The 267,138-nt window shown below is 44.6% G+C and overlaps 4 protein-coding genes across 9 annotated transcripts; 1 reads left to right on the top strand and 3 right to left on the bottom strand.

Annotated features, from left to right (window-relative positions):
* Positions 1-27,837: 27,837 nt before the first annotated feature.
* KLHL38 (kelch like family member 38) lies at positions 27,838-35,545 on the bottom strand. 3 transcript variants are annotated; one of them, XM_083749203.1, is made up of 4 exons: positions 35,316-35,545; positions 32,676-34,137; positions 31,337-31,442; positions 27,838-28,689 (listed from the first exon to the last, which is right to left on the bottom strand). In XM_083749203.1, the coding sequence occupies exons 2-4, from the start codon at positions 34,023-34,025 to the stop codon at positions 28,403-28,405; spliced, it is 1,743 nt and encodes a 580-aa protein (XP_083605329.1). In that variant the 5' UTR covers positions 34,026-34,137; positions 35,316-35,545; the 3' UTR covers positions 27,838-28,402. The 3 variants fall into 3 exon arrangements, with proteins under 3 accessions (XP_083605329.1, XP_083605330.1, XP_083605331.1); XM_083749204.1 differs by lacking the exon at positions 35,316-35,545 and adding an exon at positions 34,258-35,298 and having other exon boundaries at positions 32,676-34,212; XM_083749205.1 differs by lacking the exon at positions 27,838-28,689 and adding an exon at positions 30,680-30,940 and having other exon boundaries at positions 35,316-35,530.
* An 11,584-nt stretch (positions 35,546-47,129) lies between these two features.
* ANXA13 (annexin A13) lies at positions 47,130-64,775 on the bottom strand. 3 transcript variants are annotated; one of them, XR_014566798.1, is made up of 11 exons: positions 64,705-64,775; positions 60,762-60,837; positions 58,956-59,050; positions 57,428-57,598; positions 57,281-57,314; positions 57,124-57,203; positions 55,704-55,772; positions 52,788-52,889; positions 49,694-49,769; positions 48,882-48,990; positions 47,130-47,495 (listed from the first exon to the last, which is right to left on the bottom strand). XR_014566798.1 is itself a non-coding variant. In XM_083749390.1 (11 exons), exons 1-11 carry the CDS (start codon positions 64,717-64,719, stop codon positions 47,376-47,378), a joined length of 951 nt encoding a protein of 316 aa, XP_083605516.1. In that variant the 5' UTR covers positions 64,720-64,770; the 3' UTR covers positions 47,130-47,375. The 3 variants fall into 3 exon arrangements, 2 of the variants coding, with proteins under 2 accessions (XP_083605516.1, XP_083605517.1); XM_083749390.1 differs by having other exon boundaries at positions 48,882-48,994; positions 64,705-64,770; XM_083749391.1 differs by lacking the exon at positions 52,788-52,889 and having other exon boundaries at positions 48,882-48,994; positions 64,705-64,771.
* A 5,801-nt stretch (positions 64,776-70,576) lies between these two features.
* Positions 70,577-107,915, bottom strand: FAM91A1 (family with sequence similarity 91 member A1). The gene is made up of 24 exons (XM_083749093.1): positions 107,398-107,915; positions 102,823-102,907; positions 102,004-102,155; positions 100,471-100,528; positions 98,174-98,241; positions 96,324-96,437; positions 95,174-95,264; positions 94,037-94,099; positions 93,077-93,183; positions 92,769-92,807; positions 92,497-92,609; positions 91,092-91,210; positions 89,379-89,491; positions 88,999-89,085; positions 87,666-87,798; positions 83,391-83,539; positions 80,997-81,131; positions 79,718-79,831; positions 79,055-79,127; positions 78,245-78,394; positions 76,817-76,924; positions 76,580-76,703; positions 76,370-76,439; positions 70,577-75,060 (listed from the first exon to the last, which is right to left on the bottom strand). Exons 1-24 carry the CDS (start codon positions 107,467-107,469, stop codon positions 74,845-74,847), a joined length of 2,553 nt encoding a protein of 850 aa, XP_083605219.1. The 5' UTR covers positions 107,470-107,915; the 3' UTR covers positions 70,577-74,844.
* Positions 107,916-135,644: 27,729 nt separating this feature from the next.
* On the top strand, positions 135,645-257,672 carry FER1L6 (fer-1 like family member 6). 2 transcript variants are annotated; one of them, XM_083748950.1, is made up of 41 exons: positions 135,645-135,767; positions 158,925-159,007; positions 160,687-160,816; positions 162,514-162,568; positions 162,666-162,797; positions 163,154-163,216; positions 164,553-164,631; positions 165,712-165,868; positions 166,444-166,630; positions 169,077-169,269; positions 170,147-170,496; positions 171,986-172,094; positions 176,955-177,141; positions 181,521-181,641; positions 183,942-184,042; positions 187,063-187,153; positions 190,028-190,147; positions 191,222-191,374; positions 192,348-192,534; positions 200,595-200,719; positions 204,794-204,928; positions 207,670-207,819; positions 212,364-212,474; positions 217,027-217,188; positions 218,764-218,947; positions 220,253-220,446; positions 226,725-226,847; positions 227,424-227,463; positions 231,450-231,568; positions 232,073-232,204; positions 233,509-233,634; positions 236,227-236,354; positions 240,272-240,442; positions 242,001-242,161; positions 243,819-243,961; positions 244,964-245,052; positions 247,191-247,289; positions 248,597-248,838; positions 250,319-250,482; positions 252,475-252,575; positions 256,522-257,672. In XM_083748950.1, exons 1-41 carry the CDS (start codon positions 135,751-135,753, stop codon positions 256,706-256,708), a joined length of 5,601 nt encoding a protein of 1,866 aa, XP_083605076.1. In that variant the 5' UTR covers positions 135,645-135,750; the 3' UTR covers positions 256,709-257,672. The 2 variants fall into 2 exon arrangements, with proteins under 2 accessions (XP_083605076.1, XP_083605075.1); XM_083748949.1 differs by lacking the exon at positions 135,645-135,767 and adding an exon at positions 149,519-149,598.
* The last annotated feature ends 9,466 nt before the right edge of the window (positions 257,673-267,138 follow it).

Genomic DNA, 267,138 nt, shown 5'->3' with positions numbered 1-267,138 from the left:
AGCCACTCTGGGCGGCTTCCAAAAAATTATTAAAATACTGTAATACATCAAACATTAAAAGCTTCCCTAAACAGGGCTGCTTTCAGATGTCTTCTAAAAGTCTGGTAGTTGTTGTTCTCTTTGACATCTGATGGGAGGGCATTCCACAGGGAGGGCGCCACTACCGAGAAGGCCCTCTGCCTGGTTCCCTGTAACTTGGCTTCTCACAGTGAGGGAACCACCAGAAGGCCCTCGGTGCTGGACCTCAGTGTCCGGGTAGAAAGATGGGAGTGGAGACGCTCCTTCAGATATACTGGACCGAGTCCGTTTAGGGCTTTAAAGGTCAGCACCAACACTTTGAATTGTGCTCGGAAACGTATTGGGAGCCAATGTAGGTCTTTCAAGGTGTTATGTGGTCTCGGTGGCCACTCCCAGTCCCAGTCTAGCTGCCACATTCTGGATTAGTTGTAGTTTCTGGGTCACCTTCAAAGGTAGCCCCAGATAGAGCGCATGGCAGTAGTCCAAGCAGGAGATAACTAGAGCATGCACCACTCTAGCGAGGCAGCCCACAGGCAGATAAGGTCTCAGCCTGCGTACCAGATGGAGCTGGTAAACAGCTGCCTTGGACACAGATTTGACCTGTGCCTCCATGGACAGCTGTGAGTCCAAAATGACTCCCAGGCTGCGCACCTGGTCCTTCAGGGGCACAGTTACCCCATTCAGGACCAGGGAATCCTCCACACCTGCCCACCTCCTGTCACCCCAGAACAGTACTTCTGTCTTGTCAGGATTCAACCTCAATCTGTAGCCGCCATCCATGCTCCAACCGCCTCCAGGCACTCACACAGGACCTTCACCGCCTTCACTGGTTCTGATTTGAAAGAGAGGTAGAGCTGGGTATCATCTGCATACCTTCCTTGCTGCCTTGCCCCCTCCTAATGGTAAGATGCAGCAATGCTAGTCAGGTGAGCACTGCTGCCTGATTCCTGCCTTATCTTTCCAGGTGATCAAAGCTGGGTAAACCATATCACAGGTACACACCCTGGATACTTCCCAGTAATCATAATTCAGCATTACTTGAATCACAAATCTGCCCGGCTGTGATGGAAGCAGAAAACATACCGTAATTGAATCTGGCGACAATCCAGCCTCTGTTGAGCATTTGATCTCCCCAGAGGTAAGCCCATTCCCAATGCTCTCTCTCTCTCCAGCTGAAATCAGCAGGTATTTAAAATGGCCCATGGGTCTTAAGCATGACCAATAGTCAAGTGGTGATGGATCTTTCAGTCCAACAATGTCTAGAGGGACCATGTAGACATAGGATGTTCTAGAGCAGTGTTTCCCAGACTTGGGTCTCCAGCTGTTTTTGGACTACAACTCCCATCATCCCTACCTAGCTAGACCAGTGGTCAGGGATGATGGGAACTGTAGCCTGAAAAACCACTGGAGGCCCAAATTTGGGGAGGACTGTTCTAGAGCTATATGTGCACTGCGATATGAGTTATCTGTGACAGAAAGAGCTCCCTGCCAAGAACAGGCACGTTCCAACAATGTGCCTCACTCAGAACATCTTTCTTCCTCAACAATACGGTGAGCTTACCGTCGGCTTCACTGCCAGGTGCTTGCAAGGTGATGTCATTATAGTCACAATTCTTGGAAGTGTGCAGGTGTACCTGTCCGTACAGGTTATACACATGGGCTGTTGAAACACTGCAGCCCGGAGGGTAGATGAAGTCATCTCATATCCTCCTTCCATCATTCTGTGACCTTTGTGGAATAGGTCTCAGCGGAATACACAAGCTCAGTGGAATACACAAGCTCAGTGGAACACACAAGCAACAGTGGAATACACAAGCTAAGAATATGGCTCGACCTTTCATTGTTTTCCCCCCAGGAAGGCAGCCCCTGTGTATTATAGGGGTGGAATCCCATTCCTGTTGTCTGTCTCTCCTCCGTCAAATTTGGAGCTGGTGTCTTGAGGTCAGTATTGCTTAGGCACCTGCCAAGTCCCACACCCCAGCAGGGGTTCTGCTGCTGATCCCTGGGCCAGTTCCTCCTTCCTGTTGCTGCCTGTTCTCCCATCACCTTCAAGTGTATGAGTGGTGATAAGTATTGTCCACTTACCTTGCTTATTCCTCCTTGGCAGTGGTGAGATTGGGCATAGAGGGCAATGGACAGACAGTGGTGACAGTAGCAAGGAGGCCGCTTAGATCTGGGAGCTAATTATTACTATTATTATTATTATTATTATTAATAATAATAATAACAATAATATTAATATTAATACTGGTCAGTTTATAAATTATAAGACCTTTGTGGGCAGATGCCATCAAGCCACAATCCAGGCACAGATTGGGAAGCTGCACAGGAACTAGCTAAGAACCCAGATCAAGTTTAGGGCTCTGAACTTATTGTTGTAGACCAGGAAGTCAGTGTTTCCAAGGCTGGCAGACTGAAACCCTCCCAAAATCACGCCAGGCCACCAGGGCCTCATGGACCCCCACAGACACCTTCCCCTGAGGAACCAGGTGCCTCCAATCACACATCACCTATCCAGTAGCACGGAGAGTACACCAGGAAGGAGTCTATGGAATGGAGGAAGGTTGGGGCGTTGGCCCTTTAAGACTCTTAAGTTCATCACAAGAGGGTGGAGCCTGGAGGAGGAAGTCTGGAGACAGCAGCTTAAAAGGCTTTAGGCTGCTCTTGGCCTCTGCTAGAGCAAGTGGCTCACTTGGAGCTGTCGTGGTCCTGCAACTTCTAGCCAGCCTTTGCCTTGCTTCCATGGGATCCAGCATTGGACCAGAACATGAGGTCAGGTTACTGTCCACATGTTCACTTTGATGCACCATGTTTATGGGTGGTGTTATCACAACCTCTAATAGTGAACTCGGTGCCTGCTGTGCCAACATGACTGGAGCCAGACTGGGGCCACCAACAAGTAGGAAGAAGGGTATCATTATCAATCCCTACTTTGTAGCAGAAGTACAAAACTGCCCGCCCTTCAAATCGAACAAATCTAAAAGAGGGTATGCTCCCCAAAATGGAAACGAATAGGTATACTACACATGCACGAGCATTTTCAGTTTTGTATTTTCTTATATGTCCTTGACATCGCTGTAATTGAAGTTTTTGAGGTCTGCATGACATAAATCAGGGTTTTATGTCATGTTTTATATATAAGATTTATAAATAAGCAATCAACAAGAATGCATGGCCGACAAGCTGGAACCTACATAGGTCTGTTGGGAGGTAAAATATGCTGCAACAATTTTCTGCAGGTTCCACTTGTACTAGAAGGAGTAACTTGGCTGCTGCAGCTGCTGGCAACACAGTCACTCAGCTCTTCTAGACAAGGCCTTTTTTTCTGGAACCCTATCAAAAAAAGGCTGTTGTCCCTTTAAAAGGAATCCATCCATTTCAGTCTTTGTTGAAGAGCCTAGAATCAATATTTCAGGAGCCAGAGCTTGTCAGGGTTACCTGCACTTTGCCCAGCCTCATTTAATCGACTTCCTCCAGACCCTGTGTAGTCCTGCCAACATCAGAGCATCCTTTTGATGCTATACAAGTGAAAAATACTCCAGTAACATCTGTGAGTGTAACTCTCTGTGTTAGCTGTGCCTATTCACAGGTGAACACAGACTGCTTAATCACAGAGGTCCCTGCACCTTTTGTGTAACTCTTTGAGGCTTACAAATAATTTGGGCATGCATTAATCAGGTCCAAACTCACTTTAGGAAGGTGAGGGAGAGTCACCCTCTTCATTCCACAGAGAGAGAATGAATGAGAATGAATACCTGCCCAAACTATGATTCAGTGCCCTCAAAATAAATGGAATGCAGTACATATAGGCATTGACTCACCATGTGGCTTAGCTCATGAACCAATGAAAAATTACTGGAGGACATTATGGGAAGCACCATAACTCTGGTAGAGCATCTGCCAGGTTCAAGCTTTCAAACAGTCATGGTTTTCCAACCAAGGCACCCTGGGAAATGTAGTTCTGAAGGGACCTCAAAGGCAAGACAGAACTATCAAAACTACAACTCACAAAGTCCACCAAGAGTGGTGAATGGAGTCCCTGTGTTTTGAAACTGGTTTAACTTTGTAAATACAGTATTAGGTATATATCCAGTTTGAAAAGTTTTCAGAGCGTGTTTGACACTGCTGAATCTAAAACATTCCACAATTATCAGCTAATTAGTATTAGCGGGTTCCGATTCTCGATGCGGTCAGAATGTTTTGGCTTTTGCAAATATTTTCCAGCCAGTCTGCATTCCCAAAATATACATTCTTTGCTTGCATAGCTGACAAAAAGCTGGGCCAGGAATGTGACATCAAAGTGGAGTTTATGAGGCTTTTTGCTAACTAACCACAGCGCAGCTTGCAAAGTTCGCCTTCAAGTAAAAGAAAGGGAAACTCTAGTCAGGGGTTGACAGTGGTGACATTTTTAAGATTTTATCCATTCTTGACCACCCCCACCCCCCCAGTCCCAATCCGTTGCTTTAAATATTACTCATCTGCTGCCAATTTCACGATTCGTATGCTTTAAATTCCAAAGCACAATGAGCACATGCACAAATATATATGTAGAGGAACTGCAAAACAATGCAGTGGGTTATTACTGCATAACTTTGTAATATGCATATTATGGAGACAAACAAGCAAGGTTTCAATTTTGCAAGCGAGGAAATCCACCCTTCTTCATTCAGATATCATTAAAGGAGGAAGTTCTACAGCCCCTTATTATGTTCTTGCCACGAGCTTGTTTTGTGTTGGAATGCTTGTGGTTATTTCGAGGCAATCTTCATGTTCCTTTGCTAAGCCCTTCTAAGTCTCCCTTTTGTAAAGCAAAGTGAGGAATCTTCCCTGAGGATTCTAGGAGGCTTCTTTCGCCATTCTCTCCTCTCTCTGGAAGAGGGTGGCCGAACTTTCCACACCGAGTAGACCACAAGAATACTTCAATGCAGAAGCCGCGAGCCTCACATCACCTTTTCTCACGGAGGGGCAGGGAGGCCAAAATTTGATGCCCCTCCAGCTCTCATGTTGCCTTCCCAAAGCCGACTAAGCAAGGCATTGGGCTTTGGAAAGGAGGTGTAATAATAAAAAAATAATAATAATAAAATTTTATTTATATCCCGCCCTCCCCAGCCGAAGCCGGGCTCAGAGCGGCTAACAACAATAAAATGATACACATTCTAAAATCATTTCTTTATAAAATTAATTCAAATCAGATTAATGGCAATCAATTGGGCTAGGGTTCTGTGAGGATTGCCAAAGGAGGGAGTCAGGCTGTGCCCTGGCCAAAGGCCTGGTGGAACAGCTCTGTCTTGCAGGCCCTGCGGAAAGATGTCAAGTCCCGCAGGGCCCTAGTCTCTTGTGACAGAGCGTTCCACCAGATCGGAGCCACAACCGAAAAAGCCCTGGCTCTGGTTGAGGCCAGCCTAACCTCTCTGTGGCCTGGGACCTCCAAGATGTTTTTGTTTGAACACCGTAAGGTCCTCCGTGGGACATACCAGGAGAGGCGGTCCCGTAGGTACGAGGGTCTAGGCCGTATGGGGCTTTAAAGGTTAAAACCAGCACCTTAAACCTGATCCTGTATTCCACCAGGAGCCAGTGCAGCTGGTATAGCACTGGGTGAATGTGATCCCGCAGCAAGGACCCCGTAAGGAGTCTCGCTGCGGCATTCTGCACTCGCTGGAGTTTCTGGGTCAGTCTCAAGGGCAGCCCCACGTAGAGCGAGTTACAGTAATCCAGTCTGGAGGTGACCGTCATGTGGATCACAGTGTAAGGCTCTGGCCAGGCCCTAGATCCATCCTACCTCTTTGCCCAAGCCGGGAAAGTGCTAACAAGGCTTTAGGAAGAAGGGAGGAAGACTCTAGGACCCTGTCAGAGCCCTCCTGCCTCCTTTCCAAAGCCCAGCGCCTCGCTTACCTATCTTTGGGAAGGCAGCATGAGGGCTGGGGTGGTGGCTTGAAATGTTGCTGAGGGCCACCAAAAAGATATTGAGGGCCTCATTCATGTATGTTGGACCACCTGCTCTGGAACATGGGAAAGTGGCTTATGATTAGCCAGAGCATCACTTTATCTAGCTGAGTGCTGTCTACACTGGCCGGCTTAATATCTCAAGGGTTTCAGGCAGGGGAATGTTTCCAGCCTTACGTGGAGATGCCAGGGATTGAACTTGCGACCTTCTGCATGCAAGGCAGATGTTCTGCCACTGAGCTATGGCCCTGACCTTAAGCTACAGTGCTTTCTCATCTCTCTCCACTTGGCTCCATATCTGAAAACTAGCCATAGAAGTAGGTTGGAGCATGGATTCATTCTGCTTTACAGGGCCCACAAGTTGCCTCTGATCATTGCCTATCTCTTTTCGGGGAAACTTTTAGAATTTTTTAATGTTGTCAGTGTGTGTGCAATGCCTATTAGATGTACTAACCCACTGCCTATCATGAGAGTAAACGCTGATTAATGCATTTGCGTGTTGAGGTCCCCAAGCCACCCTATTAAATCACAATTCACACAGAATTTTTGTTTAAGTTTTTGGCATGATTTTGGCCACAACTTTATTAAAATACAAAAAATGAGAGTGGTTGCTTAGGCATTGGTTGCGACTATCTGTCTCCACCCGGGGAAAGAGTGACATTCGCACGCCCACGAAAGTCAGAAAGGGAAAACATTTTGGGGAGAAAGATGGAGCTGGGAACCATGCCCCTACCTCTCCCTAAATGCTCCCAGGGGCTCTTGCGTGGCCCTAGCCCCTTGACAGGGGTTCGGACAAAAGCATGGCGAGCCCCTGGATTCCTTTAATGGAATACCCTTGCAGCAGCAGCATTGGAGAGACAGCCACAGCCAATCCATGCCCCTCCACCAACCGATTCATAAAACCAATGCCTAACCGCAACCTTACAAGTTGTGACGATTTGCTACGCAGTAGGCAAAAACCAAATGGCGCCAGCCAACCAGCCAAATGGACAAAATTCCTACCAGGCCCCTGCCCAACAGCAGATGACCCCATGACAGGCATAGCAAGGTCAATGCGAACAACCCTAAATATAGGGAGGGTGGGCTGGTAATCTGATGCATGCAGCGAAAAGAGGAAGCTTAACGCTGTGCTCAGGGAATATAAAACTTCTTGGCTGTCAATCAAAAAATGGCAACATCAAATTCTCCCCAACGACAAGGGGAGCCCAATTGCAATGGTGGCCAACTACCTTTACCCGCCCAGCAACAGTGGGATGTCTTGTAAGACCCCTTGGCAACATGTGCTCTCCATGAAGGAGAACACGCTTTCATAGAATCAAAGAATTGTAGAGTTGGAAGGGACCCCAAGGGTCATCTAGTCCAACCCCCTGCAATGCAGGAATCTCAGCTAAAGCCTCCGTGGCAGCTATTTCCATGGCAGCTATTTTATAGTGCAGCCAGATCCATTGTGAGATGGGTAAAGTATGTGGGACCTCACATACACTAACTTCATATCTGCTGCTAGTTTATGGCACTCCCTAACACTGATCAGATGGCCTAATGGCAGAATAGAATTGTGTCCTAAACATCTACTAGACCTTATTTGTTTTTTGTTTTTAATGAAGTACACTGTGACATTGGTTTATTAACACACCTGCTTTGACAGCCGATACAAGACAGGCTGCTGTTTAGAAGAATCTGAATTTGGGGTGGATTAGGCACAGTGAGGGACGCGGGTGGCGCTGTGGGTAAAAGCCTCAGCGCCTAGGGCTTGCCGATCGAAAGGTCAGCGGTTCAAATCCCCGCGGCGGGGTGCGCTCCCGCTGCTTGGTCCCAGCGCCTGCCAACCTAGCAGTTCGAAAGCACCCCCGGGTGCAAGTAGATAAATAGGGACCGCTTAATAGCGGGAAGGTAAACGGCGTTCCGTGTGCTGCGCTGGCTGGCCAGATGCAGCTTTGTCACGCTGGCCACGTGACCCGGAAGTGTCTCCGGACAGCGCTGGCCCCCGGCCTCTTGAGTGAGATGGGCGCACCAACCGCAGAGTCTGTCAAGACTGGCCCGTATGGGCAGGGGTACCTTTACCTTTACCTTAGGCACAGTGAATCTCTAGCAAATGTTTTATTGGGTGTTATAAGAATCCAAAGTTCAATTTTCCAATGTTTCCACACAAGTTTGCTAATCTTTTCAAAGTAATGAATATTCACCAGGATTTTGTGCAAATGTCTTCTAATACAAACATGTTTTTAAAATGCAATGCTCCCTAATACAGTGGTACCTCGGGTTAAGAACTTAATTCGTTCTGGAGGTCCGTTCTTAACCTGAAACTGTTCTTAACCTGAAGCACCACTTTAGCTAATGGGGCCTCCCGCTGCCGCCGTGCGATTTCTGTTCTCATCCTGAAGCAAAGGTAACCCAAGGTACTATTTCTGGGTTAGTGGAGTCTGTAACCTGAAACGTCTGTAATCTGAAGTGTGTGTAACCTGACGTACCACTGTACAAAACATTTTTGTATGTTCTTTTCACAAATATATTCATTTAATGCACACTTCATCTAGTATATGCATTTTTTTGGGGAGGGGGTACACATTACTTAGAGAACTGAACTGCAAAATTCAGAAAAGTGCACATTTTGAAGGATGGCTGTGTGTTGGTCCTCATTTTTGCAAAGCACAAATTAAGGAGCTTTGCCTTTAAATGCAAACTGAATTGAATTCGACTCCCCCATCCCCATGCTAAATGCAAACCCTCCCCTTACTTAAGGGCATCTGCAAATTTTGTGAATTGCTGCACAAGATAATTAGTCCCAGATAAACAGAGCCCATCTTTTGTGCACTGGAAAGTTGGGAGGGGTGGGTGGGATTCTGTTCCAGGAAATTCAACCCAAAGCTTTGGTAGGGTGGGGGATGAATGGTGTCAATCAGAGGAGGCTTAAATGAAGCTCTGGCACATATGTTTGCGGAAAATAACTCTCAACCAAGGTAACACTTGAGAATTACGAAACCACAAATAGATCGCAGCTGAGCGAACAGCTGAATTGTTAAGCTCCCGAGTTCATGGTAACAGCAGATAGGTGTCACAACACAGCAGTGTGGCTTACAACTGTGGAAGCTATGTGTATTTTGTCTCTGAGCTTGTGTAACAGCTTGTTGCCCATTTAGTTCATACAGTTCCATTTCAGTCCTGGTTTGAGAAACTCCAATCTCTGATTCCCAGAGATGTTGGCTCCTAAAAGTCTGTTTCGATAGCTGCTCTTCCATGGGATGGTTGAGAACATTTGTAGAATGAATGCTCCTTAATATCAAGGGAAGAGGTTTAGTGGGTAGAGCCCACCCTTTGAACCTGGAACCTTTTACATGCTCCAGGAGAGCTGGGAAATGCTTCTACCTGAAACCTTGGACCAGCTGCCAACAGTCAGTTTGGACCTGATGCTCTTCGACTCCAAATCCCATGAGCCTCAGCTGACATACTAGATGGTCGGGGATGATGGGAGTTGCATGAAACATCTGTCGGGTCACAGATGCCCTATTCTGCACCAACGAGAACTAAGCACTGTGCATAAACCCAACACGAAGCATGGTCCAAATATGACCGGGCACACAAGGGAAGGGAATGGGTGGGGGAAAGTAATAATAATGGTCTGAGGGCACATTCTGCAGCCACCTTGCTGAAGCTAAATCCTCCTGGAGGCTGTCATCCATCTCAGGTTCCTCATCCCCAGGGTAGACAGTACTGAGCTAGAGGGATTGGTATTTCTGACTCTCTGCAAGGGAGCTTTGGGAAAGATGGAGGGCACAAGGAGAAGGGGACGACAGAGGACAAGATGGTTGGACAGTGTTCTTGAAGCTACCTGCATGAGTTTGGCCAAGCTGCGGGAGGCAGTGGAAGACAGGAGTGCCTGGCGTGCTCTTGTCTATGGAGTCATGAAGAGTATGACACAACTAAATGACTAAACAACAACAACAAGGGAGCTTCCTGTGTCCATTTGCTTGGAATATAGTCTCTCTTTCACACACACACGGCTGATTTGTAAAGTTAATCTCCACAGTGCAGAATCATATCTCAAGGGCTGTCACATGGAAGAGGGAACATGATTGTTTTCTCCTGCTCTGGAGGGTAAGACTCAAACCAATGGCTTCAAGTTACAAGAAAGGAAATGCCAACTAAACATCAGGAAAAAATTCCTGAGAGTAAGAGCTGTTTTTTAAAAAAATATATTTTATTAAGGGTTTTCTTGTTTTACAGTGTAAGTGTTCAGCAGTAGAACTGTCTCCCTCAGGAGGTTGTGGACTCCCCTTCCTTGGAGGTTTTTAAGCAGAGGTTGGATGGCCATCTGTCATGGATGCTTTAGCTCAGGCTTCCTCAAACTTGGTCCTCCAGATGTTTTTGGCCTATAACTCCCATGATCCCTAGCTAGATGGACCAGTGGTCAGGGATGATGGGAACTGTAGTCTCAAAACATCTGGAGGGCCAAGTTTGAGGAAGCCTGCTTTAGCTGCACATTCACCGCATTAATCGCTGCCACCGCAGCAGTGGCAGCAGCAACGGATAATGCATTCCTTGGAGTCCGGATCTACTGTCCCTGTGGATTCTGCCATCTGAGGTAGTCTCTTAACCTTGCCTCAAGGGTGGGCCAGAGCTAGCTTTGCCTGCATGCAGTTATCCACACAACAGACTTAACTGGTTGTTCCCCCGTTCCAAAGCATTGTAAGTTCGATCTGAATCATTGTTGTGAATCAAAGATGTAACTGGCTGATAGCTTGTGCAAGCAAGGCACTCCCCCGCTCTCCATTGATCTATCAAGAAGATCCACAAACCTGCTTTCCATTCAGGACACTTATCCACAACGGAAAATATACAATCTTCATTCACTCGGCTAGGGAGGTACACATGAATACAGAACATTATCTAAATGTGGGTGCAACACATTGCTGCAACTACAGATGGGAGGGTATAATTTTTGCAGAGGGCAGGTATTCTGGTATGTAGCTCCTCACCCCCCCCATCCCTGCCTGTCTGCCCAGCCCATGTAAAGTGTAAGGTTGTCTGGTCCGCTGAGAACATGTGTGACAATTAAACGCTCAGAGCATTGACACCTAAATACCAAGTACAGCTGCAGATCTCTCTGTCCAGTTCCTCTTGTGGTCCTCAAGATTTGTGCAAGAACGCTGTGTTCCAGACCAAGAAAGACACCTGGCAATGTCTTTCTTGGAGGAAGATAAGAGGAGTCCATTACAATTAGCAATAAGACCAGACATCAAAGCTCCCATCTGAGCCGAGCTACCCCCAAATGTCAAGGGTACTTGGATCTTGGGTGGTTATTCTAAATGCCATGGATTGCTCCTGCCTATCATGTCCCATGTGTGCTGTTCCAAACACTGGGAAATAATCTGAAGGCAAAGGCTTGATTAACATCTAAACAAAATATGGAGATGAATGGGTGTGCCCCCCTGTGCGACGATACTTCATCCAACTATATTTCTGTTGGATTCGTGTCGGATTTTGGAGGAAGGGCTGTAGCTCAGTGGTAGAGAATCTGTTTTGCATGCAGGAGGTATAAGGTTCAATACCCGACATCTCTAGGCAGGGCTAGGAGAGACCCTGGAAAAGCCACTGAAGCCTTGGACAGTCACTGCCGGTCAGTGTAGACAATATTGAGCTACACCAGCCTTTCTCAACCTGTGGGTCCCCAGATGTTGAACTACAACTCCCACCACCCCTAGTGAAACATACTCGGAGTTGAATGTGGATTTCATGCTCTTTATTCAACTCATAGTGGTGAGGAGGAATGGAAGTTTTCCCAAAATATCTGCTTTATATACATTATTTACACAATGGGCCCCACGTGATTGGCTAATTCCAGGATTCTCCTGTAGGCCAATCAGGTTGCGGATTCACTTCCACCTGGAGCTGGATTGGGTGGCTCCTGTGGACCAGTCATACTGCTGCATTGTTCTAGGACCAATCACGACTGCTGCATTCTGAATCCTATTGTTCTAGGACCAATCAGACTGCTGCATTCTGAATCCTATTGTTCTAGGACCAATCAGATAGCTGCATTTTGGATCCTATTGTTCTAGGACCTATCAGACTGCTGCATTTTGGATCCTATTCAACTCAGTACATAACAGCTAGCTAGCAAGGCCAGAGCTCAGGGATGATGGGAGTTGTAGTCCAACAACATCTGGGGACCCACAGGTTAAGAACCGCTGAGCTAGATGGACCAATTCTGTGACTCAGACTAAGGCACTATCCTGTGCTGTCACGCCTTCTCTAACTGGCAGCTCGCCTCCAAGGTCTCAGCCAGAGATCATTCCCAGTTCTGATTTCTGAAACTATTTAACTGGAGATGCCAGGAATGAGCTTGGTACCATTTGCATGCAGAGCACGTACTTCCCCACTGAGCTATGGCCCCCCTCCTTTGCACAGATGTATAATGGGGTTAAATTCTGCATCCAAGCGGTACCTTGCAATGGGAGCGGTGTACTAAATCCCACTTTCTTTCGGCCAAGCCACAATGTTGTCCCAAGCATCCAAACCAAGTGATGTGAATCTCGTGGAAAAGAATGCTTCCCATATGTAGAAAGGGAAGGACTCCCCCCCTCCCACCAGCCCCAGGGTTGTCCATTGCGCTTCTCGGCCAAGGAAAAACAAAAATCTGCAGCAGCTAAAGTGATTTTCCAGGATCAGCTCTACTGATCTCACGGAAGAGCCTGCCTCTGAGTACAGCAAAGCTTTGTAATTTATGCCAGAGGTGATTTCCCAAAATAGAAAGCAAAACGAGAAATCAGAGACTTGTTTTGCTTGCTTCTCCTAGGAGCCGGGGTGCCCAACCCCTGGCACAGGAGCTTGATGCAACCCCCCCCCCCCAGTCTTTGCTGCCCCTCACAGACCCCAACAATTTGAGCGGCAGTGGTCAGGTGGGTGGGAAGTTTAAACCTCTCTACCCAGCCCAGTGGCTTGATGGGCATGCAGTTGTCTGATGAGCAGGGAGGTGGTGATTTTGCACCCTCAACTGCACAGCTTACCTGAGGAGCAAGGGGCTGTGTGTGCCTGTATGTTTGTCCTCTCTCTCTGTGTGATGACATGTTCATTGAGCATTTTGTCCCGATTTGCTTGCACCAAGCTTATGCGGTCATCAGATTACAGGCACTTCCAGACTGTTGCAATTTTGGAGATAGATTCAATCACATACTGGTAGATTCAGATTGCAAGGCTGTAGTTGACTGGGAGGTCCTGTGCTACAAACCCGCTTCTCCAAAAGATTAAGTAATTGAGGAAAGGATGAGGAAATGCATTGGAAAGTCTGGGATAACATTTGATTTAATGCAACGTCTTCTGATCTCCCTGGAAACAAATCAGGATGAACGTTCGATAAACAAGGCCTCCGCAGGTATCTGATCCACCAGTGTGGGAAAAAGATGCAGAACTAGGTGGGCTTTTCATCTGATCTAGCAGACCTCTTTTTAATTTCTTAGGCTTTGTACACACCATACCTTTAAAGCATCCGCACCCCAGAATGCTGGGAACTGTAGTTTATCTCTTGTGGAGCTACAGCTCCATCCTTTAACTAACTCCCTGGATTCTTTGGGGTGGGAAAATAGGCTTTAAAGGTGTGGTGTGGGGAGTGGCTGCCGGGACCACATAACACCAGTCCTGAGAGATCTGCATTGGCTCCCAGTATGTTTCCAAGCACAATTCAAAGTGTTGGTGTTTACCTTTAAAGCCCTAAACGGCCTCAGCCCAGTGTACCTGAAGGAGCATCTCCACCCCCATCGTTCAGCCTGGACACTGAGATCCAGCGCTGAGGGACTTCTGGTGGTTCCCTCATTGCGAGAAGTGAGGTTACAGGGAACCAGACAGAGGGCCTTCTTGGTAGTGGCGCCCACCCTGTGGAACACCCTCCCTTCAGATGTGAAGGAAATAAGTAGCTATCTTCTCTTTAAAAGACATCTGAAGGCAGCCCTGTTTAGGGAAGTTTTTAATATTTAATGCTGTATTGTTTTTAACACTTGATTGGAATCTACCCAGAGTGGCTGGGGAAACTCAGCCAGATGGACAGGGTATAAATAATAAATTATTATAATATTATTATTATGGTGTGTATTTTGGGAGTAAGGCCCATTGAACTTGTTATGAGAAACAACTGCTCCTTTTCCCTATCCAAAAGCCCGTATAGAGTCCCTAAGTGGGTTGCCTATGTCAGGAGCTCATCCTACTCTCGAGTAGGACCCTGACAGAGACACATGCCCGACTGGCATGTTCCCTCCCTCCTGGTCGATCGCTCGGGAGCTTCAAAAGCTTTCTTCTGCCTGGATATCACAGCGACCAATGCCAACAGACATTGGCACACTTAGGGATCAGCAGAGTCTTTGCAGCTTGCATAACAGCAACTCAGCATTTTGGCTAATCTACTTTATTTACATATAAACACACACGGAGCTCTGCAACATGGCTCCCTCTCTCTCTAGCATCAGACAGCAAAGAGAGAAAGAACCAAGGACAATAGTCCCACTTCATGGAACACAGTAACACAAACATCCTGTCTTCGTCACTTCCCACTCTGTGGAGTCAAAACATACACCGTCATGTGATAGACAAAAATCCCATGACTGCAATCACGGAGCAGGAATTCTAACAGCCTATTGGTAGGAGAAAATAACAGAGGCCAACTAGAGAATATTGAGAAGCAAAGCGGCTAGTAAGCCTGATCTTTATTAACTGTTGCAACAGGGTCCCCGCTCACCACACGCAGGAGGGAGGAGAACCCTGAACAATGGTGCACAAGCCCTTATATAGACTTCTGAAATTGTCCACCCTGTAGCCCAAGACCATCTCCCAAAACATCATACATACATCACAGAAGGAGGCGGTCTATAGCAGAAATCCCATCTGGCAGGATAGCTGATGATGGTCACTGTTTTCATTACCTGGGCAGTCTGGCCATTCTTTTGTGATGGTTAATGCTTTAGTTCCTGGATCTAGGTCACAGGTTCACCCTATTCATACACAAATACACCCTTAAGATAGGATTTGTAAGTGAAAAGACAATGGGAAGGCTTTGTCAAAATGGCTTCAGGGTTGTTCTCCTGTACTATTTCAGACACATGGTTTATATACTTATGTGTGTGTTTGAACTCAACAGGACTTGCGTTTGAATAGACTATCAGATTCCTTTATGAGTCAATTAAATAACTTCCATGTTTCAAAACCTCAATGAAAGAACATATTTCTAGCAGCAAAAATAAGCACCAAGTAAATTTATAAATAAAAGCTGAAGCAAAGGCCATATTCCATAGAGACTTTGGAAATATTCTTATATTCAGGAACAGCTCAGCATCAAAAAGCTTCCAAAAACATCATTGGCATTGTGGACAATCCAGATTTAAAGGACCTGTTGGCAATTGTTTCACTTTCATATGCCTGCGGTTCTATTGCTGGAGGGAAAGACATTTCACATTGCACGGCAAATGTTATATGCTAACTGAAACAATCTCTCCTTTCATTTCTGCTTTCACAAGCAGAAGCTGCATTATTGTATCCAAGAGCAATTTTCTCTCTGTGAGAGTTCGACACTGGGTTTCAGACCACTATCTCTGCAGGTATGGTTTTATAAAGAAACTAAAATATATAGACTTGCCTTTGTTTTGGAGAATTGCACTCAGGATTTGCTTGTGCTCCACAAGTGAGTGCGACTCACACACACTATCTTAACGGATGCAGAACTCAAAGTACCGTATTGAATTCTGGTTCAGATGATTTCTGCTGGTAATTCAGAATGCAGCACCTAAATTGACTTGAATGCCTGTTTGCATTTTGGAGGGCAGTATACCTAGCACTCATGAGGCTCAAAGGTAACTTGAAGCTTTGCTCAAGAAGTTTTGTGGCAACAAATGTTCCACTCCCCACCTTCCAGGTTTATGACCCTTCAGTCTCTAAGGGCAAACTCCTCCTTTCCTTGATTTTTGGTGGCAGGTCAACATGTCTCTGCTCTGCTAGGTCTTTCAGCAGTGGGAGTATACTATTGCTGTCTTGTTTTCAGATAGAAGAAATATGTACCGCTATATTATATCGGATGAAGTGCTCTTTCAAACACTTTCGAAGTTATATTAAGTAAATGAAAAACTTGCGAGAAGACGACATAAATCAGTTGCCGGAGTCTTCATCTTTGCAAAGGGCCATAAACTGCAATAGCAGATCATGACTTGTTGCCCCTTCAGACAACCTGTTGATTAAGCAGGAGCACCCAAAGCTGCCTCATATCAACTCAGACCATTGGTCCACCTAGCTCAATACTGCCTACACGGACTGGCAACAGCTCTTTGGAGTTCCGGGCAGGGGACCTCCGTACTTGGAAATGCTGGAGATTGAACCTGCAACTTTCTGTATGGAAGGCAGACACTCTGCCCCCAAGCTATGGCTCCCCAAGAGGAGCTGTGGCTTTGAGGGCTCAGTCCCCTCTGAGCACTGTGAAGGTCCATGATTTCAACACCATCACCCCACTACTGACACTGACAAAACGGATGGCTGAAAATCCAAAGTTAGGCAAGTCATTTGCAACAAGCGGCTTCCTTTGTCTAATAGGAATGGGCTGGGTGAAAACATTGTGTTCCAGACTTTGTTCCTGGATTTGGAGTTGTTTGAAACCCAGATCTGCAACCTCTCATCTCTGTGACTGATGAGAGGCTGAGTGTTTAATTCTAATCTATACATGAAATTAACTTTCTTTGTGAGTTCTTGTGGGTTCCTCATCTCCAGCCGCTGAGCTTTTTGCAGGCAGCTGTTGGATGAATTCCATGATCTTCGCTGGCCTCGGCTTGCTCATGTCTCAACAGTCATGTGGTCCTGTAACGTTCTGTACTTGAATGCTGTTTGTGTACAACCAGATTGCTCTTGATGCCCTTTGTTTTCAGATGGTTGCAGATGCGGGATGGAGGGCATTGTTGCCGATATGAAAAGCCTTTTTATACTTTCTGGGTGGATGCAATGCTGATTTCAGATTTACCCTTTTGTGCCTGATTCCAGTGGCTGGTATTTAACATGTCATAGTCAACACAGGAAGCTGCATTGTTGTTGTTGTTAACATTTGTTATATAAATAATACACCACTTTATCTTACCCAAGACAACCCAAAGTGACTTACAACCAACCAAACAACCAACCAAAGAAAACAACCCACATATACAGTATATACATTTAGGGTTGCCATATTCCCATACCTAAAAATCCAGTCAAAGTGGTATAGCTTTTAAAATACATTAGCATTATGTATTTTGATACCTAAATACCTACTTTTAAAAGGCCACAGATGATTAAAGGCCAAAGGCATGGTTTTAGAGGAAAGTTTTTGCCTGGCACCTAGATATATAATGTTGGCATCAGGTAAGCCTCTCTAGGGAGATGCTGCAAGAAAAGGCCTGTTCTTGTGTTGCTACCCTCAGGACCTCTCATAAATGAGGAACATGAAGAAGGGTCTCAGATGATATCACAAGGGTCCAAGTTGGTTCATATAAGGAGAGGTGCTCTTCGAGGCATTTAAGGTTTTATAGGTAAAAACCAGCCCTTTGAATTGGGCCTGAGAGCTGGGCCATAAAGAAGGCTGATCGCCGAAGAATTGATGCTTTTGAATTATGGTGCTGGAGGAGACTCTTGAGAGTCCCATGGACTGCAAGAAGATCAAACGCATCCATTCTTAAGGAAATTAGCCCTGAGTGCTCACTGGAAGGACAGATCATGAAGCTGAGGCTCCAGTACTTTGGCCACCTCATGTGAAGACTCGACTCCCTGGAAAAGACCCTGATGTAGGGAAAGATGGAGGGCACAAGGAGAAGGGGGCGACAGAGGATGAGATGGTTGGACAGTGTTCTCGAAGCTATGAACATGAGTTTGACCAAACTGCGGGAAGCAGTGGAAGACAGGAGTGCCTGGCGTGCTCTGGTCCATGGGGTCACGAAGAGTCGGGCATGACTAAACGACTAAACAACAACACCTAATTGGCAGCCAGTGCAGGTGGGCCAGAATTGTGTTCCAACTGTCTTGCTCTGATGAGCAACCTGGCCGCCAAATTCTGCACTGGCTGAAGTTTCTGAACCATCTTCGGAGGTAGCCCTATGTCTAATGCATTGAAGTAATCTAAGATAGACAGGGACGCGGATGGCACTGTGGGTGAAACTGCAGAACCTAGGGCTTGCTGATCAGAAGATTGGCGGTTCGAATCCCTGTGACAGGGTGAGCTCTCGTTGCTAGGTCCCTGCTCCAGCCCACTTAGCAGTTTGAAAGCATGTCAAAGTGCAAGTAGATAAATAGGTACCACTCCAGCGGGAAGGCAAGCTGCGTTTCTGTGTGCTGCTCTGGTTCGCCAGAAGCAGCTTAGTCATGCTGGCCACATGACCCAGAAGCTGTATGCCGGCTCCCTCAGCCAGTAAAGCGAGATGAGGGCCACAATCCCAGAGTCATCCGTGACTAGACCTAACCGTCAGGGATCCCTTTACCTTTACCTAATCTAACCTAGAGGTTACCAGCGCATAGATAGCAGTGGTTAGGCTATCCAGATAGGGGCACAGCTGGGTCACAAGCTGAAGCAGATGGAAAATATGCCATGCCACTGAGACCACTTGAGCCTCGAACAATAGCCATGGATCCAGAAGTAAGCTGTGTACCTGCTACTTCAGAGAGTGTGTGTAACCCTGCCAAGAGCCTGGTTCTGGCAGATCACCCACTAACAGTGCCTCAGCCTTATCTGTTTCCCTGGAACAGCATAAGAACAGAAGAACAATTCTGTTGGTTCAAAAGCTTCTCCACTCTAGCACCTTCTTTTCTGCAGTGGCCAACCAGATGCCTATAGAAAACTTGAAGGCAGAACTTGAGGGACAATAGCTCTCTCCCACTGTTGTTTCCCAGTGGCTAGTATCTGGATTCTGATCCTGGAAGCAGCAGCCAGCCAGCCCCAGGAATGGCTCAGCCTCCCAGCAGGGGCGCTGCTCTTGCATACTGGGAGAAGGAGGGGCAAAGCGGCCATGCGGTCGGTCAAGGCTACATGAACACACCGGCAGATCCGATCTGAGAGGCTGTTTCTGCTGCTCTACTCCACTGAGTGAGCTGCTCCTGGCCACTCCTGGGGACCAAGCTAAATGTGGCGTTAATTACACTGATGTATTTATGTTGCACTCTTTGTATCATGCAAATAGCATCCAGGGAAAGCTGGAGAGGTAGGTTAAAAGGTAAAGGTAAAGGGACCCCAGACCATTAGGTCCAGTTGTGGCCGACTCTGGGGTTGCGGCGCTCATCTTGCTTTATTGGCCGAGGGAGCCGGCGTGCAGCTTCCGGGTCATGTGGCCAGCATGACTAAGCATCTTCTGGTGAACCAGAGCAGCACACGGAAACGCCGTTTACCTTCCCGCCGAAGTGGTACCTATTTATCTACTTGCACTTTGATATGCTTTTGAACTGCTAGGTTGGCAGGAGCAGGGATCGAGCAACGGGAGCTCACCCTGTCGTGGGGATTCAAACCACCAACCTTCTGATTGGCAAGCCCTAGGCTCTGTGGTTTAACCCGTAGGGAAGCTTAACTCTTTCTTTCCCTGCTATACAAAAAAAATCACCTCTCCGAAGCTGCTATTTGCATTAAAAAAAGCCTCCATTAGTACTGGGGGAGTTTCTTGAAATGTAAATAGAAGCTTTGGAGTAGGGTTTTTTTTATATGGGGGCTGGAAGGGTGAAACTTCCCATCCTTCATGGTCTCAAGCCCGGTAAGCCTCCCTCTCCCCAGATTTTCTTATTTACCGAACCAAAAAAATACAAGTGAATTGCATTCATGCTGTTAGCATCACATCTAGTTAGTCCCTGAGGCCTCAACTGCTTTAGGGAAAGGGAAGCGAATGAGATTCCTGGTCCCGCTGCTGCTTGCTGGAAGCTGTGCACCACTGTGTCCTCTACACTGGAATTATGAGTACTGAGCTCCTTCCAGGAGTGCCAGAGAGAAAGGCTGACGATGTGATTTACTGTCAAAGTTATTTCCAAGAGCAGATCGTTTCCCAAGCTGTTTACATTCCGGATTGAAGCACGCTTCCCATGAACTGACATGATCACCCAGCTCAAGAGACTCAGATATTCTCTCCTGTGAGTTTGACCGGGGACGTGGGCAACAAGGGCACCTGTTGCTGTAAGTCCAACTGCGCTTCATAACATTTTCCATTCCTCCCTGTGCGATGTCTTTCTTCATCGCTGTAACTACATGCGAGGGATCTGTCACCTTCCCTCGCCATAGGGCCCTTCCATCCTGCACAATCTCTCAGAGTCACATGAGAGGCATGCGATGTCTCCTGCGCTGCTCTGATCCTGCACATATAAACAGATCGGTTTAATTCCAGAAACTGCGGGTTGCATAGGAAACTGTTCCCGTTAATTACTATTGACTGAGGATGTTGTACTTCACCCAGACACCTAACAAACTGTGGCAGCCAACTGCTAGCAAGTAGAACCGTCTGATAAACAGAAGCATAAACAGGTTAAAGTGCTGGTATGCAGACTGGTGCTGGACCATGAGCCAGTGGCGTAGCTGGTGGGGCACAGGAGCAGTTGCCCCGGGTGCAAAATTGTCAGGGGTGCAAAATTTTGACACTTGGTGCGCCTCAATACAGCTTCTTGGCTCCATTGAAAACGGCTTCTCCGTGCAAACAGACAACAGAACAACTCTTCTTTTCTTATCTTTGTGGCTATGATCTCCTGGGTGATGCGAAGCCATTAGGCAGTTGTATGCGCATGTGTACTCTGTCCGTTCCCCCCCCCTCCGTGCATCTCCGGGTGCTAGCAACCCATGCTACACCACTGCCGCGAGCCATCAGCTTCAAGTCTGTGGTGACTCCACCATAGCCCAGATTGGATGGGACACTTTAAGGACCAAAGTTATGGTCCCTGGCAAAGTTGCTGGTCCACCATGTCAGATAGTCTGTGAAGCACTGGGTTAGTTAAAGAACTGCCATTTGCTTTAAGTTGCTACATTCATGAATCACAGGTCACGTAGACATCACAATGGAGCAAGAGAAGAGGTTTCTTTGAATGTTTTGCCTGGTGTTTTTGGACTACAATTCCCCTAAGCCCTGACAATTGCCCATGCTAACTGGGGCTGATGGGAGTTGTAGTTCAACAACAATTGGAGGTTACAGTGATGGCTACTTTTGCTTGAAGACACCCAGATGCACTTGCTAAGCTGGCCAGAAAACCACATGCATATTCATCCGTGTTTACGCATGCAATTAATTTATTATTAAGAGCCTAACCAATGGCCCGCGGCGACACATTGCCAAGTCTTTATTCTTCGAGAGGCCCGCCAAGATGGCTTACATCATCTCGCAGGGTTTATATTTATTGCTGTGAACATAAGCATGACATTTTGAATGCCCCGGTCAGGCCAGCCCAACTGCCAATCAAAGGCTGAGTCCTGAAACATCTGTGTGGTCTTCAAAACATTGCTGGATGGGGGGAGCTGCAAATTGTGTTTCAGCGGTCCTTTGGCCACTTTAACAAAGCAAGCCGGAGCCTTGAACTTTAGGTGAAGGGTTGTAGATCAGTGGTAGAGCAACCCTTAAGCCTGCAGAAAGTCCCAGATTTCATTCTCAGCATCTCCAGGTAGGAGTAGAAAGGAGAAAGGTCCCCTTTCTGGAACCCAGGATAGCCGCTGTCAATTAATGTAGCCCACAATGAACCAGACCAGTGTTTCCCAAACCTGGGTCTCCAGTTGTTTTTGGACTACAACTCCCATCATCCCTAGCTAGCAGGACCAGTGGTCAGGGATGATGGGAACTGTTGTCCAAAACCGGCTGGAGACCCAAGTGTGGGAAACACTGAACTAGATGAACCAATGGGGGGCTTCCTTTGTTTCTATGTTAGGCACGGTGGTGTTGCATAGTGGTTAAAGTGTCAGACTAGGACCTGGGAGACCAGGCTCAAGTCCCCACTCAGCCATGAAGCTCAGTGGGTGACCTTGAGCTAGTCACTCCCTCTCAGCCTAACCTACCTCACAGGGTTGTTGTGGAGATTAAATGAGAATGGGGAGAACCACATACGCCACCCTGAGCTGTTTTTTTGGGGGGTTGCAGGTTCAATCCTCGTAAGGGACAGCTGCATATTCCTGCATTCTGGGGGTTGGACTAAATAATAATAATAATAATAATAATAATAATAATAATAATAATAATAATAATTATTATTATTATTATTATTTATTATTTATACCCCGCCCATCTGGCTGGGCCTCCCCAGCCACTCTGGGCAGCTTCCATAAAAACCAAAAATACAGTAAAATATCACACATTAAAAACTTCCCTGAACAGGGCTGCCTTAAGATGTCTTCTGAATGTCAGGTAGTTGTTTATCGCTTTGACATCTGCTGGAAGGGCGTTCCACAGGGCGGGTGCCACTACCGAGAAGGCCCTCTGCCTGGTTCCCTGTAGCTTTGCTTCTCGCAATGAGGGAACCGCCAGAAGGCCCTCGGCGCTGGACCTCAGCGTCCGAGCAGAATGATGGGGGTGGAGACGCTCCTTCAGGTATACTGGACCGAGGCTGTCCTCAGGGTCGCTTCCAATTCTATGATTGTATAAAATCAATGCTTAGTTCAGAAAAAGCAAAGTTCTAACAAAGAACTGCCCATTTGCTTGCCTACTTTATTGGTAAAACCTATTTGGTGTTTCACAACTTTCTGACTAGTTGCAGGACCTTAGCCAGACCTAGCAGAGTCAACGCAGAATCCACGGAAGCAACTGGCGACTTGGCTGCAGACAGGATAGACGAAGCAGGAACCAGGAACTTGTAGTTAGGTGTTTATTATATACAGTGCACTATTTACAGGAACAGAACACGGATCTTTGGCTAGCTCTTTCTGACACGACTCACAACGCCTACACTCACTGACACACTGAACCACTGAACTCACGAACTCCGAACTAACACATTCCAGTTAGTAGGCCATTGGTTATCACTCCCATGAGAGAGCTTGACCAATCAGGGAGAGGTCTCCATGTCTCTGTTATCACCAGGCAGACGTACTCCTTCAGATTGCCTTCTGGTTGTCTGCCAAACCTTAATTGACTCTGTGTGCGTAGCTGCCCGTACACAGTTTCCCAACATACTTGCACCGACCCAGGCTTTGCCGCCTGACCCCTGGCCAAAGTGCCAAGACTTTTTGATATCAGCTGTTAGCTACTGTCCTACTGGAACACAGCAAACAACAAAATGTTGCAGCATACTCCTAACACAAGGGCTCTTGGTCAGGGCTTCGACCTCAGGAGGTTGTGGACTCTCCTTCCTTGGAGGTTTTCAAGCAGAGGTTGGATGGCCACCTGTCATGGATGCTTTAGTTGAGATTCCTGCATTGAAGAGGGTTGGACCAGATGACCAACAGCAGCTGGGGACCCAAGTTTGAGAAATACTGTTCCAGAGTGTGACAAAGGGACAAATTCAAGTAGCAGGCATAGTGTGGTGTAGTGGTTAAGAGCAGTGGACTTGTAATCTGGTGAACTGGGTTTGATTCCCTGCTCCTCCACGTGCAGCTGCTGGGTGACCTTGGGCTAGTCACACTTCACTGAAGTCTCTCAGCCCCACTCACCTCACAGAGTGTTTGTTGTGGGGGAGGAAGGGAAAGGAGATTGTTAGCCACTTTGAGACTCTTTAAGGGGAGTGAAAGGCGGGATATCAAGTCCAAACTACTACTACTACTACTACTACTACTACTACTACTACTACTACTACTCTTCTTCTTCTTCTTCTTCTTCTTCTTCTTCTTCTTCTTCTTCTTCTTCTTCTTCTTCTTCTTCTTCTTCCCCATCCATCTAAACTAAACACATTTCACTGTGGATGTTGCCCTTGATCCCTTGGCTACACTTGGCTCATCCTGGCTTGTGGGGTTAAGACTGATGCTCTTATTTCCTTCGGATTGCAGGATCTGTATCCCATGATGTTTTGTTACTTAGCCTCTTGGAACTTGAGCCTCGGCTGGTAAATATTCCCATACCCAACAGCATAACACTCGCTGTGCTTTTAAATGTTTTCAGGGCCCTGTAGACATGTGTCATAACAACACAAAGCAGCCGTGTTTCTCTCTCCCCCCACCCCCCTGTTTCTTCCTACTCAGTGGAGGTGGCTAAGGGAGAGTTGGTCTAATTCAGCACCCAAGCTGGCCTGATTAAGCCCACCGCTTCCCTGCCCCTCCCACTCCAAAGCACCCACTAGGTAGGTACTAGTAATGGGCGAATCTGCCAGTTTTGGTTTTTCTCAGTTTCTCATTTGTCCAGCCTTAAGTTCAGTTCTCCACATCAGTTTGCATTTAAAACAAACAAACAGCATTTTAGTGCCCAATATGTACATTTTTGTATGCATTTCTTGCCTAAAATGCACATTTTCGCAAAGCATTTCTCCCTCCAATATAATGCATTTGTGTATGTAACATTCACCAAAATATGTATTTTGGTGCATGTTTTACCCTAGTATTTTGGTTACAGATAGGTAGCCGTGTTGGTCTGCCATAGTCAAAACAAAAAAAATTCCTTCCAGTAGCACCTTAAAGACCAACTAAGTTAGTTCTTGGTATGAGCTTTCGTGTGCATGCACACTTCTTCAGATACACAGATACCTAGTATTTTGGTACACATTCCTGAGCTGGAGAACTGTGCTGCAAAACATTCAGATTTCAAAGTGCAAATTTCAAAGGACGGCTGTTTTTCAGTTCACATAGTTTCAGGAAGAGCAGAGGTTTGCTTTTAAATGTGAACAGAGTTACCTTTCTGCCCCTTCCCTAGTGTTACTGGATATTGACAAGATCCCTCACAGCACCCATTCGCCAGTGATGCCCACGGTGTATTCTGGTGTAGGATTCTAGCCCGCCTTATTCTCATATTTTGAGCATCTTTCCCCAGAACCTTCTTTTTTTGCTTTACCTTTAATGGCTTTCCACAAGTTCTGGCCCTGGCCTTGGCCTGTATATGAATCAAAGGACAGAGTCGGTTTGCCTCAAACTGCTGGCAAGGTTTCCTAGGCTGTCATTTGACTGGCCAGCTTCCCAAGCACTGCCTTCCCACAGAATAAAGTTTGCACAGCTTCTTCTGCCTATGTTAGTCCATGGGAGAGGCAGTGGAACTTATTCCCAGAAATTAAATGGGCACAGAATTGCAACCTGTCAGTGATCTCTTTCCTTGCTTGCCCTCACACCTGTCTTTACAAACACCAACCTGGCTTTTCAATAAGTGAAGAAATGATTGCGGAATACGGCAGACAAAGTGGTGTTTTCAGAAATGCAGCCTTTGGTTTGGGAATAGGCATGCTAGAATGCAAAGTAGGTCCCTTGTTTCATCTGCAGAATCAATTATTATTATTATTATTATTATTATTACTATTATTATTATTATTATTATTATTTTAAGGAACTTATTGGTTGCCTTTTAAAATAGAAATAAAAATACCTTCCCAAGGTGATGTACAATAAAAAAGTTTTAAAACCAACAACAATATTCACAATTAAACTATTCAGAAGTATCAGTAAACTATTTAATTTCAACCCATCTCTCTCTCTCTCTCTCTCTCTCTCTCTCTCTCTCTCTCTCATGTCCAGGCCTGAAGGGCATGTTCTTCATGGCAAAGGCTGAGCTTTATGCATAGCAAGTGTTATGTATTCAGTGGTCTGTGTTTGCCTGAGATTGCCTGATTTGATACATGACATCCAATCACAGAACATTTCAGGATTTGGGCCTCTGCCATTGGCCCTTGGAACTCTGAGTCGTGATTCGCAGCTTGGAAGTTTAGACAGCCAATCACACAGGGAGTGGGAGTGGCTCAGGCTTTCAGGAATGCATATAAGCAGTTGCTTTGTCCCAGATATGTACAGTGGTATCTCTGGTTGAGAACGGGATCCGTTCCAGAGGCCCATTCGCAACATGAAAAGAGCGGGTTGCGATTTGCCACTTCTGCACATGCGTGTAACGTCATTTTGCACTTCTGCACATGTGTGAGCGGCGAAACGCAGAAGTAACCCTTTCCAGTACTTCCGGGTCACCGCGGGATGTAACCTGAAAGAAAGTAACATGAAGCGGACATAACATGAGGTATGACTGTAGTTCAGTAAAGGTTCTTGCTGTTATCACTGTGTCTTGCCTCATGGGAACCCACCTACACTTCAGCAAGGAACTATACTGTTACTATAGATAGGTATACTAACTAAAGAAGGGCAAGGCAAGTATTGCGCCCCTAACTGGCACCTCCATGTGGCGCTGCTGCTGCTGCTGCAGCACAGAGCTGTGGCACAGTGGTTGGACATGTATGCCCGCCTCCTGAGGCTGGGGCACTGCCACTGCCACGACTCTCGCTGTCCGCCTGCCTCCCCCATGGATTGTGGATGCCACATGGCCAATGGATGCAAGCGCCCTCCCTCTCTCAACTCCTGCTTGGCATGCTGCTCAGGTGAGCTGTGCAGGCAGGAAAGGAAGTGCCTCCAGTTGGGATGGCAACTGAAGAGGCGAGTCCCTAATATTTTTTTTTTTGTCCCGGGCAATTGCCCCGGATGTTATGTACTGAAGTTCTCACCCTGGGCCAGCAGGGGGATACTGTAGATAGTTATGCAAATGAAGGATCGAAAGTGACGTTCAGTGATTAGATAGTTTTAGAAAGTTGCTACATTAACGTTGTATTGGAGCTCTATATAAGCAGGCTGACTGAGCCCTTCAGTCAGTTCTGTTCTGGCCTCTGAATAAACAAGAGCTATTTGAAGAATCGCTGTGTCGTCTGATATGTTCACCCACAACTTAACACCGGATGCCCTCCGCCATGCTATGCCCCTGTATATTTATACCAGGTCTGGCCAATCCAGAGGCTTCATGTGGACAGGGGCCAATGGTGCACTCTGTACCTCCAAAGACCTCCAGATGTTGAGTGGAAACCACCCGTGGCATCTTGCTAGGCTAGAACTTTGTGCTGTAGGAACTGAATGCTAAGCAATAGTGACAGATCAGCTGACTGTCCCATTCATACTTGTTTTTCCTCAAAAATAAAATAAAAAATGGTGTGGCACACAAATCCCTTTCTGTTGAACCGGGTGGGTTTTGAAACCAGACGAGGAGAGAGGGGAACAGGCAAAAAACTGGGGCACTTATTTATCTTTGCACTGGTTTCTTTCGTAATCTTGTCAGGTCTGTTTAATCAAAGGGAAATGAGAAATGCATTAAAATAATACAAAGGGGAAAATGCTGCCCTTGGAACCATCCTCACTCCTGAAGTTAAATGAACACAGGCATAACACACACACACACACACACACACACCGTCAAAAGCTCCTGGCGAGGATTACAGTGAAAATCTTGAACAACACACAAAGGGGTTCACAGGACAGAAAGAGATAGAAGTGTGAGGAAATAGAATGGGAAGAAGACTGAAATGCCTTCCGTGGGGTTAATGAGGCCCTGATGTGACAGCATAGCCCAACTGGTTCCTGATACACTCCAACTTCATTTCTTTAAGCTTAGGTGACCTTCCGCCATTTTTCTGAGGCTGATCTCAAGCTATCATCCCATTCCCACCTGGGGCCTGCTCCCTACTTTGGGAAAGGGCTGCAGTTCAGTAGTAGACCATCTGCTTTGGTTCAATCCTCAGCATCTTCTGGTAGGACTGCCTGAAACACTGGAGAACTCCTGCCAGTCAGTGTAGGAAATGCTAAGCTATATAGGCTAACAGTCTGACCCGGCCTGAGGCAGCTACTTCCTGTGTTTCATGTCATGGCCCACTGGCACCTTCTACTGCTTTGGAGTTCATCCATGGTTCGCAGTCGTCCAACCATAATGCCGTACTTCTGGGTGCCACTAAGCCCTGCCAAACTGTGCGGAACCTTCCCACAATCCATTGCTGCTTTTATGATGCACCATAGAATTGGACAGATTCTTCAATTGTCAAGAGACACAGCTTCTAAGAAAACAGGAACAGTGAACACTTTAGATATACACATGAAAACCAGAAAAAAGAATCAACAGTCGCTGTTGTCTGGATGGGGTTGCTTGGAAGACCTGTTAGAAGCAAATACTTGATCTTGATCTGCGTCACAACTTCCCTCAAGGGCCTGTTGAGGTTGTGAGGAAAGTCCCTCAGAGGGCAGGAAAGAGGAGATGGTACATTCTGGTCTTTTAGGCAAAAAAATCCAAATTATATCCCTCACGGTAAACCAACCAACCATCCAACCACCCACAAGAAGCTCCAAACATTATGCACAACAGACATTTCATCAAACTCAAAATCTGCCACTATGTCACTTTTACCTCAAGATATAGTGGGGAATGGGAGTCCAAACCAGGAACTGAAACCCTAAGGTCTCCACCTTATTTGTTTGTCCATTTTGGTGGTTTTCCTGGCAAGAGTCTACCAGCCTTCTCTACGCAGAGAGCAACGTGGGCCTTCAAGTTGAAGAGGACAATGCCCATTTCCCTCAGCCCTCCTCTCACAAGAGGTTGGCATAAGGCACACATTGGAGCGCCAGACACCCATGGTCAAAGAGTCTGTGGGGCAGGTGCCCCTTTGAAGCCCAGGTGTCTGTCTTGGGGTCGTAGCACTCGAGCGAATCGGAGTCTTTGATTTCATTGTCAAAGGTAAGGCAGCGACCACCGGTCAGATACAGCTTCTCATTTATCGCCGCAGCGCCGTGATGCATCCTCCTGTCTTTCATGTCTGCACATTTCACAAATTTATTAGCCTTCGTATCATAAGCAATCACTCGTCTGGTGTACCCTGGAGGGGGGTGGAGGGGGGGAAGAAAGAAACACACCAGACAATTATGAATTTTGCAAAAATCCTTTGCATTGAATGCGTAAAGAGGCGGTTTCAGAGTTAGAAGTGCTGGTGATTGTTAATTCCAAAATATTTGAAACCCGGGCCTGGAACACACTTGTGGCACAGATACTGCAGCGCTTGTGAGAGCTGCTCCACGTGGCAAAACATTTGTGTGAATAGCTCTGTCCCTTTTGACTATGGTCACATGCACACCAGACATTTAAGACGCTGTTAGTGGCAAGGATTCTCTGTGCACGGAAACGGAAGGAGAGAATGCCCTCAAAGGAAGAATGGTTGATGGGATGGCAAAGCGTGTTCTCCTTCATGGAGAGAACGTGTTGCGGTGGGGTCTAACAGGACACCCCCCTCTTGGTTACTGGGCGGGACCATTTGGATGGCCATGACTGTGATTGGGCCAATTTGGGTTGTTGGGGAGATTTTGATGTTACCATTTAGAGGGTTGGCCCAAAGGTTATATATTCTTGGCACGCAGCTTTTTCCAGTCTCTTTTGCTGCGTGCATCGGATCACATGCCCACCCTCCCTAATTTAGGGCTGTTGCGTTTGACATTGCTATGCCTGTCATGGGGTGGCCTGCTTTTGGGGCAGGGGCCTGGTAGAAATTTTGTCCATTTGGCAGATTGCCATTTGGTTTTTGCCTACTGCATAGCAAATCGTCACAGCTTGTAAGGTTGTGGTTTTTTGGGGAGCAGGAAGTAGGCAAAAGTATGGAGGAACTTCCCTTTCCTACCCTGAAGATGACAGAAATCTAATAAATATTAAGGTGTTGTTGGTAAATCTGAGTTGCTAGATAGCTCAGTTCTGAGAACTTGAAAACGAGCTTTGGAAAGCTCTCTTTTTGCTATATTCTTCTCCTTTCAAACAACTATGTTTTATCACTTAGTGGTTCAACTCAGAACCAATGTAGGTTTAGACACAACTGCAGTAGGTGATAACATCAAAAAAGAAAGCACCATTTAATTAAAAGCAAGAATCCCATTACTTGAGCCAATGAACCCAGCTTTGTTTGATGTGTATTGTGCAATGAATACTTGAAATATACTGGCTGCCCCCCCCCCCTTTTAAGGAATGTGTTTGTTATCATTGTGATTTTTCAGTTCCAGTTGCTGATAAGCCAAGAACAACTGGATGATGTTATGGCATACTTACTTGGTAAATGAAAACTTATCGGTAGTAAATCTCTCCACTTTAAAAGAGAATGAATTATGTTTGAAATTAGACGAAATGTTTGTGTGCTTTGTTAAGTAAACCCCCCAAAAAAGCTTACGGCTTAAGCTTGTCAGTTGAATCATTGGCAAAAGATTCAGAATAAAATACATTTGAAAGCGTTGTTTTTTTGAAAAATCTTCCTTTTCTCATCTCTGCTGCGTTCCCATTTTGAGCTCCTCGTTTTCTCTCATACCAAGCTGTTTCATACGTTTTTGTTTTCCAACACAGACATAAATTTCATAAAGGAAAAAGCATGCACAAAAAAAGCCTTATTCAGGCAGTAAGGTGGGGGAGGCTTAGGTTGGAGAGAGCAATCATTCAAAATCAGACCAGCTGACAACTGATTAGGGGATGGTTTTCCCTTCTTTCAGCAGCCCCCTCTATCATTCCCATATTGTTCAGAAGGGACCCACAATCCTCCGGAAAGGCTTTTTCCTCAGGGTTATGTAGCTAGGGTTGAATCTCAAGGCCGAAGTCTAATCCATGCACCACAGAACCCCTGCAAAATGACCACACAGAGTTTGGGATGGGTGAATCTGTCAATTCCGGTTTCTCCCTGTTTCTCAATCTTAAATTCTGTTCTCCACATTTCCACACTAGTTTCCAATTTTATTTTAAAATTCTTTAGCATTTTAGTGTAAATTTATCCTAATGTGCACATACCTTTGTCTGCAGTTTTGCCCTAATATGCACAGTTGTGTAAAACAATTGCCAGGGGAGGGAGAGAAGGAAACATTAACTTTCCTTCCATAAACCTCCTGCCATCCACTTATCTTCAGATCTGTTCAGTTAATAACAACTAGGGTCTACCTCTGAATGGAATTACAGGTGGAATATAAAACTAGTTTTTGTACATGGACAAAAACATCAAGTTCTTAAGTCTATGGAAGCATGCAGCAAAATCTAGTGTGGGGTGGGTTTTTCCATGACGTGTTCTGCTTTATTCCTTCTTGGCATGTTTATAATCCCGACACAGAAGACTGTAAAAATAAGGAGAGGATAGACTGTAGTTCTACTATGGCAGGAGGCAAGGGAGAGGGACTTTGGCATCAACCACTGAAATAGCCCCTTTTCTGCCTTGAAGGTTTCAAGCAATAAGCTCCAAGGCACTTCACAATGTCCACACACAGACTTGGCTGCGTGACCACTTGGGGAAAGGAATTGCATACCGCAATGGCACGCAGTAAAGAAGAAATAGAGCAGTGTTGGGGCCAGCGGTGGGATACAGTCAGACTCTAAATCCCATCAGCCTCAGCCAGCAGAGCCAATGGCCAAGGCGTTGTGGTCATCAGCATCGTTTAGGACCTTAGGTTACCCACTCTCATCCTTGAGCACCTGCGTTGTGAAAACAGTCTAAGAGCACTTAAACAAATTACCTCCAACAATAAAAATCCGGTCTCCAATCACAACTGCTGGTGCGCAGACGTTCTTCACCATTCTGGTCTCCATCCGGAACCACATGTTCCTGGACACATGATATACCTGAGGAACACCCAAGACATAAATGAGATTTCTGGGATTAGATCTAAAAAGAGCATCTTTGATTGCACGCCCCGATTTCATTTCTGAAAGGGAGGGTGACTGTTCACAGCAACCACAACCATTGAACACTGAACAGTCCTTGGAAGAACCATTCCATTGGGGATGTGGAGCAAATCACTATTTTGGGAATCCCATTGCCTTCATCTCCCTCTGCTATCCCTCCTGCTTTGGTGGCAATGGTGGCATTCCCTCTTGCTCCTCCTCCCGGCTTACATTTCGTTGTTGGTAGAGACATCTTTCCCCATACATGGAAAAACAGGAAGCTGCCTTTTACTGAGTCAGATGATTGGTTCATCTAACTCAGATTTCTCTATACACTCTCTCCAGGATTTCATACAGGGGGCGTTCCCAGATTTCCCTGGAGATGCCAGGAAGTGAACCTGAGACCTTCTGCATGGTAAAGATGCATTAGAGCTTCCTCTAATGTCTGAGATTCAGGTTTGTCTTGCTAAAGTGGCTAGAGGACTTCTGAGACACATGTGCAATTTGCATGGCCTGCCATGTCTAGCAATGTTTTGCGGACCGCACAGATGTCTTTGGACTCGAGCCTTTGATTGGCAGTTGGCCTGCCTGCCTGGGACATTCAAAATGTCAGGCTTATGTTCACATCAACAAATATACACCCTGAACTACATGCTGCTAAATGATGCAAGCCTTCTTGGTAGGCCTCCTTAAGAACAAAGACTTTGCAAAGTGTCATTGTGGACGTTTGTTAAACTCTTATTAATGAATTAATTGCATGTGTAAACAGAAATGAATAAGCATGTAGTTTTCTAGGGAAGACAGTTTCTGCTTAGCAAGTGCATTTGAGTGTTTACAGCAGCGGTACCCTCCAAATTCTGTTGGACAACAGCTCCTAAAGCAAGCATGACCCAAAGTGGTCAGGGGATGATGGGAGTTGTATTCCTACAGTATCTGGAGGACACTGTATTGGCCACTCCTGAACTACAGCATGGAATTCATGATAAATCATCAAGATAACAGATAGAATTTTATATTGACAGCTGAGTCGGGGCACAAGTCATTCATTACTTTGTAGAACATAAGAGCAGCCACGTGTGGTCAGATCCAATGGATTCAAAAGCCTGAAATCATGTCTGTGTATGCTAAACATTATCTCTAAAGAGGACAACTGGCATCTTGAAGGTGAGATGGTTGAAGATTGGGAGTTACCTGTATTAGCCGGACAGGGTTTTGCATCGTGTCTTCCCCTCCAAAGAGATAGATTCTTTGGTCTTTGGAAGACACAGCAGGATGAAGAACGGCAACAGGCATGTTTGCCATGTGCTCCCAAACATTGTAGATACTGTCATATCTTTCCATGGAATTTAGGATCTCCTGGTTTTCTCCAATGCCCCCAATGGCAAAAATATAGTTTTTATAGGCAATGCTCCTGTGGGAATAGCGCCGAACTAACATGGGCTCCACTAGCCTCCACTGGTTAAGTTTGAGTGAGAAGATATAAACATTGTCACTGACTTGGTTCTTCCCATTGCCAATGGGAATGCCTCCAAGGAGATAAACATTACTGTGGACGCTCACTACAGAGGCCTTGTAGAGCCGTGTTGGGTATTTGGCAAGGCTCAACCATTGGTTCGTCTTCTCGTCATACAGCAAGACATCCCTCGTTGTCTGTTGGTTGTCTTTCCGGCCACCAACCAGGAGGAGGAATTCCCGGCATGAATATCGCCGAGGAACGTGCCACATAGGTTTGATATCTGGAGCACTGGTGCTATACAGAGAAAACATCTGCTTTTGGGCCAGTTCCAGGATATTTCTACATGCTGGGGACGACTGAATGAGAGAATCGTTGGCAATGAAGTGGAAGAAAAATGTTGGATGGACGTACTGAAGCCTTACTTTCTTGAACAAGTCTTGGATATAGCTTTGCCGTGCCTGGGGATCATGCCTCACCCAAACCATGAGAGCCTCAAAAACTTGTTCCTCCTCTCCACAAAGCTCATCATCTCCAAGATAGTCTATCAACTCCAAAACACAGAGTTCTTTCAGGTCTTCAGAGATGGCTACTTCAGGGAAACACTTCAGAGCCATTGCTTTGGCTTTCTTCTTGAGTTTATCACAGTGCAAGATCTCTGAGAGCCGAATCAGACTGAGGCAGTTATCTGGAGCAAGTTGGTCCTGGAGGTAGGCTGAACAGGCCTCAAATAGCTTCATGTACTGGAGCATGGAAGCAGTTTCCATTAGATACAAAATATTCTCCACTGTCATTAGAATCTCTCCTGTGTAAACGTAGACAATGATGCAATGAAGAATGTTTGAGTCAATGTCTCTGAGGCTGACTTTTTCCTGGCCACTCTCTTTGAAGTTGTTGCAGAACATTGCCTTGAAGTAGGGGCTACTTGAGGCAAGTACATTCCTATGGCAAGGGATTTCTGTGTCACCCGTACACAGGACAACGTCAGTTAGGATTCTGTTCTTCCGTAAAACGTTGAGCTGCTTTAGCAGCTCAGAGGAGAAATCCTGATCTTTGAAGAGTCGGTCTTGTGTGCAATTCTCTTCCATAGTGGAATCAGAGAGATATCAGTACTGGCCAAACAAGAATTCTCATTGGTGGTTCATCAGCCTCCTTGACTTGATAGATCACAATCAAATGGTCCATTTAAACATTGTCCATCTAGAGCAGAAATGGAAAAGCTAGCTTCATTCACCAATATAAGGCCAAGTAGGTGAAGGAAACATCACAGAACATCTTGTTTTATAAAACCAAGCAGGCAGGCTGGAAGTCTGGGGTTACCTGGGGTTATTTCTGACAGAGTAGAATAATAATAATACAAAAAATAAACATGCATTACAAGACAATGGGGACAATTAGTGGCTCAAGCACAAAGCCTGAATCAAACAATTTCTTCATGATAAGTATCTCTTAACAAATGCATGTTTGCCTATCATTCCCATGAAGCACTTACAGTTTAGTATCTTCCATCTCAAACCCCTCAGCCCCATGTCAATATTAGTCATTCCCAAAGAATGCAATTCTGGCAGCACGACATAACAAACTAAACTCCTCGAGTCTAGAAATCTGTAGGGGGTGGGGGGAATGATATATTTATTTATTCCCCAGTTGCTTTTGCTTTCATATCCACCAAGAATAAGAGCAGTAGATTCTCTCTGCTTTCCTTGGTGTATGCAAAAGTCTGCTGGAGCATTTTCCCCTACTCCCACAGCATCACATATTGGTACACAAGCAAGACATCACTGGAAAAAAGGGATGCAAAGTTTTATCTCTTTTTTAGAAAGAGCCACTGTTTTAGCTTATAGTGCTGGGGGTGGGGGGAAGCGGGGGTAAATAATATAAGTTATCTGCTGTCCTAGGGAGAGGAGGATAGCTGGCAGATAACTTTGCAAACCACCACTGTAGCCTCCTTCTAATAGCAACAGAGGAAGCTGTTTTATACCCAGTCAGACCAATGGTCTATCTAGGTCAGTTCTATGATCCTAGTATTGCCTGGGCCAGTATTGCCTACAGTGACTGCTGGTGGCTTTCCAGAGTTTCAAGTATATCTCTGTCCAAGTCGTACCTGGAGGTGCTGGAGATTAAACCTGAGAGCTTCTGCAATGCAGAGCAGATGCGCCATGATTAAACTACGGCCGTTCCCCACAAATGCAACATGAATCCAACAGACATGCAACATACGAGCGTCACAAACAAAGCAATTCGGGTCCTTCCCCACAAATGCAATATATATAAGCCATATACTTTGCATGGCTGGTTAAGGCCTAAATGCAGCAGTAAAAACACACAGCAGGCAAAACTGTCTCCCAGATCTCTCACATCATGGCAGAGCTGTTTACCTTATTCCTTCCCTGCTTTGGCTTGTTTATTCTCTGCTGAAACTTTCCATGGCTAGGCTCATGAATATGAAGACTTTTTAAAATTTGCTTTTGTTTTTTTTTTAAAAAAAAGGAGCTTGAGATTGTTCTTTCGCTGGTGAAAGATTCATAGGGTTTGTTTAGTATCAAGGCACTGTCAAGGCTCTCTGAAGGTTGGCTCATGAGGTACCGCAATGAGGCACTGTATACATTCCTCGACTAAGAATAGTTGCCCGTGTACTTTTTACTGTGTTGTGACATGTGACTTTCCAGTTGCCTGCTGCAACAACGAGGTGAACGGAACACAGCGCTACTGAGCATGCCCAGAGGGTGTTTTTCTGGCAAGTGTTTACATACGAAAATAGACATGGATGAAGGATGGGGCATTTGCAGAAGCCCTGCTGGAAGCAGCAACAGGGACTTGAAGTAAACTAGTAACTCTAGAAACTTGTAAACAATCTGTAACTTCTACAAGCTTTATCGCTTCTTCGTTCACCCTTGTTTAGCTATTAGATTATGTGGAGATGTAAAGTCAAGTCCTATGCTTCTGAATTTTTTTGATGCATCCACTGGAGGGAAGTTCTAATAGTATGGAAATGATATTGTAAAGAAATGGGAGGGGTAAAGGGTAAAGGGACCCCTGACCCCTGGTCAGGGGTCCCTTTACCCTTTACCCCTTCCAGTCGTGACCGACTCTGGGGTTGCGACACTCATCTTGCTTTATTGGCCAAGGGAGCCGGCGTACAGCTTCCGGGCCATGTGGCCAGCATGACTAAGCCACTTCTGGCAAACCAGAGCAGCGCACGGAAACGCCGTTTACCTTCCCGCCAGAGCGGTACCTATTTATCTATTTGCACTTTGATGTGCTTTCGAAGTGCTAGGTTGGCAGGAGCAGGGACCGAGCAACGGGAACTCACCCCATCACGGGGATTCGAACCACCGACCTTCTGATCGGCAAGTCTTAGACTCTGTGGTTTAACCCACAGCGCCACCCGCATCCCAAGTGGGAGGCGTGGATTGGGCTAAATGACTCGCGAGGTCTCTCCCCCATCTATGAGATTCTGGTTGTGAAAACAGAACGCTGAAGATGTTGAACCGGTTGGAGAAGCATAGCTTGGCAGATTTCCTTTTGCTGACGGGGAGGAGCCTTGGCATAATTAAAGAGATGGCCAAGCACTGGCAATCGGTTGCCCTTGGAGCTAACAGTCAGAAATCCTTCTGGAAGGAGGCATGAGCAGTGACTACATTATTACATGAGCACTGTTCCACAGCATTTGATATTTTCATTTACATACATTCATTGGAAATAGATGGGTTTATGAAGCAATTCTATATCCTCCCACCATGCTGACGAAGAATTCTACGAAACAGTAGTCAACATCCGGAATCACTGTTCAGTGTTGGACATCATCTTTGCTGAATACACAAAGCTTCACAGCTTGTCTGTCATCGTACAAAGTCTGGTACCTCGCTTCATTTAAAGATTTTCAGAGACTTTGAGACTAAAGATTTCATTTTGTACTTGTTATGGTTTGAAGGAATTATATAAAGATTGTCTATTGCTTATGTACATGGTCATCGTGTTGCCTAGACATTGCTGACTTTTATTCCTCCATTGGCTGGAGGCGATGTCATCAATGCGTCAACAGATTGGTCCTTGAAAAGCCAGAGGACTCTTCTCTTTTGTGAGAATCCAGTGTTATGACATTGGGGGTTCCTTAGAAATTTAACGGGGGAGCAGCATCAGCTAGACTGTTAATGCTGTGGATGGTCCACCTGATGCTAAGCTTGTACATTTATGTGTATATAAGAAATACCTTAAACCTTCAGTGGCTTTCATTCCAGGAAAGGGATGTAATGTGTCTACTGAGTCCACTGAAAAAAGCATTGTGTTTGAGTTGATGAGATGGCTCTGTAGACCATTGCAGTCACCATCAAATGATGAAAACACATGTGTGAGACAGCCTTTTCGCCCTTCTTTTCTATCTGCTTTCACATGGGCTAGGCGTGATACCAAAGACTTCTGTAAGACAGGTAATCTGGGCTCTGGGGTGACCCAGCTTAGCTATCTGTCTGGGGCTTCATTCCACTGGCATGCTCACCCAAAGGACTTCACCCAGCAGAGACTTTGGTGAGCTAGGCTAGATGGAGTAGACAGGCTAGATGAACACAGGGTCTGAAGTGATGCCAGACATCCCTATAGGAACTTCATATTGCCAGTGTGGCTTCAGGAGGAACCATAAAGTGCATAGACACCTAACTGTTAGAGATGCCTCTCAATTCAGAGCAGGCAGTTTGTATGTTCTTATGGTTCAGGTGATAGGCATCTCCTCCAGCCAATCCAACTTCAAGGTGCAATCTATCCCCGTGTCACTTCCATGCATTTTAAAACATGGGTTTGTAACTTTACAAAGTCTTGTGGCATCTTTGCTTCTCTCTCCATAAGGTAAAAAGATAAGAGTGGTTGGCTGGTTGGTTGGTTATTTGTTTGTATGTATGTAAAGGGAATGAGAATGGAGTTTTCTTTTCTAAGGCTGTAGATATGCTACAAGTGACTTATATGTGTTTGGGAAAGCTACCAAAAACAGGTTGAGAGGTGATAGCAAATATTGTGCTCTTTGTTGTTGTTGTTGTTTAGTTTAGTGTCGTTTAGTTCTTGTCCGACTCTTCGTGACCCCATGGATCAGAGCACGCCAGGTACTCCTGTCTTCCACTGCCTCCCGCAGTTTGGTCAAACTCATGCTGGTAGCTTTGAGAACACTGTCCAACCATCTCGTCCTCTGTCGTCGCCTTCTCCTTGTGCCCTCCATCTTTCCCAACATCAGGGTCTTTTTCAGGGAGTCTTCTCTTCTCATGAGGTGGCCAAAGTATTGGAGCCTCAGCTTCATGATCTGTCCTTCCAGTAAGCACTCAGGGCTGATTTCCTTCAGAATGGAGAGGTTTGATCTTCTGTCCATGGGACTCTCAAGAATCTCATCCAGCACCATAATTCAAAAGCATCAATTCTTCAGCGATCAGCCTTCTTTATGGTCCAGCTCTCACTTCCATATATCACTACTGGGAAAACCATAGCTTTTACTATACCGACCTTTGTTGGCAAGGTGATGTCTTACAAGGCTATATTAAACAGATCTTACAAGGTCTTACAAGGCTATATTAAACAGATACACCGTATGCCAGAAGAAGAAAAAATCACATACAATATTTAACCTAAAACACTTTTGCAGTTAATTGCATCAGACCCATTTGTGGGGTGCAACACACCTTGACAACATTTGCATCCTGGACTTTTGCATTTGTTTTGCACTGTAAGAACGCTTGAGGCTGACATTTTGATTCAGATCCTGCTCTCGCAAACCCCACCTGAACTCTGACCCACATGTTCAAATTGCTTGCTATTGCTATTTGCGTTCGCTCGACACCTTAGGCCTCTCTGCTCCCCTGACAACCTCCAATTTCCACAGAAGGTACTTTCTAATTACGGCTGTCTGCCTCTAATGGAATGACGACCCTGCTGGGATCTGAGGATCCTTGGCCTGTCCTAAGGGAGGTTATACTTGCACCTACTGATATTACATATTGCATGCAGATGGTGTGCTACAGGGCTTGTTTGAATTAAGAGTAACATGTGCATATGCTGATACATGATGCAAACATGGAAATAATTGCTACAGAAAAAAACCCTAGTGAGGAAGTCTCTGACCATACGACACCAATCATATTTGCTGGGTTGATTTTTGTCCTGGACCAAATAAGCTAACATCAGCAATTTTTGTTCCTGTTTCCATTTTTGTCCGAATTCTCTGACATCCCTACTAATGTTGCATGTAATTTGGACCCTTAGCAAAGCAAAATTCTGAAATGGAGCTCCTGGATTCATCAGACACCTATTGATTGGAGAAGGGAATGCATTAAGTTAATCGTTGGTATCCACGACTATTCCAAAATGATTAATATGCTCTAAAATAAAGGATGTCTGCTCATATTTTCTTTGCTCAGTTGCGAAGCTCCCTGGGTGGCCAAAGGGAACATCAGCCCTCTCAGATGAGGCCTCCTCACAAAAAAAAAAAAATGTTGATAAAAGGAGACAAAGCTGTGCTGCAGACATTGGAGCTGGGATAGAACAGGAAATCTAAATAATGGACTGCAGTAAATAAATACACCTGGATGCATTCATTTCCCAATTGCACATTAGAATATTACCAGATGGCTTTAAAAAATCCATAACCTCCAACATAGCTGTCTACTTTTCCCTTTTCTTGTGAGGAATCCTATTCGGAATAAGGGAATTTCCCTTAAAAAAAGGGAAACGTTGACATCTATGCCCTCCAATATCCTACAGAAGAAAATCAGGTTGCGTGACTTTGGGAGACGTGCTCTCATAGGAGCCAGGTGACTGCAAAACAGCATGCCCCCCCCCCAAAAAAACATGCATCTTTCAAGGTCAAACTATTGCAGGAGCCAGAATAGGACATCTCAGGATGTGGTTAGAAGCCAGGATGGCTTCTTCCAGGATATCCCAGTTGAGGGCCAGTAGGCCAGCTCGAGTTATACCCTGCTCAGAGTTGCTGCAGAATTAGAAAAGGGTATGGAGTTTATCAGTGTCCCAAATGAGCACGCAACAAGGGACTAGGGTTGTGTTCCTTTTTTCAATAAGCTTATGGAACACGTCTGAGAATTTGTGTAGCTACCAAACACCAGTCACTGCAGCAGTCTGTTTCTTTCTCAAACACATGCCCAGATTCCACGTGCAGGCCTCAGGTTTTATTTTATTTCTGTCCCAGACACCCTGCTATAAATACAATGCGAACTGGTGTCCTTTTACTCAAAAATACAGGTGAGGCTGAACAGAAGGGGACGCTGGGGCAGATCTCAACTGTCTCAGCCAGCACAATCTCATTACCAAATGAATATTTTGGGTGCACATTATTCTACACTGGCATTGAGTGGGGTGAACTTTGGTTGACTTGCCACTATGCTATTCTACCATTTTTGGCAATAACTTGGGAGGGAAAACAATAGGGGTGTTCATATGATTATATGGAAAAGTTTCAGAAAAGGACCACCAGAATAATCAAAGGGGTGGAGTACCTCACCTATGAGGATAAGGTTACAGCACCTGGGGTTTTTTAGTTTCGTGAAAAGACAAGTAAGAGGCATGCTGTAGAGAAAGTGGAAAGGGACACGTTTTGCTCCTTGTCTCAGAGTTGTACAACTCAGGGATATACAGTGGTACCTCGGGTTAAGAACTTAATTCGTTCTGGAGGTCCGTTCTTAACCTGAAACTGTTCTTAACCTGAGGTACCACTTTAGCTAATGGGGCCTCCTGCTGCTGCCGTGCGATTTCTGTTCTCATCTTGAAGCAAAGTTCTTAACCCGAGGTACTACTTCTGGGTTAGTGGAGCCTGTAACCTGAAGTGTTTGTAACCTGAGGCGTCTGTAACCTGAGGTACCACTGTACAGTGGATGCTCGGGTTGCAAACATGATCCGTGCAGGAAGCATGTTTGCAACCCGCAGTGGTGTGTCTGCGCACGCGCAGGTCATGATTTTGCACTTTTGCGCATGTTCAATGTGCGATTTAGTGCTTCTGAACAAGTGCTGAAACCTGGAAGTAACCCGTTCCAGTACTTCCGGGTTCAGTGCGGTGTGCAACCCGAAGCATCTATAACATAGCTGCCAACTTTTCCCTTTTCTTGCGAGGAATCCTATTCAGAGTAAGGGAATTTCCCTTTAAAAAAGGGAAACGTTGACAGCTATGGTCTGTAACCCGAGGTATGACTGTACAATGAAACTGAGTGTTGGGAGGGTCAAGACAGACAAAAGAAAGCACAGTACTGTTTCACACAACGCTTAGTGAAACTCTGGGAATCTGCTACCACGAGAGGCAGTGATGGCTACCAACTTGGATGGCATTAAAAGAGGATTGGACAAGCCCATCTGGTTTGGCATGTACAAAATGGTGGCAGTGGCAAGGGGAATGTACAAGAGGGAGCCTCTTGAACTGGTCAAACCAGTCTCTTTGTAAGATGATGGCCCTAACTTAAGGAACCCCCATTTGCATGACCAAAGAGGAGGCCATGTTACCATAGAAACTACCAGGCCCTTTTTTCCAAGGAGAACTCACAGGAACTCAGTTTTGGCACCTCTCCGATGAGTGCCATTTCCGTTCTAGGAGAACGAGGGAGGTGTTCATGGTGAGTACTAGAAAAATAGCACTGGAAACAACTAAGGGATAATGTCAATGGGGGTGGGCATTTTCCCCAGCACATCACCTGAATGAAGGCAACATGATCGTGTAAGTAGGAGAACCATAGCCAGGGCTGGTCTGCATGTTGACTGGAAGCTGGAAAGGCAGAAAGGCTTCTGATTCCTTGTGCTGGTATCCAATTCTGTGGCTTGGGGGACTCTCCCTAGGAATCTAATGGGGAAGCATGGTCTGCTGGAGTACTAATGCTGCAAGCCCTTCCACCCTATGCTCAGGTTGCATATATGCATAGCTGTCAACCGTCCCTTATTTGGCGGGAAACTCCCTTATTCTAGCGCTGTGTCCCGCTGCTGTCCCTTATTGATGATGTCCTTTAAATTTCCCGGGTTTCAAAGGAAGCAGCTCCTCTCCCTCCCTCCCTGCCGGCCAGGGAGGAGGGAGGCTCCAGGCAACTGTGTTGCTTGGCCCGTTCCCCTCTGGCCTCCTCTCACCAGTCTCGGCTCCTGGGAGCCCCTCCCTGCCAGGACTGGCGGGATCCTCGGACCCTTCCGCCGCCATCCTCCTCATGGCTGCCAAACTGAGCGTCTCTGCCTGGGGCCTCCCCTCTGCCTGCCGCCGCCGCTCCCACTAGGCTGCGCCACCGAAGGACCCGGATGAGATGGGGAGCCTGGCAAGGCCTATGAATTGCCGAGGAGCCTTGAGAGGAGAGCGAGGGCAACCATAGAGAAAGCAGTTCAGAAAGAGGAGGAGGCGGCAGAGGCGGAGGCACTGGGCAGCTGTTCCAAAGGCTAACCATTGAGGGGGAAAGCGGAGGAAGGACCGCAAGCGCTTCTGCCATACATTTGTAGTGGTAGACTAGCATAGATGGTCTGCTCTGTGGGTTTACTTCAGGCGCTATTTCCTGCCCCCCTTCCTCCCGCCCCGCCTGATGGAACTGAGAGCTGCAGATGGAGCATGACAGAAAAGATACAGAACTGCAGCAGCATCTTCGTAGCTTGGACTTTGTTTTGCGCGAAAAGTAGTTCTGCTTGTAGTTATTTAATTACAGTGTTTCATCAGCTGGTGTCTTGAGCAGCAACCTCTGGAAACAAAGGGCTAAAAACTAGCTCTGCTCTCCAAAATTACCTGGTCCCTTTTAACTTTGTATTTCAGCTGGTTGACTAAAATCCCTTATTTTGGCTGCTGATCCCTTATTTTCAAATCTGTAAGTTGACAGCTATGTATATATGTGTAAATAAAACCATATATCCTAAAGATGCCACAGTCTCCATTGTCCTTCATTCCAAGGAAACCAAGCCCTGAGTAAGTGTTGGAACGGCTGGAGTCTCTCACCACTCTGAGATTGGGGTAAGCCCACCAGTGTGTTTTTATTTAAATTGCAGACACTGCTTCTAAATTTGGATATATATAAACAAATTTTTAATTTGCATATGCAAATTCCATGCAAATCTGTACAATCTGTTGTTCTCTCTTTTTTTTGGTTTTTGCATTACTTTTATTTCTTTCCTTTCCTCTTTTTGATGCATGTAATTGGCCAACTGGAATAGCAGTCCACGGCCCAAGTACATTGCAATAATTGGTCCCTTAATAACCATAAATTGTGTCAAGATTTGTGCTTGGGCTTAGCTCCAAGAACTTTGAGTAGAACTAAATTAATAACATTTAATATATTTCTGTTTGAATTGTGGCACCCTTGCTAATACAACCCAGAGAAATGGAACCTTAGCTTTCTTGCTTCTCATATTAATTCCCTGAGGCCCTGCTCCATTATTTTTAGATTTTCAGCTGTTGCGCCTAATTTTTGAACTTTGTTTCACTTCTGCTTATGTTGCAATCTGGTTGTACTTCCGTCACATGAGATCTTGACTTTGCTAGTATCTGTGATAGATGCCCCGCTCCCCTTGAAAGACATGGCTGGGCTCAGAGCTGCAGTCGATCTTGGTATGAACGTCTGGACACTTGAGTGGTTATTTATAGATCCGCTTCATTGTGCTCCTATTACAGGACAATCGGTGCAACTGGAGGTTTAAGGGCTATGCATGTCTCATGCATTGGACTCCTCTTTTCCTGGAACCTAAGGAGACCACTACATCTTTTCCACCTAAAGCCAAGCCCAGTAATATATCTGCATTCTCAGGCTTCTCTTCAGGTCAGGAGACCAGCTTCTCTTATGTACACTCCTCAAATGTAAACATCAAACCAGATGTAAGCAATCCACGGTGTCAGACACTCCTGGGTTTAAGATGAAGATGATGATGATAACAATAATAGCAGTTTTATAGGAGTCCAGTTTGGACCAGAACCAAACACGAGTTGGGTATGTTAATCTTCCCATAAGTCTGTGGCAGAACATGTGTGATGTAAATTTTAATGCACACATATACATTAAATTTTAGGGGACGCGGATGGCGCTGTGGTCTAAACCACTGAGCCTAGGGCTTGCCAATCAGAAGGTCAGTGGTTCGAATCTCCGCAACGGGGTGAGCTCCCGTTGCTCAGTCCCTGCTCCTGCCAACCTATCAGTTCAAAAGCATATCAAAGTGCAAGTAGATAAATAGGTACCACTCCGGCGGAAATGTAAACGGCTTTCCGTGCGCTGCTCTGGTTCACCAGAAGCGGCTTAGTCATGCTGGCCACATGACCCAGAAGCTGTACGCCAGCTCCCTCGGCCAGTAAAGCGAGATGAGCGCCGCAACCCCAGAGTCAGCCACGACTGGACCTAATGGTCAGGGGTCCCTTTACCTTTACATTAAAGCAGGCATGTCCAAAGTCTGTTTTGGGGGCCTGATCCGGCCCGCTGATAGATTTACAGTGGTACCTCAGGTTAAGTACTTAATTCATTCTGGAGGTCCGTTCTTAACCTGAAACTGTTCTTAACCTGAAGCACCACTTTAGCTAATGGGCCCTCCTGCTGCTGCTGCACCGCCGGAGCCCAATTTCTGTTCTTATCCTGAAGTAAAGTTCTTAACCTGAAGCACTATTTCTGGGTTAGTGGAGTGTGTAACCTGAAGTGTATGTAACCTGAAGCGTAGGTAACCCGAGTTACCACTGTAATCTGGGCCCCGTGTGATTATATGTCCTGGGGTAAAATTGGCCCTCACGCATGTTCACTTCATCAAATCTAGCCCTCTTTGAAATAAGTTTGGACACCCCTGCATTAAAGTTTCAAGTATACCTCTGAAATAAACAAACACACAGTTTTGAAAATCATAAGGCATCCTTACCAGAGATGTCCCAGTGCACATCTGTCTTGACCCTTAACAGAGGTCATGACTAAAACAACATGAGATAATTAGTCTCATGGTTGTGGGTTCAAGCCCCACGTCGGGCAAAATAATATCTTGCCAGGGACCTTGTGCACTTAACTAAGCCATTACAGTGACACCTTGGGTTAAGTACTTAATTCGTTCTGGAGGTCTGTTCTTAACCTGAAACTGTTCTTAACCTGAGGTACCACTTTAGCTAATGGGGCCTCCTTGCTGCCGCTGCACCGCCGGAGCACGATTTCTGTTCTCATCCTGAAGCAAAGTTCTTAACCTGAAGCACTATTTCTGGGTTAGTGGAGTCTGTAACCTGAAGCGTATGTAACCCGAGGTACCACTGTATGCTACATGCTTCAGCCACCCCCACCAGTGGATGTCAAAGATGTAGGGCAGGGAAATATGACATAGTGTCAGGAAGCCAAGAGGGCACACAGGTTAAGTTATCCAAGCTGGTTTGGAGGAGAAATAAGAAACTTAAGACGCTGGTGGGTTTTTTTATTTTGTTTTTCGTTTGGCAGCAACACTTGTTTTTCGTTTTGCTTCTTGCGATCTTCAGTTCTGCCCTGAAAGACGGTTCATCTTGCAACATTTTCTTGTGTCCAACATCACAGCTGCCCACGACACACTTTACAGTGCAAGAATAGAACGGAAAAATAGATGCTTTGCCCCGCTGACCCCCTACTTATGCAATTCCGTTACATGAATGTTTACCTGAAAGCAAGTTCCACTGGGGTCAGTGGGGCTCCTTACCAGGTGAATGTGGGAAGGAGTTGCCGTGCTGATTTGCAAAGTGTCTTCTAATCTGCCTTTATCTCAGTGAAGACCTTACTTGGAAAATGTGAATGAAAAGATAACATCAGGACAACTGACTTTTGGGTTTGGTGGGTGTGCGTCAGTAAATGAGGGGAATTAAGGCTAAGAGAGCTGAGTGGGGGTGCTTGTGTAATCTCACTGTATACAAGTTGTACATGTGACAATAAAGTATTTCAAAGTATTTTTAGTTTTGCATTAATGGGCGTCACTGTGCCTCGCATTTTACAAGGCCGAGGGTGAGAGGCGGTGAGTTGCAATAGGTTCTGGGTAGCCATAAGGGAATACAGTGGTACCTCGGGTTATATACGCTTCAGGTTACAGACTCCGCTAACCTAGAAATAGTACCTCGGGTTAAGACCTTTGCTTCAGGATGAGAACAGAAATCATGCTCCGGTAGCACGGCGGCAGCAGGACGCCCCATTAGCTAAAGTGGTGCTTCAGGTTAAGAACAGTTTCAGGTTAAGAACGGACCTCCAGAATGAATTAAGTACTTAACCAGAGGTACCACTGTATGTATATTCTGCTCAATTAACTTGTGGGATTCACTAATATAAAGGGTACGTTCAGACATGGGGATCATTGAGTTAGCCTTCCTGTGCAAAAGGACTGATTGCTAAACCACTCTGGGAAAAGTAGCTACGGGGAGGGAATAAAGGTAAAGGTAAAGGGACCCCTGACCGTTAGGTCCAATTGTGGACAACTCTGGGGTTGCGGTGCTCATCTCGCTTTACTGGCCGAGGGAGCTGGCATACAGCTTCTGGGTCATGTGGCCAGCATGATTAAACCGCTTCTGGCTAACTAGAACAGCACACGGAAACACTGTTTACCTTCCCACTGGAGTGGTACCTATTAATCTACTTGCACTTCGATGTGCTTTTGAACTGCTAGGTTGGCAGGAGCAGGGACTGAGCAACGGGAGCTCACCCCGTCGCGGGGATTCGAACCGCCAACCTTCTGATCCTAGGCTCTGTGGTTTAACCCACAGCGCCACCCACTGTGGAATGAGGGAATAAGGGTCTCCTAACAACTCTCAGCATCCTTAATGAAAAATAGCTCCCATAATTCTTTGGGGGAAGCCATGATGGTTTAAAGTGGTATCATTGTGCTTTAAATGCATGGAGTGCTTGACATGTGGTAACACAGTGAGCTATAACACAGGTAGGACTTTGGACCTAAACGCTCCATCCCATGGGCTCCCAGAAGTGAGAGTCAACCCAAGAATAGACCCTCTGGTTCCTGGCCAGATCTAGTCACCTCATGGGATAGGTTCAGAGGGGAAGTTGAGTCTATGCTGGCTACTGTCCCTCCAGCTCTGTGGGGAGGCCTAGCTCCTATTTCAAGAACTGCTAAGTGTGGTAAGCAGGGTCAATCCACAACATTGTGCTTCTTGAGAGAGAGGAGCAATCACCGCTTTGCCTCCCCTTCAAGGAAAAGAGCAGATTTTCTGGCAAAGCTGAGGCGGAAAATCCCACATGCCTGTTCTTGGAAATAAAAAAACACATCAACAAAATATTCAATTACTAACATTATGTTGCTGTTTAATGACACTCTGTATCAGCCGCCCGAGGCTGCCTCTTGACTCTGCCCAATGGTAGGGCCAACCTTGCAAAGAATTCTGCTCATTGTCTTCATTAAAAAAAACACACAAACCTACAATTGAAGTAGTAATCTGCTAGAGCTATTTAAAAACTCCTTCATATATCTATATCTATATCTATATCTGTGCCATTCATTTCGGCACCCCTCTTTTCAACAAGGTCTCAGTGCAGTAGGGAGAGCAGCAGCTTCCTGAAATCTCCCGAAGTCTCAGATCGGATGGCTTCGGCCAGAGACCTGCTGTACATCTGCTGAAACCTCTCCTTGATTGTCTGAAGGTCAATCTTGAAAGCAAATGAGAAGAGATTAGGAGCCGTGGGGTCAAAAGCTTGACATGCCAGAGCATACTCTTTGGGGCCATAGGTGAGAAATAGCAGGAGAAGATAAGTGAGCTCTCCCAGGACGCACTCAAGTTAGACTTTTCCGGCTGTTGCTTGTGGACCCCAAGCCCTGTCCATATATAGGCAAGGGTTGGAACAAACTATAAAAAACCCAACTGCCAATGATGCAGGAGCAACCCTTGCCCAGACAAAGGAAATGGGGTCCTTCCATAGAGTGAGGTATTCTGGGAGAGGCGGCTTGAGAGGAAGCCTGCAAAACTGCCGTTTTTCCAGGTTGGTAGACCTTACCTTTGTAAATGACTGAAATTACTGCGCCAAAAGGAAAGGGGGAGAGGAGCAGTGTATTCAAATTTCGTTGGTGGCTTTAATCATATTTCTGAGTGGACTATCAGGAGACCTGCAAGGACACCCACTTCAGTGAACATGTGAGAGGGTGAGCGGAATTGTGCCCATTAGTCATGCCCTCTGATGCCAATGTGCTTGCTTACTACATTCTGATTACTGCTTATGCCAGGTGCCCTATGGGCATGAATCTGTACTGATATAACCTCCTTATTATTCATTTTTAAATTAATTTATATACTGCTTAAATGCCCAGTTTTTTAAAAATTGTGTTTAGAAAGTTGTAACCATTGTAGAATGTTTTTGCTTTTAAATTCTGGCTATGATTGATGCCCTGGGCACTTTTTGGGAGGAAAGGCAGGATATTTATTTATAAAAAATAAAATAAAATAATAAAATAAAATAAAATGAAATGAAATGAAATAATTGAAATAATAAAATAAAATAAAATAAAATAAAATAAAATAAAATAAAATAAAATAAAATAAAATAAAATAAAATAAATGGCTTCTAGGCACTTTAAAATCACCATCAAAATCAATTAAAATACACTGCAAAACAAGCCTGCCTCCTAAGTGTATGTGTTAGGGGCTCCACAATTCAAGCATCAACATAAAGTCAAAACGATGTTTTCATAGGTCTACTTACATAGGAGACTGTTGGCACAATTAAATCAGGAAGTTTAAGTTCAGCGGAATGGTTGCCTAAAGAGGTGTGCCTTTGTGAGCCGGCAGAATGCCAATACTGTTGGGGGACTTTCATATTTCACTTGTGTCCATGAGTGAAAAAGCCCAAATCAAGTGACCACAAGCCGAAAATCATCAGGCCACTGGTGCTAGCAGAGCTACTGCATATTATTAGGGTGATAAGCATGCCGCACAAGTGATGTCCGTGCTCCCCTCTTTCTATCCAGTCACTTTTAAAGGCGGTACTTACTGCAACGATAACACATTCACACAAGAATTTAAGAATCCTCAAACGGCTTACCTCAGCCCTCGTCACCAGGATGCGAATCAAGGTCTCCTCGTCGGTTCCTGCGCCCTTCATGGACTCATACAGGCGAGTGGCGAAATAGGCTTGGCAGTCCCTGGCACATCTTACTAAAGAAAAACATTCCACGAGGACCCACAATGGTGCCATCGAGAATGAAAATATTCAGCCAATGAATCAGATGCAGAGGGAAAATGATGGTCTGAGTTTCCTCAGGCAGTAGTTGCTGGGCAGGGGCTACTGCTGGTGCAGCTGGCAGGTGAGTGTCGGCCTGAGTTTTGGGCCCAGGGTCACCTGGAATAGGTGTGGGTCCTCCTTAACCCTCCTGTCCCTGTGGAACACCCATTCTGGGGGAGTTACGGTGGCATACATTCCATTGGTTGAGCCCTGGCTCAGTCAGGTTGAGCTACACGGGGACATAGGAAGCTGCCTTATACTGAATCATACTGTTGACCCACTGTAGATCAATATTGTCTACACTGAGAGGCAGCAGCTGTCTGGGGTTTTAGACTGGGCTCAGCATGCAGAGCAAATGCTTAACTGCTGAGCTAGGACCCTTCCCCAAGATCTGCTGGGCTCAGCTGAGACAAGCCGACCCACCTATTCCAAACTCTGCTCATCCCGGGAGATCTGAAGTTTGAATTGTGCTAACAAGGCAAATTATAATTTTAGAAGGGGCTGTGTCAGAAGGGCTTCGGGTACCAGAATATGATCCCCTCCCCACTCATGATTTCATCCAGTGTAGCAAATAGAGTCACTTCAAGAGATGATGATTTAAAAAATATATATTAAAAAGCCTTTGTTTTTACCAAGAGTTAGATAGGCCTTCTCAAGGTCTCCAGACGTTTCACTCTTAATGGCATCTTCAATATCTTTGCCAGTCAGCTATGGTGCAATAAACAAAGAAATCTCATAACTGCTCTTTGTAGCGCAGAGTTTAGTACAGAGATACCATGCGGCACTGCTTTGGGGGGGGGGCGAGCAGGGGTTCCTGCTCTTTCCCCTTTAGCTTGGTACAAAAAAAGGTATGCTGTCAGTGGGAAGGTGGGGAAAGGAAGAACTTGTCTGCTTAGTTTATGTGTAGGGACTCTGGAATTCAAGCACACACCTTGGTCCTGTATACCTGAAGGAGTGTCTCCATCCCCATCGCTCAGCCCGGACACTGAGAACCAGCGCCGAGGGACTTGTGGCGGTTCCCTCATTACAAGAAGTGAGGTTATAGGGAACCAGACGGAGGGCCTTCTCGGTAGTGGTGCCTGCCCTGTGGAACGCCCTTTCTTCAGATGCGAAGGAAATAAGCAGCTATCTTATCTTTAAAAGACATCTAAGGCAGCCCTGTTTAGGGACGTTTTTAATATTTAATGCTGCATTGTTTTTAACACTTGATTGGAAGCCGCCCATAGTAGCTGGGGAAACTCAGCCCAATGGGCGGGGTATAAATAATAAATTATTATTATTATAATATTATTATTATAAAATCATAGAATCACAGCGTTGGAAGGGATCCTGAGGGTTATCTAGACCGACCCCTTGCAAAATGCAGGAATCACAGCTAATCTCTGCTTTAAAACTTCCAATGGAGTCCACCATCTCCTAAGGCTGTCCATTCCACTGTTGAACAGTTCTTACCACCAGAAAGTTCTTCCTCATGTTTAGTCGGAATCTTCTCCCTTTGCTACTGGCCTAAACCCTGTCACCGGTTTTGAAGCTCTGCTTAAATATAACCGAAATGCCACCTTAACTATTAAAAACAAAAACCTGGCAGCCGGCTCCGAATCCTAGCTTTTGCACAAAAGATATTTTGTGTAAAAGCCAGACCACCTTCGGCCAGTCAGTTGGCAACTTTAGCGAGTAGTCAGGGGTGAAGAACTTGTGAGTTCGAGGCGAGCCTTATTTTTAGAGTCTAATGTATTTGCTTAAGCAAAACGAGGTGTTTAAATAACTTTAAACTTAATCTAAATAGGCTTAGGGTTTAGTTAAAACAACACTTTTTGAAATTGCATTTTATCCCAGCCTTCCTCGAAGGAGGTGGGTAACTGAACTAACTGCCACAGAAATGACCCATATTATTCTCCTGTTTCCCTGCTTCCCTTTCTCTCCTCTCCCTCCCTTGCCTGTCCTGGGATAAATTAAGGATTGATTCACCACTGGATGGGTAGGACCTTATTGTCCACGGTTGTTGCTGGTGGTATATTAGTAGCGTTCAGCAAAGCGGAAATGGCCCTTCTTCACACAGTGAAGGATTTAACTGTGGAATTCGCCACTACAGAGAAAGCAGCTTTGTATTGAGTCAGACCATTGCTCCATCTAGCTCAGTCTCGTGGACACTGACTGACAGGGGCTCTCCAGGATTCCAGACAGGTCCAAAAAATATCTACATGGTGCCTAGGGAACAACCTGCACCTTAATATCAGCAAAACAAAGGAGATGGTGTTGGACTTTCAGAGGAAGAGAGGTGAACTAGCCCCGCTGTATGTCGGGGAGGGCTGTGTGGAGAGAGTCTCTTCCTTTAAATTCCTAGGAGTTTATCTCAGTGAAGACCTTACTTGGAAAATAAATACAACCCAGGTGGTTAAGAAAGCCCAACAGAGACTCCATCTCCTCAGAGTATTGCGAAAGAACAATGTCAATCAACATTTGATGATCTCCTTCTACCGGTCAACAATAGAAAGTGTCCTTTCATACTGCATCACGGTGTGGTATGCTGGTTTGACATCAATGGATAGGAAATGCCTACAGAGGGTGGTGAATACAGCGCAAGATATTATGGGCTGTCCCGTGAATCCGCTGGATGAAATAGGGGAAGTAGGTTGCCTCAGGAGAGTGAGGAAAATTCTCAGGGATGATTCACACCCTGACCGGCACTTTCTTGATCTCCTGCCCTCAGGCATGATTAGTCACACCAACAGGGTAAAGAACAGCTTCTATCCATGGGCTGTTAGGCTGCTGAATGAAAAGATAACAACAGGGCAACTGACTTTCGGGTTTGGTGGGTGTGCGTCAGTAAACGAGGGGAATTAAGAATAAGAGAGCTGAGTGGGGGGTGCTCGTGTAATCTCACTGTATACAAGTTGTGCAAGTGACAATAAAGTATTTCAATTCAATTTCAATATTTCAATTTTCCCAGCCCTACCTGGAGATGTGAGGGACCGAACCTGGGACTTTTCTTGCTGTAAAGCATTTGCTCTGCCACTGAGCTACGTATGGCACTTTTCAACAAGAGGTAGTGATGTCCACCAACTTGGGCAGCTGTAAAAGGTGTCATGGCGGATGCAGCAGTCCAAGGCTGCTAGTCATAATATGCCTCTCAAGACCAGTTGCTAGGAATCACAACTGGGGAGAGTGTTGCTGTACTGAGGTCCCGCTTGTGGGCTTACGGCAGATACCTAGTTGGCCACTGTGAGAACAAAACGCTGGGCTCTTCTTCTCTTCACATTGGTAGTGCTGTGTCTTTATCATGGAATTCGTGGCCCTCAAGACATTGTTGGGTTCCAACTTTCACGAGCCTGCATTGGTGTCCCAAACTTGGGTCTCCAGCGGTTGTTGGACTACAACTCTCATCACCCTTAGCTAGCAGGACCAGTGTTCAGGGATGAAGGGAGTTGGAGTCCAACAACCGATGGAGACCCAAGTTTGGGGAAACCCTGGCTTACATGGTCAATGCTCAAAGGAGATGAGGGTTGGAGTTCAGACCCAGGTTCTCATTGGTCATGGCCACCAGCCAACACAATAGTACACCAGCCAACACAATACTGAAAAGCAGCTCAGTGTGCTGATTCTTCATTGCAGGGATAGCAATTGCACTTTAAAGCTAGACGCTCGACCAATATTTTACCCACTGGTAGCACTAGCATGGAGCTTCAGGTGAAGTATCAGTTGCCACAACAGAACAAGGGTACTCACATGTTTGTAGGCTTCAAAAGTAGCCCTCAGCTGCATGTAGTTTCTCTTCGCCAAGACATCATTGAAAGCCAGCTCGTCAGTTCCCCAGCGGCCTTCTCCTGCCTCAGAGATGGAAGACCACTATAACTATAGATTTTGTGACCTATCCACTGAGAACAGGCTAAGAGTTTAAACTACAGGAATGTAAATACAGTGGTACCTCGGGTTACATATGCCTCAGGTTACATACGCTTCAGGTTACACACTCCACTAACCCAGAAATAGTACCTCGGGTTAAGAACTTTGCTTCAGGATAAGAACAGAAATCAGGCTCCGGCGGCACGGCGGCAGCAGGAGGCCCCATTAGCTAAAGTGGTGCTTCAGGTTAAGAACAGTTTCAGGTTAAGAACGGACCTCCGGAACGAATTAAGTACTTAACCTGAGCTACCACTGTATGGGTCAAGAGAAAATTCCTCAGACTATTTTTCCAAATAAACAAGTTTGCCTAATATACAGATTTTTGCAAAGCCATTTTATCTAAGATAATGCATTTTTGGCGTATGTTTTTTCCCCCATCAATGTGCATTTTAAAATCAGAGTCTACCCTCATATATGTGTTTTTGGTACACATTACTCGGCTGGAGAACTGCGCTGCAATATTTGGAGGGGCGTGAATTTCAAAGGACGGCTGTTTTTCAGTCCGCATATTGTTTCAGGATGTGTGAATCACATAGGTTCACAGTTAAACCCGAACTGAATAAATTTTTGCCCCATGTCTGGTAGAGATAGAATGGCCACAGGCCCTCTTTCAACAGGAGAACAGCCATCCCTCTGTTTAAAGCAGGCTTCCTCAACCTTGGCCCTCCAGATGTTTTTGGCCTACAACTCCCATGATCCCTAGCTAGCAGGACCGGTGGTCAGGGGTGATGGGAATTGTAGTCTCAAAGCATCTGGAAGGCCGAGGTTGAGGAAGCCTGGTTTAAAGGATCAAAGTCCAGTTTAAAGATAAAGAACCATGAGAAGAAAAGGCAGGAGTTTCAAAGTTGCTCATCGGCCATTAGCACCTGGGCAACAGACTGAGTAGGCATGTAGACCACCTCCTCACAGGGTTCCCCTCTATGATGAGATAGATGTATTGTATTCCTCTGCTTAATTTTTAATTATTTCTAAATTTGCACCTGTACCAGTTAGCACAGTGGTTCTCAACTTGTGGGTCCCCAGATATTGTTGGACTACAACTCCCATCATCCCTGAGCTCTGGCCTTGCTAGCTAGGGGTGATGGGAGTTGTAGTCCAACAACATTGGGGACCCACAGGTTGAGAAAGGCTGAGTTAGCACATATCAGGTGTTTCTGTTTGTTTGTCCGTTTTGCAGATCTCTGCTGACTCTTGGCCTCTTCTTTGAGTGATGCATATCTATTTTTTAGACAGTGGCCACCCCAAGGGAGGGAACTCCTTCCCTGTAAGGACACTTTAGCAATGGGAAAAATGCTCAAGGAAGCTTTTAGCTGATGGTGGATATTAAGAGTTTGCTTAATTGGAACTGGTGGGCGGTTGGCTGTACCAAAGCACCTGGAATGCAAACCACACCCAACCACAGGTCAGAAGGAGAAACACTCTTGAGACCCTCCAAGTGTCTCTACTTTTCAGGGACACTTCCAGATTTTCAGAAGCCATCCCGGTTTCTGATTTGATCCCAGAATGTCCCACTTTTCCTTAGGACCTCCCTATTTTCATTGGAGAAATGTTGGAGGAGACGTTTTCATTGGAGAAATGTCGGAGGGCATGAATAGGGTGTCCTTATTTTCATTGGCCCTGCTTATTTAACTTATATGCAGAATTCATCAGGCGAAAGGCTGGGCTGGATGAATCCCTAGCCGGAATTAAGATTGCCGGAAGAAATATCAACAACCTCAGATATGCAGATGACACAACCTTGATGGCAGAAAGTGAGGAGGAATTAAAGAACCTTTTAATGAGGGTGAAAGAGGAGAGCGCAAAATATGATCTGAAGCTCAACATCAAAAAAACAAAGATCATGGCCACTGGTCCCATCACCTCCTGGCAAATAGAAGGGGAAGAAATGGAGGTAGTGAGAGATTTTACTTTCTTGGGCTCAATGATCACTGCAGATGGTGACAGCAGCCACGAAATTAAAAGACGCCTGCTTCTTGGGAGAAGGGCAATGACAGGCCTAGACAGCATCTTGAGAAGTAGAGACATCACCTTGCCAACAAAGGTTCGTATAGTTAAAGCTATGGTTTTCCCAGTAGTGATGTATGGAAGTGAGAGCTGGACCATAAAGAAGGCTGATCGCTGAAGAATTGATGCTTTTGAATTATGTTGCTGGAGGAGACTCTTGAGAGTCCCATGGACTGCAAGAAGATCAAACCTCTCAATACTGAAGGAAATCAACCCTGAGTGCTCACTGGAAGGACAGATTGTGAAGCTGAGGCTCCAGTACTTTGGCCACCTCATGAGAAGAGAAGACTCCCTGGAGAAGACCCTGATGTTGGGAAAGATGGAGGGCACAAGGAGAAGGGGGCGACAGAGGACGAGATGGTTGGATAGTGTTTTCGAGGTTACCAGCATGAGTTTGACCAAACTGCGGGAGGCAGTGGAGGACAGAGGTGCCTGGCGTTCTCTGGTCCATGGGGTCACGAAGAGTCGGACACGACTAAACGACTAAACAACAACAACATTTTCATTGGAGAAATGTTGGGGGTTATGTACTCTCCATTGCTTGTTCTATAGAGAATGCACCTGGGGAGTTGGGAAAGCACCAGTTTGGGGATCCAGCTGGGAATATAGCTTGGAATTTCAATGTGTTGAGTCTGAGAGCACGGTACCATGCTGTCTGCCTGTGTGGTTGCTTCAGAACCCTAATAAGAATAAAAGCTGCTCCACCTGTTTATGTTATATCCTTATTGTGCTTACTTCATAGAGATCCTTGGCATCTTTCTGGGCCAGGTTTTCGTTAGTCTCCATCCCTTGATCTCTGCTAGCCTGGGGGTGGAAATGACACCCAGTTAAGAAAAAGCACAAACAAAGAACCGGTTGTTTTCCTTCTAGTATGGAAGATTCCCACTGCCCTGGGCTACTGGAAATGGTTTTTAGCGTTCCTCAGCTCTACCCTCTGATTTCAAAACCCTTCTTAATTTCAGGTTTGCAGCTACTACTTGCTGGTGAGGGAATTAACCCCATAAGTTATTTGTTTGCTCCAGAATTGAGTCCTGTCATTGAAACCGAAGCAGGTGAACTCTTCCCAGTGTGGCTTAACACTCCCTCTTTCCTGGGGAACTCTAAGAATTGTAGCTCTATCAAGGGAACAGGGTCTCCTAACAAGTCTCAGCACCCTTAATGAACTACAGTTCCCAGGATTCCTTGGGGGAAGCCATGACTGTTTAAAGTGATGTGATACTGCTTGAATGTATAGTGCAGATGGGTTGGGAATACACAACCAAACAGAGCAATTTCCACACAATTTAGTGTTGCAGGCAGTGGTGTGCATTGTCAAGATTCTCCAGAACGGAGGTGAACAAACAGGGATGGCTCTGGAAAAATGGCTGGGGTAGATTAAGAACCCTTTAATCTGAAAACTTTAAAAACCATCTGACAAAGAGACGTGTCAGTTTTTATGCTGCCCTCTAGTGAGTGTTGACCAGCACAACTGGAATCAAGACGCACAAATCTCATTCTTTCCCTGTTGTTTCCTCACTCTTGTTTTGCCCCGTAAGATAAGCCTTCTGCACCCCTTGAGCTTTCCCCATTCAGCAGTAGCTTGAAGGAACAAAGGAGATAAGAAAATCCATGTGCATTAAGTAGAATGAGATGGTAGCTGGGCACAGCAATTTGAACCCCCAATCTGCTGTGCAGTGCAGTTTGGGGTGACCCTGCTGCAAAAGAGGGACGCGGATGGCGCTGTGGGTTAAACCACAGAGCCTAGGACTCACCGATCAGAAGGTCGGCGGTTTGAATCCCCGTGACGGGGTGAGCTCTCATTCCTTGGTCCCTGCTCCTGCCAACCTAGCAGTTCGAAAGCACGTCAAAGTGCAAGTAGATAGATAGGCACCACTCCAGCGGGAAGGTAAACAGCGTTTCCGTGCACTGCTCTGGTTTGCCAGAAGCGGCTTAGTCATGCTGGCCACATGACCTGGAAGCTGTACGCCGGCTCCCTCGACCAATAAAGCGAGATGAGCACCGCAACACTCAGAGTCGGCCACAACTGGACCTAATGGTCAGAGGTACCTTTACCTTTACCTTACTGCTGCAAAAGAGTACCCCAATGGCAGACAGGTGCCTCCAGGACTCAGGTTCTCCCACTCTGTGATAAAGAAACAGCCCAACCTCTCCTCACCTTCAACACAGAGAGGAGTATCTTCCTCACTGACCCACTGGTATCGCTTTTGACGTCAGATTCCAGATCCCTGTCAAAGACTTTGAAGAAAAGGAAGAGAGTGACTGCTTGGGCCTTTTCACTCAAGCAGGAGTTCTTGAAATAAGAGATGACTTACTCCTTTGGTAGGCAGCTTTTATGGCTAAAATTTGCTGGGAGAGAAAGAAAAGAAAAACAGGTGGTTTTATGGGAGGAGCTGTTTCTTCTATGTTGTTATCTGGTTAAAAGACATTTAAAAGTGATGCAGAAGGCCGGATGGCTCTACCTGGTTGACCCGTGTGCACAGGATCTCAATCAGGACCGACTCATCTGTCCCCACACCTTTCATTGCCTTCCGAAGCTGCCTCGCTTCGTAGTCGCATGGCTGGTCCAGTAGGGCCAGGGCAGTCTTTTCGAAATCCCCACTCAGCTCTCCTTTCAGCACTTCCCCCAGATCCTAAAAAAAAACCAAGGGGAAAAAATAATAACAAGCCATCATTTAAGTCACAGTGAAGAACACCTTACGCAGGTCAAGAGGACAGGAGGAGAATCGGTGGGACTTGCTAAAATGTATAAGTCTGAATCAAATAAGTGCTGGAGATGTAATGAGGTAGAGGGTACATTTTATCATACGTGGGAGCCAGTGTGGTGTAGTGGTTAAGAGCAGTAGACTCGTAATCTGGTGAACCGGGTTCGATTCCCCGCTCCTCCACATGCAGCTGCTGGGTGACCTTGGGCCAGTCACACTTCTCTGAAGTCTCTCAGCGCCACTCACCTCACAGAGTGTTTGTTGTGGGGGAGGAAGGGAAAGGAGATTGTTAGCTGCTTTGAGACTCCTTCGGGTAGTGATAAAGCGGGATATTAAATCCAAACTCTTTTACTTCTTCTTCTTGTAAAAGGTGAAAAGAGTATTGGGAAATGATATATAATGAATTGAAAAAAATGTTTAAAAGTTCCTTTCCAAAAAAGCCAGTCCTTTTTGTTGGGGATAATTCAGAGGGAAGTTCCCAGGTGTCAAAAAATATTGCTTATGTATGCTACTACTGCAGCCTGTGTTTTGCTAGCCCCAAAATGGAAAATATGTGAGGTCCCAACCAAAGAAGAATGGCAACCTAAACTGATGCATTACACACAGCTTGCAAATTTAACATATAGAATATGAGAACAAGAAGAACATATATTTAGAGAAGACTGGAAAATGTTTACTGATTATATGGGTGAAAATTGTGTACATTTACAAACGCTGGTACCATTAAGATAAATTCAACAGTGTAAATAAGTTTTGATGGTGTAACAATGGACTACTGAATGGTTTAGTTCATGTAAAATATGCAGGGATGTATGGTATGCAAAATGAACCGTGGAAAGAGAAGAAGGGAAGTCATTCATTTAAGGTTGTTGGCCATCTCAAGAGAAGAGAAGACTCCCTGGAAAAGACCCTGGTTTGGGGAAAGATGGAGGGCACAAGGAGGAGGGGATGACAGAGGACGAGATGGTTGGACAGTGTTCTCGAAGCTACCAGCATGAGTTTGACTAAACTGCTGGAGGCAGTGGAAGACAGAAGTGCCTGGTGTGCTCTGGTCCAGGGGGTCACAAAGAGTCGAACATGACTAAATGACTAAACAACAGCAAATGGATACTTTGAAATGTAAATTAGAAAACATTAATACAAACTATATATAAAAAAGGAAGAGGATTGGTGGGAACAGTGGGTGGGTGCTGCGATGCACAGCTGACAGCAGGGGTGGAGAACCTTTTGTGCTCTCGAGGGCCACATTGTCTTCATTTCAAGGGCCATACACCCACAACAATACCTTGCCATATATGGCTTGGTACTTCTGCTTCATTTGCTGTCTCTGGTCTGATGAACGGTTGGACAAGATCTCAATAATGACCTTTTCATCCGTCCCTGGAAAATATGAAAAGGAGGACGTCAGCATGAAACCAATCTTTCTTGTAAAATGGACAGTTATCCCTTTCTTCCCAATCTGAGAGTTTAGGGCTAGCACTGAATGGATGTTGCACATATAGCCATAAATCAGATATAAGGTAGAGGTAAAGGACCCCTGAATGGTTAAGTCCAGTCAAAGGCAACTATGGGGTGCAGCGTTCATATTCACTTTCAGGCTGAGGGAATTGGCGTTTGTCCACAGACAGCTTTCCGGGTCATGTGGGTAGTATGACCATACTGCTTCTGGTGCAACCGGACACCGTGACGGAAACCAGAGCGCACGGAAACACTGTTTACCTTCCTGCCACAGCAGTACCTATGTATCTACTTGCACTGGTGTGCTTTCGAACTGCTAGGTTAGCAGGAGCTGGGACAGGACAACGGATATTCACCCCATCACACGGATTCGAACTGCCAAACTTACGATTGGCAAGCCCAAGAGGCTCAGGGGTTTAGACCACAGCGTCACCTGTGTCCCCTAAATCAGATATGGGGACTCTGTAGACCTCTAGATGTTGTTGAACTCCAACTGCCAACAACCCAAGCCAGCATGGCCAATGGTCAGGCATGATGGGAATTATGGTCCAATAACATCTTGGGTTGCCTCTAACTAAGTGCTACTCAGAGGAGGGCCTCTGAAATTAATGGGCCTAATTAAGTCGAGTTGGTTAATTTCAATGGGACTACTCTGGGGGTATCTAACACTGGCAACAACCGTGTGGAGGGCCATACATTTGTCATCTTTACCATAAATAGTTGTGATGGATTCAGTTGATGTCTCATCATCTACACCACATATTATTCAAAGCATCTTGGAATGCAAAGTTTTCCTGTGAATGACATGCCTGCTTCTCTTATTGATCAAATCTTACCAATGTTTGCAGTTATTCAGGCAAGTGAGCCTGTGTAACTGCTGTGTATTTGTACATGAACACCATCTTAACAGAGTTCCAGACTGATGTTAATAGTTTCATTGGGAAGTGCCAACTAGGTAGACTTCCACTAAAATGTGAGCTGAACTGATTTTCCCTCCTTCCCCTAATGGCATTTTTTATATAGAAAAGGTGCATAAAATGTAGACTACCAATCTGGTGTCCTCCACAACCTCACAATGGTCGTATTCATGCCATGCATTTAAAATGCTGTGACACCACTTTAAACAGTCATGGCTTCACTCAAAGTATTATGGGAGCTGTAGTTTGTTAAGGGTGCTGAGAGTTGTCAAGGTAAAAAAGGTAATGGACCTCTGGACGGTCAGGTCCAGCCAAAGGCGACTATGGGGTTGTGGCACTCATCTCGCTTTTCAGGTTGAGGGAGCCGACCTTTGTTTGCAGACAGCTTTCTGGGTCATGTGGCCAGCATGACTAAACTGCTTCTGGCACAACGGAAACCAGAGTGCATGGAAACACTGTTTACCTTCCCACTGCAGCGGTACCTATTTATCTACTTGCACTGGTATGCTTTCGAACTGCTAGGTTGGCAGGAGCCCATTGAGCAGATTTGAACCACCAACCTTCTGATTAGCAAGCCCAAGAGGCTCAGTGATTTAGATCACAGTGCCACTCGCGTCCACTGTCCCCCCATCTAAACAAGAGTGCCTTGTTTTGTGGCAGGGTTTGGTCCTCTGCATGGTATTATTGCCATGCAAGGTAAGTAGCAGGATTCTTACCCATCCCTTTGCAAGCTTTATGGACCTTCTTGGCATCTCGCTCGGCATCAAAATCGTGGTGGCGCCGAATAGTTGGCTAAGAAACAGAGGACATCATTAAATGATGGGGGTGACCATATTGCTCTCCCCCTACAGTTGCCTTTCTCTCTCTATTTATATACCATTAAAAATACACACATGTATACACACATGTACACATTTTTGCAAATCTATTTTCTCTAATATGATATTTTATTTTCACTAATATATGCAGGGCTTTTTTTTCCAGCCAGAGCTTAGCTCCAGAACCTACCAGGTAGGCACCATTGCCATTCTAAGAGAACAAAGGAGAAGTTCATTGTGAGCTCCGACACCACTTTTACTAGAAAATAGCATTCAATATATTTATGAAATTTTGTAAGCGCTACTTGGCTGCAAAATCATATAGCAAAACTGGGGAGAATCTTGAAAGGCGGCTGTGCTGTGGTACTTATGTGGTTTTGGAAAATATGGAATTAGATAGGCTCCCCTTTAAATAGGAACTGAATTTCTCCTCTGATCTGTACTCTGGAGTCCTTGTAACAGATCCCATGCATCCATACACACACATCATAATGAGAGGCATTGGGCTAGATAAATTATATTGACTGAAACTACGTCAATAAGTCAACCAGGAAATCCTGAAGACATGAACAGCAAATGTCTCATTTACATTTCAGCAAATAGAGTTTGATGGCAGAAGGTTACCTTGTGCAAATGAAGGCTGACCAGATTAATTGTCCATTAACTTGAGTTTAATTATTAATTGTATTAGGAGCTTCTAGACTTCAGGGAGTTTTTTTGGCTATGCTGATGGGAGTTGTAGTCCAAACATCTGAAGATTGCCAGCTTGTCGAAGGCTGTCCTGGAGAGCAGAATTAACATGGGGCTACATGGGCCCTATGGGATGCGGGTGGCGCTGTGGGTTAAACCACAGAGCCTAGGACTTGCCGATCAGAAGGTCTCCGGTTCGAATCCCCGTGATGGGGTGAGCTCCCGTTGCTCAGATCCTGCTCCTGCCAACCTAGCAGTTCAAAAGCATGTCAAAGTGCAAGTAGATAAATAGGTACCACTCTAGCGGGAAGGTAAATGGTGTTTCCGTGTGCTGCTCTTCTTCGCCAGAAGAGGCTTAGTCATGCTGGCCACATGACCCAGAAGCTGTACGCCGGCTCCCTAGGCCAATAAAGCGAGATGAGCGCCGCAACCCCAGAGTCGGCCATGACAGGACCTAATGGTCAGGGGCCCCTTTACCTTTACCTTACATGGGCCCTATAGCAAAACTTTATCACAGTATAAAATGTGGGTGCTAGGTGACTGTTCTCGAGCAAAAAAGGGTTGTGTAGGAAACTGCCTTACATCAGGACAGATTATTTGTCCATCCAGTTCAGTGCTTTCTGGCAGAAGCTCTCCGGGATTTCAGCTGTGTTTCGTTTTTCTATTAACTGGAGATACCAGGGATCAACTCTGGGACTTTTTGAATGCAAAACGTGACCTCCACAACTCAGGTATGGGCCCTCCCTGCCCATGGCTTACTTCCAGGTGGTTTTTCTTACCAGGATTTCCCCCCTCTTCTCAGTTAACACTATGATATCAGAAGTGAGCTCCTCTGGGACAAAGATCTTGGGCAGTGAGGGAATAAATGCATGAATATTAGGCTCCCCTCACATGCACACCCCTTTTGCTATAATAACCAGACCCCCATCTCCTGTGTTATACATGACTGGGGCAGATTCAGGTTTAAATAGTTCTCCTGGCGTTAGGTAAAGGTAAAGGACCCCTGGACGGTTAAGTCCAGTCAAAGGTGACTATGGGGTTGAGGCGCTCATCTCACTCTATAAGCCGAGGGAGCCGGCATTTGTCCACAGACAGCTTTCCGTGTCATGTGGGCAGCATGACTAAACTGCTTCTGGTCTAACAGAACACCGTGATGGAAGCCAGAGTGCACGGAAACACCGTTTACCTTCCCACTACAGTGGTACCTATTTATCTACTTGCACTGGTGTGGTTTCGAACTGCTAGGTTGGCAGGAGCAGGGACAGAGCAGCAGGAGTTCATCCTGTCGTGGGGATTCAAACCACCGACCTTCTGATGGCAAGCCCAAGAGGCTCAGTGGTTTAGACCCCAGTGCCACCCGTGACCCATATCTCCTGGCATTATTCCTTGTTTGGCTGTAGTCCCATTCACCCATTCATTCCCTCTCTATATGCACAGGAAATGTGTGTATTGGAGGCCAAACTGTGTCCCTTAATCCCACCCTTGACGCAACTATACCCACCAGCTGAGGTTCTGCTTGGCATCTGGTTGGCCACTGTGAGAACAGGTTGCTGTTCTAGATAAAGCTTTTGCTCTGAATCAACAAGGCTTTTCTTCAGCTTTCAGCTAATCCCCATAAATCAACTATATCCCCAGAAATAGTCCAGATAATCTGTGTGCCCATACTGACCCCACCCTTAGTAAACCATTTACCAAACTCCGATAGACTTGACTTCTGCATAGCTTTAACGTTCAGAATTCATAAAAGTCTAGATTGTTTACAATGTATTGTTAAGAAGCAACCCTCTGCATTAAAATAATTTTCTGCTTCTCCTTTTTTTATCCCCTCTTGCGGTAACTCCAAGGAGCCAAGAGAGCTTCAAAAGAAGAACCAAAATTGCCTTTTGGGAAGCATGAGAAGGTGGCATAAGCAAACTGGTTTAAGTTAAGCCGGTGTAAAGTTACACCAGATCCAAACCCAGTTCAGCGACAGGGTTGCTGCTGCTCTGTCTAAGCGTGGCAGAGAGAAAACAAGACTTTAAAATACAGTGGTACCTCAGGTTACAAACACCTTGGGTTACAAACACTTCGGGTTACAGACTCTGCTAACCCGGAAGTAGTACCTCAGGTTAAGAACTTTGCCCTGGGATGAGAACAGAAATCGCGTGGTGGCAGCGGGACACCCCATTAGCTAAAGTGGTACCTCAGGTTAAGAACGGTTTCAGGTTAAGATGTTGGATTTTTTGGAGCTGGCTGACCTGACTGGAAAAATCCACGATCAGAAAGAAGAGGAGATACAAGAGGACTGGAAGAAATTTAAAGAATATTTAGCTAAATATTGTAATATAAGACAAATAGAAAATTCTTGGAAGTAATAAATAGGCTTAGGGGTAGAATAAGAATATGTGGTAGTAAATATTAAGGCTTAGAATATTAGTAAAACAGAAGAGGATAGTAAATGAAAGGAGTTGATTTTATCAGAAATATGATTATGGAGAACTGATACACAGGTGATACAATGAAATTCAGTTAGAGGGGATTCGAGGAAGTCAGTTATCAATGTAACAAGAATTAGATACTTGAAAAAACAATTTTTCTTTGTGTTTAGTTAACTGTTTAGTTTATTGTATTGTAGTGGGGGTTTTTTGTTATAAATCTGGAAAATCAATAAAAAAATTGAAAAAAGTAAAGGAAAAAGAACGGTTTCAGGTTAAGAACGGACCTCTGGAACGCATTAAGTTCATAACCAGAGGTATTACTGTAGTTTTCAGTGCCAGATGGGGAAGTCAAGTGACCAAGCAAAATAGGCTTAGGACCTAGGCCAAGTCCCACCACCCCTGAAGATTCCCCTTGGGAGGCTTATACTAGCTTGGCTCAGCCAATTTGGGATGCTGGGACATCTTTGGCTGAATCCAAGGTTTTTTTCCCCTCAGCCAGAACTCACAGGAACTCAGTTCTGTCACCTCTCAGGTGGGCGCCATTGCCATTATAAAAGAGCAGGGAGGCGTTCGGGCCGCTTCTGACACCCCTTTTTTTAGAAAAATAGCACTGGCTGATTAAAACGGGTCCCTTTAGCATATGCCTGTAGGCTGCAGTCTTGAAATTTTTTAATCTTTGGACCCCCATAGTGAACAAGGCTAAATGGGTGAAAGGGAAGAGGAAGATTACTTACATGAAAGTTGCCCATCCCTCCTTAGAACTTAGGGACGTTGTTGTCTAATAAGGCAGGTGTCTCTTAATATCCAGGTTTTATGCTTTTACAGTTCCGGGATTAATAAATAACCCATGGCATCATTTTAGTCATTTAATCCATAAGTGATTGTTTGTACCATCTCTTTCTTAATACTTAGGGGCCATAAAAAAAACAACACACACACACACAGAGAAAAAAATTGTGCTTTGAGTAGTCATCTAAAGGTGCTAGATTTATTCAAACAGATTAGGGAGATTCCCCCAGCTCCACACAGAGAAACACCTCCCTGGAAAAGCATCTGGGGAGAAGGAAGACCAAATATAATAATAATAATAATAATAATAATAATAATAATAATAATAATAATAATAATAATAATTTATACCCTGCCCATCTGGCTGGGTTTCCCCAGCCACTCTGGGTGGCTTCCAACAGATTATTAAAAACAATACAGCGTCAGACATTAAAAACTTCCCTAAATAGGGCCGCCTTCAGTTGTCTTTCATGGATCAGGGAAGGAGCAGCTCTTGAGAGCTTTGCCAATGTGTGGCGTAGATAAAATTGGGCAGACTCTCTCATCATACTTCTAAAAGCTGGGACTATTGCAATGAAGCTGAACGGACTAACAAAAGGAAGCCACCCTGCGCAGTTAAACTGTGGAATCGGATCCCACAAGATGCAGCAATGGCCACAAACCTGGATGGCTTTAGAAGGGAATTATGCAGAAATTCACAGACAAGGTTGTCAATGGCTACAAGCCATGATGGCTTTAAGTTTTACCTTCACTGCTGGAGGCAATATGCCTCTCAACAGGGGTGACCTGCCTGAGGTAAAACAGTAAGGTGCCGTCCCCCGGCTGTCTGCCACCCCCCCCAAAATGTTAATATTGGAATTTGTCACACAATCCTCAAGCAAATGTTTTCCAGCTTGTATTCATAGGTGAGGCTAATTAGTGTTATCGAAAAAGCAAACAGAGCGTACCTGTGGAAGCCTGTACTAGACCACAGGGAGCATTGCTGTCGGTTATTAATTGACCAAGTATATGGGGAGAGTTTGTGCTACGCTGAATTTTCAAGGCTAACGTGAAACACGAGTGAAGAAGCACTCACAGGGTAAGGGCTCTGGGATGGGCTATTTTGGAGTGCAAAGAAATCTTTAATTATCATTTTAAAAAATAAATTACACGCATATGCCCTTGGCTTTGCTAAGTTCTTACCAGAACGTTTCTTTGTCTTTATACTCTACACTGATGCACAAACACAATTACAGTACATATTGTTCAATTGTGTTTAGAATTGCCCTCCACTGTCTGTGTACAGCAAGGTTTAGGGAAATTATTTGCCCACAGCTAGGCAGCTCAGTTTGCATATTACCTGCATAATCTTGTCTTGACATGGCAGATAATGGTTTTTCAAAGAGAGGTGAATGGAAGGATAGGTGGCCTAAAATAAGGGCAACTTCTAGTAATAGGCCAATCTTGGCCCACCTGTCTTCCTCATTTGGCTGGTGAGGTCATTTTGAGCAAGCCATACTCACCTGCTCTGCACATGATGTCATACAGGTAAGGGCGGGGCTTGGCTAAGTCCACTTTGTGGCGCTCCCAAAGCACCGCACAACCCACTGGTTGCCAGGAGCCTTTGAAGCACTGCAAAAAAGCGAGGACTCAGCACTAAGCAGGATTGCTGCTCCTTCACACTGACTGGTGCAAAGGGAGAATGATCCCGCTGAGCTTGGGCACAGGGAGCCTTCTGGTGTGCCTGAACTCAGCGGTCAGCAGAATTGCTTGCTCCCCCCATGGGAGAGGAACTGACTGACCCAGTTTCCTGCTGGGCTCAGGAGAGTGATCGGGGGGTGCCAGTTTCCTGCAGTTTTCCCCACCCTTTTAAAAGATTGCTGAAGCAAGCTGTAAGCAAGCATAAATCTGACCAATAGGTAAAGTAAAAATATCTAACAACTTCAGTCCAAGTAGCCTGAAGGCTGATGGCAATAAGATCTAGAATCACCTGCTGCCTCCCACCATCTCTCCATCTTTTATGACTCAGAACAAAAAGGTGAAAAGGTCTCCAGAATTCTTCTGGAAGCAGCAGTTTTAGGGTGGCGCTGTGGGTTAAATCACAGAGCCTAGAGCTTGCTGATCAGAAGGTTGGCGGTTCGAATCCCCGCGACGGGGTGAGCTCCCGTTGCTTGGTCCCTGCTCCTGCCCACCTAGCAGTTCGAAGGCACTCCAGTGCAAGTAGATAAATAGGTACCGCTCCAGCGGGAAGGTAAACGGCATTTCCGTGCGCTGCTCTGGTTTGCCAGAAGCAGCTTAGTCATGCTGGCCACATGACCCGGAAGCTGTACGCCGGCTCCCTCGGCCTAGAGAGTGAGATGAGCACCGCAACCCCAGAGTTGGCCACGACTGGACCTAATGGTCAGGGGTCCCTTTACCTGCCTCTGCTTACCAGAAGTGAAGGTGGGATGATTGTGTACACCGCAGGCAATGAAACATCCCTCATGCCATCTTCAGTTCTTCAAAACCATTATGCGACTCATCATCATATTGTCCTATTGATCTTAACACCCATGCTGAACACCCTTGAAGGGTGCACCTCCTGGCTGCCATTGGTGAATATCCCAATGTACACAATTTTGTATGCATTTAATTCTGCCTAATATACATATTTTAGCCAAGATGCTTTGTGCACATTTGACCCAGAATATACATACAGCGCAGGTGGCACTGTGGTCTAAACCACTGAGCCTCCTGGGCTTGCTGATTAGGTCGGCAGTTCGAATCCCTGCGACGGGGTGAGCTCCCGTTGCTCTGTCCCAGCTCCTGCCAACCTAGCAGTTCGAAAGCACGCCAAAAAAAGGTGCAAGTAGATAAATAGGTACCACTCCAGCAGGAAGGTAAACAGCGTTTCTGTGTGCTGCTCTGGTTTGTGTTCCGTTGCACCAGAAGCGGCTTAGTCATGCTGGCCACATGACTCGGAAAAACTGCGGACAAACGCCAGCTCCCTTGGCCTATAAAGCGAGATGAGTGCCAGAACCCCAGAGTTGTTCACGACTGGACTTAAATGTCAGAGGTCCCTTTACCTTTACTGCATTTTTGAACACGCTACTTGGCTGTTGAACTGCACTGCAAAACTCAGGTACGTGCGAATTTTGAAGGACGCTTGTGTTTTGGTTCCTTCATTGTTTAGAAAAGTTAAGGGTTTAAATGCAAATGGAATTGAAATCCTCCTAGATATTGCACACTTCAGCTGCTTACTCCCATTGGATGATGTCTTGGGTTGTTACGTATCAGAGTGAGCAGCTAAGTGACAAGAGATCAAACAGGGCATCCTTTGCTGTTCATACTGGTGGGATGGAGTCCAAGGGCCCTCTGCTCTCAGCTCAGAAGAAAGCAACGAACATGCACAAGAAACCAAGCAGATGTGGACTCTGGCCAGCTAGTTGCCTGCCCCTAGGATAGCGGAAACACACCTGTGCCATTTATTTCAATTAGTCCACTCTAAGCACGACTAAGGATGCCTCCAGCCTGTCAGCATTTTGTGTGACAGGTTCGAGGTCTGTTAAATTCTGAGGTGGCAAAAGCCATTCTCCTTCCCTCACCCCAAAAGTCAAAGGAATTCATTCCCTTTTTCTGGATTTATTTATTGTTTTGTACAGAAACAGAGACTTTCAATTCTGATGAAAAAAGCTACGTGTCAGAAGCTCTGATGCTGTGAAAAAGGATTAACTGATGTGGTGAGAACTTGCCAAAAATGGGGGGGAAACCCATGTGTTTTCCAGAAATGGCTGAAGCTCCAGCCAAGAAAATACTACAGCAGTAAACGTCTCTGATGTAAAGGCCAAGAGGCAGATTTACTGTGCTCTCAGGCCTAAATCACTAATCACCACTAATTCTGATGAGAGACTAACACATTTGTTTTGGAAATCCAGTTGGGGTTGCAGGCTTAGAAAGAAAGATGTGTTTCCCATGAAAAGCAAACTAAAACACTTGCACATTAGAGCTAGTAAAATGAAAGGAGTATCTAATTTGTTTAGACAAGAAATGGGAGACTCCGGCTATCTTTGTCATCAGATGCTCAGGCACACACACAAAAACAGGCAGCTAAAATTTCTTTCTGGATTGACTTGTGTGTTGGTGAATGGCTGTGGGCTCAGAACTGCAATACCTCAAGGGCCAACTCTCCTCGTATGAACCAACCCAGTTCCTGCAATCATAATCTGAGACCTTCTTCATGTGCCTCCTCCATGAGAAGTCTGGAGGGTGGCAAGCTGAGAACAGGCCTTTTCTGCAGTGGCTCCCTGCTTGTGGAATGCTCTCCCTAGGGAGTCTCGCCTGCTGCCTTCATTAGAAACATTTAGGCACCAGGCAAAAACATTCCTCTTCATCCAGGTTTGGGTTGATTTGACACCCAATACCCTTTTAAATGGGACATGGGTAGTGCTGCGGGTTAAACCACAGAGCCTAGGACTTGCCAATCAGAAGGTCAGCGGTTCGATTCCCCGCGGCGGGGTGAGCTCTCGTTGCTCAGTCCCTGCTCCTGCCAACCAAGCAGTTCGAAAGCATGTCAAAGTGGTACCACTCTGGCGGGAAGGTAAACGGTGTTTCCATGCACTGCTCTGGTTCGCCAGAAGTGGCTTAGTCATGCTGGCCACATGACCTGGAAGCTGTACACCGGCTTCTTCGGCCAGTAAAGCGAGATGAGCATCGCAACCCCAGAGTCAGCCACGACTGGACCTAATGGTCAGGGGTCCCTTTATCTTTACCTTTTACCCTTTTACATGTGTTGTGGTAGCAGGGATTTTTGGTTTGTTGTTGTTCTTAATTTTATTATGAATACTGTGGTTTTATGTTGTGAACTGCCCCGAGATCTACAGATGAAGGGCAATATACAAATTTAATAAATACAATACCACAAACCAGCCTGTGGACCTGAAAGCAGCCCAGAGGCAACTGCTGGCTTGCCCTCTGTATCATTCCAATAGTTAAGAGGACTCATTTAAGACCAGCTGAATGCCTCACAGCAGCCTTCTGTAAGACAAATGGGTTACAACAAATGCAAGAGATCCATGATCAGAATTCTTGAAGTTTTAATGTAATAGGTGTGTGGAAAGAGAGTTGAACTGGGGCAGCGCCAGTGAGAAACTGGAACGTTTCCATTGGGGCTCCTTCTCTGTTTACAACCCCTGCCCCAACTCTTATTTGAACAGCTAGAGAAAGAGTGACAAATGCCTTTATAGTGTTTTTGCCCTGCTTTGGAGATTGGCAAGAGAAGCCATTTAATTAAGAGTGGCTTAGGGCAAAGGGTTAGCCCTCCTCTTGAGATTGAGAAGCTGAAACCAACAGATTCATCTTTCTTCCAGCCTTAAGTTGGTCACATTCTTGCATCATTTTTGCAAATGTTTTGAGAAAAGGTTCTCACAAAAACGAACACCGACATTTTTGTGTTCATTTCTCCTAATACACCATTTTTATAATATGCCATTTCCCTCCTAACATGCACATTCCTGAAAACAAGTTTTCCTAATATAACACAGTTTTGTTTGCTATTTTCAGCAATGTTTGCTACCTGGCGTCTTAATTGCGCCAAAAGTTATTCTACCACCCTTTTATAGTGTGATGTTATAACACTTTTCCTTTTCTTGTAATTTTACATTCTTGTGAGTCACTCTGGGGACCTTTGGAAGGGCACCGTATAGAATCAACTGCATACAGAACTGGCAAATCACACTGCGCCACTCCAAGGAATGGAGTCAGCTCACCCATTCAAGTTTCTGCAACCAGGTTAACATAACTGCACACATGAACTCACTCCCTCGATTTGTAGGATCAAGTAAGCCGTTCTGGAAAAGGTCCTGACCAGCAACACAGTTTTATTTGTAAACATTTATGTTACATATTCCAATAATTTAATCAAATACCAGGTTTTTGTACAGTTCACTGTATACTATCAACTACGTCGGACTGGGAACAAAGTAACCGGGTTGCTTTTAGGGCTGCCGGACTCCCACGCTTTTAAAACCTTCGAAATAGTATCAGAAACACTGGAGGAAAAGAAGTTCAATGAATTATAAGTGCACTGTGGAAATAAAGAATTCAAACTGCTGGGAAGTTGGGAGGGGACGGAATGGAAAAGATTAACATATATACATAGAAAAAAAAAAGGGACAATCCCAGTGAAACTGCCTTGAAAAAACCTCCCAAGGCAAGTCCAGTTAAAAATACTATTTATGGATGTCTCATTTATTCCCAGATTCAAGCAGCAAAATACATCTTAGTCATGAAGCACACATAGATGAATAATGAAATGTTAAGGCCTAAAACATCGCAAACTTGATTTTTGACAAGGAAAAAGCTGGTGGGGGGAAAAAAATAAAGGATTAGGCTCGACGGATTAAAAAATATTTTTTTTGGTTGCATAAAGTTGTCGTCTTTGTTCACAGTACTTATAAGTAATTCAGATATGTCCTTACCGCCCCACCCCGCTCAAACCACCCATGGCACATAGCCATTACGGACACTTTTTAACAACTACCCGCATACCCAATTTAAGATTCACCTTTTGGAACTCTTATGCAGGCTGTGATGGCATCAGTAGCAAAGGCATTGCCACCGAGTTTTCTATCTTGGGCTTAAAGCCGTCTAGCCAGGCCAGCATCCAAGATGGCGGCACTCACGACACTAGCTTTAAGTGAGGTTTGAAGATTATAGTTGCACAGAAAAGAGGAGAGGGGTCAAATGATGCCTTGGTGCTGGAGAACAAAATAGGGACGTTTATTCAAGTTGACCCTTAGGGGGATTTCAGCTCCTCTCTTATAACAGTAGAGATAAAGCTCCAGAATGCTTGGGATTTCCAGATGAGCCTTGACCCAGCATGCCATTCCACATTATAGTTTACACAAAGCAGAACACTATCAGCATTACAAAGCTATGCTACGGCATCGTTTTCATTAGGGCCTCCCTGCTCCACTAATTAGAACTTTCATTCCAAGATTAAACACTATGTGATGTGGGGGGTCCCTGGATCTCCTAGCGCTTTGCTCTTTTTAAAACTAGCTGCGGGGTTGGAAGTGTCCAAATTTTCATCACAACAGTGGCAGTGATGGTAGAGGTGTTTAATCTTCACACGCTCCAAACTACTGCTCTAAAAATGGCCCTGAAGCTACTTTTTTTTTTTTTTGCTTGCTGGGGGGCAACTGAGACTTGGAAAATGGCATAGGTGACTTAACCACCCAACTACTGCTCTCTCACCATATTTGGAGGCCCCAGTGGCTGCTTTAAAGTAAAAGCAAAAAAGAGAAGAAAAAGATGTTAGCAGATACAACCAATGGATCTCTTGCATCATGTGCAGGTTTAACAGCTGGGCAGGTGGTGCGCAAAACAGTTCCTCTTAGGATAGTTCCCAGGGGTGGGAGAGCAACTTATTTCTGTCCTCCTTGCATTTCCATGGGGGGTTTGGAATGTTCTAGTTGCAATACACATTTCTTTGAAACAGATCAGCTTTGAAGATTGCCAACTGATTTACTGATTTCTGCTCTTGTGGCTTCCAATGGTAGCTTGATATGCTAGCATTAGCAGGCAAAGAGATGCTTCTGCTGCGGAAGTCTCTAGCCTGCTGATTCTGCATAACAAGCGGCTATCAGATGCAAGGCAGGAGGAAGTCAGGCTTGTGTCGTTCTGTTTTGATTGGTCATTTGACAGCCCTAGAGATCATCCATCCCAAACCCACCTTTCCTTTTGTTAGAAGGCGAGAAAAACAGCCACTGCTCTATTTCCAGTATGATGGCTGAGCTGAAACTTTTTTTAAAAAAAAATAGTAAGTCAATGAGGTACTCATGTGTATGCTGAATTACTTCATCAAGCGAAGGTCTGCGTTGCATGCAGCCTCAGAGTCCCATTCCCCCCCCCCCATTGTTGCAGGTGCAGGAAAGGCAGAAAAAAAGTGAGAGATGGCTAAAAACCTTACTGTCTGTGCAAATTCTTATTCATTCCCGCTTTTTAAATGAAAGGGAAACCTTCACTTCCAGAAATATTGTGTAAAATAATAATAAGGGGAAATGACTGGGGGTGGGGGAGAGATTCAATTTCCAACCATAAGAATGCAAGGTAATTTTTCTACACACACCCCCCCCCCGTTTCAAAATAAGCCCAATAAATCCTTTGCCATTGCTCCGTATTTTTTTTAAGAAAAGGAAAAGAAGAAGAGAGGAGCCTGCTAAATACTGCAATCTGTTTATGAATGTGACTTAGTTGCTTTCTGGGTTCTTGGTCCCCAAAACATCCCTGCTGATGTGCATTAAAAAACAACAGTCCCAGAACTGCTATTCCAATAAAGCAAATAACTAACCGCCTTTCCCCCCAAAGCCCTGATATCAAACATTTTGGACCACAATGATTTTTATACCAAAGGTTCTTATTCTTAACTTTTCACAGCTGCTTTTCCCCCCCTTTCAACATTTTGCAGCTGTTGAGAAGACCCTGAAACTAGAAGAACCACAGGACAGTTTTTGTATAAACTACGCAAATCTAACTGTTACACAACACTGCATACATTTCTCTTGCCTTCCTAGGAAGGGAACCTTGATAAAATCTAGAAAGGTTTGAAATGAAACCGCCAATTAACATTATTTTCATGATGAAACACCAGCTATCCCCCAGGTATGGCCACAATCCACTGAAAAGCTTTCCTGCAGAAGCCCAACTGAGCAAGTGAGAGTTGCAAAACAGCATTTCCTGTGCTGAGCCTGTTATGGGGCGTAGGAAATTTCCCAGTATATTGTGCCCAATTTCTTCCAGTGAGAGACCAGGCTTGCTTACAGTTACAGCTCTGTTAGTTTTTGTCTATTCCTATGTGGAAGAGGAGAGGCTCAATGTGAGCCTGGCCTGATTCTGGGCATTTAATTCCTTTCTCCACATCAATCATCAGAGGGAAGAGCCCACTGGTTATAAGAAACGCAGCTTCCGCAGCATGGATCAGATGCTACGCAGTGCAAATATTTCGTGGATTTCAGCCAGTGTTCTCTATAGCAGACCAACCATTCTGTGTCGCTGCCTGCTTAGAACCTATTCACATAAACACATTCCCCTGTAAGGCGTGCTCGAAACTTAATGGGAAGTCACCGCCATGTGCAGATTCGGTCTTGGGGCAGAAGTGGCAAGTCAAGACACCGAGTTCCAGACATGGCAGTGGATTCACACATCTGGCTTGTTATGGGATGAAAGCCATCACAGGTCGAGATTCTCTCAATTAGCTTTGGGCGAAAGGAGACAAGAGCAAAAGGCTCTCAATTCCTGCCTTCACCCTTCCAGTTTACTGTGCCAACAAAGGAAGCTGGAGAAAATAAAGTGTATTATCAACAAGTACTTCTACGTACAGACAGCACCACATTTAACATTGGTGTAATCCCATCAAACTGCAAGGTTCCACCAAGGACAAAAAAAAAAATTAGTTCCATCTCTCTAAGTTTTCCTATGATGCTTCTGTAGGTGCCTTTAAGCTTCAGATTAAAATCATTTACAAAGCAGCAGCAGCAGACTGATGTGACTACCTCCAAACTATCCTTTTTAATCAGGTAGTTAATAGCTAATTATTAAGTACGTCAGCGGTAGAACCCTGCCGTCCCCCCTCTCTCCCATCAGTCACTGATACTTTTGTTAAACTATTTTAATACAACTTGTGCCTTTCTAATGCCAAAAGCTATTAACTGTTGTGTGTTAATACGATTAAAAAAAAAAGAAGCAAGTTTAAGGTCTGCACCACAAACGTATAAAATTACTATTATCTACTGTGACAGTATAGAAATTCAAACATCAGAAAGCCTACGAAGGGCGCTTTCAGTTATAAAAGAAAGATCGATTGTCTTGAGATAAAAAGAGAGGCAGGCTGACAACTAAGAAGCTTTTTGTTGCAGCATGACATGCAGTAATGAACAGGTAGGCGAGAGAGGATGCATCTCCCCCAGGTTAAAAGTGCAGCACTACACACTTTAATAACACTATTGTTGCAGAGGTCATGCTGTGGGTAGCAGTACACTTCCGGAGAGGTTGGCACTGTAAGTCGAATGCAGTTGGTTACCCGGAAGGAAAAGGCAAAATGTGAACCACGCCAGGGCGAACCCCTCAAGCTATTTCAGGTGTTCGGGTGGCACAGTCGCAATAAGGACAGAGGAAGGAGACCGCCCGTTCCACTCTGACAATGTACCGTCCTTGAACATCAGGTTCTTGGCTGGAAGGGGAACGCCTGCGTCGGCAGAGGATGGGTGGGAAAGTATACTTGCAGCAGAAGAGGAGGAAGAGGAGAAGCTGGCTTCTGAAAGTAATTCCATAGTTGAAATGCTTTCCTGAGGAGGGAAAGAGGGAAACGTGCTTCAGTAGGATTACCAGTTGGTATTCATTTTTGCCAAACAAGTGACTCACAGTCCCAAATTCTCGACTGGCTACTGCATATTATTATTCCTAATATTCCCTGCCCATGTGATTGGGTTGCCCTAGCACAGGGGTCAGCAAACTTTTTCAGCAGGGGGCCGGTCCACTGTCCCTCAGACCTTGTGGGGGGCTATCTATCTATCTATCTATCTATCTATCTATCTATCTATCTATCTATCTATCTATCTATCTATATTGGGGAGAAATGAACGAATTCCTATGCCCCACAAATAACCCAAAGATGCAGTTTAAATAAAAGGACACATTCTACTCATGTAAAAATACCAGGCAGGCCCCACAAATAAGCCAGAGATGCATTTTAAATAAAAGGACACATTCTACTCATGTAAAAACACGCTGATTCCCGGACCATCCGTGGGTCGGATTTAGAAGGTGATTGGGCCGGATCCGGCCCGCAGGCCTTAGTTTGCTTACCCGTGCCCTAGCCACTCTGGGCAGCTTACAACATATATAAAAACATAATAAAACATTAAACATTTCCCTATACATTAAACATTTCCCTATACAGGCCTTCAGATGTCCTTGACAAAAGGAGGTGCCAGTGCCAGGGGGCCTTTAGCAATTTTGACTCTTGATGCGCAGAGGCAGGGGTCTTGCTAGTATTCACAAATGTAGTGAGCCTTGGTTGGCTTCTCTTTTATTAACCCAACAGCTTCCTCTTTAATGGCCAAAGGACCCAGGATCCTTTCCTTTTTCCTTTCTTCGTTCTCTTATCCTCTTGCCAAATTTATAGGAGGTAGTGGAGCTGTGACACTTGGCACATGCCCAGAGGCTTTTAGTGTCAGGAAGGGCTTCTTAAAGCCTAGGATCCTGCAACTACTATGTCACCACTGCTATGCCAAGTAGAGATTAAGGCCCTTTAGAAAGACAGTCAGAGGTAGCAGAGGAGGCACTACATGGATGCAAGTCTGTCACAAAAGGGGTTTGATAACACCAGTGGTCCTGGTGGCCTTCAGGTTGAGAAAACGTGCATCTAAGTACAAAGTCATGGAACAAACCCACAACATTGTCCAGGGAGGTATGGAGAATAAAGCTACAGAACCAGACAGATGCTTTTCCTCATCTCATTCAGCAAGCAATCTTTAGCATTACATCAGTTAAAAAGAACATAGAGAAATCCAAGTCTGCAATGTGTTTTATGTCAAAAAGGAACTTCTATGTAAATATTAATGCATATGCAATTTTTAAACAATATATATTTACCTGGAATGAATGAACAAAGCTAAGGACCTGTAGAGAAAGTTTTCTACTGGAATGTAACAGTTTTTGAAGGCTGTTGAAAGATTAGAAAACATATATAACGTCAAACAAGTAGTCCATGGGATCCGTGTGCATGCTAAACACTAACTGCTTCATTTCTACCTCTGCTGAAAGATCTGCAGGCAAACAGTTTCGGGCCCAGCAAGTCCTCACCTCTCTCTGCTACACAGTCCGTGGCTTGCAATTTTCCGGCAGACCTTCCGGTTTAACTCGGAGCTGAAGAGTGGAATTCCAAAGCACAATTCCAGGGGGACCCACTCCTGCTCTGTTGTGGGAACTGAACAGATACAGAGATGAGGCAATGTGGAATTTGGAATGCAGCTCATTCGCCCCAGCCAGCACTGTCTTCCCAGTACCAAATTAAACCCTTTATTTTTACCAAAGGATTACCTTCGGGACTTTGCTTAGCTGCCAAATCCATGGGTGGCTCTTCAATGACCATTTCAAATGATTCCGTGCTCCCATTTACATCTGAGCCAAGTGCCAGCTCTGGCTCGCCTTTGAGCAAAAGAAACAAGCCACTTAAGCTATATTCGTGAGCAACAGCTGTTATGATCCAGCAGCTCTGGATAGAACACAGCGCTGCACATGCTCACACATCAGGAATTCACCTTCCCTCCTCCCACCTGTGCCTTCAAGATCTGCTCTGAAGGGTCCCTCAAGTCTGCTTTGCTTGCACACAGACAGCATTGCTCTGGTTATGCTTTGTGCATTCACATCCCCAATGGCTTCTCTATTGCGAACATTCTTGGCGTATCTGGTATCTGGCCATGCGCAGGATGCCTCCTTTTAGCAGAACCCATGAAGGTGTGGGGTTCACAATATGATGATGGATTGGGAGAAATTGTGGGGAAATGGAATTAAATTTACAGCATGTAATGTATTAAAGAGAAAATCTGATGAAAATGATGTACAGATGGTACTTAACACCAGTGAAGTTAGCAAAAATGTATCATACTCATTATAATAAATGCTGGAAATGTAAGGAAAAAGAAGGAACCTTTTACCACATGTGGTGGACGTGCCCCTAGGTAAAAGACTTCTGGGAAAGGCTTTATAATGAACTGAAAAAAGTGTTGAAAAACACATTTATTAAGAAACCAGAAGCCTTTTTTCTTGGTATAGTGGGGGGTGAAATCCCCCAAAAGGATGTTACTTTTTTTCTGTATGCCACACACAACAGCTGCGAGAATATTACTAGCGAAGAATTGGAAGAAACAAAATCTACCAACTATCGAAGAATGGCAGATGAAGATGATGGACTATATGGAACTTGCCAAACTGACTGGGAGACTCCGAGACCAGAGAGAAGAGACGGTGGAAGAAGATTGGAAGGAGTTTAAAGAATATTTGAAAAAAGATGTTAATATTTAAATCTTAGAATAGCTTTGGAAGTGGATATAGGCTATAGGGTTAGAAGTAGAAGATAGTGTATTTTAAAATAGTATTATTTGTAAGTGATAACATGTGAAGATTTTAATGGTAAAAGTAAGCTTGATAAAAAATGGTTTAAAATTATGATATATGTAAACTGCTAAAGATGAGGTAAAATGAAAATCAGATAGGGAGGACTTGTGTTGTTTGTTTTTCTGCTTGTGATGTTTAGTTATGTTATAAAATGAATAAAAATTTTTGGGAAAAAAGGAAGAAGGTGTGGGATTCAGGAATCCACCCCCTTAGCTACAAGCTTCCTAGCAGATGCTCAGTATGGCTTGCTTCCATTCCACCACCTTTCATTCGCTGCACACAAGGAACTCGGCACAGATCCAAATGCAAGAAGCCTCCACATCTGACAACCAAGGTTTACTGCTGACCAACCTTTTCCATCAGAAGCATCACTCAGCTTTCTGGGCACATGGTGGCTGAAAGGGTTCAACATGGTTACGTAGCCGCAGAAGTGCTGCAAATCCATCTTTTCCCTTAATATCCTCAACGCTTTGTGAACGCCCATGTTGAGACGAGAAAAATCTAAACACAAACATGTGGGGGGGAAACACCTGTCACGTCAAATGGCAATTTTACTAAGCAAAAAGAAAAGAAAAGAAGAAAAAAGGTTGCACCACCACAGCCACCAGTTTTAAAAAGATTAGAGATTGCAGTGGCAAAGTCCCCCCTCCCTTTGCTTCCCCACAAAGAAAGACAATGCAGAACAGTGAAAGGGAGTGGGAGTGGGGAAGCAAGTTTTTGGAATCATTGTTAATTGACAGCAGTGATCAGTGGCTTTTATGTCTGCATCATGTTTTATTGGGGGGGGGGGTGCTGGGAAAGTGTATTATCAGTTACATTATTCCTAACCAAAATATCATTCAAAAGGTAGTGATTAAATTCTCACAGCAACATACAAGTCTGATATCCACTAAGCCAAAAGCAAAGAGGGGTACTATAGCTTAGTGGCAGAGAAACATGCTTTGCGCGCATGTGTTTCGCAGGTTTAATCCCCAGCGTCTCCAGCCAGCAGGCAATGGGAAATGCCTGAAATCCTGGACAGAAACTTGCTAATTTCCCCCTTTCCTTGTTACCCTTGAGTATCACCTTGTTACTGTGAGCAGCAAGGTGCGGTTTTGAGGATTCAATCACGCACAAATTGTGTCTGAGCGGAGAATGCCAGTACAAGAAAACATGAGTTACCTCCTTGCAGTTCTGTTTCATCAAATGGAAATGGCATATGGACAGTTTCCCCCATACCACGCATACCATGTCCCTAAACACCAAAGTGAGAGTTAAGGAACAAAATCCATGTCAACGTGATAATCTCCAGCTTTTCAAAGGCGCCTAGCCCTCATTGATCACGGGAAATTACTGCCAGAGAACCAAGAACCTAAGGTGCCATGATTCTCTATTAATACTAAATTCTGCAGAATTCACAGAATGGAAACTCTCTGTTGTTGCTTGATAAGAGTTCAGTTAGTAAGATCAAGGTTCCTTTAATAGTAAGGCCAAAATCCCAGTATGGTTTCAAGCTAGGATGCTTTTTCTTGAGAGATGCGATCTGGGAGTCAGGGGAAGGGGAGAAGTTGGTGATGGAATCTGGGAGGTTACCAGGCTGGCTAAGTCTGGTCTAAAAAAACCATCTGAGCCACACGCCATCACAATATTCTCATATTCCAAGAGCTAATTACAAGCACCTCAAATAAGGAGCTGCATTAAATGAACCATCTTCCAGCCACCATTGGACATCTGTATATTATGCAAACTAGCTTTAATTCTCACTCCTTTTCTGCCACATCCTCCACAACTCTCTGGTCCAGCAGAAATATCAGAAGTTTCATATTAATACAAGTTGTTCCTTACCTGAATCAGAACAGCAGAATGGGTTAAAGCATCATTCAGCATGGTGAGCACATTGGAAGTTGGGACGACTCCTGGGTCATGCCCCCAAGATGTTATTAGTAAGCGGTCATAGCCCTAGGGAGCAGAAGTGAAGACACAGCGGTCAGATTAAGACTGAAAGGTCTATAGAGTTGCAGCAAGAGCAAAGTCCTCCACTGTCTGCATTCATCTGGCTTTGCTTTTCAAGCTCTCTTTTCAGCCTTGAATTCAGTTGAATTGTTTCAAATATCTGAAAAGTAATGCAATCATCCTATTTGTATTGATTTATTGGCACACATGCTTTTCAATTAATTTAGAGACAATTTGTTATCTACATGTCTGCATTACCTATCAACACCAGAACCTGTGGCCCCCTAGATGCTGTTGGGAGTCTTATGCTCTGCTGGCTGAGCCATCTCAGCTCCCTAGAGCAAGCATAGGCAAACTCGGCCCTCCAGATGTTTTGGAACTACAACTCCCACCATCCCTGACCACTGGTCCTGTTAGCTAGGGATGATGGGAGTTGTAGTCCCAAAACATCTGGAGGGCTGAGTTTGCCTATGCCTGCTCTAGAGCTATTTATACAAAACACTGATCTGAACCCAAAGTTGAACATGACCAAAGGCCTCTACCCCAGAATTAAGGTTGCCCACATTTCCAGTGCAACAGCTTACCTTGCTGAAACCAGCAATATCTAAAGCAACACGCTGGCCAGAAACAATTACAATGTGAAAAACTTTATAGGAATAATTCAAAACATCAAAACTAACAAACTGAAGTCTCTGAAAGTCCTTGAATGAATCATGGTGCCATACTTTACCCGGCGGAGAACAAGCTGTGAAGCTTTGTATAATCAGCAAATGTCCAATTCCGATGTCCAACTCTGAACTCTGCTGAAGAGTGTTTCCGGATAACAACTACTGTTTTGTTGAATTCTTCATCAGCTAATTAGTTCAACACCCGTAAGTAGAAAGATATGTAATTTCTTCATTAACCAATCTTTTTTCAAATAGATATAATGTACATGAGAATGAAAAATACTCTGGAACACTGCTCATGCGATTATTCACATTGTAATTGTTTCTGGCCATCGTGTTACTTTTGATATTACTGACTCATATTCTGCAACACAGGGGTTTGTTTGTTTACCTTGCTGAAACCAGCAGCTTCAGGTGATACATGCAAAGGCCAAAGGAGCAACAACTCCAGAATCAATACTATTACAGAAGACTCTCATTCCCTCCAAATATGTAATGCCTACCTGAAATATATCTGGAAGTTTTCGGAGTCTCGTTCCTTTAGATAACAACAGAGATGGAGGCCCTTGTCCAGTAATATGATAAATGTAGAGCTTGAACCATACGGAGCTGACTTCTGGAATAGCCGGTCCAATATGCTAGGGAAAGATGGAAAAGGCACTCACTGAAGCAAGAATAAGACGAACGTTGCTGTTATAACCTTGATATGCAGTAACAGGGCTTCTTCTAACAGCAACTGCAGCTTCACACCTGACTAATATTAAGAAACAAAAAAGCATTTGGGAAGACATGTTGGTAACTCCTCACTGGTGGGGTTTCCCTGCCAGCAGAAACCAGCAGCGGTGGGCAGAACTGGACTGAGACCTCTGCTGCATCCAAATCACTTGCAGCATGGCAGAGCCGCGGTTTGGGTGTAAAGTTCGCAGCATCTTTTCTTTTTCAGAAAAGCCTTTTAAGCACTGCCTACAGACTCATTGTCCAGGTGGCGCTGTGGGTTAAACCACAGAGCCTAGGACTTGCCGATCAGAAGGTCGGCGGTTCGAATCCCCGTGACAGGGTGAGCTCCCGTTGTTTGGTCCCTGCTCCTGCCCACGTAGCAGTTAGAAAGCACGTCAAAGTGCAAGTAGATAAATAGGTACCGCTCCGGCAGGAAGATAAACAGCATTTCCGTGTGCTGCTCTGGTTTGCCAGAAGCGGCTTAGTCATGCTGGCCACAGGACCCGGAAGCTGTACGCCGGCTCCCTCGGCCAATAAAGCGAGATGAGCGCCGCAACCCCAGAGTCGGTCATGACTGGACCTAATGGTCAGGGGTCCCTTTACATTTACCGACTCATTATGACTTTATGGTTTTTCATACCAGCTTGAACTATGTCAGCTTCCTGTCGGTGGCTTTTTGGCTTGAAACTAATCCGTGAAGGAAAGAAAGCAGTGTAATATGCTTTTTAAGAATAAAGATTTCAGCGTTTTCAGAAAAATTCTTGTGGGCAGGCTTGGGGACCTTTTTGAAAGACGGGGACAGAAACAACCATAGGCTTCGATCCTGCCTAAGATTCCACTGGTGGGAGTGTCCCAGGAGTGGGAGAGTTCCATCAGCAAGACACCCCCATCAGCGGAAAGGGAGGGGGGCATTTTTCTCTGACTGGGCCATAGAACGCATGCTTTACATGTAAAATATTCCATCCCTGGTGCCTCTAGGTAGGGCTGGGGGTGTCTGAAACTCTGAAGAGCTGCTGTGAGTCAGTGTAGACCAGGCATGGGCAAACTCGGCCCATCAGATGTTTTGGGACTACTATTCCCATCATCCCTGACCACTGGTCCTGTTATCTAGGGATTATGGGAGTTGTAGTCCCAGAACATCTGGAGGGCCGAGTTTGCCTATGTCTGGTGTAGACATTACTGAACTAGATGGTAAAGGTAAAGGGACCCCTGACCGTTAGGTCCAGTTGTGGCCGACCCTGGGGTTGCGGTGCTCATCTCGCTTTATTGGTCGAGGGAGCCGGTGTACAGTGGTACCACGGGTTAAGTACTTAATTCATTCCGGAGGTCCGTTCTTAACCTGAAACTGTTCTTAACCTGAAGCACCACTTTAGCTAATGGGGCCTCCTGCTGCCGCCATAGCACGATTTCTGTTCTCATCCTGAAGCAAAGTTCTTAGCCCGAGGTACTATTTCCGGGTTAGCAGAGTCTGTAACCTGAAGCGTATGTAACCTGAGGTACCACTGTACAGCTTCCGGGTCATGTGGCCAGCATGACTAAGCTGCTTATGGCGAACCAGAGCAGCACACGGAAACGCCGTTTACCTTCCTGCCAGAGTGGTACCTATTTATCTACTTGCACTTTGACGTGCTTTTGAACTGCTAGGTTGGCAGGAGCCGGGACCAAGCAACGGGAGCTCACCCCGTCACGGGGATTCGAACTGCCGACCTTCTGATCGGCAAGTCCTAGAGCTAGATGGACCAGTGGTCTGAATGGGTAGAAGGAAACTTCTGATGTTCCCTTCCTTTGCACCACCTTTGCCCCTCAAAGATCTGCCATGCAGGGCTGAAGGACTCTCTGAAGCAGCAATGTATGTTAGTGCATGGTGGTGCAAGGAGAAGGGGAGTCAGGCAAAAATAAAATAAATGCTGTTCCAGCCCTGTGCTCTGGGAAGTGGGGGGAGAGACTCTGCCAGACAACAGACCCCTCTGCAAACAGAAGGGCCTGTCTTCCAGCTGTGGAGAACTAGTTGGATAAAGCCATGCAAAAACAATAAAGTCAACTGCTGGGAAGAAAAGCAGAAACACAGATGAAGAGTGCATGCACACTGCTGACCAAAAGCCTTCTGTAAATACTAAAAGCAAAGTGTCACACAGGAAGGAACCCTCCCATTTCATTTCTGGGGAGATTTCCTCTCTTACCTGGGGTGTGCAGCTGCTGATGGGTCGGATTTCGTTGGTGAGAGGCGCCATGGAGACCAGCAGCGTGTAGTTTTTGTTCAAAACTCTGCTGCAGGTAGCAGGGTCCAAGCCAAGCAAGCTTTCGCAGCGCAGCAAATCCAGAGGGAAACCTACATCAACGATGTCAAAGACACTTGGAATACAGATAGAGAACGAACATGTACAACTGAAAGGGGTATAGGAAGGGGGGGAGGAAAAATACAAATTTAGACGGGTCTCTTCTCTCTTCCTGGATAAAATCTCAACACAACGACCTAAAGATGCTATCAGCTAGGGAGGGGTAGGTAAGCATGGTGCCCTCCAGATGTTGTCAGACTACAACTCCTATCACTCCTAGCCAGCATGGTCAGGAATGATGGAAACTGGAGTCCATAAGCATACAGAAGGCACTGTTCATGCCACCTACCCCATGGTAAATCAGCTTTGACGCATACCACCAGCCACAAGGAAAGTTACATGTCAAAAGGAAATAACCGTTGAACCAAAGACTTATTTCATGCAAGTGGGATTTTTTATTTATTTACTTTGCCCTCCTTTGAATAGCAGGATCTCTTTCCACAACTGCTTTTGAACTGCCCCTCTGTTCTGAAGGGGTTCTGACTACGGGGGACCAAGGAGACTGCTGTTCAATAAATATAAATACAGACTCTCCATGGGTATGTGATTCTCTATATCTGAATTTCTTGAACCGCTGTTCACTCACTGGGCAGTTCTTTGGATTCCAACCATGGATACTTTTTCAGAAGAATGATCAAGGGGCTGGAGCAGCTCCTCTATGCGGAAAGGTTATAACGCTTGGGGATTTTGTTTTGGTTTTTTAAAAGAAAAAAGGGAAAATTATAGAGGCGCATAAAATTATTCACTGTGTGGAGAAACTGGGAGAAAACTCTCTCTCTCTCTCTCTCTCTCACACACACACACGCACAGTTAGAACCTGGGGTCATAGAATCACAGTAGAGTTCTGAGGATTGTCTAGCTAGTCCAACTCCCTGCAATGTTGGAAAATGCAGCTGTCCCATACAGGGATTGAACCTGCAACCTTGGTGTTATCAGCACCACACTCAGTGAAGCTGAACATAGAAGAAAAAGAAGAAGAGTTTGGATTTGATATCCCACCTTATCACTACCCAAAGGAGTCTCAAAGCGACTAACTTTCTCCTTTCCCTTCCTCCCCCACAACAAACACTCTGTGAGATGAGTGGGGCTGAGAGACTTCAAAGAAGTGTGACTGGCCCAAGGTCACCCAGCAGCTGCATGTGGAGGAGCGGGGAAGCGAACCCAGCTCACCAGATTACGAGTCCACCGTTCTGAACCACTACACCACACTGGCTCTATAGGGAGATTAAAGGCAGGCAAATGCATCTATACTTCTTCACCCAGTGCGCTGTTAAACCGAGGAATTTGCTGCCACAAGAGGCAGGGATGGCCACCAGCTTGGGCAGATTTAAAACAGAATTAGCCAAATTTGGAACCAGGAAATCAGGCCATTGGAGCAGCATTGTCTACAATGTTGTGCACCTTCTGCATGCAAAGAAGATAGTCTACTGCTTAGCAATGGCTGTTCTCCAAACTCAAGAGGTTTTAGGCTTTCAGTGGCTACTAGCCACAATCGCTATGTTCCGCCTCCACTATGGGAGGCAGAGTGCCTCTGAATACCAGCAGCTGAGAAAGGGCACTGTTTCGCTCCTGGCCTGGCTTTGGGCTTCCCATAGGCATCTGGCTGGCTGCAGAGAGAACAGGATGCTGGACTAAATTGGCCTTTGGTCTGTTCCAGCTCCCATATATTCGGTGAAGGAAATTTTATTCTATACTATTATTTTCTCCAGCCCAAACTAGCATATACATGCTGGTCACAAGAAATCCCATTTTGAATAGGACATACGGATTTACGGCACTACATTCCTTAAAAAGGTAAAGGGACCCCTGACCATTAGGTCCAGTCATGGCCGACTCTGGGGTTGCGGCGCTCATCTCGCTTTACTGGCCGAGGGAGCCGGCGTACAGCTTCCGGGTCATCTGGCCAGCACGACTAAGCTGCTTCTGGCAAACCAGAGCAGCGCACAGAAATGCCATTTACCTTCCCGCAGGAGCGGTACCTATTTATCTACTTGCACTTTGACGTGCTTTCAAACGGCTAGGTTGGCAGGAGCAGGGACTGAGCAACGGGAGCTCATTCCGTTGCGGGGATTTGAACCGCCAACCTTCTGATCGGCAAGCCCAAGAGGCTCTGTGGTTTAACCCACAGCGCCACCTGCGTCCCTACTACATTCCTTAGCCTTTGCCAATTTTAATCCGTAGTACCCAATTCAAGAACACTATTTAACATGACTTAGGAAATTTAAAGCGTACTCAAGTCTAAAAAGATGAATGGCTTTTAAGCTTCTCCAGGGGGCATAAACCAACTGTGCAAGGTCAACGTCAAAAGTAAACCAACTGCATAAGCAGCTGGAAGCTACATAAATAGTATCTGCCCCCCCACCCCGAGCTGCAGATATTGTGACAAGTGAAGGCTTATTTAAGCAATTCATTATCTAAAGAGTATTAGTTCATGTCCTGTTCCCCCAACCCTCTCAAATGATCAAAAGACACTTTATCCACTGATTAGAGTGAATTGGTAGTGAAGAGTCCTCCACAATAACTGGGGTTCATGCTCTGTATCTTTTTGAGAGGAAAGCAATGACAAACCTAGACAGCATCTTAAAAAGCAGAGACATCACTTTGCCAACAAAGGTCCATATAGTTAAAGCTATGTTTTTCCCAGTCGTGATGCATGGAAGTGAGAACTGAACCATAAAGAAGGCTGATTGCCGAAGAATTGATGCTTTTGAATTATGGTGTTGGAGAAGATTCTTGAGAGTCCCATGGACTGCAAGAAGATCAAGCCTATCCATTCTGAAGGAAATCAGCTCTGAGTGCTCACTGGAAGGACAGATCCTGAAGCTGAGACCTCATGAGAAGAGAAGACTCCCTGGAAAAGACCCTGATGTTGGGAAAGATGGAGGGCACAAAGAGAAGGGGACGACAGAGGGCGAGGCGAGATGGTTGGACAGTGTTCTCGAAGCTACCAGCATGAGTTTGACCAAGCTGTGGAAGGCAGTGGAAGATAAGAGTGCCTGGTGTGCTCTGGTCCATGGGGTCACGAAGAGTCGGACATGACTAAACAACTAAACAACAACAACAACAGTTTTAAATGCTGTTGCCTGGGAATCTGACAGATTTTGATAGGACTCAACAGGATCTAGGTGACTGCACATGCTGCTGAATGTTTTAAAGGGGTAAAAAACTGACAGAGCAAAATAAATTCTTTCCCCATTAAAACAAAATTAACTCGAGAGATTTAACAGACATGCACACTATGTTTGTTCAGCCCTGCAGGAAAATGACGGTCACCGGGATTTATTAAGTCCGGAGGGGGCTGAGTGCTTATAGCTAAAGGGAATTACAGCTGCTGCATTCTCCCAAAATAACACGGCTCTGGCCAAAAAGATGGTGCAGGATATTGCATCGCTCATGCAGTTAAAAGTGCATGGATTTTGCGATGTATACCCCCGAGCAGGGTGCAATGACTACATGGGATACATATTCTCTCAAGTGACTTTCTGAGTTACTGGTGCACCTGGACCAAGAAAGAGAGGGAAATAGGGAGAAGGGAGAAAGTTGGCAGTTGCAAGATGGAAAGCAAAGGGTCCAAAAGATGCTAGTTGTGCTCGCTGAATGTAACAGGGTAGAGGCCAGTAGCTATCATCTGATGGTGGGAATGAAAAAGAAATAAAGCACTTTTTCTTTCTTTCTCATGTGACTGCTATAACCAACACCTGGGATCTACTCTTAAAACTTTAATGCAAACACTATGTGCTTAGAACATTGATGCATAAATCAATGCATCTCTTTGGACAATGCTTTCCAATATGTTTACCCGCAAACACTAGAACTTGCGTAGGTTTATAAATAAGTCAGGTTGACTTTGTTTAACGAGATGACTTCTCAGTCGCCTAGATTCTTAACTGGCCTTATACAGAGTACATTTCTGACTACAGGGTCTATTGCAACGTTAATAGCATGCCAAGATTAATGTTTAGCAGCCTAAAACAGCTAACAATGGACAACGGGACCTCTGTTCCCAAAGGGGTTACACTTATAAGTACATGTTTGGAGCACGTTTTCAAAGCTGGTGAAAGTGTGTCATTAGAGTAAAAAGTACAGAACACGTAAAATAAAAGCATGTCTCCACTGTACCATTATTGGGTTGTTCAGGCTGTGTAACTTGAGCCACTAGGTCCTTATTGTGCCTCAGAAACAGTATAGTGTTTCGCAGGGTAAGCGCGTGATCAAAGTATCTTTGTGCTTCGCCCTCTCCTGTACTCTGAACCTAAATAAGGGAACAACAACAAAAAAAATACTTTGCATGAACTGTTTGTGCAAATACTATTGACATAGAAAATTGAATTAAGATATGACAAAACATTCCTAACTCAGTATTTATGACTGTGCAGCTGCTCTGATCCTTGAAAGAAAATAAAAAATATTTACATGTCAGATGAATAAATGTGATTATATTTTCTAGTACTTGTGTGTTATCTTCACTATTTTAAAAAAAGGAAACTATGACTATAGTATTTTCAATAGCTTTGGCAAACTATCTGCAGGTCAGTTTTCTGTACATAATTAAGTGTAGCTATACATTCGATACCCTATACAGAGTTTAAACAAATGTTATGTGCAGGCCATAGCAGAAGGAAAACACCATTTGACAATGTAATGATACAAAGGGTAATGACTGAAGCTTCTTATCTATTTTTCTTCAATTTGAATGATCAGATGAGCCACAATTACTAAAAGCAAGAGGGTGGGAGGGAAGCAATGTCTTATGGGAGACTGCTCAGCAATGGGCTATGGGCTGCATCCACCCTTAAGTGACTTATGTGGCTTCAGGCGAATTAACCAAGTTCGAACTTACGCTCCTAAGAAAAAGGCGCTTCCAACGTATAAGTTATTTTGAAGGTTAACGTTTGAAATGTCTCTTTCAAATATGAATGCATTTGTGCTGTAACTGTGAAGCCTTTAATAAATAGAACGCCAGAAGCGGTTTAGTCATCCTGCCCACATGACGGAAAGCTGTCTGTGGACAAACGCTGGCTCCTTTGGCCTGAAAGCGAGAGGAGCACAGCACCCCATAGCCACCTTGGACTGGACCCAACTGTCCAGGGGTCCTTTACCTTTTTACCAAAGCCTTTAATGCAAGATAGTACCAACTTAACTATATATTGCCTAAACAAAAAATTCCTTCCAGTAGCACCTTAAAGACCAACTAAGTCAGTTCTTGGTATGAGCTTTCGTGTGCATGCACACTTCTTCAGATACAGATCTGAAGAAGTGTGCATGCACACGAAAGCTCATACCAAGAACTGACTTAGTTGGTCTTTAAGGTGCTACTGGAAGGAATTTTTTGTTTTGACTATGGCAGACCAACACGGCTACCTATCTGTAACTATATATTGCCTGACTGCTCATGCAAAGGTTGTGTTGACTACCATCCTCCTTTAACAATAACAAACCAACTATTATTTACCTTTTCAAGTTCCACAAGGAAACTGTCCAGAGACTCATCTGACAACTTTCCAACTTCAAACATGGTGACTGCATGACTTTTCAAATTCTGCAAGGAAGGTAAAATTGCATAACCTTGAGTTCTGAATTATTATGAATCTATCCAGTATTCAATAAGCATTCACAATGAAGATGTAGGAATACAGACTACACACCCCTTGCGTTCCCTTCCTGCAAGTCAGGACTCTTTGGTTTTTTTATTTAAAAAAATGACTGTAGTTATCATTTTGACAAAGAACTTATCTAAAAACTTATTTTTTAAAAAGTTTTTATCAAAAAAACCCCTAAAGAAATATTTTAAAGAGTTTTAGCACTTAAATATTGAGAAGCTAAGAAACTTACTGGTGAGAGATTCCCCATCATTAAAAAGGCAGTGAGCGTTGAATCAAACAGGAAGGCTATGCGCTTTGTGTGACCACCGGACAGACTCAAGCTGCTCACACTGGCAGTATCGGCTAAGGAAGCAAACACACACAGAGATTTGCCATCTTAAATAGTTTTGACAACAGTGCAACATCACACTTCGTACATCACGCTAAGACTGTGGTTGCGCCTCTCCTCTCCACTCCTTTATCTGATGTGATGAGCTGAGGTAAGCCATGGTTTGCTTAGCATGTCCTCCAAACTCAGGCCTGAAGTTCAGCTCTCCTGGGCAAACCATGAGTTGTAAACTGATAACTAAACTTGATTAAAGCCCGTGGTTAGCTAGAAGAGTGCTGATCCACAAACCTAGATTTGGATGAAACACTAAGCTTAGCTCAGCAGCAAAATGACCAAGGAAGAACAAAACCAGCCCTGATCTTATCCTCAGGAGACCAGGCCTTCACACTGAGCCAGGGGTCAGCAACCTAAGGCCCATGGGCCACAAGCAGCCCATGGGGGTCATTTAACCGGCCTTCTCGGGGATACTTGCTGCCCGCTTGGAAGGCTGTGCGCTGCGCTAAACCGGTGCAGAGCAGAGCGGGGACCACCTTCCGTGACTTTGGCAGGCTTCCCATTGGCTACAGGAAGCTCCTGCAGCCAACGGAAAGCTGCACACGCCTCCCCTGCGCCCGCACTCCAGCCTACCGTGGCATCTGCAGGACCATGAACTGGCCCAAGCCACAAAAACTTTGCTGACCCCTTACTAAGCCATGGTTTGGCTTAGCAGGATGTGCAAATCAGGCCATTGTGTCTGTCACTGAGTCTGCCCTCCTCTTGAACCTTTGACATCTTGACTTGCCCAGGGTCACTTGAAGTCATCAGCTGACCTTCACTTATTTAGCAGCGGGCTTGTGCTACATCTGCAAGTGTTCCACCTCCAGCGACATCAGAACCGTCTGAGAAAGGCCTGAAGTGGTGCAATCCCTGTGGGTGCTATTGGCTAAACTGCTGTGATGTCACAAAGAGGCTTGCTCACCTAATGTCAAGAAACCGACTACTTATGAATGGAAAAAACCTCACCATCTCAAACTGAAGATCCATGACCAACTCTGGCCACATTCAAATGGTACAGGGATTTTATTTATGCCGTGGGGTTTTGATGACATCATGCATGATGACATCACCCTTGATACCCCAGAACAGTTCACCAAAAAATCTGAACAATGTTTGAAGCTTATGCAAGTAGCTAGGATATTTCCCTTCTGCAAAGCTTTAATCTACCAATGCACACGTTTTAACAGAGGAATAAAGCCATACACCTCAAAATGATAAAAATGAATGCTGAATAATATCTCTATAAAAATCATCTACACCCTTGTTGGTTCTTTTCCAACCCAGCCTAGTGGCTCTTCCTTTCTTGCATGTGGGACAGGGGGAATTCTTCCCACTTATACCCCTTCTAGATTTCCTTGCTTGCAGGGACAAGCCAATTGGAAGAGGGGCCTTAAAGATTTTCCATATGCAGAGCAAGCTGCTTTTTCAAGCAAATATTTTAATGTGTAGCCTAGCTCTAGCCCACGATTCAGACCACAGTAGTGAATGACAGGCACTGACCTATACAGAACATAAAAAGGAATGCACTGCAATGCACACTAAATTATTAGATCGGCAACCACTTGCTCTACGGCTCACCTGGATCATCTTGGCTATTTGTGTCGGTATCTGTAGCAGACGATCCCACCTCTTGTACAGGACTCCTGCTTTCTGAGCTCTCCCAGGACAGCAGCATCTTCTGTGGATCCAAAGTAGTTCTAAGAATGGGAACAAGGGTAATAAGAAGAGACCTACTGACTCAGACCAACAGCCTGTCTAGACCAGCTTCTTGTTTCCCTCAGCAGCTCGACCAGAAGCACCAGCAGAACATGAGTCCCTAAGTAAGAACATCCCTCTCTCAAGCCCTGGCAACTCTGATGCTGTGACCCTGGGAAGAAGCACTATTTGGCAGCAGGTTGTGGCCAGGGAAGTCCCCAGAATCTGAGCAAAGATAAACTGGTTCAAGTCATGGATCTCAGGCTTTATATTCCAGCTTTAATCAGTGGGGCTGTAAATTAATGTCACGTGATTACCGTATTTTTCGCCCTATAGGAAGCACCTTTTCCCCTCCAAAAATGTGTGTGAGTCCTATGGGGCGAAATGTGTGTGAGTCCTATGGGGGGAAATGTGTGTGAGTCCTATGGGGCGAATGCAGGCTTTCGCTGAAGCCTGGAGAGCGAGAGGGGTTGGTGCACACTGACCCCTCTCGCTCTCCAGCCTTCAGGAAGCTATCCGCAAGCCCCCACAAGGCGGAGAAGCGCTGCTTTCCCCACCGCCAGCCCCACAAGCTCGGGGGACAGTGGGGAGGCGGAGCGCACCTTCCCGCTGTTACCCCGACCTGGTTTGAAGCCTGGGTGGGGTGCGCTGAGCCACACGCCCCAGGCTTGGGGAAGATATCCGCAAGCCTGGGGAGACCAGCGCGACTTCCCGCCGGGCTCCCTAGGCTTGCGGATAGCAGCCTGTTCTGGGGGCTGGGGTCAGGGGAAGCTTGGGCTTCTCCCACCCCATTCCTGCGCCTGGGGGGGGGAATAATTTTTTTTCTTTATTCCCCCTCCCCCCCAAAACTAGGTGCCCCCTATGGGCCGGTGCGCCCTATGGGCTGAAAAATATGGTATTTTATCAAGCTATTTTGACAAGGACTGGTGGCTTTTAGCTAATAATAAGCCAGACTATTGAAAAGTTAAGGGCCACTAAATTCAATTGCATTTATTCCCAGTTGTGCATGTGCACATGGCTGTCCTGACTTTGTTAAACAGTACCACTCACAAGACACACCGATATTGAGGTCCTAACGATATGCACATCTATTGGGCACCACAAGGCTCAAGTAACAATGTGCTCTCCTAAACCCTAATTCCCAGCATGTTCACAACTCCTGTCCCAGCCACATCTACGCTGGCTTGGTCATGTCTACAGAATGGAAGATGACAAGATCCCCAAGGATGTGCTCTTTGGGAAGCTGGTTTCCGGCACCAGGCCTGTTGTTGGCAGAACACATACTTACTTCAGCCTGTTTATAGATGGGACATTCCGCCATGATGCATGAAGATTGTCCAGATTTATTACTTGGCCCTTTTTGTGGGCAAACCCTAACCGGCAATACATGGAGACAGCATTCTAAAGTGAAGACAACATTTGCAAATCAGCACTTTTCATTCTGGTTTCACAATTTCAAAAGAGATAAAAAAATATGTGTGCAACGAAGGGTTGCCCCACCTCCACACACACACACACACACACACACACACGCTTTAAGCAGCAATACAGAAAGCCTACCTTCACTAGTGACAGATCTATCTCCAGGACATTTGCAAGCTGAAAGGATAGAAGGGAATAGGTTACTGGTAATTCTCAAAAATCAAACCCAATGTGTTCATCTGCACAACCTTCTGCCACCTGCGCAAGTCTGGCATATGAGAGCTAAGCTTTAGGTACAGGTCCCTAGGAGTTAGCCAAGGGAGGACAGACAGACATAATCCCAATTCCCCCTTACGTGGAGAGTTCACATGAAGTTAATTTAGCATGTCTTTTCCTGACAGGTGCTCGTATGCAGGGCACAGAGAAACGCTGAAACAATGACTTACCTCGGCCACGTTTGTGTGTTCATCTATTGAAACAAATATCTTGTACAACAAGGTTTCAAAATAGTCACCCTGCACTCTGTTCATAACGAAACCTTCAAGTGGGGGAACTGAAAAGAGAAGCCATGTTTAAGGTTGCGATTCAAGGATATAATTTTGATGTATAAAAAGGAGTCCGGCCCTATCTTTACTTATTAATTATCAGCATTAAAATATTTATTCCTGTATCTCTGTCTCTCTCTCTCTGGAATCTGACCTAGAGAACAGAGACTCACACCAAGCTAATGAGATACTTTGATCTTTCAAATGACATTTTACAAAACAGGAATTTTATGGTCCCGTACATCTGTTGTCTAAATCACAGAGCCTAGGGCCTGCCAATCAGAAGGTCGGCGGTTCGAATCCCCGTGACGGGATGAGCTCCCGTTGCTCGGTCCCTGCTCCTGCCAACCTAGCAGTCCGAAAGCACATCAAAGTGCAAGTAGATAAATAGGTACCATTCCAGCGGGAAGGTAAATGGCATTTCCATGTGCTGCTCTGGTTCACCAGAAGCGGCTTAGGCATGCTGGCCACATGACCCGGAAGCTGTCTGCAGAGAAACACCGGCTCCCTCAGCCAGTAAAGCAAGATGAACGCCGCAACCCCAGAGCCATCCGTGACTAGACTCTCTTTACCTTTACATCTACCAGACATGTCACACTTTAAATCCCTTTTAACCACCAAGGTCTACATCTGAGGTACCTACAAAAGTGCTGCCATTCAATCTTATTTTGCATTTTTGTTGTGGCAAAACAAATAGAAATTTGTACTTTTAACCATCACTACAACCCTCATTTTACACATAGTCCCATTTTAATCCACACTCCAACTTCCCCTTTGTCATAACTTTGCTATTCAATCCGCTCCTGAACATGTAGCACCCTTTATGGATCTTTGTTCTGAAAGCAGCGAGTCCACACTTACCTGCTATACAACTGTCATCCGATATTGGGACATCAAGGTAAATAAAGCCTTTATTATATAAGCCTACAGAAAGAAAAATAATGTCACTATATAAAAAAACACAAAACCCCACCAAACTTAACATTATACCATTAAGCATAGAGAGCACTATAGAAGCTAAGCATGTGCCACAAAACTGCATGAGGAGCACTCACGACATGTGTTATACAGGTAACTTGCAATTTATGTGCATTTAACTAACATGATCACAGCTTTGCATGGGTGGGAGGAAATAAGAAATGTTCAGGTACTGAGAGAAGTTACACTGGTCAGGATTCAGGCAACTTATGAAACTACAGTGGTACCTCGGGTTAAGTACTTCATTCGTTCTGGAGGTCCGTTCTTAACCTGAAACTGTTCTTAGCCTGAAGCACCACTTTAGCGTCTCCTCCCCCATCGTTCTGCCCGGACACTGAGGTCCAGCTCCGAGGGACTTCTGGCGGTTCCCTCACTGCGAGAGGCCAAGTTACAGGGAACCAGGCAGAGGGCCTTCTCGGTAGTGGTGCCCGCCCTGTGGAACGTCCTTCCATCGGATGTCAAAGCGATAAACAACTACCTGACATTCAGAAGACATCTGAAGGCAGCCCTGTTCAGGGAAGTTTTTAATATGTGACATTTTAGTGTATTTTTCATCTTTGTTGGAAGCCACCCAGAGTGGCTGGGGAAACCCAGTCAGATGGGTGGGGTACAAATAATAAATTATTAATTATTAATTATTATTATTATTATTATTATTATTATTATTATTATTATTATTAGCTAATGGGGCCTCCCGCTACCGCCGTAGCACGATTTCTGTTCTCATCCTGAAGCAAAGTTCTTAACCTGAGGTACTATTTCTGGGTTAGCAGAGTCTGTAACCTGAAGCGTATGTAATCTGAAGCATCTGTAACCCGAGGTACCACTGTACTCCCATGACAAAACTGCTTTTGAAATTTTGTGAAACAGCATAGCATAGTTCTAGTAACAAAAAGCAAAAATTTCACTGCTTTAGTGTGAATCCCTTGCGAAAGTTGCTTAGATTCTGGCCACTGTCTGAAGTATAACCTCAGACATATCTTATTACTCTTCTGTTTAACAAAACAAAGCAAAACTCACTGTGAACTATATTGTAATCCAGAGATCCAGCAAGCTGAGGACCTGAATCAATGATCTTATCGATAGCAGATTTTTCAGAGGTAGTGCAAATCTAGAGAGAAAAGTACATATTAAATCACACATTTGGAGTAACTGACAGATCTTTCTTAGTCCATGCAGCTTTCAGACTGAAAAGTTTGACAATGATGAAGTATAACAACCCACATAGAGAGCTTGTTTGGTAGGTTAATCAAGCGGCAATTAAGTACCAGAATAAACTTTTTGATAGATGACCCACCCCTGAAAAATATCATAGAGCTAGAATTCAGGGTTAGCCAATGTCTGGAAGCAGGAGGAGGGCTGACAAAAATGAAATACTTCTTCTTTAACACATAATTACGGTATTCACTCCCCTGTGATGTGGTTACAGCTTCTAACTTAGGTTACTTTTAAAAATTCGTATAGTATAGATCTATAAATGGTATTCAGCCATGAGAACTAAACAGAACCATCATATGAGTCGCCAGAACAAGCACTGTTTGTTTAATAGTGATGTAGGTTTGCACCTGCAGGCAGCTGTTAAAATGGAATTATGTGTCATTTTCCATAAACACTTAAGGAGTCCTATTTGCCCTTATGTTGGATGCTGTTTTGACTGCCACAGCTAGCATCACAGACTGAAAATATAAGGCAATTTGACCCATTTTCTGTAAATACTGTAAGTGCTGTAACTGCAAAGTAACTGTGTGAAATACCTTTGACGCAAGAACTTTTTGTGACAGTGGCAGTAAGTATTTACACATTCCCGATTTAGAGGGCGAAGCGAAAGTATATAACCTGCAATGGGATCCTAAACAAATTTACTCAGAAGTAATTTCCGCTGCCCTGGAAAAGACCCTGATGTTGGGAAAGATGGAGGGAACAAGGAGAAGGGGACGTTAGAGGATGAGATGCCTGGACAGTGGTCTCGAAGCTACCAGCATGTGTTTGACCAAACTGTGGGAGGCAGTGGAAGACAGGAGTGCCTGGCGTGCTCTGGTCCATGGGGACACGAAGAGTCGGACATAACTAAACGACAACAATTTCCGCTGTGTTCAAATGGATTGTGTACAGGATTTCTGCCTGACATTTATGCAGACTGATTAATTTTTGGATTTTTGTGTGAAGATACCTTTATGTCGTCCTCTGTGATGTAACCAGCTTGTACCACCCACCATGGCTCTATTGCAATCTCAACTGGCTTCGTGGGTAGCAGGTCACGGGCAGTTTTCCTTCTGAAGAATTTCTGATGGGGTACAGTCCATTCGTGAGAGACAACAAGGAAGTAACCAAATTATTATAAAGAAGTAACTAACAAATGCTCATATTTCTGGATATGGCACACTCAGGTCTTTAACCCTCCTGAACAATGTACCATAACAAGGATGGGGAGGGGAACTGTGCCACTTTTCATCATTAATCCTGAGAAACAGGTTGTGCAATAAATTTACAGACTCCTTCAGTGCATTTTTAATAAAAAATATGCAGGATAAAATGGAGACTGTTAGAAAGAGAAGTTTCAGTTCTGTTTTTTGCTTGTATTTCTTTCTCTGTCTCCGCCTCCCACCTCCCACACACACTCCAAGGGGAGGGGAAAGGTTGTTTTTTAAAAAAGAAGTTATTTGCATTTCTGCAATATCAAGGTTAAGCTCACACAATGCACTCTAGGGTAAGGATGCCGTGACTGATGACACAACTCTAGACATGTAATGGATGCCAGGCACTCAATGATCACTGTTTATAATGCCAACTCTAAGCAGCTGCACATAAATCTCTGGACACAATTCATGGATTTGCTTTTACTCTATAAAGACCTCAATGCCCTTAGATTAAGATTTCTAGAGGGTTGTTTTCTTCCGCTATGTTTCATCGCATCCTGCAAACTCAGGTGAGAACAGCTTGCTATACACTTTCCATGTATCAAGCACACAGAACAGGGATACACTGAATGAGATGAGATGACAGCTTGGCATTGATAATTTATGAAAGCCTGCAGAGCATCCATTTAATGACGAAGACGAAGAAGAGGAGGAGTAGGAGTTTGGACTTGATATCCCGCCTTTCACTCCCCTTAAGGAGTCTCAAAGCGGCTAACAATCTCCTTTCCCTTTCTCCCCCACAACAAACACTTTGTGAGGTGAGTGGGGCTGAGAGACTTCAGAGAAGTGTGACTAGCCCAAGGTCACCCAGCAGCTGCATGTGGAGGAGCGGGGAAGCGAACTCAGTTCACCAGATTACGAGTCTACCACTCTTAATCACTACACCACGCTGGCTCTCTGGTAACATTCAGAACGAATTACTGCAATATGTTATACATGGGACACGATCGCCTTTTAAGACTGCTTGAAAACTGCAGTTAGCTCAGAATACAGCAGCTTTTGCCAGTCCCAATTCAACTGGTTCCTTTCAGAGCAAAGCTCAAAAGTGCTAATGCTAAAGCCTTAAATCAAGGATGGGGAATCTGTGGCTCCACAGATGATGCTGGACACCAGCTCCCAACATCCCTGAACTTTCACCACATGAACTGGCGCTAATGGGAGTTTGAGTCCAATGACATCTGGAGGACCAAAGGCTGGCTTTTCCCCACCTGCATTTTCTGTGTACATTTTCTCTTCAACAGAGGCTCTTCTTTGGGCTCTCCCAGCTTCTGAAGCAAAGCATGTGCATATTTATGATGCATAACCTCCGTCACCCGGAAATAACATATTTTATACACTGTGTACCATTTTCTATTACAGAGGATGTTAAGCTTGAGACTAAGGCAATCCAGAAGGGTTTTTGGAGATCAGTGGCACAAATGACGCATTATGCAAGATTACGAAGATTATGGAAGGTGCCACTGCGTTTTGCTCCCCTCAGTATACAACTAGTTGATTTTTCTGCTAGGGCTGCAACCCACACTTTGGAAAACCAAACTTGGTCCAAATACTAAATCACATAGAAGAGAGGAGGGAGAGAGGGAGGGGAACCGTGAACACCTACTTTGGATGATCTACACTGGTTCATTAGGTCAATGTACTGGTTTCTTCCTATGCCAAGAAGTCTCAGGCCTGGGGGGGGGGGGAAAGGAAGTTTTTAAGTCCCTCAAAACAGAGTTATACTTATAAAACTATTCTGAGCCAAAGGAACATTATTGCATAGTCATAGTACTGCTTTCATATGTTGATTTGCAGACAAACAGCAGAATTTTCAGAAAGGCTGGTAGATGCATCATCTATGAGAAGATGAATTTGAAGCCTGCCATTTGCTATTCAATTGGATATACTCATCCGGGCAGGCACAAGAGACAGGGCCTATTATGTGGTGGCCCCCAGATTATGGTCCTCCCCTTTAATATCCACACCAGATTTTTTAAAAGGTTTTAAAACATGTGCCTTTTTCAAAGCATCTTTTCTTAAATCGGTTATTTTTTCTTCCAATTGGTTTTTAACTGGCCTTTTAAATAACTCTTAATGCTGCTGCCTCTGTTAGAGTCAATTATTTTTAGACTTTTTAGGATCTAGTGCACTTCTATAATACTATGAGTTACCTTGGATGTGTTATGCCCCCCAAAGGGGATTTAAATGATTTTATAAAGAAAAATATACATCTAAATAATTTTCATGTATTTTCTACAAGCATGCATATTGTCCTGAGCTATCCTCTTCTTATCACACATTTACATCATACAGTTTTAGCCCTAAATAACTTCATCCTTGACTCGAAAGATGCCTTGAAATTCCATCTGAAGCACCCTCACAAATTGAAACATTATTAGATTAACTGGAAACATAAACTGCTTCCTCTTAAGCCCTATTCAGCCCTGAGGATTCAGACAATGCATGCCCTTGTTACCATTTTTATCAAAGGCAATCCATGGAAAGATCTGCCTGGATGAGCAGCTTAGGATGCAGAGGTCGCCAGCTCAGTCATGCTCAGCTGGCATAAAGCCCCCAGCCCCAGAAAAGCAGCATTAACTTGCTCATCCTGGCTCAGCCTGAGTCGAGGCTAGTGTAGGCCCTTAAAAAGGAAGGTGTTATAGGGGCATGGTGGAGGCAGGATGGGGGACTTAAGATGGACCCTGACTCTGTGCAACTCAACCTTGTGTTCTGGCAAAAAGGGTAAGGGACCCCTGACCATTAGGTCCAGTCGTGGCCGACTCTGGGGTTGCGGCGCTCATCTCGCTTTACTGGCCAAGGGAGCCGGCGTACAGCTTCCGGCTCATGTGGCCAGCATGACTAAGCCGCTTCTGGCGAACAAGAGCAGCGCACGGAAACGCCGTTTACCTTCCCGCCGGAGCGGTACCTATTTATCTACTTGCACTTTGACGTGTTTTCAAACTGCTAGGTTGGCAGGAGCAGGGACCTGAGCAATGGGAGCTCACCCCGTCGCGGGGATTCAAACCACCAACCTTCTGATCAGCAAGCCCTAGGCTCAGTGGTTTAACCCACAGCGCCACATGCATCCCTAACAAAAAAAGGCAAAAAGGGTAGTGTAAATCAAATACTATTTTAAAGTCCTGTTCTTCCTCTGACAGACTTGGGCCAGCTCAGCCAGCAGCGGTCTTCCTCTTGAATGGCAGGTGGATCTGGCGTAATTTAACGTCAGCTTTTTTAATGTGTCTTGTGTACAGGATCACTCTCTTAGCAGTTGTATTGGAACTGTGGGCTTTAGATCTGCATTTGGTGCAGCAAGAAGGGGTTATTTATGTCACCATTTGGTCTGCCTCTGTAATAACACCGTCAAAAGTGACAACTGGAAGATGGGTAGCCTCAGAAGTGAGCAACTCATCAGAAGTTATCACTGTCTCTCTCTGGTAGCTGAAAGGCCAGCAATTCAGAAAACAAGGTTAATGGGAAGGATAAAGACATAATTTACACACTGGTTCATTTACTCCCAAGAATTACTGTGCCAACAGCTATCTCTGTTAAAGCTAATGTGCTGCACTGCTAAATGGGTAAAGTGGAACAATTTTAAGTTATGTAAATGCAATTCTTATGGCCTATTGCTGAGGCAACAAGTAATTGTTAGAAAAGCACATGCTTAACTTGTGGGTTAGTGTTTTATTTCCATAACTGGTTTGGGGTATTTTTTTCCCCATCAGTATCTTTTTTTGTTCTCTTTTCAAACATCAGGCATGTAATCCCCACAATTAAACAAACGTTACAACTTCAAAAAGGAATTGTCATGCAGCTGTGCTTTTAAACATGATTTTCAAATGGAAATCCAATGGAAACATGAAATCCAAATATGATTTCCATTGTTTAGCTTGTGGAAACAGAATGAAATCTTATACTTACAGTCTGCAGCAGTAAAGTTGGGCAAACAATCGTAGCTTTTTTCACTGTTCATTATATCCTTTACAAAGGAAAAGGAAAAGTTGCAGTGTCAGCTTGACTCACTGTACTTCTACATTTCACAACTGTGCACTGATGCTACATCAGTAAATATTTGAAAACTACTTTGCACCCAAACCCCAGTTTATGGAGGCTTTGTGTTTATCTGTTAGCTTGTTTGGTTGGTTTGTTTGCTTGCTTTCTTGCCGGGGAGGGGAAAGGAGAGGAAATGGAAGTCCATTGGATGTAACCTAGTGAAAACAAAATTCTAACTCAAGGACCTAAAATAAGATGCACAAAATGAAGTAGATTTTAAGAATAACTACAACCAGATCTAGATATGCACAGAGTGTGTCCTATTCATTTCAACTGAGAAAAATGATGTGAACACAACAGTAATGCATTTCAGGGCTTCCCTCACCAAAATACATTTGGAGACGGGAGGGGGAGCAGAGAGAGTGAAAAATGGGGGTGGAATTGTAGTGCTCCATTTCTACAATGGCACAGGTTCCATGCTCAGATTGCTGGAGGCATGTGAACCTCACGATCCTCATGCCACTGATTTTGGAGCTGCCCTGCATAAATTTCAATGGATCTCTACCGGTGTTCCAAGGACATAGTGTACATAGGTTTTCCCCTTTCTATTTCATCTTCGCAAACACCTTGGGAGGGCTTGCCCAAAGTTACCCAGTAAACTTCATGGGTGAACATAAAAACATGTACCCATTATGCACCAGCTCTGGGATTATTCCAGTTTGGTGATTATGGTGGATATACTGTAGCCAAGACATTAGATGCTACAGGAACAGTCGTCACTAGCAACAGAAAGAGACAGGACTAATGGATTCTTCTCTTCCGTGGTATCTTTAAAGGTCTCTAGTTCAACACATAGGGGTAATCCTAGACCCAGTCACCTTGCAACATAGCAAAAGGTTGTAACGGAAATGCATTTGAAGAATGGCAGACCAAGAATAAATCACCCCCCTGAGCTCACTGAAGGAAGGACTGGAGATAATAAATATAACAGCAGCTCCACTTGCTCCATGCAAAATGCTGCTTTAGCAATACCAGTAACCATGTGTGCTCTACTGCAGTCCAAGAATGGAAGCAAAAATGGCCTACTTTTGTGGAATTCAGTGGCAAAACTCTCACTAGATGCAGCAGGGCACAAGCTACACATTACCAGCAATTATCAATCAAATCTGCACCACGCTACACATTGTTTCTCCCATATGTTGAGAGGTGACTCAAGCGCCGTTTGCTGCTTTCTCTGAATAGAAGTTTGCAAGCTCCTTCATCAGAGTAATTTGGCTGCAAGCCCAAAATGCCACTGCAAATGGTGACTGCATTTCCTGCCGCTGATTACCAACAGCAGCCTGGCCAAAAGCTAACAATAATGGGCATGTGACTCCAGCTGGCAGGCATCACGTTACGCTGAAACGCCACAAACTCCTGGGACGCACAAAATGCCTTGTTTAAGCATTTATCTAAACTCACCTCCATTATTCCTGTGTAGTACGAAAAGGGGGTTATCCTCAAGCCTTTCACCATGATGTCAGACAAGTGGTACGGGTATAACATGAGGTGCTCTCTGCTGTATTTCAACAGTTCCTCGTAGTATCTGCGCTCATCTTTTTTGACATGCTTGACTGGGAGAGTAAAGAAGGGTCAGCAGGTTGTAGCAACAGTCTCCACAAAACAGTTAGAAATGCTAAGAATTTTACGGGGTGTGAACTTGGGACAGGTTCCAGAGCAAAGCTGAAGCTCCATTTGCACAGAGATTTGGAGCATGCTCTGTGTATCCACACAAAAGGGGGAGGGAGAGAACGCAAAGAGAGGAAGCTATTCAAGTATGCTGCACTTCATGGCACAAAAGAGAGGACATCCTATGCCACATACTATTCCTATTGAAAATGCAATATCATTATTTGACACCGAGTTAGTTCCCAACAATCCAGTCTGAAAAAGAAGGGAGCCAACTAGCAAAGCTCTTGAAGTATATCCATTTTGGAAAAAGTTCTACGGGGCTGCTGGGCAGCCTGTGGCATGAGGAATGGTCCTATGCAATCTTCCGGACACTGCCTGAAGCTGCCCTGTTCATCCATCCCATCAGTGTCCCCCTTTCCCCTGTTAATTTCCTTCTTATTTTTCTTGGCACTTTAAAGTGTTTATTAATAGAATTAATACAAAAATGATCAGTAGTGGTAGTACAATTTTACTGAATTCCAGCTGAGGACAGGTTTCTCTGATGTAGCTGTTACATATGACAATATCTGTTTTCAAAAGCCCTTTCCCCCACTCTGTTTCTCTACTCACCTAAGTTATTTCGGTACCGTAGCTGATTGCGAATACTATAGAGCACAACCTGCTTTTCATAGTCTCGCTGTGAGTTTCCAAGTCCCTACGAGACAAAGCATAGAAATTTAACAAAATGAGTAAGGGAGCAATCTTGTACACAAGAAGCTGGTGTAGAACAGACTGGTGTAATTTAATCTGGTGTAAAGTTACACCAGATCCACACTCCAGTCAGCAGTCGGGCTACCGCTGGCTGAGTCAGCTTAAGCCTAGCAGAGAAAAAACAAGCCTTTAAACTAGTGTTTAGAGTTGTACCATGCTTTCTCCCATCTTAACTTGTGCCAAGTCACATGACAGAGCTGCATAGGCTTAGGATCCAGTGTATATCTTCCCTTTCTGGTCCCACACACAGAACACTCCTTTTCCGGGACTTTCACTGGATTAAGATCTGCTGGGCTTGGCTCAGGTAGTTGAGGCCTGGCTGAGCCAGGATGAGCTCACATACCTCCATCTGAGCCAAGGATGAGGGAGTTAAGCCAGCTCAGCTGCAGATGTGCTGGGTCCTAACCTCCTCATGCTGGTCGATCTTGAGTGCTGGACCAGTTGTTGATCCTCAGCCCAATAGATAAATTTACAGCTCAGGCTTTCTGAAAGTTGAAATATAAGACTGCCCTTCAAGAGTTTTATCAAACAATTTGGCTTAGACCAACAACTAAGTGTTAGATGAATCATCTGACCTATACATATAAAAGTGGGGCTTTTGTAGTTCTACAGATAATTAACCAACACAAATCAATACAGAGCTCCTGCAAGAAACTAGGAAATACATTAGCCTTTTAAAAAAGCCCACAAAAAGTGATCAGCCTGGAAAAATAATTTACTAGCCTGCAGAGGCGTGACAAACGAGACACAGAGGGGACCATCCCACCTCCAGATTTGTGCAGGTGCCTATGGTCTTAATAAACCATCATTTCCCTAATGCAGGAATAGAGAACCTGTGGTCCTCCAGATATTACTGGACTACAACACCAATAATCCCTGACTAATGGCCACACTGGTTGGGACTGATGGGAGTTGGGGTTGGGCAACACCTGGAGACTACAGCCTCCTCATTCCTACCCTAATGTGAGATGGGAAGAGCTCTGCTTTGCCCTCACGTAATCAGTGCTTGAACTTTCCACACCACTGCTTTTTCCTTTTCTATTGTGCCTATAAGATTGTATCTGGGCAGATTGCCTCATATTTTAATCTCCATACAGCATATCAAACATTTCAGGCAGATTGCAAGTGGTAGATAACAATGTTTTCCTATGTGTGGCTTTTGAGGGAGGTCAGAGGCATCCTGTAGCTCAGTGGAAGATCCCATGTTTAGCAGAAATAAGGTCACATGTTCAGCCACTGGCATCACAAGTTAAAAACACCTCCAGCAAGAAGACCAGGGAAAATTTGGGAAACGGCTGCCGGCCAATCAAAAGGAAAATACAGAGCTAGATGTGCTAAGGCTCTATATCACAAGACGTCTTCATATGTTCATATACGGCTTATTCTCATAAAAACCAGCGTAAAGCAATTCGAGTGTTGCCCTAGACCACACACACAAGCATCTTCAATTCTTCACTTCCTGTGGGTGTTCACTAGCCTACGTTACAGGACATTCCTGAAGGAAAAAAATGTGCCCCCCTTATCTCTCTGGAGGAAAGGTTGGATTAAAATAAACAGGTACAACAGAACAATAGCATTAGACTACAGCAGGATCCACAGACTTCAGAACCTTGGTATTCAACTAAGTAACTCAGATCAGACCAACTGAAATTAATGGACCTAACTCAGTAACGCTCATTAATTTCAATGAGTTTACTTTGAATAAAACTTAAACAAATGCTCAAAATCCTATGTCAACCAACTGGGGTCAGCTACTGGGGTGCGGGGCTGAACATGCACCAAAAAACAAGGAACAGGGTGTCCCTCAGCACGCACCAGAAATTTGCTTTTAGCATTTGAATGGAGTTCACTGCACTTTTACACAAAAATCCACTTCTACCTTTCCTCTCCAAGGTTTCTTCACTTCAGCAACCTAATTTAGAGCCTTGTTGTTGCAAATGCTTTAAAAAATGAATGGAAAATTCCGTATTGGCATGGTTCCCATATATTACCTAGGTAAATAGAAGTAATATCAGACCTCCAAGCCACACATGCTTACTTAGGGAGGGGCTATGTCACAGATAGTTGAAGCCTTGGCAATGCATCCACTGATTCAATTATTTGACAATTTCTCCACTCAGTTTTCTTTCTTTCTTTGTAATACACTACAGGTTTTGCTGAAGTTGATCAATGCCATTTTATTACAATACCAATGAAATATTCTACAAAAAAGGACGAAAGGAAATACTTTCAGATCTACTGCAAAAGATCTAGTAGTGCTGTAGATCCTCATCTACCTTCTGTTAACCCCATGTTCAAATTAATCACAATATGCATACAACTGCCTGCAGGAAAAATGTGGTTGGCTGGCCCTGAAAAGTTGCAGAAGTTTGAGCAGGTGAGGGTGGGCCAAAGTTCAACAAGTTTGACAACAAACATTGACTTGGCAGTACCTGTCCTAATACTGGGGGAGAGGAGAAAAGGGTGAAGAAAAGTTAGCATTTTAGTCTTATCGGGTTGTTTTATTTACCACATTTTGTGGCACATGTGACATTATGTATATTGGATACCACTGTACGGGGGGCCAACTTGAATAAATACTGGGGGAAGGCCAGTTAAGTCCTGCCACGCATAATCATTCCCATGACACAGTGCACACACACCATTTAAATGGGAATGCCCAACAACTTGGTGGCGTCCGGCCCCCTCAAATATTTTATCGCGGGGGTCGAAGCCCCCACAGGCCCTAGAAGTTGGCTCCTATTGCAACATAGCATCCACATGAAAGACAGTAGTGAAGATGCTTTAGCTAACTAACAAATGAACAAACAAGTAGCTAGGAGGAAAACGTCTCTACACACCAGGGGTGAAAAGGGTAATTTGTAGTAGATCAGCAAGGATTTGCAACCAGTGTCAACCACAAAATGATTCTGCCCACCCCACAGTGTTCAAGAAGGACACTGACAAACTGGAACGTGTCCAGAGGAGGGCTACCAAAATGGACAAAGGCCTGGAAACGATGCCTTATGAGGAACGGCTAAGGGAGCTGGGCATGTTTAGCCAGGAGAAGAGGAGGTTAAGGGGTGATATTATAGCCATGTTCAAATATATAAAAGGATGTCACATAGAGGAGGGAAAAAGGTTGTTTTCTGCTGCTCCGGAGAAGCGGACATGGAGCAATGGATCCAAACTACAAGAAAGAAGATTCCACCTAAACATTAGGAAGAACTTCCTGACAGTAAGAGCTGTTTGACAGTGGAATTTGCTGCCAAGGAGTGTGGTGGAGTCTCCTTCTTTGGAGGTCTTTAAGCAGAGGCTTGACAACCATATGTCAGGAGTGCTCTGATGGTGTTTCCTGCTTGGCAGGGGGTTGGACTCGATGGCCCTTGTGGTCTCTTCCAACTCTATGATTCTATGACTACACTGCTGAAATGAATAAACGTTGGGGTAACTAGCAATGGCCTTGAATCACAGAACTGCGGAGCTGGAAGGTTCCACGAGGGTCATCTAGTCCAACCCCCTGCAATGTAGGAACTTAACTAGATCATACATGACAGACAGCCATCCAATCTCTGCTTTAAAAACCTCCAAGGAAGCAGAACCTACCACCTCACCTGGGAGTTTGTTCCACTGTCCAAAGGTCCCCACCCCTGATGTTTAGTGGGAATTCCTTTGCTTGTACAGTGGTACCTCGGGGTACATACGCTTCAGGTTAAATACGCTTCTGGTTACAGAATCCGCTAACCCAGAAATAGTGCTTCAGGTTAAGAACTTTGCTTCAGGATAAGAACAGAAATGGCGCAGCAGAGGTACAGTGGTACCTTGGGTTAAGTACGTAATTCGTTCCGGAGGTCCGTACTTAACCTGAAACTGTTCTTAACCTGGAGTACCACTTCAGCTAATGGGGCCTCCTGCTGCCGCTGCTGCACGATTTCTGCTCTCATCCTGAAGCAAAGTTCTTAACCCGAGGTACTATTTCTGGGTTAGTGGAGTCTGTAACCTGAAGCGTCTGTAACCCGAGGTACCACTGTAACATGAAACCCACTAGCCTCGGGAGCAGAAGAGAGCTGGGTTCACGTTCTGCTGCTCAAAACATAAAAAACCCGAATGGGCTTAGCAGGGGGCTCAAGCCTTCGCCCCTGGCGGAACCTCGGACTTCTTAGCAAAGCTCGAAAGCGGAGCCCGAGGAGCCTGAATTCACCTATCCGACCCCGCTTTTACTGGAGAGCAGACCCACTGATATCAATGTCCCAAGTTGGGTCCATTGCCCGCCCCCGTCGCGCTCAGGGGCGAGATCTCACATAGTTCCTGCTACCCAGAAGGGGAAGCGAAAGTGGTGGCGGAGGTCTCTGCCGATGGCCATTGGCGGGGTACGGGAAGCCAGAGGGGTCAGTTCTAATAGGGAGAGCGCTAAGAGCCGCTTTTCTACAGGTGCCGGGAGGGGTCAGTCCGTACCTGTTTGACGCTGGCGGGGAGGCGGGCCCAGGGGTAGTTGTGGCGAATGTGGAACTCCACGTCCACATTCATGGCAGGCTCCCCCGGCTGGGGTGGGAAGGGTCGGGGGCGGCGGTTGGCGGCGCCCCCCGCCCCTCACACAGCCTCAGCCCCCGGTTCTTGAGGAGCGACGCGGCGGCGGCGGCCCAAAGCTGGACCTTCGCTCAGCCCGCTCTCTCGCCTCTCCTCCTCCTCCTCCCTCTCGTCTTCTCACAGCGCGCTTCCGCGTTACGGGCGTCGGGAGCCCCGCCCCTCCGCGCGACGTCGCTTCCGGTTCCCGCGGGCGGGAGGAGCCTCGGAGAGCCAAGGTTGTAGAACGCTCCTAAGAACCAATGGGATCGTCCTCTCCTTCTCTACCCTCTCCCTCCTTTCTAAATCAGTACGCCAGAAATGGGAGGGCGGGGCTGGGGGCTTTTAAAGCCGCGGAGGTTCGACGTCACGGCCTTGTCGCTTTTGCGTCTCCGCCGCAGGCTGCTGTGAAACTACAAGCCCCATGGTGCTTTGCGGGAAACGACCTCCCTTTTTTCCGTTTGTGACGTAACAGTTGGCAGCGTGGCTGAAGGGTTTGCCTGAGGGAACAAGGCCGCTTTATTTGTTTGTTTATGATTATTTATTGAATTTGTATACCGTCCTTCGTTTCAGTTGCATATCGCTTTATATTTTTAAAGAAAGACCTCGAACCACATTAAAACATCAAATAAAACAAACCAGAATAAAGCATTACTGAAGAAAATAAAATATAAAGTTCAATTAACTTTGTTATTGAAGCAGCATAGTTAACAGGAACCTAAAATATTATCTTAAAGATTAGTTGTTTTTTCAGCTCCTCCAACACACACACATCGCTTTCCCTGGGGCTATTTCTGCTTTGTATCAGAAATTGTTGTAAACAAAAATCTGCCCTTTTTCCTTATGGGGTATCCAAGAGCCCATATAGAGTCTAGTCCAACCCCCCTGCAATGCAGGATTCCTATAGTTGATTCCTAGAGTATAGATCTATGAATAGACCAGCATGAGAACTAAAATCAATCATAGAGAATTGCAGAGAATTTGTCCAACGTGGGGCTCGAATCCATAACGCTGAGAATAAGAGTCTCATGCTCTACCAGCTGAGCTGTCCAGCCATGCCTCTAACCCTACCATCATGCAATATTGATATCTTATAATTACACCTCTTCCAGCTAGGGATGGTGTTCTGTCCATCTCATGAGGTGGACTCTTGCCCAGAAAGCATATATGCCCTAACATGTCAGCTGGGCTCAAATGCTGCACCTGCTTATTTGAGAATAAGGCTCCATTGAACCGAATAGGGTTTATTTCTGAGCAGAGCTCAGAGCCAAGTGCTGCTGAATTCAGGGATGCTGCATTCATTAGTCACTTCTCCACAAAGGGGTCTCAAAGTGGTTTATGGTGCAAAATTAAAACCAAGCAGAAGAGAGAATAAAATAAGAAGTTGCAATGCTCGTCTGTACATGTGTGCAAAGGGGCAGGTTCAACCTACTAGAAAGATGAGCCGAAAAGAATTCATACCAATGGAAGACTTTGTTCCAATGCATATGGTGAGGGGTAATCCGGATTGGGACCACAACAGCATCAAAGAGCTTTGAAAAACAACCCTTTCTGGACTGCCTGCTATTTGCCTGCTGGTCTATCTCCCTCAGCCTCATTTACGCAGGCTGGCAGTGGCTCTCCAAGCTTTCAGTCAAGGGTCTCTTACAGCCCTACTTGGAGAGGATGGGGACTGAACCCAAGACCTTCTGCATGAGCCATGACCCTTCTTCATGCAATTGGTGTCTTGTCTAATTTGGGCTTTGGATGCCCACTGTTGACACTCTATTCATAACTCAAAAAAAACATTGTGCAATAGCCAACCTATGGTAAAATCAAATATGTTTCCTATGATCATCAAATAATATTTGGAATTTTCTTTTCAACCTGCAGGTGTCAGTCATTCGCTATTTTAATACTCACCAGTTGCAGGAAGAAGTCCCATTAAGAGATTGTTGATTCATTCCTGTGGAAAGTGGCGGTGCATTTGAAAGTGTGTGTTTGCCATTGCGGACACTTGCCGAAGCTGCTCACTTATATTTAGACTTGTAGCTCGCCCTATCCTGAAGCCTAGGCAACTGGCTTTAAAAGTTATGCATATCTATCGGAATGAAAATCTACAGACAAAATTGCCAAACTGAATGTGCCCTCTTATGTGCTCCATAAACCTTAGTGGTCTGCTTAGATGGGACCAACGGAAGGGTAATCTGGCCTTGCCCATTCTTGCATAGCTACTATATGGCCATCTATGGCTCTCTATTTAGGAAGGCCTTTGAATAAGAAATTGCCAGATCTCAGCTATTAGACTACATCAACTGGCCTGTCTACCTCTGGGAGGTCCAACTGACAACTTTGCTGACATCATTTTGGCAGTGCCATTAAAGACTTACGTATTTTGGCCTTTGATGGACTGAGGTGGTTTTGTTGAACTGTTAGCTTGGCACCAAAGCTTCCCGTGTGTTTGTGTGTTGCATCTGTTCTATGTGTATTTCTACTGGTATAATATGTGAGACCTTTTAAGTAATAAGTGACTAATGTTTAAATAACAACAATGACGGTGATATGCGCCCTTATATACACATGTACCCTATAAATTTCAAAATTGTTCCTCCAAAATTCCTGTTTTAGTGTATTGTGCCACACAGCAGGTAGAATCCATCGCCCTGAATAGAGGAAACTAGAGGGCAGGGCAGGGAAAGCCTCTTCCTTAAATTTGTAAGGGAGGGTTAATTTGGGCTGCCCCATATGCCATATTGAGTCTTCAGTTCTAAATCACAGGCTGCAAGCTCTAGGTTCAGGGATGTGGAACCTGTGGCCCAGCAGATGACGTTGGACTCCAAGTACCATAAGCCCTGCTCACCTGATCAGGGGATGATGGGACTTGTAGTCCGGCAACATCAAAAGGGCCAGAGGTTCTCCATCCCTGCCCTGGTTCTTCTGTCATAATGTGGTTTAATTTTTTTAAACAACAAGTACTACTCTTTCTTCATGCATATGATGTGTTCCATTTAACTTCAGTAGCACAAGCAGGCTCCTCCAAGGAAATGAAATTGGCCCGGTGGCCACTTAATGCATCTCCTCAAAAGAAGAATTGCATCACAGAAGGAGAAAAGAAGACAAAAGAGGACATGTACTGTACTTGAATAAAAAGTGCATATGCTCATTCATATGTATAGATGCAAATTCAGAAATAATAGTTGTCATTGAAACAGAAACACATCTCGCCATAGTATATTCTGATCTGAATCCATCTTTTGATTCTTCAGAGTACTTAAGCTTAATTTGCTTGAACGACACTGAGTACCATCAGAATGTAAATGATCCAGCAGAAATGTCAGTGTGGTTCTTTGGGGACTTGATCATAACACTGAGCTAATAAAGTGAAGAGTCGCCCAAGCCCACAGACAGCATCATATATTAAATGTTACAGAACATTAACATTCCAACGAACAAACCCATCAGTCTCTCTCATCTGTCTAACCTCCCACTTGGCTCAGAAGAAGACAGCAAATGAAGATCAGTTCTCTTTCATTTTCCTCCCACACATCAGAAAGCCCATCCTATAGGAATAGAAAACCAACAGTTGAGGAAGTAGGATGGATCTTCCTTCACATACGAAGGAGTTCTCTTAATGAACTGTCTGAACCACATCCAGTTGAAAGATAAAAGATAATCAGAAAGGAGATCTTTCTTGAAGTTGCCCATCAACAGTTAGCACCCAAACTGTGGTGAAATATACTCCCGTCTCTGTTTAAATGATGATATTTACTTCTGAATTTGCAGTGATGCACAAAATTTATGCAAATCTGTGCCCTCCTTTTTGGCAATTCATAAGACATGGGTCGCCAATGCAGTTCCTGCAGTTGACAGTGTGCCCCTGTGTATCTGCTATGGGGCCTGAAGAAGGTCGTATCCATCTTGTGTTTTGCTACACCCCCATGGCATCCTTTTTGTGATATGCCACACCCCCAGGGTTGCCATTTTGTGACCGATACCCATGGCACTTTCTCAGAATTCTAAATACAGTGGTACCTCGGATTAAGTACTTAATTCGTTCCAGAGGTCTGTTCTTAACCTGGAACTCTTCTTAACCTGAAGCACCATTTCAGCTAATGGGGCCTCCCGCTGCCACCGGAGCACGATTTCTGTTCTCATCCTGAAGCAAAGTTATTATGCACTGTTTTAGTGTTGTTAGCCACCCTGAGCCGGCTTCGGCTGGGGAGGGCGGGATATAAATAACATTTATTATTATTATTATTATTATTATTATTATTATTATTAATAATAATAACCCGAGGTACTATTTCTGGGTTAGCGGAGCCTGTAACTTGAAGCGTATGTAACCCGAGGTACCGCTGTACTACTGTTGGCATGGTTGGCAATGCCAAGATAAGTGGTCCCCCTATTGAGGAGAGTCACTAAGCTGGGAACAGACGACTGGCAGCTCAAGAGCATATTACAGGGAGAATGTAGGAAGGAAGCAACAAAGCAGGACTTCTTTCCTCTTCTTCTGGTTCCTCCAGCCTCCGCTGCTGACTTGGAGGACTTCGATCTGGAGAATACAGAAGCCAGGTCTGGTAAAGTATTGCACTTAGGCAAAAAAAAATGAGAGGCACAAATACAAGATGGGTGACACCTGGCTTGAGAGCAGTACATGTGAAAAGGATCTAGGAATCTTGGTTGACCACAAACTTGACATGAGCCAACAGTGTGACGCGCAGCTAAAAAAGCCAATGCAATTCTGGGCTGCATCAATAGGAGTATAGCATCTAGATCAAGGGAAGTAATAGTGCCACTGTATTCTGCTCTGGTCAGACCTCACCTGGAGTACTGTGTCCAGTTCTGGGCACCACAGTTCAAGGACACTGACAAACTGGAACGTGTCCAGAGGAGGGCAACCAAAATGGTCAAAGGCCTGGAAACGATGCCTTATGAGTAACGGCTAAAGGAGCTGGGCATGTTTAGCCTGGAGAAGAGGAGGTTAAGGGGTGATATGATAGACATGTTCAAATATATAAAAGGATGTCACATAGAGGAAGGAGAATGGTTGTTTTCTGCTGCTCCAGAGAAGCAGACACGGAGCAATGGTTCCAAACTACAAGAAAGAAGATTCCACCTAAACATTAGGAAGAACTTCCTGACAGTAAGAGCTGTTCGACAGTGGAATTTGCTGCCAAGGAGTGTGGTGGAGTCTCCTTCTTTGGAGGTCTTTAAGCAGAGGCTTGACGACCATATGTCAGGAGTGCTCTGATGGTGTTTCCTGCTTGGCAGGGGGTTGGACTCGATGGCCCTTGTGGTCTCTTCCAACTCTATGATTCTATGATTCTCTTCACTTCAGAGCCATGCTGCAGCCATACCCTGTGATTGATGCCTAAACAAGCAAGCATCTCTCGTCTTCAGCTGGCCACATATTTAATTGGCTTTTGCACACCTAGTGGTGGAAAACGCCTATAAGCCCAATTAACCAATTTTTCAGACTGTCTAGTTACATAGTCTACAAAAAGTCCCTTGGGGAAATTGGTTTTGAGTGGGCTGATGGCATGATAGTGTTGAGAATGGGGGAATATTAAGCTGTTAAGATTAATAGCCTCCTCAGTTCCACCAAAAGAGTTTGGAGCAGAGAACGATGAGTTACGTTCTAAAGTTACTATACAGAAAGAGCCCGCAACAGTTGTTTGTAGGTCAGCATTAAAACCTACGAAAGCAGTGCCTAAAATTTGATCAAATCCTGTATGATGGTGTCTCGTCAGTCCAGAGTTACTTCTTGTCTAAGGAGGCCTCTGCATGTTACCTGCTTCACCAACAGCATTCATAAACTTCAAAACAGATCAGGAAAGTTGGGGTGGAAGAGGCATTGCCAGATGCTGAACATGTTCCTGATGGTTCTGATCCACACACCAACTCCCCAAGTCTGTTTACTCTCTGTACAATCTGGGGCATTTCATAGCATTTCCATATTTCAAACAGTAAAAACCAAGACACCCCAAAAGTTGCTGAGCATCAGCAGAACATCATAGGGTTCTTACATTTGACAAATTCATAATAATAATAATAATAATAATAATAATAATAATAATAATAATATAATTTATACCCCGCCCATCTGGCTGAGTTTCCCTAGCCAGTCTGGGCGGCTCCCAATCAAGTGTTAAAAACAGTACAGCGTTAAATATTAAAAACTTCCCTGAACAGGGCTGCCTTCAGGTGTCTTTTAAAGATAGGATAGCTGCTTATTTCCTTCACATCTGAAGGAGGGTGTTCCACAGGGCGGGCGCCACTACCGAGAAGGCCCTCTGTCTGTCAAGGCTATCAATAGCTGTCTAGTACCAGATGTCATTGGCCAGAATTTAGCTTCACCTGCTGAACAGCAGCCAGAAGAAGGGAGAAAAGGTGGAATGACTCCACTGGGCGCCACATCGCGGCACTTACTGCAGGTCCTGCAGCGCACCCGAGCCACACATGTCTCCTGGAAGTGACACAGTGGCTAGGCGCCTACAGGCTCCACGCTGCCCAAAATGACAGCATGGGGCTTGTGTGTGCCTGCTGCCTCCCCCTCAGCTGCCCTACAGCTGAGGGGGAGGTGGCAGCAACGCTCCGCGCAGTGCGCCCTGCCCTGGCTTGCCACGCCCAATGGTTGGCTTGCCTTGCCCCCAGATGCAGCGTGTATGCACTGCCACGGCTGCCCAAGCAGCTAGCTACACCACTGCTTCAAGAACAGGAGTAGAAGGCACTGATGAGAACCAGCTGGCTTCAGCCTCCTTAAATAGGTCTCTCAGCAGCACCCAGACGCTAGAAACAGTGCCCGTGGTTCCTGGCCCTACCGGGCTGCTTCCTGCTCACCATCTGGGTCCTTGGCTCTGTAATCAACGGGATTCCCTGACCTCTAGACTGTCTGACTTTATATATGGATTCTGCTCTCAGGCAAGTGTTCCTCAGAGACTCCTAGCCCCTGCTTGCTCAGCTGGGGCTGCGACACCAGAGGCAGTATGCTGGGGAACACTAGTGGAACTGCTACTCTTCCAACATCTTCCTTTAGCTCCATGTAAAAAGTAAAGTTAAAGGACTCCTGTCAGTTAAGTCCAATTGCGAACGACTCTGGGGTTGTGGTGCTCATCTTGCTTTACTGGCCAAGGGAGCCGACGTTTGTCTGAAGACAGTTTTTCCGGGTCATGTGGCCAGCATGACTCAGCCACTTCTGGCGAAACCAGAGCAGCGCACGGAAACGCCGTTTACCTCCCTGCCAGAGTGGTACCTATTTATCTACTTGCACTTCGACATGCTTTTGAACTGCTATGTGGGCAGGAGCTGGGACCAAGCATTGGGAGCTCACCCCCTCGTGGGGATTCGAACCGCCAACCTTCCGATCAGCAAGCCCTAGGCTCAGTGGTTTAGACCACAGCGCCACCTGTGTCCCTCTTAGCTCCATCTACCAGGGAGAAAAAGGTAACTACTCTCATGCCTCATGACCGAGTGGGCAATGTAGGTGGATGGAGGCATCTCAGAAACTTTCTGGGCCCCTGGGGAAGACCTCAAGACCATTACTCCTATGGGTGCTAAGTTGGCACTCCCTGCCATAATACAAGGGTACATAATATATAATAAATCTGTTAGCCTTTCAGGTAGAACAAACCCCTTTGTTGTTTTGGCGCAACAGAGCAATACAGTTCCTTTTGTTGACTGAAATACACACACACACACGCACCGAACATCCCTAAACTCAGGTTAAAGGATGAATCCATCTTTCAGAATGAGAAAAGTGCTCTCTAGGTACTCATTGACAATGTGTTCATTTGTGCATATCCTCTAATTAAAAAGAGCTGAATGGACAGTTTGGGACTTTCTATTAATCGAATCCATCCAATTGCACAGAGACAGGCTCCCACACACTCAAATAACGCTAAGTAATTAATCCGAAATAAGTAGCAGCAGTTGTTGCTTTTGCCACAAGTAGGGAGCACCGTTTAATTGAAGTCTGAAAGTGTCTTAATCGCAAGGGTCCTGTGAATGCCTGCAGCCAAACCCAGCTAGTACAAGCACTAGAGACGGGCTGCTCTTATGCAATCAGCAGGCAGAGGAAGAAAACAGAATGGTGGCGAATGCATATTTGCTGAAGTTTTAATTGCTTTCCTTCCCCCAGGTCTGTTTGGAGTGAACATGGCCAAAGTTAAACAAGGAGACATGCTCAGATGCATGCTAAATGGTGCAAAGCAAGCAGACCACAATTTCTGTTTCAAATAATAAATGATCATTTCCTTCCTAAATATCAGACTCTAGAGCCTTGAACCATCAACTTATGGGGCTGAGGTTAGAACTTCACCTTGTGTGCTGAAATAAAACTGTTGTGTTTTCACAAAGCCATGGAAGGGAATAGCAGGGAGCAACACTGACCCCTCTGGACTGGAAAGTGATATGAAGTCTCTGGCTTGGTCACATCTGCCATATAAACTAGGAATTTGGACTTCTGCCCTTGGCTAATCGACGGAATGCTGTCTTCTGCTTGCTTAACATCTGCTGCTAGGGAAAGTGAGCTTTATCCAAGCATAATGAATTTTGAACTGTCATGTTCACTTAAGATAGGTGCAGGGAACCTTTGGCTCTCCGGATATTGCTGAACGACAACTCCCATCAACCCCAGCAAGCATGGCCAGGAAGATGGGATTTATAGTTCAGCAGCAGCTGGAGGGCCATGGATCCCCACTCCTGACATAAGTACAAACCAGTCTCTGAATTTCACCCACTCCTCCTTTCCTGTGCCAAGGAAGAGCCCTGCTGCAGGCTTGCACTAAGAGCACTATCAGGGAGTTGTATAAACCTGTTAAGTTACCAATAAAGTGGTACCTACGTTTTCTAACATAATCCATTCCGGAAGACCATTTGAGTTCTGAAACGTTTGAAAATTGAAAGCTCGAAACGGAAGCCTCAAAGCAGAAAACTCAATACGGAAGCTGCGTTTCCTGTTTGACTTGGGTTTTTTTTTGTTTTTTTGTGGATTTTTTTAAATAATATTTTTATTGATTTTCCAGCACATATTAAACACATTACAATACATTATACAAAAACAAACAAACACATAAACACACACAAGTATAATTTCAAAACCTTCTTTTCCGAGACCTTACTTCTCCGACTTCCCCATACCTCTCCTTTCTGCATCCCTATTTCCAAATTTCCTTCAGCAAATCCTCACTTAATTTAACTAATTACTCTTTTTCTCCCTTCTCTCTTACCTAATCATTTACAGCTGTAATCCTTTTTTTCTCTAACCTCGACATTTAGCACTCATTAATTTTATAATCATTCTTAAGATACACTTTAAATTTCTTCCAATCTTCCTCGACCGTCTCTTTTCCTTGGTCACGGATTCTGCCAGTCATCTCGGCCAGTCCCATGTAGTCGATCACCTTCGTCTGCCATTCTTCCAGGGTGGGTAGTTCTTGTGTCTTCCAATACTTTGCTATAAGTACCCTTGCTGCTGTAATAGCGTACATAAAAAAAGTCCTGTCTCTCTTTGACATCAATTGGCCGACCATGCCCAGGAGAAACGCCTCTGGTTTCTTATGGAAGGTACATTTAAGTACCTTCTTCATTTCATTATAGATCATTTCCCAAAAGGCCTTAATCCTCGGGCATGTCCACCAAAGGTGATAGAAAGTACCTTCAGTTGCATTACATTTCCAACATTTGTTATTGGGCAGATGATAGATCATTTCCTGTTTGACTTGTGAGGCACATTCGAAAACCGAAGCATTTACTTCTGGGTTTTCAGCGTTCGAGTTCCGAAACGTTCATCAACAGAGACGTTCCAAAAGTGAAGTACCACGTACTTGTGTGAAACCTGAATCTGGCTGTCAAGGTTCAATCGACAACACAGAAAGGAAGGGAGAAGATTTAAGGAATAAACAGCTGTTCTCTCCCCCCCCCCCCATTCCTTATGGTTCCTACATGAGGATACATAGTACAGGGGCGAGGAAGAAGTATTTGACCAAAGCTGCAACAGTATTTGACCAAGATTGTAACATGTAGGCATAAGGCCAAAAGTGGGAGGGTTTAGGCTGAAGGTAAAGAACTCATCCAGATCACACACACCCGCCTAATATTAGCAGTTTTCATGCTTGAAGGCTTTCCGCAGGCATCTGGTTGGCCACCGTGAGAACAGCATACCCTCCAACATTTCTCCAATGAAAATAGGGATGTCCTAAGGAAAAGCAGGACATTCCGGGATCAAATCAGAAACCGGGATGGCTTCTGTAATTTTAGGACCACCTCTGGAAAATAGGGACACTTGGAGGGTTCTGGAACAGGAAGTTGGACGAGATGAGTTACTGGTCTGATCCAGCAGGCTCTTCTTAATTTCTTACATTCCCATGGGAATGCATGCACATTTTAAAGCTAGATGAAATGATGTAAAAAAGGGGGGGCCACTAGGGGCGCATCAGAAGATGGCTGACAATAATATCTCTCCGACCCACACGAGGTAATTAAGAGGCTGTGATGGGAGTAAACAGCCTCCCGCCCCCCCCAAGCGTGGGGGGGGACTGCCCTTGCCTGCTGTGCCCTATACCACCCCCAAATTTGTGGGGATGGGGGCACTAGGCAGAAAGCCCTCCTGTGGATCTCGGCGCTCCTGGACACTGTCTCTGATTCGCACCCCTAGCTGCAGCAACTTCAAAAGAAACAATTAGGAGGAAGCTAATGCACATATTTCAAGGAAGAATGGGGAGTAAAGACTGCTAACTGAAGAGATCTCTGAGAAACAAGACGGGTCAAAGGAACAGGAATAAATCATGAGAATACACACCAAGGCTCGGTATGTCGGCAACGGGACTGGATGGGGGGGGGGGACACTTTCCTTTCTTTTCTCTATGTGATTAACCAAGAATCCCCCCCCCCCCAAGTCAGAAATGCCGTTTAAATGACTTAAGCTGAGGATTTAAGACTATGTGGAGATAATTTTCTAACCAAAAGCATGTTTTAAGGAGACCGTGGAAAGTATAAGAGCTTTGGAATGACGCAGTAAAAAATAGCGTCGCCATTTTGGCAAGTTCTGTCGAAAGACTTATGTCTGGGAGGAGGAACGGATCTCTTTTCATATTATGGGTGAGCCTCCTCAGAGGGACTAAAGAAGGCGACAGATTTGCGAGACTGATGGAAAGAGTGCTTTTATTTATGAAAGTGATGATATATGGAAACCATCTCGACATGATGATTGGACGAACGGAAAAATTCACACAGGATTATAACTGGTGTTTACCTGCTTAAGGAGATTATCAGAAGAGATCATAAAGAAAAAAAGAAAAATATACAAACAAGATGAGATGTGGGAACAGCAAGATAGGACTGGATAGAATTATGAACATTATTTGGACAGATTTGTGGATATTAACGCAGCAGCAAGAAGATGATTGGAATCCCCTTCGGAACTTGAAATATGGGTCCCCCCAACAAAAAAATTAAAATTCGGCTTTGTAATTCGGAATTTATGTGATTTGATTTGATTTGATTGGTCAGTTAATAAAAATTATTCAAAAAAAATGATGTAAAAAAAGGTAAAGGTAAAGGACCCCTGGATGGTTAAGTGCAGTCAAAGGTAACTATGGGGTGCGGCGCTTATCTTGCTTTTCAGGTTGAGGGAACCGGCGTTTGTCCGCAGACAGCTTCCAAGTCATGTGGCCAGTGTTACTAAACCGCTTCTGACACAATGGGACGGAAACCAGAGCGCACAGAAACACCGTTTACCTTCCCGCTACTTGTACTGGTGTGCTTTCAAACTGTCAGGTTGGCAGGAGCTGGGACAGAACAATGGGAGTTTACCCCGTCGTGCGGATTCAAACCACCGACTTTCTGATCGGCAAACCCAAGAGGCTCAGTGGTTTAGACCACAGCGCCACCTGCTCCCTACCATGAAATGATGTACTCAAGAAGCAATATACGGTATGTAGGGAAGTATTGTTTTACTGTGCCTGGTGTCTTTGAGCAGATGGCACATGAGGTTATTTTGGCCATCTGGAATCAAGCTGGGGCTTCACAAGAGAGAACATTTCCTTACTTTCTCAGTTTGAACACTATAACCATGTCAAAAATACGTGCCGTTCTCCAGAGAAGTCGTGGCATAAATCTCCCTTCTCAAGAACAGCGTCATGCTAATTGTATATTCCAACCTACAGGGATTTCTTCTGAACTGAGAAATGTGTTATAAAGCCTCTCCATAGCACATAGTATTTATTGACTATTGTACCTTGGAGATGCTAGGCTGCTAGGTTCTTATCGCTTTCACCAGCTTTCTAACCTTTAAATAAGTATTTAGCCTTTTAAAAACACCACTCTGCATTGCTAATAGCTAGTTACTGCAGATAGGTTTCCAATTCCAGACAGGCACTTGCTTTGTGTAGTACTTGTTTACTTATTTTTCTCCTGAAACTTAGCTCTCCCTGGATAATGACACAGAGAACGAGATGATGATGTTGTTGACAGAAGGAGGAGGAGAAGGAGAAATAATTTTCCAGCTTCTTTTAGAAAGAACCGGAGTAGAACCTCAGGACTCCATAGTTGTCTCTTGGGGCTCTTGCCAGGTCAGTGGCGTGGCACAACCTCACCATCTCTGCTTCACACCCTCCCTGAGTGGTTTTGCATGGCTCAGATGTGTCACTGAAATGTGATAATGACTCTTGTTTGCCTAGATAAAGGTTGAAAGGAGTGTGTAAGTGCGGGTAGCCTGCTGTACAAAGGTAGAACGCATATTCATTGCTCTGCGCACTTCCGCCTCTGGCCCCCGCCCACTGCTGGTATGTGGCCCCCAGAAGATTACCAGAAGATAATGCGTCCCTTAGGCTGAAAATGTTCCCCTGGAAAAATAAATGTGACTACCCAGTAATTTGCTGAAGCAATTTACAGTGGTATCTCGGTTTACGAACTTAATCCATTCTGGAAATCTGTTCTTAAACCAAAACCATTCTTAAACTGAGGCACACTTTCCCTAATGAGGCCTTCCGCCTCTGGTGCCCTTCCACTGTTCAGATTCTGTTCTTAGACCAAGGTAAAGTTCTCAAACCAAGACACTATTTCCGTTTTTGTGGAGTTTGTAAACCAAATAATTCTTAAACCGGACTGTTCTTAAACCAAGGTACCGCTGTATAGCTCAGGCATGGCCAAACTCCGGCCCTCCAGATGTTTTGGGACTACAATTCTCATCATCCCTGACCAATGGCCCTGCTAGCTAGGGATGATGGGAGTTGTAGTCCCAAAAATATTTGGAGAGCCAAGTTTGGCCATGCCTGGTATAGCTGAAACCAGTTCTAAGTACAACTGTTCTTTCTTGTATTCATCCTTTATTGCCTGTGCTTCCCTTCATCCACAGTCTTTGCGGTCAATGTTTAGATTGTAAGCTACTTGGGGCAGAGATTTGTCTTTTTCTGTTGCTCTGCAAAAAAAAGGGGGCTTTCTGCTGATGTAATAAATAATACTGTTAATGTTTATGCAGAATTAAAACTCGCTGTGTTCAACAAGGCAAGGGCAAAATCATACAAAGAGTGTGGGAAAGAAACAAGTAAATAAAATAGTTGTTTCGGATTACAAGGATCCATCAGTGCTGCTGCTATAGCAGGTGTGTTTGAGGAAGTCATGTACAGCATGACTTAGTCAAAATGATATCATGCGTTTACCTTGGAAAGACCTGAAACATGCAAATGACTTCAGAAAAACCAGGCAATCAGGAAGAAATCTTGCCTCTCCAAACCAGCCAAGCTTAATGCAATTGTGATTAGATGACGAGGCCAGCATCCTATTATCACAGTAGCCAACCAGATGCGTGGCATAAATAATTATGAAATTTTAGGCAATAAATTATAATTTTACTGAAATTGCATTAGGATAGGTGTTCATAAGCTGTCCAACAGGTGAGGCTCGGTTCAAGTCAAATGCAGACTGCGCTCACTTTGTTATTTCTATTTTCCTTGCCCTTTCTGTTAAAATAATACACATTTTTGGAAATGCTGTGGGGGCCTCTTAAACCTGAAACAGCTTAGTACCTTAATCTAGCCCTGCTTCTGATGGGACTACACCCTTCCCTGTGTCAAATAAGCAACTTCAGCTTTTTACTGACACCTTGACCCACAATTACTGTGCTATGATGGGGAAGTTCTTCCCATGATCCTGTCAGGCAGAGGCATCAAAACTAATTGTCTTCATGGTGAAACTGAGCCTTCGTATTGTGCAAAGAAAGGCCATGATATGTGCTTTTTTATGCTCTTCATTGGTGTTGATAATTCAGTGTGCATTGATCGTAGGAAGGTGTTGTCGTAGGAGAACGGTTCCTTTTGTGTACAAATGAGAACCCTTTGAGAAGCTGTTCCAGGAAAATAATATGCAGGGCTGGAAAAGGGCACGGGGAAGAGCACGGATCAAAGTTGTGCAACTCTGCTCCCTTCTGCCTACAACCTTTTCATCCCTCAGCATTTTAACTCCTATCTTCTCCAGGAGAACCATGGCTAACCAACCATCACTTTCAAGCATAGTTCAGTATACCCAGAGAAGTCATTTCAAGCATGCATGAAAGAGGAACTAAAGAAAGCAAATTACTGGTAAGGATTGCAACTTCTGAATGTGGCAGCACTTTAAAATGACAATTTTTTTAAAGGTCACAGAATTAAAATATTTTTTAGAAAAAACCCACGAAGGAGACACAAACAAATTTGTAGCAATAGGCAAGTGCAAAGTAAGATTCATTTTTCAGGAATAGAAATTGGTTTCAAAAGCCAAAATATACTTGTTTATGTACAGGAATTTTAATGTGTATGTAAAGGTAAAGGGACCACTGACCATTTGGTCCAGTCGCGAACGACTGGGGTTGTGGCGCTCATCTCGCTTTACTGGCCGAGGGAGCCGGCGTACAGCTTCTGGGTCATGTGGCCAGCATGACTAAGCGCTTCTGGCGTACTAGAGCAGCGCACGGAAACGCCGTTTACCTTCCCGCCGGAGTGGTACCTATTTATCTACTTGCACTTTGACGATGGGTAAATCTGTCAGTTTTGGTTCCTCTCAGTTTTTGTTTCTCAGATCTTAGGTTTAGTTCTCAGTTCTCTACATAGGTGCCTATGGGGGGCCCTGGGTGCCCGGGCACCCACAAATTTAAAATGAAAGGGCCAGGGGCCCCCAGGTTCCACTCAGCGGCACGCGAGTGATGTCAGCGCACCACGGGGGGTGCCAACATTAAATGCGAACATGCCCCAGTGACATTGGCACACCCTGGGCACCCATCGCAGAGTCAAGGCTGGTTCTCTGCATTTCCACATCAGCCTGCAATCGAAAATTAAGTCCTTATGAAAATCCACCAGCATTTCAGCGTATGCTTTTCCTAATAAGCACACATCTGTATACAATTTCCCCTCATATGCACATATTTCCAAAGCAGTTTTCTGAGATATAATGTGTTTTTGTATGCTCTTTCCACTAATATATTCATTTTTATGGACACTTTGCCCCACTATATTTTTTTTGGTTTAAAAAACAACAAAAAAAACCCTTTACATTTTGTATTTACTTGGTTAGAGAAATAAGCTGCAAAATCTGAACAAGCACAAACCTTGACGAATGGCTGCGTTTTTAACAGAATCATAGAATTCCTTGTCTGTCCAGCAGTACACATGCAGAACTAACAGAGGAAAAATGATTACAGGTAGGTAGCCATGTTGGTCTGCCATAGTAAAAAATAAATAAATAAAAATTCCTTCCAGTAGCACCTTAGAGACCAACTAAGTTTGTTATTGGTATGAGCTTTAATGTGAAGAAGAAGTGTCTGAAGAAGTGTGCATGCACACAAAAGCTCACACCAATAACAAACTTAGCTGGTCTCTAAGGTGCTGCTGAGAGGAAATGTGCACAAGGCTGGGCAATGGGGGTGAGAATACACATTACAAGTACACAAACGCCCTATTTCTGCCTGTGAAATGTTGGCAGAGCTCTGAAATTCATCGCCCCCACTGCCATTCTATGGTGGGTTTTGTCTGACCACGACCTGAGATCGACCACCAAATTGTTTCTTTTCTCAGATTTTGGCAGCAACCTTTAATGAACCCGCAACTTTCAAAAGCAGAGGTATAGAAGTGGGGGAGGAATGGGCTGTTCTAGTGGCAATATCAAAGCGAGAGGAAGTACACAACTGTCTGGCAAAACAGTATTGTGCTTAGGACAAGAACGGTAGCTTTTTCACATTCTTCTATTTTAAAGGCAGTTATTAAATGGGTTGGGATCAGCTGGGAGGAAATAATTAGGTCTTCTAGAAATGGCAATATAACATAGGAAGCAGACAAATGTGTGATCAACATTATTCAGTTTTCTTTTTGCATGGAAATAGAGAGGTGATGAATCACGCATCAGAACCGTTTATCAGCAAGCGATACCAGAATAAATATTTTGTTTCCTTGGACCTGCTGAAATGCGAGCATGGTGTTCAAATAAAATGGCTCTATTATATGTCAGTATAGCCATTATAGTTTAACTTAGGCTCACCAACAATTCATTTTATTCTAAGGAAATAAAATATTGTCCTGAAACGACATAGGAAGAGAAAATAGAGAAAAGGGGGGCACTTTAAGAAGCCAGGAAATATATGGAGGAAAACTATCACCAATACCATTGTTATATTTTAATTTTTTTCCCTGCTGTTATACAGTAAGTAGAGGAACTGACAAAAAAAGAAAACAGGCAGCTCCCAAATTGTGCGCAATCAGCACATGCGTGACTGCTGACACATGCGCCATTTTCAGTGCTGAAAGGGGTAGGAATGGGGACGGAATGGGCCGAAGCCTGCCCTACGATTTCACTGCCCGATGGGGAAAGACTGTGGGCTGGTTCACACATGCAAACTCCTCACTTGAGGACCATAACATCAAGTGATAGCTTCTTCCAGTCATGAATGTGCAATCGCAGATCAGCCGCTGCAGACATAACTTTCCATTTGTCCAAGGCAAAACTGTGATTACCGGGCTATTTCTCACTCTTATTTACACCCACACAATATCTCCTCCTCTTCTTCCCCACCTGTTAAGCTGTGGGTGAACATATCAGACAACACAGCGATTCTTCAAACAGCTCTTGTTTATTCACAGACCCAGAACAGACCTGAACTGAAGGGTTCAGCCAGCCTGCTTATATAGAGCTCCACTACAACACAACAGTAACAACTTTCTGTAACTATCCAATCACTGAATGTTACTTTCAATTCCTTATTTGCATATGTGGACCTGGGTGAAAACTATCTACAGTATCCCCCTGCTGGCCCAGGGTGAGAACTTCAGTACATAACACCACCCTCCATATGTATCCCTATTCCCTCTGAAATGTTGGAGGGATGGCAGGCTCCAACCCAGGGGTAGGAAACCTGTGGCTTCCCATCTCCCACAGCTGTAGCCGGCATGGTCAATGAGCATCAACAGGAAGGCACAGGTTCCCCCATGCCAGCTCTAACTCCTCTCTCATTCCAGGTGCCAACATTGACCTTCATAGAGCTTGAGGCTCTTAATCTCAGGGCCGTGGGTCATGAGTTCAAGCCCCACATTGGGCAAAAGATTCCTTCATGGCAGGACTATATGACCCCTGGGTTCCCTTCCAGCTCTACAATTATGTGGTTCTATGATTCTACTTGCAGTACTGCTTTAGTGGTTTTTGGTTTTTAGTTGGGCCAAATAAAGGTACTGCCCAACTGCGGTGGATTTGGAAATAATTAGACTGCCTGTTGTTCCTTTGAGATATCAGGTAAAATTTTACCTTCAATAAACATTTACTTTACCTGTGACGGCAGAGCCACTTAAAGAATGAATGCAAAAATTACAAGTCCCACGTCTCTCGTAATCAAAGGAAAACAAACCTTCCTGAGCAGAGCTGGGAGGAAATGTTTGCAGAGTAGTGCTATCAATGGCTACAGCCTTGGGGAGCCTTATTGATTAAGCTAGTTTCTTGACATGAATTTGTCAGGCACCTGAACTTTGTAAAGAGAACCTACCTCTTAGAACTTAATGGTTATGTGACACACCTTCTCATACACTTAAAGCACATTTTTCCTCTACAGGATGCTGGGGTCTGTAATTTTTTAGGGGTACTGGGAATTTTTATTCTATGTGGAATAAAGTACAGTTCCCAGGAGTCTTTTTTTTTTTGGGGGGGGGGTCTTCAAGGGATAGTGTGTACACAGTTGGCACACATAAATTCACTAAGTGAAATTTTCCAAGCACAATTCAAAGTGTTGGTGCTGACCTTTAAAGCCCTAAATGGCCTCGGTCCAGTATATCTGAAGGAGCGTCTCCACCCCCATCATTCTGCCCAGACACTGAGGTCCAGCACCGAGGGCCTTCTGGCGGTTCCTTCACTGTGAGAAGCCAAGTTATAGGGAACCAGGCAGAGGGCCTTTTTGGTAGTGGCACCCGCCCTGTGGAATGCCCTCCCACCAGATGTCAAAGAGAAAAACAACTACCAGACTTTTAGAAGACATCTGAAGGCAGCCCTGTTTAGGAAAGCTTTTAATGTTTGATGCATTACTGTATTTTAATATTTTGTTGGAAGCCGCCCAGAGTGGCTGGGGAAGCCCAGCCTTATTATTATTATTAGAATCATAGAATCATAGAATCATAGAGTTGAAAGAGACCACAAGGGCCATCGAGTCCAACCCCCTGCCAAGCAGGAAACATTATTATTATTATTTCCTGAAATGAAGTTTTAGGAAAAGCTAAGGCCACTTCCAGCTTCTTGCTATTTTGTAGAGAGAATTCAGTCGCATACTGGCGAATTCAGAGTGTGCAATTGAATTGAATTTAGTGCTCTTACACAACAAACTCATCTTTTTTAAAAAAACAAAACAAAACACCAGACATTTTATATTAAGGAAAGTGACAGGAACACGCACTCGAAAGGGTAGGATAACAATTACTGGTTGACACAACGCCATATGAACTTTCGGCAAACAGATCGGAATGAACGCTCCATAAACAGCCATATAACTTCCCCACAAACTTTGTGCAAACAAATCTGAACGAAAGTTCAGTAAGCAGGTCCTCTGGAAGCAACCTTACTTAAGTTTGGCATGCTAGCAGTGGCGCACGGTGCTCAGGAATCTGGGGCAGCAATCCTGCATGCAAGCAACTATTGGGGGGGTGTCCAATAGCAGCTATACCTCAACCTTGCTGTGAGCCTTCCCACAAGACCCTGATGAAAGAACACTGACATATGACGACATAGGAAGATTATCAGTGCCGGATTTACGTGTAAGCTAAACAAGCTATAGCTTAGGGCCCTACTCTCTTGGCCCCCCAAAAAAAAATTAAAGGGAAAAAGCACTGTGTTATGTACTGAAGTTCTCACCCTGGGCCAGCAGGGGGATACTGTAGATAGTTATGCAAATGAAGGATCGAAAGTGACGTTCAGTGATTGGCTAGTTACAAAAAATGGTTACTGTTGCATTCTAGTGGAGCTCTATATAAGCAAGCTGACTGAGCTCCTCAGCTCAGTTCTGTTCCAGCTTACGAATAAAGAGCTGCTTTGGAAGAATCGCTGTGTCGTCTGATATGTTTGCCCACAACTTAACACACTGGATGTACATTTCCAAAATATAAGATAAAAAACAAATACAGTGGTACCTTAGGTTACAGATGCTTCAGGTTACAGACGCCGCTAACCCAGAAATAGTACCTCGGGTTAAGAACTTTGCTTCAGGATGAGAACAGAAATCACACGGTGGCAGCGGGAGGCCCCATTAGCTATAGTGGTACCTCGGGTTAAGAACAGTTTCAGGTTAAGAACGGACCTCCAGAACGAATTAAGTTCTTAACCCGAGGTACCACTGTAAAATAAAAGCTACATACAGTTAGAGGTTAATAATTATTTCACTACTAATATACTTCTTCTTAATTGTATTTCAGTTCCACAATTACTTTGATAAAATACATATCTTGTTATGTGCAAATGGCTTTAGATACCTATTAGGCCCATAAATTACCATATAGCATATATTCAACACACAAAAACGGCGACAATTTGTTGTTGACAAAGGACAGCGGGACATATAAAGGGCCCCATGACCTTCAGTAGCTTAGGGCCTCATCAAACCTAAATCCGGCCCTGAAGATTATATACAGAGTTACATGTTCTCGACCTTTGCTTCAGGCCTTCTTTTCAAACCATATTCTCCAGGCTGCCTCTGGCACTTGGCACTAAGCAGACATTGTCAGCCCTGGAGATGCCTCTCTCTTTCCTTGTTTTTCTTTCTCCCACGCACCCATTGTTTGCCATGCTGCTGGGTTTCTTCCAAAGAATTCTCCATGGCAATAAAAGATGAGTGTGTCTGTTTTCACTGAAGGAACACTGGCTAATGGATGTGCATGACATCTGTCATCTTAATATCTCCTGTTGTGTTTGATCAGCAGGTGAAGTCAGCTGGCATGGATTGAATAAATATGGCAAACCCTCTTTCTCAAAAGAAATGTCTGCTTTAAGCTGGCAGACTTTTTTTGGGGGGGGGGGGGAGATGAAAGATTAATTCAAAGCATGCTATCTCCTCTACATTAACATGCATCACTCTTAACACCAGCTTTCTAAGACTTGTAGCAATATCCTTACCACTTCGCCAGGAGCTCAGGATAATTCCCATGACAAACTGTTCCACATTTTGCTCATATGTAATGTAACCCATGGTGTTGCTATGTTAGCAGCGCATTCTGATATATGTTTATTCAGAAGCAGGAAATAGGGAGAGATTCGTTTTAGCCGGCATTTTAATGATCTACCCAATTTGCACTTCTTGAAATGAAACTATCCTTCAAAATCGGCACTTCTCCAATGTTGTGATTTGGTTCTGCGAGGAGACATGGTGTACAAAAATGTATATAATTAGGGGCATAATTATGCATATGGTAGTTAAAATAAAATCCAAGTATGAATTATATTAGGGGAAATTGCTTAGCAAAAATGTGTACATATGTGTGGGGGAGAAATACTAAAATCCTGACAAATTTTCATTAGGCTTTTTATTTAAAAAAAGAAAAAAGAAATCATACATTGCTGTGGAAATGTGGAGAATAAAATTGGTTTAAAAATGGAAAGCTGAGAGAAAGTGAAATTGATAGAATTTGTCCATCCCTATTTAAAAGTAACTCTTGCTGATTTTGGACGCGGGTGGCGCTGTGGGTTAAACCAGAGAGCCTAGGACTTGCCAATTAGAAGGTCAGCGGTTCGAATCCCCATGACGGGGTGAGCTCCCGTTGCTCGGTCCCTGCTCCTGCCAACCTAGCAGTTCGAAAGCACGTCAAAGTGCAAGTAGATAAATAGGTACTGCTCCAGCGGGAAGGTAAACGGCGTTTCCGTGCGCTGCTCTGGATTGCCAGAAGCAGCTTAGTCATGCTGGCCACATGACCCGGAAGCTGTACGCTGGCTCCCTTGGCCAGTAAAGTGAGATGAGCGCCGCAACCCCAGAGTCGGTCACGACTGGACCTAATGGTCAGGGGTCCTTTACTTTTACCTTGCTATTTTCAGTGGGATTCAGGTCTCCTATAACTTGTTGCTTCATTTGGATGGAATTCGGTCACATCCTGGCAAATTTAGGTTGTGCAATTAAAGCTGCTTGGGAGCTCTTGGACAATGGGAATCCCTTAGGATGGGATTTTTTTGTGGTAAGGATAACAATGGGGAAAGTTTGTTGTTGTTTAGTCGTTTACTCGTGTCCGACTCTTTGTGACCCCATGGACCAGAGCATGGCAGGCACTCCTGTCTTCCACTGCCTCCCACAGCTTGGTCAAACTCATGCTGGTAGCTTCAGGAACACTGTCCAACCATCTCATCCTATGTCGTCCCCTTCTCCTTGTGCCCTCCATCTTTCCCAACATCAGGGTATTTTCCAGGGAGTCTTCTCTTCTCATAAGGTGGCCAAAGTATTGGAGCCTCAGCTTCAGGATCTGTCCTTCCAGTGAGCACTCAGGGCTGATTTCCTTAAGAATGGAGAGGTTTGATCTTCTTGCAGTCCATGGGACTCTCCAGAGTCTCCTCCAGCACCATAATTCAAAAGCATCAATTCTTCAGCAATCAGCCTTCTTTATGGTCCAGCTCTCACTTCCAGACATCACTACTGGGAAAAACATAGCTTTTACTATACGGACCTTTGTTGGCAAGGTGATGTCTCTGCTTTTTAAGATGCTGTCTAGGTTTGTCATTGCTTTTCTCCCAAGAAGCAGGCGTCTTTTAATTTCATGACTGCTGTCACCATCTGCAGTGATCATGGAGCCCAAGAAAGTAAAATCTCTCATGATAATGCTTTGCGGTACCATTCACAGTGCCACCTGCCCCCAGGCAGTGAGTACTAAGAGGTATGATAAAACAAACTCAGACAGACAATGGTTAGGATCAAAAATGGCCACAACTTTATTAAATAACAGGTGGAGGTAGAATTTTGACCAACTGCGCTGTGGAGGGCAGGAGCATCCAGCTGTTAAGTGCTGCAGCCAGTGCCCAGCCAGGCAGAAAGGCACTGCCCTCCAGCACAGCCTCTGATTGGCCCATTTTGTCTTGACTTTCTGGCGGCAATCCCTCTCGGAACTTTTGCGGACCAGGGAATTCCCTTATTGGCTGACCAACATGTGGGCTTTTGCTGCTGGCCACGGCGGATGGGGTGAAGGCCCTCAACTGCCACCCACCTGAAAAGAGTGAGCAGCCATTCTTGGCACAATGTCATTTAACCTCCCCATAAACCAATCAAGCTGGAATGCTTGATAAAGAGCCAATATCCTGGTTATTCATCTTGTGCTTGATGGAGCTTGCTCCCAGATGAACAGACAAACTGCACAGTCTTTAAAAAACAACAACCCCACAGCCCAATAAATTGTAGTTTTCTGGGGGGCTTTTAACAGAATGTTCAGCTCCCTTGAAATTATATTTATCAGGGTCTTTGGAGAAAAGCATGGCAGTTATGCTGGCATTAGTTATATTGGCATGAAACCAGTATTCTTGTAGAGCAGAGGTTCCCAGGCTTATTTAGCCTTACTGCGCCCATTTCAGAAAAAAGTTACTCAGTGCCCCACCTCTGAAAATCTACCTTCTTTAAGCGAATAAACAGATAACAACAACAACAAAAATAGCAACAACAACAACAATTTATTATTTATACTCCGCCCATCTGGCTGGGTTTCCCCAGGCACTCTGGGTAGCTTCCAACAGAATATCAAAATACAATAATCTATTAAACATTAAAAGCTTCCCTAAAGAGGGCTGCCTTCAGATGTCTTCTAAAAGTCTGGTAGTTGTTTTTCTCTTTGACATCTGGTGGGAGGGTGTTCCACAGGGCAGTTGCCACTACCGAGAAGGCCCTCTGCCCTGTTTCCTGTAGCTTGGCTTCTCGCAGTGAGGGAACCGCCAGAAGGCTCTCGGTGCTGGACCTCAGTGTCCGGGCAGAACAACGGGGGTGGAGACACTCCTTCAGGTATACAGGACCGAGGCCGTTTAGGGCTTTAAAGGTCAGCACCAACACTTTGAATTGTTCTTGGAAACGTACTGGGAGGGTACAGAAAGAGTCAGGAACAAATTTGTGCTCCTTTATGTATCTCTATTTCTCCTTACGTCCTACAACATAGTAAAGAAAGGTGTTGTTCAAGACACCTTGAAGCTTGAAATTATAAAATTATTTATTAAAACCCATGGGGCGGACCAAAATGAAGCCTGTCAGCTCAGTCCAATCCACCCCAGGGGCAGAGCTGGCGCCACAGCCTTCCAGCCATTGGCCAAATAGGAAGGCAAGCTGCGATCCACTTTCCGGTCCTGATTTTCATTTCATTTATTGAATTTACATACATTTATTGAATTTACACACCCCTATACCTACCCCTTCATGGATCACTGCCTTGCCGTGGCGAAGGGGCTTGAATAACTCAGAGAAGCTATGAGCTATGCCGTGCAGGGCCACCCAAGATGGACAGGTCATAGTGGAGAGTTTTGACCAAACGTGATCCACCTGGAGGAGGAACCGGCAAGCCACTCCAGTATCCCTGCCAAGAAAACTCCATGGACAAAGACAACAGGCATATAAAAGATATGACGCTGGAAGATGAGCCCCTCAGGTCGGAAGGCGTCCAACATGCTACTGGGGAAGAGCGGAGGGCAAGTACAAGTAGATCCAGAGCTGATGAAGCGGCTGGGCCAAAGCCGAAAGGACGCTCAGTTGCGGATATGCCTGGAAGTGAAAGGAAAGTCCAATGCTGTAAAGAAAAATATTGCATAGGAACCTGGAATGTAAGAACCATGAACCTGGGTAAGTTGGAGGTGGTCAAAAATGAGATGGCAAGAATAAATATTGACATCCTGGGCATCAGTGAACTAAAATGGACGGGAATGGGTGAATTCAGTTCGGATGACCATCATATCTACTACTGTGGGCAAGAAACCCGTAAAAGAAATGGAGTGGCCCTCATAGTCAACAAAAGAGTGGCGAAAGCTGTACTGGGATGCAATCTCAAAAATGATAGAATGATCTCGATACGAATCCAAGGCAGACCTTTTAACATCACAGTAATCCAAGTTTATGCACCAACTACTTGTGCTGAAGAAACTGAAATTGACCAATTCTATGAAGACTTACAAGACCTTATAGAAGTGACACCAAAGAAGGATGTTCTTCTCATTATAGGGGATTGGAATGCAAAAGTAGGGAGTCAAGAGATAAAAGGAACAACTGGCAAGTTTGGCCTTGGAGATCAAAACGAAGCAGGGCAAAGGCTAATAGAGTTCTGTCAAGAGAACAAGCTGGTCATCACAAACACGCTTTTCCAACAACACAAGAGACGACTCTACACATGGACATCACCAGATGGGCAGCATCGAAATCAGATTGATTATATTCTCTGCAGCCAAAGATGGAGAAGCTCTACACAGTCAGCAAAAACAAGACCTGGAGCTGACTGTGGCTCAGATCATCAGCTTCTTATAGCAAAATTCAAGCTTAAACTGAAGAAAGTAGGAAAATCCACTGGGCCGGTAAGATACAATCTAAGTCAAATCCCTTATGAATACACAGTGGAAGTGAGGAACAGGTTTAAGGATTTAGATTTGGTGGACAGAGTGCCTGAAGAACTATGGATGGAGGCTCGTAACATTATACAGGAGGCAGCAACAAAAACCATCCCAATGAAAAGGAAATGCAAGAAAGCAAAGTGGCTGTCCAATGAGGCCTTACAAATAGCGGGGGAGAGAAGGCAAGCAAAATGCGAGGGAGATGGTGAAAGATACAGGAAATTGAATGCAGATTTCCAAAGAATAGCAAGGAGAGACAAGAAGACCTTCTTAAACGAGCAATGCAAAGAAATAGAGGAAAGCAATAGAATGGGAAGAACCAGAGATCTGTTCAAGAAAATTGGAGATATGAAAGGAACATTTCATACAAAGATTTCCATAATAAAGGACAAAAGTGGAAAGGACCTAACAGAAGCAGAAGACATCAAGAAGAGGTGGCAAGAATACACAGAGGAATTATACCAGAAAGAAATGGATGTCTCGTATACCCTCGTATAGTGTGGTTGCTGACCTTGAGCCAGACATCCTGGAAAGTGAAGTCAAATGGGCCTTAGAAAGCACTGCAAATAACAAGGCAAGTGGAAGTGATGGTATTCCAGCTGAACTATTTAAAATTTTAAAAGATGATGCTGTTAAGGTGCTACACGCAATATGCCAGCAAGTTTGGAAAACTCAGCAGTGGCCAGAAGATTGGAGAAGATCAGTCTACATCCCAATCCCAAAGAAGGGCAGTGCCAAAGAATGCTCCAACTACCGCACAATTGCACTCATATCACACGCTAGCAAGGTTATGCTTAAAATTCTACAAGGAAGGCTCAAGCAGTATGTGGACCGAGAACTCCCAGAAGTGCAAGCTGGATTTAGAAGAGGCAGAGGAACCAGAGACCAAATTGCAAACATGCGCTGGATTATGGAGAAAGCTAGAGAGTTCCAGAAAGACATCTACTTCTGCTTCATTGACTATGCAAAAGCCTTTGACTGTGTCGACCACGGCAAACTATGGCAAGTTCTTAAAGAAATGGGAGTGCCAGATCACCTCATCTGTCTCCTGAGAAATCTCTATGTGGGACAAGAAGCTACAGTTAGAACTGGATATGGAACAACTGATTGGTTCAAAATTGGGAAAGGAGTACGACAAGGCTGTATTTTGTCTCCCTGCTTATTTAACTTATATGCAGAATTCATCATGAGAAAGGCTGGGCTGGATGAATCCCTAGCCGGAATTAAGATTGCCGGAAGAAATATCAACAACCTCAGATATGCAGATGACACAACCTTGATGGCAGAAAGTAAGGAGGAATTAAAGAACCTTTTAATGAGGGTGAAAGAGGAGAGCGCAAAATATGGTCTGAAGCTCAACATCAAAAAAACAAAGATCATGGCCACTGGTCCCATCATCTCCTGGCAAATAGAAGGGGAAGAAATGGAGGTAGTGAGAGATTTTACTTTCTTGGGCTCAATGATCACTGCAGATGGTGACAGCAGCCATGAAATTAAAAGACGCCTGCTTCTTGGGAGAAGGGCAATGACAGGCCTAGACAGCATCTTGAGAAGTAGAGACATCACCTTGCCAACAAAGGTTCGTATAGTTAAAGCTATGGTTTTCCCAGTAGTGATGTATGGAAGTGAGAGCTGGACCATAAAGAAGGCTGATCGCCGAAGAATTGATGCTTTTGAATTATGGTGCTGGAGGAGACTCTTGAGAGTCCCATGGACTGCAAGAAGATCAAACCTCTCCATACTGAAGGAAATCAACCCTGAGTGCTCACTGGAAGGACAGATTGTGAAGCTGAGGCTCCAGTACTTTGGCCACCTCATGAGAAGAGAAGACTCCCTGGAGAAGACCCTGATGTTGGGAAAGATGGAGGGCACAAGGAGAAGGGGACGGCAGAGGACGAGATGGTTGGATAGTGTTTTCGAGGTTACCAGCATGAGTTTGACCAAACTGCGGAAGGCAGTGGAGGACAGAGGTGCCTGGTGTTCTCTGGTCCATGGGGTCACGAAGAGTCGGACACGACTAAACGACTAAACAACAAATACCTAGCGGTCTCAGGGTGGTTAAATGGTTGAGCCTATTTTATATCAGTCAAGAAGGTTCATATATCACAGTTGTGTACACTGTCATTTGCTTGCTCTTCCATCACCCCGGCAATAATTATAACATTCTCTATGACAGAAAGCTCTGGAGCGTTTTAGTGGCTTTTTTTTTTTGCAATAATTGGCTCATTTGCATATATACCTGTTCAGCAGATGGAAAGCAAGCACTTAGACAGCTATAGAATCCATAGAATTGTAGAGTCAGAAGGGACCCCGAGATTCATCTAGTCCAGTGTTTCTCAACCTGTGGGTCCCCAGATGTTGTTGGACTACAACGCCCATCATTCCTAGCCAGCATGACTGGTGGTCAGGGATGATGGGAGTTGTAGTCCAACAACATCTGGGGACCCACAGGTTGAGAACTGCTGAATTCTAGTCCATTCCCCTGCAATTCAGGAATCTTGTGGTCAAACATGGGTCTCAAACCCACAACCCTGGGATTAAGAGGCTCATGCTCTACCAACTGAGCTATCCCAACCGAGTGAAGCCAGAAAGCCCAGGAAAACCCTTTGCCTCCAGCATGACCCCAAGATCCAGGGGAAGCATTGTTGCTGGGTAAGCATCCTAGCACAACAGAGGAAACACGTACAGTATGAACGGTTTTTCAAATTGTTCTTCTCTTCTTTATGCTTCCACTGCCCTCCTATTTTCATTTAATGCCCCCTCCCCAAATTGCACCCAAGGCTACTACTGCCCCCCTGGATCATCCCCCCGCTTTAGGAAACCCTGTTGTAGAGCTATGCCCACAAATGTTCACAGTGAAACAGAAATGGAGCATGGCAAAGGTGCTTTTCCGCACACATCAAGTCAGAGGCTGCTGGAGGAGCTGATCTAAACGTCCCAAAACAATGAGCAATCTGATGCTTATCTCACAATCCCGCTGAAGGAAAATGTCAAATCTGCCTAGTTTTACAGCGCCTCATTTAATTTCATGGTCCTGGGCATTCTTGTACTGAATGAGAAAAGCGCAGTCATATGTTTAAACAGCCCCACCCTGCCGGAGTGGCTGATATCTTGGTAGGCTTAACTCCTGGCAAATCCTATAGTTGGTGGCAGCAGCGGCAGCGATGACATGCCTTCGGATTAGTTGCAGAACACACAGCCTTTAGTGGACCAAGGGTTGAGGAGAGCGGAACGATGGAGAAGCTGCAAAAGTAAGTCTCCTTTTCTGGGTTACATGGGGAGATTGTGAGATGGGGGACAGTGGATGAAAATAAACCAGTTCCAGGAATAGGGGCAGTATGCCAACAAATGCTGTGTTGTGATTAGTTTTTTTTCTCTTTCTCTGAAGGAAGTTTCGTTTTGTTTTTAGCTTAATCTGACTGACAACTTCCAAGCATCTTTGGGCCTTCAATACTATGCCAAATTCCTGGGCGTAAAAGTCATTGAACTCATTTGTAAGATTCCACTGTTTAGCCCACAGTCTGGTACTACACAGACCTGCATAAATTTGTGTCTTATGCAGAAATCAGAATGCGTTGAAACTGCGGGGTTCGGGTATGTCCAGCTCATAGCTGTCAATGTTTCCCTTTTATTAAAGGGAAATTCCCTTATTCCTAATAGGATTCCTCGCAAGAAAAGGGAAAAGGTGACAGCTCTGGTCCAGCTTTGCAGGAGGCAAGGCATTACTCTTGAAGCCTTAATAGTTATTTGTAGGATTACATCTTTAAAGACCTGAATGGAGACCAGAAAACTACTTAAGCTGTTTCCCACATCCTATGCAAGGCTTTTCTTAAGAGGGAATGGCTATTAGATTAGTTGCAGTTGCAATCCTGTGCAGACTTACCAGGGGTAGATACCTCCAACACAATGGGAACTTCGATGCATGGTTAAGATCATTTGTGCTCATGAAGGGATTGGGGCAGTTATTCACAATCCCTCTTTCAATACTGGCTGCATCTGCAAGTATTTCAGGGCAGACATACCACATCATTGCCCATCAGTGTGTGCCTGTAACATCCTGCTGAAATCCCGCAACTCTTTGTACCACAAACAGTCTCATTAATTCTTGTCCCACTCTTGTTGTACTTTGGTCCAAGAGTGACCCTCTAGGCACCAATAACACAGCAACATTGCGGAAGCATCGCAGAACAGCTAATGGAACTGTGTGTGGATGGTCCTGTTTAAATCCACCACTAATACATTGAGAGCCAGTGTGGTGTAGTGGTTAAGAGTGGTACTCTTGTAATCTGGGGAACCGGGTTCATGTCTCCGCTCCTCCACATGCAGCTGCTGGGTGACCTTGGGCCAGTCACACTTCTTTGAAGTCTCTCAGCCCCACTCATCTCACAGAGAGTTTGTTGTGGGGGAGGAAGGGAAAGGAGAATGTTAGCCGCTTGCAGACTCCTTCGGGTAGTGATAAAGTGGGATATCAAATCCAAACTACTACTACTACTACCACTACTACTATTCTTCTTTTTCTTCTTCTTCTTCTTCTTCTTCTTCTTCTTCTTCTTCTTCTTCTTCTTCTTCTTCTTCTTCTTCTTCTTCTATTATTGCATCAATGACATGTCGCAGAATAAATATATACATTTTTTTTTTAAAAAAAAAATGTCCAGTAGCACCTTAGAGACCAACTAAGTTTGTTCCTGGTATGAGCTTTTATGTGCATGCACACTTCTTCAGGTACGAAAGCTCATACCAAGAACAAACTTGGTCTCTAAGGGGCTACTGGAATTTTTTTTCATTTTTAAAATATATTTCTACTGTGTCAGACCAACACGGCTACCTACTTGAATGGTGCAGAATGCAACTGCAAAAAACAACAACCTAGCAGTCCGGAGGGACTCCAGACTTTAATGATGTGGATGTACAGGAACCTCAGGAGGACTCGGGAAGAAGGAAGTTTCATTTAGCTTTTTGAAAAATAGCAAGATTGAGGTTGAATCCTGACAAGAGAGAAGTCCTGTTTTGGGGGGACAGGAGGCGGGCGGCTGTGGAGGACTCCCTGGTCCTGAATGGGGTAACTGTGCCCATGAATGACCAGGTGCGCAGCCTGGGAGACATTTTGGACTCACAGGTGTCCATGGAGGTGTAGGTCAATTCTGTGTCCAGGGCAGCTGTTTACCAGTTCCATCTGGTACGCAGGCTGAGACCCTATCTGCCCGCAGACTGTCTCGCCAGAGTGGTGCATGCTCTGGTTATCTCTCGCTTGGACTACTGCAATGCGCTCTATGTAGGGCTACCTTTGAAGGTGACCCAGAAATTACAACTAATCCATAATGTGGCAGCTAGACTGGTAACTGGGAGTGGCCGCCGAGACCATATAACACTGGTCTTGAAAGACCTACACAATTCAAAGTGTTGGTGCTGACCTTTAAAGCCCTAAATGGCCTCGGTCCAGTATACCTGAAGGAGCGTCTCCACCCCCATCGTTCTGCCCGGACACTGAGGTCCAGCGCCGAAGGCCTTCTGGCGGTTCCCTCGCTGCGAGAAGCCAAGTTACAGGGAACCAGGCAGAGTGCCTTCTCGGTAGTGGCACCTGCCTTGTGGAACGCCCTCCCACCAGATGTCAAAGAGGAAAACAACTACCTGATTTTTAGAAGACATCTGAAGGCAGCCCTGTTTAGGGAAGCTTTTAATGTTTAATAGGTTATTGTATTTTAATATTCCATTGGAAGCCGCCCAGAGTGGCTGGAGAAACACAGCCAGATGGGCGGGGTGTAAATGAATAAATAAACAAACAAATAATATAGAAAGGCTGTTGCTTAACGTGCTTTATGGGCAACTGTGCAGCTGTCAATCAGTTGTTGGACTGGACCCAGACATCTCCCCCCTCCCCAAGGAAACACTTCTGTTTCAGGGAGCAAATATATTGTTGCTCACCACCCCAATCTTCAAGAGGTGTGAGATTCCAGGGATCTCAGGTGCTTAGCCAGAGTTCCTGTTTCCTTTTGGAAATAAGTCACAGTGAAGACTGTGATGCCTTTATGATGGATGGTTTATTTACATATATATTCAACCCAAGCCTACAACGGAGGGGACCACAGCATCTGCACCTCTACAATTCTCTTCTTTTTCTGCTAGTTTGCAACCTTGGATTCAAACAGAAATCAAACATTGCTTTCAAACATTGCTTTGACTCTCTCTCCAGCTTCCTGCTTTGCTTCTAGGTAACATAACTCACTAAACTCTCAACTCTGGCTTCATCTGTTGAGGGATAAGCAAAAAGCCACCCATGCATATTTAAGCCAAGGCTGGATAGATTCTGCAGGTGCAGTCTGCATTGCAGATTCTGGATTAAACCGGGGGGGTGGGCTTGTTGATCTCCAGGGTGCCCCAAAACACTAACATTCTGTGCCAGAGATGGACAAATGTGTCCATTTCAGATTCCAGTCTAACGTTCAGTTTTCCACTTGCCCACATCAGTGTGCAATTCCCTTATTTAAAAAGTCATCTTGAAAATTCATAAGCATTTTGCTGTGAATGCCACCTATTAAATACATTTTTGTATGCCGTTTTCCCTAGCAGAGACATTGGCAGACATGCTTTGCAAAGCAATTTCCCCTGCTTTAAGGCACCAATATATGAATTTATATGCACATTTCACCCACTGTATGCATTTTGTGCACGTTAAGTGACTTGAGTGCTGCATTGCAAACTTTGGGGAACTGTGGGTTTGAAGGATGGGCTGTGCTTCCGTTTCAGATGTTGATTTGGAAAATGTGCATTAGATAGGTTTTAAGTGAAAAATTCCCCCCTGTTCCCTGTTGTCCACAGTCCATGCTAAACTCTGTAAGTCATGTGGACTAGTAGGGAAACCAGCATATTTACCACCCAAATGCTTGATGACGAAAAAACCCCTTAATGCCTTGCTGGACCACATGGAAAGTGAATTATGAGGTGCTTGTTGCAAAGTCTCAAAGTCGCAAGCTCAAAGGTTTACCTCTAAAAGGAGAGGTTCCCTTTGAACTCCACCAGAGCATGTGACATCCTGTGGCCAGTTGGTGTGAGAGTGTGTGTCGCTCTGTACATGCTCAGGAGTTCAGTTCATTTATTTCCTTCACCAAATATCTCTCTTCACGTTAAAGAGCTTCCCTTTTCCGGAACAAAGATCTTTCTGAAAGTTACATTAAGGTTACTGGAGGAAGCTTTTTGGTTCCAAAAACACATATAATAAAATAAAACGAGCAGGTAAAGCCTGTCTGCGGTGTTGACTGACACCGATCGTAACCAACCCTGCCATTGGGCAATGAGGATAGATGTCCTGCTTGCTCAACAGGACCGCCCCTTCATCTTCTCCCTCTTGCAGCTTCCCAGATCACAAGGCCAATAGCTGAGCACACCTGTTGCCTTAACAGCAGACAAGTTCCCAATGCTGAGGTGAGCAGATGCCTAGGCATGGAGAAGACAGAGAGAGATGGAGCAGGGAGACAGAAACCGACTGCCCTGTGACTGGAGAATCCATTTTAGAGCCAATATGTACATAAAGAGATGCAAATTAGGGCTATCAAGAAACTCGACAAACAAGTCTGCTGAGTGCTTCATGCTGCCTGAGAAATTTTGCTTTATTCATCTGAGCTTTATTATTATTATTATTATTATTATTATTATTATTATTATTAAACCCTCTTCCTTTTCTTGAAACAAAACTTCCCTTAGGGCTAAACTAGGCATTTTTTAAAAAGGTGTTTTAATCATTAGCATCTTCACAAGGCTGCTTCGAAGGAACAGGGAAGTGGCACTAATCGAGGGGATATTTAACTGTTTCCCTCCACTCTGTTCCCAATTTAAATAGCATGCCTCCTGACAATCACCCCCAAAAGTGCTATTGGCTCCACAGTGGAGAAAACAAAAAGACACCCCAGGATTGTATCTGTATGCTTTCCCCTATGGAGCTAATGACATCTTTGGTGGGATCAGGGAAAGTATTTAGCACTCTTCTCCATAGTGTGAAACAGGGCCAGCTCATCCGTGAGGCAAGGCCAGGCAGCTGCCTCAGGCGGCAGGATCCATAGGGGCAGCAGAGCTGGCCTCCAAGGAATGCATTTCCCGCTACCATGGCAGCAGCCACAGCTATGGCATGCTCCTGGGAGACTAGATCTGTTGCCACCTCAGCAGCCACCGGCCAGTGCCACATCTGTAGTGGCCTTTCAACTAATAGGTGGTACTGGTAGTCTCTGCCAACCCTGACATTGTAGCACAACCAGATCTTCCTGTGAGTATTTTGATTGCTGATCCTCAGGGCTCTGATTTAGCTGGGAACAAGCTGCTATCACTGTGCTTTTATTTTATTTACGACATTTACATCCTTGTTGTTTAGTGGTTTAGTCGTGTCTGACTCTTTGTGACCTCATGGACCAGAGCACGCCAGGCACTCCTGTCTTCCACTGCCTTCCACAGTTTGGTCAAACTCATGCTGGTAGCTTTGAGAACACTGTCCAGCCATCTCGTCCTCTGTCATCCCCTTCTCTTTGTGCCCTCAATCTTTCCCAACTTCAGGGTCTTTTCCAGGGAATCTTCTCTTCTCTTGAGGTGGCCAAAGTCTTGGAGCCTCAGCTTCAGGATCTGTCCTTCCAGTGAGCACTCAGGGCTGATTTCCTTAAGAATGGAGAGGTTTGATCTTCTTGCAGTCCATGGGACTCTCAAGAGTCTCCTCCAGCACCATAATTCAAAAGCATCAATTCTTTGGCAATCAGCCTTCTTTATAGTCCAGCTCTCACTACTGGGAAAAACATAGCTTTAACTATAACAGACCTTTGTCGGCAAGGTGATTTCTCTGCTTTTTAAGATGCTGTCTAGGTTTGTCATTGCTTTTCTCCCAAGAAGCAGGTGTCTTTTAATTTCATGACTGCTGTCACCATCTGCAGTGATCATGGAGCCCAAGAAAGTAAAATCTCTCACTGCCTCCATTTACATCCTACGTGTTTTCTATTATGGAGCTCAAGGCAACCATAGAATCATCACCATCTATTCTAACCCCCTGCAATGCAGGTGTGATGGCCTGGGATTCCGATTCAGAGGACGAACCAGAGGAATCCCAGCCTGCACAGGAGTCCCCGCCTCCAGGGCCGGCTGAACTGGGGCAAGGCCTAGATGCTGAAGAGCCTGCACCTGTGGCAGAGCACCAGGAGCTGGCCCCAGGTGAAACCCTTCTGGCCCCAGAGGGGCTTGAGGACTCAGTGGCTACAGGTGAACCTCCTCCAGGGCCCAGTAACCCTTCGGCCTCTCCTGATCTGCAGAGGCTTAGGGCAGAGAGGCGAAGGGAACTGGTTGCTCCCAGGAGGAGTGCTCGCCTTAAGGTCAGAGGAGGCGGGGCTCCTGGGGGCCGGGACTGCCCCTGGCCTTAGAAGAGGATAAAAGCCCAGTCAGCCCGGCCCCAGGTTGCGGGAGCAACGTCGTTGTTGGCTTCGGATCTTCCTGTGTTCCTGTTCCCTGCTTGGCCTCCTGTTCCAGCGTTCCTGTTCCCCGCCCGGCTCTCCGCCTCGGACCTCGCCCCTCTTCGTGTGGACTCTGCTTACGCCCACGGTACCTTACCCCCGGGTCCAGCACAGCAGGAATCTTCTGCCTAACGTGGGGCTCAAATCCACGGCCCTGAGATTAAGAGTCTCATGTTCTACCAACTGATGGTCTCCCATCCAGCCACTGACCACCTTCAGCATGAAGGCTGCATCTCCTGCCTTTAGAATAACAATACAGTGGTACCTCGGGTTACAGACGCTTCAGGTTACAGGCTCCGCTAACCTGAAGTGTATGTAACCCGAGGTACCACTGTAGAGCATTAAATATTGAAAACTGCCCTAAACAGGGCTGCCTTCAGATGTCTTTTAAAAATAAGATAGCTGCTTATTTCCTTGATATCTGATGGGAGGGCGTTCCACAAGGCTGGCACTACTACTGAGAAGGCCCTCTGCCTGGTTCCGCTCCTTTCTATGGCTGCATACTTAGAAGATTTATAGAAATAAAGCCACTCCTGCTATTAAGGCCATAGTTTCTCTGATGGAGCAAAGTGAAGTTTTTTTTTTTTTAAAAAAAAAGTATTAGAAAATCTCCTGCTGGTCTCCATAACCACTAGGTGATGCTGCAGAGTCACTTAGCAATGAAATTGTGAAGCTGCAGTCTGTAGCAATAATCACGTTTTCTATGCAATACTTGGAGTTGGTAGTTAAAGTTAGTAACCTATAAAATGCACTCTTTTGTTTCCTAGACAAGGGTAGGGGACCTGTTTCGGTCCAGAGTTTTGCAAATAATATAAAATGCACATTAAAAATTGTCAAGAAAGTTAAAAACAAGGTTTTTAAAAATATGAATACAAATAAAAACAACAGTTGAAAATATGTACTATAAGATAATATTACAGATTAAAATGCAGACAGGTTTCTCCAAACAGTTTTTGTGTTTTTGTTTTGTTTGTTTTTGCTGGTGCTGAAAAAGGATACAAAGAAAGTAAGGTAAAGGTAAAGGGACCCCTGACCATTAGGTCCAGTCGTGACCGACTCTGGGGTTGCAGCGCTCATCTCGCTTTACTGGCCGAGTACAGCTTCCAGGTCTTGTGGCCAGCATGACTAAGCTGCTTCTGGCGAACCAGAGCAGTGCACGGAAACGCTGTTTACCTTCCTGCTGGAGTGGTACCTATTTATCTACTTGCACTTTGACGTGCTTTCGAACTGCTAGGTTGGCAGGAGCAGGGACCGAGCAACGGGAGCTCACCCTGTCACGGGGATTCAAACTTCCGACCTTCTGAAATGTCAATAGGCAGGGAGTTCTAGAGTTTAGGAGCTGCCCCACTAAAATATGAATTCCTTTCAATTGTCTGAGCAGATGTGAGACATGCTGACAGGATCTCACTCCTGGTAGCAACCATATTGCAGTATCCTGCACTAATTGAAGTTTCCAGACCAAGCGCAAGGGAGGCCCCACATATAGCGTACTGAAGGAATCAAAATTTCACACGGAACCATTGTTGGCTAGTTGACTCTAACACTTAACAGAATTAACAATTAAAGATACAAACCAAATGATCTCTGCTGTTGCACTTCCAACTCCCCATTAGATACTCCCTCATCCCTTCAACCTTCCAACTCAAGAAAATTATGATAGGGGAGAGGGGTTATTTTTGCACTGGACAGCAGCATTCATGTAAACCAACCAGCGTTTTAGCTCAGAGCTAGTCCGATCGGCACGCATACGGAGCTGCTTATTTGGAAACAAAGAGCTGTACACATTCTCTTGGCAAGATGCAAACCAAGTTCCCCAAACACTTGCAAACAGAGCATTTTATTTACACAGTTATGTTTTTGTGAGGTTTCCTTTGGGCTCTTGTCTTTTGATATACCCCTACAGCACTGCTGGGGACACCTTTTTCCCAGATTCAGAAACGATGACAAATGCCAGAGAAGCAAATAGGTTTATTTGGTCCGGCCTTTATTTGCACTAGGGATGGGCCAAGATTGCTTAGTAATTTGCTTTCCACCTGCAGACCTCAGTTCTTTCAAAAAATCTCGCAAGTCTCTGCTTTACAGCTGAAATTCCTCAGGAGACTAACACAGGAGGTCTTGCCTCCATTGCAGGGCACAGTGTCAGTGCTGGCCGTATCACACGCATGCAGAAAACCAAAGATTTGACACATAGGGCGATTGCTGACAGGACAGAGGTTGAGAGATTGGCACTGCTTGCTGATTTGCAGATCCAGTGTGTTACTTTTACTAGACAAAGCCCTGAACAACTTGGGACCCAGGTACCTATGAGATTGCTTTGCCCCGCATATGCCCATTCAACCCCTTTGATCAGCAGAATTGGCCGAGTTACAGGTGCCACATAATATCTGTTCCACATCTGTAAGGTACTGGCTGGGTGAAGGGAAGCAGTGGCATCTCCAGCTGAAGAACTCCCCAGGGAAGCAGCGGAGCAGGAAAGCTCACAGCCAGCTTCATGGGAGTGGACTCTGAAGACGGGTCAGAGGAGGAGGGAGGCTGGGAGGCAGGAGAAGAAGAAGAGGAGTTTGGATTTGATATCCTGCTTTATCACTCCCCTTCAGGAGTCTCAAAGCGGCTAACATTCTCCTTTCCCTTCCTCCCCCACAACAAACACTCTGTGAGGTGAGTGGGGCTGAGAGACTTCAGAGAAGTGTGACTAGCCCAAGGTCACCCAGCAGCTGCATGTGGAGGAGTGGGGAAGCAAACCCAGTTCACCAGATTACAAGTCCACCGCTCTTAACCACTACACCACACTGGCTCTCAGGTTCGAGGGAAAGAGAAGAGCCAGAGGTAGAAAGCCTATCAGGGGCAGGAGAGGGTGCAGAGCTGAAAGAGAGGAGGAGGAAGGGGCAGAAACCGCAGCAGCTGCCTAATAATAATAATAATAATAATTTATTTGTATTCCGCCCTCCCTGGCCAAAGTCGGGCTCAGAGCAGCTAACAACAAGTAAAAATAGCACTGTGTACATAAAATCACACAGTCAATTAATTAAAATACATTCTAAAATCAATTCAGAATCAAATTAATGGCAACCATTGGGTTAGAGTTCTATGGGGATTACAGAAGGAGAGAGGGGGTCAGACTGTCCCTTGGCCAAAGGCCTGGTGGAGCAGCTCTGTCTTGCAGGCCCTGCGGAAAGATGTCAAGTCCCACAGGGCCCTAGTCTCTTGTGACAGAGTGTTCCACCAGATTGGGGCCACAGCCGATAAAGCCCTGGCTCTGATCCCACTGGAGTAATCTCCCTTCCCCCTTTGACTCCAAGGTCATGCAGGGCTTTGCACGCAGCCGAACAGAAAACTCAGAAAGCCCAAATCTGCCAATGATGCCTCGAAAACTCCTCTTTCTCGGCTTCACTTAAATCAATTATTTGTGCTCAAGTATGGCGGCACATTTGCTGTGAGCATGCCGCAAAACCAGGCAAAGAGAGAAAACAGCAGGCTGTAGCAAAATAGCCACACAAATTCATTCTTACTGGGGCTGTTCCATAGCTCCTCCAAGCAATGGCAAAAATAAAGTAGAATCCCATGAGCACTGGAATGATAAAAATGTGCCGACATACTGAGTCAAGAGAGTCTGATCTGAATATTTACCAGAGTAAAGCTGGAACACATTATTGATATAGAGAAACACCCAGTAAACTTTCTGAATGATGTTTGAACAGTGCACCAACTTCAGAGAAAATCTCAAGGTATATTAAACAGTATATTAAATGGAGAGAGACATGATGGGCAATGCCACTTTCTGCCCTGAGGCAAAGAGTTTGTTTTCGCTCTACAACTCTCCTTAATGATTAGTTCCACAATAATCTCCCTCCACTGGTGCATGTCTTGTGCAATGGATGGGTTAATAAAATCCAAGCATCATTGTTAATGTCTAGGGTAGTTTTCAGCTTCGTTATTTTATTTTAAATCATGCCTCCAGTTGTTATTTTTAGGAAGGAAGAAGTGGCGGCTGATCTTGCCACTGCTTCAGCCAACAATGGAAAGACAGTGCCTTCGAATGGAGAGCAGAAGAAAGGGAGGAGGCTTCACGTGGATTCTAGAAAAAAAAAAGTCTATTTGTCTGAGAGAGAGAAAGAGAGGAATCAAAGGAAGTCCTGCATGTTTCAATAAAACCTTCATGAGTTCCCTCTGTTTCCTGACAGAGCAATATCTTTGCAGAGCTGAACTTAATTTGCTTCCCGCCATCCTCTACTTTATTCTCCACTGTTTTTCCACTTCGCTTACTGCTGTCCTCATTTTTAAAATTCATTTTTATCATTTCTGAGAGCATAACAAAATGATATGCCCATTGAAAAAGGCAAAAGAAAAAGCCAAACCCAAGAGAAAAGTGTGTCTGGTTCGAAACTGTGCATCAGTTTAGTCCAAATTTTTATTAAAAACTTATACAGTGGTACCTCGGGTTACATACGCTTCAGGTTACATACGCTTCAGGTTACAGACTCCACTAACCCAGAAATAGTACCTCAGGTTAAGAACTTTGCTTCAGGATGAGAACAGAAATCATGCTCTGGTGGCACAGCAGCAGCAGGAGGCCCCATTAGCTAAAGTGGTGCTTCAGGTTAAGAACAGTTTCAGGTTAAGAACGGATCTCTGGAATGAATTAAGTACTTAACCCGAGGTACCACTGTAAGGTTCTCTCTCTCTTTGTCTCTCTGCCTACCTCTCTCCTTCCCTCTTTCCCTGATGATGAACCTGTGGCTTTATAAATGCTGTTGGACTTTCACTTCCTCAGCCCTGACCAATGGCCAGGCTGCCTGGTGCTGTTGGGAGTAGGAGTCAAAGGACACCTGAAGGGCCAGAGATTCCTTTTTCCTGCTCTTGCACCCCTGATCATGATTTACTTCTCTCGCCACCTCACCAACAAGCTCTGAGAGCAGTGCACGTGTTTCCCTGCCTTATCCTCGCAACAACTATGTGAGGTAAGTTAGGCAGAGAGATTATGACCAGCCCAAGTCTGGTCCATAACAGGCTGAGAACCAGCAGTGTGTCTCAGGTCTGGACCAGTTGAAGACCACTGTTGTAGAGCAGCTACCCCAAGTTGGTGCCCTCCAGATGTTGTTGAAGTGCAATGCCAATTAACCCTTGTTGTTGTTGTTTAATTGTTTAGTCGTGTCCGACTCTTTGTGACCCCATGGACCAGAGCACGCCAGGCACTCCTGTCTTCCACTGCCTCCCACAGTTTGGTCAAACTCATGCTGGTAGCTTCGAGAACACTATCCAACCATCTCGTCCTCTGTCATCCCCTTCTCCTTGTGCCCTCCATCTTTCCCAACATCAGGGTCTTTTCCAGGGAGTCTTCTCTTCTCATGAGGTGGTCAAAGTATTGGAGTCTCAGCTTCAGGATCTGTCCTTCCAGTGAGCACTCAGGGCTGATTTCCTTAAGGATGGATAGGTTTGATCTTCTTGCAGTCCATGGGACTCTCAAGAGTCTCCTCCATCACCATAATTCAAAAATTACCCCTTACTTTGGGCCATACTGACTAGGGCTGAGGGCACCAGTTTGGGAAATGTTTATCTTCAGCATTTCGATTTTCTAGGGACCAGTAAAAAGGAACAAGGAAATGCGAATTGCTCATTGGTTGAAGGTAGGGGTGGGCAAATAAATGTGCTTTGGTTTTGCTCAGTTCCTCACTTTTCCACTCTGAAGTTCATCTCTCCAGATTTCTACACTGAACAAAAAAGTTTTCATGAAATTAACAAAAAAGTTTTCATGAAAATTAGTCTTAATTTCTCCAAACAGATGCATTTTTGCAAAATACATTCTGCATTTCTGTATGTTATTTTCACTAATGTTTGCATTTATCTGCACACTTGACCCTAGTGTGTACAATTTTTTGTACATTACATAGCTGGAGAGCTACAAAATTCATAGGAGTGCACATCATTTTGAAAATTGCAAATTATTTAAATTTACCTTTAAATGCAAACTGAATTATGTTTCTCTCTCATCCCTATGTGGAGGTCCATGCCTTGCCATAAGAAGGGTGAACTGGAGTCATTTTCAGTTTAGTGGAAATGCCTCTTCTTGCTTAAGCCTGATAAAAATGGCTTGTGGCTAGATTCAGTTCCCACCTAAATTTATCACAATGTCCAAATAAACACCTCCTTTGTCAACAGAGCAGAGTTTCTGTTTAACAGAGGCGGGGGGAACAGAAGGATAAATTAATAACAGCATACTTTCTAGTTAATGACAATTGATGAGTAATTTGATACCGCTTTCCATTCTTCAAAATGAGTGCAAGTTTCCTAGGAATATTATGAATATGAATCTAAGTAATTCAAGTTTCAGGTCCTGTTCCACTAGAGCTTAGGAACAGGGGCAAAGGTATTTTTTCCTGCCATAATATACTTATTTGCCTGGGAGTAAGTCCCACTGAACCCAAATAAATTTTAAAATATATTTTCAGGTTGCACAAGTCTTTTCTTTTCACCAATCAAAGGATCATAGCAATCTTAATTGTTGCAACCCAACGTCACCATCCTGAACCAATCAAAACAATTTGGCTCTTCAGAATAGCTGTCATTATAATACTGGGACGCGGGTGGCGCTGTGGGTAAAACCTCAGTGCCTAGGACTTGCCGATTGCATGGTCGGCGGTTTGAATCCCCACGGCGGGGTGCGCTCCCGTCGTTCAGTCCCAGCACCTGCCAACCTAGCAGTTCGAAAGCATCCCTGGATGCAAGTAGATAAATAGGGACTGCTTACCAGCGGGAAGGTAAACGGCGTTCTGTGTGTTGCGCTGGCTCGCCAGATGCAGCTTGTCACGCTGGCCGCGTGACCCAGAAGTGTCTGTGAACAGCGCTGGCTCCCGGCCTCTAGAGTGAGATGAGCGCACAACCCTAGAGTCTGGCAAGACTGGTCCGTACGGGCAGGGGTACCTTTACCTTTACCTATAATACCATGTGATTACATACAACAATTTTTCAGTGTCTTTCTTTATGAAGACTTTGACTGATTTTCCTGTTCTTTAAAAGTCTTCCAATGTCCTCTTTCATCTGTCTACGAAACAATTCAAGATTAATCACAGTTGCCATGCCCAGCCGATTCCCTTTTCATGCATACAATGGCCACCATCGATTCTAACAGTTTATTCTTTTCAGTGCTCTGGAATGGATATTCACTATGTAAGGTCATGACCATAGGGAAGGGCACTAATAGATAATACAACACTATATTTACTGCGGTGCAGTAGCACAATTCTATTTCTGCTTCCACCTGATTTCAGAAAAGCAACGTTTGACTGTGGTTCTCAAGAATTCTTGCGTGGAAGCAGCTTCTCAGTTTTGTGGCCGGTGAAGCATCCCCCCCCCCCCCTTATTTCATGCCCGGCAATTGAAAAGCCAACCTTTCCAGCTGAGCCAAGGAAATCTAATGTTTGCACAAGCAGCAGGTTCTGCATTCCAGGAGTGTGTTTGCAGATCTGACTAACCCATCATTTAGGAGTAAATAAATCTCAAAGACAGCTATAAGGCGGGGGAGCAGGCGCAAGATGTAAAAGGCGAGCACTGGGAGGGAAGCATTAGTCATGGAGTCGGAGCCCTCAGGGAACACTCCACCATCTCACAGGTAAAGTGAAAGGATACTTTGGGATTAGCTGGTGTGTGTTTTTAAGAATACTGTGCAGCTGGTTAAGTTTGTCTGTTTATCTGGGAGCAAGCTCCATCAAATGCAACAGGACTTACTTCCATGTAAGCATGCATAGGATCGGGCTACATCCTAACTACATTTTTCATTTTCTGGGTTTGGTGATCTGTTTGGTCACTGTGGTTCCAGTCCAGAGTTCTACAGATGTTGTCAGTGCCACTAACTCTGATCTGCTTGCTTGTGTTGCGCCTGTCAGCTAGGAACATATATAATATAAAATGGGGGTGGGGTGGTTTGGATGTCCCGCAGTGACATGTAATATGTGCCTTTCTCTGCCAACTCTGCCATGAGGCCAAGTTACTGCAGATCTGGTTCTCAGAATGTTGCTAGCGTGTACTGAATACTGAGATTCTGCAAACGTTGATATTTGATAAATGGTATGTTGAAATCAAAAGAACGCACTTGCAACATCTAAATGCAAAAATGCAAGTTCTTAGCTGTTGGGGACAATGTTTCATAAATTTCAGAAACATTATCGTCAGTCAACTCTTGTTTTGCTTTGTTTTTATGTACTTAATCTTAGAAATTTATTTTTTGGCAGTACAGTGGTACCTCGGTTTAAGAACTTAATTCGTTCTGGAGGTCTGTTCTTAACCTGAAACTGTTCTTAACCTGAGGTACCACTTTCGCTAATGGGGCCTCCCGCTGCCGCTGCGCCACTGCCGCATGATTTCTGTTCTCATCCTGAAGCAACATTCTTAACCCAAGGTACTATTTCTGGGTTAGTGGAGTTTGTAACCTGAAGCGTCTGTAACCTGAGGTACCGCTGTATTGAATTTATACTGTGTTTGTTAAATGGTTGATTTTTGTCATATTTGAATCTACCAACGTGCTCCGTATTTCATATATTTGTATTTTGATGTTTTGAATGTGTGCTGTAAGCCGCTTTGGACACAGCTCATTGTGGGAAAGCGCCATATAAGTAAACTTAATCGACCAACCAACCAACCAATGAATTGTGCAGCTTATTGGACCTTGAATGTATTCAGGCTCCACAGAGAGTAATGCAACAGGGTAGTTACACTCTGCAGGACTCTGAAACGCAGGGCTGAAAGCAAGTTTTCTCCTAGTTCAAGCGAAGAGAGGGAGAGTCAAGTCAGTGTAGTGCACTGTTAATTCACTATGCTTGAATGGACATCATTGTTAGGGCATTGGGTGGAAGTTGCTCCCTTGATTTGGCTCATTTTCTATTGTGTCGAAAGCCTTTTGCTTATCTAAAGATGAAGCGTTAGCCCATACCCATTTTTTCATTGTCCAGTGCTAGAGGAAGCATCGGTCCAAGCCAGACAATCACACCTAGCGGAATTAAGCATGTGACTATGTGGTCTGAAGCCCCACTATTTTCATGGCAATTTAAGTAGAATTTGTAACCCACGTTCTGCGCAAGAAAAACCTACATTCTGTGATACCTAAAAATTTCAAGTCTATTTCAGGTATAGGAATATTTTGTGCATATTATGCAGGTTATGCAACAGTGGTGCTGGCAGGGGAAATAGGGACATTCCAGGGTCAAATCAGAAGTCAGGATGGCTTTTGTAATTCCGGGACTGTCCCTGGAAACTAGGGACACTTGTTTCACAGAAGCATGCAAGCAGGTATACTCTATCCTGCTGCATAAATCATTCTGCTTAAATTCCTTCATATTTTACATCATTAGGGGCGGGTCTTTTCATACAATTACAAGACTTCCCCTTACCTCTCCCTTTCTGCATCCCTATTTTAAAGTTTTTTCAACAACTCCTCACACCAATTGTCTGATTACTTATTTTCTTTTTTAGCTCCTTCTCATACTTAATCAATTACAGCTATAATTCTATATTTTCATTTCCTTTGACATGTTAGCACTCTTCAATTTTACAACAGTTCTTAAGATATACTTTAAATTTCTTCCAATCTTCTTCCACCGTCTCTTTTTCTTGGTCACGGATCCTGCCGGTCATATAGTCAATCACCTTCGTCTGCCATTCTTCCAGCGTGGGTAGCTCTTGCGTCACAAATGTGCTTTCAGTTCCTTAAAGATGAAGGCATTTAGGATGGGCTATTTCATTCACAATCCTGGGAATCAGCACCTTCAGTTTCTAACTTGTCTATTTATTTCCCACAGTCTCCTCTGTGCTGGGTTAGATATTAATGGTGTGCATTATGCAAAACAGCCCCATTCTGATAGTGGAAACCCATTAAGCTGTCTTATGGCCGTGTGTTTTGAAAAGCACCTAAGCATCAGCTAGAAGGCAGATTCCTTGAGCTCATGCAGTGAACAGCACAGTCCATGTCAGGGACTAGAAAAACCTTATGCAGGAATCATTTGAGCTATGGTAAAAAAAATGGCATCCAATCCAAGGCCCATCTAGTCCAGAATTCTGTTACCCATAGTAGCCAATCAGATGCTTCCGGAAAAGCCACAGGCAAGACATGAAGGAAATATCCTTGGCCCACTCTTGCTCCTCAGCAGATAGTACTATCCAATAGCTTCTGAACTGGGAGGCTGCATGCATTACTGTGTTTTTAATATTTTGTTGGAAGCTGCCCAGAGTGGCTGGAACAACCCAGTCAGATGGGCATAATATAAATACTATATTATTATTATTATTATTATTATTATTATTATTATTATTATTGACATCAATCCTCCTTGGTTAGAATTTTCCAGTCTCAGACTGAAGTTTCTCATTCTGGCCAGATGCTAGAAGAGTAGTTGATTGGAACTGATTGAACTTAACATGCAGAATAAGAGAACAAGAAGAACATACATTTAAAGAAGACTGAAAAATGTTTATTGAATATATGGGGGTGGGAAATTGTGTACACTTGAAAACGCTGGCAGCATTAAGATAAATTCATAATAATAATAATTTAATAATTTATTATTTATACCCCGCCCATCTGGCTGGGTTTTCCCAGCAGTGTAAATAAGTGTAAATAAGATTTGATGGATGTAATAATGGAATTTCTGAACGGTTTACTATATGTAAAATATGCAGGGATTTATGGTATGCTAAATGAACCATGGAAAGAGAAAAAGGGAAGCCGTTGATATTTTAAAGATGTTTATTTTATTTTTTATAAATATTTATTAAGATTTTTTGTGAAAAAAATACATAGATAATAAACAACATTGCTTATATCATAACAAAATTTCATAACTTGTTTAGACTTCCTCACGTCTCCTGCTCCCACTTACATTGTTGAAAAGTTTTTTCAAGCAAATTATCATCTTGTTTACAATCTTATATCCACTCATTTAAGTATAGTCTAATAATTCTCCAAAAGGTTTGTATTTTCCTTGATCTCACTTATCATCAAATTCCAATCTAATTTAGTGGTGGCCAATTATTTATGATCAAGCATCCTTCTTAACATTCAACCAAATTACAATATTTTTGTAAATAAATCTTAAATTTCTTCCAATCTTCTTCAATCCTTTCTTCTCCCAGGTCTCGGATTCTGCCAGTCATCTCCGCCAGTTGCATATAGTCTGTCAGCTGCATCTGCCACTCTTCCAGTGTGGGTAGATCTTGGGTTTTCCAATTCTTGGCAATGAGTATCCTTGCTGCCGTTGTTGCATACATAAAGAATGTTCGGTCCTTCTTTAACACCTTCTGGCCGACAATACCCAGGAGGAAGGCCTCTGGTTTCTTAGTGAAGGTATACTTAAATACCTTTTTCAACTCGTTATATATCATTTCCCAGAAGGCCTTCACTTTAGGGCAAGTCCACCAGAGGTGAAAGAATGTTCCTTCATTTCCTTTACATTTCCAGCATTTATTATCAGACGAATGGTATATTTTGGCAAGTTTAACTGGGGTCATGTACCATCTGTATATCATTTTCATTACATTTTCCTTCAAAGCATTACATGCAGTGAAGTTCAGCCCAGTGGTCCACAACCTTTCCCAGTCCTCAAACATAATGTTATGCCCAATATCCTGTGCCCACTTTATCATAGCAGATTTAACCATTTCGTCTTGTGTGTTCCATTTTAACAGCAAGTTATACATTCTTGATAGTACCTTAGTCTTTGGTTCTAACAATTCTGTCTCCAACTTCGATTTCTCCACCTGGAACCCTAGTTTTTTGTCATTTTTAAAAACTTATTTAATCTGGGCGTAATGTAACCAGTCTCGCACTTTACCCTTCATTTTCTCCAAACTCTGCAATTTCCAATTGTCACCGTCTTTTTCTAATATTTCCCAATATTTTGGCCATTTGGCCTCCATATTGGGTCTTTTTCGGGCCTTAGCTTCCAGAGGGGAGAGCCACCTCGGAGTTTTATTTTCCAACAAGTCTTTGTATTTTGTCCAGACATTGAATACTGCTTTCCTGACAATATGGTTCTTAAAGGCCTTATTGATTTTAACTTTGTCATACCATAAGTATGCATGCCAACCAAAAGCGTTGTTAAAACCTTCCAAATCCAACACATCAGTGTCTTCAAGAAGTAGCCAGTCTTTTAGCCAGCAGAAAGCTGCGGCTTCATAGTACAGCTTTAAGTCTGGCAGGGCAAAGCCCCCTCTTTCTTTCGCATCAGTTAATATCTTAAACTTAATTCTGGGCTTTTTGCCCTGCCAGACAAATTTAGAAATATCTCTCTGCCACTTCCGGAAACACTCCGTCCTGTCCACAATTTGCAATGTTTGAAACAAAAACAACATCTTTGGCAATACATTCATCTTAATAGCAGCAATTCGGCCTAACAAAGAAAGCTTCAGTTTTGTCCAACTGTCCAAGTCTCTCTTAATTTCAGACCAACATTTTTCATAGTTATCCTTAAATAGACTCAGATTTTTTGCTGTTATATTTACCCCTAGGTACTTTACTTTTTTAACCACAGTTAGTTCTGTTTCTCTCTGAAACCGTTCTGACTCTGTATCTGTCAAGTTTTTCCCCAACACCTTAGTTTTCTGTTTATTTAGTTTAAATCCCGCCACCCGACCAAAGTCTTGAATCAGTTGTAATACTCTTTTTGTACTAGATTCTGGCTCCTGCAGAGTCAAAACTAGGTCATCTGCAAAAGCTTTAAGTTTATATTGTTTCGCTCTGACCGATATTTTAAAGATGTTTAAATGAGTATTCAAAATTGTAAAACAGAAAATTTTATTAAAATTGTATGAAAAAAGAGGCTCATAGAAGTATATAGTTGGAAGAGATCTTGGATGTCATCTAGTCTAATGCAGGAATATGTGGCTACGATCTCCTCCAAGCATCTTCCAGTGATGGAGAGCCCAACACCTCCCAAGGAAGCTTGCTTGACCTGGGAAGGAGCAGGGCAAGGGGGAAAACCACTTAGAGAGCCATGTTTTCTAGGCACAACACAAGTGGAAGTGTGAATAAGCTCTGAGAGTGTGGGATGCGATGCTCTTTTGCCCTTCTTTGCCCTTCCTCACTGAGGAAGCTGGCAGGGTGCTGAGGCAGCTGCAGCTGTTGCAGGCAAAGGACCCCTGGACGGTTAAGTCCAGCCAAAGGCGACTATGGGGTTGTGGCGCTCATCTCGTTTTCAGGCTGAGGGAGCTGCCGTTTGTCCACAGACAGCTTTTTAGATCATGTGGCCAGCATGACTAAACCACTTCCAGCACAAGAGAACACGATGACGGAAACCAGAGCACACGGAAATACTGTTTACCTTTCCGCCATAGCGGTACTTATTTATCTACTTGCACTGGTGTGCTTTCAAACTGTTAGGTTGGCAGGAGCTGGGACAGAGCAATGGGAGCTCACCCCATCGCGGGGATTTGAACAGCTGACCTTCTGATCGGCAAGCCCAAGAGGCTCAGTGGTTTAGACCACAGCGCCATCCACATTACTGTTGTAGCTGTTAATGTGAGCCAGTGCAGTGAGGTGTCATGGCTACTCACATCTCTGTGGCTTCTTCTTCACCTCCCATTGACCACCGTTCCTCTCCACCCCTAGGAACAACGGTGAGTCCTGAGGAGCACCATATTGAGGAGGCTTCTGTTTTTTAGCCAGAAGTCTCCTCAGATGGATGCTATGCAGAAAACTGAGCAAAACTGGGGTCCCCATGCCCCACTCCCCAAAAAGTACTCCAATTCTGGGACAGAAGTAGGTTTTGCTGTGCAAGAGTAATTCACCTTTAATTTGTGCAAACTGAATTTCGCCAGTATGTGATTGAATCCCACCTGAAAATAGCAACAGCCTGGAAGGACCCCTTCTGCCCCTCTGGAAAAAAAATTTGTTGACAAATTTGCTGGATGTGTTACCAAAGTCCCCTGCAGCAGAAACAAGTTGGTAACTCGTCTCACTCTTTCAGATTCAGATGCCCTCGCCTGAGCTTTCCCCCCTGTAATTAATTCATGTACTTTGGCAGTTCTGGAAATAAGATATAACTGATCAGGTAACAAAAACTCCTGCCTTTTGAGGTCTCTGTAACCTGAATACATTTAGTTTAGTTGCAAACGGTCAGGTATGAACTGCAAATATTAAGAATGGCAGATGCAACTGATAGACTATATGGAACTGGCCGAGATGACTGGCAGAATCCGAGACCTGGGAGAAGAGACGGTGGAGGAAGACTGGAAGAAATTCAAGACTTATCTACAAAAATATTGCAAACTGTATGAATGTTAAGAGGATGCCAGAGTATAAACAACTTGGCACCATTAAGCTAGATGAAGTGAAATATGAAGAGAAGCTAAATTTAAGAAAAAGCAAAGTTTGGGAAATTTTAGGTTATATTTTAATTTTTGAGATTTGAATTAAAGTTACCTAAATTAGAGAAACAACATTGGAAAATTAGATAATAAGAATAGAAAAAAGGGGATAAATTTGCTGGATAGAAATTTATTGTCAGGAATGCAGGAGCGGGAGATGTGAGGAAGTCCAAGAAGTTAAGAAAACTATGTTAAGAGATGTGTTATATTATATTGTTTCTTTGGTACTGTAATTAAGATAAAAAACTATCAATAAATATTATTTAAAAAAATGAACTGCAAATATTACTAGCTTGTTATTACTCAGGTAAGAAACCTGATCTGCTGCGTGGACCAATGGTGTCAAATAGTATGGGGAAAAGCCTTATTAGAAAAACTAACCAATAAACTGAAACTGACATGGGAACAAATAGAAGATACCTTCACCCCAGTATGGTTCCACTTTATTGCATACACAGCCCAACAAGACAACAACAAGAATCCACCAACAGCATATGAATCAATATGGCTAACCTGATCCAAAACACCCACCAACCCCACTCACACATGAAAACAAAGTTCACAGCCAATCACAAACAAACAACCACACCCTAGGTCAACCCCAACCTCTCTCACCACCAAAGGAGCACAAGCGAATAGTAAAGAGAACCCGCACAAGCGACACTGACACAAAACCCCACACATACACTAAGTCAGCCTTTCTCAACCTGTGGGTCCCCAGATGTTGCTGAAGAACTACAACTCCCATCACTCCAGCTAGCAAGGCCAGAGCTTAGGGATGATGGGAGTTGTGGTCCAACAACATCTAGGGATCCACAGGTTGAGAATTGCTACACTAAGTAGAATAGAAGCATTACCACCCAACCCCAACCCCACTCACCATGCCCCCCTCCACTTCTTCCCCCTTTTCTTCCTAATGTAACACTAATGTCTCAACAAATGAAACTGATCTGTAGAAAATGTAACTTGAAAAAATAGACATTGCACATACTTTTGTAAACCAAGAAATCTTTAATAAAAAGTAAAAAGAAACCCAATCTCCTGTTTTACCAGCATGTCCCCAATTGATGCCAACAGGCTAATTCAGAATTCTGTACCAAGAAAAACTATTTTTTTATTTAAACAAAGCAGGAAAGTCACTTCCACACTATACATCTGAAGAACTTTTTTTGGGGGGGACAAAGAATCCTGAGAACCATAGTTTACCCTTCATGGTGCTATAGTTCCCAGCACCCTCTCAAGATTCTTTCAGGGAAGACAAGTGCATTCAATATGCATAAAATGTGTGACATGGATGTGGCCAAAGAAATTCAGCTGTGTGTCTTTGCAAGCCAAATCCTGTGCCCAGTATGGAATTTGGGACTTTTCCTGTCCTTATGCGCTGTTATGACATACAGACTGCCCTGCTCAAGTGCAATACCACTGAAACAAGTTCGTTACCAGAAGATTGGGAAAAGTTTACCCAATATATGCAAAAACTAAGTGATAATCAAATTATGTTTGTAAGTTTTAAGGAAGCTCTGTGACAGGAAACGGTTAAAACGGTAGAAATGTGTAAAAACTAATAAAGTGAAGGAATTTCAGATAAAAATGAGGGAAGTCAAAAAAGAGAAGTAAGATGTAATTAAGATGTATGGAATGTACAAATTTGTTTTTATATTTGAAAACCAATAAAATATATTATATAAAAAAGAAACAAGTTCGTTACTGCACACAGAGGAAGCCAAATTTGTTGGTAGCAACATCATATCTACTAGCAGCAAACTCATTTTCAAAGTGTGGATTGTTATGTAGCCAAAACAGCACTATCTATGCAAGGAGATATCAGCAGCCTGGGTGCATCTCAAGCTTTGCAGAAGTCCAACAAGACTCTGGGGTGGGTGGGTGGACTCTAAGAGAGGCTGCTCTTCCTGCTTTGTGATATGGTCCTCTTTGGCTGGAGATGGGTCTTGCTCAGTGGTCCATGTTGAAGTTGGCACTATGGTAGCTCCATGTGACACCAACACAGTTCAGTGGTGATTGCCTGGTGACTCTGAAGTCCAGCTGGTGCCGGTGACCTGACCTTGGATGCCTCCAAGACACTCATTGTTTTGTCTTGGTAGAGAACATCATGTTCGTGATGTTGTGATATGAGGACAGTCTGAGCATCCTTTGTTCATTCTCATTCCTACTGCCAATACCAAAGTGGCCCATGTAGCTGTTCCATGTGTGATGGTCATCTCCACCTTTGGCATTGATATCTCCCACCAGGAATAGGTGTTCACAGTCTGAGACCTTCCTGATAGCCTGGTCTAGTTACTCATGTCAGAGCACATAGTGGGAATGTAAACACTCAAGATGTTAACTGGACCAGAGGTGATTGAGGGAAAGCAAACATTCTGAGACCTCGGTTGGTGGTTCTGTCGCAGACAATGGGGAGTTCCTTACTGCAAAGGTCATGAGCTGTGATCTGAAAAACAATGGAGTATCTTGAAAGAGGCTGGCTGGCTGGGACCACTCCACACTGCAACATTTTGTTGCAGGCCCCACCTGTTTCTGTGACTGCTCTTTTTTAAAATGTTATTTTATTTTATTTTTTTGCAGGAAAGGGTTGTTTTCTGGAATAAAGCTGAAGAAGAAGAAGAAAGGAGAGAAGGGATTAACGATAACAAACAAAGGAGCAGTGGGTAAGACCTACTAGGTCAATAATACAGCTGGTTAGAATGGAGGACAAGTTATTTCAGCTGAGCGTCAGGGACAAGTGATAAAGTGAGTGATAATATATGATGTTTGCTTTAGTGAACCCTGCCTACTTAGGGTACTTCCAGCTGAAAGTGTCTGGAGAATCCTTGCAGGGCACAAGGGGACGATGTCGTTCTCCATGCTGAAATGCCACGAGAGCTGATGCAGGGTAGTTGCTGAGGGACTGAGCTGCACATCAAGAAGTCTCTGGTTTCACCCCGATTGTGAACTTACTAGCCAAGCCGTGCCCTCTCAGCCTCCCTTTCTCCACATCTGCAACCTGGGGGATAATGTTGTGAGGTCAAGACTACACAAATACACCAGGACAAAGTCTTAATTTGCTCTGCTGGTGTCCCTGTGGAGTGCCAACCTTGCCACCATTCTCCCCATCCAGGTAAGCAGCAGTGACACCTGTTTCAGGATGCCACCTGTTTCACCACATTGGCCGCTACTGTCTGTATGGATCTGAAGTTCATAAAACATCTAGCACCTGTTGGATGTTCAGAGCTTCAGGTCATAGGACTGTTATTGATGGCATACCTTCCAACACAGCAAGGCCCAAATCCAGGACACCATCTTCTGGGTTTGAAATCACATGCAAGACAGACACATGACCTGTGTGAGATCGCAGACCTAGAAAGGCACTTTTTTGGGCACTGCACCCAAAAATGTGTGTTTTGGTGTGCCACACAAGATTGTGGACCCCCTCAAAAAATGTTTTTTGGGGGCAAGATCTTGACCTGAAATCGCACAAGAGCAAGACCATTCAAAATGGCCACCATGTTCTTCTGGGGCGGGGGGACAGGATGTCCGGGTTTTTCCAGGGCAGTTGACAGATATGCAATGGTTCACAAGGACTGGCTGAGGAATGTGGGATCTGAACAGCAACAAGCAGGGGCTGTGTATCCCTACTGGCAAGCAACTAAATTGAAATGGCCTTGGTCCTGTATACCTGAAGGAGCGTCTCCACCCCCATTGTTCAGCCTGGACACTGAGGTCCAGCGCCAAGGGCCTTCTGGTGGTTCCCTCATTGTGAGAAGCCAAGTTACAGGGAACCAGACAGAGGGCCTTCTCGGTAGTGGAACGCCCTCCCATCAGTTGTCAAGGAAATAAGCAGCTATCTTATCTTTAAAAGACATCTGAAGGCAGCCCTGTTTAGGGAAGTTTTTAATATTTAATGCTGTATTGTTTTTAACACTCGATTGGGAGCCGCCCAGGGTGTCTGGGGAAACTCAGCCAGATGGGCGGGGTATAAATAATATATTATTATTATTATTATTATTATTATTATTATTATTATTATTATTATTATTATCATCTCAAAGTCTGTGTCCAATGAAACAGTTGTACTAGCGCAAGAAGGTTTAGCTGCTCACCCTCTTCTTTCTACGCACATCCCACACACCCTCTAAATCTGTTCCTGGGTTTTCCCCAACCCATTTACAGATTTATGGGGTATGCAGTGGGAAAGTCCATAGCAGCACAGCTAAAACTCCTTGGGCTAGCAGAACTGTTTTGTTGGGTACTGCCCCAGAGTCTATATTTACAGGTGAATCACTCTTTCTTTCTTTCTTTCTTTCTTTCTTTCTTTCTTTCTTTCTTTCTTTCTTTCTTTCTTTCTCAGGTGAGCCTGATGACACCGATAGCCTACATCAGGAGTTCTTTACAGGTCAAGATGGGGAAGAGGGTGAAAATATGTATGACGACTCAGCCTCCACCAGTAGCTTTGGTGCCTCAGGGCCTCCCCAAAAGAGGTATTGTGCTGCAGGGTCACAAAATGGCCGCCCAGTCCCTCTGCCCTTGAGGAAGGCACTGCTGCTGTTGACACGGTCAATGACAGAACACCAGTGTGCTCAAATAGCTTATCTCTTGGTCATTGTGCTTATTCACAGTCTAATGGGATGTCCTTGTCAGCAAAATGTTGTCGCCACGAGACAGAACTGTCACTAGATGGAAGTCTGGGGTAGGAGAGAATGATGGGAGAAGAACCAGGAATAGGCCCTGTCAACAAACATGGCGTGGAGAATGGACAGTTAATTGTCACAGCCTTTCATAGAAACAAAGAGATCAATGGTCTTGGATGTAGACTTCGCTGTTGTCAGAATAAGGGCAGCTGCTGACTCCAGTGGAAATTGGACCAGCCTTCAAAATCTATTTTATAGCTAAAGCTGCAGAGTAAATGGAGCAATGTTTCTCTGACAGTGATATAAAGTGAAGAAATAAAACCATCTGGGTAGCAAGCAAACAGGCCCCTGTACATGCCTAATATACATTTTTTCGTTGAGCTAACCCTAAAATCCCAAAGAGGGGTGGTTGAATCTGTCCATTTCTTTTTCTGTTCCTCATTTTTTTTATTGTGCACATTGTTGCAAAGCAATTCTCCCTAAAATCACATGTTTCTATGCACATTTTATCCAGGTATTTGCATTTTTGAACACATGACTTGGCAGGAGAATTGCATTGCAAAATTCAGATTTCAAAGAATGGCTGTGTTTTGTTTTGCAACATGTTTTTAGAAAACTAGATAGATTTGTCTTTAAATGCAAACTCAACCAAATCTCTCTCCATCCCTATCATATAGGTGATATTCCACATATGATAATAATCCCTGTCAGCCAGGATTCAGCACACCACCAACCATAGAGTTTTACAGCTACTGTAGGGAGATCAGCTGGACCAGCAAGGATAGACCAGGCCAGCTGACAATCCTTTGTTTCTGTCCAAGATTCTGGGTTGTCTGTCAAGCTTGCTTGTGAGCTAGTAGTTGAGCTGAGGCCCGCCATGTCTTCACACAGTAGTTGGTTCTGAGGGTCACTTACAAATGTTTAGCTTAAAAATGCAAACCAGATGAAATCCTTCTCTCTCTCTTTTTTTAAATTTTTAAATTTTTTTTATTGATATAGCAAGAAAAAAGAAAAAACACAAATACCAAATTACACGCAGGAATAACCATAGACACATATTTTTCTTAACAAACAATAAAACATATATTGGTCTTAACATTAAAGACCCAACCTCCCATCTATTCCATATTTCCATTTCATATTACTTATTGCCAAAACACACTTTTATCATAATTAAACTTTTTCTTAATATATCTAATTTCTTATATCTACCTTGCAACTATTACTCAAGTTCCTCGAATGCTGCAACAGAATTTAAACTACTATATTTATTTTTCAAATATTCTTTCCCATTTCGAAACAAATTCCTGTTTTGATTTATTCTTTATTTTTCCTGATAGACCATCTAATTCGGCATATTCTGTCAGCTTTTGGGTCCAATCTTGTATAGAGGCGATTTCCAGATGAAATCCTTCTCTATCCCTGCCTTTAACTAAACTCATAATGGTATAGGTGCTAAGCTGAATCACATTCTAGTTGTTAAAAGATGGAAAAGGCACAACATCTTAAAGGCTGACGCATATCCTTGTGTTCTGAAATGGAAACAGAGCGAAGGTGGAGTCAAAGGTCCATGAAGGCGAGGTGAAATCACAGAATTATCAGGTAAATTGGGACAGGGAAGTTGTCCATTCCTATAACAAATGATTGAAGCCTCCCTCAGTAGGAAGCTACAAGCATATCCTTCATTTCACTCTCACAGATTGCCATAACCATCATTGAAGCCCGCCAACTCGTTGGTGAGAACATAGATCCCGTGGTGATTATTGAAATTGGCGATGAAAAGAAGCAGACAACCGTCAAAGAAGGAACCAATTCGCCGTTTTACAATGAAGTATGCACTTTTCTCTACCACACAGTACTCTGGGGGTAGTCATTGCAGTGTCTTCTGGATGCGGTTGAACTCCCAGTTGCCATCATCCCTGAGCACCGGCCATGTTGGATGGGGCTGATGGAAGCTGAAGTTCAAAAACATGTAGAGGGCACCACCTTGGCCACCCTAATGTGCCAAGAACTGGCTTGGTTTTGTGTCCGTAAATGAATAAATAAAGTCAAAGCCAACTCTGCCCCCTGCTTTATGGTCTTCCATAAAGAATCCTGAGGACCGTAGTTTGAGAGTGGCTGAGAATTCTGTGAGAGAGAGATGTAATATATATTAACTTGAAATTCTGTGGTTTTTTCTTCCCACAGTATTTTGTGTTTGACTTCATTGGACCCCAAGTACATCTCTTTGACAAAATTATCAAGATCTCGGTGAGTATATGCATCTTTAGTTGGCCAGAAACGATTTGTTTTTCTGAACCAGGAAGCGTGGAGAACAATGACCAAAGAAGTGATGAGATCAGATTTCTCAATTATATAAAAGAGAGGCGAGACTTGTAGCTGGACAAACAGAAAACCGTTTTGACCATTTTTATACGGATAGTTTTGCTCATGCATTTTTAACATTGCCTTTGAGTCTTGGAGGTAAACAGTAATTGCAATCATCTATTAAATTACCAAGTCTGTTTTCTGCTTCTTGGTTCTTGCATTTTGCATGGCACCCTTAACGCAGCACTTAAGGCCAGGCTGTAAAACTCCGCAGAACTCAGACCATAAGGAAGTATGTCAGATTCTCAGCTAATGTAAAAAACCATGTCTCCTTTGTTGAGACTCGGAGATTTGTCTTGGTTGCGGATCATTCTTGATTGCTGAGAGGACACATTAACTTGCTGCCTGGATAATAACGTTCACTGTGGTGATAATCAAATATTCATTTTAGTTACCGTGCTGTATTGCTTTGCAAATCAAATGTGTCAATGGAATAAAATGGAAAGAATGAGACAAATAGGCACTCCGTGGGAACAAATTGCAGAATGCTTGGCAGAAATCTTTATTCATCTTCAAATCAAATTTGTGATTGTTTTATTTAAAAAAAAAATCTATGTGCTTTGGTCAGGGTTAGCAATGCTTCGGAATACCAGTTGCTGGAAGTCGCAAGAAGGGAGAGTACTCTTCTTTTCAGGTCCTTCTTGTGGGTTTCCCACTATAAGAAAAGGACTCTGGTCTAGATGGGCCATTAGCTTGATTAGCAGGTTCTTCCGATCACAGAAATGTAGAGTTGGAAGGGACCCTGAGGGTCATCTAGCCCACCCCCTGCGACGCAGGAATTCTGCCCACAGCTGTCCCTGGTTAACAGCCAGATGCACTGACCCATTCTGCCATTCTTACGTTCATTGTGGGAAGAGGGACAGGGTGAGGTGGGCTGAATTGCACCTTTTCTTGGTCATGTTAGAGCAGGGTTTCCCAAACCTGGCTCTCCAGCTGTTGTTGGACTACAACTCCCATCATCCCTAGCTAGCAGGACCAGTGGTCAGGGATGATGGGAATTGTAGTCCAAAAACAGCTGGAGACCCAAGTTTGAGAAACTCTGTGCTAGAGTATGACAAAGGATCAGAGCCGGGAATTAGTTACAACATACAAGGTTTTCACTGCCTAGTATTAAAAATGCTAGGCTCCTTCCATTATCGACATGAATAGTATTTGATCTCTGTTCTGTAAATGCTTCATGTACCTAGCATATAATCCTTCATGCATCTTCCTCCAACAGGTTATGCATAACAAGCTGATAGGGAGCATATTGATCGGCTCCTTTAAAGTAGATCTGGGGACCGTTTACAATGAGCCAGGTAAGATATGCAGTTTCAACTTGGCCCTTCTTTTGTTAATTAGTGATCTTGTTTACAGTTGTATCTCAAGGCTGATTCACAGAATCTCTGAGTGTATGTTTTGCCATGGGGCGGGCGGGAAACAAAAATTAGACTACAGGTTGCTCATGGCAAACAGACTACAGTCATACCTTGGGTTACAGATGCTTCAGGTTGTGTTTTTTCGGTTAAGGACCCGCCGAAACCTGGAAGTACCGGAACAGGTTACTTCCAGGTTTCGGCGGCCGCGCATGCACAGAAGCACTGAATCACAACCCGCGCATGTGCAGACGCGCCGCTGCAGGTTGCGAACGCTGCAGGTTGCGAACATGCATCCCGCGCGGATCACGTTCGCAACCTGAGCGTCCACTGTATGTAAGATTCAGGTAGGTAGCCATGTTGGTCTGACGCAGTTGAAATGAATAAAAAGATAATACCCAGAACAAACTTAGTTGGAAGTGGGCAGCTGCGCAGCGCCGATAAGAGCGGGCAGAACCAGCGGGCAGTGGGGGGTCGCCGCAGGCTGGACAAATGAGTCCCTTGGGCCTTATCTGGCCTGTGGGCCTTAGTTTGGGGACCACTGATCCAGGTCATTGTCTTCTGTGCCCTTCCTGGGGGGGGGGCTCTTGGGCAGGCGGCTCTTCCTCGTCCAGCCAATCCCTGACACTCCACTATGGAGGGCACTACAGCTTCTAACTGAAGAAGATGGCGTTTGAACCCTCTGCATGCAAAACAGATTGGCCTTTCCAGTACCTGATGGGTCTTGATAAGGGCTTATTCTTCATTTGCTCATTTGATGTGCTGCAAAGAAGTCACAATGGGAGGGTTTTGTTTGCAAAAGCAAAACAGAACCTTGACAGGCAGATTAAGAACATTTTGAATAAATGAAATACATTTACTTTCCAGAGTGTTTCCAATTTTGTTCACGGAGTGGAAAGAATAGTTATTGTTGGTGATTTGCTGGCTGCTAATGCACATGTCTCCCCCTACTCCTTCCCCCAAGAGACAATGATTTCAGAAGCTCTCCTGTGGACCATTCATGCTTGTATGTTTCCTTTCCAGGTCATCAGTTTTGTGACAAGTGGGCTGTCCTCACAGACCCTGCGGACATAAGGACAGGAACCAAAGGATATCTGAAGTGCGACATCAGCGTCGCAGGGAAAGGAGACACGCTGCAAGCCACTCAGAAAGCAAGTGATGCAGAAGAGCAGATAGAGAAGTACGGCCACAACTTAATTACGATCTTGCCGGCGTTCTGACTCTGACATATATAGATGGCAGTTGCAATGCAAAAGCCTGTGGAATGGCTTTTCTCGACTGGTATCTTACTTAGTCCTGGGCAAAAGAGGCAAACCCTCCCTGCCGCAGGGGAGTTATTTATATGCCAAACATGAACTGGCTACGGTCATTCTTTCTCCCTGGGGGACCCTGGCAACTGTAGTTTTTAAATGTAAACCACCTTGGGTGCTTTTGCAGAATGGAAGTGTATGAATGAAATTGAAATGAAATTAGCAATTGCACAAATGACCTTTAAAAGGTAAATTGCAGGCATGCCCCCCCATTAGGATCAGGACTGCAATGGGGATGGGAATGGCAAAGCCTTTCTTCTCCACTCCCAGAGTCCTGATCTGGATCAGCCCCTTCTATACTTGCTTTTTTAAATTAATAAATCTACATAATTACTTATTGCATGAACAGTATCTTGTCTAGTTTGTTCCTAAGTCTGAGCAAACATTTTTTTTTTTAAATCACTTAGCTTTCTTCAGAGAACTGGTCTTTTTTCATTTTCTGCAGGAACCTCTTGATACCCAAAGGATTTCCATCAGAAAGGCCTTGGGCCAGATTTTACGTGAGAATCTACAAAGCTGAAGGGCTTCCCAAAATGAACTCAAGCATCATGGCCAATGTAACAAAAGCCTTCATGGGCGACAGCAAGGACCTTGTGGATCCATTTGTGGTGGTCACATTTGCAGGTCTAATGGTAGGTGGGTCAACGTGATCACACATGCAACCTTTTCGTGTTGGTTGGTTGATTAGCTGCCTTGTCACCAGGCAATAGCTGTCGGGATTCTTTGGCAGATGCTGTAACAATTAAAGTGGTATAAAACATAATAATAATAATAATAATATACTTATAACCTGTCCATCTGACAGGTTGCCCTAGCCACTCTGGGCAGCTTCCAACGTAATAAAAACACAGAAAACATCAAACATCAAGAACCTCCCGATACAGGATTGCTTTCAGATGTATTCTAAAAGTTATGTAGTTGTTTATCTGTTTGACATCTGATGGGTGGGGGGAGGGGAGTGTTCCCTGTAACTTCCCTGCCTGGTTCCCTGTAACTTCACTTCTCACAGTGAGGGAACCACCAGAAGTCCCTCAGAACTCAGTGTCCAAGCTGAACGATGGCATGAAGATGCTCCTTAAAGCCGTTTAGGACTTTAAAGGTCAACACCAACACCAACCAATCAGAGTTTGTAACAAAGAGGGCTGGAACATAATCTAGATCGGATTGGGATTCCTTGCAATATTTAATCCCTTTTTTTATTGTGTCTGCATGGTACAGTATATGACATTGGTATGACATCAGTACACTTAGCGGGCAATCAGTTTTATGGCACCAAAATGTATTTTGCTAGCAGTGTGCGCTGAAGTCCAAAGGTGGATTTGTTGTGCTAGGGTGTCAGAGCACTTTGATCCGCTTACATAGGCAAACCTTAGGATTCAGTATGACCTTGAATCCATCATGCAGAATACTGACAATCTGGAGGCGCCCCAGGCCAGGAGTTATGCACCCATCAAGTAATTTAATAATGGGAACATGGAATGTCAGAGTTGGAAGGGATCTTGAAGGTCATCTCGTCCAGGAATCTTGCAACTACAGCAACCCTGACAGATGGCTGCCCATCCTCTGCTTAAAACACCTCCAGCGAAGGAGAGCTCATCATTCCCCTAGACAATCTGTTCCACTGTCAAACTGCTCTGAAGGTTTCTTTGAAAAATGCTTGGCCAGCCTCTGCTTCTGTACCATTTCCACCCAGCTGGTTCTTCACCCACCTTCTCTTTTGCAACAGGCTCTTCACCCATGGCAAAAACTCCTCCAACCGCTGGCTGCCCTCCCGTTCTTCACAGCTTGCACAAGAAACGTGCATTCTGTCAAGACAAATGCTTGATTGTCCCCTCTCCATTGCTCAAGCAGGCAGCCCATGCTTTTTGTGGGTGCTGAATAGAGTAGCAACAAATGTGCTTGCCTAATGTCAACAGAGGGACGCGGGTGGCGCTGTGGTCTAAACCACAGAGCCTAGGGCTTGCCAATCAGAAGGTTGGCGGTTCGAATCCCCGCGACAGGGTGAGCTCCCCTTGTTCGGTCCCAGCTTCTGCAAACCTAGCAGTTCGAAAGCAAGTCAAAGTGCAAGTAGATAAATAGGTACCGCTCCGGCGGGAAGGTAAGCAGCGTTTCCGTGCGCTGCTCTGGTTGCACCAGAAGTGGCTTAGTCATGCTGGCCACATGACCCGGAAGCTGTCTGCTGACAAATGCCGGCTCCCTCGGCCTATAGAGCGAGATGAGCACTGCAACCCCAGAGTCATCCACAACTGGACCTAATGGTCAGGGGCACCTTTAATGTCAACAGGCAGGCCATTGCAGAGTACTGTACAGGCACTGCCACATCACAAGACAGCTCTCACAAATGTGAAATGGGTGTCATGTGTCACTTGTAGCAGTGCCTGTTCCACTGAAGTGGTCGAGGGGGCGCATTTGGGGGTAAGGTGATTGTGTGATAATATCCATGCAAGCAGACACTACTAGCATGTGAGAATCGCTCCAATTCTGCAATCCTTAGCACTAACATGCACAGGAACAGAATAATAATAATAATAATAATAATAATAATAATAATAATAATAATAATTTATTACTTATACCCCGCCCATCTGGCTGAGTTTCCCTAGCAACTCTGGGCGGCTTCCAATCGAGTGTTAAAAACAATACAGCATTAAATATTAGAAACCCTAAAGAGGGCTGCCTTCAGATGTCTTTTAAAGATAAGATAGCTGCTTATTTCCTTCACATCTGAAGGGAGGGTGTTCCACAGGGCGGGCGCCACTACCGAGAAGGCCCTCTGTCTGGTTCCCTGTAATTTCACTTCTCGCAATGAGGGAACCGCCAGAAGGCCCTCTGTGCTGGACCTCAGTGTCTGGGCTGAACGATGGGGTTGGAGACGCTCCTTCAGGTATACAGGACCGAGGCCATTTAGGGCTTTAAAGGTCAACACTTTGAATTGTGCTCGGAAATGTACTGGGAGCCAATGCAGATCTCTCAGAAGAATAGTGCTCCCCCCCCCCCCTCCACCGGTAACGTCTGAAGGTGATTTTGTGTGCATTAGCCCTGTCGATCCCTCAGCTAACCTACAACTTTTCATTTTAGGGTCGAACTACGGTGCAGAAGAACTGTGCTGATCCCATTTGGCACGAGCAGGTCGTCTTTAAGGAGATGTTCCCCCCTCTCTGCCGAAGGGTCAAAATCCAGGTGTGGGACGAAGGGAGCATGAATGACGTGGCCTTAGCCACCCACTTCATAGACCTGAAGAAGATCTCAAATGAACAGGATGGAGATAAAGGTGAAGAGCTATGCATGGATTGGTTTTAAAAAGGCAACTCTGGACTGTTTGAAATGTATGTGCCATAGAGGCATTTCTGGTCCTCTCTCTCTCTTGCCCATTAGGATGAGCAGAACCCAAGTCTGAGCATCTTTGGAAGGGCAGTAAAGCCTTTCAGAAAGAGCCAGCTTCTGAAGGCCAACCCTTCTTTATATCGTTTCATTGTTTCAGGAGGTGGTTTGGAGAATAAACACATCCAAAGTTAGGATGGAAGGCTTGTAACAGCAAGTGGCAATTCAAATCACATTTTGTGAAATAATGACATTTGGATTTGAGGGTTGAAGATAAATCGTTTATAGAAAGTGGCTTTATTGGGTGTTATACTGGTGTGGATGAAGTGAATAATGTTTACGCACAGCTTCTTAACTTTCTCTATTTATTTCTTTTATTTTTATTTTATTTTTCTTTATCATAACACTTCCTCTCTCTCTCTCTCTCTCTGCCTCTGGCTTAATGTTTTAGTTTGAACCAAATAAAAAAGAAGTTTTTCATTTCTCTTGATAAACTCTAATAAATAATAATAAGAAGAAAACCAAATCAAATTTTGTTTGAGGAATCTCTGGAATATGGAGTTGTAAAAAAGAAAACAAAAAACCTTGCATAAATGTTTTATTATTCTTTTTGACACTATTGAGGCGCATTTGACACCAACTATTGAAGAAGAGTTAAATCTCCATGTGTAATTTTAGTAGTGAGTAGGTGCAGGAATTTGCCTCTTTGAGCAGCAAGCTGCTATACCTACCCAGAATTAAGCTAAGTATACAGATGCCTGCCTGACCATGTTCTCTCCCCTCCCCTATCATTCCTTTGACGTTTGTTGCATATATGTCTTCTTCAGGGTTCTTGCCTACCTTTGGGCCTGCTTGGATCAATCTTTACGGTTCCCCCAGGAACCACACCCTGATGGACGACCACCAAGAGCTCAATGAAGGTTACGGCGAAGGTGTCTCTTTCAGGGGACGGCTCTTGATCGAGCTGGCAGTAGAGATCCTCTCCGGGGGAGCTCACGAATCAAAGTTTTCAAAGATGATCAAGGAAATAAAGCTACCTTCCAAGGACAAAGACTCCAAAGGCTCAAAAGGATCGGGAAAAGACAAAGACAAAGGAGCTGAAGATGGAAAACCTTCCCCGTCAGATAAAACAAACTCAACAGATGTGGAGGTGGAGCCTTTTGATGTGCTGCCTGAGGTAAATTTTCTTAAAAGGTGCTCAGTTTGAAAAGTGGATCTCATTTACAAGGTAGGCCCATAGGCTGTGGTCCTCCCTATGTTAAGGGACTCTAACTCCCATTGGACCCCAGCCAGCATGGCCAAGGGCTTGGGATTATGGTAGTCCACAACATCTGTAGAACTATGGGTTCCCCACCTTGCTTATGGCCTGTCTGGTTTAGAAACCACAGCTTCTCCCGCACTGCACATGTCCTTGGCCTGTGTGGCTCTATAAAGCATGGGTAGGCAAACTAAGGGCCATGGGCGAGATTAGGCCCAATTGCCTTCTGGATCCAGCTCGTGGATGGTCCAGGAATCGCCACGTGGATCACCAGCGCACAGGCGTTCTTTCCCTCTCCCTCACACGGTGACGGTGCCTCCTCCCTCCCTCCTCCTGGCTTCTCCTCGCCCTGCCTAGAGGAGGAAGGGGGCTGGGCTTTGTTGGTGCCAGCAGCAGCAGCGCTTGAGTGGCTGCCATTTTAAGCAGCTCATCTCTGGAGTCCTTTCATGCGCCGCTCATTGTCTGGCCACTGCCACCAGCCCCTGCCGCTCGCAAGACACAGGTAAGCAGCCACTGGGGCTCATGGTGCTCTTGCATCATATATTCTCTTTCCAAAATATAGTCCAGCCCCCCACAAGGTCTGAGGGACAGTGGACTGGCCCCCTGCTGAAAAAGTTGGCTGACCCTGTAAAGAGTCAGAGGATCTTTCACAGTTCACAGCATTCACATGAAACACAAATTCCCAGAGTGCATTATTTCTTAAAAGGCCACAGGCCTCTGGCTGAGGACATGTTTTGCAAGGTAAGTAAAGGGACCCCTGACCATTAGGTCCAGTTGTGACCGACTCTGGGGTTGTGGTGCTCATCTTGCTTTATTGGCCGAGGGAGCTGGCGTACAGCTTCCGGGTCATGTGGCCAGCATGACTAAGCCGCTTCTGGTGAACCAGAGCAGCGCACAGAAACGCCATTTATCTACTTGCACTGGACATGCTTTCGAACTGCTAGGTGGGCAGGAGCCGGGACTGAGCAACGGGAGTTGACCCCATCACGGGGATTCGAACCGCCGACCTTCTGATCGGCAAGTCCTAGGCTCTGTGGTTTAACCCACAGCGCCACCCGCGTCCCATGTTGTGCAAGGTAGTGCACAGCAAAAGCTGACAGCCACAGTCTGAATCAGCCAGAAGTTACCATTGATAAGCGTTTTCTTATGGTTAACACAAATTCAGCCATCGGAGTGGGCTGTCGATTCAAGACACCATCAGATTAAACCTGCTCAGAAATTTCACATGGCGCAAGACTAAAATGGATACAGCTCTTCTAAGTTCCTCTTTATTTGAGCCAATGCTTGCCCTCGCAGAGAGCTATATGTGCAATAAATCGAATTTGTTCTTTTTTCTCTTTTTCTTTCTTTCTTTCTTTCTTTCTTTCTTTCTTTCTTTCTTTCTTTCTTTCTTTCGACCTGCTACCAGATCCATGAGGAGCAGTTTGAGGAATTCCTTCTCTTTGGGGCATTTTTTGAAGCTACGATGATCGATAGGAAGGTTGGAGATAAACCAATAAGCTTTGAGGTGTCTGTTGGTAAGTGTGTGTGTGGGGGGGTGTTCCTTGTGTGTTTCTCCACTGTTACCCTTATCTTTAATTTGGAGAAAGGGCTATAAAGTCACCACAAAGCCAAGGGTCCTCCTCCCCCAAAAAAACTTGGTTTATGACCTCTAGGCTGGATGAATGTCTGCTGATTTGAGGGAGAATGTAGGAGGAAAGCTACTATCTTCTGTGTGGAATGAGAGACCATGATAATAGCGGCCATAAGGCCCTTCTGGATGAAAGCCAGAGTGGAGAGTGTCCACACTGTTTGGACGGCTGAGTTTTGGTTCCCAACAGTGTGGAAATAGATGCATTATCTGGTGTTGTTATTTCTACTTCTTTATTTCTGTGTCAGGTATTATTCTCTCTCCAGTTTAGTTTTAAGCTGCTAAGTTTTAGATTGCTTTATTTATTTGTAGTGTTTAACGCAAAACTTGTATGGGTTGATTTTCTGGGTATGTATTTATTGATATTATTATTTATAATTGTTTATTATATACATGGGGACGCGGGTGGCACTGTGGTCTAAACCACTGAGCCTAGGGCCTGCTGGTCAGAAGGTCGGCAGTTCGAATCCCCACAGCGGGGTGAGCTCCCGTTGCTCGGTCCTAGCTCCTGCCAACCTAGCAGTTTGAAAGCACATCAAAGTGCAAGTAGATAAATAGGTACCACTCCGGTGGGAAGGTAAATGGCGTTTCCATGCGCTGCTCTGGTTTCGCCAGAAATGGCTTAGTCATTCTGGCCACATGATCCTGAAAAAACTGTCTGCAGACAAATGTCAGCTCCCTCAGCCAGTAAAGCGAGATGAGTGCTGAAACCCCAGAGTTGTCTGCGACTGGAATTAACTGTCAGGGGTCCTTTACCTTTTTATTATATACATATACATATACATATACATATACATATACATATACATATACATATACATATACATATACATATACATACATATTTGAATTGTTATGCTTAAATTGTTCACTTGTTATGTTGTAAACCACTTTGGCCACAGTTTTGTGGGAAAGTGGCACACAAAAAAACAGGAGGAGGTGGTGATATGGCCGAGAATCTACAAGCTGATGTTGCTATCAAACTGATTTATCTGACTGTGCTTGTGGGCCGAAGGGAAATTTAGAGGATCTGGTGTAAACCTGGCACCACATCAGCTTCTCCTCTTTCAAGCTCTGGGCCAGTTTTTGCCACAGAAGCAGAATAAGGATGTTGGATCTTCAGTGGTGGGGAATACAGATGGGTGTACTAAATTCTGTGAGCAAGAGGGTAATTGAAGTGTAGGTGGGTTCCCACAAGGAATAACACAGTGATAACAGCAAGAGACTTTATTGAACTCCATAACTGGGAAACAGGGGCAAAGCAACTGCTTATATACATTCCTGAGAGCCTGGGCCACTCCCACCCCCAACGTGATTGGCTGTCTAAACTTCCAAGCTGCGAATCATGACTCAGAGTTCAAGGGCCAATGGCAGAGGCCCAAATCCTGAAATGTTCTGTGATTGGACATCATGTATCGAATCAGAGCACAGGAGCTCAGATTCCTTAGTCCAGACTCAAGCTCAGGCAAACACAGACCACTGAATACATAACTCAGTCATATAACTCAGCAACTTTGCCTTGCTGATTTTTGTATCCCAGCCACAATGGACTGATAAAAGCTGTCCTACAGGCATTAGTTTAAATTCATGTTCTCCATCATCAAAGGTAGACTTGCCACTGTATTATTCCAGTAGCAAAATTCAAAGTGAACTTGGAGGACCCTGTTCAAGTGAAACCTCTGCGGGAATTTTGAGAAAACCAAAAATGATTTCATTTATAGGGGCATTTCAAAGGGCTCCTCCCAGATGACCTATTTATTGAGCTTTCCTCCTGCTTTGCTTTCACAAAGCTTACATGGAGCTTAGATTGTATCCAGTCTTTACTGAGCAGTTATTCCCATTTGTTTGCAGGCAGATTATACGACATTGAGTACTTGCCCTAATTTGCTTGCATCGTGTTTATGCACCTTTCTGTTAAACATCCATTCATTCCACGCTTTTCAATGCATTTCCTTGTCACTTTCCTAACTGCAAAGATGTCTGAGTCTTTTAAAAAGCGAATTTGTTGTGCGGGGATAACAGAGTACTTTGATCCACTGTCAATACGCAAACCTAAATTTTGTGGCATGCTCTTGAATCCCTCCTGCAAAATAATGACAGTCTGGAGGCATCCTCACTATTTGGCACATGTTAGGAATAATAGAATTGTAGAGTTGGAAGGTATCCTAAGGGTTATCTAGTCTGACCCTCTGCAATGCAGGGACTCGAACCCATGACCTTCAGATTGAGAGTCTTATGCTCTGTTGACTGAGCTATCCCAGGAAACTAGGTTGCTAATGTACTCTGCTGGGGTGAATTTGGAAGTGCCTTCTCTGGTGAGGCGTATCTGGGAATTCTGAGGAAGGTTAAAAAAAATTAAACAGCATAAGTGACATTTCTCAGGGAATTATTTCATTTTGCTCTTTTTTTAGAAATAGTATATGATGACTGTGAGCATGCAATGTGTTACAAAGCATATTGCCTTTGTCTCACTCTCTTTTGCAAGTCAGAATTCTGAAGAAAAATCAAATACACTTCCTAGTCAGCAAAGGTTTTGCATTTTTTTTTATTGCAGATGCCATTTCTCAGTCATAAATAGGAAAGCAGGAACATCAAACGCGCTCTGATATCCTGGTTTTCCTCCTAGGTCAGGTTGTTCTCAAACTGTAGCACAATAGGCAAACAAAAAAATCTGCACAACTTTCAGCAGGTAACTTTATTCAATCAATCCATCTTTATTGCAGTCAAAGACCAGACAGCAAAATTAGCAACAGAAACATACGCTTCATCAGTGTCAAGAGGTGGACGTACTTAGAAATTTCCTATAAACTTATTTACATTAAAAATAACACTCCTTCAAGTAAAATCTGTGTTCCAAAGTTTAAATTCAGTGCTCATTCATCACCATCACTGTCACCGCAGCCTGTCTTGTTCCGTTGCCATAAAACCGAATTTCTCGACAGGCCTGGTGATATTCAGATTTTTGTCGGCAAGGAGATATTTAACATAGGTTTCCTGAGCGGCCAGGTAATTTCCTTGGTAGTGATTAAATTAGCTCTCTTCGGGTATCGCAATATGACAGGCAGTATAGAAGAACATGCCCAATGGATTCAATCTCATCAGAGTTGCATGGGCATCATCTCTGTTCAACTGGGATGTCATGATGTTGTTGTTGTTTAGTCGTTTAGTCGTGTCCGACTCTTCATGATGCCATGGACCAGAGCACGCCAGGCACTTCTGTCTTCCACTGTCTCCTGCAGTTTGGTCAAACTCATGTTAGTAGCTTCGAGAACACTGTCCAACCATGTCATCCTCTGTCCTCCCCTTCTCCTTGTGCCCTCCATCTTTCCCAACATCAGGGTCTTTTCCAGGGAGTCTTCTCTTCTCATGAGGTGGCCAAAGTATTGGAGGCTCAGCTTCAGGATCTGTCCTTCCAGTGAGCACTCAGGGCTGATTTCCTTAAGGATGGATAGGTTTGATCTTCTTGCAGTCCATGGGACTCTCAAGAGTCTCCTCCAGCACCATAATTCAAAAGCATCAATTCTTCAGCGATCAGCCTTCTTTATGGTCCAGCTTTCATGCCACCAGATATCATGTCATGATATCTGCCCTCTAATAGTGATTTTATTAGTTTTTGCACCACTATAAGGCAGGCATCACAGATGAACATCCTAACTTCTATTTAAGACCAGAAAGCAGACTTAAGGAAGACTCCAACAGGTCATTAAACTGCAGGGAAGTTCTTACATGTCTTTACTTTGACCCTGCCTTTTTCGACCTGGGCTATCCCTCCCTGTTTGTATGCAGTAGCTGCAGTAACACCTTTATCATTCTCCATGTTCAAGAACAGAGTGGTTTTTTTCTGATAAGGAAAGGCCTCCTTAGTAAACAAGGCGGTGTCTAATATTTACTCAAGCATGGACTTGGGAGAGGCTGGACGAGAAAGGACTTCCTTTGTGTATTTGCACAGCAAAGAGTAATACAACCTTTGAGCACGAGAAAAGTCCTGCTGGATCAGGCCAAAGTTCATCTAATCCACAGTGGCCAACCAGTGGCCAACCAGAATCCTATAGGAAGCCAGAAGAAGGACCTGGGTGTTATCCTCCCCACTTGTGATTCCCATAAATTGGCTGCCTCTGACAGCGAAGGTAGACCATAGCCATTGTGGCTGGTAGCCACTGATGAACTCATCTCATTCTCTTTTATGACCATCAAGGATGTTGTATAGGAGGAGTCTTCAGAAACAGGGTCGATGAGAGGACAACTTTTAAGAATTCAAAACTCAAACATTATCCATAGTATCTTGTGTGTGGAAAAGATCTAGTTATAATCTGGTTGTGTTTATTATTATTTTCCCCAATTGATTTTTTATTAATTTTTCCAAATTTAAAATTAAAACCAGCTTAACTGTTGACTATTAAGATGCTTCCTTTTGCTGCTCACAGTAAAATACTTTTTCTTAATTTCTAATTTCTTAATTTCTAATACTTTCCCATCCATTCCTATTTCCATCGACCATGCATGTTCAGTTCCTGTTTAGACATTTACCCAATTAATTTCCCCAATTAATCAAATAGAATTAATCTTCCTTTCTTGGTCCATATAAATCATTAATCCTAATTTCAAATGGTATTTCCTCCCTAACAACCTAACCTTCCTATCTTTATGCATTCACAGCATTCCGGCTGTCCGGTTGTATTTAAATGCTTTGGTCCTAGATGTAGCCTAATTCTGTTACCCCTCACCCATTTTTGGTTTGTACCTCTAGGGAATTTTGGCAATGTTATTGATGGAGTGTCACCTGGAGCTGGGAGCAAGAAGAAAGGTCATGAGGGAGAGGAGGAGGAAGGTACCCCTCTTCTGCATGAGGGAACGGGAGAAGCTTCACATGACTTTGCAGTGCCGCTGGTATCTACCACACACCCAGAGAAGCCGCTCATCACAGAGGGAAACAGGTAGAGCCCAAAACACTTAAAGGCTTCATTAAATCTCTCTCTTTCACCTGTGTCCCTAGAGATACAGGTCTTTCCTAAGCAGATATGGACAAATCTGCAAATTTTGGTCCACCCAATTTCTCATTTCCCCCAATCTTTAAGGTCAGTTTTGCACATTTCTGCTGCAATTCACAATTTATTTATTTTTTCCTATAATAAAAGTTGAAAACAATAAGCATTTCCATGCAAATTCCTTTGAAGAAATACATTTTGGTGTGCCGTTTTGTGTAATTTCCATAAAATAATGCATTTTTGTACATCAATTTTTGCTAATCAATGCATTTTAAAGCACGCTCCCCACTTTTCTCTCTCTCTTTCTCTCTCTCACTGGAGAAATGCACTGTGACAATCAGAGGATTTCTAAGGACGTTGGGTTTTGCTTCGTATGTCGGCTTGAGAAGTGCTAATTAAGTAGTTTCTCATTAAAATGTAAACAAAATTGAATTCATCCATATTCCTACATCAGTGGGGCTAAGGGAGTTGCTAGGGGAGATGGCAATCTATTTAACATGTGTTTTTGGCCCAAATTTTGAGGGGACAAGAAAGTAGCATGCTGACCTAATAGCACAAATGGTAATGCAGTTATGCTGATGTGTTGTGCAAATAGGACCACTTCCTGAGTAATGAAGTGTTTCATTCATTTATATAGCAAGGTTTATTATATACACTATAGGGACGCGGGTGGCGCTGTGGGTAAAACCTCAGCGCCTAGGACTTGCCGATCGCATGGTCGGCGGTTCGAATCCCTGCAGCGGGGTGCACTCCCGTCATTCGGTCCCAGCGCCTGCCAACCTAGCAGTTCGAAAGCACCCCCGAGTGCAAGTAGATAAATAGGGACTGCTTACTAGCGGGAAGGTAAACGGCGTTTCTGTGTGCTGCGCTGGCTCGCCAGATGCAGCTTGTCACGCTGGCCACGTGACCTGGAAGTGTCTTCGGACAGCGCCGGCCCCCGGCCTCTTAAGTGAGATGGGCGCACAACCCTAGAGTCTGGCAAGACTGGCCCGTACGGGCAGGGGTACCTTTACCTTTTATTATATACATTAAAAATCTCAATATTCATTTTAAAATTATAAGAACAATAATTCTTATGGAAACCAGAAAGCCTGTGTATTATAATGATAGTAGCATAACTGCAAGCCTTTGTATTACAGGGGTACCCAAATTCCCTCGTAATCTTGCTTTGATCTGTATAGGATTTGCAAGCATTGGTCATAAGGTGATTCTGGTCTGTGCCAGCCATGGCCATAGTGGTAACAATACACCATGGTTAAAGCAAACCATGGGGCAGAAGGGGGACTCCTCCCAAGGGAGGGTAGCAGGGAGAACATGTGTCTGATTTATAAGACTGCTCCTCATCTCTATGCCTGATGTTATAACCCGAAACTTCAGAAAAAGGCAGAGAGATGTGCTCTGAGAAAACAAAGCAATCAGATGAAATCATTGCCAGTAATACTAGGCTGGAAGAGAATGGTCTTTTAGGACAGTCTCCTGGTGAGAGAGATGAAAAGCAGAGGCTGTCAAGGATGTAGCTGCCGTCTCTCATGACAGTACTAGAGAATGTAGATGATCAGCTATTATCTTGGAGAGGCAGCTGGTGGGTTTTTATGTATTCGCCTGATAGACATTCGGATCTAAAACGGCTGCAATAAAAGAACAGAAACCTGCAATTGCTTTATATTAGCTGCTATGGTATTTGTCTGGTTCCACCACTCCTTAAAGACCGACACCTCTCTTTGATGTAGGTGCAAAGCTATTTCAGATTTTGCATTTCCCCTTCCTTTATCGGATTCTTGTGGACAAATGAATTTATAGCATAAAGTATAATAGAACTGGGATATGGCGGGTGGCGCTGTGGGTTAAACCACAGAGCCTAGAGCTTGCTGATCAGAAGGTCGGTAGTTCGAATCCCTGCGACGGGGTGAGCTCCCATTGCTTGGTCCCTGCTCCTGCCATCCTAGCAGTTCGAAAGCACGTCAAAGTGCAAGTAGATAAATAGGTACTGCTCTGGCGGGAAGGTAAACGGTGTTTCCATGCACTGCTCTGGTTCGCCAGAAGCGGCTTAGTCATGGTGGCTACATGACCCGGAAGCTGTACGCCGGCTCCCTCGGCCAATAAAGCGAGATGAGCGCCGCAACCCCAGAGTCGTCCACGACTGGACCTAATGGTCAGGGGTCCCTTTACCTTTATAATAGAACTATGCTGCATATCAGGTATAGGCGACTGGCAATCCATGGTCCAGATTGAGCCCCTAGTAGCCCCTAGCAAATTCTAAGAGAGTGGACCATTTTTTCCATTTTTGGTCCACTTCAAAGAGAGTGGACCATTTTTATGAGTGTGCCACATTCCTATTCTGTTAATGAACAATTTCACTAGATGATCCTTTCATGACACTGTAAAGTGCTAATGTTTACATCAGGCTTCCTCAACCTCGGCCCTCCAGATGTTTTTGGCCTACAACTCCCATGATCCCTAGCTAGCAGGACCTGTGGTCAGGGATGATGGGAACTGCAGTCTCAAAACATCTTGAGGGCCAAGGTTGAGGAAGCCTGGTTTACATTCATTGGTGGAGGAACAGCCTCCTTTTTTCTCAAAGCTATTAAGTGTATGAACACTTTTTCTGTCTGGACGAGGACATGAGAATCGTATGCCTTCTCTGGAGCGCTATTATGTACGCATAATGCAACTGGCCTCTCGCATAAAATCACAGATGCACCTGCTGAAATTCAGCCCTGAAGGCACCATAGGAATATAGGAAACGGCCCTATGCTGAATTAGACACAATCAACATTAAGACCCACAAAAATATGCTTGCAATGTACTTCAAAAACAAGCACATAAAAATTGGGCAATGAACAACAATGTTATGAAACAACCAGCTATAGATCTGTTTTGTTGCAATTAAATCTAAGTCCTTGGGGAAAGTTGTGTGGGGATATCAGACAGTGTTATCTCCAAGCTTGACCTGGAGATGCCAGGATTTGAACCTGGGACTTTCTGCATGAAGATGCTCTGCTACTGAGCTGTGGGCCTCTTCAGGTGTGACAACCAGATTCCATGTTTTTCTCCCTTGCCGCCAGTTCTATAAACTCTCTCTCTCTCACCAGCATATTGGATAAAGCTATGCAGTGATGTGGCTGATGTGTTTTAATTAGTCAAGTAAGGATTAACAGCACACAAGTTGCATATCTAAAGGGAAATCATCTAGAAGAAAAGCAATTTAGCAGGTGGAGAAGATTTTAAGTGCAAACAAAGCTGCCTTCAAAACGGCCTTCTGAAAAAAGCACAGCTATAGGGCAAAGACTTGGGATGAGTATATTGGGCTTCATGCCTGACGGCTGGCACATCTCACTGTCTCCAGCCAAGCTGGTCGCTGGCACATTTGCTTTTTGTAGAAAATTTTATTTTACAAGCACTGAAGAAAGAAAGAAAGAAAGAAAGAAAGAAAGAAAGAAAGAAAGAAAGAAAGACGCATAGTCACGACTTTCTGAGTTCAGATCTAAGTGAATATAACATCTAGATCAAGGGAAGTAATAGTGCCACTGTATTCTGCTCTGGTCAGACCTCACCTGGAGTACTGTGTCCAGTTCTGGGCACCACAGTTCAAGAAGGACACTGACAAACTGGAACGTGTCCAGAGGAGGGCAACCCAAATGGTCAAAGGCCTGGAAACGATGCCTTATGAGGAACGGCTAAGGGAGCTGGGCATGTTTAGCCTGGAGAAGAGGAGGTTAAGGGGTGATATGATAGCCATGTTCAAATATATAAAAGGATGTCACATAGAGGAGGGAGAAAGGTTGTTTTCTGCTGCTCCAGAGAAGCGGACACGGAGCAATGGATCCAAACTACAAGAAAGAAGATTCCACCTAAACATTAGGAAGAACTTCCTGACAGTAAGAGCTGTTCGACAGTGGAATTTGCTGCCAAGGAGTGTGGTGGAGTCTCCTTCTTTGGAGGTCTTTAAGCAGAGGCTTGACAACCATATGTCAGGAGTGCTCTGATGGTGTTTCCTGCTTGGCAGGGGGTTGGACTTGATGGCCCTTGTGGTCTCTTCCAACTCTATGATTCTATGATTCTATGAAAAATACTCTAAGGGGAAAGCTTTTTATCAGCCATTTGCAACTGAGGTGCTGCTGTAATCTTTCTGAGTATGTCCAATTTAAAAGAAGAGATGCAGTTGAGTTCTGTGGATTCATACAAATCTGAAGAAAATGGCTTGTCCATACAATCAGATTGCCTTGTGAATATATGGGAAGCAAATTGGCTGTATACTTGCACATCACTATAGTTTAGTAGCAGATCCCAAAAAACTATTGATGATGCTATCTCATCTCTTTCCACAGAAACTACCTTTATTTGCCCTATGACGATAAGAAGCCCTGTGTCTACATAAAGAGTTTTTGGGGTGACCAAACTTTCAGGCTATATTATTCTAACGTCCTCGAGAAAATGGCACATCTCCTGGTAAGCCTGCGGGAATATCAATAATAATGATGATGATGATGATGACAACAACAACAACAAGAACAACAACAACAACAACAATAATAATAATAAATTTATACCCCACCCATCTGGCTGGGTTTCCCCAGCCACTCTGGGCGGCTTCCAACAAAGTATTAAAATACAGTAGTCTGTTAAACATTAAAAGCTTCCCTAAAGAGGGCTGCTTTCAGATGTCTTCTAAAAGTTTGGTAGTTATTTTTCTCTTTGTCATCTGGTGGGAGGGCGTTCCACAGGGCAGGTGCCACTACTGAGAAGGCCCACTGCCTGGTTCCCTGTAACTTGGCTTCTCGTAGCGAGGGAACCACCAGAAGGCCCTCGGCTCTGGACCTCAGTGTTCAGGAAGAAACATGGAGATGGAGATGCTCCTTCAGGTATACTGGACCATGCTTCTCCAAACCATTTGCTAAATTCGGGGTGGGGGCATTTTCGCACACTGGAATTCTCAAGAGAATTCTCTTGCTTGAGTTGGCTTTGTAAACGGCTGGAATATTCATAGAAGTGCTTCTGCGGTGGTGTGAGAGAAGCTGGACAGCACTTTAAGCTTTTTGTGCCCCCAAAAAGTGGGTGGGGTAAAGGTTTCTTACTCTGCAAGTGATTCCTGTGTATCATTTCTAAGTTTTCCTCAATTTGGTTTCCAGTGTAAAACATTAATTAAAATAGCAATAGAGACTTTAAAAACCAGTAGGCATACTAAGATTATCAAAATGCAGATGGAGGGTTGTCTCCAACTGAGCTTTACAGAGAGTAGACACACTGAAATCAATGGACCTAAGTTCGTCATCTTCATTAATTTCAACGGGCCTTCTCTGAGTAGGACTAGCATTGTCTGCAACCCATAACCATCAATTTCATTTTAAAAACAAATGGATGTAATAAAGCTACTGAGGTCCAGCTCCAAGGGTCTTCTGGCAGTTCTCTTGTTGCGAGAAGTCAAGTTACAGGGAACCAGGCAGAGGGCCTTCTCTGTAGTGGTGCAAGAAATAATGGTGAAATATACTCGGAGACCTGTAGTGATTTCATGCTCTTTATTGCAGCTTGTAAAACAGTGATTAAATTGTCCCCCAAACCTCAGGCTTTTATATACATTATTTACACACTGATTGCTGATTCTGCTTCCCTCCTGGAGCCTGATTGGTCTTTTCCTGCAGGCCAATCAGTTGTTGTATTCTACGATCCTACCAGCCTAACAGGCTGATTAACTTCCTCCTGGAGCCTGATTGGTCTTCTCCTGCAAGCCAATCAGTTGTTGCATTCTAGGATCCTACTTGCCTATTGTTCTAGGATCCAAGCTTAGTACATAACAAATGGGGAACTATGCAGGATAAAGAGTTGCTTCAGGTTGCTGGCTAGGCTCTCTTATAGGTGACTCTGCTGTCCTTCCCTCCCCCCCCCCCAAAAAAAATCCTGGCCTCTCACCAGAGCCCTGATCGAAAGCATGTGTGGAGCCTGACTTTCTCCTCATCAGCAGGACTCAAAGATGGGTGACCCCATGCGGTCAGATGGGCTCTGCACCTCCAGATCTGGGCTCCTGCTCAAAATTGCTATTTTGCTGCTGTTTCTATTTCTCTACTCAATATATTGATAACTGATCACCTGTAGCAGAGGCGAGGAACCTGTGTCTCTCTGGAAGTTATTGGGCCACAACTCCCATCATCCCTCGCCATTGGCCATGCTGGTTGGGGTGGATGGATTGGAGTCTAACAACATCTCAAGGATCTCAGTTCCCCCATGCTTGTCCTATAGCATCACTTTTCAGGCTACAGCATCTTTATGTTAATAAAGGGAGCACTTTGCCAATGCTTCTGTTGATGTTTGCATTGGAGAGGAAGGGGTCAAAGAGGCTTTGCATATTTTTGAGACTGCATGGGAGTGGGTCATGAGTCAGAGCCAAGATTCGGCCCTTGTTAAACTCAAAGTATGGCACATGTCAAAAATCGCCCGCCATCAGAAGACAGAAGATTGTTTATAACATGACATCTCAGCGGAGAATGTCCCCTTTCTGGAGACCTCTGACTTAATTAACATAAACTATGTTGAGTCTACAATGCATCGAGGAACTAATAAATTCACTTCTCAGTAAAAAATGTGTCATACATGCCAATTAGCTGGAACCAATTATCGTTTATCACTTAAGCTAATTAGCCAGTGAAGGCTTCCCCCCCCCTAATAATTGCATTAATTGAAAGCAACTCTTGCCATTTCTGGTGACATTTATATGCTCTTCATGCAACTTTTTCTCCCCATGCCCCGTCCCTTAGGAAGAAGGTTTAGAACAAGTGAGAGATCTGATCAAAGTTTCTGAGATTGCCTCAGAGGAGAAAATGAGGTCCACTTTAACGGATTTTATCAACCAAAGTAGGTAAGACTATCTACTGGAGAAGCTGACAGTACTTTATACTCGATTGTATCTACCAAAGTAGGTAAGAAAAAGTGTATCTTATAGTTTCCAGGTGGTGGGTAAGGAATGAACAAGTAATACAAAGGATGGGGAATTTGTGGCCTTCCAGATCTTGCCGGACTACAGCTCCCATGATCCTGCACCATTAGTCATGCTGGCTGGGGCTGATGGGAGTGGAGTCCCACATCTCCTGGAGGACCATAGGCTCTGTGTCCCTGGGCTATACCATAGTTGCTTTTTTTTTTTTACAGAATAATCCTGTGCATGTCCGCAACAGTAGATTTGGGGCACAGTGTTTGAACACCAGGAGGACTGTATTCCTGGGTGCACAATTTTTAAGGGGGTGTGAAGTAGGCACCCCCCAGCCTGGTGTTCTCCGCCTGCCAAGGGCTGTGCCTGCCAGAGGGGCTCACCCCTGTGTGGCTCAGCATGAACCTTCTTTGCCCTGGTGGGGTCACTCTGGTGGAATTGGCAGCAAAGGCTAGGCTGGTGTCCCTCACCTGGCACCTCTCACCCCCCCCCAGTGCACATCCCCTGCCCCTCTGGTTCACGTCCACCTGCCCCAGGTGCCAGCAACCAACGCTATGCTGCTGCTGAGCTAGGCCAAAACTTGGTTCCCCCCACAGCCCTCATGCCATGCTAGGCTTTGAGAAAGAGGTGCAAGGGCTCTGGCAGGGCCTCCTTTCCTCCTTCCTAAAGCTGGGCAAGCACTAACTAGGCTTTGGGAAGCAGGCAGGAGGACTCTAGAGCTGGATCTAGACACATCAAAAAACCGATTCTAACTGATTGCGTTGTAAACTTCATACAGAGAAATCCCTTTGGCGAAAGCTGGGACTCCACAGCACCAAAAGGTGTCACAGTGTTATAGCGCATATAAAGCGCTTTATCTTTACCAATGTAGCTGAGTCGTAGGATGTATCCTGTTTGGCTTTGCCAAACTCAGAGAGTTGCAAGCAAAGAACCAAATACTTGCAGATTAAGTTACATCGTGTAAGAGAGTGTATTCAGAAAGGACTCATTCAGGTGTCCTACATGTCAGGAAATGAAATTCCTGCTGATCTGTTGTCTAAGGTTGTTAGCAGAGAACAACTTAAGGTTTATGTACAGAGGTTGCAATTGGGTTGAACCACAGGTACTACAGGTTACACAGAAAGGGAGAGGATGTTAGGATATTTCCGTTCCACCTTAAATGGTCAGGCACGATTGTTGTGTATCACATGCCTGTTGACTTCCAGCTGCTCGCTGGGAACTTCCATTTTGTATATAGCTTTTGTTCCGGCTGTTTTCCTGGACACGGTGGCAAGCAGTATGTTTTTCCTTTGTTCTGATCTACGTTGAATAAAGCTGTAAATAGGCTCTTCTGTCTGCATCTTCCGTTGTGGAGACTCTGCTGAAAAGCGTGTGCACGGGTCTTGGAATGTCTCTGAGGCTCATGTCGCTAATTGACTGATGCTGTTCCACGGGAGACCGGTGATTGTCTGGAGACGACTGGGGCCTGCCTGATGCCTCCGTCTCCCTGGCAGTATCCCAACACTTGCCAGAGCTGTCATGTCTCCTCCTCATAGCCTCAAGTGCTTGCTGTGTCATCTCCATTCATTGTCCAGGTGGAACTGGTCATGCTTCCCTAAAACTGCCTCTGATGTCAACTCTGACACAAGTCCCACTGAGTTCAAAGGGACTTATTCCCATGTAAGTGGGCAAAGGATTCCCTTACCTTTCCCATCCCGACCTAGCCACAGTGATCTATGCGATGGTCACCTCCGGGCTTGACTACTGTAATTCACTCTACGCGGGGCTGCCCTTGAAGCTGTCCCAGAAACTCCAGCGGGTGCAGAATGCTGCAGCGAGGCTCCTCACAGGGTCTCTGTCATGGGAGCATATTCACCCAGTGCTTTTCCAGCTGCATTGGCTCCCGGTGGAGTACAGGGTCAGATTTAAGGTGTTGGTTTTGACCTTTAAAATCCTTCACGGCCTAGAACCCTCGTACCTACGGGACCGCCTCTCCCGGCATGCCCCACGGAGGACCTTCAGGTCCATAAATAGCAACACCCTAGTGGTCCCGGGCCCTAAGGAAGTTAGATTAGCCCCAACCAGAGCCAGGGCCTTCTCAACACTGGCTCCGGCCTGGTGGAATGCTCTGTCTCTTGAGACCAGGGCCCTACGGGATCTGATCTCTTTCCGCAGGGCCTGTAAGACGGAGTTGTTCTACCTGGCCTTTGGCTTAGAATCCGTTTGATTCCCTCCCCCTCTTTCCTTTTCCTTTCTCCTTCTATGAAGAGATTGCACCCTAATGTTTTAATGTTGTGTCTTAATCTTTTAAATTGTATTTTAATAAACTTGTTTTTATTATTGGTTGTTAGTTGCCCTGAGCCCGGTCTTGGCTGGGGGTGTATGGGGTATAAATAAAATTTTATTATTATTATTATTATTACTATTATTACCTAACTTGCTCGCTTAACTTGGTGTCCTGTTGCAGAAAGCTGTTGCTGACTTAGGCTCCAACTTCATGTACAGATCCATTTATTTATTTTTTTCAATTCTGTTCCTGTTCCTCATATTCCAGCAGATTCATTACCAGATTGCCCACTAGGCTTTTGGAACTGTCAGAAGAACATCGCACACATTGGAAATAATCAGCAGCATCCACTGCAAATAGATTCTGCAAAAATTTGCAAGGTCAACATGCATACAAAGGACTTTGCTTGCTCAAACCTCGTTTGAGCACAATGGATGGGATGCAAAATAGCCACATATCCCCCAAACTAATTAATTTCATATTGAAATATTACCATACAAATTGCATTTCCACTTCTTTATACTTCTCCCAGCAATAAATGATGCCTCCGCTTTAATATTACATTATGAATCTGAGCGCTTAGTATCTTCTGGCTCATCTGGTGGGCTACACAGAGGAACTTGCTGCAGGAGAATTACGATCCATCGTTATGAAGATACCATCTCTGACTGTGTCTTCATTTCAGGGCCTTCATTGCGAATGCTGAAAAGAAGCCCAAACTGATGAATCGGACGCCTTTGGACAAAAAGAGGCTGACGTTGTATAAGCAAGAATTGGTACGTGAGATATTTTCTTGAATACTAGATGCCATGTGCTATAAAGCTGCTCTATCTGCCAAGCCTCTTGAGTTCATGCGCCACAATTGGCACCTGGCTCACAAATAAAACCACTGGGAAGTTTTAGGACAACCAAGCAGTATATAAATGTTGTGAAATGAATGGTGGTGAATGGCGGTGACTTAATAATAATAATAATTTATCTGGCTGGGTCCCCGCAGCCACTCTGGGCAGCTTCCAACAAAACACTAAAATACAATAACCTATTAAACTTTAAAATCTTCCCTAAAGAGGGCTGCCTTCAGATGTCTTCTAAAAGTCTGGTGGTAGGTGTTTTTGACATCTGGTGGGAGGGCGTTCCACAGGGCAGGTGCCACTACCGAGAAGGCCCTCTGCCTGGTTCCCTGTAACCTGGCTTCTCGCAGCGAGGGAACCGCCAGAAGGCCCTCAGGCTGGACCTCTGTGTCCGGGCAGAACGATGGAGGTGGAGACGCCCCTTCAGGTATACTGGACCGAGGCCATTTAGGGCTTTAAAGGTCAGCACCAACACTTTGAATTGTGCTCGGAAACGTACTGGGAGCCAGTGTAGGTCTTTCAGGACTGGTGTTATATGGTCTTGGCGGCCGCTTCCAGTTACCAGTCTAGCTGCCGCATTCTGGATTAATTGTAGTTTCCGGGTCATCTTCAAAGGTAGCCCCACATAGAGCACATTGCAGTAGTCCAAGTGAGAGATAACCAGAGCATGCACCACTCTGGTGAGACAGTCTGCGGGCAGGTAGGGTCTCAGCCTGCGTACCAGATGGAACTAATAAACAGCTGTCCTGGACACAGAATTGACCTGTGCCTCCATGGACAGCTGTGAGTCCATGACAAAGAGGCCACATCTGAAGCTTTCATTTAAACAGTCATGGTTTCTCCCAAAGAATCCGGGGAAGGGTAATATGTTAAGAGTTGTTAGGAGACCAGCAATGCCCTCACAAAGTGACAATTCCCAGAGTGGATTGACAATCAACCTCTCTTCCCATGGAAGAAACCATAGCTCTCTGAGAGGAATAGGTGTTCTTCTAACAGCTCTCATCTCCTTGAGCAAACTGCACTTCCCATAATTCTTTGGTGGGGGGGATGCGGGTGGCGCTGTGGGTTAAACCACAGAGCCTAGGACTTGCCAATCAGAAGGTCAGAGGTTCGAATCCCCACAACGGGGTGAGCTCCCGTTGCTCAGTCCCTGCTTCTTCCAACCTAGCAGTTCGAAAGCACGTCAAAGTGCAAGTAGATAAATAGGTACCACTCCAGCAGGAAGGTAAACGGCATTTCCATGCGCTGCTCTGGTTCGCCAGAAGCAGCTTAGTCATGCTGGCCACATGACCCGGAAGCTGTCATGCAGCTTTATTGCTCCCTCGGCCAATAAAGTGAGATGAGCGCAGCAACCCCAGAGTCGGCCACGACTAGACCTAATGGTCAGGGGTCCCTTTACCTTTAACAGTGCTTTAAATGTGTGGTGTTCCTGTGACCTTTATTTACTTAGATCTGCAATTGTATGCCAATTAATAATCAATCTCTTGGTGACTTATAATAAATATGCAAAAAACCCTACGGTATTTGCATACAAAATAAGACATAGAATCAAAAGCTATATGAAGATATATAAATCAGCTCTAAAACGGCATATTCACACCTCCCCTCAGCCTGTGTAGCTGGTGTGCAGAGCTCCTTGGCGCCACACACTTTCATTGCACATAGAGTGAGTTCTCCTGAGAGCGATGGGACCTGGTGATGCTCTGGGAGAGAATTGTATGGGGGGGGGGGACACAGCTGTCCCCTGTGTAAACAAGTCAGACTAAGCAGGTGCCTAGGGAGGCATGACTGAAAAGTCAACTGCCACATCAGAAATCTCAGTTCAAGAGATTTATTTTCCCTCCTGGCATGGTTGTCTCCCCAGATAAATCAAAAGTGTATCCATAATCTGCTGCAACACCAATATGTGCCTCTTTGCCCCAGGTGTCAAAAAAATCTTAAACGGGCCCCGTTTGTATCAATCTAAATGCAATATTTTCAGCAGAAGCAGCTCTTGCGTTCAGATGAGCACTATCAATTGGTGAGGCATTAAATGACGAGGGAACTAATGTTGCACATATGTGTGTGAACTGGCCCAGTTCTGTAGGTTTGCCCAGAATTGAAAAATGCATAAAGGAAGGCAAAAAAGGGGGAGAATAGGGCTCTTGCAAATGACAAATTGCTTCCCCTTCTGAGTAATTCACCTGCTGAAAATGCAGGTAGGAATATGCATCTTTTGCGAAGATAAGATCCTCTTCTGACATCTAATCTATCCCATTGTGACAATTGAAGAAGGCACCCTTTAACTCTATCGCCTGCTTGCTGGAGGATGTTAGCAGACAAAAGATAAGGTTACCTTTCCTTGTATGTCCCAGTGGATAGCAAGGAATTTGTAGTTGGGGATGTGGGAGAAATCCAATTCAGTCCACATTTAAAGGTGAACCTACCTAATTCCCACTTTTGAAAACAATACTTGAACAGAAACATAGCCATCCTTTGAAATGCCCACTGCATTTCATTGGTCAAGTAATGTGTTTCGAAATGCATACTATGACAAAGTGTGCAGATATATGTATATTTTAGCGAAAAAACGCATTTGGGGAAATTGCTGTGCAAAAATATGCTTATCGGGGGGGAAATCACACTAAAATGTTGATGAATTTTCATGAGGAATTTTGAAGGGGGGAAAAAAGAAGCCGTGGAAATGTGGAACATTGTACTTAAGAATGAAAGTGGCGCGATTGACTCTTGCCGATTTGTCTCTCATGAATCTGACAGGGTAGGTGACTTTAGTAACGCCCTGCCTCTTTGTTGTCATAGGAAGCGATGTCCAAAGATGCCAAAACAATCATCCAGCAGCAAAAGAAGAAGATTCCACTCGAAGAAATGATGCGCGAAACTCAGAACTACATTGGGAAGATCCGTTTCTTAGTCGATGAGGTAACTACTCCAGTTTGTTTTCTGTTGGTGTGAAGGCTCCTACGTGCATTGGGTGTGTGGGTGTGGAAGGGTGCAGTGTCCAGCCTCCCACTGTTGTGTTGCTGAATTTAACTGTGGAATGGACTCCCTCCTTGGAGGTTTTTAAGCAGAGGTTGGATGGCCATCTGTCATGGATGCTTTAGCTGAGATTCCTGCATTGAAGAGGGTTGGACTAAATGACCCTCGAGGTCCCTCCCAGCTCTAGAATTACATGATTCTATGAGTGTGGAGGGGGAATGAGATCAGTCCTGAGCTTCTCCTCATTGTTACAGTGGTACCTCAGGTTACATACACTTCAGGTTACAGACTCCGCTAACCCAGAAATAGTGCTTCAGGTTAAGAACTTTGCTTCAGGATGAGAACAGAAATCGTGCTTCGGCGGCGCAGCAGCAGCAGGAAGCCCCATTAGCTAAAGTGGTGCTTCAGGTTAAGAACAGTTTCAGGTTAAGAACGGACCTCCAGGACGAATTAATTACTTAACCTGAGGTACCACTGTATTTCAAACACATACAAGAGTAAATCCTGCTACACTGAGAGACAGTGGTACCTCGGGTTAAGAGCTTAATTCGTTCTGGAGGTCCGTTCTTAACCTGAAACTGTGCTTAACCTGAGATACCACTTTAGCTAATAGGGCCTCCCGCTGCTGCCATGCCACCGCCGCAAGATTTTTGTTCTCATCCTGAAGCAAAGTTCTTAACCCGAGGTACTATTTCTGGGTTAGCGGAGTCTGTAACCTGAAGTGTCTGTAACCTGAGGTACCAGTGTATCAGAGAGGCTACAAGCATTTCCACACAGCAACAACCTCTCTTGCCACATTCCCAGGTTTTTTCAAACCTCTCTAATCCTGCAGAAGATTTTTGGAGTGGCGGTGGTGGGGTTTAAGGAAACAGAAAGAAGGGCACTTGTTGGAGATGGACTCTTGTTTCTTGATTCACACGCAATCAAAGATGGCTGACCTCCCAGAGAAAGCACGCTCTTCACAAGCCTAATGGTGTTCGTGATGGTCAAATCACATGCCTGTCTTTTTTTTTCAAGCCTCAGCACACGGTTCCCGACGTCTTCATCTGGATGCTGAGCAACAACAAAAGAGTTGCCTACGCGAGAATCCCAGCCAAAGACTTGCTCTATTCCCCGGTGGCCGAGCAGAGAGGGAAGCACTGTGGGAAGATTAAAACTCACTTCTTGAAAGTAAGTCTGAGAACCTCCCAACCGTTTGAGGAGACAGCCATTGTTGTTGGTGTCGCATCTACACTGCCAGACAAATTTATGCAACAACCCACTCCTTTTTTAAAAGAAGAAGAAGAAGAAGAAGAAGAAGAAGAAGAAGAAGAAGAAGAAGAAGAAGAAGAAGAAGAAGAAGAAATAATTCAGCCATGAATCAGCAAGGGATCCTCCCACCCTGAACAGCCATTTTTTGAGATCAGTGACAAAGGCTGAATACACACCATACATTTAAAGTACCGTATTTTTTGCTCTATAAGACTCACCTTTTCCCTCCTAAAAAGTAAGGGGAAATGTGTGTGCGTCTTATGGAGCGAATGCAGGCTGCGCGGCTATCACAGAAGCCAGAACAGCAAGAGGGATTGCTGCTTTCACTGCGCAGCGATCCCTCTTGCTGTTCTGGCTTCTGAGATTCAGAATATTTTTTTTCCTGTTTTCCTCCTCCAAAAACTAGGTTTGTCTTGTGGTCTGGTGCATCTTATAGAGCGAAAAAATACGGTACTTGCCACTTCCCCAACTCCTTGAAACTGTAGTTTGTTAAGGATGCTAGGAAATGTAGCTCTGTGAGGGGTAAACTACAGTTCTTGGGACTCTTCACAGCGGTGTGTGTTTCAGATATACTTTAAATGTTTGGTGTCCATGCAGCCTAGATGAGGAAATGGGCAATTTTATCTACGTTTTAATTCCATAGCACTGAGGGCTTACCCAGGTTTCAAATATTTCATCCTTGGAGCATGTAGCCCACCCTGCAATTATTTAAGAGTTTGGCAGCTCCTCTGCTGTTTCAGCTGTCCCTCTCCTCATTCTGATGGTTTAAATAGGATTGTACATAATTTGTGTTATATAATTATATATTGCACCCTAGTCTGTGATTTTTGGAAGAATGGCTCTTGATAAACAAACAAACTTGACCTTCTGGACACTTCTTTTTTACTTTAAGTTGCCAGGAAAACGGCCTCCTGGCTGGAACGTTCACGGAAAAGTCGACACATACCTGTGGCTTGGCTCCGCCAAATATGCGCACACGATTTTGGACAACTTGCCTATTGGATATGAAACAGAAACGCCTTCGGGAGCAAGCTCAGGACATCATGGCAGCCCTCCGCCTGTTAGCCTGGTTTACAGAAGTAAGACATTCTTTAAATGTTAGGAACATAGCGACGTAGGAAGCTGCCTTATACTCAGCCAGGGTTGTTTGGTTATCATTATTTTTTTTAAAAAAATCATATATTGGGTTCATATGTTTTGTTTTTTAATTTTTTTTATTAACAATTTCAACATAACAGTATATCAAAACATATCATATTCATTATTCCCCCCCCTTTTCCCCATTCCCCATCAAACCCTCCCTCTCCCCCCCCCCAAGACTTCCCTCAACTCCTCACTCTGATTTCTCAGCACTGTTATTCTCTGCATATTATAAAATTATTTCACTACTTATATTATCTATCTGCCATGTTATCAATCACTAAATTTGTGTATGTTTATTCAAAACCTGCCAAGGAGTCCAATTGATTTTGCTGTCTTTTTAAATACTTTGTAAAAAGTTCCCATTCTTCTTTGAAGTCACAGTTGTCCTTCTCTCACAGTTTGTATGTCAGTTTAGCCAGTTCTGCATAGTTCATCAATTTCTCTTGCCACTGTTCTTTTGTCGGGATTTCCTCGTTCTTCCATCCTTGTACTATCAAGACTCTTGCTACTGTTGTAGCATACATGAATAAGTTCTTTGGCAGGTCTTGTCCTACAATCCCTAACAAAAATGCTTCTGGTTTTTTTACAAATGTCATTTTAAACATTTTCTTCAATTCATTATTGTGATGGGATAATGAGCTGCTTGTGCGTAAAAGCTTGATCCCGCTGGGGTTTGGCCGGTCATCCAAACCCAGGCACTAACGGAGCCCCCAAAAGCATGACTCCGTCAGTCGCTGGTAGAATCTGACAGTGGGCGTCTACGGAACTTACGCCAACATAAAAGCTGTTTGACGGACATGCGCTTTCGTGACTCTCTGCGTGACAGTTTCCGGCGAAGGGAGGGAATTCCTAAAGGGGGTCTAGTTACCTCTTCACTATTCTCACTAGAAGCGTCTGAGAGCCTCCCCTCCGCTGTAACTCCTGCACTCCCCCTGCTGGTTCCTGCTTCTGCTGCAGAGTCTCTCCTACTCTGCTGGAGCCTGTCCAGCACCTCTAACTCCGATGGCAGTTCCCTGACATCCACCTCCCCCCCAGGCCCCCCTTCACCCCCTCCCGCCTCCTCTCCCACTGGCGGTGAGGGCGGAAAGCCCCTGAAAGAGCAATCCTCGTCATCAGAGGATTCAAACACTTCTAGCCACGGCGTCCCATCTCTCTCCCCGTCTTCTTCTTCTTCGTCGGAGGCAGCTTCCTCACCCACCCCTGACTCTGGGAACCCTTCAAACTCTCCCTCCTCATCGGTGGTCCCAAAGTGTTCCCTTCTAAATCGTGCCACGGGTTGCGGTTTTCTTGGGAAACGCTGATGAAATGTTTCTATTAAGATCTCGTCATTCACTACCTCTGCTGGCACCCAAGTGTTTTCCGACTCTACTTCCCCCTCCCATTCTACCAGATATTCCACCTGATTCCCCTTCCACCTGGAATCAATGATTCCTGCCACGTTCATGTCGCGCTCTCTCTCTTCTATCACGAGCGTTTGGGTGGCCTCTCTCTCACGCTCCCCCCACTCACGTCCCTCTCGGTACGGCGACAGTAATGACCTGTGAAATACTGGGTGTAATTTCATGTGACTGGGCAGTCTGAGTTTGAATGCTACTGGGTTGACCTGCTGTATGACCTCAAAGGGTCCCAATTTCTTGGGTCTCAATTTCTTACTCCCACCCTTGAACGGTAGTCCTTGGGTGGACAACCACACTCGGTCTCCCACCCTTATGATTTCACCTTCCCTCCTATTTCTGTCTGCTTGCTTCTTATATTCTTCCTTGGCTCTCTCTAAGTTAAGTTGAAGTTGACGGTGGATCGCTTCCATCTCTTCAAAAAAATGTTCCGCTGCCGGCACGCTCCATCTCTCCCCCCCCTCTCCTGGGAATGCCCGGGGATGGCACCCATAGTTTGCCAGGAAAGGACTCATCCCTGTGGACACATTCTCCGCGTTGTTGTAGGCAAATTCGGCCAGCGGTAGCTTATCTACCCAATCATTTTCTCTGTCCTTTACATAACACCTCAGGTATTGTTGCAAAATGCCGTTTGCCCTTTCCGCTTGCCCATTAGTTTCTGGGTGTCGGGCAGTGGAGAAATTGAGTTCTACTTGCAGTAAGCTCATAAGTTTCCTCCAGAACCTGGAAGTAAATTGTTTGCCTCTGTCACTGACCACCCTCAAGGGGGCGCCATGCAACCTGAAAATATGCTCTACAAACAACTTGGCGGTCTCCTCCGCTGTAACCGCATGTGAACAGGCTATAAAATGACACATTTTGGTTAATAGATCTACCACCACCATAACAGCTGTTTTGCCTTTGGATTTTGGCAGGTCCGTCATAAAATCTATGGATACTGCCTCCCAAGGCCTTTCTGGCGTGGGTAAGGGTTGTAATAGCCCCGCTGGCGCCACCCTCTCTCCTTTTGCTCGCTGACACCTGTCGCAACCCCTAACATATTCCCGCACGTCCTCCCTCACCTTGGGCCACCAAAACTCCCTGGTAACCAACCACATGGTTTTGTGCTGTCCAAAATGTCCCGCTGTGGGGCTGTCATGCAACTGCTTGAGTACTCTGCCCCTCAGTTCCCCATCTGGTATGTACAGTGCCCCTTTGTAATACAACGCCCCGTTCTTTTCTTCAAATCCCCCTGTGTTCTCTTCTGTCCTCCTGAGTTCTCTGAGTTTCTCTTGGGCGTATTCATCGTTCTCCGTACCTTCCATCAGTTCCCTTTGCCCCACCAATGCCGCCCCACACACCCAGCGGTCTTCAGAGATTACATGCCTTGCCTCAGGCGCTCCCTCCCCCTCTAAGTACTCAGGTTTCCTGGAAAGGGCATCCGCTCTCACGTTCTCTGAACCTGGCACGTAACGAATCTCAAAGTGGAATTTGGAGAACTCCTGGGCCCATCGCACTTGTCTCTGGTTCAGGACACGGGCTGTTCTCCAATATTCCAGATTTTTGTGGTCAGTTCGGACTTGAACCTTGTGTTGCGCCCCAATCAGCAAGTGCCGCCATTTCCGGAATGCTTCATGAATGGCGAGCAGTTCTCTGTCGTACACTGTGTAGTTCCTCTCGGATTTGTTCAATTTCCGCGAAAAGAATGCACACGGTCTCCATTCCGACGTATCCTTTCCCGGCTGGAGAAGCACGGCCCCCACTGCTCGGTCTGACGCGTCAGTCTCCACTCTCATTGGTTGTTGTAGATCCACGTGCAGAAGCTGTTCTTCCGACGCAAACGCCTGCTTTAGGCGTTCGAACGCCCGCTGCGCTTCTTCCGTCCAAACAAATTTCTTTTTGCTACTAAGACAATCTGTGATGGGCGCGGTCAAATGGGCAAAGTTTTTGATGAACTTCCTATAGAAGTTTCCGAACCCCAGGAACCTTTGCACGTCCTTCTTGGTCTTTGGTGTTTTCCATTCCAGTACCGCTTGAACCTTGCTGGGATCCATGGCCAATCCCTTGTCAGACAACCGGTACCCCAGGAATTCCACCTCCCTAGTATGAAACTGACACTTCTCCAGTTTCACCCACAGCCGGTTTTCTCGCAGTTTGCTCAGTACCTCTCTTACATCTCGCACATGCTGCTCCTCATTCTCTGAGTACACCAGGACGTCATCTAAGAACGCTACGCAGTTCTTGTAGAGCAATGGCCCCAGGACGTGATTCATGAATGATTGAAAACAGGCGGAGCCTCCTTGTAATCCGAAAGGCATAACGAGGTACTCAAACGCCCCCAAGGGGGTGAACATAGTGGTCTTCCACTCATCCCCCTTCCTCACACGTATCAAGTTATATGCCCCCCTAAGGTCCAGCTTGGTAAAAATCTTCCCTTTTCTCACCTGTGTCAGAATGTCATCAATTCTAGGCATAGGGAAAGTCACTGGTTCTGACACTGCATTCAGGGACCTGAAATCACACACAAGTCTGGGCTTGCCCGTGTTTTTTTTGTCCACAAAGAACACTGGACTGCCCCCCACCGCTCGTGACTCTCTGATGAAACCTCTCTTGAGATTCTTGTCAATGAACTCCCTTAACTCCTGCATCTCACTGTCTGACATTGCATACAGCTTCCCCACTGGCAATTGTGCTCCTGGGAGTAAGGTAATTTGACAGTCAAAGGGTCTGTGCGGGGGCAATTTATCCGCTTCCTTTTCGCTGAATACGTCAATCAAGTCAGCGTATTGTGGTGGCACCTTCCCCTTGTCCATCACTTCCACCCCTGCTAGAGTGGCCCTGCTGCCTGCCTGGGCCTCTCCCTCCTTGCAGTGTTCTAGGCAATGTGCTGATCCAAAGGAAACCACGCGCTGATGCCAGCCTACTAGCGGATCATGTAGTGCCAGCCAGCTCATTCCCAAGATAATAGGGGCTCCTCCCAGGGTGGCTACGTTAAACGCTATCAGTTCTGTGTGCCGTGCCACCCTCATTATCATTGGTACAGTCTGTTGGCTCACTTCTCCTCCCAACAGCTCCCTCCCATCAATCGTGGTAACCTGCAAAGGCTTACTTAATGGGATAGTCTGTATCTGGTGCTCAGCTGCAAACTCCTTACTCATGAAATTACATGAGCTACCTGAGTCCAATAGCGCTCTTATCTTTAGTGGGTGTCCGTTTGCCAGTTCCAGCAACACCTCTATCACAAGTGCTGGTCTTGGGGGTTCCGGCGTGGGCACGTTCACTACTCCCTGGCCTGGCTGCTGTGCCCCGATGTTGGCAACCAGGCGTTGGCTTTTACTTGCTCCTTCATTTCATCCTCCTCCTTCCCCCCAACAGTTCCTGCCATCCCTTGCCATTCCTTCCTTTGCGGACAGACTCTGGCAAAGTGACCTGGCTGTTGGCAGAGATAGCATCTCTTGCCGCTCTTTCCCTCCTTCTTCCGCCCTTCACTGGTGTTTGAAACTGTGCGCGCGCGCGCTGCTCCAAGTTCCATCGGCTCTGCTGGCGGGAAAGGCTGCTCCGGAATCTCTGGAATGCGGAAGTCCTTCCAACGTTCCCCCTTTCCTTCCCGCTTTTCCAAAGCTCTAGCCTCCTGGCGTGCTCCTATGGACAGCGCTGATTTAGTCAGCTGGTCCATAGACTCCGCCCTAGGCGCCCGGGAAAGTTCATCTTTCACTGCCGGAGAGAGACCTTCTTCAAATAGCATTTGAATAGGTTCACTAGCAAGGTTCCACCCCAGTCTATGAATCAGCATGGTGAACTCAGTCCAGTACTCACGTACAGATCGGCTCCCCTGTTTACAAGCCATCAACTCCCTGCGCACCATCCCCTGCTCAATCTCGCTGGAAAACATCAAGTCCATGGCGCGAAAAAACTTCATTGTGTCCTTTAAGATTTCATTATTGGCTGCCATCAGGGGGCGAACCCAGTCCCTCGCCCCTCCCTCTAGATGGCCAATCACGTACGCCACTCTAGAGTTCTCATCGGGGAAGTCATCAAACAGTAGATTGAGAGCATATTGCATCTCTGTTCTAAAGGCTTGATAGTTCCTGGGATTCCCCCCAAATTTCTGCACCAATCCAGGCACCCTTCTGGCAAGTGGGGTGGTTTTCCCCTTATCTGCATCTTGAGCCCTCCTCTCCTCCAGCCTCGCCGTTTGCAGTGCGAGCTGGACCTCCAACGCCCTGTACCTTTCTTCCAGGCTTGGATCTGCTCCAGCTCCAGCTGCCCCGGTTCCTGCTGGTTCACTCATGATGCCCTCTGCTTGCACAAACAGCTTTCGGGCACTGTCAGATTGCTGTGATGGGATAATGAGCTGCTTGTGCGTAAAAGCTTGATCCCGCTGGGGTTTGGCCGGTCATCCAAACCCAGGCACTAACGGAGCCCCCAAAAGCATGACTCCGTCAGTCGCTGGTAGAATCTGACAGTGGGCGTCTACGGAACTTACGCCAACATAAAAGCTGTTTGACGGACATGCGCTTTCGTGACTCTCTGCGTGACAGTTTCCGGCGAAGGGAGGGAATTCCTAAAGGGGGTCTAGTTACCTCTTCACTATTCTCACTAGAAGCGTCTGAGAGCCTCCCCTCCGCTGTAACTCCTGCACTCCCCCTGCTGGTTCCTGCTTCTGCTGCAGAGTCTCTCCTACTCTGCTGGAGCCTGTCCAGCACCTCTAACTCCGATGGCAGTTCCCTGACAATTATATATCATTTCCCAAAATTTAATTTCTCTACATTCCCACCACATATGATAAAAGGTCCCTTCCGTTTCTTTACATTTCCAACATATGTTTGATATATTGGGTTCATATGTACCGTATTTTTTGCACCATAACACTCACTTTTTTCCTCCTAGAAAGTAAGGGGAAATGTCTGTGCGTGTTATGGAGGGAATGCCTACGAGTGGCGGGGGGATCTGCTGCAGTTGTGAGCAGAGGATCCATGGTTCCCCTTCCTTCCCTCCTCCGTGGCTCGCTTTGAAACAGCAAAGCGGGAGAAGAGCCGCTGAGTGGGGAGGAGAGAGGGACAGAGAGCCTGCTTCTTTAAAGGAGCAAAGTGGGAGAATGTAAGCGGCTCCTGTCCGGTTGGTTCCTTTAAAGCAAGCAGGCTCTCTGTTCCTCTCTCCTCCCCACTCAGCTCGCTACATAGCAGCAAAGTTTTTCAGCTCGCTAAGCCAGGGATGAGTGGGGAGGAGGAAGAAAAGCAGAGCCTGCTTGCTTTAAAGGAGCAAAGTGGGACGGGAGAGGAGCCTTCTCCCCTTATACCCCTCTTCTTCATTATTAGCAGCATCCTTCTCCACACACCCCACGCGTGCTCCTTGTCCCTTGAGTGATTTTCCTTCCCTCCCCACTTAAAACATGGTTACAAAGCACGGATCCACATGGATCCTCAGGATTTTTGCATTGGGCTACTCCAAACTCACTGTCAGATCACATGTCTGTGGCCACAGCATGAACCACAAAAATAATACATCCCCTGTTTCGTTTAGAATATTTTTTTTCTTGTTTTCCTCCTCTAAAAACTACGTGCGTGTTATGGTTGGGTGCGTGTTATAGAGCGAAAAATACGGTAATCCTTAGGTCATGCCTCCTTTCGTACATTCCTGCAGTGGTGGTGGATGAATTAGTTTGCTGAGGATGATGATGGTGGCGGCGATGATACCACCCTCTATCTGTAGACCTCGGGATGGTTCACAACATAAAATTACAATATAAAAAAGACAAAATACGTAATTAAAAAATATATATGCACCTAGTGACTTGATCCCTTCTTTGATTTGATGGGGCAGCTTTGAGAGGGAGGCAAAGCTGGGAAAACCAGTGGCTAGCCTGTAAGTTTCATCGAACACAGATGGGTTGTATGTGTCTGTCTATCCTTCCTTCCCCCAAGCTGGTGCCCTCCATTTATTTTGGTCTACAGCTGCCATCAGCCTCAACCAGCATGGCCAAAGATTGGGGTTGATGGGAATGCAAACATTTGGAAGTCTAAAGGAGCACCTATCTCAGTACTATCCTGTTCTTGCCTTCATATTTTACACCTTATGGGGTTAAATCTACCTGAGTGGCACATTTCATCACAGAATTTACACAGAAATAGACCTGCAACACAGTCCTTCTCGGATATTGCCCCACTGCCCAGACGCAGTAGTATACAATGTCCCTAAATTGCAGCCATTTATGATTTTTGTTCTGTAAATGAAAAAGACCTGGGGCAAAAAAAGAGGAATTTATTGATTTATTTTTATTTTGCCATTGGGGTACTTTTTGTCCATGCCACTGATTTAAAAAATAAATCAATCGCAAGTGGGTTCTCAAGCAAAAAGTGACCCAGGGAAGCTGGCAAGTGACTTCGAGCTGACACGACGAACTTGGCTTTGTTAGGAAATATTGGAACATGGGAAACTATCTTATACTGAATCAGATGACTGGGTGCATATTTCTCAGGATTGTCTACACTGACTGGCAGCTGCTCTCCTGGGTTTCAGGCAGGAGTCTCTCCCAGTCCTACCTGAAGATGAACTTGCACAATGGACCACTTTGATCCCTCCCCACGGTGATAACTTTCCTTCTTTCTGTTGTGTTTACACAGCCAAGAATGTTTTCCAGCTGAGAGTTCACATGTATCAGGCCAGGGGTCTTATCGCAGCCGACAGCAGTGGGCTTTCTGATCCCTTTGCCAAAGTCACGTTTGTTTCGCACTGCCAGACCACGAAGGTAAGAGCAAGAAGAAGAGAGGGCGGTGGTACAAGAAACTGAAGTATTTATAAGCACAAATAGCATTTTTTCCCCAGCACAAAGGTCATCTCCCAGCGTGTGCTGAGTAGGTAAAGGAAGATGTAGTTCGTAAATCATTGTTTGCCTGGTTCCCTGTGGCGAGTAAAACACCACAAAGCTACCATCCACTAAGTCATAGGCCAATTACCCCTTCTGGCTTAGTGTTGTCTTCTTGGACTGGTTGGAATTGGCTTCCTAAGTTCTTAACTAGGGTTTTCCCTTGTCTGGTTACTACTTTTAATTGGAGATATGTCAAAACGAGCATGGGAGCACCCCAAGTCTGTTAATTAATTAATTAATTAAATTTATTAAATTTCTATACTGCTTTGGATAGCCCAGGCAGCAGAGCAAGAGTCACTCTTAATCTCAGGGTTGTGGTTTCCAGTCCTACATTGGGGGAAAAAGATTCCTGCATTGGGGGGGGGGGTTGGACTGGATGAGCCTCATGGTTCCTTCTAACTCTGCAATTCTGTGATTCTATCCCACCCTTCACAGGGCACAGGGTCACAGGGCAGGGTCACAGGGCAGTGGTGAAGCTGATGGAATTTGGAAGCTAACTACCCCTGGAAGGCAGCAGTGTGTTGCCTATCCCAGGATTATTGCTGGTTTCAGCTCAGGGTTGTTGTTGTTTAATTAATTAATTAATTAATTAATTAATAATTTATTTATACCCCCACCCATCTGGCTGAATTTTCCCCAGCCACTCTGGGCGGCTCCCAATCGAGTGTTAAAAACAATACAGCATTAAATATTAAAAACTTCCCTAAACAATTAATTAATTAATTCCCTAATTTAACAAAACAAAACAAAAAAAAACCGCACAAAACCACTAGATTTTACATTGACTATATTGATCATGTTCTGGTCTGATGCTGGAGCCCACCAGGAAATCAGCAAGGCTGGAGGCAAGGCTCCAGCACCATGGATAGCTCCAAGCGAGCCACTTCCGCAAAGGTTTGGAGCAGACTGAGACCCGCATCTACTGCCTTCAGAAAAGGGGGAAAGCCTCTGGGCTGAATACAGGCACTCCTCCTTCATCCTATAGTTTCCCTCCTGATGCACTCCCAGCGCTGCCGGACTATGATGTGTGGCAGGAAGCATCTGATTCGTCAGGCTCAAGGGAAGGGTGTCCATGATGGACCAGGCTCTGATGCTATATGGGCCCTGGTGGTCTAAGGCAGGCTTGTCCAACTTCCAAGAGACTGCGATCTACCCCCACTATAAAAAAGCTGGTGGTGATGATCTACCCACTGGATTGACCAAAGTTGTTGGGCTTTTGGGGGGAGCTCAAAATTGTTTTGGGGGGGTGGTGGAAGGGGTCCTGTGATCTACTGCGATCTATCACAGACACCAACAATCTACCAGTAGATCTACCTGTTGGCCATCCCTGGTCTAGGGAGTTAGTTCTTATCTAACCATCTCAGGTGCAGTGGCCTCCCTGTCTACCACCATCAGCCCTGAGCCCTGACCCAGACTCATATGGTGCCCCTGCAGCCTCCGATTCTGTGCCTAGATCCCTGGTGGATGGGGAGTGTGGTCATGACAATTTCATTTTCAATTTGTTTGGCCTCTTTTATCGCTCAATCCATCCGATTGCCTTAGATTGTGAGCCCCTAGGGCACGAGGCTATTAACATTTAGAAAAACGGCTGCAAGCTGGTCTGAGCTTATGGGACACAGTGCGATATAGACTCAAATAAATTTGACAAAGCTGCTTTGAACCCATGGGATAGACTGGGATATAGACTCAAATAAAATTGTCTAATCCCCCTTCCAAGCCATCTGAGGCAGTAGCCATCACTGCATTCTTATGGCAGGGAACCTGATAAATTGTGTGCATGCAAAAAGTGTTTTGTTTTGTCTGTCCTGAATCTATTGCCAGTTGATTTCATTAGGTGACCAGACTACAGGTTTTTAGCATTTTATGAGCATGTCTCCCTATCCATTCACACCATCCATAACATTATAAACGTAGACCATGTCCCTCCTTATTTTTCTCTTCTACAGTATTGTAAGGCTGCAATCCTGTACATGATTACCTGGCTGCAAATCACATGGAAATAAATTGGACCTACCTCTGAGTAGGCATATAAACATTTGCTCTGTAAATCTTGGAGAATGTCAGACTTTATATGTGCCAGTAATGCTTTCTGTAGACAATAGATTCTAGGCTGCACCTGAAATTGTTTTTATGATGGTACATGAGCTCCAATAAAGAATAAGTAATTGCTGGAGAATCCTCATTTCTATATAAGGGCATTCCAGAAATTTTTATTGAAGTGATTCCCACCCCTGGTTTCAGTACATTTTTATCCTCAAAATTTATCTTCAGTGTTTGCTATCATACCAGGGATGCTTAAAAGGAGGAACATCAGAGCAAACACAGCTCATTTGTAGAGCACATGTGCTCTACTGCACCAGAAGGACTCCTGTTTGTTGTTCACTCATTTACAGTGCCAGGCTTTTGATCCATGTTCACAGAGCACTAACCAAAATACTTACGTATCACGTACATTGTTATGAAATACTGCAGTTTGATCCGTTGTTTCTCAAACCAGTTTCACGCTTTTTTTTTTTAAACATTTTTTTATTGCTTTTTTAAAAGTACAGAAATACAGAAAAAAGAATAAAGAGTGGTTATAAGAAAGAGAGATATAAATAACAAATTTCCATATTCTTTTTCCATCTAACCTATAGGACTTCCCCACATCCTCCGAACCCTGCGTTCTCTGTCTTATAAAGCATCAGCAATTTGTTAACTTATTTCAAAACTTATTGCAACTTCCATTTCATCATGTTCCCTACCTTCAACTTTACTGTCGCTCAATTCCTATATGCCTTATACTAAACACAATAAAGTTATCTCACCATTTCACCTCTGAATTCTTGTGTCTTAGTTTTCATTCCAATAACTTACATTTGCTGAAGCTAGAATTTCCTGAAAGGTGCATTTTTTTTTTTTAACATTCATACAACTTATAGTGTTTTTTCAAATAGTCCTTAAACTTTTCCCAATCCTCCTCAGTTGTTTCTGCTCCCGCGTCTCAGATTCTGCCAGTCATTTCAGCCAGTTCCATATAGTCCATCAACTGCGATTGCCATTCCTCCAGCGTGGGTAAATCTTGTGTCTTCCAGTATTTTGCAATCAGGATCCTTGCTGCTGTGGTAGCATACATAAAAAAGGTTCTGTCCTTCTTAAGCACTCTCTGGTCCACCATGCCCAGAAGGAAGGCCTCTGGTTTTTTAGGTAAGGTAAATCTCAATACCTTTTTTAGTTCATTATGGATCATTTCCCAGAAGGCCTTCACTTTCGGGCAGGTCCACCAGAGATGAAAGAATGTCCCTTCCGCCTCTCCACATTTCCAACATTTGTTGTCAGACAGATGATATATCTTGGCTAACTTGACTGGGGTCATGTACCACCGGTATACCATTTTCATAATATTTTCCTTCAAGGCAGTACATGCCGTGAATTTCAAACCAGTTTCACGCTGATTGGAGTCCTTAATCCATTCCAAATTCATCTCTAGCCAGGGTGTAACGACATCCCTGTCGTGTCGACACCCCCTGGTGTGCGCACACAAAGAGAAATGGATCTGACACTAATGAAGCTGTGCTGATGTGAACAGCTGCAGGGGGAGAAAGAGCTGTGAAGCACACCGGGGTGTGGGTGTGTGGACATCTCCATAGCACTCTGTGGTGGTGATATCTGCTCCCAACCACTGCCAGAGCAAGTTGCTTGCTTGGAGCTGTCCCTGGTGCTGAAGCAATGCCTCCTGTAGTTGGCATCTATTTTTATTGTTGAATCATTTTGGAGAGTTTCATGGCAAGTGATTCATAAATGAAATTAAATCAATTGCTCAAAATATAGCCAAACGAATTATGAATATATATATAAATAATCTGTGTGTAAATATGCATATTATTCCATAGCGCAAATAGAATGTCCCAAGACAGCTCATCTAAAGGGCAGAGTCTTGTCTATTCTAATGCACTACTTTCCCCCCACCATTAGATCATACAACAAACTTTGTCTCCAACTTGGAATCAAATGCTGCTGTTTAATAATGTTGTGCTTCATGGGGATGGAAAAGAAATTGCTGAATTCCCCCCAGTGATCGTCGTAGAGCTCTATGATGATGATGCAGTGGTAAATATGATTTTCTTCACCTTTTTTGTTTGTTTGTTTCAACCTCAATATGGGTGGAATTCAGAGTATTGCTAAGGAGATGCTGAATTAGTGCAAGCATTTGCGTTTCAAGGCCCCCAAGCCACCCCCAGGAGAATAAAGAGACAAGGACACAGAATTTTAGGCCACAACTTTATTGGTTACAGAATGTGAGCGGTATTGGCTTAGGCATTGGCATCAATAGACTATGTCTGACTTCTGCCCGCCTTGCAGGAAGTCTGGTAAGGTTAAGCCACCAGTAGGGGGAGCCCCGCCAATGCGGATCGACTCGATCATCCCCCGGGTTCCTGCTGGGGTCGTGGCATGGCCCTAGCCCTTCCCCCGGCTTCAGGAGAGATCCACACCCCCAGATTCCTTTAACGGAATACCCTTACGTATGGAGGGGCAGGTGATGGCCGCACCTCCCCTCCCCCACACATCACAATTCCAGTGCCTAACCGCCAAACCTTACAAAGTTGTGACGATTCCTACGAGGTAGGTGAAAACCAAGTGGCTGGTGCCAATTTGCCAAGTAGAAAAAGTCCTACCAGGCCCCTCGATGGCAACCAAGCGAAGTCCATAGCAAGGCCAATGACACAACCTGAAGAAAGGGTGGGAAGGCAGGAGATCCGCGGTGTGAGGCTGAAAGAGGAAGCCTCAGAATTGCGCCATGGCTTAAATCGTCCCTGGCCATGCCCCCAAGTGACCTGATTGGCCGCCTGGCAACCTGATGTGGCCAGGGTCTCCCCCAGTGTGACGCTGAGGGGAGTGGCTAGGTGGCCAGACCGCAACCCGGCCCCACCAGGAAGTGGACCAGATTTCTGCTTGCCTAGTGTTAGGAGGTGGTGGTCTCCTGATTACCCACCCCCAAAACTGATTGGGGAGTTGGGGGCAGAGAAGAGGGGCAATCCCTGTTGCACCAGTGGGATCCACTGAGCTGGCTCCCACAAGCGCACATATTTAGTTAAATCCAGCCCAGAGCCCCTGTATTACATTTGCTTACATAGCAAATGATGTTGATCGTTCAAAGGTTTGAACGAACTGTCCTTTTTTAATAGAGTGCAGTGTTGCGTTGGATGCCTGGACAAATTATAATTTATCATTTATTCAGTTTACATCTTGCCCTTCCTCCCAACGGAAATTATGCATAGCTCTGTGTTTGTGTTATGTAATTTATGCCACTTCCGCCCAACATGCAGAAAGGGCTAAGAAAAGAAACAGTGCCCTCTTATATTACAAAGGTTGCCAACTTTTGATTTCAGAAACCCTGATCTCCTTTTCTGGGGTAACAGGAGCAAATCTGGGAGGGCTGCAGAGGGCGAGGAAGGTATCAAATGTTGCCCAGCGCCACCTAAAAAGGCACTGAGGACTGCATGCTGCCCCTAGACCATGTGTTAGACCACTCAAGTCTAGCAGGCTTCCTCAACCTCGGCCCTCCAGGTGTTTTGAGACTACAGTTCCCATCATCCCTGATCACTGGTCCTGCTAGCTAGGGATCGTGGGAGTTGTAGGCCAAAAACATCTGGAGGGACGAGGTTGAGGAAGCCTGATCTAGAGCAGAGGTGGGGAGCCTGTTGCTTTCAGCTGAATTTCATGTGGCAACTCAGAGGAAGAAGGGGGAAAGCTGAAATGGATGGAAAAATGGGGTGGGGAGCTTTCTGCAACCCTCAGCTGACAATTCTGAGCGACAGAGTGACCTGTCTTTGCCATGGCAGCCTTCTGAAAAGGGAGTGGGAGGGAGAAGAACATGTCAGAGCAAAAAGGAGTGCCCTCATCATCTTTCGGCTCTGGTATATGGGCCCTGGTGGATTGCCCCCAGGGTATGGTACCCCATGACAGGTTTGTTGTTTTTTAAAGGTCCCCATTCGTACTTTCTTCGTGGTCAGCTCTCTAAGGCTGAGGCCCAGCATCACAAAACAGAGCACAGCTTGTAGCATGATATCTGCTGGCTGCTGGGTCACTACTAATACTACTAATAACAATAATAATTTTTATTTATACCTTGCCCTCCCCAGCGAAGGCCGGGCTTAGGGCGGCTAACAAGGAATAATAAAAACAAGTTGAAGGAATACAACTTAAAAACAAGATTAAAATACAACATTAAAATATTAAAATGCAGCTTCATCACAGGAGGAGAAAGGAAAAGAAAGAGAGGGAGGGAATCAAATTGGCTCCAAGCCAAAGGCCAGGTGGAACAACTGTGTCTTACAGGCCCTGCGGAAATAAATCAGATCCTGCAGGGCCCTGGTCTCATGAGGCAGAGCGTTCCACCAGGCCGGAGCCAGTGTTGAAAAGGCCGTGGCTCTGGTTGAGGATAATCTGACTTCCTTAGGGCCTGGGACTTCTAGGGTGCTGCTATTTATGGACCTTAAGGTCCTCCGTGGGGCATACCGGGAGAGGCGGTCCCATAGGTACGAGGGTCCTAGACTGTGAAGGGCCTAAAGACACACCAAGCATTTAAAGCATTTTTACAGAACATGGCTATATCCCAATGAATCCTGGGAGCTGTAGTTTGTGAAGGGTGATGGAAACTGCGAGGGGTAAACTTCAGTTTCCATGATTCTTTGGGTGACACCACGCGCATTGAATGTGCTTTGCATACATGGTGTGGACGTGATTTTCTGCATATCCCAAACTCTGGTTGTAGGGGTGGTTTTGTATGACAGGCACAATGTGAAGATAAATGACGTTCTGCTAAGTCTTTCTTTTTTAAAAACGTCTAGGGTAAATCAGAATATATTGGTTCTACCGTTGCTGCTCCTGTGACAACATTGGCTGGTCAGAAATATGAGCCGCCTAAACTTAGTTACCACCCTGTGTACTTTGGAAATATTTCTGGAGGGGACCTCCTTGCTGCATTTGAATTGCTGCAGGTGAGCTTCAACGAATATTCTTATCCATGTTTTTTTTTTATTGGTGAATGTCTGAAAACAACCAGGGCAGGATAATACACAGTATGGTGCATTTGCAACACAGGGTTGCTGTTGTTTGTGTGTGTGTATGTGATTTTTCTTTTTGCTGGGACAAAGAGATGAAAGCTATCCCTTCCCGTGTCTCCTCACCCTTTCAAAGTATTCTACTGCTGCTGCTTTGTGTATGTATGCATGGTTCACACATAATGCTAAACCACGATTTGTTAGCCATGGTTCAATAAACCATGGTTTAGTGTTGAGTGTGAACCCAGCTCAGCAGCCTAACTATGATTTACTAACTGTGGTTAAAATTTGCACGTGGACCAAGGTTTGTGGTTGGTTTATCCTATTTAGTGACTCTGAACCAAAGCTTAGCATTGCATGTGAACTAAGGAGCCACCCAAAAGCTACAGAAGAACAGTGAAATATTCTAGCCACTCTCAAGGCTCACTTGCGCTCACTGGCGCTTTTAACTATTCTGTTGCGTAATAGGCCAGGGTTTAAGATGCTTTCGCTTTACCTATGGTTTCTTAACTATTGTTAATGTGAATGATGACCAAGGGTTAGCAAATTGTGTGAACCAGGCTAATAAGTGCAAAAACTCAGCTACCACCTGAAGTAATAGAGAGGATTGCTTGCTCATGAGAAAACTGACTGGTGGGGAGGACTCCTTCAGGAACTGGAATCCTTCCCAACCACGAGATCTTCTGTTTTCGTAAAACCAGGCTATATAATGTGTTGCAATCCAGAGACTGGGGACTACAGTTCCCATCTTCCCTGGTTATTGGTCATAAAGGCTGGGGCTGATGCTAGGCTGGCCCAAGACATTTTGCTACCTCAGCAGAAGAAAATATGGTGTCTCATATTTTTGTGATTATTTCGTTTTAATCACACTTTAATTGTACACACTTCCACCTAAAGCATGTATTATGCATGCGTTCTTCTAAAATATGTGATTTTTAATGTTTTTGATGCATTTGTAGACACAATTTTAGAAGTATTTCAAAATTTGAAGACGTGCATAATCTGATTGGCACCAGCATTCCAATCCATATATAAATCTGGGACCAGCAAGTTAGGTCATTTCACTTTAAAATGCAGACGGAATAAACTCTCTTCCAACCCTAGTTCTGATGTAGTTCTCAACTTAAAAAAAAAAGGTATCAAATTACATTTAAAAATGCATTGCCAGGGTGACAATACGTAGATGCATATTTAAATATGCATTTAAAAGCATTTTTTGCACAAATGAAGATTAATGTGAAAATGGGATTGAACAGATTTATGGATTAATGCATATTAAAGTGTCAGGGACTGGAGACAGACTGATTTACCTGTCCCTGCTGAGTTATTTATCAGTTTGCAAAAATCAGTTTGCAAAAATCAGCTTTATCAGTTTGCAAAAGTCAGGAAGGCCTTTTCCTCTGTTTTACCTACAACTGCTTTAGAATTCTGCTCAGAGCAAACTGTTCTATATATAGAGGACAGGAAATCATCTTATAACTCTCACTGCTCTCCATATTTCCGCAGCTCACCAGTATATTTAGACAAGGCTTTTCTGTGCTTTGGCAAGGCATTAAATGCAACTTCTCTTCTTCAGCATAAACACTCCCCTTTGGTTGATCTGAGTCCATAAAAAAAAGGTGGCACTCATTTGATAGAAACAAAAGCTGCAAACTTTATAGGTCCCCCAAGATTGCCCCTCCGTGCCTTGACCTTTCCAAGAGAAATAATTTAGCTTCATCGCTGTGAAGAACTTGGAATAACCTTTCATTTGTGAGCGGCAGTAATTATATTATGATTCTGCCAATGGATGGATGTGATTACCTTGTGAAAAACTCTATTGCCTCATAATGGACCTGTATTGGTAATGACTGTCTGAATCAGGCTGCTCCCTCAGAAAACGAAAATTTAATGTGAGACAATCACAGTGGACCAGGATGCATGTATGGGGTGTTAGTAAAGGAGTAGGACCTCTGGTGGGGGACATGCCGTGCTCTTTCTGGGGTAGTTTGTCCACTTTTGGTCCTCACTCCTGCACTCAGCTCTCACCTGTGGCTCCTAGATACTGTCAGCATGTGACAGCAGCCAGACTCCAGGAACAACTTTGATTGGCCAGCTAAACCAGGTGAGGGTAGCTGATGGGTCTCAAAACCCCAGCGCAAAGACAAGTTCTTGCAGGTTGAGCAGACAAGACCAATAGTGAGTCCAATGGTCAAGAAAGTGGTTTTTGCTGTAGAGGGAAGTGAGGGGCAGATGGAGCTGTCAACCTGGGAAGGTAGCCCATCGAGGAGAAGGAGAACTCTCTTGCCTTGCAGGGTATCTTCAGGAGAAGAACAGGCTAAGGAGTAAACCCTCACAAATCCAGAGTGGGGTCCCTAAAGCAGTTGGATGGCGTCTTGTACGCCTCCTTTCAGCAACTCTGCAGCCAACCTGGTGACCTAAACGGCCTTGGCCTAGTATACCTGAAGGAGCGTCTCCACCCCCATTGTTCAGCCCAGACACTGAGGTCCAGCACCGAAGGCCTTCTGGCGGTTCCCTCACTGCAAGAAGCCAAGTTACAGGGAACCAGGCAGAGGACCCTCTCAGTAGTGGCACCCGCCCTGTGGAACACCCTCCCACCAGATGTCAAAGAGAACAACAACTACCAGACTTTTAGAAGACATCTGAAGGCAGCCCTGTTTAGGGAAGTTTTTTATATTTGATGTTTCATTTTATTTTTAATATTTTGTTGGAAGCTGCCTAGAGTGACTGGGGAAACCGAGCCAGATGGGTGGGGTATAAATAATAAGAAATTATTATTATTATTATTATTATTATTATTATTATTATTATTACTACTACTACTACTACTACTACTACTACTACTACTATGCTTTCCTTTGAACCACACCTGCGAAGCTGAGAGGGGAGTCTTGTCGGGTCACCCAGGGCCTCATTCAGTGTGCTGATAACCCAGTGGTTTGGCTTCACCCCCTGAGGCACACTCCATTGTGCATTTAAGATGGATGCTAACAATAAGTACACAGTTGGGGCTGGTCCATTAGAATGAATGGGGTGTTCCCAATCATCCTTCATGTTCCCTTATTCAGTCCCCAGCTGCCTGCCATATTACTTACATTTTGTCCAGGAGTTGGTGCTGGCCATAGCTGTCAACTTTTTTTAAGGGAAATTCCCTTATTCCGAATATGATTCCTCGCAAGAAAAGGGAAAAATTGACAGCTATGGTACTGGCTGTCAGCCTCCTTCTCCTTAGTCTCAGTGTCACTATCAAAGGACTCAGTATGGAGGAGGATGGGGTCAAATCAGAATTAGCTGGCTCTCAGGTGGTTACATCCGAAATTCTGTAGAGAAATTTGGATTTGATGCTGGTGGGCTGAGCAATGCAAACTACTTTGAAACCATTGTGTCAGCCAATGAATTAATTCCCCTTTCTCAGTTATTGGCTCCAACCACTTGATTTGGGTAATTCAATAACACAGAAGAGCTTTCCGGGGATCTTCTTATATGCAATGAATGGCTTTGTGTACAGCAAAACGGCTCTCTAAAGCCTTTCCGTTTTGTCGCACTTCCAAAGCGTGTTTCTAATTTTAGCTACCATAAATGCGAGTGGAAAGCCCAAAAGAACCAGGAATCTTTACTGTTCAGCAGATGGGAGGAGATGTTTGGAATAAGCCAAACACAGCAAACGACTCCAAATTAGCCTTAAGAACCGTAGGTGTGAATTTCAGCAACATTGTTGTGACTGCTGTGAAGAATATGACTATGTCAAACAATGTATGCTGCTGAGAATTAGGAACATAGGAAGCTGTCCTCTACCAACTCAGAACGTTGTTTCATGTAGCTCAGTATTGTCTCCACTGAACGACAACCGCTCTCCAGGGTTTCAGACATAATACTAGTAATAATCTTTTAGCTGGCACATCTTCTCTACTGCATATTCTAGGAGCATCCAACACCTGCTCCTATTAGTATACCTGGAAAAATGGCCACAGATTCTCATAAACCATCTGTGGCCACTGTGCAATGGGGTGGCACTTGTGCAATGGGGTGGAACTGTGGTCTACACCCACTGAGCCTCTTGGACTTGCTGATTGGAAGGTCAGCGGTTCAAATCCCCGCGACGGAGTGAGCTCCCATTGCTCTGTCCCAGCTTCTGCCAACCTAGCAGTTCAAAAGCATGCCAGTGCAAGTAGATAAATAGGTACTGCTGTGGTAGGAGGGTAAACAGCATTTCCATGTGCCAGTAGCGGTTTAGTCCTGCTGGCCACATGACTCGGAAAGCTGTCTGTGGACAAACGCTGGCTCCCTCGGCCTGAAAGCAAGATGATCGCTACAACCCCATAGTCGCCTTTGACTGGACTTAACTGTCCAGGGGTCCTTGACCTTTACCTCTCTCTTTTTGGCTTGCAGTGAAAATTGCTGGGGAATCTTTGTAGGTTCTTACTTTTCCTTAAAAGCAGCATATCTAAATAGTAAAACATTGAGGTGGCTTCATTTTGCAGATCTCCGATTCCGGCCCTGAAAACCTCCCACCTGTGGATCCTGCAGATGCCAGTATGATCTACCCAGTCCCAGCCAACATCAGACCTGTCTTGAGTAAATACAGAGTAGAGGTGAGCTAACACAAAATGATGTGTCTCATTTCTTATCAGCCCCAGGCCACACCTTCACATTTCTATAGCTTCCTGATCTATGACTGTCATCTCTGCTCCAATGCTTCAGTCAAACTTTCTACTTTGTTGTCAGGCATTCGCCTGCATGTTTCACTGCTTCAATGCTGGCGGGGGGGGGTTAAAAACTGTTCCAAGAAGGGAATAAGGAGCAGAAATGCAGCTTCGCAAATGTCACAAAGGCCACCAACCAGCAGTCTGCACAGCCTTGCTTCAAGGAGGGTACAACATATGGCTTCTTGAGTGATGTAAGAGTTCGCCAATTACTACCCTGCAAACTAGAAACATTTCCCTTTAAGCTCTACCAAGGAGAGAAAGTCACTCAAAATGCAGCATGGTGAGTATGCCATTACAGCAGGCACGCTGCTAAAATGATTCCAGATCATTTTGGAGAGACCTGGTCTGAATAGATATATTGGATTCTCGTCTCATTACACATGCTCATGCTATTTTTGGTCAGCTGCATACTATCCCTTGCTTTTTCCTGTTGGACTAATTGCAGTTGTTAACGGTTGTCAACAGGTTTATCATACCCATTGAGTCGATCACCCATCTCCTACTACCCTCCTGAGAAAAACCGCACCCCACCCTCCCACTGTTTATAAGGATCTGGTGACTTCTGTTTCAGTGTATCTGAAGAAGTGTGCATGCACACGAAAGCTTATACCAGGGGTAGGCAACCTAAAGGCCCAGGGGCCAGATGCGGCCCAATCGCCTTCTCAATCTGGCCCATGGAAGGTCTGGGAATCAGCATGTTTTGAAATGAGTAGAATGTGCCCTTTTATTTAAAATGCATCTCTGGGTTACGGTATTTGTGGGGCATAGGAATTCGTTCATTTCCCCCCCTTCAAAATATAGTCCGGCCCACCACAAGGTCTGAGGGACGGTGGACCAGCTCACAGCTGAAAAAGGTTGCTGACCCCTGGCTTATACCTAGAACAAGCTTAGTTGGTCTCTAAGGTGCAACTGGAGTATTTTTTTAAAAATTTTTAATTTTGACTGCTAAAATGATGTGCATCTGCTGTACCCACTTTTGGTAAAGGAGCGTAAGACACCTCATTGATATTCACTGTGTATCTTGTTTGTAAATCACACTTCTTCCTTCAGGTTGCTAGAACATGGGTATACCTGCAGTTGGTTCTCAAAATACTCCCAAGAATTAGGAATGGTTGAGACTAGATAGTGGCTTACCCTAACCCCCATACCCAATCTTGCAAATGAGCTTCATTGATAAATAAGGCTTTGAACCCAAGTCTTTCCAAATCAAGGCCAACTTGGGTCACTTCCAGACATTATTGGAGGATGGTTGGAGGATGGATGGTGGCTAACAGATTGAGGTTGAATCCTGAAAAGACAGAAGTACTGTTTTTGGGAGACAGGAGGCAGGCAGGTGTGGAGACTCCCTGGTCCTGAATGGGGTAACTGTGCCCCCTGAAGGACCAGGTGTGCAGCCTGGGATTCATTTTGGACTCACAGCTGTCCATGGAGGTGCAGGTCAATTCGGTGTCCAGGGCAACTGTTTACCAGCTCCATCTGATACTCAGGCTGAGACCCTATCTGCCCATGGACTGTCTCATCAGAGTGGTGCATGCTCTGGTTATCTCCCGCTTGGACTACTGCAATGCGCTCTACGTGGGGCTACCTTTGAAGGTGACCCAGAAATTACAGCTAATCCAGAATGCGGCAGCTAGATTGGTGACTGGGGGCAGTGGCCGAGACCACATAACACCAGTCTTGAAAGATCTACATTGGCTTCCAGTACGTTTCTGAGCACAATTCAAAGTGTTGGTGCTGACCTTTAAAGCCCTAAATAGTCTCGGTCCAGGATACCTGAAGGAGCATCTTCACCCCCATCGTTCTGCCTGGACACTGAGGTCCAGTGCTGAGGGCCTTCTGGCGGTTCCCTCACTGTTATAGGGAATCAGGCAGAGGGCCTTCTTGGTAGTGGCACCCGCCCTGTGGAACGCCCTTCCACCAGATGTCAAAGAGAACAGCAACTACTAGACTTTTAGAAGACATCTGAAGGCAGCCCTGTTTAGGGAAGCTTTTAATGTTTAACAGACCACTGTATTTTAATACTCAGTTGGAAGCCGCCCAGAGTGGCTGGGGAGACCCAGCCAGATGGGCGGGGTATAAATAATAAATTCTATTATTCTATTCTATTCTATTCTATTCTATTCTATTCTATTCTATTCTATTCTACCAAGTCAAACCATTGGTCCATTCAGTCCAGTAGCTCCCCAAGGTTTCACACTGGGGATGTTCCCAGCCCTACCTAGAGACTCAGGGCTTTGTACCCAGGACCTTTTGCATGCAAAGCAGGTGCTCTCCCACTGAGCGATGGCTCCTCTCTATATATTTCCATGTGTGGCAACAGGGGTTAAATACTTTCTTCCAGATACATAACACGCAACCTTACAGATTCCAATTATTTGCAGTTGCCAAGCAAGATTCTTATCCAGAAGAGATGGAAACTTGCTGGGCATAAATCTTTGAAAACAATTCATTATTCTCTTTCTCTCTTTTCCCTCGCCCCCAGTTTCTAAATCAGTTTTTAAAGAATCATCTCGAGGTGCTATTTGTCACTATTTAAGGGGCAGGGAAGGGACGCAGGTGGCGCTGTGGGTTAAACCACAGAGCCTAGGGCTTGCCGATCAGAAGGTTGGCGGTTCGAATCCCTGCGATGGGGTGAGCTCCCGTTGCTCGGACCCTGCTCCTGCCAACCTAGCAGTTCGAAAGCACGCCAAAAAGTGCAAGTAGATAAATAGGTACCGCTCCGGCGGGAAGGTAAACGGCGTTTCCGTGCGCTGCTCTGGTTCGCCAGAAGCGGCTTAGTCATGCTGGGCACATGACCCGGAAGCTGTACGCCAGCTCCCTCGGCCAATAAAGCGAGATGAGCACTGCAACCCCAGAGTCGGCCATGACCGGACCTAATGGTCAGGGGAAGAGCACTTTTCAGGCATTTAGCCAGAACAGTCAAGGGCAAAAAGTGTGGGGGCCTGAGGCATATACTCCAAGCCCATACCTGCTGGGACTGATTGGATGCAGAAGAATGGTGAACCAACTGGGGAACCTCCAAAGGAAGGAGGCTCAGAGCCCAGCAATTGGTGGTGGGATGACAATGAGTGGTCAGAAGACTAGGAGGAGGAGGAGGAGGTGGAGGTGTCAGAAGATGAAGAGGTAACAGGGCTTAGTGAGCTGGGAGAGTTTGTGGCAGAGAGCAGTCCAGAATCAGAGGCAGAAGCTGAAGCTGAAGCAGGGGAGAAAGAGGCCAAGAGGCAGAGATGGGTCAGGCTGGTGAAGAGACAGAGATGTCTCCCCCTCCTGTTGCAATAAGCTCTTCCCCCCGTCTCCCAGAAGAGGAACGCAGCGGGAGGAGCAAAGGCAGGCATGCCGGCGCCGTCTCAGATTGCTTGGGGAGAACCCTGAAGCACTTAAGCAGCTGTGGGGAGGTGAGGACCTCCAGCTTCTGCAACTTCTTCACAGGGACAAGACCGACTGAAGAAGAGCTGCTGTGCTCATTAGGCCTGACACTCCTTTGCTGATCCTGGTTTCTTTGCTTTCCAATAAAGAGTTAATTCCACTTAGTTCGTGTGATTTACTGCTGGCTCTCTCCTGACACTGGGCATGACCGCTCCACCCCACATTACCTTTTTGCACTGTGGGAAGGCATGAATGTAATCAGAAATTTCCCTGTGGATAGGATAGGGTTACCAGACGTCCCCGTTTCCTGGGGACAGTCCCTAGATTTGCGAATAAGTCCCTGGACAAATTCCACACTTGAGTGTCCCCGGATTTCATCTGGTGTCCCTGGGAAACGCAGCAGCGGCAGTCTCAGCAGCCCGGAGCAGTTGGCTCTGGCTGGCTTCAGGAGCTGCTCAGAAGTCCCCATATGATGGTGGTGCAGGGGCTCTAAGATGCAGCTTCCGGGCCCCAGCAACTAAGCTGTGAAGGGAGGCTTCATGCTGACTATCAAAGTAAGGTTACCATACGTCCCCGTTTCCCAGGGCCAGTTCCCAGATGTACAAATCAGTCCCCATACAAAATCCATTGAAGTTGAAAAGTGTCCCCAGATTCATTGAAAAAAATCTGGTAACCTTAGATTAGGACAGCTTGGTGGTGCAGCTGAATGCACTTAAACCCTGCCCTGCCTGATCCAGACCTTTGCAATAAATATGGGAAGGTCAGGAGTGGAGGGTGAAGGCTGCTGCATGTGGAAATGTTGGAAGCACATGTCTTGCTCCTGTGTGTTCAGGGTGAACGTCTGAAGAGAACAATGCAGAACAGGCGAACTTAGAACACAGATAGCTGCCTTAAGCTGAATCAGACCAGTATAAGGTCAATTTGTGAGCCTCGTCCCTTCTATGCCCACATCTGAAATACAGAGGGCGATAACCTGGCCTACCTTGCAGGACTGCTGCAATTGCAAGTACTCAGATAATGTACGGAAATGAATTGCGCACACGCTAAGTGTTTTTCTTATTCCGGTTGAAAGGTTCTCTTCTGGGGTCTCCGTGAACTGAAGAAGGTTCAGCTCCTTTCTGTGGATCGCCCACAAGTTCTCATTGAATGTGCCAGCAAAGGGGTGAAATCGTGTGTCATCCAGAGCTACAAAAACAATCCAAATTTTAATGTCCAGGCAGACTGGTTTGAAGTGGTAAGTACGCATAACTTGCTGCTGGCCAGACTCCCTCTTTCCTCTCTCCCGCCCCCCGAAAAACAAGCAGCAGAGTAAAGTTTGGGAATAACCCATGGGATAATTAAGAGCCAGCCAGGATGAAGTAAAAGAAGATGCCAATATTTTTTCTTTTCTTCAGAAGTGGGGCTGGGGAGATGGTGGCTCCAATTTTAGCACAGCTCACAGGGTGACTTTAGACCAACAATCATCCCTAAACTTAAAGCTGCTTCAGAGGGTTCTTATAAGGATAAACTGTGGGGGGTCTCATATATTCAACCTAGGTGTTATGTACAGAGTTGAATAGGATCCAAAAGGCAGCAGTCTGATTGGTCCTAGAACAATAGGATTCAGAATGCAGCAGTCTGATTGGTCCTAGAACAATGCAGCAGTATGATTGGTCTGCAGGAGCCACCCAATCCAGCTCCAGATAGAAGTGAATCCACAACCTGGTTGGCCTACGGGAGAATTCCAGAATTAGCCAATCACGTGCAGCCCATTGTGTAAATAATATATATAAAGCAGATACTTTGGAGGAACATTCATTCCTCCTCACCACTATGAGCTGAATAAAGAGCATGAAATCCACTCTGGACTCCGAGTATATTTCACTGGCGACGAAGGTGGGATCCCGCTGAGCTGACTGCCACACACAGCACCGCCCCCTGACACACTGCTAGTCGAGAGTGGATTTCACTAGGGATGGATGAGAAATGTAAGTTTACATTTCAATAAGAAACTGCCTAATTCGAAATTTCTTAAACCTATAGAAGAACCAAAACACAGCTGTCCTTTTAAGTTTGCACATCTCCAAGATTCATGATAGAGTTCTCGAACTGAACAATATGCACAAAAATGTGTGTATTAGGGGAAGTGTACAGAAAAGCTGTGCGTATATTAGTGAAAGCAACATCCAAAATACATTATACTAGGGCAGATTGCTTGCAAAAAGGGGCATTTTCGTCAAAATGGCCTCCAAAAATGTGTTTATTATGAGCAACCTGCACTAAAATGCTGGTGATTTTTTATAAGGATTTGTTTTTATTGTAAATTGCTTACAGACATTTGGGAGTTACCAAGAGGTGACGGGCCCTTTGTTCAATGGGGCTTGTGAATTAATAGATCCAATTAGAGTTATACCGTTAGATTTTTGTAAAGAGCAAAATATGGTGGTTCTTCGGTGCAACAGGGACAAGAATAGAAAAATTTAAGATTACAGCTTTGCTAAAGCTAAACAGGTGAAGATGAGAGATCATTGGGAGTCCTGTGTGAAGAATATATTAAAAGAAACATGTACAGGTAGGTGAAATTTCTTGAGTCACGGACAAAGTTTCATCAGTTTGGAAGATCCTGAAGAGGCCAAATTTCTATGGAAACCGAAACAACAACAGTTAGTGAAGCCAAAGGGGATTATATTGTATTTCTCTGCATTAGATAGCTGCTACATCTAGGATTAAAACAAAATTATCAATGGGCCAGCGAGTAAATTCTGGTAACCACCACACCAGAAGACAAAGAACTGATTATTATCGGATCTTGTCCTTTCTCCTCTGCTAGGAACTGCCTGAAAACGAACTGCTGCACCCACCTCTTAGCATCTGTGTAGTTGACTGGAGAGCCTTTGGACGCAGCACTTTGGTTGGAACCCACACCATCAATTGCCTGAAGCAGTTTCTGTATAAGCCTAAAGAACTGCCTGCCTCACCAGCAAAAGAGCCTGAAATTGTGGAAATCGACAAAGGTAAGAAGTGCTGAGCGTTTGCGTCCAAGGGGCTTATATTTATATGAGTAAATGAGCTTCTATTTGTATGAGTCTTAAAGAGGATATGAGCAAGCTCACATAGAAAATATCTGCATGGTTTTTATAGCTTAGTTTATTGCTGGGGGATGGGGGGAAATCACGTTATAGACCAAAGGCGATCAATATAGCCGGCAATAATGAGTAATTGGATATGGTCCACCATAGGATGTTGATTTTATTTATTTATTCATTTATTTATTCAATTTGTATACTACCCTTCATCCAAAGATCTCAAGGCGGTTCACAGAATAAAAATACAAAAAGGAAACACAAAATACATGGTAAGAACAAGCACAAAACAAAACAAAACTCCCTCCTCCCACAAACACATTTAAATGGGCCTTAGAATGTTAATCAGCCAAAGGCCTGGATAAAGAGGAATGTTTTTGGCTGGCGCCTAAAGGTGTATTATTATTATTATTATTATTATTATTATTATTATTATTATTATTCTACAAACAGAATTTTGTGGAGCATTCCACAAACGGAGAGCCCCCCACTATCACTGTGTGTGAGCCAAGAGATTTCTTTCATTGATATCTCCCACAATTCTTCAGCAGCAATTCACACTTATTATCACTGACATTTATTGAATCGTACAAAGCATTAAAACAACCCTTGCTATGCAGGCATAAAGTCCCAGGTTTAATCCTTGGGATATTACATTACATTACATTACATTACATTACATTACATTACATTACATTACTATTTATATTTATATTTATATTTATATTTATATTTTTATTTTTATTTTTATTTTTATTTTTATTTTTATTTTTATTTTTATTTTTATTTTTATTTTTATTTTTATTTTTATTTTTATTTTAAACCCCACCTATCTGGCTGGGTTTCCCCAGCCACTCTGGGCAGCTTACAGCATATATAAAACATAATAAAACATCAAACAGCCCTGTCAGACAGGGCTGAAACATCTTGACAGAAGAAGAGCATGGCTGGATCAGGCCAAAGACCCATCTCATCCAGCTTCTCACAGTGGCCAACCAGAAGCCTCTGGAGAGCCCATGAGCCTACCTGAGCATTCAGAGGCATATTGCCTCTGTGACAAGGAGACAGAACACATCCATTATAACTGGTAGCCACTGATAGAGTGATCCTCCATTTTTCTCTAGTAGATGTGGCAGAGTCTAATTCTCAATACAATGCAGCTTTGAGAAGGCCCACAGTTTGCTGAGAGAGCCCACTAGGTGAGCCACCGCAATAACAAGTGTTTCTGGTTTCCAGCTTCACCCGCTCCAGTGCAACTTCAGTCGCCTCAGCCTGAAGAGTCTTCAGGAGATCATGTCTATATAGACGTGGAACATGGTGAGCCTGTGTTGGCTGTGCCAGAGCCATTGGCTCCATCACCTCTGCCAGCACCTTCCCTGAAACCTGCTTCCCCTCCTACCTCAGCACCTGCAAAAGACGAGAAGCAAAAAGTAGGTAGCATTGCAGTAGCTGGCTGGCTTCACCCTGGAGCTCTGGGATAGTACATTTTCTTCCGTATTGATTGAAGTAATATTCTGTTAATATTACGTTGCATATTAATGAATGTGTCATGAGCTCAGCCTACACTCAAGTAGGACCCTGGCAGAGACACATGCCTGACTGGCATGTTCTCTTCCTCCTGCTCGATTGTTTGGGAGCTTCAAAAGCTTTCTTCTGCCCGAACATCACAGCGACCGATGCCAACAGACATCAGTACACTTAGCGATCTGCAGAGTTTGCACACCATGCATAACAGACCTCTGTAGCTCAGCATTTTGGCTAATCTACTTTATTTACATATAAACACACATGGAGCACTGCAACATGGCTCCCTCTCTCTCTAGCATCAGACAGCAAAGAGAAAAAGAACGAAGGACAATAGTCCCACTTCACGGAGCCCAGTAACACAAACACCCTGTCTCTGTCACTTCCCACTTTGTGGAGTCAAAACATATACCGTCATGTGATAGACAAAAATCCCATGACTGCAATCACGGAGCAGGAATTTTAACAGAATGATCATGACTAGGACTCAAAGGCAGTACCAACAGCAACTCTCCTTCTCAACATTAAGAAGTGACCAGAGCCTGTAACTAGGGAAAGGATTTGGGACCACAAAAGAGAAAATACGCTATTTCATTTTCATTCAACAAGGCAACATCTCCCACAAGGTCTTAGTATCATAAATCCACTCACAGGGGCCCAGTTACAGCAGGAGATTATTCACAAAACCGCAGAGCTGTTTCTCAGAGGTCATCTATGACATTACTATGACATTATTGAATTGTATTAATCATTTTGATGAATTTGTTGTTGTTTGCTTTATTTATATGCAATGCTGTTTAATAGTCTAGTGCTTGTAATGGTGTTTTTTTAAATAAAAAAATGCTTATGTGAGTCGAGGACCCACCACCCGCGTAGAGATAAATAAGACACAAGGACACAGTATTTTAGGTTAATGGGTTAAATAAGGCCACAACTTTATTGGTTACAGCATGTGAGTGGTATTGGCTTAGGCATTGGATCAAGCAATCTATATATGACTCTACCCTACTCAGCGGGGAGTCATTTGAGGGTTAACAAGTGGGAGGAGCTTGTTGATGCAAATACAACTGGAAGCTTCCCCTGATGTCACCGGGGGTCGTGCCATGGCCCTAACCACCAGCAGGGCATCAGACAGCATCCATGACCACTGGATCCCTTTAATGGAATACCCAAATAAGAGGAGGGGTAGGTGGTGGCCTCCTGCCAACCTAGCAGTTCAAAAGCACGTCAAAGTGCAAGTAGATAAATAGGTACCACTCCGGCAGGAAGGTAAACGGCGTTTCCGTGCGCTGCTCTAGTTCGCCAGAAGCAGCTTACTCATGCTGGCCACATGACCCAGAAGCTGTACGCCGGCTCCCTCGGCCAGTAAAGCGAGATGAGCGCCACAACCCCAAAGTCGTCCGCGACTGGACCTAATGGTCAGGGGTCCCTTTACCTTTAGGTGATGGCCACACCCTGCCCTCCAACACACGACACATATTCCAATGCCTAACCGCCAATACCAGAAAGTTGTGGCAATTTGCTACGAGGTAGGCGGAAAACCAAGAGGCTGGTGTCAATTTGCCAATTGGATAAACATTCCTACCAGGCCACTTGGGCAACCAAGGCAACCGACCAAAGTCCATAGCAAGGGCAAAAGCAAAGAAATGACCTAGAGGGAGGGAGGGCGGATGATCCATCGAAAAACAGGAAAAGAATGGGGGCCCAGCGCTGCCACGGCTGCTTAAATGCGGCTAAACCCTGCCCACACGCCCAGCCCTGTTGGCTAGCTGAAAGGGCTTGGCACGGCAGCTGGGGAGAGCTGACGTAGGGGGCCGAATACGCGCCCCCCCCCCCGCCGACGCGGCAACTTGCTCCCGCTCACAACTCCTCCCCTCTGGAAAGAGGACCTTGTGATTATTGTGAGCCGCTTTGAGATCATCATTTGTTGTTGGAAAAGCAGAATAGAAAGATTAAATCAAGTCAAATCTAGTTCATCTCCCTGTTCAAGCAGAAACTCTAGTATTAGAGCACTCCCTTCGTACCTGTAACAAGGGAGAATCCACCTTGTTACTAGAGGGGGGCGAGTTAAAGGTGGGTTAGTTACTTTAATCTCAACAAGGCTAAGGGCCATATTTAAAAAACTAGACCCACTAGACCATCTGGCCACAGCTGTGCAGGTACAGTGGAGAACCCACAGCTTGCTGCTGATTAACGTATACCTACCCCCACAAAGAGAGAAAAGACTGATAAGAAATACCTGGGCTCAGTTAGAACAGTATCTTGACAAACTATCAAATCAATTTCCTGATGCCTCTGTAGTGGTGGCTGGCGACCTAAATGCCAGAACTGGACAATCTGATGAGGCTTTGTATGCCCATTTCCATGAAACAGCCCCCATTATAGAGGAAGCCCACTCAATACCAGCTAGAATCTCAAAGGATAAAGGCTGTAATTATGCTGGCTTATGCCTATTACACTTGGTCAATAAGTTGGACTTGGTTATACTGAATGGCCGTACTGAGGGGGAGAAGGTCGGAGAATTCACATTTATATCTAACAATGGCGCCTCCACAATTGATTATATAATCGTGTCGTATGATCTTCAAAACAAAGTTCTGGAATGCAAAGTGGAGGAGCGCTTAGACAGTGACCATCTGCCATTAAGTGCACTTGTAGTTGCGGGAAAGGATTTATCCTGCGCTGAGAAAATCGAATATTCGAGCCCTACAGCTTTGGAGCTCAGATATTCTCGTATTAGATGGACAGATGAACTGCATAAGGAAATTTCAAGTAGGCTATGCTCAAAGGAATTCCTCACTAAGAGAGATAACCTTATAACTTCCTCAAGCCATGAATTAAAAATAAATTTATTTCAGGAGTTAATTTCACTCCTTCAAGATTCCCTGAAGGAAAAAAGGAACAGGTCAAATAGGCAATCCTCAGTATATAAAAACTCCAAACCCTGGTTTGATCAAGAATGCCAGGACATGAAGCTAAACTTACTGAAAAAATACAAGAGTTATAGATCTGCCAATTTACCCCAACTCCCCACGGTCTGGTTTGAAGATAAACGAAATTATAAAATCCTGATTAAAAACAAAAAACTCCTGGCACAGAAAAGAGAATGGAAATGCCTAATAGATGCATCCAGAGAGAGAGACTCGGCCACCTTCTGGAGAATGGTAGCGAATGGAGTGCGATCTACCTCCTCAGAAGTGGAATATACTATACCTGCAGGGACTTGGGAGGCATTTTTCCAATCATTATATTCAGCTCTGCCTTTGACACAGCCACTAACACAGTGTGCGGTAGGTGATGAGTGGCCTCCGGTGTCGGTTGCAGAGGTCAGGAGGCTTATTCAGGCACTCAAATACAGAAAAGCCCCGGGAGCAGATAATATCTCCCCTGAGCTTCTCAAAGCCAATATTGACTGGTGGGCCCCAGTCCTTGCCACCCTATTCACCAGCATAGATCAAACAGCAATAATACCAGAGGACTGGGGATTGGCAATCATCGTTCCCATATTCAAGAAAGGCTGTAAACTTGATCCAGCCAATTACAGACCAATCAGTCTCTTAAGCATTATTAGCAAACTTTACGCAACTCACTTACGTGAAAAGTTTGCGGACTGGCTGGAATGGGAGCACATCCTTAAGGAAGCCCAGGCTGGTTTCAGGGCACATAGATCAACTTTAGACCAAGGACTGGTATTGCAACATCTAGTGGAGAAATACACCTCAAAGAAAGGAGGCTCCCTTTATGTAGCCTTTATAGATTTCAAATCAGCTTTCGATTTGATACCCCGGCACAGACTTTGGGAAAAATTAAGTGCCACAAACATCGACAGACGTCTTTTGCTTCTTATCCGTAGACTACATGAAAATACTCGGATCCATGTTAGATGTGACCGTTATGGGAACCTATCAAAGGAAATCCAAAGTTTCCATGGTGTCAAGCAAGGCTGTGTTCTTGCCCCTATTCTATTTAATTTCTACATAAACTCCTTAGTCAGAAAGATGGAGGATGCAAGTACTCATCCCCCAAACCTAAATAATATACCAATCCCAGTCCTTTTGTACGCAGATGATGCGGCACTTATTTCCTTCTCTTGTGTGGGTCTAAGAAAACTTTTACGAGCTCTTACAGAGTATTGCGAAGCTGAACACCTAATAATAAATTACACTAAATCAAAAATTATGTTCTCCAAGAGAAAACTCCGACATAAATGGAAAATTAATAACCAACCTATTGAGCAAGTAACATCCTTTAGATATCTTGGAATAATCTTTGATGAGAAGGGATCCTGGTGCCATCAGATTAAGAATTCCATTGCAAATGCGCAAAGATCTTCCAGAGCTATCATAAGATTCTTCTATAGAAAAGGAGGTCAATATGTTCCTGCTGCCTCCCAGGTCTTTGTCGCAAAAATACTTCCACAACTGATGTACGGCACCCAGATATTTAATTGTCAAAAACTCAAGTCCCTGGAATCTGTACAAACTAAATTTTACCGCTCCCTACTAGGGTTACCTACCTGTGTTTCCAACACAGCCATTAGGCTGGAGGTAGGTCAACTCCCTATCAATGCCAGGATATGGATCCTGAAGATTCACTTCTGGCTAAAACTCATATTTTTCCCAGTGGGAGTGGCTCCATTGACTCTATTAGACCCGTTCCAGTCTAAATGGAGATTGTTGCTCTATGAAAAATTGAAGGGCCTGGGGCTTTCCCCACAAGAACTTATAGCCTCAGGTTTTGAAAAGGCTAAAAGGATGGTGAGCCAGCGAATAGGAGATGTAGAGCTTCAGGACCATATGAGCAAGATAGATAAATATCCAGCCATCCAAGATTATGGAAAAGGGTTCAATCTAACACCATATTTGCTGGATTTACAAATCGCAAAATACAGGCGGGCGTTTACCCTTACCAGATTTGATGTACTGCCATCTGCCTTACTAAAGGGCAGATACGTGGGCAAACCCTATGCTGAACGAGTCTGCCCATGTGGTCTGAAAGAGGTGGAAACGGCTTCACATGTGTTGCTACACTGCGACCTCTATGGGGATATCAGGTCACTGTTTATTTCCCCTATCGTTCAGAAATTTCCAGGTCGATCTGAATCTCAGCGGCTGAAAATCCTACTAGGAGATAAAAACCCTGAAGTAACACTGAAAGTGGCCAAATTTTCTGCGGCTGCGATCAAGCGGAGGGCATTAGCTGTAAAAAAGTAAAAGACTTGAACCCTGGACAAGCCCCCTCATTTTTTAAGTCTATACATACATTGTAGTGCGTGTGTGCGTGTGTGCGTGTGTGTGTGTGTGTGTGTGTGTGCATATGTGTATTGCTTTTATGTATAATTTTACAATTTTTAATTGACACCATTACTCCCCTTGTAAACTATCGTTGTTGTTTTTTCTGGTCTATGACCGTAATAAATTAATTCATTCATTCACTGTCTAAGCCACCCTGTTCCAGCTCTGAAAAGCCTGCAGCATTTAACCTAAATACTTTGAACTGAATAACAAGAGCTTACTGTCACCTTTGGGACACGGGTGGCACTCTGGGTTAAACCACAGAGCCTAGGGCTTGCCAATCAGAAGGTTGGTGGTTTGAATCCCTGTGATGGGGTGAGCTCCAGTTGCTCTGTCCCAGCTTCTGCCAACCTAGCAGTACAAAAGCACGCCAGTGCAAGTAGATAAATAGGCACTACTCTGGCGGGAAACTAAACAGCATTTCTGTACGCTGCTCTGGTTCACCAGAAGCGGCTTAGTCATGCTGGCCACATGATCCGGAAGCTGGCCAATAAAGCCAGATGAGCACTGCAACCCCAGAGTTGGTCACGACTGGACCTAATGGTCAGGGGTCCCTTTACCTTTACCTTTACTGTTGCCTTTGGGCCCCCTTTGTAAACCAGAGATGGCCGGTCTCTGATCTTCAGGTGGCAGTAGGACCTAATCCTTCCCCCCACCCCAGTTGTCCCAGAACAACATTGCAAAGTGAGCACCTCCTCAACGAGCTTTTCATTACCGAAGTGTTCAATCCATGTGGACCAAAAGCATTGTGTGTGGAAACATCCGTGTTTGATCTTTTGATGCAGATATGTCTCTCCAACGCCACCATTTATCATCAAGTTGAAATGGATCTGCAGGTCCATGCTTTCCTCCTGCCTTCTTTGTAACTCCAACTTTTTCTTCCTTTCCAGAGCTCAAGGAAATCAACTAGACGCTCCACCAAGAGGAAAAAGAGGACAATAGCTGACGAATCGGCTGAAAATGTTATTGATTGGTGGTCAAAGTATTACGCCTCTGTACAAAAAGGACAAAAGGTAGGGACTCTGGGACCCCTGTGCATGCAAGGAGTACAGTTTGTGACTCATCTGTGTAAAAGTATGGTGTTGAATGCATTCCTCCCCCCCCCCCCGCCCCAGAGATGTCACAGAATGTATGTCTCATGATGCTTTGGCCTATGTGTGCTAAGCATGCATGGATGTACATGTGTGCGCACAGGCACACATAAATGTATCTAACCACTGAGGACAACACTTTATGGGCTGGGTGAAACTGTCTGTGGCCAACAAAATAGGCCACAATAAATCTGATAATAGCCGTTGATGTGCCACGGGATTCTTTTACTTTTTGCATTGAGAGTATTTCAGTATCACTAACTATGAATCTCCAGGGGGAAATCTAAAAAACAAAAAATCTGGAACATGAAAATGAGGGGTGCAATCTTTCTCTTCTACAAAGGAGGGAAGCAAATTGATTTCTACTTTAACAAGAGTCAAGATATTAAAGCAGAGCTGTAACTAAAGTGGCTTGCTCCTTATTGTTCCAGTTATGCAAGTTTCTGTCTACCTGTTGTTGTTTTTTTTAAAAAAGCAACTCTTATTTTATTTTGAAAGGCAAAAGTGCTCGATTTCAGTGATGGAAAGCCAGGAAACGGTGAGTATCTACATTTGCATTTTTCTTTCTCTTTCTTGGTTCATGATGAAAGCTGCACAGTTTGATTTCATCTTACTGTTTGCGAATGGCCCAGATACTCAGCATCCCTTGTGGGAACAAAAGGGCTCTTTCTGTATGCAGAAAAGCTTTCGGTCCAGCAGAGGCTCCAGCTAGGAAGGGGGAAAGGCAATTTTGCTGATATCCTCCTAACTCCTGCAGTTTTCTGTACCACCTCCCCACTGTGCCAGAGGATCCGGCAACTGTTCAGAGCACATTTTCATCCAGGACTGGCAGCTGATGGGTGAGGGAAGAATAATGAAAAATCGCCTCCTTTCCTTCACTTAGTGGAGCGGAGTTCAGAGTTCTGCTTGTGGCAACAGCTGATCTGAGCCATAGATAGATAGAGATAGATCTATCTATCTATCTATCTATCATCTATCTATCTATCTATCTATCTATCATCTATCTATCTATCATCTATCTATCTATCATCTATCTATCTATCTATCTATCTATCTATCTATCTATCTATATCTATCTATATCTATATCTATCTATCTATCTATCTATCTATCTATCTATATCTATCTATCATCTATCTATCCTTCTATCTATCATCTATCTATCTATCTATCATCTATCTATATCTATCATCTATCATCTATCATCTCTATCTATCTATCTATCTATCATCATCTTCTATCTATATCTATCTATCTATCTATCTATCTATCTATCTATCTATCTCTGAGGCATTATGAGCTCAGTCTGGTGTTTTGTGCAATGCAGCCCAGACAAACACCTGAAGTCTTGCGCACGTTTTCACCTTGTGTGTAAGGTAAAGGACCACGGACGGTTAAGTCCAGTCAAAGGTGACTATAGGGTTGCGGCACTCATCTCACATTCAGGCTGAGGGAGCCGGTGTCTGTCCACAGACCAGGGGCGGAGGAAGGGGGTGCGGTGGGGGTGGGTTGCCCTGGGTGTCACCACTAAGGGAAGTGACAAAATGCTGGGCGGCACTCACTGTGGGGCCTGCAGCACGCCTGAGCCACGTGTCTCTCATGCCCAAATGGTCCACCCGCTGCCTTCCCCCCAGCTGTAGAGTGGTTGAGTGGGAGGAAGCAGGCAGACTCCAGAGGCCCTGTGGTGCGCACTGCCCCTATGGGCAGCTCGCACCACCCCTGGGCGCACCGCCCCAGGCACCCGAGTGGCTTCCTCTGCCACTGCCACAAACAGCTTTTCAGGTCATGTGGCCAGCATGACTAAACTGCTTCTGGTGCAACGGAATACCGTGACGGAAACCATAGCGCACGGAAATGCCGTTTACCTTCCCGTCGCAGTGGTACCTATTTATCTACTTGTACTGGTGTGCTTTCATAGAATCATAGAGTTGGAAGAGACCACAAGGGCCATCAAGTCCAACCCCCTGCCAAGCAGGAAACACCATCAGAGCACTCCTGACATATGGTTGTCAAGCCTTCAAACTGCTAGGTTGGCAGGAGCTGGGACAGAGCAACAGGATCACACCTCATCACAGGGATTCGAACCGCCAACCTTCTGATTGGCAAGCCCAAGAGGCTCAGTGGTTTAGACCACAGCGCCACCTGCGTCCTTTTAACTTTTACTGTGTGTATACCATCCCGCCCGCTGTGGGGATCCTTCCTTGGAGGTTTCTAAGCAGAGGTTGGATGGCCATCTGTCATGGATGCTTTTGCTGACATCCTTGAATTGTAGGGGGTTGGACTAGATGACCCTTAGATCCCTTTCAGCTCTATGATTCTAGCTTGTTCACCTCCTGTGGTTCCAGTTCTGCTGAGCCCCTACTTGGCTGCTGTTTATATAACAATTCACGCTGTTGCTAGGACATCTAGCTTAGCCCTAAGCACAGATACACCAAGAGTCAAATAAAGCCAAAATATTTCAGGGGAGGCTTTGCTGGAGATCTGGCAGCTAATATCTTGGCTCTTGGCATACCCTGTATTTTATAAATGCGTCTGACCCTTAATTATTTGTTTGCCTGTTTGCCTGTTCTTAAACTTAACTCCACGAGTGCGGCGTAGATTTGACCTAATTTATTGCTGGCCCGAGAACTGCAGGTGAATGGAATTTCAATCATTAACTCACTGGTGTAGCAGAGCTTGCCAGAAATCTAATTACGTAGGCAATTTGCATCTCCGCATGATTGAAACATCTTGATAGGCCGGCAAGGAGTCCTTTTTTTTCTGATTGCTGTATCCGTGTCCAAAATAACTTTGCCTGTCACCTTAAAGAGAATTCTTCGATTCAGCTGCTAGTGGGCTTCAGGTTTTTTCCCTTCCGTTCTGATGAACCTGGTGGGTGGGAATCAGGATAAAGGATCCCACCTGCATTATCTTTAAAAATAAAATAAAAAAAGAAAGTACAGTTGAGGCACATAGGCATTTTACACTGGTGTGGACCCCAAACCTCTGAAATGCTGCTTTAGTCTTATGCAGGGCCAGTGCCAACTAATTTGATGTTGCATCATAAAAATTTCGATGCTGATGCCAAGGGATGGGAAACAATTTGCTAAGCCTGAAGTTAGGCACAGTGGATAAAAAAACATATTGATATAATTAATAGTGACACCACCAGCAATATGGAACTCCCTGTTCCTTGATAACTGGCAGACCCCATTGGTTTTGGGTTCTCGATAAAAACCTTTCATTTTTAAGCAAGTCTGCAAATTTGACATGTATTTTAATATGCAATTTTATTTTAGAATTTATATTTTCAAACTTCCTGGCTTTATTTTAAGCTTTCTTCTTTTTTTACACTTGATTCTGTCTGTGATGTTAATGTATATCTTGTGTAAACAACTTATTCAATCTTGTTAAATAAAAATAGCTTTTAAAATAAATAAATAAAAAGTAGGAAAACAAATAGGGAGAATATAAAGGATGTGATCATCATTGCTCCAGTGAGAACCTGATCTGCTGAAGCTGAAGAAAAATGGGGGGACCTGACTAGTAGCTTGAATGGGAGTTAACTGGGAAACCTGTGTAAGAGATGGGATAGAATACATGCCATTGATTTAAAGCATGTCCACCATCATCCCCAAAGAATCCTGGGAGCTGTACTGTCAGGGACCGTGCTGAGGTGGGCTGCGCTGAGGAGGAATGGTGGGAGCTTCCCCCTCTCCCTGCTCCTGATTCAGATCCTGAATCTTCTCAGGAGCAGGAGGACAGTATAGATTTGGAGCAGTGGTTTGCAGAGGGACATAGTTCAGAAGGCAGAAGCTGGGAAGTACTGGATGGGGAACAGCTAGGAGAAGAAACACTGGAAGAGAGAGGGTTAACAGATTCACAGTCTCTGGACAGCATTCATCCCCCTTCTCCAAAGTCACAGGGAGCTCAGAAAGTGGCAGAACAGAAAGCACAGAGGGTACAAGCTCAGGTGACAAGACATAGGAGTGACGTAGATTAATGGGAACAGAAGGGGGTGTAACCCTTAATTGGGAGCACCGCCATTTCTAGGAGACGTGTTTTTTGTTCTCTCACTGTAATTATTAAAGATTCTAACTGGTAAGACGTTCCTTTCTTTTGATCTTTTGTTTACTGCCACGGAGGAGGAAGCTGGTTCCCCGAAGCCTGACATATACTTTGTTAAGGACGCTGGGAACTGTAGCTCTGAGGGGCAAACTATGGTTCCCAGGCTTCTTTTGGGGTGGGGAAAATGTGATTTTTAAATGTAAGACATGCATGTAGCTGATAATAATATTCTTTTTAAAAAAGAAAGGGAATTCAGTTGTTACCGTTCCCAGGAGAGACATCCTCTTCCAACCTTAGTTCTATCATCATAGCGTTGCTGCTACTATTTATTTATTTGCTACAATAAACAAACAATAGGCTTGTGCTTCAGCTGCAAACACACTTGAAGTGGTGGCAGTCTTCAGGTTCATCTTTCGATGCAGTCATTTGTAATGGTAAACAAGACAAAACCAAACCTGTTCCATTTAATCTCTGTAGCGAAACAGACCTCTGGCCACGTAGCACTGAGCATTGAAGACGAGCCAGACAGAAAGAAGAAAGACAAGTTGCTCAAGAAGAAAGTGAAGGAGGCCCCTCCTAATCTAGCAACGCTGGAGGTAAAGTTCATTCATTTTTGGAAATTCGGGTTATTTGGGACGCTGGTGGTGCTGTGGGTTAAACCACAGAGCCTAGGACTTGCCAATTGGTAGGTTGGCGGTTTCGAATCCCCACAACGAGGTGAGCTCCCATTGCTCGGTCCCTGCTCCTGCCAACCTAGCAGTTCAAAAGCACGTCAAAGTGCAAGTAGATAAATAGGTATCACTCCGGCAGGAAGGTGAATGGCGTTCTGCTCTGGTTCGCTGTACGCCGGCTCCCTCGGCCAATAAAGCGAGATGAGCGCCGCAACCCCAGAGTCGGTCACGACTGGGCCTAATGGTCAGGAGTCCCTTTACCTTTACCTTCCTGCTAATTTGGGAGAATTAGCACAAATCCTAGGTGCTCAACTCTCATATTTTCCCAGTTTCCTGCTCCTGCTCGTTTTACTTAATTTTTTGTTTTGAAACTGCTCCCACTGTTTTTTCAATTGTGAAATTCTGGATGTTGGTTGATCTCTTCCAAAGATCTACGATGGAGATTTGGAGAGTGAATTTAACAACTTTGAAGACTGGGTGAAAACGTTTGAACTCTTCCGAGGCAAGTCCACTGATGAAGATCACAGCGACTATGAGGACAGGATCGTAGGGAAGTTTAAGGTATTGTGAAAAGTACCGCGTGGAAATAAAGAAATCCACGTTGCACAGAAATTCATTTTTACTTGGTAATATTTAAGTTTGCTAGCATTTGTGGAGCAGTGCACAGAGTATGCCATACATAGTAGATTAAACAAACTAAACACACTTTTTTGGGGGCAGAACCTGTGATTCTTCATTGATTGAAAAACCACGGGGATTCCCTGTCCTAAATCTAAAAAGAGGACAAGCTTTCAGTACCTCTATCATAAATTCAATTAACTCATGAAAATAGAGTTATTCGCAATTTCAGAACAACCCTCGGGCTGTTGTCTTCAGATCACTTAATTGAAATGTTAAAAATTAAGATTCTTATTACACCTTAATCTGTCAACGCCAAAAGAACCGAGCTGTGGCAATGTATTCAGGCCACATTCACACAATACATTTAAAACACCATTATGCCACTTTAAATAGTCATAGCTTACCACCCAAAGAATCCTGGGAGCTTTAGTTTGTTAAGGGTGCTCAGAGATGTTAAGCAACCCCTATTTCCCTCACAGAGCCACAACTACCAGAGGTGTTTAATCACCCTTCCCTCCTCTCAGGGAAGTCTGGAAATGGTAGTTCTGGGAGAGGAATAGGGGTCTCCCCAAAACTCTTGGGAGTACAGTGGTACCTTGGTTCTCAAACTTAATCCGTTCCAGAAGTCCGTTCCAAAACCAAAGTGTTCCAAAACCAAGGCATGCTTTCCCATAGAAAGTAATGCGAAATGGATTGATCTGTTCCATACTTCTAAAAACAACACCTAAAACAGCAATTTAACATGAATTTTACTATCTAATGAGACCATTGATCCATAAAATGAAAGCAATAAACAGTGTACTGCAGTCACACAATCAATCAGTAGCTGAATTGGGTTCCACACAGTCACAAAAACAAACAAACAAAGCTGCAAAAACCAAAACACAAAATAAATAGCAAAAACTGACGGACCTCAGCATAACACTCAAAGCAGAACTGTGGCACTCAAAACGGAAGCGTGGCACTCAACACAGAACAGGTTCAGCTTCTGAAAAAAGTTCGCAAACAGGAAGACTTACTTCCAGGTTTGCAGTGTTTGGGTTCCAAGTTGTTTGAGTACCAAGGCATTTGAGAACCAAGGTATCACTGTAATAGCATGTAATCTTTTTTTAAGATAAGAGCTGAATGCATTTGTAAAATAAACAACAACAACAAAAACCCACTGCAAGCATGGTACTATAGCTGCATCTGCTGATTTTGGTTTGGCACTAGGAATGATCTATATCCATGCTGTGTATTAACAGGGCTGTTTCTGCATATACAAAAGTCCAGAAGATGGCTGCTCAGGAGACGGAGGCCAGCCAAGAATCTTGCAGGGCATCCCTCCCAACCACTCGGTGAAAGTTCTCATCAGAGTATACGTTGTTGCAGTAAGTATAACCAATGGTTCTGTTAGGTGCGGAGTCTGGGGCCTAAGCCTTGGACCCTGAAGCCCAGCAGGGTGTGAACATCAGGCAGCACCTGACAGGGGTGGGGTCAAGCCATGACACGCTCAATGAAGCCAAGCGCTGCATTGGCCAGACTCTAGCTACCTGCCAAAATGGCAGGTAGGCTGGAGCCTTGGTCAGTGCAGTGCATCGTCTGGGATTATTTGTTGATTATACTTCCCTATAAAACTACAATGGACTGTATGGAACTGGCAGAAATGACTGGCAGAATCCGAGACCAGAGAAAAGAGTCGGTGGAAGAAGATTGGAAAAAAATTAAAAACTATTTACAGAAATATTGCAAAATTAATGAATGTTAGAATGATGTTGGAATGAAGCTAAGTGGTTTTAGCAGTAACGTTACAAAGGAGTATGTAAAAAATGGATTGTTAACAGGTGAAATGTAAAGTTGTAATATATTAAGACAAAGGATTAAGATAAAAACAAAGAGGGAAAGGATTTGCTGAATTAACTAACTGAACTGGAATACAAAAAAGGGAGGTGTGAGGAGGTCAGGGAAACAAGTAAATGAAAGATAAGACATGGAAAAATTGATTCGTTTTTAATTGTTTTTATTTTTCTGTATTTTGTATCTTTTGTTTCTTTTTTCTCTCTGTTCTTATTTTTGTAATCTTTTTTGAAACTTTAATAAATATTGTTCTAAAAAAAATAAAACTACAGTGGACTCTCGGGTTGTGAACAGGATCCATGCGGGATGCACGTTTGCAACCCGCAGCATTTGCAACCCATGTCTACGCATGCATGGGTTGCGATTTGGCGCTTCTGCGCATGCGCAAAGCGCAATTTAGTGTTTCTGCGCATGTGTGACCGCCGAAACCTGGAAGTAACCCGTTCCGGTATTTCCGGGTTTCAGCGGTCCGTAACCCGAAAAAACGCAGCCTCAAGCGTCTGTAACTCGAGGTATGACTGTATTACAAAAAAATTACATTGGTACCTCTAGTTACATACGCTTCAGGTTACATAAGCTTCAGGTTACAGACTCCGCTAACCCAGAAATATTACCTCGGGTTAAGAACTTTGTTTCAGGATGAGAACATAAATCGTGCAGCGGCGGCGCAGCAGCAGCAGGAGGCCCCATTAGCTAAAATGGTGCTTCAGGTTAAGAACAGTTTCAGGTTAAGAACAGACCTCTGGAATGAATTAAGTGCTTAACCCAAGGTACCACTGTAGTATGAATTAAGCATAGCCGGATTGAGGTTTGATGAGGCCCTAAGCTACTGAAGGTAATGGGGCCCTTTATATGTCCAGCTGTCCTTCGTCAACAACAAATTGTCACTGTTTTTTTGTGTTTAATATATGCTGTATGGTAATTTATGGACCTAATAGGTATCTAAAGCCATTTGCCACTGTTGCTGTATGTAGGTTTTATTTTATTTGGTTTTTATCTTATATTTTGGAAATGTACATCCAGGTGTTTTTTTCCCCTTTAAATTTTTTGGGAGCCCCCAAGGGAGTGGGGCCCTAAGCTATAGCTTGTTTAGCTTATATGTAAATCTGGCACTGGTTGGGCTACAAAATGACCCTTGAGGTCCCTTCCAATTCTACAAGTCTGTTATTCTAAGTATAAATACAAATTGGCACCAATACTCCTGCCCTGGAACAGTATTTCAGGCTTCACATAACAATTCTTCAAAACACAGTATAGTCTACAAGCAGAATTAAGAATCTTCTATTTAATGTAATATTCTATCTACCAGTCATTGGGTTTTTTTAATAATCTATAATCAACATAGAATGGTTTGGTCTTCTTTTCTTTTTTTATAAGATATTTATTAAAGTTTTTAAAAGGTACAAAAAGAAAAAGCAAATAACATCATTTTAAGCAAAAAACAACAACAATACCACACATCCCATTAGGTAAAGAAAAAAGGATAAAATACAAAAGGGGGAAAAAGAAAAAGAAAAAAGAAAAAGCAGAGAATTAAAATCCATTAAGCAAAAAAGAAAAAACAAAGAAAAATATAGTAAATCTTCCCATTACTTATCTTTCATTAGCTTATTTCCCCGACCTCCTCACACCTCCCTTTTTTGTATTCTAGATCGATTATCCATTTCAGCAAATCCTTTCCCTCTTTTCAAATTTTTGTCCTGTAATTTATCTTGATATTAATATAGCTTTACTTTCCCTCCTTTCATCAATTAACAGTCTGTTTTTTCCTAAATCTTTGTAACATTTCTGCTAAAGCCATATAACTTCATTTCAGCATCCTTCTAACATTCATTAATTTTGCAATGTTTCTGTAAATAGTCTTTAAATTTCTTCCAATCTTCTTCCACCGACTCTTTTCCCTGGTCTCGGATTCTGCCAGTCATTTCCGCCAGTTCCATATAGTCCATCACCTTCATCTGCCTGAATGGTTTGGTCTTCTTAGGGGGAAATAAGATCAATGGAGAAAGATCTAACTAAATTAATTCAGAAAAATGAAACAATTAATGGAGTCACTTGGTTTTGTTTTTTACTCTAAATTGGTTATATAGTTTGAGATGTATCAATAATTTTTTCTCTTATTGTAGGCATTTAATCTTAGTCCAGCTGATCCAGATGGCAAATCAGATCCTTATATTGTGCTTAGGTTGGGAAAAACAGAAATTAAAGACAGAGACAATTATATTCCGAAGCAGCTGAACCCAATTTTTGGAAGGTGAGTTTATTTTAAATTGCGTGATGTTCCGGATGTCATGAATTAGCTGCAGACAATTTCTCCCCCCGTTATTTAGGACAAAGTGCATTTGTTAAACATTGATGCATGTCTCTTTAGACGCTTTGTAAATTACTGATTAAATTCTTGACAATGTGTCACATTGTCTAATTGCAAATTATTCGGCTTTCAAGTTCATCCGGCGTTTCCTCAAATTAGTTTTTTGTTGCTTTATCACTTCTCATGCAATAGCACCGATGACCTTGACCACCATCGTCACCAAGGATGTAAGCCAAGCCTGCTGCGACTATCATATAACTAAAATGTTTAGGCCAGGTTTGCATTAGAATTGCATCGCATTTCAATCAGGATACAATTTTTAATCCAGTCTACAGGGGTTGCTTTGGCCATGTAATAGGAAATAGGAAACCAAAGATATTTGTACACAGGAGAAATGTTAGTTATTTCAGCATATCCATGTATTCAGTCCGCATGCTAATGGCTAATGCAGGAAACTGTCGGTCTGTTAGCTGATATTAATAAGCTGCAGTCTTATTCCTTGCATTACTCAGGGCGTCAGCAACACGGTGTCAGAGATCCTTCCTTTTTTTGTATATAATTTTTTATTAGTTTTCCATTTAATAATATACAATCATATCATTGTTATCCACTTTACCTCTCTGGCTCTTTTTTTTAATAATAATAATTTTTATTAAGTTTAACAATCCAATCAAATCACATTAAATATTCCAATTTATAAAAATATATATCATGAAGTCCAAATATTTTGCCAAATTATAAATTTTTGTTGTGGGTTCCCATGCTTCAAGTTCAGTAGGGTCCAATCATCTCATATTTCTACTGCTTTGAGTGTCCACTAGTCCCTACCTGAAATCTTCTTTGTTATTATCCTTCCCTCTCTGGCTCTTTAGAGCCCATCAATTTCCTTCCCTCCCGTCTCATGGCTTTCAAAATCAACCTTTATATCATTGCATTTCATATGTTTTCCAATTCTAGTTTCACTCATTACAAAAAGACATTAAAATTTAGGATAAAATAAAAAGGGAGAAAGTTTCTCATTACGAGTCTTCAGACAACCCTGCTGCTTCTTCTTCTTCTTCTTCTTCTTGTTTAGTCATTTAGTCGTGTCTGACTCTCCGTGACCCCATGGACCAGAGCACACCAGGCACTTCTGTCTTCCACTGCCTCCCGCAGTTTGGTCAAACTCATGCTGGTAGCTTTGAGAACACTGTCCAACCATCTCGTCCTCTGTCGTCCCCTTCTCCTTGTGCCCTCCATCTTTCCCAACATCAGGGTCTTTTCCAGGGAGTCTTCTCTTCTCATGAGGTGGCCAAAGTATTGGAGCCTCAGCTTCACGATCTGTCCTTCCAGTGGGCACTCAGGGCTGATTTCCTTCAGAATGGATAGGTTTGATCTTCTTGCAGTCCATGGGACTCTCAAGAGTCTCTTCCAGCACCATAACTCAAAAGCATCAATTCTTTGGAGATCAGCCTTCTTTATGGTCCAGCTCTCACTTCCATACATCACTACTGGGAAAACCATAGCTTTAACTATACGGACCTTTGTTGGCAAGGTGATGTTTCTGTTTTTTAAGATGCTTTTTAAGACAACCCTGCTAGTGATGTTAATTGCTTACAGTAATCTTTCAAATATTGTATAAATTTACTCCAGTCCTTTGGGAATACTTGATCATGCTGGTTTCGGATTTTTCTTGTCAGCTTCACCAGTTCTGCAAAGTCCATCATTTTAATCTGCCACTTTTCTTTTGTTGGTACTTCTTGCTGTTTCCATTTTGGGCTAAAATAATTCTTGCCGCTGTTGTTGCATACATGAACAGACTTTTATCTTCCCTTGATACCTCTTGACCCACTCTACACAATAAAAAGGCTTCTGGTTTCTTAACAAAAGTATTTTTAAACATTTTCTTTAACTCGGGTGTCAGAGAACCTTCCAGTACCTCCTACGGGACCTGTGAAAGTTCTTGTAAATATCTGCTCAAAAATCCGCAATCTACGAGAGACTGTTTTGTCATCCTGCTCTACGTTCCTGCTTGCCTTGGCTTAGTGTCTCTTACATTGCACATTCCCAATTATTTCAGCGGATATCAGGACTGGGCCACCCACCCTCCCCTCTTCTTTCTTTTCAGAACACAGGAGAGGTGCAAATAATTTCTGTCCAGTGCCAGATTACTACATAGGCACTGGCCAATAGGCACCACAACTTTTAGGGGCCCTGCGACAACAGATCACAATAATATTGATTAGATCTTGAAAGAAAATCACCATCTCAAGCTTCCGTAGCTTTTTGTTTAATAATATGATATGTTAGTTTTTTAATAATTGTTAATGTTTGTTTCATGTAATAAAATTGTTGGCTGGTATAATAAAAAATAGGTGGGACACAGGTGGCACTGTAGTCTAAACCACTGAGTCTCTTGGGCTTGCAATCAGAAGATCAGCGGTTCGAATCCCCCTGACAGGGTGAGCTCCTGTTGCTCGGTCCCAGCTCCTGCCAACCTAGCAGTTCGAAAACACGCCAAAAAGTGCAAGTAGATAAATAGGTACCGCTCCGGCAGGAAGGTAAACAGCACTTCCGTGTGCTGCTCTGGTTTCACCAGAAGTGGCTTACTCATGCTGATCACATGACCTGGAAAAATTGTCTGCGGACAAATTCCGGCTCCCTTGGCCTCTAAAGCGAGATGAGCGCCGCAACCCCAGAGTCGCCTGTGACTGGACTTAACCATCAGGGGTCCTTTATCTTTAAAATAAAAAATGCATTTAGGAGATAATTTGTGACGGGGCCCCTAAGATTTCAATTGCCTAGGGGCCTCCAGAGGGTTTAATTTGACACTTTTTCTGTTGGCAACCAAGGGGGTAGCTAATATTTAGGGAAGCTTTTAATGTTTAATAGACTATTGTATTTTAATATTCTGTTGGAAGCTGCCCAGAGTGGCTGGGGAAACCCAGCCAGATGGACTGGGTATAAATAATGAATTATTATTATTATTATTATTATTAAAGTTTCTTTTTTCCACTGATGGGGGGGACGGACACGCCTCTACCATTTTGTGATCCCATTCCATTTGCTTCTCTATTTGATGTTTCTGCCATGTTGCATCATTCCATACACACACCACCAAAACAGCCGTTTGGGATTTGTTTGATTATTATTTTTTAGCTGTACTTCGACCCAAGATGATCATTATAAGAACTTGATAACAGCTGGAAATTGTTGCCTGTTTGTTTGCTTTTCTTTTCTTCCCTGTCTCATTCTACATGTGTATTTTAAGATTGTAAGATTGAGGGCAAGAACTTTTGCAGGTGGGTGGAGAGGATATTGATCTGTAAGCTGTTCTGGCAGCATTTCCAGTTTTTGAGAGGGATATAAATGCTTTGAATTAAAAACAAAATCCATATAACATAGAACTTGCTGGAGTGGATAGAGATGCCTCTATGTATGTAGAGAAAGAAAATTCAAGAAGGTGAATTTCGTAACTGATGTCCAGATTAAACCAAACAGATGGAGAAGCCTAGTTTAGTCACATTTTCAGCTATAACAGAAAACAAGTGTTGGTCTCACATTTCAATACTGGGAAAAGTTAACTAATAGCTGGCTGTAACACAGACGTACATCCTGCGGAAGAAGACTATTGGTTCAGGGGTTGTTGTTTTTCTGGGGTGGCCAGAAAAATAATCATTCCAAGGATAATTTCTCAAAAGCTTTCCATCTCTAATTTTTTGTGATGGCCTTTTTGGGTTAAATTCTGAAACCTGTGCTATGTTCCTATAACTTTAACACCCCACTCCTAAGCCACTTTATTCCAAATTAAGTCCCATTGATTTCAGCGAGACTTCCCTGAAAGCAAACATGACACAATTTTACCAATATTTCTGCCACAGGTCGTTTGAAATCCAGGCAACTTTCCCTAAGGAATCCCTGCTTTCAGTCCTGATCTACGACCATGACATGATTGGTTCTGATGACCTCATTGGAGAAACAAAAATCGATTTGGAAAACCGTTTTTACAGCAGACATCGAGCTACCTGCGGGTTGCAGAGCCAATATGAAATGTAAGCTTCTTCCCAGACACAAGGTCTCTGTAATTGATCAACAGCCTGTGAAGTTTCAGAAAACTCCTAATGTAGGGATGGTGAACTTCCAGGCCTTGCACTGGATTCGACTTGCAGTTGAATTTTGTTCAGCAGTCTGAATCCCTTCCTGCCCATTAGCTGTTCAAAAGGGAGCAGCTGAGAAGGAAAAGAGCTTTGATGTTGTACAAAGTGTGCACAAAGATAAGCTGCAGAAGATCGAGATGGGTGGGGGATATCTTAGCAGAAAGACGAATCTGTGTTCCTTGCAAACATGCCAAAACTTGCCCATTCAAATTGCATACAACATTTCAGATGCAGTTGCAGTTTTTGCAGTTTAGATGCGCATTTGCATTATTTGCAATTACAGAGCTGACCCACTGAAACCAATGGACCCTAGTTAACCATGTCCATTATTTTCAATGGTTGCAAGGTTTTTAGCTGGAGCAATCAGAATAAGGTCCACTATTTGACTGCTGATTCAGGACCCTAAACTGTGTTTTAAATTATTGACTTTTTATTTTGTTCTGTGTATATCACAATGTTCGTTTGTTGCCATGGACGATGCAAATAATGTTTGTTTCATTCATTCATTCATTCATTTATTCATTCATTCATTCAATGGATCTGCTTTGAGTAGAACTTAGCTGGATGCAGCCTTAAAGTTATTTTTGCCATTCGCACAGTCAAGCCAGATAAAGGGCATTGGACAGCTTTTATTACAAATGTTGTGTTAAAAAGAAAAGTCAATGGAGAAAACGAAAGCTGAAACTTGAGTGGCGTTTCTAAGAATTGAATATCTGCACTGCTTTCTATGCTTTGTGTGGGCCTTTGTGTGTGAGTCTGGGTATATTTTAACCGTGTGTTATAGTCTGCTGTCACAAGGGGAAGACATCCCTCCCCCCCAAACAGCTGACCACCAGACTAGTCCACAGCCTGGAAAAAGGTTCTCTGTCTCTGTTCTAATGGGAACTAGATGTTCTTATGGCCAGGTACTACTCTAGAGCTCATCCAAATTGAATAGTGCCTTGGCAGGAAATGTTCTCATGAGCTCTATTCTGCTTTTTTTTTTAAAAAAGTAATATTTATTGAAGTTTTAAGGTTACAAAAAGAAAAAAGAAAAAACACCAAATTAAACAAAAACAAGACAACACATCACAATAAAAAAACAGAAAAATAGAAACAATTAAAAAAAAACAAATCGAACCTTCCCATAACTTATCTTTCATTTGCTTGTTTCCGTGACCTCCTCACACCTCCCTTTTTTGTATTCTAGTTCAGTTAGCTATTTCAGCAAATCCTTCCCATCTTTTCCAGTTTTTGTCCTGTAATTTATCTTAATATTAATGTAGCTTTACTTTCCCTCCTTTCACCAATTAACAGTCTGTTTTTTCCTAAACCTTTGTAACATTTCTGCTAAAATCACATAAATTCATTCCAACATCATTCTAACATTCATTAACATGAGCCCTATTCTGAAAGGAATGTTGGCTTTTAGAAACTGCTCCATCCATCCAAAACCATCTTCTCTCATTCGCAGTGAAGGGTACAATGCCTGGCGAGATGCCACCAAGCCAACCGAGATCCTGAACAAGCTCTGCAGAGATAACAAGCTGAGCGGGCCCTACATGCAACCTGGGAAGATACAAGTAGGCGACAAGGTCTTTACAGGGCAGACAGTCTTCCAGGCAGACGAGAATGGTAACTGTGCTGAATAGTGGTCTTTACAGTCTGATCTGCTGAACCACAAATGTTTCTTCGTAAAGCATTAACAAAGCTGGCTCTGCATTAACATACCCTCCAAGTGTCCCAATTTTCCAGGGATGCTCCTGGAATTACAAAAGCTACAGTGGCGTAGCAACGGGAGGGGAGGGGAGGCAGTGCGCCCCGGGTTCCACATCTGGAAGGGTGACAAGGAAGCACCCTGCAGGATGCTTGCCCTGCCACCCCAGCCCGGACGCAGTGGCATGAGCTGTCATTGCGCCGCTGCAGCTGCATGTGGAGGATCCTCCGTTCGCGGCTTCAGCCACGAGCAGAGGATCCCGGTGCCGGTGGCAAACCGCTATGTACAGCACATGTGCAGCGTCGCATACATGCACTGTATGTAACCACGCCGCACATGTGCTGTGCATAGCAGTTTGCCACAGGCGCCTCTCAAGCACCGTACGGATGGCGATGGGATCCCTCCGTCGCTGCTACAGCTGTGAACGTAGGATCCTCCGTTCGCGGCCACAGCCGCAAGCAGAGGATCCTGGCACCATCCGTACAGTGCTGGAGCGGTGCCGCCGGCAAACTGCTATGTACAGCGCATGTGCAGTGTCGATATGTACAGTGCATGTGTCGTACGTAGTGACGCCGCACATGCACCCTATGTAGCGATACCCCAGGTGTCACGGCGCCTTCGTTCGCCCCTGAAAAGCTATCCCAGCTTCTGATTTGATGTTGTTGTTGTTGATGATGATGATGATGATGATGATAATAATAATAATAAAATGTATACCCTGCCCATCTAGCTGAGTTTCCCCAGCCACTCTGGGCGGCTCCCAATTGAGTGTTAAAAACAATACAGCATTAAATATTAAAAACTTCCCTAAACAGGGCTGCCTTCAGACGTCTTTTAAAGATAAGATAGCTGCTTATTTCCTTCACAATTGAAGGGAGGGCTTTCCACAGGGCAGGTGCCACTACCGAGAAGGCCCTCTGCCTGATTCCCTGTAACCTCACTTCTCACAATGAGGGAACCGCCAGAAGGCCCTTGGCGCTAGATCTCAGTGTCCAGGCTGAACGATGGAGGTGGAGACGCTACTTCAGGTATACAGGACCGAGGCCATTTAGGGCTTTAAAGGTCAGCACCAACACTTTGAATTGTGCTTGGAAACGTACTGGGAGCCAATGCAGATCTCTCAGGACCGGTGTTATGTGGTCCCGGCGGCTGCTCCCAGTCACCAGTCTAGCTGCCGCATTCTGGATTAACTGCAGTTTCCAGGTCACCTTCAATGTAGCCCCATGTAGAGCGCATTGCAGTAGTCCAAGCGGGAGATAAGTAGAGCATGCAGCACCCTGGCAAGACAGTCTGCAGGCAGGAAGGGTCCTGGAATGTCCCTGTTTCTCCTGTCAGTGCTGCCGCTGCCGAGCTCAGGGAAGAGGATGAGCCAGTTCATGTCCCAAGCAGTGGCGGCTGCAAGGGAGCATTGCCTCTCCATGCCTGCTGCTGCCGGCCTCCTCCCTTGGGCAGCTCTTAGCAGCTGCTGAAGAGAGGAAGAGGAGGAGGAGGAGGAGGAGATGCTGTCACCGCTGCTGCCAAGGCCCAGCCTTGCTTGATGTGACAGCTCGTTTTGTGCTCTCCTGTCTTTTGCAGAGGAGCCAGTGGAATCCTATGAACACCTTGCACTGAAGGTTTTGCGTTCCTGGAACGACATCCCTGGGGTTGGATGCAAGCTGGTGCCCGAACACATTGAGACACGGCCCTTATACCACAAAGATAAGCCCGGCATGGAACAGGTAAATGCTTTAGCCTAGATAAATGGCAAAAAAAGGAAATCATGGAAAGCTGGGTGGTTCCAGGCTGTTGCTATCTTCAGCCAGGATTCAGTCACATACAGGCCCATCCAGGTTGGGCAAGTATACTTAATTTGGAGTTAACGGCATGTCTCTGAATCCCAGTTGCTGAGAGTCACAAGTGTTCCCACTTGTTGTGCTCAAGTCCTTCTTATGAGCTTCCCATATAGGTATCAAGTTGCCCTAGGGGACGCAGATGGCGCTGTGGTCTAAACCACTGAGCCTCTTGGGATTGCCGATCAAAAGGTCAGCGGTTCAAATCCCCGCAACGGGGTGAGCTCCCATTACTCTGTCCCAGCTCCTACCAACTTAGCAGTTCGAAAGCACGCCAGTGCAAGTAGATAAATAGGTACTGCTGCGGCAGGAAGGTAAATGGTGTTTCCATCACGGTGTCACGTTGCACCAGAAGCGGTTTAGCCATGCTGGCCACATGACCCGGAAAGTTGTCTGTGGACAAATGCCAGCTCCCTTGGCCTGAAAGTGAGATGAGTGCCGCAACCCCATAGTCGCTTTTGACTGGACTTAACCGTCCAGGGGTCCTTTACCTTTGCCTTTTTTTATCAAGTTGCCCATTGTGAGAAAAGGATGCTGAACTAGAAGGGTTCGATCCAGCAGAGCTCTTCTTGTGTTCTTATGCAGCAGTAGCTCAAGCTTTAGTACAGGCATAGGCAAACTCGGCCCTCCAGATGTTTTGAGACTACAATTCCCATCATACCTGACCACTAGTCCTGTTAGCCAGGGATGATGGGTGTTGTAGTCCCAAAACATCTGGAGGGTCGAGTTTCCCTATGCCTGCATTAGTGCATTAGTAGATGCAGGGTTGTCTGGAATTAGCTATGCAGATGAAGGGTAGTATACACATTTTAATAATAATAATAAGTCTTGCTATTCTATAACTGAATTTGCACCTCATTCGCCTGCATTCTCTTGTTTTCTTTCCTGAAGGGCCGTGTGCAGATGTGGGTGGATATGTTTCCAAAGGATATGCCTCTCCCAGGGCCGCCGGTTGACATTTCACCCAGAAAACCCAAAGGGTAATTCATTACACGCTCCCCTCTGCCTGCAAATATACATTCCCTAGCTTCTTGTTAATACTATTGCATCTTCCTAGGGATGTGTAAACTGGTTGTCATTGCAGCTTAAAACCTCGAGGAGCTGGAACATCCTTTTCGTTTACAATAATCTCCCTTCTGCTTTCTATCCCTTATCAGCAATCTTTAAAAACCCTTTTTTATATATAAAACCTTGTAGGAAAAATGAAATTTGCAAAACACTTATTTATTAACAAAGGCAACTGCACAAGAAGTAGCTGTGGGAGCTTATAAAAACTGGGCTGGAGGCAAGACAGCCAGAATGGTTTGAGAATGGTTTCACTTCCCATTGAGAACCCAAACTTTTTTGTTTCTGGGGTCCAATGGTAGGGAGTTTGGCAGTTCTCCCCAGCTCAGACCATTAAGGCAGGAGTGGGGAAGTGGGTCCGGCTGGTGGGTCAAATCCTTATCTCCCCTACCCCTGTGAGCCAACTTTTGCAGGTGAAAGTGGAGCAATCTATTAATCCCCTGATGCCTCAATGCATGGTCAGCTGATCGTTGGGGCTTGCAAAGCGCCATGCATGGAGCTTTCAGTGCCTGCATAGCACTGCTTGTGGAACTATGCAAGCTCTGATAATTAGATGATCATCTGCGTGGGAAAAGAAGAATTGCCTGATACAGTTTTGACTTCAGGTGATTGAGCGGTGGGCGGGCTGTTAGTTAAAGGTGTGACAATTCCAGGCTCTGCATCAACAGTGAATGAGCATCAACAGAAACAGTGTCTCACTGTTCCCAACGGTTGTACAAAGGAATCTAGAACGGTTCCTCAATTAACTTTCCTCACTTATTTCCACTCTTCAGCAGCTGTGCTTCAGCTGCTTCCCACATGTAGATACTTAAGGGGCCATGTTTCTTGGGCCCCCTGAAAAGCTGGAGGTGCTCATGTTTGTCCCATTGTTCTCGCTGGTCAAAGAGGTTCTGCAGGTTTTCAAAACCGTAGAAAAACTTTTTTTTCCATAATTGTTTTCTTTTAATATTTGTTGCTCATTAACTGCACTATTACCCAAATGGTAAAGCTGGAGTCTATTGCAACAAAGTTTGCAGATTTGCCAATTGCCCCTTATTTGTCAGAAGTCATGTGAAGATTTCTGTTTGGCCCCTATAGTTTGAGGTTACTTGATCTACATAATTTGAGATAAAAAAGCATATAACTTCATTGAATACGCTGCTCAGCTAGAGAGGGTGTGTTGAACGCCAAACAGATAGAAAAGCCAAGGAAAATTCAAGGTTCATAAAACTGTTTCAACAATGGCTTTTTGGCAGCAATTTTTTTTTTTTTTAGTCTGGAGTAATTTCAGAGAAACGATTAGTACATCAATTATGTTCAGTCTGAAGCTGACTCTATTAAGCTTTCGCCTCTCTCCATGAAGAATTAATGAAGGGCTAAAGAAGTAGTCTTCACAGCAGCTAAGAAGTTTTTAATGCTATCAATAAAGCATTTTTTCCTTGAAAGAAAGTTCGAAATACCAATAATGTACCTATCAGTGCAAAACATTAGATCACAGTGTCAGAAGAAGCCATGTTACATTGAATTCAAACTCTCAGCGGTGGCCTATGGTACAGTCCTATCATGTAACCGTAACAAGGACTGTGCTGAATGTTTGCCCATTTCAAGTATCAAGCAGAAAGTTGTGTTTGGAGATGGGACACAATTAACTTCTGGAAAAGCCCATAAACATGTTACCTTCTTTGATAACTGTTACTTTTCATTTTCTCTCTTTGCTAGGGCTGCTATACTGTTTGCTGCTGCTTGTTCCTGGTTTAATTCTTCCCCACTCTTTCCTAGAATATCCCAGTTAGTTAGGAATCACATTGTGAATGTATGAAAGCATGACATTTGTGCTATTTTACGTTCTCCTCAGAAAAGAAAAAGAGGAAGGGCCCCATTTCTCCCCCCCCCCCAACCACTTTCTTTTTCTCATATTTAGGCAGCTTAAAATTAGAATCTGTCCCCCCAAAATGTGACCAAAATGATTGACTGCAAATTACATTATGCGGCGTTTTGCTAATCTAACTTCACATTCTGTGCTGGCTCTCTCCCCTTCTTCTTCTTCCTTCCCCACCCTTCTTCCTCTCCCAAGTTATGAACTGAGAGTGATAATCTGGAATACAGAAGATGTCATTTTAGAGGATGAGAATATCTTCACTGGACAAAAATCAAGCGACATCTACGTAAAAGGGTAAGTTTGCTCAGGCACGGCCTGCAGATCTCCTCATTTATCCATTGACAGGGTGAATTAATTTATGACCCGAGCCATCCATCAAAAAATAAAATAACATGAGTCACAGCTGTGACTAGCAAGTTCTGTGCACACACGTGGATGTGACAGCTCTGTGGCCTTGGCATTTTGCTGCAATGGCTCATTGAGAATTCAACCCCTGACTAGAATTAAGCAGGGACAGAACTGACATGCATAGAAAATGAAGTCCTACATTTCCACAAGGAAAACTCAAAACTCGCAATAATAGGTAACCAACCAGCAGGGCCATCTTACCCATAGGCTCTAGGGATGCGGGGCACCTGGGCGTCGGGCTCTCAGGGGCACAAGGCCAGGAGTCCGGGGCCCCAGAGGTGAGTCCGGGGAAGAGCCCACCCATTGGTTGGAGCGCCGCGGCGGGCTCTTCTGCTGCGGGCAGCTCTGCTCTGCAAGTTCAGGGGTGACCGAGCCAGCGAGACGCTGAGGCAGCCAGCCAGCTACACCCTCCTGCGTGCCTGGGACTGGGCAACTGGGGGGGGGTGTGCCGGGCGGATCTTTGCACCCCAGCGCCGAATATGCTTAAGACAGCCCTGCCAACCAGGATGTCTTTGAAAAGAGGATTTGACAAATATATGGGAAATAAGGCTATCAGTGGCTTCTAACCCTGATGTCTATGTTCTCCCTCCAATGTCAGAGGTATTGTTGTTGTTTAGTCATTTAGTCATGTCCGACTCTTCATGACCCCATGGACCAGAGCACGCCAGGCACTCCTGTCTTCCACTGCCTCCCGCAGTTTGGTCAAACTCATGCTGGTAGCTTTGAGAACACTGTCCAACCATCTCGTCCTCTGTCGTCCCCTTCTCCTTCTGTCCTCAATCTTTCCCAACAGAGGTCAGAGGTATTATACACCTGAATTCCACTTTCTGGAAACTGCAGGAGGGGGAAATTCTCCTTTTGCTTGAGTCCTGCTTGTGAGCTTCCCATAGGTATCTAGCTGGCCCAGCAGATGCTGGGCTAAGATGGGCCTGTGGCCGGATCCAGCAGATAGCCGTGGTATCTCATACCTCTTTTAGATTAGGGCCAAATGTTAGAAGGATCACAAGAATCAAAGTTCACCAGTGGTACAGGATGCCTAGCTAAATGGTGAAATAGTCTTGGAAAAGTTAAGAGAAACAAATTGGACAGGATGCTTTATGCATGAGATGTGATGTCTCGATACAAAGAGTTGGACTCGTTCCTTCTGGCTCCACTTGATTCTTCTTTTGTGCACTCCATGTTACCTGCAACAGGTGGGTGAAAGGCCTGGAAGATGACAGGCAGGAGACGGACGTGCATTACAACTCTTTGACCGGAGAAGGGAACTTCAACTGGCGCTTTGTGTTCCCATTCCATTATCTCCCGGCCGAGAAGCAAGTGGTGGTGAGCAAAAGGGAGAACATATTTTCCTTGGAGAAGACAGAACGCAAAATCCCTGCAGAACTGGTGCTCCAGGTGTGGGATTTCGAAAGGCTTTCCTCTGACGACTTCCTTGGTAAGCCATGAACGGAGCAGCGTGATCTGGATCTTGAACAGCGGTGGTAGTTTTGAACAAAAGGCCGACAGATTATGGGCCCTCCTTGGGTGGGATTTTGTGGGCGGTGGTGGGATACACATGTGGGACATCATATCTGTGGGAATGTTCAGGATGGCAGGAGGGGATATATTGTTTATTATTATCCTGCCTAACTTACACTAGCAAGTTCCTTTACTTAGCAGAGTGCATTCACCTTTACACAGCAGAAAACTGCAGTCATACCTTGAGTTAAATGCGCTTTGGGTTGAGCGCGTTCGAGTTGCGCTCCGCAGCAACCCAGAAGTAACGGAGCACGTTACTTCCGGGTTTTGCCGCTCGCGCATGCGCAGATGCTCAAAATTACATCATGTGCATGCGCGGAAGCGGCGAAATACGACCCGCGCGCACACAGACGTGCCGTTGCATCTTGCGTTCCATTCAGGATGCGAACGGGGCTTCGGAACGGATCCTGTTCGCATCTCGAGGTACCACCGTAGTTGCAAACTCGTGTGAGTTTCTTAAGACAATAAGCAATTCAATTTGGCTTGTCCAGATTGAAATGTGTTCTGATATTTTCCTGGTAAGACCTCTTGAATCCCTGCTAAAAGAATAAAGACACCACAGTCTTATTCATAAGTAACAAAAGGAAAGTTTACTCACGATCAGGCAGAGCACAGTGTGATCCCTGAAAGCAGGCTTTAGGCTTAAAGTTTCAAACATATACAAACAGGTTTACTCCATAAGGGAGATTTACCTAGTGACTGCAGGCTAGCAGTCCAGCAGTTCACAGGACAAAATGAAGATGGAAAAGAGAGAATGGCAACATGCCTTGTCCTTTTACCAGGTCTGGAAAGGTCACGCCTATCCACAAGTCACATGGAAGGAATGATGCTCCAGCCCAGGAGGAACAGGAAGTTTCGACTGGCTGGACCAATCATCCTATTGCATGTCCACTCTAGGAAAACAAGGAATGTTGTATTTGACTGCTCCCAGTGGATTACATCCCACAGTATCCCATCTACAGCACTGGGGAGGTGCTGTAGCTTAGCTAGAAGAGCACCTACCTTGCCTGCAAGTATCTCCAGGTAGAGCTGAGAATCTCCCCTGTCTGGATAACAGCTGCCAGTCATTGTAGACAACAATGAGCTAGATGGGTGAATGGACTGACTCTGTATCTTCCTGTGTCCCAGATACAGCCTCACTTAATCATTAACTGTTAGGCTCTTGTATTAGCTTTAATGGAAGTTTCGATGCCATACATACAGACACATAAGGAGTTTATTTTCCATTTCCTGCATCCTCCTCTAATCACCACAGCTACAATTACAGGAATTTATCGGCAGGTTGTCCACTTTCTAAGCATGTGGGGGCATGAATTTATTAGATTTGGAAGCTGTTCTTGGAAAGTCCAGTTGGTCTTGGAATAATGTAGAATTTGACTTCTCTCGCCCTCTCCCAGGCTCCCTTGAAATGAACCTGAATGGCTTTCCTCGAGCCGCCAAAACCGCCAAGAGCTGCGACCTAAACATGGTCGTGGCAACAAGTGAGGAGAACAAGATTTCCATATTTCAACAGAAGAGGGTCAGAGGCTGGTGGCCTTTTGTCAAAGCTGGGGAGCTCACAGTAAGTAATCCAATATTACCTATTTAAAAAAGCCTTTAGATAGGTCACACTGATATCACTGACAGATGCTTCTTAAAAATATGAAGGACGTGTAGACTCAAATATCGCACAGATCAGCAGCATAGTACTTTGACCTGTCATAATTCCAAATGCTGGCTTTTATCATAATTGGATTCCCCCCGTCCCCATATTCTTCTGATTTCCTTCTGGTTTCTGATTTAATTGTTTACTTGATTGTTTATAAGATTCCTTAGCTCTCCTTCGGCATAAGGTCCCAGGGCAGGTTATAGAAATATAATCGTATACAGTGGTACCTTGGGTGCTTCAGGTTACAGGCGCTTCAGGTTACAGACTCTGCTAACCCAGAAATGGGACCTTGGGGTAAGAACTTTGCTTCAGGATGAGAACAGAAATCGTGCTCCGGCGGTGCAGCGGCACCAGGAGACCCCATTAGCTAAAGTGGTGCTTCAGGTTAAGAACAGTTTCAGGTTAAGAACAGACCTCCGGAACAAATTAAGTACTTAACCTGAGGTACCACTGTAGTTATAAAAGCAAGTGAAACCATTCTAAGCAAAACAGAACCTGGTGATCAGGTTCCAGGTTCATCTAGCTGGCCACTGTGAAAGCAAGATGGCGGACTGGATGGCCCATTGGCCTGATCCAGCATGCTCTTCTTGTGTTCTTAGAGTCTAACTTCCTGTGTTACTCAGATTTCAGCGATTCATTTCATACTATTTTCGCATCTGTGTAGCGCTGAGTAAGTGCAGTTTATAGGGAGAGGATTTATGGCAGATGAAACAGCCATAATTACTCCAGAAGGATCTTTTCAGGTTGGGGGGAAAGATGTGTTTATTCCCTGAGGAATCTTTCTAATACTTAAAACATGCAATTCCCCAATCGCTTCCCCCCAAACCAACCCCCACCACAGATTTTGTACAGTCTCATTGCATTTAACTTCCTCATCATTATTTCAGAGGATGTGTGTGTCGAAGACATCTTATCTTAATTAAATTGCAAGTGCAGGTTGTAAGATAGTCGTGAACATGCAGACTTTGTGCATCTGCGTCACAAAAAATCCAGCTTTTTCTCTGCAGTTATAATCATTGACCGTGTACTTTTAATATAGTTGCAACAAGATAATGTCAGCACTTTGAGAGACGACCCTTATTTGAGATATACTCCAAAATTTTAACTCCTGGCTTAGAAACACAAATTTGACAGGCTCATAATACTCTCTTCATATTCAGGGCAAGCATTAGAAGCCCAAACACTCCTTTCTGGCTCAGATTTTAATGGAAGGAGGGAGCACTGGGAGATGTTATTTCCCCAGCACAACTGCCATCAGTAGCCATGGGAAAATTGCATTTCCCAGTGCTCTTTGTGCTTTGCATGCTACGATAGCAGCGTGACAGGCATTACAGAGGGGAGGAAGGAGAGATACCTCCCTCTATCTCAACCCCCCTGCCATGGGAATGGCAACAAAGATAAATGGGGTAAAGATAAAAGGAGTTTGAAAAGAAGGGAGCAAATCAGACGGAGGCCCAGTGGATAGGTTGGGGAGAAATTGGACCTTATTGTGTTCCCTCTGTCACAACCCAGTGTGCAAAAAGGTCTGAATTGGGCTTGGAATAAGCTGAGCTCTTTTCTGAATTTTGGGGAAATAATTTGGTTTTCCCTCAAGGCCATCCTCATCATTAACAAATGCAAATTTAATGTAAGGATAAACATTATAAGTGAAGGAACACAGGAACACAGGGAATGGCCTCATGGTCAGACTTCCAACCAAAAATTAATTTAATGCTTAATTGTTTACAAATTAATTGCTAGTCATTCGTAAGTGGCATGTAATTATTAGTGGTTATTGTGGTTAATGATTGTTTTAGCCCTCTCAACTTATGACTTCATAGCACCTGTTTTCTAAAGAAGAGCTCTCAAATGCTAGTGAACGAACAACTCACTGTGAGTCAAAACAGGCTCTCTTTCTCAATCTAGGGCAAAGTAGAAGCCGAGTTCCATTTAGTCACAGCAGAGGAAGCTGAGAAGAATCCCGTAGGCAAAGCTCGGAAGGAGCCGGAACCTTTGGAAAAGCCCAAGTAAGTGAGATCGCCATGTGTATGCATGCGTTTGGAGACCTGTGAGCAGTCTCTGAGCTGGATGCTCAAAATGAACTGTCTGGAAATATGAATTATTATTATTATTAAGACTGTAGGAAGAGCCTTCTGGAGCAAAGCCCAGGATTCTGTTCTCACACTGGCCAACCTTTTGTTTCTGAGAAGCCCACAAGTTGGGCATGAGGGCAACAGAACTCTCCCACTCATGACACTGCCTCCAAGGTCGTACAAAGCCATCACACCTAGTAGACACTGACAGCTTCATCCTTCACTAATTTGTCCAATCTCCTTTCAAAACTGTCCAGCTTGGTAGCCATCACTATATCTTGTGGCAGTGAGTTCCACAGGTTCAGAATGCGCTGCGTGAAGAGAAACCTCCTTTTGCCTGCCCTAAACCTTCCACCATTCAGCTTCATGGGTGGCCCTGAGTTCTAGCTATTGTGAGAAGGGAGAAACATCTCTCTCTATCTCCACTTTCTTTGCACCATGAATAAGTTTGGATGCTTCCTCTCATGTGTCCCCCCCCCCTTTACTAATCTGATATTAAAAGCCCCAATCCATTCCTCATGGTGGGCATTGCTCCAGTCCCTTGATCATCCTAGTTGCCATTTTGTTCATATTGTTGACGGTTTGGAACAAGGGTTTGTTCCCATCTGCCCTGTCCCTTCTGCTGATAGTTGGCTCACTCCATGATGAGGGAGGACTGTGGCTCAGTAACAGAACATCCATTTTGCACGCAGAAGGCATCTGGTGCATTCTCCAATATCCCAGCATCCCTGCTTACAGTTATAGTTAGTTCCCCTTTCTGGGCGCAGAGCCCAGCACCCCAAACCCACAGATAAGGATGACACCAAATTGTGGGGTTATCCTGACTACCAAGACGGCATTTGCAGAGCTTCCAGAAAAGTTCACCTTTGCTTCAGCACACTGCTGGTTATCCAAATTAATATTGTGTCCTCACCAATACAGCATTCTTTAATAGCAGCCCTGTTGTCAGAACTTCCAATAATCTCATTTTACGACTGTTTCCCCACCCCGAGGCTATGCGGAAAGCGGAGGTTGTGCTTCGTGACCTCGACACAGTGGCGTTCTCTGTTATTTAATTATAAGATGCACGATGCTGGACCATCTTAAAGGGGTGGACGACGCCATTAATCGCCATGACATAGTATTTTAATTTTTGCGCTCTTATTGTGGCCTCTGCAAAAGCCTGGAAGGGAGATTGGAATAGCTGAGGCTCTCCAAGGGTGCTGTGTAGCTGACCCCCCATCCTGCTGACTTGGGAAGAAATTACATGGTACAAGCAAATGGGACGAACCTAAAGTTCGGTATGGAGAGGAATAAGCAAGGAAGATTTAGCAGGTGTTTGTGGGATGGCTTGGCCCATATTTACTGATTCTTCCCTGCAGGTATCCTATTCCCAGCTGTTTTATAGCTCCCCTACCCGGAACCCCAGCCAGATTCTGAGACCAAAAAGAAACACAGCAGTATGGAAAGTTACTGGAGTGTGCATTTTGATCAGGGGTGGGGGAATTTGGGGCACGCCAGATGTTGTTGGACTGCAACTCCTGTTAAGTTGTGGGTGGACATATCAGACGACCCAGCGATTCTTCAAACAGCTCTTGCTTATTCACAGGCCAGGACAGAACTGAACTGTAGGGTTCAGTCAGCGTGCTTATGTAGAGCTCCAGTACAACGTTACTGTAACCACTTTCTGTAACTATCCAATCACTGAACGTCACTTTCGATCCCTTATTTGCATAACTATCTACAATATCCCCCTGCTGGCCCAGGATGAGAACTTCAGTACATAACAGCTCCCATAATCCTTGACCTTTGGCCATGCTGGCTGGGGCTGATGGAAACTGGAATCCTACCATATAGAGAAGGCACCAGGTTTCTCATGCCTGATTTTGCTAGTAGAGCCTGCTATATGCTTCTGCATACCAGGTGCAGGGAACAAACAGAGACAGGCAGTTGACTTCCTAACATCTGTGGCTGAGGTGGGGCTACCCAGAAGCATCTAAGTAGCTGTTCCAGTTTATGGGTGCCCAGCAGTGTGCACCATGACATCATGATGTGACATTGCACCTGGACGCCATAGTAATAAATAATAATAATAATAATAATAATAATAATAATAATAATAATAAATATTTTTTATTTATATCCTGCCCTCCCCAGCCGAAGCTTGGCTCAGAGCGGCTAACAACAGTAGAAGTAGCACAGTTTACATAAAATCACAATCAATTAATTGAAATACATTCTAAAATCAGTTCATTCTAAAATCAATTCTGAATCAAATTAATGGCAACCATTGGGCTAGAGGTCTATGAGGATTACTGAAGCAGGGGGTCAGACTGTGCCTTGGCCAAAGGCCTGATGGAACAGCTCTGTCTTGCAGGCCTGGCAGAAAGGTGTCAAGTCCCGCAGGGCCCTAGTCTCCACCAGACAGAGCGTTCCACCAGATTTGGGCCACAGCCGAAAAAAGCCCTGGCTCTGGTTGAGGCCAGCCTAACCTCCCTGTGGCCCAGGATCTCCAAGATGTTTTTATTTGAAGACCGTAAGGTCCTCCATGGGACATACCAGAAGAGGCGGTCCCATAGGTACAAGGGACCTAGGCCATGACGTCATTTGCCCTGCAGTGGCACCTGGGGCACCATCTCCAAGACCTTGCGAGCCTTCGAACACTACCCCCAGGCCCTGGACATGACTTCTGGTGCATCGCGAGGCACTGGAAGTTGTGTTGGAGGCCCTCCAGTGTGGGTGCTTGGGCCCCCAGGGCACCAGTGAACTGTGCTTTCCAATTCACTCTTGCCTGCAGTAGTGACATGGCTTCTGCACCAACCACAGAGGAACATGAAGTTGCACTGTGTCGCACAGCCAGTTTGAATAGCTTTTTGGGGGGTCCTGGAATGGGAATTGCCTCCATGTGGCCAGGGTCCACTTGTTGCAGCTACCATGTGAGATGAGGGGAGATGTCATGACAGACATGGTCGGTTGGCAGGCATTGTGTGTACAAGGTCCCTGGTTCAGTCACAGCATATTTCCATGTAGGGGTTTGGAATGTTTCCTGAGCCTTTGCTGCAGATGATGATTGTTATGTACTGAAGTTCTCACCCTGGGCCAGCAGGGGGATACTGTAGATAGTTTTCACTCAGGTCCACATATGCAAATAGGGGATTGAAAGTGACGTTCAGTGATTGGATAGTTACAGAAAGTGGTTACTGTTGCGTTGTAGTGGAGCTCTATATAAGCAGGCTGGCTGAACCCTTCAGTTCAGTTCTGTTCTGGCCTGTGAATAAACAAGAGCTGTTTGAAGAATCACTGTGTCGTCTAATATGTTCACCCACAACTTAACAATTATGATGATGATAATGATGATGATGATGATAATAAATTTATTATTTATACCCCACCCATCTGGCTGGGTTTCCCCAGCCACTCTGGGAGGCATCCAACAGAATATTAAAATACAATAGTCTATTAAACATTAAAAGCTTCCCTAAACAGGGCTGCCTTCAGATGTCTTCTAAAAGTCTGGAAGTTGTTTTTCTCTTAATAATAAGGAGAATAAAGGATTTGTTGTTGCTATTCTCCCGCTGTGTAAGATAAGGCTGACTGTTCCATTCAGCCTTATTTTCTTTCCTATCTTAACTGACTGCACAAACTTGTGCGACTCTGAAAAGCATCTAGGAGAGAGAGATGCATTATAACAGCCCATTTTGGTTTTGTTTTTTTACAAAAACGTACGGGAAATGGGGAATCTGTATCTTGCTACAGTTCTCATAGTGATGAGTTTTTGCCCAGTCTCAGTTCCAATGCCTTCCTAAGATTAAAATGATAATGCAATTACTTTGGATAAATATGAATATGACAAAATTAATATGTTCTCTCTTTCCCCACCCCTCCTCTTTTTTTGATTTAGCCGGCCAGACACTTCCTTCTCCTGGTTTGTGAATCCTTTCAAGTGCTTTTTCTATCTCATCTGGAGAAATTACAAGAAATACATCATCATCGCACTATTCCTACTTATTCTGGTGGTATTCTTAGTACTTTTCATCTACACTCTGCCTGGCGCCATCAGCCGTAGGATTGTTGTAGGGAGTTCTTAGAAGAGCTTTCTCTCTCCATTATGACATGACCATGTAAAAATAATAATCAATACATAAACTCAGCTTATTTTAAAGGTGCTCAGAATAACACATTACCCTGTATTGTAGGATATTCAAGTGTACTCCTAATAAGGGTGGGCAGATCTGTCAGTTGTGGTTTCTCTTCGGTTCTCGTTTCTTCCAATCTTAAACATGACATTTCCTTATCAGTTGTGCAGAACTATGCCACTGACAGTAACATTTGGAAGTGAAATTCTGGGTTGAAAATTCAATGTAAATATTAGGAATGTCTGAATTTTTGGATACAGTCCAGGACAACTGGTTTATTTTGCTGGAAGCCAATGAAATATCTGCAAATCTGATAGGTCTGCTGTGTTCCAGACCAGGGGTCCTTTGTGCTACTCCTGAGCTAAGCTCTGGCAGGCTGATGGTGACATTGGCAGCCCATGCCAAGCTTCAGTCAGATACCTTGTTGCTACAAATACATAGATGACACTTTTCTGGCTTATTCCAGAGGATCCAGGAGTCCATAGAAATTCAGGATGTGTGACTCTGATGTCAAAATCTGTATCTGAGTTGCTGAGTGTTACGTATTTGCATGGTTGCTTGTTGTTGTGATTTCAGGTGGACTTAAGCACCAATAACTTTCTCAAGCTTGTAGCTATTCCTTGCAATCCAAAGAATGCAGTCTGCATGTTGCCAAGAAGAGGGCTATAAAAATCTGGATCGCTTGTACTATGTATGCAAAAATCTGCACATGTTGTAATATTAATGGGGGGGAATCCAAAAACACGGTTCTGTTTCTGCAAATTCATGCACATCTACTTGCTCTGCAACATGCACATAACTCTTGTATTGCACTCGTAGTGTGTTTTGCATCATGGGTGCTTTGGTATAAATAATTAACTACCGTGTACATTAAATATGAAATAGCATTCAATGTATAAAAGATTATTTGCAATTACACTGTATTTGTGTTGTCTCTCTGTGTGCAACCCCTGTCCCCAAATGTTGCTGCCATTACTGCAGTGTTTTATTCCCAACGTGATTTTTTTTTTTTTTACAAAAACCAAAAGAAGCCAGCAGACCTTAAAAAGTGACGGCTCAAATCATTTCAGGAGAAATAACTGTATTGTGCCTGGAGGAACCCAAAATAACGCATGCTCACCAGTGACAAATGAAGGGAAATGAAAGCGCAGACAGAGCTAGTTTTTATTGGGAGCTGGAAGACAGATGGAGAATTAATGTGGAGAGAAGAAAATTCAGAAATGTTGCAGGGAACATCCACTGCAGCTGCACTGCAAAAACGTTTGCACAATGCGTGGGCCTTTGGTGCAAAAGATCGCAGCAAAGGTAGCAGCAGTTAAGTGGCAAAGCAAATGGGCAGAGTGCATGACAGGATGAGGCAGAATAACTTCCATAAGCAGAGTTATTTAGCTGGTTCTTACTGGCAAGTTAGAAAAAGGGGCGCGGGTGGCGCTGTGGGTTAAACCACAGAGCCTAGGACTTGCCGATCAGAAGGTCAGTGGTTCGAATCCCCGCGACGGGGTGAGCTCCCGTTGCTCGGTCCCTGCTCCTGCCAACCTAGCAGTTCGAAAGCATGTCAAAGTGCAAGTAGATAAATAGGTACCGCTCCGGCGGGATGGTAAACAGCGTTTCCATGCGCTGCTCTGGTTCGCCAGAAGCAGCTTAGTCATGCTGGCCACATGACCCGGAAGCTGTACGCCGGCTCCCTCGGCCAGTAAAGCGAGATGAGCACCACAACCTCAGAGTCGGCCACAACTGGACCTAATGGTCAGGGGTCCCTTTACCTTTACCTTTACAGGTAGGATATAAATGTCTCAATCTGGCACAGCTAACTCAGGTGCAAAGAGGGATGTTTTACTCTTGCCCGTGAGAAAAGTCTATATAATTGTGATTCTTTCCTTTTATAGCTGTACAGTCGTACCTTGGTTTTTGAACAGCTTAGTTCTCAAAAGTTTTGGCTCCTGAATGCCGCAAACCTGGAAGTGACTGTTCCGGTTTGCGAACTATTTTTGGAAGCTGAACATCTGATGGGGCTTCTGCGGCTTTTGATGGGCCGCAGGAGCTTCCTGCAGCCAATCAGAAGCCGCACCTTGGTTTCTGAACGTTTTGGAAGTCAAACAGACTTCCAGAATGGATTGCATTTGATTTTGAAGGCACAACTGTATTTGTGTACGGATACAGGAGATCACCAACCTTTTTCAGCCCTTGGGCGTATTTGCAAAGTCGGGAAACTGTTGAGGGCACAACACACACACACACCACAACCTATTGGCGACAATTGAATGATTCTTCCAAGATTAATTTCACCAATAGAAGGGATTTTAGGGGAGTCCTTTCTGTGGGGTGCACTGCAGTCAACACGAGGGTGTGCAAACTTCATTCAAGTCTCTACAGCATTGGGGGGGGGGGGACACACAAAGCCACAAGTACTCAGACAATGGTCTCTGCTATATGTCTTGAGATCATCTGTTTTTTGCACATATCTTAGAGGAGGAGAAGAAACTCCAGAAAATGGATCTACAGGTCTTGAACCTTCCCATGTCTTTAGGTTCTTTTAATTACATTGTTAATTTATTTATAAATGTATTGATTTCCCACTGACACACTTGCCACCCTGGGCTCCTTTGGGAGGAAATGCAGGATAGAAATTTAATAGCATCACGTTTTCTCTTATTTATTCTATCTCAAACATGTTTATGCTTCGGTTCATAAACAAACACTTAATGAGCCCAGCAGACCTTCAGGCAGCCTACAAGATTAAACAATAAAGCAATTAAAATGAAAAGCCTGCCCTCTCTGCTTGCTGCCCCACTTCCGTTCCACGTGAGGAGATGCTGCCACTTTGCCCAAATTGCCACTGCACTAAGAGTCCTCTTGGATTCTCATACATTTGCGTACAAAAGTGCAAAAGGCTTTGATATCTCATACTGACACCCTTGATTAGGGTACTAGACTTCTTGCACTTCTAGCAATACTGATGGCCGCATGGAGAGAAGTGGTTGCTGGGCATCAAATTTAATAAATTTGATTAATAATAATAATAGGATTAGGAAATATAATCTTTTGTGGGTCAACAAAGGTGAATGGATCCTTTGGGCAAAGAACAGCTCAGGTTTTTTTTGTTGAAATTGGGTGTTTTCATCTCCCACAGCGTTGCTTAATGGTTTGTTTTGTTTTCATATGAGCATTTCCACTGGGGATTTCTTTTAAATGGTTATTGTTTCCATCAAAATGGAGAATTCTAGCATTCAGATTGCTGCTATAGAACACCAGGGAATAAGTCATCACCATTGATCATTGCCTCTGCTGAGATACTATCCCGCAGTAGGGAAGATTTGTTGGCAGGGCTAAAAGGCAATGATCCACAGCACCTCACTGTGTGATGGTGGATTTTTATCAGTTGTATATAGTTAAGGCTAAACCACACTTCTGAAGCTGAGGCTCCAATACTTTGGCCACCTCATGAGAAGAGAAGACTCCCTGGAAAAGACCCTGATGTTGGGAAAGATGGAGGGCACAAGGAGAAGGGGACGACAGAGGACGAGATGGTTGGACAGTGTTCTCGAAGCTACCAGCATGAGTTTGACACGACTAAATGACTAAACACTTAAAAGGACCGCACTTAAAAGCGCCTCATCCAAACATGGTTTTTTTTTTCATTTTAGCTCAGAACTACCCCCTCAAAAGCCTGTTCTTTAGTGCTTAATTGGAACAAATTTGGGTTCCCCATGTCATTTTCTCCAAACGAGCTTTAAAAAACAGAGCAGAAAAGAGGGTGCTCAGACATGGCGAAAGACTTCCTTAGGGGTATTCAAGGAACCCAGATCTTGATTTAGTAAAAGCAGGAAGTGGCGCCATATTGAATGGTCGGAGAGGGGGCGTAGATCTAAGAAATGGGTTAGAGGGATGCACAGCTCTGAACTTCCAGCAACACGCTGAAACACTGTACTGAAGGTCCCATGGGCATTTGGGACTCTGCATGAAAAAATGAGAAGCCGTGATTGCTTAAGGGTTTTCGTGACAGTCCTGGCATTTCCTGGGCAATTGGAGACTATGGATTTGGAACTTCCATACCTACCATGCACTATCCTGTATATGTTTGTCTAATCCTTGTTAAAGTTGTATGAACTAGATTGTTGTAGGTCCTGGGCCACCGTTTCCTATCCTAGCCTCATCCATAGGCCAAACAAATAACACCAGTGCTCTCTTTCCTAAAAAGCTGATTCAGCCCTGCAAGAATGTATAAGCTTCAGAAGTGACTCTAACATCTTTCACAATACCAATAATCACAATAATCAATGAATGAATGAATGAATGAATGAATTTATTACGGTCATAGACCAGAAAAAACAACAACGATAATTTACAAGGGGAGTAATGGTGTCAATTAAAAATTGTAAAATTATACATAAAAGCAATACACATATGCACACACACACACACACATACACGCACACACGCACTACAATGTATGTATAGACTTAAAAAATGAAGGGGCTTGTCCAGGGGTCAAGTCTTTTACTTTTTTACAGCTAATGCCCTCCGCTTGATCGCAGCCGCAGAAAATTTGGCCACTTTCAGTGTTACTTCTGGGTTTTTATCTCCTAGTAGGATTTTCAGCCGCTGAGATTCAGATCGACCTGGAAATTTCTGAACGATAGGGGAAATAAACAGTGACCTGATATCCCCATAGAGGTCGCAGTGTAGCAACACATGTGAAACCGTTTCCACCTCTTTCAGACCACATGGGCAGACTCGTTCAGCATAGGGTTTGCCCACGTATCTGCCCTTTAGTAAGGCAGATGGCAGTACATCAAATCTGGTAAGGGTAAACGCCCGCCTGTATTTTGCGATTTGTAAATCCAGCAAATATGGTGTTAGATTGAACCCTTTTCCATAATCTTGGATGGCTGGATATTTATCTATCTTGCTCATATGGTCCTGGAGCTCTACATCTCCTATTCGCTGGCTCACCATCCTTTTAGCCTTTTCAAAACCTGAGGCTATAAGTCCTTGTGGGGAAAGCCCCAGGCCCTTCAATTTTTCATAGAGCAACAATCTCCATTTAGACTGGAACGGGTCTAATAGAGTCAATGGAGCCACTCCCACTGGGAAAAATATGAGTTTTAGCCAGAAGTGAATCTTCAGGATCCATATCCTGGCATTGATAGGGAGTTGACCTACCTCCAGCCTAATGGCTGTGTTGGAAACACAGGTAGGTAACCCTAGTAGGGAGCGGTAAAATTTAGTTTGTACAGATTCCAGGGACTTGAGTTTTTGACAATTAAATATCTGGGTGCCATACATCAGTTGTGGAAGTATTTTTGCGACAAAGACCTGGGAGGCAGCAGGAACATATTGACCTCCTTTTCTATAGAAGAATCTTATGATAGCTCTGGAGGATCTTTGTGCATTTGCAATGGAATTCTTAATCTGATGGCACCAGGATCCCTTCTCATCAAAGATTATTCCAAGATATCTAAAGGATGTTACTTGCTCAATAGGTTGGTTATTAATTTTCCATTTATGTCGGAGTTTTCTCTTGGAGAACACCATAATTTTTGATTTAGTGTAATTTATTATTAGGTGTTCAGCTTCGCAATACTCTGTAAGAGCTCGTAAAAGTTTTCTTAGACCCACACAAGAGAAGGAAATAAGTGCCGCATCATCTGCGTACAAAAGGACTGGAATTGGTATATTATTTAGGTTTGGGGGATGAGTACTTGCATCCTCCATCTTTCTGACTAAGGAATTTATGTAGAAATTAAATAGAATAGGGGCAAGAACACAGCCTTGCTTGACACCATGGAAACTTTGGATTTCCATTGATAGGTTCCCATAACGGTCACATCTAACACGGATCCGAGTATTTTCATGTAGTCTACGGATAAGAAGCAAAAGACGTCTGTCGATGTTTGTGGCACTTAATTTTTCCCAAAGTCTGTGCCGGGGTATCAAATCAAAAGCTGATTTGAAATCTATAAAGGCTACATAGAGGGAGCCTCCTTTCTTTGAGGTGTATTTCTCCACTAGATGTTGCAATACCAGTCCTTGGTCTAAAGTTGATCTATGTGCCCTGAAACCAGCCTGGGCTTCCTTAAGGATGTGTTCCCATTCCAGCCAGTCCGCAAACTTTTCACGTAAGTGAGTTGCGTAAAGTTTGCTAATAATGCTTAAGAGACTGATTGGTCTGTAATTGGCTGGATCAAGTTTACAGCCTTTCTTGAATATGGGAACGATGATTGCCAATCCCCAGTCCTCTGGTATTATTGCTGTTTGATCTATGCTGGTGAATAGGGTGGCAAGGACTGGGGCCCACCAGTCAATATTGGCTTTGAGAAGCTCAGGGGAGATATTATCTGCTCCCGGGGCTTTTCTGTATTTGAGTGCCTGAATAAGCCTCCTGACCTCCGCAACCGACACCGGAGGCCACTCATCACCTGCCGCACACTGTGTTAGTGGCTGTGTCAAAGGCAGAGCTGAATATAGTGATTGGAAAAATGCCTCCCAAGTCCCTGCAGGTATAGTATACTCCACTTCTGAGGAGGTAGATCGCACTCCATTCGCTACCATTCTCCAGAAGGTGGCCGAGTCTCTCTCTCTGGATGCATCTATTAGGCATTTCCATTCTCTTTTCTGTGCCAGGAGTTTTTTGTTTTTAATCAGTATTTTATAATTTCGTTTATCTTCAAACCAGACCGTGGGGAGTTGGGGTAAATTGGCAGATCTATAATTCTTGTATTTTTTCAGTAAGTTTAGCTTCATGTCCTGGCATTCTTGATCAAACCAGGGTTTGGAGTTTTTATATACTGAGGATTGCCTATTTGACCTGTTCCTTTTTTCCTTCAGGGAATCTTGAAGGAGTGAAATTAACTCCTGAAATAAATTTATTTTTAATTCATGGCTTGAGGAAGTTATAAGGTTATCTCTCTTAGTGAGGAATTCCTTTGAGCATAGCCTACTTGAAATTTCCTTATGCAGTTCATCTGTCCATCTAATACAAGAATATCTGAGCTCCAAAGCTGTAGGGCTTGAATATTCGATTTTCTCAGCGCAGGATAAATCCTTTCCCGCAACTACAAGTGCACTTAATGGCAGATGGTCACTGTCTAAGCGCTCCTCCACTTTGCATTCCAGAACTTTGTTTTGAAGATCATACGACACGATTATATAATCAATTGTGGAGGCGCCATTGTTAGATATAAATGTGAATTCTCCGACCTTCTCCCCCTCAGTACGGCCATTCAGTATAACCAAGTCCAACTTATTGACCAAGTGTAATAGGCATAAGCCAGCATAATTACAGCCTTTATCCTTTGAGATTCTAGCTGGTATTGAGTGGGCTTCCTCTATAATGGGGGCTGTTTCATGGAAATGGGCATACAAAGCCTCATCAGATTGTCCAGTTCTGGCATTTAGGTCGCCAGCCACCACTACAGAGGCATCAGGAAATTGATTTGATAGTTTGTCAAGATACTGTTCTAACTGAGCCCAGGTATTTCTTATCAGTCTTTTCTCTCTTTGTGGGGGTAGGTATACGTTAATCAGCAGCAAGCTGTGGGTTCTCCACTGTACCTGCACAGCTGTGGCCAGATGGTCTAGTGGGTCTAGTTTTTTAAATATGGCCCTTAGCCTTGTTGAGATTAAAGTAACTAACCCACCTTTAACTCGCACCCCTCTAGTACTTAAAAGACCTGGGAGGGAGAACGCAGAAAAGCCATTTAACTCCACTTCGCTTGTGCTCCAGGTCTCCTGGAGAAACACAATGTCATGTCTCTGAATATATTTAGTAAAGGATTGGTCAGAAGCCCTCTTTTGCCAACCTGCAATATTCCAAGTTAGCAAGGTAAGGTTGCACGTTGTCTTGCCAAAAGTTGATCTTAGTCAATTTGCCTTTAAAAGATTTTTGGGGCCTATCTTTTTGTCTATTGATTGAGTTTCGTTCATTTTGGCAATGTCCATAGATGTATTATCGCCCAAGTACTCAATGGAATCGATTGAAGGGTGCAACGTGCTAACATTAGTGATCAGTACTCCTTTTTTTGGCGAATCTACCTTGAGGTGTTCTATTTGTCTAGTACCAAGTTCGTCCTCATCCAGATATCTCATGCTGGTCCAAGAGCACGTTGTGGTTGTCATAGGGATGGTTTCCTTCTTAGATGGTAATTTATTACTGTCCCTTACGCACTGTGTTAGATCTGTTGCTATCAGGTTTATCTCTGCAACTGCAGAGGTATTGTAAAAGTAGTCTTTCATGGTTGCCATAGGGATGGTTTCCTTCTTAGATGGTAGTTTATTACTGTCCCTTGCGCACTGTGTTAGATCTGTTGTTAACAGGTTTATCTCTGCAGTTGCAGAGGTATTATAGGAGTAGTCCTTCATGGGGTCTATCTTGGCTTTTTCAGAGAGGTTCTCTTTCTTTAAATGGTCCGTTGCCGGATCTTTCTCTCTTGCTTTTTCCTGAACATTCATCTCTGTTAGCTTATTTCTAAGGGTCTCCAATCTTCCCAAGATCTCAGATTGGGCAAGGAAAGGCAACAATCCAAACTGATTTATTAATGCCTTTTCTTCTGGATAGAAGTTATCAGTCCCCTCATTAGGCAGTCTCATCTCCTGTCTTAGTTTCAAGGGCCCTTGCTCAATATATTCCAGTTTGTCTTTTGAGTGTCCTCTCTCCTCCTTTGATTTACAAGTGAATCTTATCTCAGCTGTCGTAATATCATCAGGAAGCAAATTCAAACATGTGCTGTTTTCAAAATATCTTGTTACCGTTATCCTTTTCTTTAACAGCAAGTGTCTTGATCTATATATATATTTGGCCAAGTTTTGATCTTTGAAGGAGGCAATCACTCGCAGAGAGTATCCATTATAGAATATGAAATCTACTGAGGTAATGTCATTTAATCTTATTTTCCCTGGCAGCATATCATCTAAAGTATTCACAAAATGCACCGAGCGTTCTTTCTGTGTAAGGAAGCCCTTTGGCTTCGGGTAGTTTAGAAAAGCCAACTTCCTATCTGCCAGTATCAGTTTCCATCCTTTATCCTGGGACAGATCTTGCCCTGCTACTGGCTCATCTTGAGATCTGCCATAATCAATGGTATGGGGTGAGTCTTCTTTAATATTTGTGGATCCTTGAGGTTTCAGCATAGAGCACCCGAGTAGTGATTTCGTTTCCTCACTTGTTTTGTTAGGCAGCAATGGTGTTTCTTTCAAAGACTTCAGCTGGATCTTTTTTTCTGGATCCACACTGTTATTCTCTCTGCTGCCATGTGTAGCAGGTTTGTTAGAGTTTGTTTTTGATTTTGTTGGAATCAGCTTATATAGTCTTTTCCAACATACTTTACATGCACGTCGGTTTATGACAGATTTCCTTGCAGTTTTTATGTTCTTACTTTTCTTTTTAGTTTCAGCTTTCTTCTTATGGGATCTCTTGCTGATACCTCGCTTCTTTTGATTTACTTGAGTAGAAGATTCAGTTTTGGGGACAGAGACATACAACCCTATGTCCTTTCCTTGGTGTAAATGATTTTCCGCTGATGATCCTTGTGTGCACTTACTGGTTGCTGGTTGCTTTATATGTTCTGGCTCTTGAGGGATGGTTGGTGGATCAGCACCATGAAATTCTGAGCCTTTAGCTCGGAGGGAATAATTTTCCACTAGTGTCAGGAGCAACCCATTTGTTATTGTTAAATATTTTTTCATAGCTGCCAGATCCAGATTTATAGAGAGCAGCCAGTCCTGAGAATAGCAGTCATTGTTTTCCGTCTGGGAGCCCATAGATGAAGTCTGGGTTTTCTGGGAGTTTCGGGTTTCTTCCTGTAACTCTGAAGATAATATCTCAGCCAAGACTATTTCATGGGCCAGGCTCATTGTATTTCTATTTTGGTTGTTATTCTCCGAGTCCTGTATTCCTCTAGGAAAAGTTGAGTGATCTTGAGCAGCAGAGGAAAAGAGAAGGGCCTCATCCTGCTTCAACTCAATCATCTCAGCCATCTTTTGCTCATTTCCATTTCCATTCTCGTTGTCCCTTGTATGTGAAAAGTATTGCGTGATTTTACTCTGTTTCTCAAGGCACTCCTGGAACAATGGGCTTGTCACTATCCCCGGGTCCCTACGTTTCTTTCTAGTAAGTACCATTTGTAAATCTTGTTACCAGTCAGGGGTTATTCTTCCTATTTCAAAAACTTGTCTCTTAGGAAGTCTCTTAGGAAGTTAGAGACTCCACCCAACTGTAGACTAAAGTCCAAATTTGAGGCAAGATTTGGGATAGCTGTTTGTAATGATAGCTTATAGTTCAGAGCATAACACGGGGTTGGTAATAAATTAGCTGTCACCCGTTTTCCTTATTATCGAACAGACTTGAGGAGAGCGGCAGCGTGAGGAGTAAACCCTCCGGACAT

The sequence above is a fragment of the Podarcis gaigeae genome (genome assembly GCF_964106915.1).
Source record: "Podarcis gaigeae genome assembly, chromosome: 7".
NCBI lineage: Eukaryota > Metazoa > Chordata > Lepidosauria > Squamata > Lacertidae > Podarcis > Podarcis gaigeae.
This window is presented reverse-complemented; position numbering and strand designations above follow the sequence as displayed.

Excerpts from the sequence above, each read along its gene's own strand:
- KLHL38 (XM_083749203.1), bottom strand. The coding sequence starts at position 34,025 with ATGGAAGAGAATTGCACACAAGACCGACTCTTCAAAGATCAGGATTTC. Across the intron at positions 31,443-32,675 it reads ACCCTGTCCGGCTAATACAG|GTATATCATGTGTCCAGGAA; the intron begins GTAACTCCCAAT and ends GGTGTTCCTCAG. Across the intron at positions 28,690-31,336 it reads CCGGATTTTTATTGTTGGAG|GGTACACCAGACGAGTGATT; the intron begins GTAATTTGTTTA and ends ACCCCCCTCCAG.
- ANXA13 (XM_083749390.1), bottom strand. Across the intron at positions 48,995-49,693 it reads GAAGGCCTATCTAACTCTTG|TAAGATGTGCCAGGGACTGC; the intron begins GTAAAAACAAAG and ends GTTTTTCTTTAG. Across the intron at positions 47,496-48,881 it reads TCCTGGTGACGAGGGCTGAG|ATTGACCTTCAGACAATCAA; the intron begins GTAAGCCGTTTG and ends TTTGCTTTCAAG.
- FAM91A1 (XM_083749093.1), bottom strand. The coding sequence starts at position 107,469 with ATGAATGTGGACGTGGAGTTCCACATTCGCCACAACTACCCCTGGGCC. Across the intron at positions 100,529-102,003 it reads ACTACACAGGAATAATGGAG|GATATAATGAACAGTGAAAA; the intron begins GTGAGTTTAGAT and ends TCCTTTGTAAAG. Across the intron at positions 76,925-78,244 it reads TGATGCTTCTGATGGAAAAG|GCGAGCCAGAGCTGGCACTT; the intron begins GTTGGTCAGCAG and ends TTTTGCTCAAAG.
- FER1L6 (XM_083748949.1), top strand. The coding sequence starts at position 149,558 with ATGGAGTCGGAGCCCTCAGGGAACACTCCACCATCTCACAG. Across the intron at positions 204,929-207,669 it reads TCTATGATGATGATGCAGTG|GGTAAATCAGAATATATTGG; the intron begins GTAAATATGATT and ends AAAAACGTCTAG. Across the intron at positions 242,162-243,818 it reads CTTCCAGGCAGACGAGAATG|AGGAGCCAGTGGAATCCTAT; the intron begins GTAACTGTGCTG and ends TGTCTTTTGCAG.